Source organism: Parasteatoda tepidariorum, chromosome 2 (assembly GCF_982258835.1).
Source record: "Parasteatoda tepidariorum strain Cologne lab strain chromosome 2, Ptep-v5.0, whole genome shotgun sequence".
In the NCBI taxonomy this organism is placed as follows: domain Eukaryota; kingdom Metazoa; phylum Arthropoda; class Arachnida; order Araneae; family Theridiidae; genus Parasteatoda; species Parasteatoda tepidariorum.
In genome coordinates this window covers 71,406,591-71,694,948 of record NC_141756.1, presented here as the reverse complement: position 1 = coordinate 71,694,948, position 288,358 = coordinate 71,406,591, and the positions used below count along the sequence as shown (strand labels likewise).

The 288,358-nt window shown below is 28.6% G+C and overlaps 3 protein-coding genes across 4 annotated transcripts; all 3 read right to left on the bottom strand.

Moving 5' to 3' along the window:
• Window positions 1–71,544: 71,544 nt before the first annotated feature.
• LOC107454480 (short transient receptor potential channel 4) lies at window positions 71,545–95,925 on the bottom strand. Its single transcript, XM_016071687.4, has 11 exons — window positions 95,595–95,925; window positions 89,213–89,409; window positions 87,744–87,940; window positions 86,406–86,599; window positions 82,783–82,953; window positions 81,778–82,040; window positions 79,426–79,941; window positions 76,305–76,551; window positions 75,454–75,642; window positions 73,946–74,011; window positions 71,545–71,758 (listed from the first exon to the last, which is right to left on the bottom strand). Exons 1-11 carry the CDS (start codon window positions 95,793–95,795, stop codon window positions 71,600–71,602), a joined length of 2,400 nt encoding a protein of 799 aa, XP_015927173.1. The 5' UTR covers window positions 95,796–95,925; the 3' UTR covers window positions 71,545–71,599.
• A 4,935-nt stretch (window positions 95,926–100,860) lies between these two features.
• Window positions 100,861–134,874, bottom strand: LOC107454483 (uncharacterized). The gene is made up of 5 exons (XM_087156619.1): window positions 134,824–134,874; window positions 134,299–134,514; window positions 111,052–112,752; window positions 106,417–106,537; window positions 100,861–104,171 (listed from the first exon to the last, which is right to left on the bottom strand). Exons 1-3 carry the CDS (start codon window positions 134,872–134,874, stop codon window positions 111,439–111,441), a joined length of 1,581 nt encoding a protein of 526 aa, XP_087012745.1. The 3' UTR covers window positions 100,861–104,171; window positions 106,417–106,537; window positions 111,052–111,438.
• LOC107454481 (nephrin) lies at window positions 133,706–270,133 on the bottom strand. Of its 2 annotated transcripts, none has more exons than XM_071177675.2 (24): window positions 269,239–270,133; window positions 242,330–242,467; window positions 203,542–203,694; window positions 196,603–196,770; window positions 194,792–195,082; window positions 193,325–193,536; window positions 188,753–188,840; window positions 187,328–187,491; window positions 184,201–184,354; window positions 179,901–179,959; window positions 177,654–177,894; window positions 176,053–176,343; window positions 164,807–165,091; window positions 160,882–161,190; window positions 157,130–157,423; window positions 155,015–155,185; window positions 153,943–154,106; window positions 152,380–152,470; window positions 146,220–146,344; window positions 142,249–142,281; window positions 141,579–141,852; window positions 138,755–138,904; window positions 136,969–137,025; window positions 133,706–133,766 (listed from the first exon to the last, which is right to left on the bottom strand). In XM_071177675.2, exons 1-22 carry the CDS (start codon window positions 269,294–269,296, stop codon window positions 138,804–138,806), a joined length of 3,864 nt encoding a protein of 1,287 aa, XP_071033776.1. In that variant the 5' UTR covers window positions 269,297–270,133; the 3' UTR covers window positions 133,706–133,766; window positions 136,969–137,025; window positions 138,755–138,803. The 2 variants fall into 2 exon arrangements, with proteins under 2 accessions (XP_071033776.1, XP_071033777.1); XM_071177676.2 differs by having other exon boundaries at window positions 141,579–141,831; window positions 187,328–187,488.
• Window positions 270,134–288,358: the final 18,225 nt, after the last annotated feature.

The window sequence follows — 288,358 nt, the reverse complement described above, 5'->3', positions numbered from 1 at the left end:
TCTTTTTGCTCTTCGTTACTATGAATTACCTTGCCAAATATATTAACAATAAATCTATCGCAAAAATAAATTTCTTTTAAGATAATATAATTTAAAAGAGAATATACCTCACAAATCTGCTGAAAAAGTTATGTATATAAAAAATCAATACGTGTTTACTGGACTATAAAATCGAAATTTTGGTGGCAGTAATGAAAGCAATGAATTTATTCAATAAAATATATTTCTTTAAATTTTTCATAATACCTTAAAGTATTTGTAATATTTTATCTTATAATAATTACAAAGAAAAATATGTTCCATTCATGTATTCAGAAGTTCTCTTTCAACTTCATTAAAAACTTAAAATATACATTTTGAAATTAAAAATCATTTTATAAGGGTTACCAATAATCTTTACATTGATTTATAAAAAATAATGTGAGATTTCAATTCAACATTTCTTCATTTTCAATAGAAAATCTACATTATTTTGCTATTTTGGAACAAATGCTTTTATTAATAACATTTTTCTTTACTTTCGGGGTTGATTTAAGAGTAAAACTGTGTAAAAATATCCTTTCAAAGTTGATTTGAACTTCTTTTTACTTTTTCATAATGGAAATATCTTTATAAATTTCAAATATTTATAGAGTATTTAGTTTAGTTTGACGGCTTTGATATGTTTGAAAACTTTTTTCGTTCATAATCGTTTACCATTGTATGCAATTAGTTTTGAAGTTTGAAAATTTATATGTTTGCATTTCAGAAATTTATCATCAAAGGGTATTTATATTTTTGGGCAATCTAAAATAGCTAAATAAAAAGAATAAAAGAAACCATTTTGTTTGTCAATGCTTTCATGAATCTCATTCCTGCGTAATATGTTCATAATGAAGTGTATATAATCATCTTTTATTCATCTTTTTTAAATATTTGCTTGCTTAATATTGTATGAAACTTCTAAAAACTGTGCGTTCTATAAGACATTTTTTCTCATAAGTGATAAATGCAATGGTCTAGTGCACTTTATTCTCTATAAACATAAAATACTTAAAATAGTTTTTAAATGCCTGAAGGCAGAATAAATTTAAAGTATGATGATTTTGAACACATTTTAACATAGATACTACTGTATTTGATTTCAAGTCACTGATATTCCAAAAGGAATACAGACTTTTGATTTATTTTCAGCAAAATAAAACAATCGAATTTGTCATTTATTTGCTTTTTACAACGGTTAATTTTAAAAAAACTGAACTCAAATATTTTTAAAAAACTTAAAACGTGAGTAAAAAGTCTACAGAATGTGACAGAGGAAGAAGAAGTACGTTCCATTTTTGAAAAATTTGGATAAAAGAGATTATGCAAATTTTGATAAGTTTTCTCTTTGCGTTGCCATAGAGAAGTTTTTTGATGAGATAGATTCTAATAAAAAGCATCTATAGAAATTTTATGAAGACGAAAAACGAAGTACACTTATAAAAATTATCATAATTACAATAGTAACATTATTCTTTTCATTTCTATGAATGATTGGTCAAAATACAAATAAGAAGTACTATATAGTTCACATAGAGGGAAAATGAAAATATTGATTGCTTATGGAGTCGAGACTTTATTCCATTTAGGAAAATTATTTTTTTTTGTTCAGAAACGAACCTGTAACTTTTTGTAAGTTGGCTACAATATTTTGAGGATGCATCATTTTCTTTTTCCATTATAAAAATGCAATACTTTTTGTTAAGTTAAAGCTACTTAACTAAACTCAGTGGAGCTGCAGCCCATAAAGGGTCAAGGCCTACTGTGCCCATCTGAATTTTCTTGACCTTGAACTCTAGGTTGCAGGAGCAGATGTTCCGGTTTAGTAGTCAGTCGAACGAGGAGCACTCGATGCTTAGTCTCCAAGCATGCTTGGTACTCCTTTTATAGACCCACTGAAGGGATGAAAGGATGAGTCAGCCTTACCCGGTTTGAGGATTGAACCCAGGACCTGTGGCAGGAGAGTGCAAAGCGCTACCACTAAGACACCTGGTGTCAGTTAAATCTACTAACAGAGATTTATTATACTTAAATCTCCATTCTTACAAAGCAAAAAATATATTTTTATTTTATTTAAAGTTTTTTTTTCCTAAGGGGAAGTAGTAAATGTCTGGCATGTGTGTCACAAAAACTTTGCATGGTGATCAGTAAGTTCTCATACACATTCAACATTTTATTATATTAATACAAAATAAATCATACAATTTTTTTTAGTTAAATTAAAGTAGCAATCATTGAGTATCTTTACAATAAATGTTTTGGAATAATACCGCATTTTACTTTCCTAACGAGCTTAAGTCTCTTTTTAAATCAATCACACGTGGCACGTACGGCTTCCATATGCGCTTCCTGCCATATCTTTTGAATTATATTTCTAAATTTACTCAGATTGGAAATTTTACAGTTATTAAGTTAGGATAGCAAAATAATTTCAAGTTCAAACTCGGAGATTTAGGAGGCCATTCATATCAGCTAAATATTTGCTGTATCACTCCTTAAACACACATGTGGTAAGAGAAAGAACATCATCTTGTTGGAAGCAGAATTATTCCAATACATATGCAGGACACTAAGCAGTAAAACTTTTTTCCCCAAAACCTCCATTTTATAATATTAAGCACTAATTTTTACTCATTTTTCTATAAAAGATAACTAGAGTTGACCTCTTTTTGAAATAGCCACCAAAATCATCCCAGAAGAAGTATCTTGATAATGTGGAACATAACGCAGGCTCTCAGGTACGCATTCAATAGAAATTGACCAAATTCTATCTTTTTGGTGGCTGAGAATTTTCTGTAAAACACAGTTTCTTGTCTAAAAAGACAAACTCTACCCCTGCAATGATTTCTGTCCTCCTGCTTCCATTTCAAGGCTTACTCTGAATTATAATATAAATTTTGCACAAAAGATTCTTTCTCTGAATGCTTAACATTGATCTTCTCGATATTTTGATCTGTCGGGCTAGCTTTCCAGCAGATCTTTGTCCTTACATATGTCTTTCGTACGAACATATCATGGTTTGCCAGATCTTCGTTTGTCATCAAGTGAGGACATCTCATTATTCCTTCTGATAGTTCCGTAAATTAAATGACTCATCTTCCCTACAGCTTTTAAGTCTTCAAAATTTTTGACCGACTGCTTTCCTTTGATAAATTTATTTATTATAATTCTCTTAATTCCTACATTCTACCTAGATAAAGAAAAATTATGTGTAGAACATCATAAGCTTGTATGTACTAGCTTATAATATATACCTTGCACTAAATTGTCTGATTGGAATTGGGACTACAGTAATATACAATAATAATTGGGACTACACTTATAAATTTCTTTAACATGTTTCAAAAGTTGTATGAGAACTTTTCGGTCATGGTGTAGATCTATTAAAAATACCGGCCAAACTTAGAAATAGCAGATATAATATATTGTGCTGAATTACCAGTGTACCAGTTCTCAAGGAACAGGGAATACTCAGAAGAACACTGCTGACTTCAGCAGCATTACTTTTAGTATAAGCACCATATTTTGGATATCTCTTTTAAAATAGTATATTTAAAAGAAAATCACTTTAACTGTTAATTACTGTTGTGAATTCGTGTTTGAAGTTATTTCACTGTTTACAGATACATACTTCTATACTTAAACAAATGCAATTATTGGTTATTACGATAAATATACAATATATATACTGGGTGCGTTCTGAAAGTAATGCGCATTATTTTATTGTGACGCGACTATCAATTGCTGCGCACTCAGATTGGTCTGAAAATGTGGTGGGGGATTTGTCCTTCCAAATACGCCTGGTCTCAGGTCGCTCCGAGTTGTAGGAGCGGTGGGACCATGGAGCTAGGAGTAAGTGGAGAAGACACTCCCATTAGCCCACTCCTTTCAAGGTGAAGCAACCGCGAGAGTTTTCCGCCATCTTAGTTACTGCGTCGTTGTGCGCTCATACATCTTTCTATTTCTAGTTAATCCATGCTTTTTAACGAAGCTTGGAGGGCGGTTTTGAAGGGTTCTTAATTTGATTTAAAGTGTCGAGTTTAGTCTTTTAAGTTAAATAAGAGATCCATCCATCCAAGCTTTCTCCACTTTTTATTTAGCCGTTAGAATTTTCGTATTTCTAACTTTTAGAAAAAACATTTCAACTTGACAGAATTTTTGAAACAAATGGAATTCTTGGTAAAGTTAATATTAGGTCAAGTTCATTTAACAATCACTATGCACTTTTCAAAACAATTTCAAGAAGATAAAAAAGTTTATTATCTAGAAATTTAAAATTTATATTACTCTGATAGTTTTAATTCATAGGTCCATAAAGTCAGGTAACTAATTATTTTAAGAAAAGACAGGAAAAAAAAATATTAGGTAGTCATGAATGTGTTGCATCCATGGAGCTAACTCCAAGCTGAATATAGAAATAAATTGAATACCACAATATTTTTTTATTTTATTTAAACGACTTAAAACTCCTCATGCACAACAAAGTATAGCATGAGGCTTACAGTTGTAAGTAGAAAACACCACAATACCACAATATTGAAAGATGTTTATTGTTAAAGAATGATTTCAGAAAGTGAAATACATAAATTTATACAAATTTCTCTTGTTAAAAATAAATCCATACATTTGAAGATTTATACTTAGATAGTTTTATGAATACTTAAATAGGACATTTTTAATTGCATACAAAGTAAATCAATTTAAAGAAAAATATGTCAAAATGTTTATTAAAAAAAAGGAAAAATATGTTACAGATTAATAAAATATTATCACAGTATTCTAGTGATTATTTAAAAAAAAAATTTCTTAAACCAGAGCAAAGGCACATTGAAAAATCTAGAAACAGATCCTTAAATATATACATATATTTTGTTTATAAATTGAATATAGCTGTTTTCAAAATTATTAAATTTGAAAGAAAAAAAATTAGCTTAGGGATTAGAAAATTCTATGCATTAAAAAAAACAATAATAATATATATATTACATCATATTATAATATATACATTGAGAGAGAAACATGTTCAATGCTTTCAATGAAGCTATGTACATTTAATGTATACAACAAAAAGCAACTAACAATTTTCTTAGAGGGGTGCATTGAACTTTATAAATCCAGAAAAAGTTTCTTAAATGTAGAGAAAAACACATTTAATGTTTTCAATGAAGGTATACAACAAAAACATTTAGAAAAAAAAATACTTAAACTTGGAGAGTTTTTAAAACAAAAGTAGATCTATTTCATTTTACAATCGCTATGTATTTATCAATACAACTTAAAAAATATAATTAAATTTATTAAGAATTGTAAAATTTCAACCACCCTAAGAGTTTTATAAGTTCAAACTTACTAATTATTATACTAGTAAAGGTAGATAAACTTATTACGTTAAGAAAAATTAGAATTTAAAGAACAAGCTCTGAGCGGTTTTTTTTATCTATTTCATATTTGGAATGCAATGGGATACTTTCTGGTTTTAAAAAATATCAATTTTCAGATGAATAACTTCGACAGAAATAAATAAAACTACAGCTGAAATTTTTATAAAGTAACATAAAACTTTAAGATGCAAGAAGTCGTAATTAAAATAATAAGAAGTCCAAGAAAAAATAATAAGACAAAGTAAGACTACTCGAATAACGAATAAAATAAAAATGATAATAACTGTCCGAACATACGACAATTCAAGCATAAACGAGCTACAACTGCCAATGTTTTGAAGTAAGTAAGATGGCCGACGGTTAATTTCGCGGTTAACATTGCCGAGTTTTCGGCTTCACGAATTTCTGCTAGTGTCTCCTCCATCTACTCCTAGCTCCATGGGTGGGACGTGTCTTTGCGCTAAGTCTTTTTTTCGATCGAGTCACAGCGTGAAGGAGTGTTCGTTGAAAAGCGATAAAGTTTTGTGTGCGGTTTGGGAAGAATACGACGGAAACTCATCACATGCTTCAAGACGCCTCTAAGGTGAAATGCATTTCGAGATCTCAGTGTGGAAGGTGGCAAAAGGCCTTCAAGGAGGGTCGGGAGAAGGTCACCGACGAGCCTCGTTCTGGACGCCAAACAACAACCCGAACAGATGAAAACGTCCAGTGTGTGCGTGAAGTTTTGAAATCAGACCGTCGGTTTAGCATTTAGGCAATCACCAACACCCTGAATTTGTCAAAATGTGTGATATATGGGATTGTGACGGAGGATTTGCAAATGAGAATGGTCTGTGCGAAGCTTGTGCCGAAGGTGTTGACGGAGGAGCAAGAACTACCTGACCCAAAGTAATACCCCCTTGGTCCCTCAGCCTCCCTATTGTCCAGACTTTGCGCCCTGTGACTTTTTGTTTTGTTTCTTCGACTAAAAAGAGAGCTGAAGGGAAGGCACTGGGAGTCGGTGGAGAACATCCAAGCTCATGTTACAAGGTTCCTGAGAAGCAATCCTGGCAAGGAATTCCTGGGTGCCTTCCAGGAGTGGCAGAATCGTCTCCGCAAGTGTATTGATACACAAGGGAACTATTTTGAAGAATTTTAACCATTTGTACCCATAGGATAAATAAATCTATTTCCCAGAAAATGCGCATTACTTTCAGAACGCACTATAATTATATATATATATATATATATATATATATATATATATATATATATATATATATATATATATATATATATATATATATATATATATATATATATATATATATATATATATATATATATATATATATATATATATATATATATATATATATATATATATATATATATATATATATATATATATAATGCATTTTGAACACCACTTCTACATAGATTTATATGGTTTTGAAAAATATAAAATATATATTTCTCTTAAAATCTATAATTTTTCAATGTTTCAATGCAATTGAAGCAAATTAAGAGTAAAATAAAATTTTCGCAAATTATTATTCATTTACTGACTTTGAATTTTACTTAATTATTGAATTAAATAAGCTACTTAAATGCATTAACACAGAACAAAACATGTTTTCTGAAAGGTCTTTAAAGCAATCACAAATTAATGAGATGGCCATACTTCCTATACAAATTCAAAAGCACTTTAATAGTAATTACTCTCTTGATTAGAACTTTAATTACTTTTCCATTGTTTTCTAGTACTTTAGTTCAAGTAATTATCCATTAGTACATTTATAACTATTGGGTTAGTTAAGTGGTTGACTAACAATTACGTCGCATTTGCATTATAATCGAGATAGTTTTCCTCTCCTCAGTTCACTAGGTTTTGGTTTTAGATAAAAACAGTTTTTTTATAACATTATTATTATTTTCCTTTTTCAGCAAAACATTATTTTTTCATGAATTTGAAAGTAAAGAAATTTCAATTAAAAGCAAGCTATTTGTCTCATAATTGTTAATTTAATTTGTTTTTATAAACAACTAGTTTTTAATTAATTAAAATTTTGACGTCTTTTTTATATTTTCAATTTATTGATCTGGGGCAAAATATTTCAGGAAACTAATTAGGGAAATAAGCTACTGCTTCGATATAATTTTTTTTCTTCAAAAAAATACGAAAATTACTAAGATTCCAGTAACTAATAAGGTTTTAATAGTAAGAAGGTTTAGTAATAACTAAAATAGATCGTTACAAAAATATTTTTCTTACATATAAGCTATCTCACTTTGTCAAATTTGGCTCATTATCATAAATTTCAAAATAAATTTTTCAATTCAGCGTGGCTCCAAAAAGTTTTATAAACTTTCATGCTTAGATTATACAGTAATTAATCAATGTATCTATAACAAAAGACTAAGTATGAGTAAACCCGTGGTAAAAAAGATGTAAAAATAAATTCTAAATTCTTAGCGAGTCTTGAGATCCTCTATCAGATTAGATATGTCAGTTCATTATTATCATTAGTTTATTCTTGTCAGACGCTTAAAATTAGAGTTAAATTTTTAAAATTAATTTTAATTTAAATCTAGGTCAAATAAAATCAAATAATTAAATCATTTTGCAATATGTTTTAAAGTCAATTCTCTCATTTTTTATTAGACATTTTCTGGGGGAAAAAATCTAATGTCTAATCTTTTTTTCCTCTTTGTTTCTGAGGCATTAGAATTCCTATAAGGAAACACAATTTTAGCAGTTTAATTTTAATATTTGTCATTATACACCGATAAAAATTTATATTGCAAGTTATAAATCACTAACATATTTGGTGCAAATTTTCCAGAAACCTTACTAAAATGGCAAGTTCAACAATATTACAATCTGTAAGTAGAATAAATCATCTTTCTCACAATTGGTTAGACTATACTATTTTTCAACTACAACAAAACAGGACAGGAAATATTGAAAGGACTTTTTAAGAATGTATAAAGTTAAAAATTCTCTTATGATGGTTAACTTTCTAATTGATTTTACTGAAAATTAAATACATATTTATTACTATAAATATGTATTTAATTTTCAGAATAGAAATGAAGTCTATTGCGTTCACTATCGCAATCTATGTTTGCATTTTTTTAACACTTAACTTTTGATTTTTAACCTTTGATCATTACTAGTTTCAGATATTAAAGAAAAGTTTCAAAAATTATATTAAAATTTTTAGTTACGGAGTTGAATAGTGCCTTATTTCTCTGAATTAGACTTCCTAATTAATTTTTTAGCACTGTGTCCTAAAAATTAACTTTAGTTACATAGTTAAATGTGTTTTCAGTGTTTTATATTTAATCTGAGTTAACACGTTAAGAATAAGGACAATTTAGTAGACTTAATCAAGTATTTAACAGACTTTTCGAACAGATAAAAAAGAATAGAGTTCAAAAAATCGATCATCATATCAACAATTCGATCTTTTTTCTTACCGATTCTGCATGATTATATGTATTTTTTAAATAATACGGGATGTTTAAAAAGCTAAAAAAGTAATGTATAATCGGCACATTTTCCTTAAAATTTACTTTAAATGGAGGGTTACAAAGAGTAATTAGATCATAGTTTAAAAATATAAATATTTATCGCGAAAAAGTCTAAAGTAATTATAGAAGATATTATGGCTAAATAATCAGAAATGTTCTTCTGTAAAATAAAAATTAAAAAAATAAATAAATAAACTAATGAACCATGTAACAGATTTCTGCTTTTAGCACCCAAAACTTAAGTCACCCAAGTATAGTGCATGTTTTTTTTTTAATTTTAAAGCACAAAAATGGCCACCTTGTTCATCATATTTAAATTTAATGTTTCCTTCTGTGGTCTTCTTTGGAGACAAACACTTGCGCTAAACCTCATAAGATTTAAAAACAAAAAGAATGCGCCAGAAATAGGACAAAATACCATCAGGTAAATTTTAAGCACATTTAAATTATGAAAAACTTTGTGAAACGCTTGCAGATCTGTTTTCATGGTCAAAGATGTTTTTATGGAAAATTTGTTATCATGTTAGAAGATGTAATGTTAATTTATTAAATACCAGTCATATAGCTTGCTGCCGATAGTCCATTAGACCTAGGGGTTACCAATATTTCTCTGCTTGACAAAAGAATGCAGAAAGTGCAGAGCTGTTGTCCAAAAGTGGAACAGTGATATCATGGCCAATCATACAAAGAGAACACGTAAGAGAGTCAACAGTATTTTAATGAAAAAGCTGGGCCAGAAGACACACGTAGTCCGTTACAGGCTGCAATGTTTTCTATGTTTGTTTGAAAGTAAGTTTGCATATTTTAATAAGCAATTAAATGCTGTATTATATTTATCGAAGCTACTTCCCAACACCTTGCACAACCCGCAAACTCAAAAAGAGATCACCCTGGATAACTTTTGATTTAATCAGCGGAGTTAAAGTTATTTTTTTTCCCAAATATGATTACCAAGTTATTAGGACCCTATTTCCCTTGTTGCGGATACCCCCTATATTTCGAAGATCAGAATCCATCAAAGAAAATTATGTTTATACAGGGAAAGTACGTTTTTATATCTGATTTAGTAACTTTAAAATATCGTTTGAACTAATTAATTAACCTATTTGAAGTCACCCGCTTGAACCATTAAAATTGAGTTCTAGAACATAAAGATAAATTGAATCAAAAGTTATTCAGAGCTGTAATTTTACTTTATCGTGCATTGCACATGTTAATGTCAAACATTTATTAAAATATTATTTGTTTCACGTGTTGTAAAGGATAATGAAATGTAATTAATCAAGTGCCAATAAACTAATCAAGAATTGAATTAATAATTACTAACAGAAACTAATACTAAATTGACCTTATTTCTACTAACTCAACAAAATTTTAAAATATGACTTTTGTTTAATCACTATAACAGTTTGCGCCAGTGAATGAATCATGTAATAATTCTTGAAGGTTATAAGATCGAAAATCAGCTAATCCAATTATGAATTCCATTTCATGGCAAAATCTGGCATGAAAGTTTTCACAATTAACTGAATTCTTTTCGCGAAAACAATTTACTAAACTTATTTTTAAAAATTGAGCCATAGGAACAATTGCGTTCTGAAACAATCTTAACGCCTTTTGAAGAATTTCCTAACCAAAACTCATCAGCCCTTAATGGATTTCGACGGTGGAATTATAATCAACATGGCGCTCAATTTCCTTTTTGAAGGGCTCTTCTTTCACTTTTCATTTGACAGTTTCTTAGTTTAAGTGCGATTTGTTTAAATTGAAAATTCTTATTCCCTTTCAATAGTTAGAAGTATGTTGCGTTACATGAGTTATAAAACCTGGGTATTTTTATGGTATTTAAATCAAATCAAATTCTGATTTTTGCTTTATGGATGAATTTAAATTTTTAAATATTACTAAAAATATTGCAAGCATTTCACTTTTCAAACAAACAAATGTATTTAAAAGTACAATTGAATTTTAAATTAAAACATGCTTTAAATTCAAGAAAATGTGGTAAGGAGAGCACTAAAAATGGATATTAAAATGTCGTGAAATCGTTTGCTTGTGTTTGATACGAGCAAGCATTTCGTGAAAATGATAGCAAGAAAATGAAATTTGTCAAAATTTTAAAGAAAAATATTTCGTCATTTCATTTTTTTGATAATTTGGGAAAGTGCCTAACATATCTAACTTTTCTAATAATCACTTCAATGGTCAAAAATTGTTGAATCAATGTTGCCCCAACAACACTGGAAGCACCGGTAGAACAGAGATAAATTATACCTATGCCCTAAGCGGGTTTCGTCACAAATTACCTGATTTCGTGAGGAAATGGTAATCAGAATTAACGAAACACAAATCAAGGATTGCTGAATAGTCAAATGCGAGAGTTTCATTTCTGAGAGTGAAAATATTTGATAGGAATGTAGATCAGAAGCGAAACACATGGCAGATCTTGACAAAATATGCGCAAAATCCTGTCAGATATCCCTGTTGTTTACAGACAATTGACTCGGGGCATTAATCCACCCGGATAATTATAAAAGTGGGTAATATTTTTATTTGTTCTGCAATATTTTTTTCATTTTTTGTATTACATGCGTCTAAATTATTTTTTGTACCCTGTATATATCCTTATTGAACGTTTGTTAAAATACAATTTACTTCACATGTTGTAAGTTAATTATGGGGCATAAAGTATAGAAATAACTAATTATACCGTTGCCTTTTTTAATTTTCTATTGGCCTTCAATCAAGATTGTTGCTAACCCATAAACGAATGAGTCAAGATTGTTAATTAGATAATTAACAATCTTGATAAGATGCAATTAACAATCTTGATAAGAACTAAGATTAGCTAAGATAATTTACTTCACATGTTGTAAGATAATGGGGCATAAAGTATAGAAATAACTAGTTATACCGTTGCCTTTTTTAATTTTCTCTAAGCCTTCAATGAAGATTGTGACTAACCCATAAACGAATGAGTCAAGATTGTTACTTAGATAATTAACAATTTTGATACGATACAATTAACAATCTTGATAAGAACTAAGATTAGATAAGATAATTTACTTCACATGTTGTAAAATAATGGGACATAAAGGACAGAAATAACTAGTTATACCGTTGCCTTTTTTAATTTTCTCTAAGCCTTCAATCAAGATTGTGGCTAACCCATAAACGAATGAGTCAAGAGAAAAGTACTTTTGTTCAAAATGTTCTACATATTCTAATTATTTATTGAGAACTTCATTCCTTCATTTAAAGCTGTTTTTATTTTTCAATGTTATGTTTTAATGCCCTCACTTTCATAATAATTGCATGGTTTTCTATTACAGCACTATAAAAAAAGAGGTTTCTCAAAATTGACCAAAAATATACCAAAATAGCTCCGAAACAAAAAATAGTTGAATTTGAAAATCCCATGTATTCTAGATTAAAACATCTGTCTTACATGTAATGAATACTAAATACATTGGATAGATTCAAAATACATTTCATAAATATATTTCAACAACATGCATATTGGAATGTGAGGGATTTTTTATGCGTTGCTTTCAATGCTGCCAAGGAACGTAGATTCATTTCGAAGTTACACCATTATAATAAGTTTCAGAAATTATTCCGACATTTTTGCCTTTTGTCTAATAGGTATACTTAATCCTGGCTTCTTACATTTTAATTATTAAGATCTCTTAAAAAATCACTACAAAGCAATTGTGATGTTTTGCATAACGAAACTAAAATATAAATAATGCAAACAAAGAAATTGAGAGAGAAAAGTAAAATTGGATTTGAAATAAAAAATCCGCGACAGCAATTTTTTAAGTAAAATTTTTTAAGCTTTAAAAATTGCTAGCATTCGTTTAGTTTTAATTAGAGATTGAATCCTTTACTTAGTTTTGCATGTAATTTTTTTTCAGAATCAAATATCCCACAAATACGAAGTTATAAGTGCTCAAAATAGAATATTTGGTAGTAATGGCGCATAAATCCCCCTTCTCCTGCAAATATATTTGGTTTTCGAACTAAATTTAAAATGTTTGAAATTTAGTTTGAAATTTCATAGAAAGGTATTCTAAAGATTGTAATGATTGCTATTATATGCTTTATAAATTTATACATGTTTCTATAAAATCTATATTATCGCACGTAGTGATAACAAAATAACGCTTTTTATGGGCATTTGTATTTGTATTTTACATCCATGCAATTATCTTCCTTTAGTTTGCAATGCACAGAATTATATAGTTTAAAATTAAAAACGACGAAGGAAAAAATAATAATTTTACATCATTATTATCAGTATCAGTTTAATTTTACAGTATGACAAACCTAAAATCCAATCTTGTTTCATGCTTTATTGAAGAAGAAAAATATTAAGCGCAATCTTTTCTTAAAAAAATTCGTAATAAAAATATCATACCATCTTGTATTTCGTGCCTGGAACACCTTTAACTGAACAAGACATTTTCCATGTTAAGTAATTTGCTATGTTAAAACGCTCTTCTAAGATGAGTGCATATTAAATCTTTACTGTTTAATTAAATGTTTACTGTACTGTTACTTTACTTTAATGTTTACTTTACTGTTAAATTTAAATGTTAAGGCTTCTATTTTTACAAAATTAAATTTGTTATAATGACTAATAATCAAAACAGTAACGAATTTTTAATTACTATGGATAATTTTTCAAAAATCTCTATATCAATATACCTGTACGTATGAATAATAGTTTTTAATGTAAAGTAACTTTGCTTTAGTTATACTTATAAACTGCCGATTTATAAGCATAATTATCATGATAATTATTACTTATATATATATATATATATATATATATATATATATATATATATATATATATATATATATATATATATATATATATAAATATATATATATATATATATATATATATATATATATATATATATATATATATATATATATATATATATATATATATATATATATATATATATATATATATATATATATATATATATATATATATATATATATATATATATATATATATATATATATATATATATATATATATATATTGTTTGAAAATATAGAAACATAAAAATTAAAAAGTTCTTTGATAGAAGATGTATAGACCAGAAGACTGCATATGTGGAATGCTCAAAAATCGAGAGAAGTACACATGTTTTTCAAAATTCTATAACTTCGTCAAAAAAAATCGAATCGATTTGAAATTTTGAGGGCTTACATAGAACTGTTCAAATAACTATTTTCTATTAACAGAAAGTACAAAAAATATTTTTTGCAAGTTTGGCAAGTGTTCAAACTTAACAACTTTTTTCACCATAAAAACAATCCGTGATGAAAAGCTGGATTCAGTTCGCAAAAAACAAAGTATTGCAATTTGATCATATGTAACTAACAGTAGAGGGTTCACTTCAGAACATATCAAATTTTCATGCCATTTGAATGATTTTTCGCAGTTCTATGAACATTTGAATTTAGGCCTTTTCTTTGCAGATTTAAAAATTTTCGCAAACTTTTGACCGGTAGTGTATATATATATATATATATATATATATATATCGCCACTCCCTCATCTTGGGGTAGATGGGTGTCGTGTTTAGTGTCAATACGAAGGTTTTTTCAAAATATCAGATGAAGTTTATGTTTTGTTAATTTGACATGTATTTCCATTTTAAAAAAATAAAATAAACATTTGCATTCCCTCAGTGCAAAAAAAAAAAGCAAAAGGATCCAATCCAATGATTCCATTTCATCTGCTAGCAAGATTGAGTTTAAAATCGATGACTAGCTTTTAGTAAAATACTCAGAATATGTTTCTAATCCAATGTCCATTTCTCAAGGTATTTGGTCATTCAGGGAATTTTAAGCCACCTTACTTATAGGTTTTTCTAGGATGAGGTCTTTATATTCTGCCGCAGATGCGACTATACTACTACATTTGAACTACTATATTTGAAACTGTTCACATACGTAAATTACTCATAGATTCAAATACAACTTTTGAATCCCGGATTACTTTCTTCAATTTTATTTATTTCCCTGTATTTCTTTCCTTATGCCTTTTACTTAATAATGTTTAGAATAGAAGAAAAGTTTATAATAGATTAAAACTGTTGTTTACCCATACTCTGAAATTTAAAAGTATATACTTAAGATAATTCTGTGAATTTTAATATTCAAATATAATTTCCAAGTGGTAAAATCTGTTTATAAATCAGATATAAGTCAAATTAAAAGGTAAATGAATTTAATGAAATTTATATAAATCAAAGCTTAAGTGTGAATGAAATATATATGAATCAAAGCTTTCACAGCTTGCATATATTGTACATTTCTGACATTTATTTTGAAAATAGTACCACCGTTCAAACAAATCTAGGCTAAAATATTTCAATACCAAATAAGTGAATCAGACTCGTATAATGAAGTGATGCGAAAAGAACTACAAAACATATCTCTTAATGAAGTTTTTAAAACTTGATTTTAAAAAAAGTTATTTATTTAAAAAATTTACAGATTTGAAATGGCAGTCGACAAGCGCCCAAAATAGACAGCCATTTTCAAGACTTGCCAGATGTGAATGAGAAGAAACAAAAGTTGAAAATCAGTGGTAGAGGAGTAAATAATGGTAACATGCATTTTTCCTTAATTAGCCTCTCTCATCCACCGTGGTTCACTCTCTTGTTCTATTTCTTTTTTCATGTTCATTTTTATTCTTTCCCGGTTATCTGATATAGTTCTAGTTTTGTTTCTCACTTTCCCTTTCCATTTTTTGGTGACAACTTTACATTTTATATTTCAAATCTTCTTTGTTTCTTCTCATTCACCTCTGGCAAGTCTTAAAAATAGGGTGCCTGTTTTTGAGAGCTTGAAACATGTCGACTATTATTTCCGATCTGAATATTTTTGAACTGAATGAAGTTTTAAGTAATATCTTACCTCTTCAGTTTCTTGGGATTATTTATTCAACTACAATAGATGTTTCGAAAGGATTGAGAGAGCATAAGCAGAAGCTGAACCAACTTCTTAAATGAAAAGATTATTTCACAGATTCAAATCAATACGTAAAACTTCTTCCCATTACAAAAATATTTCAGTTGTCCAAACTATCTGTTTGAGATGGTTTTGATCAACAAACTATAAATCCTTTAAAATCGTAATCTTAAACTTGAGGAGGAAATGTTGAAATCGAGAATTCTCTAAAATATTTCTCGAAATCTTAATGTAAAAGGCTCACTATAGGTATTATCCATACCTTGTATAGAATTCTATTCACATCTTGATTCTGCAATGGTATTTAGATTTCTGTTTCAAAAGTTTAACTTCATATGGAATACAATCTATACATACTGTGATAGTTAAGGCATTATCATTCAAACTAGTTACATGCACGCATTATCTAAATAAATCTTAACCATAGCTTTGAGCTTTTAGCATACAGGGAATTTAGCTTAAATATGATGTCTTCAAAGATAAAGAAAATAATATGGTAATTATTCCCAGGAATTAATTTTATCTAGTTTTATGTTACTATGCAACGTCAAATTCAATCACTTTAACTATTATTGCAGAATAATAAATAATCTAAGAAATATAAGTGTTTAGTGTATAATAAGTGTTAAAAGCTTTTTGCTTTTAAATATAGGAAACAAAATGCTCTGGAAATGTCAAGAAGGCATTTAAACTATAATTAAAACTTAAATTGCATGTTTGAATATGTACATACAGTCTCTTAAGTCTCTAGAGAACAGACCCGGAATCTCTAACTCATCAAAACAGTGTCTTTATCCGTTCGATTACTCTGACGTAAACTTCAGATCATGGCTCCATCTTTAAGAGACTTTGGACCTCGCTCTTTTAATGAAATTTGTTTTTAAGATCTCGGGAGTGAGGTTGGAGGGTTAAACCCTGTTACAAATAAAAAAAAATTAAAAAATGATTGTAATATTGTATTAGTGTAAAATAATATATTTAGTTCATTATAAGATAATGGATGGAATGCATTGATGATAGAATTGAATGATGGGTAATCGAAATTGTTTTAGACGATATTTCACACTAATAATATTATTGTATTGAAATGGAAAAAAATGTATTTGGAAATTGAATATTGTTATTGATTGAAAAACAAACAATAATTCATTTCGAAGTACATAACAAACAAAGTAAGGCCGAAAATTGAATAAAAAAGAGTTAATAAATTAAGAGAAACATGATCGTGTACGAAAAGTAGTAGTACAAAACCATCGTGGAGTAGCAGTAACCCAATAGGTTAAATGGTCAAACTACGCCAAGTTAACATTTAACAGATTGATGTCACCAAATTTGGAATAAGGTGGGCACCGGAAAAATAAAATAAAAAAATAACGATTTATGATATTGGGATATGACAATGACTTAATCACTAATGTTTCCATCAGGAACAAAAATGCGTCCCGAAACAAAATATCTACTCACCGCATACAGGTGACATTGAAGAAAAGGAATACACGGAAATAAAAAAACACGTTTCATTCAACAGAATTTTCTTTGGTTTTTGATTTATATTCCTTTATATCACCCGCAAAAAAAATTTACAGCAAAAACTTTTTTTTAGTGTAAACCACTCACAAAATAGAAAATCAAACATGAAGATAAAAAGCGTTTTTACAAATGCCTAAAAACTTTCAAGAAATGGATGATAGAAGGGTAGTTTTTTGAAATTTTATAAAGGTTTTGCAATCATAAGTAATACAAGTAAAAAAAGTTAATTCCCCGAAAATCCGGACCCAAGATCCGTATCTCGAGGAGAAAGGAGCAGGAGGCATACTCCTTGGAGTCAAGTAAGTCAGGGAGTGAATGTTAATTTTCAGATAAATTCGTCGCCTGAGAAAAATCCAAGAAAGCAAAAACCGATTAAAATTCAAGAAGCTGAGAGTTTGAAAAGCAGATAATCAAAATTGGTTATTTAAGCTTCTAAAAAAATTAATGAAGAAAAAAAGTAAGGCCAACATTTTTTAATTTTGCTGAAAACAAAATCATAAAATGCTTTCAAAGACATCCTCTTCCATAAGAAGACGAAACATGATAGGATAATAGAGGGGCAACTCTCCCCAACGAAAGGCAATGAACGTTGACCAGCAATGAAGTGCGGACAGAAAGTTAAAATTCTTTTCTGAAAGAAAAGGGAAATTTTTGCCATACAAAATATATTCAATATATTTAAGTTTAAATTGAGAAATATTCCTTAGTTTAAGAAAATCTTAATCTTTCGAAACGCTTATCCATAGATTCCAAAACTGTTAGGGTTTCTTAGGTCGTAAAACTTTTCATCTGATTATTTTTTTTTTCGCATCTTCTATTGGTTAAGTGGTGTATTTTATTCTGATTGCCTTGAAAGATCGCAATATGTTTCATACTTAAACCTTTAATATATAACTCATCTTGCGTATGTTAGATGGCTTCCTCCCATTGTAACTTCAGAAAATTTTCATCTTAAATATTGTTTGTTTTGTGTAGTTTTCATTTCAATTTTCTATTTTCTATGTAAATATTTATGTAGCAACTTTTCCGGATAGCCTCACTTTTCAAGTTGTCTTAAAAACCACACAAGATCACCTGGTGTTGAAGGAACTTGGGAATGTTTGACGTTATATTAACTTTTTATTATTTTCTTAAATATGGAAGATTCACAAATGAGGAAGTTTGTTGGTCCTTTTCTGCCTTACAAACAAGCAAGGAGGACATATTCCGTTTCAATTGCAATGCCATGGGAACAAGGAATAGAAATGCAATTTGCTGCAATGGAACATTGTATCTAGTTTTTCCATTTCATGTCCATAAAGAAGAAAATTGCGGTAAAACCTGTCTTTTCTTATTTGGCATCTTTTTAAGGGCAAGATATCCTACCAGCCTTTCAGTTCAATGTCCATATCCAGGCCATTGCATACGGACAATATCTTCACTTTCTAGCTTGTCCGATATCTCAGCTCTCTTGTGTGGCGGAGGATTGTCATTCCTAAACAGAAATTCTGGACCTTTCACACAACTGAAAAAATGAACATGATCCAGAATAGACTCTCTGCAATACCACTAGGATGCAGCGCTACCTCACTCGAAATGTGAAGCAGAGTGCTGCTATTGTGCAATATTCCTGCCCACACCAGCATGCCTGGGCCACACAGATCACTTTTATGAACATACTGTGTTGCATAACGTGTTCTCCTTTTTCTTCCGACCAAATGGTGGCCAGAATAACCTATTCCTATCACAATGACGCAGAATTTGTCTTAGAACATCACTGTGAGCCATACTTTTGGTGACCCTAACCAATACGATGATTAACCAGCGTAATTTTTCTCGGCGATTGCGTGGTTAAAACGAGATGCATCGAACAGGTTTCCGTGCATACTAACTAACTTGCTTTAATGGCCTTGAGTTTATTCTGACAAAAACCAGCGTACAGGGAATGGGTGCAAAGTCTCCAGCTATCCTACTAGGTGTGACATTTCTGTTCATTTCAGCCCGTAGGGATACATATTGATTCTTTCTAGATTTTCTGTTCCTACCACAATCACTGGCAGGCTTTCGCACAGAATTTACAGCTTCAGAAGACTTTTTTAATCGTGAGATTTTATTTTTCGACACTCTCATTACTGTGGCCACAAGGCCGACACTTTAACCTGCTTCCAGTTGTCCAACTGCTTTTCTATGATCGTTAGAACTCAATTGATGATTTGTTGATATTTTGTTGAATTATTGCAACACCGCCTTGAATTTCATAGAAGTACGCTCAACAACCTACTGAGCTGTATTGGTTAAACACCTTACAACATGAGTTTTCAAATGAATGAAGAGCTTGTATACTCTACTCTTTATACACATAACAGGCCGAACTCTATTACGCCTTCTAAGCTTGATGTTACTGCTATTGATGAACTTACGTGAACTCTACTTTGCCTAAATCAGTTATTCCTTATCAATTTTCAAGCAGTGTAGATGAAAATTCCACTATACATAAAGTAACAAACACCCACTTCACATTTAAGCTGAAGCAGAAGATTGTCTATCATTTGTTCAAATATGGCAGGTGCGTTGCAGAGACAGAAAGGGATGACCAAATCCTGCCACGAATGCTTATTTTTTTCTCTCTTCATCATATTAATTTTCTATAAATAAAACGAAAATCGTTCGAAGAAAAGTAACTAGCTTCAAGCAGTCTTAAATCTTGTCAACAATTTCTTCGCCACACTGTCTAACCGGCTTTAGTTAAAGCTATAATACATTAAATTTTGTATACTATTATACTATAATAACATCCAAATTATCTATTTCTATATTATGCAGGTTAAAGTATCCGAATCTGTTAAAAGGCTGGTATGCCTTTTTAGAAAAAGTGTAGTTTCCATGTCCGATTTGATAAACTAGTCATTTATATCAAGTAATTCGTGTTTTTGAAGTGTGTTCCTCTGAAACTGTGTTTTGATTGGTAAAAATCAAAAAATTAAATAATTTTTTAGGGACGATGTTTTTCTTTATCTGACTTTTTCTTGAATAAAATACACATACAAATAAATATGTGCAGACATTTATGAAATAAAATAATTTTCTGTAATGTATGCATGGCCTTGGAGAGTGACTAAGTTTTAAGAAACTCACTATTCCATATTTTTTCGATCACAACAAGTTTACACAACATTCACACATTTTCTATTTAAACATAAATATATTACTTTAATTACGGTTGTTTTATTACGGCTGTTAAATGTATGCATATCTTCGTTATCTTCGACAAATTGTAATGACAAAAATATTTCGATACCTTAATTTAATTAAGTGCTTAGTTACTGATTTATTATCAAGTGCTTGTTTAAAGTGCATAGATAAGGAAATAATAAATAAAAAATGCATGAGCAAATCAGTATGCTTTCCGAAGAAATCAGTTACTTTTACTTTTGATTTTCGCGATATTAATATTTTAAGTGACTTGTCGATTAGGGAGAAATATCTTCTTGCATTTGGATTTATTGCTTAGATGTTAGAAATGTAACTGTAAAAGCTTCGCTTGGCATGAATATTAATGCACTTCTTTCTCGTTCAAGGTGTTTCTTTTGGAGTTCTTGAATACTATGTTTATCACAAGATCATATTTTGAATTAATTAAATTTGCTTATGATACGATTAAGATAGTAGAAATTCGTGATTAGAAAATTAGGCTGGAAATAGTGTTCTTTAAGCCACTTATTAAACATTATTTATTTGCAATTTGTTTTCAAAAGACCAAAAAGAATTGCACTTTTTTTCGACTTTCTCCTTCTTAATTTTTTAAAAAAATTGCACATCATTTCTAAAAGAATTTGCTTTTTTTTAAAGATGTGTTTTTATTTGCTTCATTTTACTGTTTATGCCATGTTATTTCTCATCAACTAAAACTATACATTTACGTTTATTAGTTTTTCTTGTGTTTGCGTGAATACTTTTACAATTTTTCATTGCAAGAATTTAATATGTTATGTTAATTATTTAAGTAATTGTCTTTAAGTTGTGTGTTCAGCATACGTAACTTGAAATCAGACTCCAAATCATACAGAAAGTTGACATCCAACAAAGTTAATACATACATATTCAGAAAGGGAAGTAGGCACAGAAAATAAGTAAATATAAGTAACAAATATCAGTTTTGTCTAGAAAGTAAATGGATGTAATAAAGCTTGAATGCAACTACTAATGATTTTTATTTACGCTTCAACTACAGTATCTATATTTTTCTGCAAAAAATATTGTCAACAAAAATAAGCAGTGTAAAACTTTATTAAATTTATATGCATATATAAACATAACTCCTATAGGCAGCTACTGAAGTATAAATAAATATGCTAAACTTAACAAATCTGAATGCGTAGCACAAGTGACCTAAAAATAATTGTTTTAAATTCAACAGTAAAAAAATATTATTTACGAAAATTTTCAATGCAAGAAAGGGCTAACTAAAGTATTTTATACGAAGCATTCGTTAAAAGACTAATTTCTTGATTTTCAGTGCGTGTAAGCAATGCAAATGAAGGCGGTTATTTACACCGAAGAGTCATCACATTATGACCACCCTCCATCTTTAACAATAGGCTCGCCCAGGTTTTCGTGGTTTCTCTCCCAGGAACAATGTTTTCATGGGGCACATTAGGACCCATAATCCTCATAGAACAATCCCTGACGTCTGTAAGCTACTTGAACATAATTGCAGACCAGGTTCACCCATTCATGGCAACAGTTTTTCCTGCATGGGATGGTGCTTACCAAAAGGATAATGCAGCATGTCATAAGGGTCGAATCGTCATGAATTGGTTCGAGGAACATTCCAGTGACTTTCAAGTCATGTCTTGGCCCCCAAATTCACTTGATCTTAATCCAATGGAGCATGTGCGGTCCTACTTGAAAATCCAAATTCGTGCTGCCACGCTACCCCCTCTCAATGTGAGGGAATTACAGAACAAATTGGTGAGCACTTGGTACCAGATACCTCAGACTACTTATCAGCACCTTGTGGAATCAATGCCACTGCGGATGCTAGCAATTTTGAGGGCTAAAGGTGGTCCTACATGTTATTAGCAGGGTGGTCATAATGTAATGGCTCTTCGATGTGTATTTCTATATTAAATATTTATAAGTGCCGCCGTGGTTGCTGTTGTTAAACTTTAAGTTGCATTTTGTATTGCTTCACAAAAACTACAGCATTTATAAACTAAAATTAGCAAATGTATGTAGAAAATTGCTACGAAAAAACTAACAAGATTGAAAAAACTAACTGCAGAGAATCTACCACTACAAAAATATAATTCCAATTCACTAGTATATAAGCCATGCTAATTTGATTCAATCTCGAGGTACCTTTTGATAGATGAGGATTGACATTGTCGATAACAACTCTCCCCATATTGGTGACCTGCGGACGTGATTATATCACGCCTATCTTAACTGTAACGCCCACTTCAATTTGAACACGACTACTTTGATGGATGGTCCACATTAAACAGTTTACTTGCTACTTGTGACAGCGACGTTATCCACCTCCTCGCGCTGTTGATACTCAGTTTCGATCACACATAACGCACAACGCATTCATTCGACTGCTAATGGCAACACAGGAGCGGCCAACAACTCTCACGATCAGCAATTAAAAAGTACGGTGATCTTAATACAGCTCTCCCTGTTTTACACAATACAGCAATGAATCAATTGGTGGTATCGGTTCATCGAATTTTATCATAGATATATTACTGGTGGGGGTGTACTGTAGAGTATCTACCACTACAAAAAATAATTCCAATTCACTAATATTGATCCTATGGTGGGGTATCTTTTCATAGATGAAGGTTGATATTGTCGATAACAACTCTCCCCACACTAACATTCCATAATTTATTTGAAAGTTATCAGCTGCTAAATTTGTAAAAAACTTGGTTCACTCTGCAGCCCATAAAAATGCAACTACAAAATTGCAATTTTGCGTGCTGAAAGAACCCTTTCTGTTGGAGAGTTTAACAACAAGCTTTTTTCTCAAAATTCTAATTTGTACGATGAATAATTTTCTCATTTACTTTTGTACTTCGGGTCCCAGGATTATTATTTTTTTTTTCCTATCAAAAATATACTGTTGAGATAGTTTACAAAATGAAATTTTCGTTCATAAAATAATATTCTTTTAATAAATGAAATTACTTACATACGTTATAAACAAAATATTCTTTTTTTTTGCTACAAAAAAAATAAAATAATACTTTTTAGAGAATGACAATGATAAAGACGAATCAATCGTGGCGAGTAAGCAGAGGGTGGAACTTAATCGTAAAGTGAAATTCCCATTCTATGTATTTTGCTTGTATTAAGATGTTAGTTTCTGCGGAATATTTTTTTTTCACATTATAAGATGAAATTTAGATTTTACATTCAATTTAACGCCTTCTAATATATTTCACGTAGTAGACTGATCGTAAGACACGCTTCCCGATAGATCAATCTATGTCAAGTATTACTAGCAGCGTTCAATGAGCAAGTTGAGGACCACTCTGATCAGCCTACAAAAGTGCCGAGGTGGTGCAGTCCTTGTCACTGCTCTACTACAAAGTGCTCTGCTCCGCTAACAGATAGTCGGACTACCAAAGCGGGAAAGCCATTCGCTCTGCAGAGGATCAAAATACTGATGGTATGTCTTTTGATTATCTTTAGGGATGTTTCCCAGACCATCGCAAATATTTCACTTCTAGCGAGACATAAATAAAGCACTATTACTCTAACTCAAGCGTATATCTTTTTTTAATCATTTATATCTAAAAACTATTTCCCTATCCCGGTAATTTATAAAATACTAAAAAATAAAGTGATTGCGAACACTGTTATTGTTATCAATATTATATTTATGACGCACTAAAGGTGAAGAATCAGGAAATAGCCCATTCTCGATCCATCTCTAGTGCGACATAAATAAAGCACTATTATTCTTGTGTATATCTTTTTTTAATCATTTATATCTAAAAACTATTTCCCTATCCCGATAATTTATAAAATACTAAAAAATAAAGTGATTGCGAACACTGTTATTGTTATCAATATTATATTTATGACGCACTAAAGGTGCAGAAACAGCAAATAGCCCATTCTCGATCCACCTATAGTGCGACATAAATAAAGCGCTATTATTCTTGAGTATATCTTTCTTTAGTCATTTATATCTAAAAACTATTTCCCTATACCTATAATTTATAAAATACTAATAATAAAGTGATTGCGAACACGGTTGTTGTTATCAATATTATATTTATGTCGCACTAAAGGTGGAGAATCAGCAAATAGCCAATTCTCGATCCACTTATAGTGCGACACAAATAAAGCACTATTATTCTTGCGTATATCTTTTTTTAGTCATTTATATCTAAAAACTATTTCCCTATACCTATAATTTATAAAATACTAATAATAAAGTGATTGCGAACACGGTTATTGTTATCAATATTATATTTATGTCGCACTAAAGGTGAAGAATCAGGAAATAGCCCATTCTCGATCCATCTATAGTGCGTCATAAATAAAGCACTATTATTCTTGTGTATATCTTTTTTTAGTCATTTATATCTAAAAACTATTTCCCTATACCTATAATTTATAAAATACTAATAATAAAGTGATTCCGAGCACGGTTATTGTTATCAATATTATATTTATGTCGCACTAAACGTGAAGAATCAGGAAATAGCCCATTCTCGATCCATCTATAGTGCGTCATAAATAAAGCACTATTATTCTTGTGTATATCTTTTTTCAGTCATTTATATCTAAAAACTATTTCCCTATAACTATAATTTATAAAATACTAATAATAAAGTGATTCCGAGCACGGTTATTGTTATCAATATTATATTTATGTCGCACTAAAGGTGGAGAATCAGCAAATAGCCCATTCTCGATCAACCTATAGTGCAACAAAAATAAAGCACTATTATTCATGTGTATATCTTTTTTTAGTCATTTATTTATGAAAACTTTTTCCCTATCCCTGTAATTTATAAAATACTAAAAATAAAGTGATTGCGAACACTGTTATTGTTATTAAAAATATCTAGAGTTTTAAATAAACATGAAATTCCCCCATTTCTAAGATACTTACAAATTTTTCATATTTTACCATACAGAATTTATGCAAACAATGAAAACAAGATAAATAATATGTCTTCATTTTCAAAAGAAGCAGTAGGAATGTTAATACAAGTTTTAAAATTGAAAATGAAACTTTATACAAGTAATAATTTACTTAAGTTTCTAAAATAGAAATAAAAACATACATTCCATAATGCTCAAAAATATTCTTAAAAAAGGAAAAGTTTCAAATGGCATTTTAACTCTAGAAATAAATCCTTGACTTTTTACTGTTAAATCAGAAGAAAAAATGTGTAGAATCTTAAAACTTTTCTGACATAGAAAGATTTTCATCTCCTACTTTTGTACTTATATAAATCCCTTTATTATAGAAAGAGTGCTAAAGATTTAAAATACTTTTAAAAGAAACTTTTTTTTTTACTTTCTCAAATTCTCCGTCTTGCTTTACATGACATGTGGGAGAATTGGAAGCCCCATTTGTGAAAGTTATTGATTCAATGATACAATTTCAGAAGTATCTTGGGAAATTTTAAATTCTACTGAGAAAATTTTTAGATAGGAAAACTATTTTGTTATACAAAGCGAGAATATATTAGAGATTAACAGTAAAATGCAAAACTTAAATAAAAATGATGCGTCTCCATATTTTTAAAAAAATTGAAAAATATCTTTGGAGTAAACTATAAGCAATATAGTTTTTTGTACTTTGTTAAATCAAAATTTATTTTTTAAACTTTTAAATCATTGATATGTGCTTCATATTTATTAACAAACTTCTCTATGTAATCGATTTAAATGTTAAATGTTTAAATAAAGTACTCGAGGCAATAAAGTCAAAAGTCACATTTTTTCAAACAATTCCACTATTTTGTTATACAAAGAAATTTGTTACACTATTAACAGAAAACTATTTTGTTATACAAAGCAAGAATATATTAGAGATTAACAGTAAAATGCAAAACTTAAATAAAAATGATGCGTCTCCATATTTTTAAAAAAATTACAAAAATAACTTTGGAGTAAAAGAAAAGCAATATAGTTTTTTGTGCTTTGTTAAATCAAAATTTATTTTTTTTAACTTTTAAATCATTGATATTTGCTTCATATTTATTAACAAACTTCTCTATGTTATCGGTTTAAATGTTAAATGTTTAAATAAAGTACTCGGGGCAATAAAGTCAAAAGTCACATTTTTTCAAACAATTCCACTTTTTTTTCGTTCCGATCAATGCTTCAAAAATGAGCTGCATGATTTACAGCAAAGAAATCACACAAAGATTAAAAAATAGAATAATTACATAAAGTTTAATCTATTTATCGGAATTTTTCGCTATTATATGCACTGTAAAGAGTGCCAGATTGAATTCCAGTAAGTACTCAGGGTGCCAATGCTTTTTACTGTAAAACTTTACGAAACAAAAAAAATATGATTTACCATAATTTTTATAGCAATATATACTGTAAAACCATTGAATCCGAAAACCATGTAATTAAATAAATATTACTATAAAAATTGCGATATAAAATTTTACAGTATAGATTTATGCGTAAAATGGACTTTACGAGCGCTGTACTCAGGGTACCAGTACTTTTTTACCGTGATTTAATTCGGAAATGTTTACAATGTGTAGTTAAATTACACTAAACCTTAAATCCGTTTCCAGAGGCTTTTACAAATTTATGCCTCTTCTACTAGATAATAACACAAAAAATATGTGTTTTTATGTGCTGCTATCTTGTGCTATTATCTAGCAGTTGGGTTGTTTTTCAACAAAAAACAACATTTTAAGGTGTTTTCTCAACAAAAAAAAATTTTCAGAAAACATCGTTCTCAATGTGACTTCTTATAATATTTCCCCAAACCCTAGAAGTACTATGGAATTAAAAATTAAAACTGTTCATTACAAAAAAAAGCAATTTTATCAATGTTAATTTCATTGACTAAATATTTTTTACAAAAGGTATATTTGTTTCAATAATCAACCTACCTGTTTGAATTGCCGCAAATATACATTCTATGTGCTTTTCGTTCTCAATTTTAAGATTTGGTGCGTGTTAATTCATGTTTGCTCATGTTTGTGCTCTTACATGTTGCTATTAAAGCTTGACAACCATTAATGTGTTTATTATCTAGTTTAATCTAAAACATGTCTAATTTGCTTTGTTAAAATGCGTGATTAAGAATTTTCTGTATTTTACCTAGGCAATCTGCGCACTAACGGCTGTCATAAGGTTAAAGTACAAAAGTTTGTTTTTCTAATTTTATCCACTAATTTTTTGATAGTTTAAACTTGATTCTTCATTCATTGAAAAATAATTTAAACACCATTATGCTGATTTAAGCATACAAAAATGAAGTTTTGATCCAGCAATGATTTTATTTTCACTTTATGGAGTGCCTAGTCGGTAAGGTGTAGATTACCTGGGTAGTTTGAAAAATGGAACTATTTTTTGCTCTTCAATGGGCCACCCTAGTTGATCAGAATATTTTCTAGATAGTATTGGGTATCAAAAGTTTTTGTTGCATTTACACAAGTACTTGATCTTGCCTAATTCGGTTGTCGTGATTTCAAATTTTAAATTAGTTTTGCTTCTAAAGCTACGGATTTTTTAAACAACATATTTAGACAGTTTCTGTCGAAATGTACAAGTTTAGAAACGTTATATGTAACATGAAGTCACGCAACACTGCAACAAACTTTTAGGGAGTCAAGGCCACATTATCAGAATTAAAATTGCATAGAAATCCGTGCCTGAAAATGTCGTCATACGCGACTAGTGGTGCTTTCCTTTTATGAGCTGTTCAGAAGCACACGAAGAAATAATTCATAATTGTGCTATAATTCATACTGTGCAGTTTAAATCATGACGATTTGTCCTAACTCCTATGGAAGTGTATCGCTACATTTGTGCGAACTACTGTTTTATATACCGTTTTAAACGTGTACATTTTGGCAAAAAGTAGTCGAAAAATAGTCATTTAAGGAAAACTGTTACTTGGAGAAAGAAAGCAATTACAAATTTGAAATCATCAATTTGAAAATATCCGGAATCCAAAAACAATCTCATGAAACAAAAGAAAGAGAAAAATTCGTTCGACAGTGCAATTTATTAAATAAATTATTCCTATACATGAGCTGTAAGTCATACATTCTTTATTTAATTCCTTATTTCTTTTACTTTTGAATCAAATATCGCAAGTGCTATATTATTTCTCATTTTTTTAAACCGCTAGTTTAATTATAATTACTTAAACTGAAAACCCAAATCATACCCAAATAACCTTAAAAAAAGATAATTATGACATATACCTTAGCTTTGATATGAAGGAAAATATTGATACTCTATCGCTAAAATTAAGATTGGAGTTTAATTTCTCGTTATTAAAACTAAACGTTTCCGACATACCAAAAAAATAGATTTCTTATTTTTTTCGCTAAAAGCGAAAATGAGGAAAATAAAACAACATTAAATAATTTGAAGCTTTATTTTTTACTCAGCGCTTGAAAATATTACATGCTTTTGTCATTTCGTGCTTTTTTTCACACTTATTTCTTAACAACCTTTATTTTCAAGCAGAAATATAATTCTCCATAAAAATAAGCTTTTCACAAAAGAAATTAAAGGAATTATGATTAAAAAAGTTTTCAAGCGTTCCAGTTTTTTTGCAAAAGAAAGGAAAAAAATCCACCAACTCAAATTGTTCATGGCATTTTCTAAATTTATTCTGTTTCTCTGAAGATAATTAAAATGAATTTAATTTAAAGAGAGTTTTGTAGATGAATTTCGTAGAGTCAGATTCATAAATTGCACGCCAGTTCTTTCATTTTAAAAACCCTTTTGTGTTGAATAATTAGCTTGTAATTTATGTACGAGGTAGACTCATACATAATAAGTGCAGAATTATTACCAACGTTCCTAACTCATTTGTTTTATTTCTATTCATAAGCGTTATTTGTAAAGCTTAAATATTACAAAATTCTTAGTGTTATTGACGCAATATATCAACTTCTTGCGTATGGAGGTTTAATAACAAAAAATTTTAATTCAAAATTTAATTTTATGCTATCATACATTAAAAACTGCTTAGTTGCACATCTTAGTTTTAAAAAAAAATTCTTTCTTCCATCATTTGTACAAAGTAGACGTAGACGGAGAAAACAATTCTGTTTAAATTACTGTATTGTATGGTAACTGTATTGTATGTACTGTACTGTATGGTAATTACTGTATTGTATGTACTGTAATGTAATTCCGGTCAATATGAGCAAAATTTAAATTATTAATTTTATAATTTTGCCCTTTATATGGTAACAGTTTACCAGACTTATAGATCTTGTTACTTCATATTTAAGATAAAAACGAAACTGAAAAGTAAATTTTACCGAAAAATGGTATTTGCCATTCTTCTTTAAGGCAGCGTTTCCGAATTTTTTCAGCTACGGAACTCTAATCGATCAATGTTCTTTTGGCGGAACTCTGACTTAAAGAAAAATCATTAGTACGTGCAAATATGCTAACAAAAAAAAAAACTCATAAGCATTTAAAGTGAATGTTATATTTTCATTCCTCAAAAAATTAAAAATTTGGTTTTAGGCTTTTAAATTAAGTTTTTAGGTTAGGTAGTTGAATTCGCATGTCTGCGGTGGTTACCTTTTTGTTGTACAAGTTGAAATTGAGTAAAATAAGCTGAATTACTGTTCTTGAAAAATAAAATTAGAAACTGATAATACAGATTTAATTTCTCTGATAAACGTTCTTGAATTTATTTTATTTGTTTAATTTACTTTATTAAATTTCAAAATTCTATGAGAAATGCTGATGCAATAATTTGTAAATGCATATCCTTTTTTTTAATTTATTTAATATATTGTCATTGAAAAAATATATATATTTTAAAATTTGCCATTTCTTTTTTTTTGTGTCTAATAATAAATAAATAATGAACTATTGGTTAGATACTAACCTAATATAGGTTTAAAAACTCATTATTGATTTTAAAAAAATCCTAACTCACGAAACCCGGGTAAACTCTTTACTTATCCTTAGGACTCCGGGGAAGGTATTATGACAGAATAAAATTTTAACACACTAACACACATAAAACTATATTTTATAATTAATTTTACGAAAATAGTTACAAAAGCACTTCGGTAAAAATTACTGAGCTCTTAGGTGCTCAAATGGAAGAAGAAACGCGGTAAAATTTATTGTATTCTGGCAATTTTAACTATATTTTCTCTCAGTATAGACGTTAAATTTTTATTAAAAACTTTTTTTATGAAGCTTATAAGGAAGGTAACGAATAAATATATTAAACAATTGGTACAAAATTTAGCACTTATCTAGTAATCATCTAATATAATACTGATAATGTATGGTTTAATTAGAAGAACATTATTGAAACTATTGTGAAATACGGTTCATGAAGCCATAATTAGTAAAGGTAAATACGATTACTCAGAGTCAAAAGAGTTATTTTGACAAGAAAAAAAGGCAATTTAAGTCATTGACAAATCCTTGTACACGCATGGCTATTACTTTCTATATAAGATTGAAACTTTAATGAGAAATTTGTGAAAGAAAGATAAGTACAGAGTCAAAACCATGACCATATATATACATATATATATATATATATATATATATATATATATATATATATATATATATATATATATATATATATATATATATATATATATATATATATATATATATATATATATATATATATATATATATATATATATACATATATATATATATTTATAGGGTGTCTATAAAAGAACTCCGGGGTTTTGAGGCAAACTATTTTAATGAAATAAAAAACATACATACATGTTTTATACATGACTAAAAAGCTTACATTATCAAGTTTTTTTTAACACTTAGTAAAGTTCTATATGAGTCCCGTTAGTGGCACGGCAGACGTCTAAACGGTATTCTACCTCTTTCCATGTCCTGGCGAGCATGTCTGGGGGGACGGTTGCTACACAATTGACTATTCGTTCCCTGAGATCTTGGTAACCCCAACTGCAGGCTGCATCTTGTCAACGATTTCTTAGGGCTTCGAAGGCATGAAGCTCGGATTCTGTCCACTTTCTCTTGAGACACACTCGGCCTACCCGGCGACTTTTGCTTCAAAACACTTCTTGTTTCCTTAAATACACTGAACCATTGACGAATGGTTTTGTCAGAAGGCGGGTTAACACCATAGTTACGTCGAAAGTTTCTTTGTACGGTAACTAAAGACTTCGTTTCTATGAGCCAAATAACACATTGAGCCTTTTGTTGCGGAGTCGCCATCATTTCAAATTTTGCGACGTCATTTCAAGGTCAACGCCCTGTAGCGCCGCCAACAGTTGATACAAACATTCCCAATTGGTATGAGTAAAACTTTTTGAGCTACTCTTTTCAGAGAAATCGACTAAATTTTGCTATCTTTTATAGTTAGTGAGATATGAATTTTTAAAACCCCGGAGTTCTTTTATAGACACCCTGTATATATATATATATATATATATATATATATATATATATATATATATATATATATATATATATATATATATATATATATATATATATATGTATATGAATGATTTTTATGATGAAGTTCAAACTTCCTGGTTGGCCGCGTGGCATGATTTGAATTTGTATGCAAATGCACACGAAACTTGTTGTCAGCCATTTGCATGCGAAAACGTTTAAATTTTGGAAAATGATTTCATCCTCGTTATCATAAGTGCCTCCTGTTTCGACAAATGTGATTTAAGCAAGACGGAGCTCCACCCCATCGAGTAAAGAAAGCGATGTCCTTGAAGAGCATTCTGGCTCTGAACCGGTAAAATGTAATATATTTACCGAATATATTATAATATATATATATTATATATATATATTATATATATATTATATATATACCGAATATTATGATACATACATATATAAATTTATAAAGAGGCCAATAGAATGGTACTCGTTTTGCCAACTTATTCTCCGGACCTGAACACAAGTGACTCATTTTTGTAGGGCTGTGTAAAAGATAATATATACAGAATTACCCCCCCCCCCGAAAACATTGCCGAGCTGAAAATTGCCATTCTGATGGTAGCTTCGATGTCACGTCAACAGGTCATTCAGAACTTCGCTATTCGTTTGCGCCACATGATGGCATGCATATCGTACATATAACCTAAATTCGAATATCTGTAGTGACGTTAACGCGTTGAATAAAGTTTGTGCATTCAGTAGTTTTCGGATAATTTAAATTTTACTTCATATAGTTCAATTGTCGCCATATACATAAGCATATGTGTATATATATATACCTTGTATACATATTTAAATATAAGTGTATATATAGTAATACATATGTATATGTGTAGATATATAAATACAGATACACATCTATATAAATACAGATACGCATTTATGTAAACATAATACCTACCTCGTCTTTTTCTGTTACTATTCATAAATATAATTAAAAAATAGTATATATAATATATACACGATTATATAGAGTACATAATTGTTTTTAAATTTGATTTTCAAGTTGCTAGTCGGGAGGTGTACTCAAAAAAGGAGAAAAAAATGGCCACATTGTATAGCTATAATTTTGTTTTGTATTGATTATATAACTATTGATATGTATTGATATTGAATTAATGTATTAATTGTATAATAATGTAATTTTTAAAACAACTGATTTGTTTCATTGTCTCTGAAACCAATTCCCAAAACTATTATCCTGCTACTTTATGCTGAACTATTAATAATAATTCAACGAAACAAAGAGACATATATCATAATATTATTAATAATGCACTTGAATTAATGTGTCCGAGAAATACATTTTAAGTGACTCATAAATTAGTCGTATAAAACATTTTCTTCATTGTCACAGGAAACAATACAGTGTGACTCTAAGTAAGAAAGTAGTATTCATCATTATTGCATGAAAAATGAGTTCTTTTCTGTCCTTCCTCCCTTATTTATGTAGCATAAAATTGTCTCTCGGGAACACACATTGTTCCAGCAACTTATTTACGGTAAATTACTTCTTTATTATACTGTGTTCAAGAAATGATAAAGTTAGTGTTTTTGCTTTCTTTTTTTTTCTAAGTTTAGTTATGTTCTCGAAACTAGAATATTTCTGGATGAGGTACACCGAAAAAAAATTGCCAGAGCAGTTGACAACGTTAAATGTATTGTTAGTTTTTGCGTGTAATATTTGGCATGCTCAATATACAGGATGTTCTGTAATCACAGCTTTTAACCTGTCAAAAATAATGTTGAAAAGCAAATTATTGACCACTTCACATTTAAGCAAAGATGCGAAAACCAACAAAATTTATCAAATCAAGGCAAGATAAAAGCATTAATCTTTTAAATCATGAAAAAGGGTTCGTAAAAAAGGTCTTGTTTTTAAAACAGTTTTTATTAGTAGTCAGTTGAATTTCAATGGCGTGTTTTCGTACGATTAAATAGTTTTAGTCTTCAATATGCTTTGTTCGATTTTTATTTCTAACAAGTATTCTAAAGTAGGTACTAAATGTGACGATTAGGAAACTATATTTTTCAAGATCGACAAAATAATTTTTATCTATTGGAGTATAAAGTATTCTATAATGTACTCTATTGGAGTATTCTATAAAGATTAGAAGGTATAAAAATAACTAAAATTATTGCTCAAAATGCAACAAATATGGATGAAACATTTTATGTGCCCTACTTTTCTCAAGAAATATTTAATACTACTTATACTAGTTTAAATGTTTATTAAGCATGTTTAAATAATTTTTATAATTGGAGATTCTAAAAAAGATTTTTCGATTTCTTTTAGAAGTCTTTTCCCAAGGATCCAGAATTTGTAAACACAATCTAAATATTTTTGTTAAAATTTTTGGGTTTAGTTCAAATTTATATGTTCATCTAATCTCAATTTGTATGTTAGGAAAGTAATAGTTTTTAAATTTGTACAGTATTTAGCTGTTAGCAAGCATCAAAATTTCCATTATTAAGTCTTAATATTCCCTTATATAAATAAAATACGATGTTTGCATGTGAGTATGTACATACCTTATACAAATCCAAAATTCTGAATCTATCAGCTCCTAACTTGGTGCGTAATTTGGTGTCTAATGAGATTACGAAACTGTCTATTATTAAAATTTCCTCTGACGAACAATTCACGCACTCCTTTTCATTGAAGTGTTTTCCATAGGATTTCATAAGTATTTTAATTTGAAGGATTTGCTAGTTAATAGCTTTATCAAAAGCAATTTCCACTGAACCCATTATTTATAGATAATAAAACTAGTATTATCACTAAGGAACAACACGTACTGAAACACATTTATTCAATTACATAATGTTTTTCCAATGCTACATTCAATGTTATACTATACTATACATTTAATATTAGATAAAATAAACGTTTTTAACATCAAACTGAACATTCACAAAGTGTCTTAAAAGCATGCAGTTTTACAAGTTTAAATTAATTTTAATCAGTTCATAAAACTATGTTTGAAGTAAAATGTTGATATTTAAAAAGCTCCTCTTACATATTAAAACTTTAATATCTGTTGACATTTAATTTTTATTCAATCACTTTTATTTTTATCGCCAGCATTCTTTTCAGTTATAAAATTTATTTCTTATACGTTTTCCATAGTATTTTGTATAAATAGGATTAAAAATAAACTAAATTGACGCAGATTACTTAAAGAAGATTTAAAAGTATAAGGTGATTTTTCTAGTTAAATTTCATTAAGTATCACTAAAAATAAATACTCGTGCATTTTTGGATTATGTCAACGTAAATTTGAATATAAGTCTCCCGATTGCTTATCTATAATTGAACTCGGGACTGGCATATTTCGTCGATTTTGTGGGAATAAGAGTCAACTTAAGTAAATATTTTCTAATCTAACTATACTTCTGGTATTGAGAATTTACGTAAACTTTCTCCACAATAAGGATACTGCTCCACTACAGAAGCGTCTATGAATCAAAGAGTTTCGAAACGACTGAAGGAGTGTGAAACAAAAAGAGAAAGCAGAACGGCAGTCTACCACTTTCACTTCATGCCTCGTATTCCTCCAGTTGCTTTGAAACTTCCGGTCCATCCTTGCTCACTTCTGTAGCAGATCCAGTAGTCGCACTGCGTAGAAAGCTTCCCGTACTACTCAATTTGGCAATATCGTTTAACAATATAAGAAATTTCTAATTTCTTCGGATTATCAACCCTTTGTTTTACTAGTTTTCTTAAATCTTACATCTAATCTTAGGAACCTTTAAAAAGTAATCAGTTAAATAAGCAATCGTTCAGATATCTTCAAGGCGAAGAACGAGAAGTTCAGTGCCTGCCGTTATGAAAAAAGTTATTCAAATATATATACCAAAGTGATAGGTTCACAGTGTTAGAAGACCGATGCTCAAATATACATTGGCAATTTGTATATTTTTCCAGTTAAGTCAATGTTGATCACAGGTTAGAATTTATTGACAAATTAAATAAAGTGTTTGTTGAAAGTTAAGTTCTCTACTTTTAAACACAAATTTTTTAAATGTTTAAACTTAAATTACTTCACAAAATTCTTATTTTACAAACATAATTTTAATTTATTAAACAAAATTTTAGAAAACTTATAAGTAGCAAAAGTTAATGTTCTGTCCAGATTTCACATTTATAAAAAATAATTATGCATATTTACAATTACATTTATAAAGTTTTTAAATTCCAAATGAAATTTCTCACAATTTTTAACTGAGATTTATTTTCTGAAACATCTTATGCATATTTTCATACGAATCAACTATTCTAATTCAAGCATTCCCTATATTCAATCTTAAACATAACTAGTTTTTTTTCAATACATATCTAATGGAAACTACTTAAAATGGTGTAGAATAACTTACAAAATATCAGCCAGGTTTTTTTTTTTTTTTTTTTACACAGTGAGGGCAGAATGAAGGTTTGTTGTCCATGCTGGTTTTCTATAACTGGCCATCAGTTTTTAAATAAATTTCTATCAAGTATATATTTTCACTTAAATTTAGTTTGAAAATAAAAATATCTTGAGTAATACTAGAAGAAAGTACATTAATAAGAGAAAATTTTCAATACACAAATTATAAATGGTAGCTAAATATTTTCAATCTTTCATGCAAAATAGTAATTTTAAGCACAGTTTAAAAGTTTTTAAAAAGCAGTCTAAGATTTCTATAAGGCTTTAAAAACAGATTCAAATTAAGTTTAGGAAAGCCAGTTGCAGTGTAAAGTCTAGGGATATTTTTTGTGCTGTTCAAAAATTAAAATTCTATTTTTGATACAATATTACAATAAAGTTATAATATTTGATCAAATAATTTTATCTTTTATATGATTCCCCTGTTTCAGAACAAATTAAAGTGTGAAAAAGTCATACAACTTAATGTAATAAGAATAATACTTACTGAGAAATTAGATTTTTAAAAAAAGTTAATCTTGGAAATTCCTATTTATCGTAAAATTAAAGCAGATTTAAAAAAATTTAAAAGAGCTAGAAAGCTTTTTTTTAAATATTATATAAAAATGTAAGTTATTTCACAAAAAGCAATTTGTTAGCAAGGGTTTGTTTCTTTGGAGAATTTTTTTTTATTTATATCTGACGGATTTTCTCCTATTTTTTTTAATATATTTTGAATTCCGGAAAAACTTTACAAGAGATCTTATCTGTGCTTTTTTTTCTCCAGTTTATAATCCTAGTAACTTCAAAAAGGCACTTTAGTCATTCATTATTTTGTTCATTGATCGAAGCTCTCTGCTTTTATCAATCATAGCCAAATTCTTGTTTAGAAATACCCAAATAAATATTTTACACTCAGACTTCCGATCTTATATTTTTCTGCAGTAGGTTCTTTATATCAATTTTCAGGGGTAAACAATTAACCCATCAAGTTTAGGGCATTAAATATCTATCGTACTAAGACACCCTATATAATCAACAATAAAAATATTTAGATACTAACAGAAGTTAAGAATTATAGTTGTGTTGATATCCGAAAAGTTATCCCCTACTTATCTTTATAGATCGATTACGTCATTTTAATAGTAGGGCGTTATTTTAATTTGCTACAAACGTATCAGAAACCTATATTTATTACAGTCGCTTGGAAATATTGTTGAGATAGAATTTTAAACAATTTAATGAATCAAGACGTGGTGACTCAAGTAATTGGTAATTCTGCTCTTGATTCGCGTTGCTGATGTAAGGTATCTCCTGTAATGGACGAATCATTGGTTAGAGTCCCTAGATGTCGAACCCACGACTGAGGTTTTGGTAGTTTTCTCCGTGTAACGCAAATCCTGGTTAATTTTTATCAAAAAGTCCTCCGAAGACTAATTTCCCTAATGCTTGATCCGGAAGTTTCTTTGTGATTTTAACTCAGCGCCGAACACAAAGCTACAGAGTTGAACATTGACAGTCGTGAACTCAGAATTGGGTGACGTCAGGAGTCCTGTATAGTGTCAAACGCCCTCGGTTGTAATATGAAAGTCGCTGATTCGTGCCTTAGCAGTTTCCTAAAAATCTGAGCTCTTATAATCATACAGTGGTTTGTCTAGTATATCATTTTTAGTCTAAGTTCTATTAAAATGCACGTTAATTTCAACGAACAAATAGCCTGCTTGTACTAAATGGAAGTAGGACCGAAAAACTCTTATCTTATTTATTTATTCTTATACATAAAAGGACTCGTAATCTCGGTATGAATAAAAGCTCAATACAAATAACGGTCAAGTAAGAGAACAAGCAGCACAAAGATAAACCCAGAGTTATAGTGAGATTCAAAATCGCAACCTTCACTCTTCAGAGTGTTTGGTGGGAGGACGAAATCTCTTGCTCACGGAGACCCTCTAACTATATCATGAGCTAGTGTGGACGTGGGAAAGCTTGATATTAACCAATAGTCATTGAAAAAAGATCAGTACGCTCACTAACATCTCAAACATGCAACGGCGTGAGATTTCTTAGGGAGCCGCCCAAGGGAGTAAACCGTCTTCTTTACATACACTTACACCTCATTTACCAGATCTGGCATCACGCTGATGACGTAACAAATTGAACGAAAACCTGCTTCTTCAATACCTCCAATTCTCCTAGTCCACTTTCCTAGTCAGGCCAAGTTAGGCAGGAATTCGGGTGTGTGATGATTGGCACTTTGCATCATGTAGTTATTTTTCTATAATCCTTGCAAGGTGAGGCTCTTAACATCAGGAATGGTGAGAATTAGACAAGCCTGAAAACAGGCTTGTGATGTCAGACGACTGCTTTCAGAAGCTTTTTTTAAATACCGATGTAAACAAGATGCTATATTATACCTTCCATGATCCAAACGTCATTGAAAGCAAAAAGAACAAAGAATATCATGATAGCTAGAAGCGGGTTCCAGTGAAATGTAACGAAATCAAAGATTATCGCCAAACCAAATCTCCTATTCTGCGTCTTAATTTTTACTAAACTTACTTACTTACTACGTAAATAAGACGGCTGTAAATATTTATTACAACTAATAGCATTATTTGTACATCTGGTAGTTATTCCCACAGAACTTATTACCGATATTACGCATTACTGGCGTCAATGTAGTTAGGAGATTTAGTTGCAAGAAAATAAAAGCTGAATCTATAATTATATATATATATATATATATATATATATATATATATATATATATATATATATATATATATATATATATATATATATATATATATATATATATATATATATATATATATATATCTTGTTGCTGATGTAGTTCATTTGCGTCACACTATGATGCACAAATGAAGATTTTGACTATCTGCAGAGGGGATGGCACCCCCGCTTCAGCAGCCTCACGACCAGCCCGCGAAGCCGAGCACTTTACGCTGGAACAGTTTAACGAGGACCAATACTGAAAACCTTTGGTCCCTGCTTAAACTGATCCAAATGGTCACCCACCTGCCCACTGACCGCAGCCAGTAATGCTTGACTTTGTTGATCTGATGGGAACCGTGTCGGTCCACAGCGGGACATCATTGTGGTTTTAGACTTGTTTTGTGATTTTAGTCCTTATTATTTAAGGGTACTGTAGTAGTGGGCTTTTTATGCCCCTTGACACCAAAGGGGGGCACAAAAAGCTATTATATAGTCTTGTCCTATCTTACAGTGCAGGAGAAATTTGCTTGATTTATAAACTTTGTACAATGAGTTGACCTCTACCAAGCACACAATGCCAGATATATTGAAAACAGTAAATCTTTATTTCTAAGGGATAAAATTCTAGAAATGTGTTTTTCTTAATCAAATTATGTAAGGCCAGGGGAAAGAGGAGCAAATAACAATAAATAAAAATATTGAGAACATTTTATCTTTATTAATTTCATCGCTACAAATCTTCCAGTTTTGTGCATGATTTAGTAGCGCTGACCAATCCAATTTATTGATGTTTTCATTTTTTCAATCCTTAAGAAGAACGGGTATTAAATATAATCCATGTGTATATATATATATATATATATATATATATATATATATATATATATATATATATATATATATATATATATATATATATATATATATATATATATATATAGAAAATTGTAGAGAAAGCATGGGGAAAAAATAAAAATAAAAAATAAATTAAAAATAATTTTATGGATAGAACAGTGTGAGCTGACAAAAAGATTATAACTTTTATTTTCCGGATTTTTTTAAAATTTTTTTCCTTTTTTTCGGATTGTTTTTTTTTCAGTTCCTTGTTTTTTTTTTAATTATTGTTTTTTCCCCCTTCTTTCATTGCTCTGTAATTTTTTCCTTATTTTCTCTACATTTTGAACTTATTTTATGAGTTCTACTTAATTGCAGCTTATGCGCAATAAGTAAAACTTATTGTTTTTCTTAATTTTCTTCGTGTTTTTTTGTATTTATTTATTATGCTTATATATATATATATATAACTACTTAGATTAAAATACTAATAATCCCCACTATTAATCACTCCACGTAATTACTTTGAATTAATCAGATTATTAGAAATTTAATCCGCTTATCAGATAGTTATAATTCTAATTCACAACAATGCTTAATATGATAACTTAATAGCAATTTGGAAATTATAACTGAACCATGTATCGATCAACACATTGTATACATATGTTGATGGTGCTTTACCCGCCATACGAAAATGCAAACGTCAACAGTTACTAATCCGTGCGTTTGAGGCATCCGAGTTAACTCGTAAGCTGAATCTACTATTTAAACACCCGCATTTAAATTAAATTGAGTTAAAAGTTATAGAAAAGCAATGCTAATGATATTATAATTCCCTAACTTTGTAAATAACGTAACAATAACCCATAAAGTTCTGGCACAACAATACTGCTTTCTGTAGCATACAATTAAATATACTGAACTCGATGCATTGTATATATGTGTTGTTATTGTAAATAAGTAGTATTATGTGACACTAAATTTAATTTCTTTTTGTCAAAAACTAAAATATGATCATCTAAGATATGTGTTGCTTAAGAGAAAAAATCAGAACAACTTTTGATCCAGTGATATGACTTTAACATGCAGAGTTTTAAATAAATCAACCAAATAGTTTTGGAATACCAAAATTTCCTTAAAGTTAAGTATTTAATTTCTTATTCTTGAAAAAAATTATATTTATTAAAATAAAATATTTAGATTTTGCTATCTAAAATTACACAATTTAATATAATGTAAAAATAGAGGAGACTTTTTTCAACTCTTGTGTAATTATTGCAAAAAAAAGCAAAATTAGCAATCAAGCAAAAATTAAATTAATAATTATAAAAAGGATTTTTTAAAAAGAATTATATCATTGAATGAACTTGTCTCATTATTGTGCACATTTTTTCATCACTTAAATAGTTCCAGGTATTGTATTGGTATATTACAAACATTGCATTACGAAATATGTAAAAGACTTATATAAAAGTGTTTCCATAATTGTTCAACAGAAGTTTAACCAGAATATTGAAACCATATTCCTTAATTTTTCCCTATTATATTCCTGATATCTGATAATATTCCATATTTTTACAATTAAGTCCCATATTTTATGGGTTAAAAATCTAAATTATTTGGAAAAAAAAGTATGTTTTTTCAGAGATAGTGCGTTTTTCGTCTTAAAAATCGTCTACCTTAAGTAACACATTTTAGACTACATTAAGTAACACAAAGAAATCCCGAATCAAATTATGGTAAAAAGTACCAGCACCCAAAGTGCATCACCCGCGAAATACGTTTTGCTATAAAATCCATTTTTATCGTAAAAATTATTTTTATTATAAAATTCCTTACACATTTTACACATACATTAATTAACACATTTTAGGTCAATATTCTTTGAGTCATGAATTTCCACATAGCAAAGAAATTCCGAATCAAAATACGGTAAAAATTACTAACACTCTAAGTGCAGCACCCGTAAAATAGGTTTTACTGCAAAATCCATTTCTATTGTAAAAAAGATTTTTATTATGAAATTCATTTTTACGGCAAAATTGTATACAAAAATTTTTACAGTAATATTTATTTAATTACCGCCATTCAGTAATTTTACTGTATATAACTATAAAAATTACGGTATATCAGGTTCTTTTTTGTTTCGCAGAATTTAATAAGTAAAATTGAATTTTTCTGTACCCTGAGTGCCGATAGTTCTTACCTTAATTTCTTACTGATTTTTTTAATAATGCATATAAAAATTTGATAAATAGACTCTACTCTACTAAATAAACTCTATATAAGTTTCCCATTTTTTTTCTTTGAGTGGTTTTTTTTGCTTCATGTATCTCACTATGAATCTTAGCTACATTGATTTAAAAAACAAAAAAAATGCTTGAAATGTTTATTAATTAAAAATCAAACCCTTCTGACCGTTAAAATTCTTTTAGCTTTTATAATTTAATTTTTGCTACAATTGAAAAAGGATCCATTTTTTACAAAGTATTTTATAATGTTGGAGTATGCCGAATAATGCATATTTTTAAGAGTCAAACTATAAGTATTTTATTTGATTTACAACCGTAAAATCCATTATCATTACCATATATAATGACTCAAAGCAAAGTAACCTAACATTATCACATCTGGAAGTGTGTGTTTATAACGAGCAGTTAGAGTTAAATTCATTCTTTTTCAAACTACGCATTACATTTAAAGTCCTAAGTTTATGCAATGTTTACAAAATTGAAGCATCATTTAACGCGTTTCGCATTATATTTGCAGTTATTCGAATGCATTTTGTTATTGGAAATATGAGGGTAATCTCTTTAGAAATGGAACGCTAATTTAAGATCTCATTAAATGACGAAATAATTTCTGTTCGAAAACACCATTCAGTTTATGGAGAGAACAAGAGATTTTTACAAAAAGAAAACTCTATCGTTAAAGAAATTTTAAGAATGCAACGATAATGAGGAAAAAGAAAGATAAAATGTTTCCTTCCAAACAATTTGCGTTCTTATTTCACAAGCTGTGCAAAAAAAAAAAATATTATTTTATTTTTACAATTTTCTCCACAGTATGATCCATTATTTATAAGATTATGAAAACAATGCTATTATGAAATATTTCGTTTTATGTTTAAGAGATTTATTTGACTGGCATCGATTCAAAGTCACAAATGCAATTAGACAATGTTTTTGACACAACATCAGAAACTGATGCGTTTTTTTCATAGTCCAGAGCGAAATATTTTGAAAAACTATGCTAATAATTGCCAATTCCTTTTATCGTGAGTTCAACTATTTCAGTCGACCTCATTAGTTATGTAAATAAAGAATAAATAAAAATAAAAAAAGCAGTGAAATAGAATTTCAACTTTTAGCTCAAAGTCTCAGCAAATAAATACTGTTAAAAATGTGTCCAAATAATAGTTTTATTTTATTTTCAGTTTTAAAATTAAATAAAATCTTTAAATTAATCTATAATGTAAATTCAATAAATTAATTGGATTCAATAAATGAATTAATTGGATTCAATTAAAAAAATTGAATTCAATGAACAAATTAAATTTAATAAAGAAAATGAATTCAATGAATAAACTGAAATTTGAATGATTTAAACAAACTTTTACCATTCAAAATTTTACCATTCTTAATGTGCTTTTTTTCATAAATGCTTGTACTGAAATTTAAATTTCTATACTTTTGCCAATTATTTTTTACAATACCAGTTAAAAGCACATTTTTTTTTTTTTTTTCCTCTTAGCAATTTAGATTACCGTTAAAATAATCAATATATTTTTAACCTGTTGTTTTTTTTTTTTTTTTTTTGCTTCTCACAGTTAAAAACCATTTACAATTACATTAATATATCCTTTTTTTTCAGAAATCACTGCATAATAACGAGTAATTTTTTTAGCATAATTATTCATTTATTTCGAAATATATAAGTTGGTTGTACTGGAAGGCATAGTGAACCTTCACGATTATTTCGTCAACATTTCTCAATACTTCCAATTATATATATATATATATATATATATATATATATATCTTACATCTATCATCTATGTATGTTTCTTTCATAACGATAAAAAAAATTTATCCCAAGTTTAGAAAGTTCTCTCAAATAATATAAGAAAATAATGCATATTTCACAAATTCTACAAAGTTACTTTCTTTTTCTCATTTCTTTTCTCTTGAAATTCGTTAAATGTATTTACTCCATGCTTTTTAAATATTATAAAATATTTTCACTTTTATTTAGAATCATTCCTTAGATAAAGTGTTTCGGTTCATCCATTTTTCACGCAAGAATAAAGATTGAAGAATATCTGAAAAAAGTCTACAACTCTTGAAACATTTCGAGATAAAACATTTTTTTTTTCATTCAATATTTTTAGGCCCTTTTCTTTTGATGTAACAGGGGAAAAAATTGATAGAGAAAAAAAAATCCTCATCCATCATTTTATCAGAAAGAAAATTATCACGCTGTCATATCGGAGGATGTCTGTTTGACAAAAATATATAAGCTTCTGTGTTGTAAAAACGTACTATAGGTGGGATTTTTTTTTTATTCTCTTGAAATTTCATGCCTTGTCTAGTATTCTGGTATTAAAAAACAGTAATAAATGCGAAAAATTCCGGAACAAATTACTGTAAACGTTCCGACATTTTGAATACCGGTACTTTTCACCGTAATATCTATTTTCTCTGCAACATTTTACGAAACAAAGATTAATACAGTAATTTTTACAGTAATATTTATAGTAAAATAGCTGAATCCCTGTTAGTAAAAATATTGCTGTAAAAATTAGTCTACAATTTTAGAGTAAAAAAGGATTTTTCAATAAAATAAATTTTATGGATGGAGCATTCAGGGGGGTAATAGTTTTTATATTAAATTTATCCTGATTTTTTTGCAATACAGTAAAATTCATCTTCCATCATTTTATCAGAAAGAAAATTATCAAGCTGTCACATCTGAGTATTTCTGTTTGACAAAAATACATAAGCTTCTGATTCGTAAAAACGTACTATAGGTGGGATTTTTTATTTCAAATTTTTATTCTTTCGAAATTCTTTGCCTTGTCTAGTTTTCTGGTTAAAAATATAAGTTACAAGTATGAAAAATTCCTGATCGAATTACTGTACAAATATTAGCATTTTGGATGCCGGAACTTTTTACTGTAAAATCTATTTTCTCTGAAAAATTTTACGAAACAAAGATTAATATATACAGTCATTTTTACAGAAGTATTTACTATAAAATAACATAATCACTGCTATTAAAAAATATTGCTGTAAAAATTTCAGTATTAAATTTTTCAATAAAATAGATTTTACGAATGCTACATCCAGGGAGGCAATAGTTTTTACCGAAAATTACTCCGGAATATTTGAAAAGCAGAAAAGTTCCGCATCAGTCATCTTATCAGAAGAAAATTGCCACGTTGTTATATCTGAGAATTTCTGTTTGATAAAAATATATAAGCTTCTGTGTTGTAAAAACGTACTATAGGTATGAGTTTATTTTCTTATTCCTTCGAAACTTTATGCCTTTCCTAGTATTTTTGCATTAAAGTAATAGATTACATGAGGGAGAAGAGTAATAGATCGCATGTAAGAGTAATAGATTGCATGAAGGAGATCCAATTAATCTAGTGTACAACGTATAATTCTATATCCTAATTGCATTTTTTAATCTTGAAAAATTTCTTAGCTCTATAAAAAATTCTGTCGAATTTCGGATTATACTCTCACGTTTTTGTAAAGTAAAAGAAAGTTTAAATATTTAAAAATAAAAAACCATTGATTTTTTTTTCAGTAAATTTTAACACTCAACAGTGCAGTTTTGACAGTATTGCATAATCACAGATTTCATATATTTTTGTATATTATCTGTCTTTCTAGAAACGCTATGTCCGATTTAGGCATTTATTTATTTATTTTTAAAAATAAGAACACATATTTGATCAAAACATTAATCCATTAGATGAGGCAGAATCAAGCAATTAATGGAGCAATTTCTAATAGTAATTAATTACAATTTTATTCATATAAAAATTTTCAAAGTTCAGTCTTACTTCGAAACTAATATTATTTTCTGGTAAAAAAAATTTATGCATATACTTCAATAATATGCACATGTAAAAATGAATTAAAAACTTATGCAAAGTTATGCTTTTCATTTTTGCAGAAAATTATGCATACATAAAAATTCAATTGATTAATTGAGGCAGATTCGAAACATTTATGGGACTGTTTCTGATCGTACTACTTAATTACATTTTTACTCTCTTAAAACTTCTTACTTTTATAGTAAAGATTAGCAATATTTCGGAGCTCATAATATATTTATATTAAGTAAGAAGATAAAACAAAGGTAAATTACAGACATATGAAAAAAAGGGGGAAAAAGAAAAATAATAATAATAAAAATAACAAACAACTAAGGGAAGAAAAAAAATAATTTTAAAAAAAATTAAAAAAATCCGGAAAATAAAGATATAATCTTTTCATTAGCCCACACGCTTATATCCGCAGAAAGAGTGCTTTCTAATATTGTATCAATATAGCCAAAGCAAAATATATCAATACAATAGTGTGAGGAGCACTCAAAAAATACTTATTGTTTTTCTTAGTTTGTTTCGTGCTTTTTTGTATTATTTATTTTGCTGTATATATATATATATATATATATATATATATATATATATATATATATATATATATATATATATATATATATATATATATATATATATATATATATATATATATATATATATATATATATATATATATATATATATATATATATATATATATATATATATATATATATATATATATATATATATATAAAGACATTTTATGAAAACGAAAGAGATTTAATTCTTTTATTAATACAAAAGTATTTAATTTTCGTATTACATCCCCCCCAAAAATAATTTTTGGTAAGCCAAAATAAAAAAATTTAGAATACTTTAAATTTAAAATTTTTAGGTTGGTACGACTGTTCCTTTTTCCCCCACTACAAACAACATTTTTTTCAATTAGTATGTGAAGAAGAAAAAAACAATTTTTTACAATGACAGAAATATGAAAAACATGATTACGCAAATTATCTGTTCAGACAACTAAACAGAAAAAAAAATGAAACATGCTTATAAACTATTCTACTAAAATTTTCAAAAACATTTTTCACGCAAAAATATACAGAACTTTTATGCAAACGAACTGGACAACAAGTGTCATTTATTCAGAATTTAATTTCAACATTTGTGGTTTTTGATATTTCCTAAGCTTTGATACATGAACTATTTCAAAATTTTGTTTACTTAAATTTCTGTTTATTTATTTTGTTTTTGTAATCAGTTTCTTGGTCATTCTTTCCTTTTCCTATTTTTCCTTTTATTTTTTGTTTTTGTTATTGTTACCCTTTACATATTTTTTCGTCGATATTAACCTGATAATGAACGCATCCATTACCTAGATCTATTTTCGAATCATTTGAACTTTTTGGACATTCTTTCTTTCTATTTTTTGATGTTTACTTTTACTGAAACATCCTTAACATTCATTTTTTCGATGCTTATTTTTTTGAAACATCATTCTTTTCTATTTTCGATGTTTACTTTTTTTGAAACCTCTTTTTCACCATTTTTAACCTTAACATTTTGAGAATTCTGCTGTTTAATGTGCAAAGATAAGTTGTCACTTTTAGAATTAGCAGAGATGATCAGTCTCTTACCAAATAGAATAACAACTGGCCCGACACAATCAATAAACAAAAATCCCTGCAAGTCTACAACCCTACTAAAGCACATGGTAAATCAGTATCAAGTATAAAACTTTGCTGAGTTAAAAATTTGGCCTATCGTAATAAGGGAGACTCACAAATTTTGTTAAGTGTTAACTGTCCTTTTGTTTGGGTTTCACATTTTTTAAAATAGGAGTTTTTAGTTTTGACCAAGTCCGAAAAAGTAAGAGAATTACAAATTTCGTTAAGTTTGTTTGAAAATTCTTCATCGTTAGGTTCAAAAGAAAGTTCTGAATAATTTAATTTTTTGCGTGGTTAAATCTTGAAAAATCTTTAGAAAACAAAATTTTAAAAACTTAATTTAGTTTGCCGTGATTAGTTTAATTGACGTTTGAACCATATTTTTTTTTCCCAAAAAAAAACATTTTAAGTGCACTAAAGAACAATATTATTTCATAATTTAAAAAAAAAACAATATAAACACTAGAAATGCAATCTAATCATTAATAATATTCTATTCCATTATTCAAAATAAAATATTTAGATTACTACTCATATCTAATATTACTAAAATATTTAATCATAACATTGAGAAAGAAAAAAAATTAGAGAGAAATAAAATATATCTACAGTCAATCCTTTCCATTTGCCACAATTTTCCTTTGACTTTCATCTATTTTTCTTTGACGAGAGGCACAAAATATATCATTTTTCTTTTTTCTTCGCAACGCGCATTCACTTTTGTTTTCAAAACTTGAGTAGTAAGAATTGTAGGATCACTCGGTGTCGAATCATGGATGATGTTTCTTCCAACTTAGAGGCACTAAGGAATTGTAGGGTCATCTGATGGGATACTTTCACTGGTTTCAGGGGACTATCTCTAGCCAACGTCCTTCCTTCCTTCCTTCTACATCAGCATTTCAGGCGCGACGAGGTACAAGTAGTACGGGTGGAAAATCGCCCTTCCTTCCTTCAACGTTTTTTTCACTGCCGATTTTCTTCTTTTCTTTTAAGTCTATGGGGGGAGAAGCTTTCCGGATGGGATGAGGTTTCAAAACGGATGGGATGAGGAAAATTTCAACGTAGCAGTCAGCCAGACTACGTTGTAATAATCCTGGCGTCTTGAAACAACAGTCGGTCTCCGCTAAGGAATTTCCGCGGGTTGTAATAATAGGGCTCCAACCCTGTTATCAGTGTTGTATTTAGCTTGAAATAATTGCAGTCTTAAGCCATCATACGTTCTAAGCAGGTTTATTTAAATGTTGGCTGGTATTGCTAACAGTTCACGTCCACACTCCCTATGGGAGGGGAATGAACAAGACTTCTGACAATTCCTGAACAGCTTATCAGGATCAAATCATGATGAAAAGGACACGCAAAACTATGCGTTCTTACGTTTTATACCAACACAGATCTGAGGTAAAAAGGCACACTGTCGTACATTCCTTGTAACCTTACGCATTAAGGAAAATCATTTCTGCTTCCTTATATGGAAGTCAACGAGGGAACGATTCTAAAAATAACTGTTCCCTTGAAATATAAATCTATTTATATTTCAATGGTATGTTTTCAGCCTTGAATTCCCAAAATAGAATCTCTCTACGCTTATTCTTTAACAAAGACATTTTAGGAAAACGAAAGAGATTTAATTCTTTTATTAATACAAAAGTATTTAATTTTTGTATTACATATATATATATATATATATATATATATATATATATATATATATATATATATATATATATATATATATATATATATATATATATATATATATATATATATATATAAAGATCAGTGATTGATGAGTTTTTGTATCATTAGTTTTTTTTATAATATTATTTTAATTTATTGGTATATTACATTTTTTATTTATTTCTTTATATGTGATATGTTTTTATTGCACTACTGGAAGTCTCAAACATGAGTGATGAATACATCATAAGTTTAAAAACTTCGAACTGTAAGGTTCCAACTTAGGACTTTTTCAACAGAATTCAGAAAAAATCCTGATTATTATTCCTTTTTTTTTAAATAATTGTCAGCTGAATAATGTCAATTCACTTTCTAAGAAAGTTTACAACTTTAAACTATTTTAGATCCGGTGTTCTCTTTTTTTCCTGGATATTATTTTTCAATAAATGAAGAATGTCTGAAAAATTTTCTACTGTCATAAAATGATTCCAAAATAATATTCAGCATTAGCATTCATGGCGCCATCTTCTAGCGATGTTAAGAGTGAACTAAATTGTATTTTTTTTGTAAGTTTTGTTTTTAAAAATACTGTTGTTGTTTTTTGTTTGTTTTTTTTTCAGATAATTTGATAGAATCTTGCTATTGGATTTCCAGTTGTTAAATACGCTAAATTCTCCTTATTACAGTCCTAAATCAGAATCACAAGCCATCACAAATATAAGATTCAAATCGCGACTTCTTTACGGTTATCCAAAACTGAATCGTACCTTTTTATTATAAAAATTAATTGATTTTTATAAAAGTCTTTGTGCATAATAGCTTTATGATACATGACTATAATATTAGTCCTTTTGTAATATTAGTGATTTTTCTCCTTAAAGTTTTTTTTTATGCATTTGTACAATTAATCGAAACTATGCATATGTAGTCTTCAAGAAGTATAAATTTTCTTCAGTAACTTTAGTGTTTTAGATATTTTCAAACAAAAATACTTTTAGAGCCAGAAATTTGTAGCTTAAATAATAAACTTTAACTAAAATAACATATTTCTAACTCTAATGAATATTTGATTAACCGTAGATAATTGATCTGATAAAATCTAAGAAGTAAATATTAATTTTCTTTATTATGGATTTTCAGAAATAGCATTAAAAACAAAATTACATAATTTAAATGTTAATCGCACTCATGAGAATAATTGATAACTATACATTTCTCTCAGATATTAAAACATTTACAATATATTCGAGGTTGGAGACAGGTAATTACTGTATAAGAACGAAACTGCAGGCCTCTTTTAAATAATTTTTATTTTTATTTTGTTTAAGTCGAGTTTCTATATCAACTCATGAGAAAATTCTATTCTTTGTCGATTCAATCAATACTTCATATATTGAGAAGTAGTATTTCGTCAGTGCTTTTCTATGGAACTGTCCAGTAATACTTGATTTTCAGAGAAACTTTGGCATAATTTATAATTTAAGGTATTTGTTTTTTAAGATTTTTGCTTTGTATTTCTTATATGACAAATTATATTTGAGAAAGACCAGTTTAAAAATATTGAGATGAATTTCATTCTCCATAAAAACTGAAAAGTGATTAAGAGGCGATTAAAGGTGATAAGGTTAATAGGTGATTAAAAGTGATAAACAATTTTCTACTCACAATCAACCTTGTTTTAATCCTCTTTTTTTTATAATATCGTATTCTTCAACTTTTAATCATCAAATTTCACAAACGCTTAGCCCTGATTCCTGACTTATAATTTGCGACTTCTGTGTACAATTTTTAAATTCAGATTTTACAAGAATTAAAAAATACATATACTCAAAGGGTAGTGATTACAAAACACCCTGCGTATTTTTATCTTGTAAACATGCATTAATAAAATGTGGGAAAGGGCGAAACATTTGCATCGAATGCCTGCTGTTCATGCGCATAGTTTCAGATGCTCTAAAAAGCTTTGATTTTTGATTCATAGTTAGATATATTATCTAAGTATTACCATGCTGTTTGCACAATTTGAGTAAAACTTTCACTAAAAAAATGTTCAAATTATTCATTTTTACAAAAAACAAAGGAAATCAATTCAAATTTTGCATAACGTGAAAATAATACATCAAGTATTATTTCTCATCTTTCTGATACAATTCTACTATTTTAACAGAGAAGTTTTTCCAAATAATTAATTATTTGCCAACTATTTGTTGCATACTTTGTCTGTTCAGGTTTCCTACAATATGTTGAAATATTAAATATATTAAATATTACCATACATTTTTGCGCATATTTAATTAATTTTTAGGATTGTTACAACTAAATTTTATTGTTTTCTGAGGTTCCCTGCTTTCATATATTCTGTAACTTTAGAGGTGTTTACTGCAGGCAATTTTTCATATTCTGCATTAAGATTTAAAGCTTAAAGTGGTCCGGTAGACTTACTATAAATTACGAAACAAGTATTATAAATTCCGAAACTACTATAAGTTAGAAAACAAGTATTATTGAATGACCTATGCCAGAAATCAAGTAACAAGCTTGTAACTTGTTTCGACTATTTTAGTTGTTATTTTTAATAACTGCATAAAATTTTGTAAACATATAGAAAATATTAATAGAGCTATGAACATTTTTATAAAAAGTTCATTTTTTGCTTAATTTTTTTTTCTTTTTGCTATAAAACTTTATAAATATTCAATGGAATTGAACAAAAGTCTCTGATCAATTTAAGATTAATAACAAAAATACTGCTTTAAAAGTTTAAAAAAAATAATTGTCAAAAATTGCTCAAAGTATAATTATTTAAATTAGTTCCTTTATACTGCGCATGTACAGAAAAATTTTTGAAAAGTTTGCTCAGAATTTTGCAGTGAATCGTATTTGGTAACTAATGAAAAAAAGTAAGATTTGAATATCTTAAAAATTTAAAACGTTTCAAGCAATTTTCAAGAATTTTTTGTACTTTTTAAAAGAAAGCTCACGACAATCAGAGGTTTTCCACAACTTTATTTTCCATCATAAGATAAAATTTCATAGCAACAGATAATACCTTACAATAATCATCCTGAAGACAAAATGTGATGATATAGGAAAGGAAATATTCGAAAGAAAACATATTTTTATGAAGGATGATCCCCTACAATGCCAGTCTCCTTTTTAATAAATTCTGTTTAATAGTACAAAATAAATGCTGTGGAAAACCCCTTATCGTTTTGACTTAAATTTAAAAAGAACAAAAACTACTTTGAATATTGCTAGAAAATTTTTGCATTTTTAAGATATTCAAATAAGACTACTTTCATTAGTTGATATATACGATTCACTACATATTTATGAAGGAAAAAAATTTGAATTTTTTCTGCGAATGCGCATTATAAAAAAACTACCTAAAATACTCATATCTTCCATAGTTTTCAACGATTTTTTTTAAAATTTTAAATAAATAATTTTTTAATTAATTTTAAATTTTTCCAAAAATTTTGTTTAATTTCATTAAATATTTTTAAAGTTACAGAAATAAAACAAAAATTTTTTCCTTTTTTTATAAAAATGTGTATATCTCCATAAATATTTACGCTATGTTTACGAAATTTTATGCTAAAACTAACAACTTAAGTAATCAATACAAGTTACAAGTTTATTGATAACTTTTCTGACATAGGGTGTTCAAAGATACTTGTTTTCTTTCGCAAATTATTGTAGGTCTCCCAAACCTAGAAAATCTTTGAATATTGTTGCTAAGTATGAAAAATTGCAGGAATTAAACACCTATAAAGTTACAAAGTAATCATTAAAGTATTTCTTCAGAAAATTTTTAAAAAAAAATGTCCAAAACTGAAAGTGTCTCTTCCATTATTGTAGTGTAGATTATTGTAGTAAAATGTAAAAATGTAGTACTTATAATACATAATTTTAAGTAACTTTATTTTTCATTTAATGATTTTAATGTGATATTTTAAGATAAATAAAACTCAAGAAAGGGAAAAAATTTCTTCGTTTCGACAAATAAGTGAAACTATTGACTTTCCCAAGAGAAAATAAAGTATAGTGAAAAAAATTCAAAAGTTTCTTGAGCATTGATGGATCAATAACTAATTTAAATAAATGGGAACTCATTTTTCTCATCTCTTTGAAAGAAAATAAATTTCAAATTTATTGAAGTTTCTAATAAAAACCTAATAGAAACTGGAAGTTTTTTAATATCAACGCTATCTACAGTTTATTTATTTTAAAACTCGATATCTCTCTCAAAAGAAGTGTCGTTTCAAAAGTTCAAGAAAGAAATATATATATATATATTAAATAAATAAAAAATAAGGAACTAAAAATGATGCTTGTATCACTTTCATGAAAGCAAATGATTACACTTACTTTCAGATTTATTAAAAAAATATTTAAATAGTACACAATGTATAAGTTTTAAGGATGAACAACGTGCTTAAGAAATTGTTGCAAACAAGATATATATATATATTGAACCAACGAAATTTTCAAAAAAAGTTTAATTATTGATCATTTTTTAAATTTAAGATTATCTATCCATTTGTAAATTAAATTGTTTTCATATTTTAAGTAAATTTACTGAACTAATCAAAATTTGTATAAAATGGAAAATAAGAATTATGATTGTAATTAATTTTTATTTTTTATATTTTTTTAAACTTTTCTTTTATTATCAACGAAATAACAACAAAATTAGCGCTTTTCCAGATTTTAGTTTTTTTTCGCTTTCATCAAAGAATTTTAGGTTAGTAGCTTAAAAATTATATATATTTTGTGATCATTTCCGAGTGTTGTTGTGCTTAAACATTGATTAAGTATTTAAGAGTTTAATTAAAAAGGAATTTATAGTGTGCTATGTCATTTTTTGTAGTTTATTTCGTAAACCAATAAAAATCCCTCTAGGTATATTATTTTGTGAATAATAAATTGAAACATTATGATGATAAAATTGCAACAAAAAAAATATTTGTATAGAATCAAAAAATATTTTTATCGAAGCTAATAAAGAGATATTATATGTGTACCAATCTTATTATTTCGTATTTGGAACTGAAATTTTATAAAATATATTATTTATTATAAAAGCAAATCTGAACAGTTTTTTTTTTCTTTTTCTTCTTTCTTTTTTTTTTTTTTTTTTTTTTTGAAAAATGAATGAAATATTTATATGCATAATATTGTTGCAATTATAGTTCATAAAATAATTGAATAATCGGAAATAAATGCCATTTTAATTTCAAATTGAAATTTGTGTTTTTAACTACAATTTATCAATCTAAATAATTAAATATATTTGTCGCAAAACAATTATATTATATATCAATTAATTTCCTTCGAGTTAAACATCACCAAAACAGTTTAAATTTCTTTATAATTCTTCTTTATAATAATTAGTTGTTTTAAAAAAAAAAGTTTTTTTAAAATATATCAATATATCAACTTCATTATAATCAAATACAAAATTTTAAATGATAAAAGGAAGTGGAAGAAAAATTTTCAAAGCTGACGCCTGATATATACGACTTTCTATCTTTTGATAAACGAATTTTATAATTGTGTGCAGAAATTTTTCTATTCACTTTAAAAATTCTCGAATTATATTCTTAAATATACAGAAGTAAAATTGGCGTTATGGGGTCCAATCTTTGGTTCATACTTTTGACCAAACTATCGTGAGACCTGACCAATCTCCTATTCAAACTATATTTCCCTGATTACGGCTACCTTCTATAATTCGGGGCTAAAAAACATGAATCCGCCAAAAAGAGAAAATTTGTTTATTCGAAGAAAGTACGTTTTTGCGTCTGATTTCGTAACAGTCGTTTATTAGTCTATTTGGGGTCCCACCCTTAAACTTTTAAGATTGAGTCCTAGAAAGGGAAGATTCGACCATTAGATCAAAAGTTATTCAGGGTATTCCGTCTTTTCATTTTGCTCACAGTACAAAAACATCTTTACAAAAATGTGGGTTTTGCTCCACTTACCCAAGCAGCTTCCTATATAATAACTTTACGCTTCCTAAAAAAATTGCAAATTTTATTTAAAAACTTTTATTTTTAATCTAACACCCTGTATTGTTTTAAGGAACTCAATGTAAATGCATTCTTCATAGAATAAAAACGCTTACAGTAGTAGTTTTGCAAAATATGATTTTGTTCTGAAATATCATTGACTATATTTTTGAACTAATCTATATTCATGGCATTTTTGGTTTCTAACCACTTAAAGCAAAGCTTTATAGTACACGACTCAATGGTAATTTTTAATGTGGGAAGAAAAGAATTGGAAAAATAAACATTTCAAGAATTACATCTAAATCATTTTTATTTGTGAAGGCTACGGTTTTAGGCTTTTTTATCCATTTTTCTTACATCACTTATCTGTTATGTTTTCAGCTTTGAGATACTTTTCATCCTTAGATAGTTTATTTTTCGATTTCATTCAACGAAAGCTATCTCATAAGTATTTGCTAAAAGCTTTTTGCAATATTTATTAAAAGAAAGCTAGAGAAAAATTTATAGTAAATACAACTGGTGATTTTTTTTTCTTGTTAGTTTCAGTTGTCCAATTTATTCCACTTTCGTTTTCATCATGGAGTTAAAGTAAGATAAAAGAATTACGGAAACTTCAAGATGAAAACTTTAAACAAAGGCAAATATTCAGTCAAAAAAGATATAATGCATAAAATCCTAGTTTTTTTAAAAAAAATTGTATTTATGAAGCATTTTGTATCCAAATATCCACATCATTTGTATTTATATTCTCTCTTGAAAACATGTTTTTTTAAACAAAGCAAATTTTATAGATCAACATATATTTTGATAAAATAATGACAAATGAAAGTATAGGGGGGGGGGTGAATGAAACTAATGCTTAGTCTTTCATGAGTAACTTTAGTGTTTACAACAAGATCTTTCAAGAAATACCTGAGGACTTACTATGATAACTTTATTTATTCACGATTTCCTAAAATGGATGTCTTTCGACATGAGTTTTGACGGATTTCCAAAAATACATCATTATTGTTTAAAATATATTTGAACTTATATTATAATTCAAGCTAATCTGGATCTTAAGATACACTGTTTTTTTTTTTTTAAACCCCTTATCGGATCTTATTATTTTCCAAAAAGAAAGTCATAAAAGTACCTATTTTATTCAAGAAAATTAAACCAAAAAGGTTTAGGTACAATATATATATTTATTTCTGATTCTCGGAATTTTTCTTGCTTGAAATTTAAAAAAAAATATATTATTTTTAGGTGAAACCAACATTCAGGGCTTTTAAGATTAAATGTTGGTTTTCCCCAGTAAGCAAAGAAAATTAAAAACTTGCACATAATTATTTAAATTATTAGTAATTTCTTTACTTGTCTGATAAATTTCAGAGTGTGGGTTGCTAAGTACCAACTTCACACTTCAGGTACTTTTGAAATTGTCTGATACAGCCATCTAGTGTGTAAAGTAAGAAATAAAAAAATTCTGGGCACAAAAGATGGATATATCTGAACCTTTTTGGTGTATTACTTTTCAGAAGTCTATCCCGGATATATCACTAGCAATTAATACATGTTACATAGATGTTACTAGAAATTAATGCATGTTACATATTTCACATGTACTGCTTTCAAAAATACTGGGTGGACAAAATTTTTCCTACACTTATATAAATAGTGAATTCGCGTATGAGGATTTCAAATCTGAACATAGTTTACTCCTAAAGCTACATATTTATTTAAATATGATGTATTTAGTCTATTTTTCGAGGAAATGTACAGACATAAAAACGTTATATATAACAGGGGTTGCTTAATTGTTACTACAATCTTCTAGCTAGGGAGTTACGGAAGATCAACGGAATTATAATTGCATAAGAACCCATACCCAGAAACGTCATCGTACGCGGCTATGATTATTATGACCTGTTTAGATGCACACAAAGAAACAATTCTTAATTAGAAAGCTCTCCTAGCTGCTTGCAATAACATTTTCAAGGTTTCCTGTGTTAGTTTGAGAATTAGAATGATTTATACTATAATTTTCTAAATAAATCAAAATACGAGTAGCACACAAATAAAATACAGAGAAACCTGCACAAGTCTTAACTTAAGGGAAACTACTGATAGTAAAATTGCACACATTAAAGTCACTTAATGCAGTTCACAGAATTCTAAAAAGTATAATTATCCTTATTGCATAATTAAAAATATGCTTACATAATAAAAACATACTTAAATCTAGCCGACTAATTTTCGATGACAAACTCAAACTTCTGGAGATAAAAAAAAGTGCGCCAACATATCGGTGTATCCGGAAGGGAAACTAATTCTCGTTTTGTGTAAATGATAGAGAATATGTGTAAAGTTAGTTTTATTATAAGTGTTTAGAATTATATTACACCTGCTAAATCGTAGATAAACAGTCGATTTGGTGTTAAACCCACTTATCAAATGCTCCTTCACACAATTTTGTGGATTGTTCATCATCAATCATCATATTCATCAGTTCATCATCATCATATTCACCAGTATCCATACAATTGCACCACAGTTTTTACAGTGCATATATAGAAAATATAGACATTAGGCAGTGTTTGTTTCAACGACAATCATCCTTATTGCATAATTAAAAATATACTTACATAATAAAAACATACTTAAATCTAGCCGACTAATTTTCGATGACAAACTCAAACCTCTGGAGATAAAAAAAAGTGCGCCAACATATCGGTGTTTCCGGAAGCGAAACTAATTTTCGTTTTGTGTGAATGATAGAGAATATGTGTTAAGTTAGTTTTATTATAAGTGTTTAGAATTATATTACACCTGTTAAATCGTAGATAAACAGTCGATTTGGTGTTAAACCCACTTATCAAATGTTCTTTCACACAATTATTTGGATTGTTCATCATCAATCATCATATTCATCAGTTCATCATCATCATATTCACTAGTTTCCATATAATTGCACGACAGCTTTTGCAGTGCATAAATAGAAAATATAGACATTAAGCAGTGTTTGTATCAACGACAATAGAATGTTTAAAAATTTTATAGTCTTGAAAAATCAATACCAAATTTAAACCAATTAAAATTAGTTCAAAGATATAGTTATCTTAATTTTTTTTAAAAATCGCCTATCCATAGAGTCAATTAAAAGTTTTATTATTTTTTTGCGTCAAGCGATTTTTAAAACAGCAAAGCTCTTTGCTGTTTATTTGATCACTGAAAGTATTTTTCTCGTGTTTCTTATTTTATTTTCTTTCTTATCGATTGTTAAAATACTGTAATGAGCATAAAGTTTAAAACACATTAAAACGTTCATTAATGTTAATCATTTTTACCCGATGTAAAATTTAGATTTTCATTTTTATTTCCTGTTTCGTATAAAATAAAACCCATTTTTAAATTATTTTTTAAACATAGGTTGATTTGTGAGAAACTGTTCATTTTAAAAAAATTTTCACCAGTGATTTTTCTCGGTGTACCCCATAAAAAATTCATGATCAAATTACCGAGTAAGATATTGGCACTTTGGGTGTCTCATTTATTAAATCCATTTTACCTTAAAATCAATTATATCGTGAAATTAATTTTTACCGCAAAATACTAAATCGTAGTTTTTACAGTTATATTTTTTTAATTAAAGTTATTCAGTGGTTTTTAGATTTTTACTGCTGTAAAAATTGCAGTAAATCATTTTTTCTTCCGTAACATATTCCGGTAAAAATGGATATTACATTAAAACGATGGGTACTTTTCTGGGTGTGGGTACTTTTTTCTAAAATTAGATTCGGAAATTTACTTTACTTTCTTAATTTACTTTCTTAATTTACTTTCTTAAATGTCATAAGGTAAAAGGAATTTCTTTTTTATAACTGCTTTCTTCTATCAAAAATAACAAGGAATATTTATTTTTTATTTTTACAAAACAGCAATATATTGAAAAATAATTCTTTTAATTAGGTTTAAAAAATAACTAAACAATAATTAAACGATATAACTAAAACTAATTTTACCAAAAATTACACTGTCTGATATGTTGTTATATATATATATATATATATATATATATATATATATATATATATATATATATATATATATATATATATATATATATATATATATATATATATATATATATATATATATATATATATATATATATATATATATATATATATATATATATATATAAATAGATAGATATATAGATGGATGGATAGGTGGATAGATAGATACTATATCTAATCCAGTCTTTCTAAGTTCGTGAGAGATTACGTATCAATAAGTGCCGTAGTTTTATTATTTATATGAGATTCAACTTACTTTTTCTCTTTTTCTAAAACTATTTTCGAACATATCTTTCGTCGGAATATACAAATATAGTAAGCCAGATATTTTGAAAATTTTACAATGGCGCTCCAAATAATAATTTTCTTGTGTAAATATACGTTCTGTCATCTTTTTTTCTTCTTCATAAGAATTTACTCGTACTGTTATAGAATCGAAATAAACTTTTTTCTGCCCGCAGTAATAGTTCATAAAGTTAACAAATAAATAAACTGACATTGCAATTTACTAGAGTGCGATTCAACCCTAAAGGCAACGTCGCTAAATCTCACAAGGAAATGGCACCAAAAGTAACATAAAGTCTTGGTATCAAACGAAACTTTTCTTTTTATGATTTTGTGGCGCTGAATTCGAATGTGTAATTTATTTTGGGGCTACCTAAATGTAGCTAAGTTATTTCCAGAAAAAATTGTTTGTTTTACAAAACGTACAGAAAAATATAACAGTCATCGTGACGATTATGGTGGGGCAATTGGAAATGCGTGTTCTTCGTATTCATAAAGGTATTAGGCTTAACCTCTTGATCGACTTAACCTTTTCGATATTTCAAAGAGGATTATATTTTGATTTTTCATTTTGCCCAGTATCAATGGGTTCTCTGATTTCATTCTGGAAATGCAATCAAAATGCTTTTGCCACTTTAAAAGCGCTATTTAAAATATTATTTCTGGTACTTGTTACATATGTTGTGCCTTAATTTTAAAAAATGTGTTCATTGTTGTGAATCATTCATTAGATCACATACTGCATATCTTTCACTCACATACTGTCTATCACTCTTAAAAATATATATTTGCTTTTAATATAGCATGCATTAATATTTATGAAAAAAAATAAAATTCAGTAAAACCTGGAGAAAAATTCAGACATCAAAAGAAAAATGCCTTACAAAAAAGCATGTTTGTCAAAAGTTTTGGTCTGGGTACCGCATAAACCAATGTTCCCTATGTGAAATTCCATACCCCTTAAGAGATAAGGGTTGTTAGATTTTTATTAAGGGAAAGAGTTAGAAAATGATCTTGGTTTTAGTTAAGGTTTTGGTCCGTGGCGTTTCTTTTAAAAAAACATATTTTACCATTTCTGATCAGGAATTATTCTTGCGTAAAATAATTAAAATTAATGTTTGTTTTTTAACTTAAGTCTGAGAAATATTTCAAAATTTATAAACTTACTTTTAATAAACACGAAAAAGCATAATTTTAGATGTTTAAAATTTTTTGGATACATTTGGAAAATTATTTGTTTTTATATTTAAAACATTAAAGAATTTTTTAAAAAACTGAGTATGTTAACTCAATTTTTAAAAAATTGAGTTAAATAGACATCGAATAAATAAAAACATAGAATTTTTTTCAGTTTAAGAAATATCAACTTAACAAGATGCTTCCCTCTTTTTAATCGATCCCTAAAGATTGAAAAGAGGTCATTGAGCATTTTATTTTAGACATAGTTTAAAATTCGAGCTTAAGAAAATTAACATTGCTTCAATTGCGAATTTTTAAAAAATAAGCATAGCTTTAAATTTTCGTTTACGGTAACTCACTTATTTCAACATGTGTTTTAACGGAAAATTGACCAAGCTTGAAGAAAGTGCTTTAAAAAAATGGACTTAATTCGAAATCCTATTTTGAGAAAAATTTTCATATAATTTGATCCTGTTTCTAAACATGCTCAGAAATGTGGTAAACAAGTTTCTCTTTTTTATTTTCCCCAGCATGGATTGCACGCAGTTTTTCCTAATTAAGTATTTCCCTGTTCTTTCTGTTTAAGTTCATCATAATTACTAATATTCTTATTAATGAATTCTATATTCATTTGTGAATCCTTCTTTTGTCGAGATTATAAACAGTATTAATGTGCACTATTTTACAGTGATGGAACATTACAAATTGTGCTATAAACAATGCTAAATATTTACCTTTGCTTTGAAGCGAGTATGAAAGTACAACCCCTCAATTTTGTTAAACAAAACAATCTGATTCTATCATTATCTTAATGTATCATCTTAAATGATTTACATTATTATTATATCTTCCGCTCACTATAAAAATAAAAGAAGTACTTATTAGTTCTACATCTATGTATTCCTATGTATCCTTTATACATCTAAAAGTTTCTGTTGAAACAGACATCATTAGTATAATGTTAGCTAAATATATGCAGAGAAACTTTACTTTGGAGTAACTTTCTTTCTTGATTTATTCTCTGTAATAGAGTCGGACATTTGACAAATGATCTGCATTTAGAAATCTCATCATAATGTTAGATTTAGCTAGCCAGAAGTTACCTATCATTAATCATTTACTCATTTAAACTTTTAAATTCGCCATATTAGGGATGAGAAGAAGGAGCTCTTGAGTGTGTGAAACTTTGGTAAGTTCTAAAGAGTAACACAATTTTTGGCAAAATTGAAACAACCATAAATTAGTAACATCATTGTTACATTTTGAAAAATTTGCGAGCATGTTTGGTAGCGTTTTCTAAAGCAGTGTGCTTAGTCGTAATTAGATTTTATAATTGGATTCTGATTGAATCTTCGGTGAGACCTGATGAGTACTACAATTTTTTTTACAATTGAAACAATTGTAATTTAGTAACATCATTTTTACATTTGTACAAAATTGATGGCATGTTTGGTATATTTTTAAAGCTGTGTATTTAACTGTAATTAGATTTCCTGGTTTTGAAAAGTTATAGTTACGTTTCGACTAATTGTTCCAACAATTTCTGGTGGTTACATATCAATTCCTTTTAAACGAATTTAGCAAGTTGTATCTTATCAATAATTTGATGTATCAATGTGTTACATGTTGTATCATTAAAACTTTGATCTGACTTCAAATTATACGTGATATATTCACGTCTCATATGGAGATTTTATTTTATGATCGGCGTATTTCTTTTTGACTTAGCAAACATATCAATATACAAAACCTCATATTTACCAAATTTATTAATAAAAAAAATTTAAAAGATCGAGCTTTAAATTATGTACAGAATTTTCATGTCTCATAGAGATATCGTGTTTTTATTCTATTTTTGCCAGCATTGAAAAGTTGATTGTTACCAGATTTGCGACAAGCAACACCGTACTTCTAATTTCAAATCTACTTAAAAGGAAATGGAGCACCTTACCCTTGCAGAGGGTAAGAAACTTTTTGATTGAGATTAAAGCGCATTTTCGTATCTCTCCCATAATGACCTTGAAAATCTTCCATGGATTGTATAATGGCAGGAAAGCTCTAACCACTGATCCATGTACCACCTAAAATATTTTACACTAGCATTGTATGAAAATCACAACATTGCACAGTGGGACAGCATTCAAGGTTTCGTGGTCAAAATCAGTATTACGATAAAATTTGTTTCAAAGTTTGGGGGTTTTTATTTATGTGCAGATAAATTGAATTCATAGTCGAAATTTTGAAATACACTAAAAATACCAGCAAAAAAAAACAAAATGGCGACTGAAATATGGCGAGCAAAAAAAATATCTATCCATATATATATATATATAGTACGTTTAAATAATTAAATATATCAATGAAAATGTAATATTTTTCGTAATTTTATATTAAAAATGAAAAGAAAATTATATTTCCGAAATAATATTACAAAATAATCCGAATTAATTACAAAATGGCGCAAAAACATGAAAAAAAACATAATTTTTGTTTTTCGGTATATTTTGTCAATATGGACAAAATGGGGCAGGTTTTTTCGAAAGAAGAAACATCAAAGAAGATAATAAAAAAAGTTTAGCTAATTACCTCGTGGAACTTCTTGGAGATAAGTTTCGAAAGTGATTAAAACATTGCCAAATGTCAAATGATAAGATATAAACTATAAGTTTGTCAAGAGTATTCAACTAATCCAACAAATTGAAAAATTGTACTATAATTTCAGACTAATTACTCTGATAAAAATGTAACAGAAAGGTGAAATTCCTATGATATTTCTGAAATATAAATTTAAAAGTTGCATTTAAAAAAAAATTAACACTTTTTTAACTACATTGTACTCTCGTCGGTTCAAAAGGTTAATTGTAATGTTTGGAATGATTATGAATACTTAATTTGGGCGATATTAAAACTGCCTACACATATTTTAGTTGAAAGTTTAATTTTGACTTTTGGCCAAAGATCATGGTCTTCGGGCACACTGTACATTGTTAAAAGTTGCATTTTCAGTGTAAGCGATCTTTGATGATCTGTTCTAAGACGAACGAGAGATTCCGCTATGTAGTAGGGAATATTTTGAATTTTAAAAATTTGGAAAACATCAGATTGAGATAAATGTTTGAAATGTGTAAGAAGTATGAAAAATTATATCTTGTTTCAACAAAAATATGCTCGAATTTTCCTTTCAAAAATCGCCTTTCATTATTCGTTTACTTGTAGTTAGAATCAGCTATCAAGTTCAGACTAGTGTAAATCAGCTATCAAGTACAGACAATTTCGTGACCAGTGACATGGCTATGGCGATGTGGTCAACATTGCACGCAAGTCACCTCTACTTAGTTGACAAGTTGCTTCCCATCACTTTAAAGCGAATTGCCACCATTGAGGATGGAACCAACCCTAGCAATCACTTATACAAAAAAAATTTTAAAATTTTGTGAAAAATCAAGGATATATCGTTAAATGGCTTACCACTTTTATAAAACTGAAAAAGATATTAAATTTTATGCAAATTTTAACGTCTGATTAAGAATACACCGTCACATGACAAGTAGACAAATTTAGAATGAAACGTTATATGACAGTTCTTACCTAGAAATCATCCCAAATTCACGCCCAAGACTCTATAGAATCTAAAGAGTAATAATAATATTCCATATTCTTAAGACTTAAACAGACCAAGTAGTTTTTAATTATTTTAAATACGAAATAAATCTTTTAAACTAAATCCTGAATTTCATTGGATCCGAGACTAAATCTACTAGATTAAACTTTCAGTTTTAAGTACTGTCTGCCTAACTTAAGAGCTCCTTTCCAGGTGTCAGAAGCACTGTCAGTGACGACGATTACGATGTTAGAATATTTTTCAAGGGGTGTGGAGTTAATACTTTAGACTAGTTCTGACTCCGGTGGACAAGAAAATTATCAAAAGTTCTCATTGAAATGCGTTTTTTTTCTTGCCTCCATAACAGTAGATAGCTTCTCACTATGCGACGCCAGAAATTGAGCAGATAGTACATTCCTTCTTATAAATACGTTGTTTAAAGTTTCTAGGATTTATTATATATGTTACCGGCAAAGTATGAAAAGCCGGTATTGTATGGAGTGCCTAAGCATTGTATTCAATGCTGGATGCTTTTAGGCAAAGTAGGAAATGTGAGAAGTATTACATTCTTTCCCTAGGCATTGTATAAACTACCTAAGTATTCTATAGATACAAATGCTATTTAGGCGAAAACATACTGATGAGGTTATTATGTAAATAATGTTCATTTCTCAAAAATAAAAATGCTATTCCGAAAAAATAATGAGAGTGCCATTAAAAAAATTAATTCAAAATGCGTAAAGAAAAATGAAAGTTGTACAAAACATAATTTATGTCTTTCTTATTATGGGAAACAAAATGTTCACATAAAAAATTCACATTTAAGTCACAATTATTTTCAGTTTAGAAACAAATATTGCACAAAATATACATTTCATAACCTCTATTAACATGGCCACAGAAGATTTTATACTTTGCCTGTTTCTTATTTGGCATTCTATAGAATGTCTAGGAAATGTGTGAAATATAAATCGTTTCATACATTGCCGGCTAGTTTTAGGCATTATATACAATGCCTAGGCATTCTATAGAATACCAGATTTCAAACTTTGCAGGTAACATATACATTTAATATAACTTTTCATTATTTTTTTTTGTAAATGTAATAGTGTTATGATATTTCATTATTTCCTTATAGCAAGGTAGTTGATAAACTCTATATTAATATCCAGTTATTTCCATCTTTTTTTTATTTTAGTTGCTTAATAAACTATATTTTCTGTTTAATTATAAATATTTAAATGAAAAGTTACTCTTATCATTCATCACGCCTCTAGGAATCTATTGAGCACACAGCACGAGCTAAGAATCTATCCCTGTAACATCTTAAATCATCATCTTAAATCATTAATTCACAATAGGTGCACGAAACGCATTTTTTCTCACACATTATTCAAACTGACATTTTTAGTCAAAAATTTAAAAAATCTGACAAACTTTTAATTACTGAATAAATCATACCATAACCATAAACTATTGGTTCAATTAAAGCTATCTAGAAAAATTAACTTTAATTGAATGGTGAAGATGTATAAATGATATGCAATGTTCTTCTATGATTTTATGTTTGCATTTTTAATGTACTCGTTAAAAATGCTCAAATCTTCTTGATTCGAAAAGTTCATGCATTGGGTACCTTCTTGAAAGGGAGTTATTGAAAAAAAATTTAAACCGGTGAGCAAATTGGGAATTTCTGGCGTATTGGGGGAGTACGAATTAATAGTTAACCTAATAAACTCTTAGGTTGGAGTAATTGAAGGGTCTTGGAGATTCATTTATAAGTTTATGAACCAAGTAGGGGAGAGTTGGACAAAACGGGATACCATTATTGTTTTTATTTAGTACGGAATATCTGTTAAGAAAAACCATACATTATTTTTTTTGTAGCTACAACATTTATTGAAGCACGCAAAAAACATATTTTCAACTTATTTTAATGACTGTGAAATAGAAAAAAAAAATTATTTCCAAACTCTTACATATCCCGTTTTAGCATACCTGGGTTGGATAAAACGGGATAGGGTTTACAATGTTTAATTTTTTGCATAAAACTAAGCGAAAAGCATAATTAACTGACAGAGAACTGCAAAGCAAAATTTCTATAAATTATATTCATGGTATTTTACTGTTCTAACACTTTTATATAGATTGTTGTTTTATAAGTAAGTACACAAAAAATATGATGCTACATTTGTTTTTAAAGACTATGAGTTTTCAAACATGAAGGCTTATTTTCACATATTTCGTTGTCGAGATGCGCCTTGTGCTCTTAATAGAGATTTCTTAGCAGCCTTTTCTTCAATTCTCTTGGTTCTTTTTTTGTAGTTTGATAATCCTTTCCTTTTCTTCCATTTCTAATTCACTTTTATTTCTAATTCACTCCATTGATGTCGTAACATCCCTGAAAGACTCTTTAATAATCAAGCATTTAAATTCTTCAGTTACAAAGAGAAGAATTCATTTTAGAATTGAATGCAGATTGAATTGAGCAATCCAGAAAATTAAGAAGTTTATATATAAAAAAGCTCAAGTCTTCATCTGAGAAATACATTACAATTAGTTCTAAAGAAAGATGTGAAATCCTAGAGTCAAAAATAAAATGCTTAATAATGAACGTTAATAAACAAATTTTGCATTACTATATAAAGAGACTAAATTTTTCAAATATATATATAGCTAATATGAATAAGCTGCTCAAAAAGTCTAGGCCTACATTAATATATGACTATTTTAAAATGTAATAATCCAACAAATAAATAGGTGGATAAAACGGGACATAAAAAACTCTATCCCGTTTTGTCCAACTCATAAGTGTCCCGTTTTGTCCGACTCCGACCCTTTTTGAAACAAACATGGCTGCTGCCTAAATGTGCAAAGAAAATTCGATAGACTGCACATAAAAGTATTGGTAAATAAATGGTTAATCGAATTTAATATTCACCGGAATTTTATTCCCATATATAGAGGCAGTACAATGTAAAAAACAACGTACGTAAATGTAGAAAATGGCAAGAAAATAGAATAAAAAAGTTCTGAGACCTACAACTTTCTATCGAATAGTGATCTCGAGACGGGACGCACCGAGAATAATATAATCACGGTCGAATAACACGTTTCTGTCGTTGTCCACTAGATAGCTGTAATAGTCTGGTCCCTAGGCGACGTATCCCGTTTTGTCCGACTATCCCGTTTTATCCAACTTTCCACTACATTCAGCAAAAAACAAGTATTTCCCTTAATAACTTTTGTTCTACTGATCAGATTTTCACTAAGTACTAATTATTACAACTCATTGTAACATGTACACATTGTAACATGTATAACTTGCTCCTTATAACTCGGCCTTAATTTAATTTTAGATTTCTTACTATAAAAATTAATTACGTTGATTACCATTTAGTTTATCCGGTGTTGACCACTACGTGTAGTAGTATGCTCTCTATACATATATGAGATTAAAGTTTGATAATTTAAAAAAATGGTTTCAAATATGCTATCTCGTTGAGTTTAATTACTAATTAAGTTACGGAATCATATACATACTATTTTCCCTGGATAAACAAAACTTTAGTCAACAGGATTGAATTCCTAACAAACAAGATATGGAAGTAGCCGCAATCTAATAAAATATTGCTCCAACAGTTTAGGCAGGAGAGCGAACGAAATTATGGGAATTTTACTGTCATTTTAGTTTTTTGTGTGTGTCGCCATATATTAAGAAGTTTTAGTGCATTGAAAGGTCTTTATAGAAAATTATAAAATTGGTCTATAAAAGATAATTCAATGTAAAAAACAAACTTTTATCTTAAAATTGAAATAAAATGATTTTTTATTAAAAAAAAGTTTTTTAATAAGCAGAAGCTAATTAGCTAGTTAGATTTATTAAATAATAAGTTTTTAATAAATAAAAATTAATAGGAATACAGAATGTATTATTTACTATAATAAGAGTCGACAAATGTTTAATTAAAAGGTATACAATGTTTAAAACTATTTTAATCCAGGTAAAAATATTAAAATACTAGAATGATCATTTTGAACAGAAAGAATGAAAAAAAATGGGTCACAGCAGAATTAGCCGATTACTTTTTTTTTTTTATTTCTGTTTAAAAAAAGTTTTTCACGGGAATGCTAAAGTAGTAAATTATGTTTTTAAAGAAAACTCACTGATAAGCACAAAAGGTTGTCAATCGGAAGTGAATTGTTTTGACGACAGTGAAATTTTCTTTAACCAAACTGGTTCACAAAAAATTGTTTTTAGAGGTGGTATGTAATTTTACTTAAACAAACTCCATTAATAAAGCACTTTTTAACGCCTCAAGAAATTATAAAGTGCACTTTGTTTCTGAAACTACTTGTCATTTTATTGCATTAACTTTGCTATAAAGTTTTTTTTCCTTTTAAATGACTCCAATAAGCTCTCGGGATTATTTTTTAGGACGTATTTAATGAAGGAGAATTTTATGAAGATATTTTTCCAAATGTAATTTAATTATTTCATGCAACACTGCGTTTAACGAAAATAGCAGAAAAGGATATGAGAACTTTCTCTGAAGAAAAGCAGAAGGGAGGATTTAAAATCCTTAAATGAAAGAACGAAGATTTACGATGTTCTTTAAATTTGCGCTTCAAATATATTTAAGATATGTAGAAATGTTTTATATGATAATTAAATTTATTTTTGATTTCAGTTACAAAAACCTAAAATAACATGATTATACATTTACTTTCTCTTAATGAATCCAGATTACTTTCATTTTCCCAGAAATACAGTTCAAAAATATTTTTTATCGAATTGCTTTCACTCTAGCGAAAGTAAGCTCAAATAATGCAGAAAAAAACTACTTAATACTAGCAGACTAGTTCATAGTCTTGTAAGTAACATTTGATATTTTTTTAACTGATAAGAATAAAAATAATATATAAGATAAGGATAATAACTAATAAATAAGAATACATTTAATTGATAAGAACTATTTAATAAGTTATTAGTCTTGCTGAATACCTTAAACAAAAATAATGTCTTTAACAACCATTTAATGGAAAAATATTACTTTTAACTTGTTTTTTTATATTTCTCAAAAATGACAATTTGGCTATCTTTAAAATTTGCTTATACTGTGTCATAAAAGTAGACACACACTCAAAATATTTCCTATAAATATACAAAATAGACCTGAAAAGAAAAAGAACTGACTATTATTAATATATTGTTTTTATTTATAAATTTCATAGGTTTATTAATCATACATTTAATTAAAAATTAGTATTTAATGCGTTAAACTAAAATAATATAAACTTGCTTTTTTACTAATTTTAATGGAAAAATATTATCTTTAGCATGTTTGCGAAATGGTATTTTCCAACACACATACTTTATAACAGCCAGATTATGATCTACTTTTGAATTTAATAACACCATGTCATAAAAATAGCACATACTCAAAATATTATACGACAATAATTCCTGAATAAAATTTAAACTTATTGCAGGATTTTTTTTATAGCAAAAGATCTAGGTTTGCCTAGGATAGGCAAACAGTTTTTTTCTCCATGCAACAGCAGTGGAAAATTTTATTAAGTATAATCAAACACCGAGTCACAGGCTGTTTCATGAAATTTATTCAATGAAACTTGTAACTGTAGTCCACATCTGCTTAAATATTTGTCCCACTGTGACACCAGTAGCTGTGCGTCATGTTCTCAAAAAAAATTACAGCTGTATAGGTCAGTTGCACATGCGCACTTTTATTTCAACATTCCTTTAAAACAGATTTTTGTGCAGTGCTCTTTTGAGGCCATCGAAGTTGTGGATGTTATGTGAGGGCAGATGTAGAATGTAGAATGGCTGTTCTTAAACTTCCTATTTAAAATAATTCCGCTGTATGTATGCATTGCTTTGACTGAAAAATATCTAGCGCTATCGTACAACATGGCAAATGCACGATAAAGTCATTTCTATTTGATTGTCTGAGCATTGATTGCACCTCAAGTACTGCTTTTAAGTCAAGAAAGTTTCTTGTCATAATTAGTTTCAAGAGTAATTAAATTTTTACAAAACTGCTGAAATGCATAAGAAACAAGCCTTAACTTTCTACAGTTTATTACAGTTGTAATTTTTTATTTGGATATAGCACCATTTAAAAAAAATGTTTAATCATATAATTTTAAAGCGTGCTATTATCGTTAACATAAAATTTAGAATTAGTAGAAAACTCATATCCGTAGAAATAATGATAATGAAGCCATACCAAGTTTCACGAAAGATTTACTAATGAAATATTTCAATGGAAATCAATAAGTGTGTTAATCAGGTCACAAATTACAATAATAATTAATTCTTATTTAAATTATACAAATAAATGTTTGATTTTAGAATTAATAAATTTTAAAAGGATTTTATTATACTCGCTCAACTGAGTTGTTATCATGGACCAAGGAGGCCTATATTCTTATTTTATGAAAAGTAAATAAAAGAATGCAAGAAAGAGCTTAAAATTATAAGATTTAAAAAATTGTGGTGAAAAGTAAAAATATAGTCACATAAAACAGTTTCGTTACTATTATGAAACACTTTCTTCAGTGCCGAAAAAAGGAATAAATTGAATTATAAATAAAGTTGAAACTCAATTGAATCGATTCTGTGTCTTGCTGCATTTCCTTATAAATTATATTAATACTTAATTAAAGAACCCGTTTTGTGCTCTGACACCAAAAAATGGGTTTAATTATAGTACTGAAATGACCCTATCGTTTAATGTGGCATCTGTGCTTTGCGCTAAGTTAAGTCTTCTTTATTTGGAATAAAAATATCTCTGGCGTAAGACAATAGCCTGTAAAATTACAAGAAATTAAACGCCATTAAAAATAAATTATTTTATTTCCAAGAAGATATATGTATCACAAATATTTATATTTAATTTGAATGTTGATTCACTTCTGATGGTGACTTGCTATTTCTCTTCTTGTCGTTTTGAGATTTCCAGCAACATCGATGACTTGAAGCAGATGCAACAGCAGAGTCTTTTAACCCATTTGTATGCAAATAACGTCTAATAAGTTGAATCATGAGTTTCTATTTAATAGAATTAAATAATTTGCTTACTTTCAGTTGTAATTTTTAAATTTCCAATTCAAAAGTACAAATTGAATTTCTAGATTTAAACATTTCAACAATCTTTATTTAGCTATTTCTAACTTGAGTTGTTTTTAAAATCCTTATTTTTAAGACAAAAATAAAAATTACTTTTTTTCCTCATAAAAATGGTTACTAACTTTATTTCTAACTCACACTCATTTCTTTTGGATAAAAAAAAGTTTTTAAGCAATGATAAGAGGAATCCCCTACAAAAATTAAAGTTGCTTATTTTAGGTTCATTTGAGGTTGATTTGAGGTTTAATTGAAGTTAACTTCAAAAACAACCTTAAAAAGTCGAGGTTGTTTTTGAGTTGTACAAGTAGGTTTTCCCTTTTCTTTTTGTTTTTTACTCTTCCAGCAAATAAACATATTTGAGGTGTGAGTAATTTCATCCGATTTCAACTGAATGTATTGAGATGTTTAATAAGATGTGAAAAAATTTTCTTTTTTATAATTAAGCTCATTTTGATGTTGATAGAAATCCAGCCAGAGGTGTTTCATCACATGCTTAAAAATTTGCTTTTAGATATACAAATATATTCATTTACGACCTCTAAAGTGTGGAATGATATGCCTTTGACTGTAAAAAAAGTAACTTAAAGTGTAAGTAAATACACCAGAGATCGATGGTTATAAATGTCTCGCACGTGCAAAAGCATACACCTGAGATTGAAAATTAGGTAATGTTTTACACCAAAAGTAACCTCATCATTATATTTCAATTTCACCCTCATTTACACCTTATAAAATCAACCTCATATTTATACCTCAAAATCGCCTTACTTTTTTTGTAAGGGATGAGATAGGTAGGTAATTGAAAAGCAGCGTTCACAAATTAAGTAAAGACAAGCAAATGAAAAAAAGCAACCATTCAACTCAAAAAACTAATTTAACTGAAAAAAGTAGAAGATGTAAAAGTGAAAGAGCCAAACTACAATTGTTGAAGTATTCAAAAATATATTTGGGCTATAACAGGATACGCTTATTTTGCTTAAAAAGATTTTAACGTTAATTAGATTCCTTTAAGGTTAAATATAATTCCATATATTATTCATATTTTAAATAAAAACATAGAAAATATTAATGTTTAGTTTAATATTTTTATTATTTTAAAATAGTATAATTATAATGAACACAAATGAGCTATTGACAAGAGTGGGAAAAGAAATAGAAACATCAGATCGAAAAGTAATTAAAAGAAGACACGGTTTAGAAATTCTGAAACAAAAATAAATAATTTGCGACCACCGCATAAATACATTTTATGTTTGAGGCCATAAAATTTTGCTTTGAGATAAAAGCAATTAAAAATTTCGGTAATGTGCTCTGAGGAAACTTTACATTTTCTCAAGGCATATCTTTTTTATGACTTCAAATATTAAAAACACTGCTTTTAAAAAGCGTTTCAAACAAGGAAAAATATACGATTTAGGCAAATAAATTAATTAAATTTTCAAATTGACTTAAGCTCTTAAAACTTTTTTCCTAAATTAAGTTCTAAAACGAAAGAGTTCTCATTTTTATTTACTGTGACACTTAAGACTATGTTTATTCATTTAGCATTTTCGTTTTTTTTATTTCCTCTTAATCTGATCTCAGAAATAGTATTACTTTAAGGGATAATATGAATTGATAATATCTATGCATTTTAAAAAATTCCGGATCAAAATACCGGAACTTTGCGTACATCATCCATAAAATTCATTTCCCGTCAAATAGTAAACTATAAATTTTACAGTGTTATTTATTTAATTAAAGATATTCAGTGATTTTGCTGCCATTATTACTGCAAAAATTAGGGTATATTAGATTTTTTAATACGTAACATGTTCCGATAAAAATGGATTATACGGAGAAAAAAAACCGTCACACTGAGTGTCGGTACTTTTTACCGTAATTTGATCTATAATTTTTCTACAGTGTAAACGATAGTTATAAATACATTAAAAGAAATAATAAAAATATTAACTGACAGAAATATTTCATAAAAATATTTCATAAAAATATTTACTTAAACTAACCACGAAACAATTTTTTTTTTCAATAAGAAGTGTTAATATCCCATATTAATATTTTCAACAGAAATAAACTTTTGTATCGCAATAAATAAAAAAATTAATTTACCTCATACTTTTCCTCTTCAAGCTTTTGTTCTAGTTTTTCCTTCTCACTGTTTTTGTGAAAAAGTTTCTAGAAAAAATATTTTTCGTATGATTTTTTGGATGAAGATTCAAATTAACAAAAAATGACGTTGGAAATCACAATTAGAAAAATTTATTAAAACCTCAACGCGTTTCGATATCACATCGGTACACCTTCATGAGTAGGGAAAACGGCAGGGATACCAAAACAGAGATGATATTAACCGAGGCAACTTTCACACTACAGCGTCAAATCATCAACATCTTAAGCATTAACATTACAGTAAAAACAAAAGCAAAATTTTAAAAAAATGATTTCTACGTTTAAAATTTTTTTTTGTCTTTTATAGTCACTTTAATGTTGTAATTCATAAACTAAATGTTTATCTGAGTTAGTGTGACGTCACTTTTGTCAAAAAATATCATCACTGTCTCGCCATCTCCGCCATTTGTCCGAGTGAATTAAATTGCAAAAATGTGACACCGAAACTTGTCTAGGTATTTATAAAATTTTACTATATGTGATTTTACTTTTCTGCATCTTTTCTGTTTTAATTTAATTTTTCACATAGAATTACTGTTGATATTTTATTATAAAGATTCATTTAATTTAATTATACATGCGTTATTAACCACTTTCAAGAACGTGATCACAAATGCGTGGACACGCGATTCTCTTATAATGGCTCACGTTGTCATGCATGAAACGAGCTTTTCCGATTCTCAATTCGGTTCTCCTTTATTACATATCGCGCTGACCGGCCTGTGAAAGGGTCAGGGAATTTGCCTTGCATCAGAAAGGTTCTGGGTTCCAGTCCCGGGCAAGGCACGAATGTTCTTTTATTCTCTGTACTATCTGTCCTTACTGTGGGAACGTTGTCCCACCTAATATGGTGCCCCTGGAAAAATGAAAAACAAATCTGCCCTTCAGATGCCTGTATGACGTAAGTCCTTCCCCAGGCAGAGATTGGAGAAAAAATACTAAATATCGTATTAGTACGTACACATACTCTTCAGGACGTATACTCTCGGGGTGTGCGGGTTCGGGAACGCTTCGTTCTCCATCGTCGGTCCTGAACGGGTTAAAATAGAAGTGCAGCTGTATTATATGAAACTGAGGTACAAAAATGGAAAAATAAATTTAGAAACATCTACAGAAGAGATCGGAGAACAATTTCAAGGAAAAAACGGCTCTCAAAATAAATTTAAGTTTGAAAACAGGCAGGTGTTACAATCATAAAAATATGTACTTTAGAAAAATATTTCCTTTATTTGAACGGATGTATTTTGAATTTATGTTGACAAATAGGATACAACCGTGGCACTTTTACTTCGTATTATATTACATTAAACATTTTTTCCTTATAATTACCATACGAAGTACGAAAATATGCATTAATTTATAAATGTATTTTCATGCAATGTATTTCTACAACGTAAGTTTCTGTGAAAAAGTAAAATAAGTTTAAAAAGAATTTTCTTGCATCTTACCTGTTTGGAGAAATTGAAAATATTAATGTAACTAATCTTTCCTTTGCTCTCTGACACTCTTCTATACTTAATAAAAAACCATCTCAAAGAAGGAAGCAAATTAAAAGGAGGCGGCACTAAACAGTTATAATCAAATACACTAAGCCAAAGGGTAGAACAGCCAAATTTCCACTCTATATCAGCGTTTTCCTATGAAGAATTAATATGTATGTATATTAAAAGGACTTTTTTTAAGCACTTAAATAAAAAAAGGAAAAGAAATCTTTTATTTTCATTCAGGAAAAGGGCTCCCTTCTGTCTTCGCTTACCAATCTCCACAGCTGCAACAATTTTTTTCATTGTTTTTTGACGATAAATAGATTGAAAATAAAAAAGAAAAAGAATACAATTGAATAAATCGATATGTTTATTGTTTTAACATAAATTCCGCTTCGCAGATACACTGTGAGAAATAACTGTAATATTCTGCAGAATGAAAACATATTTTTCACAAAAAAAAACTATTTAAGAAAAATAAAAAAAAATTTTCTGCTTTTATCCATCATCTGCTAGCTCGTAAAAAAAATTTGCATTTTTTTTACGAATTTTCTTTGTATATTTGACGGTTTAAAGCTGTTTTGTAAACAAAACGGCTTTTCGCTATTTTTTTTATCCTGAGCATAAACAGCTTAAGCCCGTCAGTTCAAATTTTAGTTTCTGCCATGCAGTTGTGCTCCGCGTAATCTAATATTTTCAAATCATTTTACGATTCCTTCCTATTCTATTGTTTCTCAGGTCAATAAGAAGGTGTGGTCAATAAGAAGAATTGAATATTTTATCACCATTTAAATAAAGGTTAAAAATTTAGTTACCTGAACTCTTTGATAGCTCTCTGCCATCATTCCAATAAGCATGTTAAGAACAACTAAACAAGCAATGAAATGGTATATGCCCCACATGGCATATCCAACGGCTTCAGTAAAAAAGTGATCATTTTCAGCAATTTTTATTCCCAATTCTGATCCAGTATCATTTTTTGGACAATGATAAATGTCAGCAAAGTGAGGTTCTCCTTTTCCAAATATTGCCCAAAACAACTTGTTGCCTGTTTGAAATAATCTACAAAAATTGGTTTATTAACTTATAAAAATAATTATATATATTTAAAATAAATGTAAAACTACTCTGTCTTTTATATTCATTTTCTGCCATTTATATTGTTATTTAAAATCAAAATGCAATGACCAATTTAAAAGCAAGTCAATTGTGGAAAAGGCATACTTGTTGTAAAGTTATTAAATAAAAGCATTAAATGTGTTCGTTTTTCTAAGAACAACCAAAATTAAGAAAATTTCTAAGCCTTTTTAAGCATTACGAGAATTACTTTAGATTATTTAAAAAATTAAAATTATTTGATTAAATAATTTATTCTTATGTTGAAAATTTTGAAACATCTTATCACGCTGACTAGTACCTTTTGTAAACTTTTATGTTTCACTATACATTTTTATTAATAAAAACTGGTTAACTATATTTCGTTCATGAAACAATTTTTAAGGTTATCTCTGAGACTCCGGTTTAAAAACTTTTCTTAAATGTACAGACACTTTATCTACAGTCTAAAGAAAGCTATGCGCGAATACTTTGCGCAAAAATTAATTTGAATAAAGATGCTTAAAACTATATTTAAATTTTGAAAAATTCATATTTATTTTGAAAATTCTGTTGTTTAGAATCATTTATCTTCATCAATGTAATAAGTTATCATTTACCACTCAACAAACTTTTACAGATGGATGGCAAGCTTTTCACATCCTTTCATCTACAGGGATTAGATTAAGCTGCTTCATGATTTGGCCAAAGTAAAAAAAATACATTTTTTTTTCTATTCCGTGAAAAAAAAATATTTTTTTAACGATTTAGAGGAAGCGGAACTAAAATATTTAAAAAAAGCGGGATAAACGATCCGTAGTTTTCTCACAGGAAAAAGTAGAAGTTAACTAAAAGAGTTTGAACAGTATAATTCTTATTAATAACTACCTCAAAATAATCCAGGGAGTTTACACTTGATAACATAAGTAAAAAATAACTATATCCACAAGATAAATCATAAGTCAACGATTTCTGAAATTATTATTTGTTGTGAGGTGCATGATCAGTGTAGAATTCAAAACAGAGAATAAAATTCAGAATGGAGAAGCCATAGTGGAAGACTTAAAGATATAAACAACTATTTTAATTATCAAATTTATGTGATTTTATATTTCGAATTAACTCTGGGTGATTAAAATTTTTGTTGTAATTAAATTATCACTATTGAAGGTTTGTTTCAGCTTACATTATAAATTATAACAAACTAATAATGCATAAAATCAAAACCTACGCTGAATTTTAAACGTAACAACTTCATGGGACATTTTTGAACCTACGTGGAGAGAAAAAATGTCGGTAAAATTACCGAACTGTAATGGTAATGACATTTCTGGTAAGAAAAAAAATGGTTACGAAAACGGTTACGAAAAATTTTGGTTACGAAAACGTAACATACGGTATTTAAACCATTCATTTGATGATTTTTTTTCCATTTATATGGTAACGGTACTGGAAGTTCTGGTTTTCAAAATTATAATTCTTATTACCACCTAATTAGTAAAAAATACAAAACTGAAAAGTAAATTAAACTGAATAAATGTTTGTTTTTTTACCATACTCTAAGATGTTATGATAATATTATCAAATTTTATCACGGATAATAAGAAAATATGTTATTGTTTATTTTACCAAAATCATTTAATACTTTTTTTCCAGTGTATATTGTTTAATTATAAAAACTGATGCAAATTTTCCTTTAAATTTCATAGAAAATTTCCTTTCTAACATCAACCTTTTATTGCTATCACATCTTTTGACATTTACTTTGCGAACTGTTTAAAGTTGCGATATATTCGATACATATTGAACATTTATTAATTTTTTATAAGTTTGGTTTATTTTTCATTTAAAGACTGATCTTCTAATTAAATATTATGTACTGTCAATAAATTATGAGTCAAAGACTATATGTTAATGAAACTCATAACTACTGTCTACAATCGATTTGGCCTCTTGTGACACTAGTTGCTCAATGCCATGTTCGTAAAAAACTATTGGTAGCTATTTGCCCCAGTATTGAACGCTTGACTTCGCCACCCATTTGAAACCTATGTACCCGCAGTACTCTTTTTTAAGCACAACGAAAATGAGGGAATCTCATAAGGATTCAGAACTCAGAAACTTTAAATGGACTCGAGAATCACTATTTAAAATTCCGCTATTGTTCTAAGTGTGGTCTAACTTTGTCGTGCAGCAACATAACTCGGACAGAAATTTTACCATAGCACTTGATTTAAATGAATATTTGAGTTATATTAGCGTTTTCAAATACCGACTTCAGCTCCAGTGGAAAGGAAGTGTGACCTCTATCATCATATTATAATCTCTGTGTTTTTATGCCGACAAAAGAACAACATCTTTAAAAAATTATTTAAAAAAAATTCCTTTAAAGTATGTAAGTTAAAGTAATTTTTAAATATAAAAATAAAGTTTTAAGATGTAGTGGAGGCAACAGGAGCTACAGTGTTACTTTCAGCTACTAAATGTGACTCAGCTACAGATGGGCTTGGTTGTAATCATTTTATCATTGCTTGCATAACAAGTGTTTCTATCTATGAAAAACATGTAAATTCTCTTCATTACACTATCAACTACATTTCGAAGCTGTCACAATTTTTCTAATATAGCTTTTATAGTTTGTTTTCTAATATCATAGTTTATTTTTGCCTAGTCTTTTATTGTCTGTAATTGATAAACTTTCAGAAATACCCAAATAATTTTTAATTAAGTCAGTTTTTTTTAGCATGAAAATATTAAAATTATTTTCTCCAAAATTAATGTTAAGCCTAATATAATTTTATTCAAGCAATAATAGAGCATACATAGCAAAGTTGTACTTACGTTTGAAACTCGTTTCCGTTGTGCAAATGGTTTCCGTCTTTGAAACACTCCCCAGTATTTTCATAATATTTGTAAAGTGAATTGATTCCAATTGAAAACGCAATGACCACCACTTGAAAAAGTATAAAGAAGCGCACCACATCTCCAATCATGTGTTTTAACGTTACTGTCAAAGGTCCAAGGTGATAGCTAAATTTACACCAAACGATTATTCGACAATATGCCATTATTGATGCAGTGGCATAAATAGCATCTGCTACTAGTACCGGATCGTAACCAGTCATCTCCTTACGATTCATGGAACCACTCAGTACACCAGATAGTTTAAGTACAAAAATAGCTTCGGAAATAACAAATAAAAGTATCATTCCTGCATCATAAAAGTAGCTTTTGTACCAGCAACCTAAACCTTTTCTATATCCAGTCCAGCACTTCGCAAGCATGTCAATGAAAAATCCTACAATCCACAGACCTACAAGAATTTCTGTAGCCATGCCTTGCCTTGAGCCATCAAATCTGTTAATTTATATAAATTTGCAGTTAATTTGTTTGAAAAAAAAGTATATTTTTTTTTACAATTATATCTACAAACATGGATAGATATCCTAAAAATGACAGACGATTCGAAAAATGAGTTGAAAATGCGGAAAGAGATTATGTATACCGTTTGCTTACAGGAAGACAGTACGTCTTTAATTTAGATTGGGATGAAACTTGAGATACTAGTCGTAAAGCTTAACATTTTCCTTCAACAGATAACGCGCTTTCTGCGGGAAATATAATAAAAAAACGTTTTCTACTACTTTTAAAGCCTACACTGTAAAAAAACATGCGTTCATAAAAGTGGTGTAGAGATAAAATTATGTGAGAGGTATATTCGATAGTTGCCTGCATCATTTGAACCAAGAACTTCCAGGTCCGTAATAGGATGCTCTAACCACCATATTTGTACATAACAGACCAGAGTGTGTTAGGAAACTTTATATAGTTTCTTCCGCAATAACAATTATTGGTATTCATTCCACTCGCTTAAAAGGTTTTAAGATATAGCGATAAAAGCAAAAAGTGAAATTAAAATTACCGATTGCCTAAGTTATTGGAACCATATTTTACAAATTGCAACCCTTTATACCATTAAAATTGGAAATTAGTATATCATGATATGTCATTGCGGCGGTCACTAAATAAAGCTTCTTAAATCACTCTGAATTTGGGTGGTCAACTATGGTGGTTAGAATCCGGAGGTCCTTGGTTCGAGTCCTGCAGACAGTTAACGAACATCTATCTCACACTTTTCTCCCTCCACATCACTTTTGAAAAAAAATGAGTACATGTTGCTTTCATTTTGACTTCATGGGGTTCTGAAGTACGACTATAAGTTTCAGAGCTATTTTGATACATTTAACTCATTTTTTACAGTGTGCAAACATATATACTTGCATAGCCGACTGTAATTTTTTCTCGCCCTCTAAATCACTCTGAAAATAATGGTTGTTTTGAAAACATTGTTTACCTACAGGTAACTGATAGAAATCAGTTTTACTTTAGTAACTAATTATAGCTTGTTGAGAATAAATGTCTGTTTCCCATAACAGAAAGCAATAAATCGTGTATTTCTCTTACTCTCTATCTTTTTTTTACTTTTTTCGAAATCGCTGGTCATTGTTTTGACACCTAGTAAAATAAACACTTCAAAAGAAGAAAAAGAACAAACATTTGAATTGACAATTCTATTAAACTTAATCCAAGTAACTTATATTTTTTGAAGTTCAAATTAACCGTTGAAATATTTACCTAATTTAAATAGTAAATTTTAATACCACGAAATACGGTCGTTTAAATACTGAAACTTTTTGAGAACATATCTCAATATTATTTTAACTGATTGAAATTTCATGTATTTTAAATGATTGTTTGCATTTGAACTGAATGCTATTTGATAAAAATTCACATTTTTCAACACCCCTAAACTTATATTGAAAATAATTACTGACTAAGACAAGAACCGTAAAAAATTTTAATTGTTGAAAATGCTCTTTTTTGTCCTTTTTAAAAAAAATTATTTTTAAAAGTAAAAATTTGTATTTTTTGTCGAATATGCTTAACACCGCCGTCACAATATAGCATCATATACGGAATAACTAAGTAGTGTTCTTAAATATGAAGACAAGCTTTATATTTTATATTCAATATGCTACCTAGCTAAGAAAGAATTGAGAAAAAAAAAATTTTTGTTGTGTCGTAAAACCAAATACCGTATTTAAAATGCTTTCAAAATGTTGTTCCATTTGTTCCACAATAATTAATATTAAAAATAAACGATATGAATTGTGATTTTGAAATTCTTCTTACCTGTCAAAAATTAAAGTAAGTAGCAATAGGAATAGAAAAGTGCAGTACGATGAAGTATAATAAATAAATCTGTTTAAAGGTATATCAAGAGCTTTGAGTTTTTTGTATTCCGGTGCAAAACAATAAGCAAGGCAGATTACTGGCATTAATAAAGCATGCTTCATGACATGTAGCACACGATTTTTGTATGTCCAGTTGTACCATGGTAGTCCTTCTACCCAAATAGATCGTAACACTTGTTGGCAGTTAGGATGAGTAACAAACTGAAAGAAAATAGGTAACTTAATCAATATATAATGATGTATATTAAGCATTTCCAGATCTTATCGTTTTTAAAACAGATTTTAAAAAAAGAGAAGATTTTCATTTCGCATGGCCTAAAAAAAAATCCCGTCCGTGTTTGCTCTTTTTTTTTTTCGTTTAATGGTTTGCTATACATCTCCCGTTATAAGCTTGGCAAAAAGAATATTTCGTTTTTTTTTTTTTCTTTTTTTTAGTCTATTGGAAAAAGGAAAAAAGTAGCTTTTAAAGTTATCTTTTGATTACGTTATCTTTTGATTACGTTAAGAAGTATATATTTATTCAAGGAAAGATGTTTTTAAAAGTTCACTATTGAATCCGATGATAAAAATGTCAGTGATAAACAGCTGATAATTAAAAAAGAGGCATTTGTTAAAGATTTTTGGTAGTGACAAGAATTTAACTTATTGAACATTTTTTTCCGTTCAACGTCACGTTTTCCCATGATTATAATAGCCGTTAGTTTTTTATATTTCTAATCTACCAAATTTTAATGTAAATTTTATGCATAATCGCAGTGATTAACTTTAGGTTTGATTCACAGAGAGCGCTAAAGACAAAGTCTCGGTGTAATACATCATCTGCGCAAGAGCACTCATCTGAACTTTTATAAATATACGTTCTATGCTTGCGCAGTTTACGCAATACGCCGAGACATTGACATCGACGCTCATAGAGAATTCTCTCTGTGACTGATATACTTACTAATTTCTGATTATAATGGACTGCTGTAACAAAGCGATTTAACTTATAAGATTTGTCAGGACAGCCACGCTTTCTGTTTATTAATGTTTTCACTTCCTCTGTTGTGCGACATTCATCAAGAAGATCAGCAGCAAAACGGGAACACTGCCGGCTTAATTCCATATATTCTTTCTAGAATTACAGAAAAATAAAGAAAAAAATTATAATATGCTATTCACAGTTTTGCTCTCAGAGATTTCTGCAAAATTCAATTGACTACAGCATTCAATTACACTATTATTCAAATTACATGTAATTACATTTGACGTGATGTGAGAAAAACATGGGTTCTTACAACTCGGAAGACGTGAGGTGATTATGCCTAACCATGTGATTGAAGTTAGATTTAATTGTATACCTGTAAGCAACGTCACGCGTGTATGCCAAACCTGATTGGTTTCAGAATCGACAAATTTAACGATTTATCTGACGTCACTTGCAGATAATCCAAATGAACTGAGTGGATGAATGATCATAGTTGAGTGAGACGTGAAGTGATTATGCCTAACCAAGTGATTGAAGTTAGATTTAATTGTATACTTGTAAGCAACGTCACGCGTGTATGTCAAACCTGATTGGTTTCAGAATCGACAAATTTAACGATTTATCTGACGTCACTTGCAGATAATCCAAATGAACTGAGTGGATGAATGATCATAGTTGAGTGAGACGTGAAGTGATTATGCCTAACCAAGTGATTGAAGTTAGATTTAATTGTATACTTGTAAGCAACGTCACGCGTGTATGTCAAACCTGATTGGTTTCAGAATCGACAAATTTAACGATTTATCTGACGTCACTTGCAGATAATCCAAATGAACTGAGTGGATGAATGATCATAGTTGAGTGAGACGTGAAGTGATTATGCCTAACCAAGTGATTGAAGTTAGATTTAATTGTATACTTGTAAGCAACGTCACGCGTGTATGTCAAACCTGATTGGTTTCAGAATCGACAAATTTAACGATTTATCTGACGTCACTTGCAGATAATCCAAATGAACTGAATGGATGAATGATCATAGTTGAGTGAGACGTGAAGTGATTATGCCTAACCAAGTGATTGAAGTTAGATTTAATTGTATACTTGTAAGCAACGTCACGCGTGTATGTCAAACCTGATTGGTTTCAGAATCGACAAATTTAACGATTTATCTGACGTCACTTGCAGATAATCCAAATGAACTGAGTGGATGAATGATCATAGTTGAGTGAGACGTGAAGTGATTATGCCTAACCAAGTGATTGAAGTTAGATTTAATTGTATACTTGTAAGCAACGTCACGCGTGTATGTCAAACCTGATTGGTTTCAGAATCGACAAATTTAACGATTTATCTGACGTCACTTGCAGATAATCCAAATGAACTGAGTGGATGAATGATCATAGTTGAGTGAGACGTGAAGTGATTAAGCCTAACCAAGTGATTGAAGTTAGATTTAATTGTATACTTCTAAGCAATGTCACGCGTGTATGTCAAACCTGATTGGTTTCAGAATCGACAAATTTAACGATTTATCTGACGTCACTTGCAGATAATCCAAATGAACTGAGTGGATGAATGATCATAGTTGAGTGAGACGTGAAGTGATTATGCCTAACCAAGTGATTGAAGTTAGATTTAATTGTATACTTGTAAGCAACGTCACGCGTGTATGTCAAACCTGATTGGTTTCAGAATCGACAAATTTAACGATTTATCTGACGTCACTTGCAGATAATCCAAATGAACTGAGTGGATGAATGATCATAGTTGAGTGAGACGTGAAGTGATTATGCCTAACCAAGTGATTGAAGTTAGATTTAATTGTATACTTGTAAGCAACGTCACGCGTGTATGTCAAACCTGATTGGTTTCAGAATCGACAAATTTAACGATTTATCTGACGTCACTTGCAGATAATCCAAATGAACTGAGTGGATGAATGATCATAGTTGAGTGAGACGTGAAGTGATTATGCCTAACCAAGTGATTGAAGTTAGATTTAATTGTATACTTGTAAGCAACGTCACGCGTGTATGTCAAACCTGATTGGTTTCAGAATCGACAAATTTAACGATTTATCTGACGTCACTTGCAGATAATCCAAATGAACTGAGTGGATGAATGATCATAGTTGAGTGAGACGTGAAGTGATTATGCCTAACCAAGTGATTGAAGTTAGATTTAATTGTATACTTGTAAGCAACGTCACGCGTGTATGTCAAACCTGATTGGTTTCAGAATCGACAAATTTAACGATTTATCTGACGTCACTTGCAGATAATCCAAATGAACTGAGTGGATGAATGATCATAGTTGAGTGAGACGTGAAGTGATTAAGCCTAACCAAGTGATTGAAGTTAGATTTAATTGTATACTTCTAAGCAATGTCACGCGTGTATGTCAAACCTGATTGGTTTCAGAATCGACAAATTTAACGATTTATCTGACGTCACTTGCAGATAATCCAAATGAACTGAGTGGATGAATGATCATAGTTGAGTGAGACGTGAAGTGATTAAGCCTAACCAAGTGATTGAAGTTAGATTTAATTGTATACTTCTAAGCAATGTCACGCGTGTATGTCAAACCTGATTGGTTTCAGAATCGACAAATTTAACGATTTATCTGACGTCACTTGCAGATAATCCAAATGAACTGAGTGGATGAATGATCATAGTTGAGTGAGACGTGAAGTGATTATGCCTAACCAAGTGATTGAAGTTAGATTTAATTGTATACTTGTAAGCAACGTCACGCGTGTATGTCAAACCTGATTGGTTTCAGAATCGACAAATTTAACGATTTATCTGACGTCACTTGCAGATAATCCAAATGAACTGAGTGGATGAATGATCACAGTTGAGTTTATAGGGTGACAGAAAATATAAGACTATGCCTTGTATTTATATTTTTCATACGCTTCCAATTGGCGAAATCTACCGAACACTCATTCAAGCTGTTCGCTTATACCACGAAGCAATTTTATCAAATTTGAAAATGGCACTTTTAATTCGCTGTCAAGCAACTATTCTAGAGCTACTTGTCGACTGTTTAGTGCGCCAAATGCACTTAAATAGTTTTTCTGCTTCAAAAACTCTCGAATACTATTACATGGATTCTTCATCATATGAGATCTTCCAATTAAAAAACTTAGTAAAACGAATGAATGCTGTATAACTAAAATAGGAACTTCCCCGATAAATCTAACATTATTTTTTTTTTCCAAAAATATCACATCTGTCATTTATGCACTCAGCTCTCCAATTTCTTATAATCATAGACTGCTATTATTTGTAATCATACATAGTTAAATATTAGTTACCACTACTGTAATAGTTTTAATCATGAAATATAATTGTTGATATTTGCGATAAAAATTTAATTATCAAAAATTATAATTGGTTTCAATTAGTTGTAATTATGCCTAATTAATATAGTTGTAGCTAGTTTTAATTTATTGTAATTACGATTACAAATAATTAATTGCTTGGTTTTTCATAACTATGGTAGACGTGCTGTTATTAAATTAGTTATTCCTCGTTGTATGTAATAATTAAAGTAAACAAATGATTGATAATAAAAAAAGAAATATGTCTAACTTGATTTTCGGGTAGCTCACAGCTGATTAGACACAACTCGTGACTTAATTGAAAAGCTGCTAGAATAGGATCACATGATGTTAAAATGAGATACGTAGGACTTGCAAGGGTACGATACGTATTCAGCCTGCTCATAGATTCTGTTAGTGTTTCTACAGTATTAGTTCGAGTAATACAGCACTTTTCACATGTACCTAAGAAGGAAAAAATATTCATGTAAAATTAGACTTGATGAAGTTTTTTTATGCAAGTCAACCTGCAAATAGAGAAAAATAAAAGTATAAAGACTTGTTATTGAAATAAAAAAAGGAATCAAATATTATATCTAAAGCTTAATTTTTCAGCATCCTTAAAAAATTTTAAGCCAATGGTATTTTTTCTAAACTTTGTATGAAATTCTAAACAAAATGCTGCTACAAAATTATCAATAAATATTTTTAAATATGTGCTCATTGAATAAACGCCAAATAGTAACAGTAATTCTAAATGAAGCAATTCTTCTCTTATGGAAAGAGAAATTCGAGACTTTCTCTTAATAGTTTTGCTTTATAGGGACTCAGTATTGAAATTTACGAGAATCTCATACATGTGACAAGAGGTATATATAACATAGCAGTAGTCGTCGTTTTTGACACATATTGTCAAAAATGACGACTTATAAACAAAACTCGTAATAAATATTTTTAATGCAACAACCTAGTCATAAAAACTAAAATGGATACTTATTATATTGAGTGAATATACAGTTTTAAAAATAAAAATTTCAATAACGTTTTTGTTTTAAATATTTCTTTAACATTCTGCCCGCAAGAAGATTACTATTATTTTATTGAGACATGCAGTAAATAGATTATCAATAAATTGCCCGTTCACTAGACTTTTAAAGGTTTTTATTGGAAATTAAAATATTTAAGTATGATAGAAAGATTAAGTTTAATATAACATATCCTTTTTAAAACTTTTCAAAATTTTGAACATATATGAAAATATATTTCGTGGTACATATTCAAGTACGAAATTCGTATATAGATGTATGAAAGCAATGTATATTATCTAGGAATAAACATATCGGTTATAAACTCGAAAACTCAATATTTATTTGAGTACAGCATGCATTTTTTATCATTAGATTGTCTAAATATATTAGATTCAGTTGCCTAAAAATTCGATTATTAATAGATAACCCTATACATAACCGAATGCGGAATAATACAAAATATTGATTCGAAATATTTTTTTTCAAAACTGGTTATTTCGAAAAAGCTATTTGATAATAGCATTATACCTAAGATATATAAATTATAAGCATAAAAATAAGTTAATTCAAATCACACTTACAACGAGGACAATGTGGTTTCTTAACTTTATATCCTCTCTCTAAAAACATTTTAGTAATTTCAATATTTCCATCAAGAGAAGCAACCATTAAAGGGGTTAAATTCGAAGCAGCTACTTGAGGTAAACATCTAATACATTCTTGACCACCCCCAACTAAACACTTGAGGTAACCTTCCAGTATTTTATTGTCAGATACTCTGTAAGTAAATAAAGATTCAAGTAAGTAAAAATGAAATCCTAAAATAGAGACTAAATAACTAATTAAAAATTAACTATTTTTAAGACAAACTTGTCATCTTCTAATTTTTGGTTTACATTTTTTTCTAATTAAACAATATCTTTATTTTCAATTTGAATATTATTATCTCATTATCATATAAGTAAAAATAAATTTTACACCAAATCATATTACAATAAAAAATACTCTCTAGATCTCCTTGACATCGAAATCGTTGTTAAATAATATTTTTTTTCGTCATTTTTATATTTTATTTATTATTAAATTACCTATTTATTGAATTTGTACATTTTTAAAACGAAAGATATATTTACGGTGCGTAAAAAATAGCTGACATTGGAGAGAATTAAAACAAGAATTGTTTAAAGGCAAAAGGTTTAGTTCGACGAAATCGTATTGCTGAGTTTGTAATAAGACTTTATACTAATACATTAAAAAATTCATGCTAGAAAAATAAATATTGTATGACCTTTTTTTTAGATTTTGAGTACTTGGAAGGGAAACTTCAGTTGCATTTTTTTATCTATCGAGTAATATTTTTATAGATATAATAATTGATTGATAATTTAAATGCGCATATATGGTATCGACTAGCTGAAAATAACACGCTTCACAGTGGAACTATGTTATTAAAGATGTTTAACGCCTTTTTTTATTTATTTTTTCCTTAAATGAAGCATTCAAAGAATACTAACGAATGAGACACCGCAGATGCATTTTTGGAACACACTATAATATAACAATCAAGATTCGTCTTGAATTTTTTAAAAAAAGCACAAATTTTTCAAACCAAATTTGCATTGTTAATTGAGAACACGAAATAGTTATGATTCCTGATAGCAATATTAATTCAATGTCTAATAATACACTTAGAAATTAAAAGTATTTTTAATTTTTCACTTTTTTATAACTTAAAAAAAAACTTTGATTTTGAATTAAATCTTTTTTCTTTCTTTTCAATAACCAATCAATGATTATTTGATTTTAAAAATACCTTATATTTCCAAAAAAAATACAAAACTAAACTTAAGATTGCAATAAATACTATAAATATGGAACCCTTTAAGTGCATTGAAATTTTGATACATTAATATAGCAATTTTTCTGAATAATGGGTCCGTAATTATTTATAATAAAATCTGAATTAAAAAGTCTTCAATTTAAAGTTAACATAAAATTTTAGTCAATTACTTATTCTTTTTTCAATTATCAAAAACATTCAAAATACTACCTTGTTAATAAAATGTCCAATATATAAATATCCTTTTCAAGAACAGCGCTTAAAATACCACAATAATACTGTATATTACTGATATCCAGATCATTTAATAAATAATCAATCAGTTCTAGATTTCTGGCTTGAACAGCGATATCTAGAGCTCGTCTACCTCTATAATCACAACTATCCAAGTTGGGAAGTTTTCCGCTCTGCAAAAAAATAAGAAATAATATTTTTCAATGAAAATCAAAGTTAGAAAGCATGCATCGTCGGTGACTATCTTCAGGGCTAAAGAGAATAAGATAATAGAAGGGCTAGTTCACTCCGCTCTTAGAGCTGAAGCTACGATTTCCCTCCTCATGACGTCACTGTGTCCACAGATCTCGGAGATCGCAAGCAAAGATATTATGATAACTTTGCATCTTTCTCTTTGTGAAAATATGTTAGACTTTTACTGGTTATCAGCTTTTAAACTTTACGTAATTAACACATTATTTCCGTTCATAAACATAGTTCAAAAAAACTTTCTTGGCCATTATATTAAAATAAAATACCATTTTAAACTTATAAAAATGTCTTACTAGTTGGCGAAAATGACACTATAAATACTTTATTTTAAAAAGTTCAGTTTTAACTTTGAATGAAAGCAAAATGAAAGCATATATCGACACTTTTTTTACCTACATATTCTTTTATAACAATAAATTGAGTTTAATTTAGAATCCCTGATTTTAAAATCGGCCGTTAATAGCAATTTGTTCATACTTAATCATTAGGAAACATCAACCTTAAACGCTTAATTACTGAAACAAAATAATAATTTAGGTTCATAATGACATTAGAAATTTTGCAATTCCTTATAGATATTTAAATTTATGATTACATTAATTTATAGATATTTAAATTTAAGGGGATATAATTTTTTAAAAAATCATAAATATTTAGAATAACTTCATTAAAAAATATGTTATGAAATTAGGAGAATTTCAATTATATACTATATATTTTATTTATACTTTTTATTTACATTTTAATTTTCTTTGGCTTTATCCATTTTTTAATTTTTTTCACCTGCCATTCTTTTTGAAGTAACGAGGCGGTTTCTATTTAGATAATGAATTTTTATAAAAGTTCTTAACGTCAGAATAAACGTATTGCTGTTTTATATTAACTGTGTCATTTCGGAATCCATTCTTTACATAGTTGTTCATTTACTTTAGGGAACACGCGGAAAATGATATTTTTTCCTTTTTTTTCTATCAGAATTTTTGCAAGTTGCAATCGCGCAAACTGGCATTTCGATAATAGCTTTAAATTCTTGTAAATTCACAACAAAAACTGAGGTAAGTCATTATAGAAAATAACAAATGTCTTAGAATATCTCGTAAAAAGAAATGCTCCAATATTAGTTAGAGCTAGTAAGGCCGAACGCTCCGTTTTTGAAGTAAAAGTGCGAGCATTGCGCCAAAGTGACGTCACTAGAGAAAATCGGAAGATTGGCGCGGCGAGAGTTTCTTCAAAGGAGTGAACCAGCCCTTCTATTCTCTTTAGCCCTGGAATATCTTAACATTCAAATACTAGACGTAGCTCAAACTAAGTGTTTAAGAAAACACCATAACTTGATGTGTTCGATGAGCGCTTCGAAAACTAGACATAGCTCAAAATGAGCTTTAAAGAGTATAGACATAGCTTGGCATGTACGATGAACGCTTCTAAAACTAGACATAGCTTAAAATGAGTGTTTGGGAATTTAAAAAAAAACTCGAAGTGCATGCTTGAAGTAATGAACATATCTTAAAACGCGTGTTTAGGAAAAGGATCATAACACAAAATGCGTCTTTTCAGTGTTTAACAATGAATCCAAATTCTTAACACCAAAGCAATGTAAATTTCTTAAACATTAAAAAGAGAAAAGAAGCAAGGAGCAAAATGTCAGAGTTCCACAAAGAAGATCTTTGATTGGTGCCAAGCAACAAAAAACAATGCTTGTACTCCTACTCCTGTGTTACTAGTAGCAGATTCTATTCTTAGAAAATCTGTAACTAATTTCCAGCGATTGGTTGGAATAAACTCAGTGTCAGTTCTCAAAAATTTACTATCACATGTGATAGTATGAATCCAAAGATGCATTTTAAGCATTATTAACTATGCATTTTTAATCACTTATCCAATTAGATCTGTGCAACATGAATCTTAATTGCTGTTATCATAAAAACCAAACTTAATTCATGATTTAAATACTTCATCTATTATTGTATTGTATTGTGCGTTCATTTTTAATCACTTATCCAATTAGATCTGCGCAATATGAACCATAATTGCTGTTATCATAAAAACCAAACTTTATTCAGGATTTAAATGCTTCATCTATTATTGCATTGTATCGTGCGTTCAAAGAAGGCTTGGATAATTTGGTGGGTAGAGCATTGGGTCCACGTTCGACAGATCCTGAGTTTCCTCTCCGCCGATCAAAGATTGGTGGTGACTGATGCACGTTAAATCTATCGGGTCACAAAGTCCTCCATATTCCCATAACAAATTAATACCTCTGGGAGTAATGGATTGGAGCTTGATTGTTCTTTGTCAAAATTACAGTCTCTGAGTGAATGAATGGAAGTATGAATGGGTCCACCCTATAACCGGGCTGTGACTGTGACATGTGTGTGACTGGAGTCGCATTCTTGCACATAGATGGCGCAACTGAAAAACAAGACACTCACCCTCTTTCTTAAATTCGTTTGGTTTCACAAAGCAGGCTAACTTGTATTGGCAAGTAGCATTAGAGACAACAACAACGTATGAAGCAATAAGCGGTATTCGAATATTCACTCGCAAATTTATTTGTAATTTAGTAACTTCATAACACCTGAATAGAATCATGCATTGAATAGATTCATTTAAATTTTTTAATTCATTTATTGTCTTTCATAAAGCTGGTTATTCTCTAGAATGCTTTCGCTTGCAATTGGCATTGCTAAAGAATGCTCCTAAAAAAATTTTATAATACTTTGTTATGATTATTATGATAGCAAAATTGCAACATTAATTTTGGCTTCGAAAACTTCATTGCTATATTATATATATATATATATATATATATATATATACATATTTTTAGTCTAAATTACTTTTCTCTTGCATTAACTGTAGCCCAAATCTTAGCATTGCTATAATTTTCTCACTATATTTTTAAAAAAAATAAATAAATAAAATGCGCGTTTCTGATAAGCCCTGTCAATTACTGTGAAAGAACGTTTTGGATAATATGATTAGAATATTTCTCATAGTTAAATATATTTTATTAAACTTTTTGCATGACTTTTGAGCAACTTATTTTTCACAGTTAGGAAATCTTGATAAAACGGTATTGACGGCACATTGCTTGCCTCCCAGTAAAAGAATATTTGTATTAAAACTTTTCATACAATATTTGAGACAAATTGCTCGACATAGACATTTCAATGATTAGCGTTGTTTAAAATAACTGCAGTTATTTTAAGCATTCCATGGAAACCCTTAGCTTTTTTAAGGCTTTCCATGGAAGTCCTTAAAATTAATATTTCGAGCAGAAGAGGAGGAAAGTATTCCTGAAACATAATTTATTCTGTAAATTTCAGGGTTTGAAATGAATTTAAATTGATCATTCAAGGTAATTTTTTTTCATTCAAGGAAAATTTATTTATTTTATAATTTTATATTTTATAACCGTTGCTGAACAGCCGACTTAGTTTTTTGGGTTTACTACTCCAACTCCGTAGCCTTGTAATTTTGAACCCAATCCAGAAGACAAGGGAACTCTTGGATCAAGTACAAGGAGAAATTTGCCTTCGTGGAAGATATTTTGATGGAACTAACCCGGACATGGTGAGGAAGACCACGAGAGCCTTTCATGGTTAGCCTGACGGTAAGGGGACGCTATCTCATGATCCGTCTATCACTGAGGATATTTCACGTCAGCACTGCTGTCGGTGCAAGCCGGATGCGGAATTCGTATCAACCAGCTATGACTGGGATTCGATTCCGGTTCACCTCATTGGAAGGCGAACAGTCTGAACCCCTGAGCCACCACGTCTTCTTCGTACCAGTTGGAAAAAATAAAGTAGATAATAAATTAATTGTTTTTAATACTTTGATCACCGAGGTTGTTTTTAAGGAAATTGCCGTCTTATCACTCAGTCTGAAAAATATTGCAAAGATATTTCTGGCAAAGAATCATAATATATCAATAAAACCAAATTATCAGGTATTTAAACTATTCATATGGTAAAGTTTTACCAGAAATCCAGGTTTTCAAAATTATAGTTCTTACCATAAATTTAGTAAAAATAAAAACTGAAAAGTAAATTGAATCTAATAGATGGTTTTAATGCCATGCTGAGATATAATAAAAAACTTCCAAAGTTTACCTCATTTACCAAATTTTAATTCACGTTATAAAATAATGTTCTGTTGTAAACTTTACAAAAGTGCTTCGGTAAAAAATATCGGGTTTTTTAATATTTCTACAGATCCAAAAACACAGTAAATTTCGCAAAATTCTGTTAGTTACGATCATATTTTTTCTCAGTGTACTGAAAGTTAATATTAGTGCCTCGCTTGTTTCAAATCATTTAATTTTTGTGTCCTAAATTAGCTTCCCACAATTATTTCATGTATGATGTTGCTTCAAAGCATGCTTTATACTACTGTTGGAAGAATTAGATGCATTTTTGTCCGCTTCTTGCTTTGACGAGCTATTTATAATAATTGTCTCTGGTGTAAAAAATTTCCAATTAATATTTGCTCGAGATGGTGTGCTCATACTAAAATAGAAACTCAATCCTCTGAAGTGCTTTTCCGGGATTTTCAATGAAGCAGTTATCTCTCAAAAATTCCCAGAAAACAAGTAAACGCAAATTTAAGTCGATTCGGTGCTCAATTTAATTTAATCAAATGCTACTAAGAGATAAGAGAGATTTTCTTGCTGTCTGACAATGTTCAAATTTCTCAAAAGAGCAGTATCGTACACAAGCGTTAACTCTCGGAGTCAAATTCTGTAGATATATATACCTACCCTAATCAAAATAAACGAAGAACAGGAAATTACAGATTGTATACTTGTACATACTCTAGAAGGTAAAGTATATTACACGTGTAAACTTAAACTTTAAAAAATAAGAGTCAGTTTCCTTGAATACCTTACATTTTCAAAGACTTCTAAGACTCGAAAGTTCATTAACAAGAAATCTAAACATATTCAGGATAAGAAGAAATCATTGGAACCTAAAATATCCTTGGATTAGTGCCACGGATTTTATGGATGTTTAAAAGGAATTGTGGATCTACCTTTATGTCTGTTGAACAGAATTATATTGAAATATGTACAAAGTGATTTATGCATTACGAATTTCTTATTTATTCCTTTGAAAAATTTATTCATTGGAAATGCACTAGTCCTAACAATATAAAAAACGGAAACGAATGCTATGTTGTTGTTTTTTTAGGAACACACATTACTAACAATAATCTCTCTCTCCCATTTTATTAATTAAGTTTATAATGCGTTCTAAGAACACGTTATAAATTAAGTCTATTTTCGTAAACATGTATTTTGAGTTTTGTCCATTTTTTTCTTTTAAACACGCATTTCAAACTCGGCTCATTTTTTTTTTATAAACACGCATTCCAAGATTGATCCAATTTTTTAAACATGCATTTTGAGTTAAGTAAATTTTCGTGAACTCCCATTTTGGGCTACATCCAAAATAAAAATTTCACCGACGACACATTCTACTGCACATGCTTCAATAACTTACTAATTACTCTTTTACTAATTACTCTCCTGAGACTACTCAGAATACACTCGATTACAAATTTCAAATCATATTAATCATTTTTTTTTGTTATTATGCATAATTATCGATATGCATATACTATGTACAAACCAATTACGTATATTAATCACAAGTTAATTAAAAAAAATTGCATATGTTCTGAATACGATTATCTTTAAAACTATACTTGAAGATTTTACCATGAAATAAATTTTGATAGTCAAGAAAAAAAATTAAAAAATAATAAATAAATAAAACAATTGTATTTGACTTTATTTTATTAAGAAAAAATATTTTCCCAAAATTATTTCCTTTTTCATTCATTAGATAAGACATATATTTTATTCTATTGAATTTCAACTTCTTCCTGTCTAAAAAATCGCAATCACTCAACAGAAAGAAAAAAAATCAAAGTGCAAGATAATTCATAACTCATAGTCATTAAGTTGTAAATTAACACGCCCTTTCACTCATATTTTCTAGAGAAAAAGATTACTTTTATCCAAAATTTCTAGTAAGAGAAGTAAACCACATTTATAAATCTAAAGAGACATTTATCCCGTAATTAAAAACATACTTACACTGAATAGAGTTCTTAACCCTTCAAGATCACCCCTTTCAACCAGTTTTAAAAATCGCCGATCCATTGGATTTAAAATTTCATCCACAAAACTCATTCTGTGATAAGCATAAGAACTTTCAGTATTTTCTACAGACTCTGTTCTAAAACTTGAAGTTTTCTGCAAAAGCGATGTCGCGGATTGCATTCGATTTTCCGCCATTTTGTTTTGTCGCACGCGGAAATGTTAAAACAATGTCTTAACGTCTCTAATCCCAGAGAATTATTGACAAAACTAAGTGCTCAATGCATTTGTAAATGATAAGCTTCTATAGAGGTAAAAAAAATTGATACCAACAATTCTGCTTTTGATTGGCAAATCTGAAAAATAATGGTACAATAAGTAAAGCTTATCATATCATTGTTTGGGATATCAGAATTTATTTTTACAACCTAAATGCATTTCTAAAAATGCCGTAGACTCTAATATACCTTATCCAAATAATTTATTTATTTTAAAATAAAATAAAAACTCTTGAGTCAAGAGATAAGAACTTGCAATTCATTTGATTCCATCTACTCAATGATGCGAGTAGTGTAACACGAGATTATACAAATTGCGAGTTGAATTGAAAAAAATGTAACATGCTTTTTACATTTAAGGGAGATCCTTTATCACTGAAACGCGTGGCACAGTGCACAATAAATAAACAAATAAAGACATACCGTCAATAATTTTGGTTTTAAATTATCGAAATTTCAGAAATGAAGTGTCAATCTTAATCGTTTATCATCAAAATCGTTTATCATTAAAATGTGTCATACTGTGTCCTAAAAATAAAATAAAAAATTAAACAAAGACATCATCTTGAATAACATTTTCTCAAAATTATCGGACTTTCAGAAACGAAGTGTCAATCTTAACCGTTCAAATGGTAGACATTAACTATAATGATTAGTCCTAACTGTTAAGCTACGGAATCAGATACAAAAATGTGCCTTCTCTGAATAAACATACGTGTTATTTTCTTTTTTTTTTTTACTTTTGACTATTAAAATAGAAGGGCTAGCTGTAATCTAGAAAATATGACCTCAATCAGGACCTAGACATGAGAAGCGTTGAAAATATGACTTTCTTAATGTTAATTTTTAAAATGTTACTGTTAATTGTTAAAAAATGAGTCCTTCAATGCCTTTGCGTTTCCTTATACCTATCTCAGAAACGAGTTAAGCAAATCAGAAATTTTTGCACAAGATTATGAAATTTGTTTACGCAAATATAAAACAAATAATTTTTAATAATTATTATTTTTATAAATAATAGTAGAAAATAATTTTAATTGTAAGGCATACCAATTTTTGGATCATTTTAACTTAGTAATTTTGGGAAACAGAATACAAACTTTGAAAGCAATTGGTCAAATAGTCCTTAAATAAATATTTAAAAATACTATTTTTCAGATGAATTTTATAACTAAAAAACTATTTGCTAGAATTATTTATATATTTATTGTCATTTAAAACTACATAGTCTAAAATGATGGAAAATGTATGTAACTAATGATTTAAAATTTAATTACTTACCACTATTACTAAATAAAATAGTAAAAGTATTTATTAAAAAATTTTATTTACGTGGAATTGCCTTTAGGTAAAAGAATTTTATAATAATGTACAGAAAGTTTTCGTTTCATTTAAAAAGTTTCCAAGATATGGGGCACTACGCAAACAATTAAATTAATATTAATTATTGTGTTAATTTCAGTGAAATTAACATTAAGGTCAAAATTTCGGACAAGCTTTTGACCGCTCATCTGACCAAACTGTCCCCTATATTTTGATAGTCCAGAAATGAAATCCGTCAATCGAAAAAAGCATGGTTAACTAGAAAATGAACCTTTTTTGATTCCGTAACTTAACAGTTAGCTGAAATTAGTTAGCCGATTTGAGGTCCGATCAACTAGTTAACCCATCAAAAGTATTTAGTTCATAAAAATCCGATTATTAGAACAAAAGTTATTAGGGTTATATCTTTCTTTCTGTCTCACTGTATATATGTTACAGTAATAAATCTAGTTATTATCAATAATAACCGGCGATTAATTAATAACAACCACTTTTTGGTAAATGTGATAAATAATGCCTATTAATCACATTAATCTGTTATTATTAATAATTGTCAATGAAATTTGATCCATGTGATTAATTAGGCATAATCTATTGAAATTTCAACTTGAAATCAATTTTTATAAACTTATGTGTTGTGATAATAAATCTGCCATTGTATTAGTTTAAAAAAAAATATAGGAATATGTGAAATACTGATTTTTAGTTATGTTTCAATTAAGAAAAAAAAAACATGTTTGAAAGCTCAATTTGTTTTTTATATCACCTCTATTCATGACTCATAACATTTGTCATATTTTGAGTTCATAAATTTGGATATCGTTACAAAAGATTTATGAAAATATCAATTTATGAAATACGGTTATTCTTAATGAATGTTTATTTTTAATAATTGAATTAATCGAGGGAAGTGAGAGCAATTACTTGGTTTACCCAACACTGATGTTTTCTAATGCAAAGTGCCACTGCTCTAATGCAAAGTGCCATTTTCTAATGCAAAGTGCCATTTTCTAATGCAAGTTATAATTTTATACTAACTAATGTTTTTTTTTTTTTTTTTTTTTTTGAAGTTCAGTGCCACTGACGGGACCCTATTCTTATTAGTTTGATTTTAAAGGTTAAGTACAATTTTAAAAAAATCAATATCTAGCACAAAGCATTTGTACAAAGAATGAACAATGCGCACAAAAAATGGGCGTCTCCAGTCAAGTAATCAAACAACCAACATTTTCTAGCTGTTTGCACTCGAAAATACCGTTACCTATGCACACTAGGAAATCTCCTACAAAATGCATTGAAAATTATTATATTAATCAAACTTCATTAGTAATTATTTGTAATAGACAGGAAATGTGATGAATTCTAAAAGATTAATCATTAAACATATTTGGTTATTATTAATAATAGCTGATTAATTACTTTTACTGTAATATATAAGTATATTCAGAGCCTTTACATAAAACTGAACAAAACATTACAAATCTTCCATACAGATAAAAAATATGGAACCTTAATAAAGATTAGGAGAGAGGAAAATTCTTAATTCATTGTAGGGATTAAAATTATCTTAATATTAAAATTAATCGATCATGCAATGTAAACTATAGTAAATATAAAATGTCTTATGTTCAAGAAATATAGTAGTGATAAAGATACTAAATTTTTTCAATAATATACAATGGTATGTATCACAAGATTAATTATATATTTGCATGCATTAAAAATCTCTTTAATCATATATATGCATATTATGTAATAATATATATATTATGTAATAATATATATATTATGTAATAATATATATATTATGTAATAATATATATATTATGTAATAATATATATATTTTGTAAGGATAAGTGTATGCATTTTATTCAGAATATTTTCATACAACTATCATTTTGCATTCCAAAGCAATTGAAAATATCCCATTCAAGTATTCTAGTGATTAGTTCAATCTGTGTATTCTAGAATTGCATGTTTCGAATCAACTAGACTTTTTAATTCACGGAATTCATTATTTGTTAATGTAATTACTTTCTATAAAAATTAATTTGACAAGATCTTTATATTTGATGGATAACATGTTACACACATTTACATTTTCATACTCTATTGGCTTGCCTGTTTTGTTACTATCCTTCATACACACGACTCCACTGGTGGGAGGATTATTTAACAAACTTAACCCTTTGTGGTCCTAAGTCTACTCTCAGCCACAACAAAAAAAGAACCATACTGATATTATATTATTGAACAATAATGTTCATTTAAGTTAATTGGATTTGAAAATATGCATAATTCTAAATAATATTTTATAAATTACACTGAAATGTAACAGCATTTTTTTTTCTAAAAAAAAAATTCTTTTTTTATATATTATATAATGTTTACTCTGCATATTATGTCCGTCCAACGCAAAGTAAAGTATGTCAATTGTGTATAAATTGTGTCAAATAATGGCTAACATGCCATTAGCTCTCCAATACTTTTGAGGAGAGTGCTCTGTACTGATTCAGGAGATCAGCAATGAAAACTTGTCCCGAGTTAAACATATATTTTTTGCAACATATTATATTTATACATAAAATTAATAAGGCCTCAAAGAGCTAGCTAACAAGAATAAACTTGTCAGCACAAAGTATCTTCCTTATACCTCTTCACTCCGTAAGGAGCATAGGGTATTCGACCTGACTCTCTATTTCACCCTATTGGTCGTCAAGCAATCTCCTTCCATGTTAAGTTTATTGTCTTTAATTCAATCATACTAATTCTGTGTCTTGTCATTTTAAATGTATCCCACCTTTGCTTACCTAGTGATGTCCAGCACAGTGCCTGCCTTGAATTTTTTCTAATTTTCTTACAGTGTGCCGATCCCAACGCCATTTGCATTCTCTGATTTCTAATTCTATCGATTATAACTACTGATTCATTGTTATATATTTTGTGAAACCATTTTATACTAAGAATTTTTCTGACACAATTGTTTATAAAAACCTGTAACTTAATTGTATTTGTTAGTTATACTAGGTTTCTGATCTACATAAAAGTACTGACTTAGCATTTGAGTTGAATATGCATATTTTTGTTTCATTTAATGTAGTCTTGCATGCCCAAAATTTATTTAAAATAGCGAAAGCACTGTGTGCTTTCAGGACAAAATAAAATTTGTTAAATAAAAAATTCAATAATTGAAGCATATTGTAGAAGAGCTGAAATACATACATCTAAACATTTAAAACTGCATTTTCCAAGCTGTTTGGATAATAGAAGTCTTTGCATAATCAATTTAAGTAAGCAATTTCCATGATTAAATGCAGAGTATGATAGTCCTATGCATCTAATCAAAATTATGCGATTAAGACATAAAAATTCAAATATTTGTTAATAAAAAATTCAAATACTATCAATCATATTAAATGTTTCTGAATTATTTTGGAATACGATATTTTTCAATTTGTCCTTCCCATTGAATTACGTTTTAAAAAACATTTTTCATCCAAATACATTATCTATTTTCATTTCTATAAATTTTTGAATACTTCATCTATATTTTATAGTATTGTGTTTTTGGCAAAGAGACTGAAAAGTGTATACAAAAATGCTTGTGTGAGACACTGTGATGCTTAAGATTGTACTGTTTTTAAACATTATAAACATACTATTTTAAATATGAAAATAATATTTTATTTTAAATAGCTTATGCAATTTCAAACAATTTAATAAATATAATGCATTATAAAACTATTAAATTTAAACATATTTACAAACTTTTCTTGATGGCACTCATACAGATAAAATATCACATTTCAGAATTTTCTTATTATTATACAATTTAATCGTAAAATATAAATGGTAAAGAAGTAGGCAGTTTTATCTGCACCCTTTGCTTTGGAAATATCATAGGTATTCACATTGAAAAATATAGTAAATATTTTAACAAGATTATACATTTTCATTCATAAAATCAAATGTTTGTACCTTAATTTGTGCTCTTTTTTGCTGCTTTAATCAAATAACATATTTCAAATTTTAAATATGAAACAATGCATGAAATATATTTATAGTTTAGAGTTTACTTTTTCAAATTACTTAACTTGAGGTGTTTCAGGGTTTATTAATTAACAAAATAAAAATATTCAATTATTTCAAGTTTGTTGTCAGCTTTACCAATCAATATATGGTTCAAGATAATTTCAAGTTCTAAATATTCCAGGTTCATTCTGCCTGATAGAAAAAATGGATTACATAGACATTTGATTGCATTGGTATTTTATTAGTTAAATATTTCATTACTATAGTAAATACTTCTGTCTTAAATTTGGTCTCATTAATGCAACTAAAATTCTGAACAATCATCAAACAAATAAAATTTATTGCAAATATATACTACCAAGTTTCCGCTGCTCTAAGCGTCACAAAGTGATTTTCTGATACACTAAATTAGTATGAGAGTTACATACCTTGATAATAAGCTTAATTTTTACTGCTTTTTCATTTTAAAAAAGTAATTCAAAGTAAAAGAAAAACAGAATATGTCTAAAATGACTACAACATTTGACCAAATATTCACTAAGTTGCATCTGGTTTAAGTGTTTCTATAAAGACATTATATATTTCATTGAAATGTATTGGTCTACTTATCAAACTATATTTTAGTGAAAATGTCATTGTTGAATTGTTCAATTCTTACAATTATTATGGTAATTACAGAAATTATAATTAGGCAACCATTTTAGGACAACAGAGAAAAGCTTATTGGGCAATTATTATAGGGTAACGAAGAAAAAATTTTGAAGAAAATATTGAGGGGCAGAAGAGAAAAGACATATTGAACAATTATTATGAGATTGATGATTTTGAAACACACATTTAATGTTGGTTAACTATTTCAAGACTTAAATCACATCAATTGTATGCTTAACAATGCATCTAGAATACTTCATAAAATCATTTGAAATATTATTACTATATCAAAGATTCATTAAAATTTTAAAGAATTTATAAAAATTATCATACAATTAACAATTTATAAAAAATTGCAACACAACAATATTCAATGCAGATCATTAGAAAATCTGGAGTATATTTATCTGTAGTACACAAAAGAAAAAACTTTATTTTTTTATTCATAAATGCTTTACTAAAACATATTTTCAAGCTAGAATATTCAAAAGTAACAAGTTAAAAAGATTAAAACAATCTTTATTTCAAACCCGAAAAAATTTTATTCTCAATATATACACTAGGTGGCAGTACCTAATTTTTTATTAGTGGTAGACAGCATTAAGAAAAAATAGATAGAGTGCACAAAAGTCATAAGTTTGGGAAACAGTGTGCTAAAGGATAGTTATTTTTGACTAGATGTCAGCACTCATTTAAAAAATAAACTGAAAATTTACCCCCTCCCTCCAAATGAATTATACAAATTATACACACACTTAGTTTTTAATTTAAAAAAAAGGGTACTTTTAGGACAGTTGTTTTAAAAATAGGATAATAGATAAAACTGTTTTTTCAATTTTAAAATGACAAATGCAGTCAGCTTGACCACAAAATAACTTTGACTATTTTTAAAAGATTTCTATCAACTTAATATACTTTCTTAACAATTACAAACTTTATGATTTTATTCTTTTACTTTATTTTTAATTGGTAGTAAAATAATACTGTCAATTCAAATTACAATGAACAAAAAAAAATAAACAAATAAATTTGCTGCAAAACTTTAAAAATCTTATTATTTTGATTAAAATAAAAGAAATAATACCTAATTAAAATAAAAACTTTAAAAAGGCAAATCATTGTAATTTCTTTATTTAATTAATATATACTATCATTTTAAAACAAAAATAACTAACTATATATAAACAAATTTATGTATAAAAACCATATGTAAACAATTCATAAAAATCAAATCCATCAGCAATTTTAATAATAATAAAAATCATAATTATTCTGATAAAAAGATAAATCTTGATGATTTTCAAATATAATTAAAAATAATTTTCCATTCAAGACAAAAATAACTAATTAAATGTAATAATAAGCTCTTGTACTTTTCATGCAACTAACGTAAACAAATAATTTATAAAAACAAAATTCATTAGTAATTTTAATAATAAAATTTAGAATTATTCTTTTAAAAGAGGTATATATATTCTGATAAGGTTCAACAAAATATATCAATAAAAAACTTGTTTCAAAAAAATAATGTAATATTATTAAGTATGCATGTTAAGTAAACCTTTTATAAATATATTAAAAAATTAAAATGGTCTATTAAACCAAAAAATTAAACACAAAATTTGTGATTGAAATTCACAAAACACAATCTCTTGAAATAAATCCTGAACAGAAATGATTAAAAGCTGTTTCAGTTTTTCAAGGAGCATAACAAAAAAAACAAAAAAATTAACATTTTCTTCCTTTTTTTACGATTTCAATAGGTATAGTAATTTGACTCTTAAGCATGCTTATCCAATTTGCATTTCTGCCAAAATCATAATATGGAATAAAAAAGAAAATAGAGCTAAATAAGAAATTTAGAGGAAACCATGAAGCAAAAAGTCCACTAGAAAAAGACCTGACTTTCGCAATGCAACCACCAGTTTCCTCATTTACAAAGGTCAAGTGTATAACATATACTTTACGACATCGAGCATATACTAAAATTTCAATCTCACTTCTTTCAGCTTTTTCTTCCACATACTCTATGGTAAAAACATTTCCCCGAAGGCTCCGCCTATGAAGTTTTGTCACTGCTTGTAAAATATCTTTTGAGCAAACTATTGGATTAGCAGAAACTTTCCACACTTCTTCATATAGATGTGGTGAGCGTATACCAGGAATCCAAATGCCAGGTCGCAATTTTGCTTGTATAGCACCCTGTCCAGCACACAAACATGTAGCTTCAGGAGCTTCAGGGACATCCGTTGACATGGTTCAGAGATAAAGCAAGCAGTTATTAATCACCTGAAATCATAGAATCAAATAAAAATAAGAACAAATGTAGAAGCTGACCATTCAGTTTTAAAATGTGCAATAATATGATAGAGTATTGAATTTATATACTTATCAAACCATAATTTTTTTTAAATGCAGAAGACTTTTTGTAATTATTAGAATTTTTCTAATAATTAAAAATTAAGATCAAAATGTACATTAATTATTCTATTTTGCAATTTTATTTAAATACAAAACACAGGATTATAAGAAAAATTTAATTTCACCAATATGAGAAAAAAATATATATAAATTTATCCAGATTTATAAAAATAAATAAATAATATAAATCTGTAATTACTAAGAGATAAGTTTTGACACGTTAAAATTTACAGTGTGCTCGATTCCCTGCACACTATAGGTTATTAGAGAATTATCATTATTTATGATTCCCACCATACACGAGAATTATGTGAATCTTGAGGTTAAAGCAAACTTTAAGCAGTTTTTCTTTAATAACATACACTATAACTTCATCAATTTAAATCTGATTTGGTTAAGAAATTAATAGTATATGTTAATATAATTTACACAAAGAATTCTTTTTATTCTATTTACAGATTTCAATTTAAAATTTTTTTAAAAAAATAATAAGTTTTAAATAAAGAAACTATGTGTAATGAAAATTAGAAATTACATTTTAAAATAAATTAAATAAAAATTCTGAAAGTCATCAAAACTATGATTAGCAAGACAGGAGTTTTACCTAATATTTTAAATGAATATCTTCACTGTTTTATTCAACATAATAAAACAATTTAAATTTTAAGAAATGATTTTGCACTTAAATTAGTTTTTATTTCATTAATAGTATATAGGTACAGCAGGTAATTAAAGGTTTTCTTTTAACACATCGCAAGCGGTTAATGTAAAAATACGTTTTAGAAATTTCTGTAATCCATAAAAAAAAGTTAAAAAAAAGTGGTAGCAAAACTATTTTGTTTCTGCTCTGTTTTTCAAAGAAATTATCCATTTTTTATTGCCACAAACATAGATGATTCAGTATACATGTAATCAGTACGACAATTATTTGTCATAATTTTTTTTTTTTTAAGTTTTAACTAATTTAACAAGTTTGCTCCAACTTTTATGAAATCTTGCCAACCACTTTTTTAAAATTTTAATCTATAACAGCTGCAGTACATTTTTTCAAATAGTTGCCTGAATGTAATGAGTTACAATTATGGTATTTTAATTATGTGCACACATTTTCTAGTGTGAAAAAGTGTTTGAAAAAATCTTATAATGAAAATTAGAAAGCCTTACAAAAAAGCATTAAGTAAGCATTCAATTCAACAGAAATAAGGAAAACTGAAGTAAAAACAAAAATCTACCTATGTGCAAACTGTGGCTGCATCAAAGCTCAATTAAAATCAGAATTTAATCACTAAACCCATTTAAGGGAAGAAAATAGGATTTTCTTTAATTCAGGTGGAATTATTAATGCTCTATTGTCTAGCAATACGTTTTAAGGAGGCTTTTTCTTTTCATTATGGAAATATTTTTAAAGCTCAATGCAAATTTAGGCAGTTGATTTAGCTGAATACAACCTGAGATACTATATTCTAAATATGTGTAGACAACATCTTCAGACAATCAGCCTATTTTGTATCTTTTCCTAAAGTGCACTTTAAGTATGAAATGTAAATATGCATTTTAAAAGAACCAAATGAGTAATCTGCTGAGAATAAAATGAATACTGATACATATTTACTATTTCAATTTTTAGAATTATGCAATTTATCACTGAATCTGTTTATGTTATGAGTTACTTAGCACAATAAGTATTTTGGCTTCCAAATTATTGAAATTTTTACATTTTTAACAGTTTAAACTATTATGCTTTTGAGCTTAAGCTAGCTAGTTCACCAAAAAAAAAAAAAAAAAAACTAAAAGTTCACCTTTCTTGATCATGATTTTGTCACAATTTTTAATATAAATAATGAGAATTTCAGGATAACATTTGTACACTGAATAAGAGATAAGTTAACATTTGTACACTGAATGAAAGATACATGATAATAATATATAAAATATTTACATATATTAAAACCTAAAAAAAAGAAAAAGAACACTTTGCACTATTGTTAATTAAATATTAAACTATGTTATAATTAGAAGCTTAGCTGTCTACAGTAAATTCTTAGCTGTAACATGAGAGTACCTCCAAAATAAACAAAAGAGTCAACAAAGAACTACAACCAAAACATTTTACCATCAAATAAAAGTTTAATCACTTGACAAGCAAATGTCTAAGCTCTCTGTGTGTTCAAGAACTTAAGGTTATCTGGACTGAACTCGGTAGTCAGGCAAACTTTTGTGGTCAGCTTTTCCAACTGAAAATTAATTTTTGATTAATTTTTTAAGCACAAACTTTCAAAAATAATATAGAGAAAACTAATATTTTTAACACATTTAATTCATGAACCATAGTTGAAAAAGAGGTTCACGCAAAATAAATCTGTAAAATATTGTAATTGTAAATCTTAAAATAAAATGATACTACTCATTGCATTCTCATACATTCACTCACTGCTGATATATGAAATGCTACATTATATACCTATAGTGTCTTAACAGACAAGGACAAATACAACTTATAGTTGTCACAAAGAATGGTATTGAAAAACTTTATCAATAAAGAAAAGCTTTAATACACTCAGAATAAATGCTCTCAGCAATACAGGATGTTTTTAGAGTTTAAGACTACACATTAAAGGCAATTGGGTCTTCTCATATGACATAACAATAACTAAGAATTAGAAAAAAGTGTCACTGATAAGTATTTACTCTGATGGCCATCATGTTATACTTCAATTAATTATTAGTTTACTTCTATTAATTCTAGGAGCAATTTATATTAAATTCCTTAATTTTAAATTTTTTACTGTTTGAAATATTTAAAATTAAGTATGATTTCCATTTTTTTTTTCATTTATTACTTCATTTTTACATATATATTGATGATAAATACATAGTAATCATTTTGGTTGAGTGCAAAATTGACTTAGCATGAAATGGAGACAGATAGGTACTATTTCAAATAACAACACAGTGCTTTCATTACAGAAAAAAAAATGGGAGAGAATTTCTCACCCTTTCTCAAAAACAGGGTGAGATTTCAAAAATTTAAGTGAGATTTCTAAAAATTAAAAAAAAACACGAATAGACTCGGAAAAAAATTATTTCGTTAATTATAATACATTTTTAACATCTTCTAATTGAATATTTTTGCTGCATCTTCATATGGAAAATGTTCTATATCTACTTTTTCATCAGTTATTATATTTATTTGGCTGAAAAATATCGGTATTTGTTTTGTTTTGACCGTTTCTACCGACATTTGCTTCATTTTCATTTGTCCGTTACGGAGTAGAAGATGTCGCCTTAACAAGGTATTTGTTCATCTTACATTTATGCACAAAAAATGCAAATGTCTTACATGAAGAAACCTCACCTATGGTGAACATGTGGTTGCAGAGAAATGTGTTCTGAAAGGGGTTCCGTGGTTCGGGGGGTTGGTGTTCTGCTGTTTGCACCGGTTCTGAACAATACTGGTAAATAGGGAAGCTAGATAACAAGGACCGATGTTCAAAATAATGATCAAGGAAGAAAAGCGAAATGGATTTTATTCAAAATGGCAAAAGACGAAATTCTTTCCAAAATTCGTGCAGTTTGAAATTGATTAATAGAGTGTGCGAACTTCTCACGTTAATAATTTTTTATTGCGTGAAAATAAAAGAACATGATGCGAGATTCTCGCATTCTCACGCAGTAGTGAAAACACGGCAACAATTCTAATATTACTATTCAACAGAAAAATGATGAGAGTTTTATATGAAAAGTCAAAATTAAAATGTCTAATGTAATAGCAAGTTAAAATTGAAAGATCTAAAATAAAATCAGAACAAACACAGCTATTTTCCTTATTTTTATGTTACAAAGTTTATTTTTTTCAATTCAATTTCTTGTTTTTCTTTTCAATAACTGAACAATAACTCATAGTGTTATTTAGGTCATAAACAGCAAATAGTTGCATCAAAAATTTCTACATTATGATAGATAAATAATGGAATATTACTAAAAAATACTAATGAATTGTTTTTACCACTTTAACATGATTTCATTTTGTACATTTTTTGAATTTCAAAACCCTGTTTAAAAAATTATAATTAAGTTGCAAAAAATAATTTTTTTTAAAGAAAGATTAGGGATATAACAAATAGTCGGCCATCATTTAGAATTCAGCCATTTCGCCGAATATTTGGCCAAATATTCGACCGAATGTTCGGCAAAGTATCATTTGGAAAATTATTTCTGGGCAAAGTTTTTTAGGGAGAAAATTGAATAGATTTAATAAAGAATAACCTATAATCATATCTATTATCAGAAATAGTTTTTACACATATTTTTTTAATTCCAAAACTTGTTAATTCATGTCCTTTACCCTTTTAATGTGAGTTGATTTTGCATATTTTTTGAATTTCAAAATCCACTCTGTTAAAAAAAATCATAATTACGTTGTAAAAATTATTCGTTAAACAGAAAAATTAATGAGGTAATGAATATTCAGCTGACTGAATATTTGGTCAAATATTCGGCAAATTATAATTTGGAAAATTATTTCTCAACAAAGTTCTTTAGGGAGAAATTTTAATAGATTTAAAATAAAGAATAACCTATTATATTTTTTACTATACATTAACATGAATAGTTTTTACACATATTTGTTAAGTTTCAAAACTTGTTAATTTATGTTCCTAAAGACACATGGAAGAGCAAAATTTGAAGAATTGAAACTAGATTACTTTATACTGAACCATGATAGACATTAGACCATCTGATAGACATTATCATTTTTAATGTTTTTCATAATTTTTAATATTAATTTTAATAAATTAATAATATTTAATAAATTAATTTTTTTAATAAAATATTTTTAGCATTAAAGTTTTGTTTTATGAATTAAAGGGACATTTTTTTTCTATTTCTTTTTTTTTTTAAACTTTACAACTTGAGTTTGTTTATTTTTTCAATAGTTGTTACAGTTTTTTTTTTTTTTTTTATCTTAAATAGTTCTAATTTTCTTAATATTTCATTATCTTAAACAATTCCATTTAAGGTTGTTTTTTTCTACCTTTTCCCCATATCAATAATAAGTTATGTTTTGATTAATTTTCAATAATGACTAAACTTACTTATAGACAATAAGATATTTATTTATCACTTTTTTAAAATAAAGTTGCTATTTGACAACCGAATATTCAGTATTTTGCAGATTTTTTTGGCTGAATATTCAAAATTCGACCAAATCACTATATGTACATCCCAGAGAAAGATGACGAGGACATATTTTTTTAAGTCACAGGAAAATTTTCAGTTGGATACCAACAACATAGCCTCTATATGTATACCCAAAACTCTATAACATAAATGCCAAATGGAAATTAAGGTTAGCCAAATGTAACTTAGCAGCAGAATAAAAATTATTTCACAGTTGACAACTTAAAAAAAAATTTTAATTTGAAATCATTAAGAATTTATCCATTACCTTTCTGTTAGGGATATAGCTCATTTCAAATATTTCTTCTTGAATTTTTATTGTCTATTATATTTTATTATAGAATTATTTATAAATCTATTTTCTTTTGTTAGGAAGATCTTATTAGGAAGATATATCTTATTTGAAATATTTCTTCTTAAATTTTTATTTTCTATTATTTTTTATTTTCCATTATTTTTTATTATAGAATTATTTATAAAAGTTTATTTTTTAAAGTCTAAAAAAATTAAGCATTTTAAAGTAACTAAAATGTATAGGTTAAAACAAAAAGAATGGCATTATTGTAACCAGTCGGACCACAATATAATTAGAATCCCTACGTAACTATTTCAAAATTACTTTATTAGGTGGCAAATATATTGATGAAAAGATTAATTTTAACAAATGAAAGGGGAGATTTCCGTAGCGTGATCTGTGGCAGGATAACTGCCAAAATCTTGGAAATTTCTGGGTAGTGGCCAGCAAGAAACTAAAAAAAACATCACAGAAAGGGACCAACTCGAAAGGTCTAACTCGTAGCCACCTGCGGGTAAACATCTTCATTAATTTTTTTAAAGAAATTTGCAAGTTTAAAATCTATTTGGCACCTTGGCGATTGTAGTTGGCTCGACAGATCACGACATGGAAATATCCCCAAATGAAATATTGGTCGATCAATATACATTCTAATTCTTACTGAATAGAATTTTCAGGAAATTACAAATTTTAATTGATACTTGGTAAAATAATTCGTTAATCAGTCATTGTAAATTTAATTTTATAAATGAATTTGAATATAAACACACTTTTTTTACATTTAACCAATACTCATTGTAAGGCTCACAGATACCTAACATGTTTGTTTATTATTTAATTATAATGATATATAACTTATAAAAAATTGGAAATTAAAAATATTTCAGCATGATACTCATCTATGAGTCATTTGCAACATTAAAATTTTATAAACGAACCAAGTTTTCTTTTAATAGATAATTTTAAACTTAGATAGCCACATTAAAAAATTCATGAATTTTATATTTTACTTATAAAATAAGAATTAAATACTATTAACAAACTGATACAAAATTCTCTTTCATATTAACGAAGAAAAAATAAACACCAATACATGTCAAGTTCGTGAATAAGCTTATTACAATTGATACAAAATAGTGAATAATACACCCATTTATTACTGATAGGCGTTTAGGAAAACAATCCAAAAGCAACATATCTTTAGGGGGGAAATTATTGCATAATTTCAGTTCCACATTAATTGAATGTAAGATTATCTTTTGTATTAACTACCTAAAACTTAATGTTTCCATATCCCGCCATATATATATCCATACATATTTCACTTGAGAAGAATCGCATGACAAGCAAACGAAACAGAACAAGCAACAGATTGCAACTCGACACTGAATTAATTATTGAATATATATGCTCTTAAAATATTAGCTCTTAGCTTACATGGTCAAACAATTGTTATGCTGAGCTCTGATTTTCAGTTGATACAAACTGAGTCAGATAAAAAACTGCGCAAGCGTAGAAAAAACGCGTAATAAAAAAAAATAGTCATTTTAAAAACCATTCTCACTGCTCAACTAAAAAAAAAAAGAACAGTCATTTTAAAAACCATTATCACTGCTCAACTTCTGTTGTTGTTGCTAATTCCCATCTGGTCTGACGGGGTCAGACCAGATCAATGAATCCGTTGACATTCAGAAAATCCGAAACCAGAATGGGAGAGGAATGAATGTCATTCCAGTCCAGCCCTAAACAGTTCAAGATGTGCTCAGGTGATGCCTGGTTTTGTTGGCATTTAGGGCAAAGAGGAAAGACTTTTTGATTTGCAGAAAATGTGAGACATTTCAGGTGTCCACTGGCCAGTCGGGATAAGCAGGTGTTGGTTCGCCTGTCACCAGGGAGAGATAAAGAGAGTCCTGGTCTTTTTGCTTTATACCAGTAGTGAATAGGTGGAAGCAGCCACTTTTGTTTGTTCTGGGACTTTTGCCTTGCAAACAGTTCAAGGTATGTAAGCTCTGAGGTGGAGGGGACTGGATGGTCTAGTCCCTTCTTTGCAAGAGTGTCAGCCAACTCGTTGCCGTGGATATCGACGTGGGACGGGATCCATTGAAAGTGGACCTCATGCTGTTGGGAAATGAGCTTTACTTTTTGTAAGATCGAAAAACTGGTTTTATCTCCAATGAGGGCCCAATTTTTGAGGTGTTGAATTGAACTACGGCTGTCAGATAGTATCCAAGTATTTCCAAGGTGCCCTTCACTCAAGATTTTCTCTAGTCCCCTGTCGATTGCAATTAGTTCGCTTCGAAAGACGGAGCAGAAATCGGGGTTTCGTTGATGAAGAGTGTAGTTCTCTCGAGGTGTTTCAATAAATACCCCACTGCCAGTCTGTCTATCTATTTTACTGCCATCAGAGAATATTTTGATGTCGTTTGGAGGGATTTTATTGATGATTTCCAGGGACAATTGTCTGAGGAAGTCAGGCACACAGTCTTTCTTGTCAAGCATGGTAGGGAGGCTTTCATGGAAACTAACATTGGAAAGATCCAAGCAAGTACTAAGATTGCTATGAAGATAAAGAGGTTCAATATTTTCAGCGATTAACAGTTGTGATTTAACATGACTAAAAGGACTGTTTTTCTTTAGCCTTTGATTGCAGGTCCAATTATTTAGGTAAATAGCAGTTAAATTGCCTTGGTCTAAACTGGAAAGTTTATTGTAATATTTCACTAAATTAGCTTGCCTTCTGAAGTTAAGAGGTTGCAGATCTGCTTCGTAAAGAACGATCTCTGAAGGGCAGCTACGTTTCAGTCCAGTGATGATGCGAGCGGCGCTCAGTTGAACCTTTTCCAATTTGTTTAAGTTAGATTGAGAAGCACAGCAGTAGACAGGATAGCCATATTCAAGAATTGGTCTAACAAGAGCCTGGTAGGAAGTCCTAAGAGTAGTTGCATCTGCTCCCCAATCCCTACCAGCGATACACTTAATAATAGACACTTAGTAATAGACACTTACACTTAATAATCAACTTCTCAAATGCTCTTTCGAAAATGCAAAAATTGTCCAATCAAGATTTTGTACGCATCTCCGAATTCGCGATCGCAATTTCCGCATGCAGTGACAGTGGCCCTTCTTAATTTGTATATGATGAATGGTTAACTGAATGTAAACAAGGGATGGTTGACTGAATGTAAATATAACAAGCTTCCTAAAACCGGAAAAAAATCTAGAAAACTGTCGGTGTCTCTCTCCGCTTAGAATATGCTTACGAGGCGCTGTGTGAATGTCACGAGGTGATGTGCTAATATTCTAGGATGTTTTTTTTTTTTTTTATCATGAGTTGCGTTGCGTTTAAATTTACCCGTAATTTTACCATTCAGAAGAGTGTTCTGCATTTTATTAATTCTAACAAGTTGTAAGCCTTAAACAAATTTAAGAAAATTAATCTCACAACATAAATGAATGGTAAGGTTGTGTGTTATACTTTTGCTTGGCTATATTAGTGTAAAATATCACCGTTGGTTATTTTTTGGATCGCATCATAGCATGCTTGTAGTGTCTTCCGAATTCATTTGTGGTTTGGTAAACACGTCAAATATAATAATATTGGATGACGTAGAGGCATAGGGCAAGCATAAGCGTAAAAATCAATCGAAAGTAGTAACCCGTACGTTTTATGAGGAATTTTAACCCCATCTGTGCTTAGCTTTACACCGTCAACCATCCATACTAAAGCTGGACGATATCGGAATTTCTAATATCACGATAGATCATTAGAAAATATCAATATTTTATGATATTTTGTGGAGCCTTTAATATAAATTAAATTCATTTTTTTAATTATATTGGGGAATATTTTTGTCAAAATGAAGGAAAAAAACATTTTTTTCCCTATAACTATTTTAGTAATCATAATTTTTAAAATTAACAGAGTAATTGTACGAATTTAACAACGCATAAATTAAGCATTCTTGTCTTTTAAGTTGATATATAAATCACAGTTATTTTTATGAATTAAGAGCTAATCTTAATTACTGATTTATAATCAGAGAAAGAGAAAAAAAAAGTGTAATTTTAAACTTTATTATATTAAATAATGTTATTTTAAGGATTTTGAGATTTTGCGTTCATTCTAGTTAAACTAATTTTTCCATTCTTGCTATTATTGAATATTCTTTCTAAAAAAGTGGCAAAATTTGATAATACATTGAAAATTTTAAAATGTTATGATAAGTGTTTACCAAAAAGTCTTTAACCAAGAAATGATATTAAAAAAAAAAAAATTGAAAGATGGTATGCAAATGCACTTTTAATTGGGTATAATATAAAAAAAAAACACAACTACTTCCACTTAGTAGGAATAACATTTACCATGAAGCAATGCTAAATTCTATGCCACTATCCACATAAATCAATTATTAATCAAAAATCGAATATCAATTACTTTTCTTTATACTGCAATAAAATCTGGTGAGCAGCTATTTAAACGATCAAACACTTCGTTTGTTTATTTGTGGCTTTAAGTTAGGCTCGCAGAAAATGCCGTTTATGGGTTAAATTTAGTAGGAATAACACAACCTGTGACGTAGGCTACAGTATACCCAATCGGAAAGAAATTTGTTGTCAAATAAAAGAAAATGTAATTATTCTGCCTCTATATAACAATTTTTACTGAACTCCATAAAACTGCGGAGCGAAAAAAATTATAGTTCTTCATAAATTATGAGCTTACAGATAAATTAATTATTTTGCCATTTGATTATCATTAAACTTTATAAAAATATCTATTGTTCCAAATTTGAAAATTAAAATAATAAATATTTGAAACTTTCTTTAAAAAAATTTTCTGGTATTTAATTACTTTTATTTCACTTAATTTTCTTTATTTTGTTTAGTTTTCATGTATTTAAAATAATAAATAAAATAAAAAATAAAAGTGAGATGCAGGTGGTGCTCAACGTTTTTTTGCGATTTTTGACTTGCCGAAAAGTTCTGAAAAAGTTGACCAAAAAGTACTAAATATTTCATATCAAATATTAGTTTTTGTCATAGACAAAAATATTAATTTAAAATAATAATTTGATTTTTTTTACCTATTGCTTGTAGCTGTTAAATGACAAAGATTGTTCTGAGATAATTTTGGCTGAAATTTATATGTAATTCACAATTAATTCTACATGGACAATGTTAAATCCATAATATATTAATGATTATTTGCAGATCCCGTTAAAATGTATCTTTCAGACAAAACTCGAAATTTATCGTCTGAAGAATATCATAGGTTGCCTGCTTGAAAATTATTAGTATGATTAACTTAATAGTATGATTAACTTAAGGCTTTTTTATTCTAGAATATTTTTAGACCTCTGCTTTGAAATATTACTTTGAAACACTTTTTTAGTTTAGTTTCAAATGCATTCACATACATGAAGAAAAAAATATTAAAAATGAAGAACTTTAATACATGATAGAGCAGTGAAAAATGAAAATATTCCGTAAAAAATTCTGACAATTTAGTTTAGAAAATATGTAATTTAGAATAAACATATTTTAAGCATTTATGGAAGCAATTTTTTTAAATAACTAAGAAATAATTTATAGAACTTAAGAATTCTAACTGTATCTCTTTATCAATTTTGGCAACAAATAAAAATAGTCTTTTTTCCTCTCATATAGAGAAATCTTAAATGTTTACTTTAAAAAATTGAACATTATCTAAACTGAATTTTTAACGACCGGATAAGATAATGGATTTTTTAAATATAAAATATGTATAATTCAATTAACGTTATTTTCCAACAAATTCTTCTTTTTATTTATTTTTTAAGGGAAAATCGGATTTAAAGAAAAAAGATATAAAAACACGCAAGCAGCAAAAGGTATAATGCCAAGATCAACGGTTTTGTCGCCGTGAACTGTGAAACATAGTATGAAAAAAAAAGCTTTCTTCTTCTTCATGGAGTATCAGAATTTTTCTAGTGGTGATATTTTTCTGTATTTATCAAGTGTCGCTGTTTTTCGCTATTAATCTAGTGTCGGTATTTTAGCGTTTATCAAGTGTCGGCATTTTTCTATATTTATTACGTGCCGATGTTTGTCAATGTCATGGGTGTCGCAAGGGTCCGATTTTGAGGGGGTTGAAATTGAAATTCACAGTCACAATAGTTCTCTAGATTTCACGCATAGCAAAACATATTCCTTACTTCTTTATGTCTTCAAAAAGATGACTTAAATGCGTTTTTTTTTTCATCTCTTTCTCATTTTTTTTAATTTCATGAATTTTAATTAAGGATGATTCGTGATTATTTGGATGATTATTTGTCTGCAATATTGAGAGGGACTTTAAGAGATTTCTTATTATTGAAAAAAGGCATATACCCACCCAACTCCAGTCTGCGACACCTTTGATCGACATCTGTCGCGTGAATATATTTATCTTATTCACGATATATCATGAAAAAATATTTTCAATACCATTATTGTGATATTTAAAAAACAACGACATTTCTCACCAATGAATCGATCTCCCAGTCCTAGTATATGCACAAGTCTGTTTTATTTTTAAGAACTATTTTAACTGCATGCGGTTAACATACTTCCTATCACCAGGGCCGGATTAACCTATAGGCACACTAGGCACGTGCCTAGGGCCTACGAAATTCAGGGGCCTACGAAAAAATTGGGAGAAAAAAATTTGTTGACAAAAGTAATTTAGCTTTAAAAACAACAAGTGTATTTTGCACAAAATTATGAAGATACAAATAAAAATATAGTATTTTTTGGTAATAAATTATTTTGCAGAATCTTATGATCTAATATATTACTTTTTTGGATTCAACGAAATCTTGTATTATGCTGTCGAATTACAAACTACGCAAAATGTCGTATTCAAATTAAAATCCATATTAATAAAAATGCTAAAAAAAAATATGCAAGAAAATTTTGGCATATATTTTGAAAAGAGGGGAGGAGAGGGGGAAGGAGGGGAGGGCCCAAAAACGACTGTGCCTAGGGCCTACGAAAGGTATAATCCGGCTCTGCCTATCACCGTTGAGTAACTTCGAAAACCTGATTGGTTAATTAGCATATTTAAGATTAGGGTCTTAAGACAAGATTGGGTTTAAGCACGCCGAAATCAGATCAAAAAATACTCAGGGTGCTCCGTATATTTCTTTTTTCGGTTTGTGGCCTGAAAAAAAAAAGGTGGTGCCAAATTTTCTAAACATGTAATTAATTTTTAGGACCAGAAATCCACAAAATATGTATTAAGAAAAGTATACAAAGCCTGGTTATATTTTTTTGAAAAGATTTTATGATAATTTTAAAATGAGAAATTATTCTTTTAGCTTACTTACGAATTTTAACCCTTTTTTATATATTAATATTTCGTTTTGAGCCCTATCACTATCACACAATAGGACATTCATATCCTATATAGATTAAATATTCGAATTTAAATTACTAAATCGGCTACAATTTTTTACAATAATTACTCATAAGTAAAAGTACAATTTTAATAACAAATTTTTTCTGAATTTATATCCATAAGAGTATTTTGTGTCAAAAATTTTAATAACGATGTTGTTTAGGTAGATAAATTGAAATTAAAAACTTAAAAGTTCCAACCTAAATTAATTTGATGACACGACTCATTAAGGGAACCGTTTAGTTTAATAAAAATTTTTGAAACATTTTTTTCTAGAACTATTTTATCTGAAAGGATATTAGTCGATGTCGTTAGACGTTATTAATTTGCCGTTATTGTTTAATTAAATGAGTTGCAAATTAAAATCCGAAATACTCAAGCTCATATATACTGCGTCGGAGACCTTGACACTTTAAAGTCATAGTTTGTAAAATTTTAACTGTCCTTTATTGCTATATTTTCTTTCCTTTTCACAGTGAGTGTAGGTCAAATAGTTTAATAAAGTGATTGTAAAGAGCTAATTCAGTTAGATGAGATTAGAGCGAAATATCTGCTCTTTTTTTTAAATCTTAATTTGACAAATAACAATTCTCTGATGATTAGTTAGCAGAGTTCTAAATTTTAAGTGTCCAAATTATTTATCTGATTCTTTTAATTTAACTTTTAAAGTTTCAATGCGTGCAATGTCATGTTCTTTCTTCATTTGCAGTTTTCTTAAAATGAAAGGATATTACCCAATGAAAAATAAGTCTATTTGATGGAACTAATAATTAAAATGTAATGCGGAAATTATTTCTCTTGCACTCTTTTACACTTTATGCTTTTTTAATTTTGCAACTGCTAGTTTTATTGAAATTCAAAATTTATTAGTTTTAACGTAAAAACAATGCATAAGGAAAAATACCTCTTGTCAAGACAGCGATGCCAATGTGTAAATAGGTTTATGTAAAGACAGCACTTTTTAAACAGTAAAACTTTATAATTTCTTTACAGCCAGTCCTGTCGACTTGGGATATGATTTCAATCGATATAGCGTAAACAAATACTCCTAATAGTATAAGAGCAATGTTGGAAGCAATAATTAAATCTCTCTTTCATCCCTTATCCAATCATCTGTTATATATATCCACCATAGTTTTTATTATCATACAATAATTCATAGAGAAGAAGAAGAAAAAAAAGAATCCACTGACAATATTTTTCATAAAAACAAATCATAAGTGATGTATATGCGGAATTTTAAGGTACAGTGCGCAAAAGAAAGAACGGACCACACAGCATAACTTTGATCTAATGATCGGATCTTCACGTTTTAGGACTTAATCTGAATGGTTCGAGGGGGTAAACTCAATATGATCATTAATTGCTGCAGACGACATTTTAAAATATGAAACCAGACACAAGGAAGTACTTTCTATGAGTAAACATACTTTTTTTGTTGTTGACGGAATCGGATTTCTGACTCCCAAGATAAGTCGCAATCTGGGAAATATGGTCCCAATAGCTTTGTTAGGAGAGCGGTCCAAATTTCGAACCCCTTAATGCTAATTTTACTTTTTGCGTATTTCACAATGACTTGAAAACTTTGTAAGCGACTTGAAATTCTTTTTCACACAATTTTGAAACTCGTTCATCCAAAGGTAATTGCATGCAAAATATAACCATTAGTAAATATTTATTATTTTTTGTTATTTTATTTAATGCCAGTCGAAATACATTTGAATTGTAACGTATAGAATTTTTTACATCGTTTTAAAGACTGTAATTTTAAATGGCAAAATACAACATTTGAGAGAATTCGGTTGGATAGTTCCTATGAAAGCAAATTTTCAAAAAATTGTATTTTTTAAATTCGATTTCTCAGGAATTATTCGATCAATTCTGCTCAACTTTTGTATTCTGATATTGAAAATTCCATTTTTTTAAATGATGTACAAAATGCACACTTTGCTATTCAAAAATATTTCGACTGGTACTAAATAAAATAATAGATATATATTAAAACTTGTATTTCGCATGGAGTTATCTTTGGATAAACGAGTTTTATAATTATGGGTAAAAAATGCTCAATTCGCTTAAAATTTTTTTGAAATATGGTGAGATACGCAAAGAGTAAAATTAACATTAAGGGGACCAAACTTTGAATGGCTCTCTTAACTGAACCATTTTATTTTACAACCGTCGTTAAACAACCGACCTAATTTTAGGTTTAGGACTGCTAATGTTCAACTCCGTAGCCTTGTAATTTTGAACCAATCCAGAAGACAAGGAAACTCTGGATCAGTAGGGGAGAGTGGGGTCAATTGTAACATTTTTTACTTAACTATTTTTAACTGACAAAAATTCCAATATATTATTAGTATTAATTGACAGACGAGTAAAGTAGACTATCCTCTACTAGAAAAAAAAATACCTTATTTTAAATGTTATTATATCAGTTATTAACAATTTTTGACAGTCGTGCACTTGTTACAATTGTCCCCACTTACGGGGTCAATTGTAACAGTTCATAAATTCAACTAAAACATAGTTAATTATACGTATTATCATAGTTGTGATATATTTTTTTATTGATCAAAATAGTAATGATATTTTAGGAGTCAAAATAATGATGAGCAGAGACCTAAAGGGTTAAACTTTAAGGGGTTAAAAATTTTAATTTATGCTGTGAAAGGTGACAAATGAAATAATGCACATGCAACATAATATAAATGATATAGGAAACTATTGGTGATTCTTAAAGAGTTAAGTAATGGCTTGTAAACATAAAATTATTTATTTTCAGCTGTTACAATCGTCCCTTTACTTATTGTTACAATTGTCCCCAAGACGCCATTTCAGCTTCATTTGTTAAAAACAATGCTAGTTAATTAACAAAACTAATCTTTTTTTTTCAAACTGTTAATTAAGGTGTCCATTTACATATTCGGTTAATAATTTTTATTTGTTTAAACAAAATTACTTTGTTACAATATAATATTCCAATACCAAAAAGAGTACTTACGTAGCGTGAAAATATCTTTTGTGATGTAATTCTTTCAAAAGTACATAAAAATGGTTGCCAGCAGGGGTGTACATGTAGATTTATTAAATACACCTTGTTCGCCACCTAGGAACCAAATCTAGAACCCGACACTCGAAATATTTGCTCTGTTGCAATCGTACCCTGTTACAATTGACCCCACTTTCCCCTACCCCCAGAGGTATGATTTGTTATGGGAACATGAACTATGTGACTCGACAGATTAAAAGTGCATTATCACCAGTTACTACACTGCGAGTCCCTGGTCTGCGGGGATCGAACCCAGGACCTCTTGGACATGGACCCAGTGCCCTACCAACCAGGCTATCTCAGCCAAGCAATTAGAACTCGATTTCCCTGATTGCGATATTTTAGTGGTCACAAAATCAAATCTGTCAAAAAAACAAAAAAAGGCATGTTTATTCAGAAAGCGCCCGTTTCTTAGTCTGATTTTGTAACTTAAAATATTGTCTGAACTATCTAATTGGCATATTTGTAGTCACTCCCCATGAACCAGTAATATTGAGTCCTAGAACGTGAAGATCAGATCTTTAGATCAAAAGTTATTTAGAGTTTTAAAAAAAATGATTGCAACTATGATAAATAAGGTCTTCTAGTCAAAATTTATTATGATGAATTTTTTTTTTCATTTGCTACTTACATACTATATTACATGGTAATGTAACTGATTTTATTCATATTCCAAATTAAAATAATTTTAGTATGAAAAGAATTATATTTATGTATTAACTAATTCATCTGAAAATTCACGACAAACAAACAGTAAAATATTTTATTAGCATTGGTTGAATTTTTAAGTCCGTTCATTTTTAAAATTTTAATTTTATTTCATTTAGGTAATGAAAACAATTTGGAAAGAAAATACTTATAAATAATTTAGTTTAATGCATTGAAATCCTCGTGTTTTGTTAAGTTCAATAAACAATAATTGCATACCAAAATAGGCATGACACATTTCTTACTATTTAACTGCTAAAATTTTTCATCTAATTAATTTCCTTAATAAATATAACCATTTAATATTTTTTCTCAGAAAAAATTTTTGAGCGGAAATTAAATTCTAAAAATAGATTGCCTTCTTTTTAAGTGCTGCTAATATTTATTTAAATATTCGAAACCTTTAAGAGTTTGCTGTAATATTTTGACTTTAAAAGGTAGACGTTACGTAGTTTCCCAGTGCTACACATTTTAAATTTCTAAAACTTTCAAGAGTTATGACTTTAAAAATAATTATTAGCTATGTAACCAACTGGTTGATTTCTTCCAGTGATTAGATGGTTGTTTCTACATATATATAAACAAATATACCAGTGAATTGATGTTTAATTTTCGCAGTGGTAGTTACGCCACAATGTCACTGGGTGTTTTGAGTGCTGAATGTGAGAAGTGTATTAACTTCACAGTCGTAGTCCCTCCTGTGTTGCCTTTAGCAGTCGATTGTATAGTGTGTTCCAATGAAACTGAGCAGCAACAGCGTGAGGAGGTGGATAATGATGCAGTCACAAGTCAACTGTTCAATGTGGACCATCCAACGAAGTAGGCGTTACCAGTTCGAAGTGGGCGTTACTGCGTGTTCAAATCACGTCCGGAGGTCACTAATGTGGAGGCAGAGGCCACCAACCTTCATCTATCAAAAGGTACCTCGTGATTGATGAAAGTTAGCATGTCTTTATATACCAGTGAATTAATGTTTAATTTTCGTAGTGGTAGTTACGCCACACAATGTTGTCACGGGTACTATAAATTTGTAATAATGGTTTTGAAATAACGTTGCAAAAATTTAGATTTTTATTTCTCACTTCATCGCTTAGAATTCTGAACACGAAGATATCGCTTTAAAAGTTAGACCTGACGAAAGTATGAAACCCACCTGCTCAAAGTACCACTCGATCCTGAAGTCCGGGACTTTGCTCTGTAAAGATTATGCTTCGTATTTAATTAAGAAAGGAAAAGTAAGCAAGCAATTTCCGGTATAGTTATCAAATTTGAGCTTAAAACCAAAAAGACGAGTTTTTTGCTGTGTCCATTTTCGTGAATACGCTATTTGACCAAAATCTAGATTTATGAAATAACTGACAATTGTGCTTCTCAATTGTATATTCATTATACCCTTAGAGACAGTAAGAAGTTTATCAACAACCTATCGACAATAAATAAAATCCATCCACCAGAAATTGTCAACATAAAATGAAGCTATTTCAGTTTATTTACTTCAATTTCAGAATATTTAGTGGAAACATAAATTTAAGGATTTTTTTAATGTTTAAAATATAATTTTTTGATCTTGGGTGTAAGAAAAAAAATTTTAAATTGAGGTTAACATTTTTAAAAATTTATCAATTTCTTTTCTTTCCTCTTTTCTTTTTCAAGTGCGAGTTTTTTGTTTTTGAGCTTTTTTTTTCGAACAAACGAGTTACGCTAAGCAAACTTGAAGTTAACCTGTTTAGCTTTTGTAGCTCTATTGCTCACACTTCAAGCAAGGAATTCCAACTACCTAAAACGTAACTGTTTCCACCTATATTTATACATTTATTAACGATGAAAACACGTTTATTTATTTTCAAATAAACACTTTAATTACTTAAATACTTACAGATTTATTATATATAATAGATAAAATATTTACTTGTGTTGGGGAGCTCCCAAGCTAATACATATGAAACTATTCTGGTAACCAGCATCCAATACATTGGACAATATTTGGCGCAATTAACATTCTATGATTATATTCCGTTTTTGTGATATTACAAAGTTATTATCTAACATAACTCTAGCTAAACGTGACTAAAGCTATTATATAACATAATTAAATTTCCACTTGTAGTTGGGATAAAATTGACAGAAAATTAAGAAATTTGATTGAAGGAACCATTTAAGCAGTTTTATGACATTCATTTGAGTCCAATAAATTTTTTTATATTACGAAAACATGACGAAATGCGATTTTAAGTTATTCTAAAATATGCAAAAATTGCTGAAAACTGAAAAGGGTTATTTTTTTGTAATAATTAAAAAACAACTAATTGAATGAATTTGCAATTTTTTTCCGTATTAATGAGTTTATTTACTATTTTCTACTCTGCTTCATATTTCTAGGTAAAAATTACATTTCCTACCATTATTTAAAACTCGGGTTGCTGAAGAATATATTTTTAAACTGTTGACTATAAAGAAAAGTTCTATATTGAATTTAAATTTGACTAAAACTACAATGTCTTCACACAAGCAATAATATTTTCCATATAAATTTTCTGTATGTCAGAATTTGTCTAGCGCTATGCAACACTGGAAACAATTAAGAAAGCTGTAAATAAAGCAATAATATTTTCGCCACTCATTGTAATTTTTGCACAAAAAAAGCATTATATGTGTGTTGTGATTTAAAAGCAAATTTCTGGAAAAACATGGACAAATTCAAGAATTTCCATTCATTTTAATTTAAATTATGATGAAATTGTAGATTGAAGAAGACTGTTCTAAAATGCATTATCTGCATCAAATTTTATCTGCATCGCTGGAGCAAAAAAATTAACATTTACAGCGAATTTTATGTTTTTAAACATGTGTTTCCGAAGTCAAATTGTGGATTGAACACTGCTATTCTAAAATTATCAAGTCAAGTTAACAAAATTCATAGAGTTACAATTCTGATAATAAAAACTAAATCTTCATTTTTTTCACGCTAATTTATTACAAAAGATTTAAGTAGTATAGATTATTAATAAAGTTTAAATACAATTTTTTATAAAATTGCAAGATATCATGTGAATTTTATTTACTGCAAGTTCGAAATGGTTTCAAAGTGCATAGATTTTTTAGAGTCATGAAATAAATTCAGCACAACGTTATGACTAACGAAGTAAATAGTTTAATGTCTTTGTATTAATTACAGAGAAAAATCAATTCAATATTTTAACATGTTTAAAGTAATCTGGATATATTGAAATGGTTTTTCCTAAAGAGCAAAGAAGTTCAATACGACAGTACCCGTACGTTGCACATAAATTCTTTGCTGAAACCCAAATCATTAGTCTTACAAAATTCTGCGTCTACTATTTTAGACAGAAATATAATAATAGATTAATATTATACACAGAGCACCTGCATTTTGCAAACTACTACTTTATTAACTAACTAAACGTGCAAAAAATTGGACTGAAAATGAGCACATCTTTCTATCACACTTTGTTTGGGCTGAAAATTGATTGTGAGGCTTTCTCTGAAGGCGTTTTTCTTGAATGGTATTTATAATCATAAATTTCGTTTGCAAAAACATACAAATCCAACAAAAATAACTTTTTTTTAAATAAATAAATAAAATAAATTAAATAAGAGTATGAATGTGATTCCACTTTTGACAATCTAATTAAATATCTAAATCGTATTGAGTAATTATTCATTCTTATACTCCCAGTAAATAGAATGGGCTTATCAAAGTTGTGTGATTCCTCAATTCTTCACACTTTTCCCTCTTTGTTATCATGGTTTCGCCATATTCCTAGCAACAAGTTCACCTTGGCCCCAGATGGGCTGAAAATTAGCCCAATATTGGTCCTATATGAGCATGCTCCAAGGGACCATTATTAGTTTGTCTAGAGTTTTTAATATTGGCCCTATATAAGCCAATATTGGCCTTCACGGGGCCAATATAGGGCTTATATTGGTTGAATAATAAATTTAAAATATCGGGTGAGTCTGACAGTTCTACCTAGTGTCGATATTGAATGTAAAATTGCTGTAAAATGCCGGGTGAATCCGACAAATCTATATAGGGCCAATATCGGAAAATAACATTCCTTTGAACCTTTATTGAGCCAAGACTCGTGAATATTGGTCCAATGAGGGACCAATATTTTGCTGCTAAGGATCTTACTTTCCCCTCACGCTAAAATTTTCCAAGTTAGATTTGCGAAAACCATGGTAACAGAGAGAGGAAAAGTGTAGCAAATTAAGGAATCACTTAACCTTGAGACGCCTAGTCATTTTACAAAAAGTAGCTTATTGACGACGCGCAACATTAATTGGTGTCTTTGATTTTCAAACAATTAATGACGGTAGCTTATGATCTAAGTTTAGTATTTTTCATACAATTTTTATAAATACTCTGCCATTCTTTAAATTATGATCTTTTGTGAAACAGGACAATCACTGAATAAGTCTAAGCCAACAGTTAAATCGCTTCAATTCAACTATTGTATGTATTTAAGATTAACCATGTATTCAAGATTAACCCATGTATATTTCAAGATTAACCATTAACCCTCTCAATAATACTCTTTTTTTATGAAAGTGTTTAAAAATGGATCAATAATTCTTAATACGCAGAGTGCTTCATTATAAACGTCCCAAAATCTATTTTTTCAGTAAAGAAAGTACACTTATCAGGAGTCAATCAAGCGAGGAAAAAAGTCCTCTCAAAAAACTGATGAAAAAAAATATTGAATCCTGTTTGAACTTACAAGATTAATTAAAACTTTTTATTGCTGGAGAAAACAGAGGAGTTGAAAAACGATAATTGCGATGATTACAAACCATTCCAAGATATAAGGCAATTCAAACTGGTTTCGATGTTTTTAATCTTGCCTCCTTCAGAAGTAGAATTCAATAATGTTTCAGTCTTTTCCTCACTTAAATATTGCGATATTTTTTTGTACTTATTTTTTGATAAATCCAGATTAAAAGGAATCATTACTAAACACTTTGTATATTGATGGTCAACAGAATATGTGGTCTGCAATATGTTAATTAGTTCTTAATATTTTCTCCATGATAAGAAAAACATTTCCTTTATAATTTCTTGATAAAATTTCTTCAGCATTTTTCTACTTAAAATCAGTATTCTGTATTCATGTTATTTTCATAAAACTTTATTTTTTTAATCAACTGTAAAACATTAATACCCATAAAAAGAAGAACTAAAAATTTTCAATAAAAAAAATATTAACGTTTTATTTAAAATTTAAATTCATATTGTGTTAAGTTATTTTTATGCACTTTATTTTCGATGCTTATAGGGGAAATTTATGTTTGTGTATGAGATAAATATAGTTTCTGTAAAATTTGCTGTGGAAACTGCCAAACATTTAAACTACGCCAAAGAACTTTTTGTTTAAATTTATTAATTATCTTTAAAGAATAATTTAATAACAAATACAAAATAAAGAGAAATAAAAGATTAATTGAATACTTATGATTAAATTAGTAATTAAGTTATGAACGGAATTTATTATGATCAAAGTTAAAAATTCATTTTTATATTCAATAAAAAACAAGATAGAAACATCAAGGAACAAATACATTAATTAAAGTTAAGAACTTACTGCAAAGATGAAAATACAGACCTTATAAATACAGGGTTACCAAAAAATAAGTTTGCCGCTTCAAGGGAATGCGTTCAAATGACATAAAAATTTCAGCTGCAGCTTATTCAAATGATGTAATTGACATTTATTCTATATCAAAAAAAAAGAAGTTTAGCACAAAAATTCGGCACTTAATAGCGCTATAACCCAAAACTATATAATACAATGTTTTATAGTGCTTATTGAGTTCACAAGTAATAAGGTATCATCGGAAATGTTCATTATAGACATTCTGTTTGTTAAAAATTGGTGAATTCTGAACAAGTATTTGTTACTTCACTGTAAAAAATTTAGAAGCTAGGTTACGACTAAGAACCTGCAAGTGTAACACTGACCGTAACAGTAAACTAATGCCCCTAAAGTTATAATGACCATAAAAATAAAGGCTTCCCCGTTCCTCGTATCTATTAAACTGAATATTCGTAATCTTCGCATGTTCGTTAATGTAATCTGCAGTTTCGGCACTCATATTGTTTGAGACTCAGGTAATCTGTTCGTAGAATCAAGGCGAATCGCAGATGAAATAGTGTAGTGCTACAATCTGTCAAAGAATACGAGAGTTGCACGTTCGTTGTTCGCGAAGACCAATGTGGAGGAAGTGAGGAAAAGATGTTCCTTGACTGATTTTTGATAAAATAATAGCCGACTCTACAAATTTTCGTGTATTCGACGTATCTTTCTTGCCTATCTTGTAAAAAAGAACCAAAACTGTTCAAACAGAACTGGAAGAACTCTATTGAAACTTTAAAAGAATTGCGTTGTGGGAAGCGGACACGAAAATATCAAATGCCTCCATAAGCCTTACGCAAGTTGGTGCAGAAATTTGAACCATATTGAACGTGTTTTTTAATAGAGCGTGACTTAATAGCGGACTTGCACGGCATTCTTATTTGATATTTTTTTTTCCAATGCCCACCGAGATAATGACCTAGTTCATAGAGGCAGCTGAAGGGAAGATTTGTTGGCCACTCTTTCAGGGGCACCATATTAGGTGGACCAACGTTGCTCCCACAGTAAGGACAGATATTACAGAGAAGGAAGGAACATCCATGCCTTGCCCGGGATTCGAAACCAGAACCTTTCTGATGCAAGGGCAGTTCCCTAACTCCTACACAGGCCGGTCGGCTATTTGATAAATATCAAGGGCATCATTTGAATTGACTGTTGTTCTAATTTTAACTTATATAGACCTATTGAACGCTTTCTAGCTTCTTCTGGGAGCAGAAACTTATTTCCTGATTGCATAGTAATTCTTGAAATAGAATAATATTATTAAAGAAAATAGACTTTCAGATTATACATAGAACTGAATTACATGAAAACATGACAAATATGAAAATGCAAGTAACTGAATTAATAAGTAAAGAGCAAAGGCAAAATACAAAGTTAACAAGAATAATTGAAACATACATTTGTTTCATTTTAAAATATTTTCTCAATTTACAACATCATAAACTGTAGAAACTATGAGTAGTTAAATCTATATTTTTTTATTCATAAATGCTTAATTCAAAATATTTCCAACATAAACAATCAGAGTCTTTCACCTTATACTAGAACATTCATGTAATATTTGCAAGCGTAATAACTATTTATTAAACATTTATTTAATTTCAATATAACTTAGCATATTTTTTTTACAAAAGTGGATAATATTTACCTTAATTCATAAGAGTAATGTATTAATAAAATTATGTTGTATTAAAAGGAATATTGATAAATACGTTTTTACTAAAGAGAAAGAGAAAGTCTAATTAAAAGACTAAGAAATGAAAATTAATTGATATTTACGCACATTCTTCAAATGTTTTTACCAGGAAAAGTTTTACAAATTATCACAAATTTAGTAAAATTATAGACTAAATTAACTGAATAGAGAAAAAAATGGTTTTTAACTAATTCCGATAGATATATTATTTTTTTTCATGGATTATGTATATTGTACAACGTAGCGTTACGTTTCTTTCAGTAGTTTATTTTTCATACAATTCTTTTATTTGTCTAAAGTTCATAGTATTACGTACAAAGATAGCTAAATATTTAAAAGGCTTTCAATGTTATACTGCTAATAATTCAAATTATTTTTTCATAAGTTATTCTATCTTCATATCGTCGTGTAATTAAGTTTCTTGTCTTTCCAAGACACTTTTTACATTATTTTGTTCTTCAAAATAGCATTTTTTTTCTTCCCCATTTATAACTTAATTCGAAAATTTAGAAACGGTACTAATTTTTGAAGCATGTACGAAACTATTTATAGATTTTTTTCTATAAGAGGTGTTTAAATGCTCAATGTTGATTCAACTTTTTTTTACCTTACTATCTTAATTATTTTTAAAAGAAATGTTATTTATTAATTAAAGGAAGATTATATAAAAATACCGTGACTAACTTTCAAGAAAATGCTCAAATAACAAAAATGGAAGCAGTTTTTTCAATATTATAAAATAATCCAAAACGTAACACTTTTTTGTTACCATAGCAACCTTTTGAACGTACAAGCATTACACTTTTTTTTCTAATAGTATTAAACAAAGAGCGATAAATAATACAGGTGCGTAATATAATATACACATACATTTTAACTTAATTAATGTGAATATATTTATGTTTCTGCCTTTGTACATAAATACAACTCTACAACTAATAATATGAAAATATATGCTTTTGAAACAATCACTTGGATACGCTTTCTCGAATGATCCCTTTTCTTAAAGCGTTCATTTCCAATAACAGCAAAACTTTATTTACAATCTGTTTTTACACCATCAATAATTGTGAGATTTAATGTTACTATATCGTGATCCATTTAAACAAAATCTAGTTTAGAAACTTGAATACAAATCCTACGGGAATGATACTTAAATCTATTATATAGCAGTAACTGTTATAAAATTGGCAGTGAGTGCTCAGTATTAAGGCTATACTATTTATTTTTGAGTTAGTTATATATTAGAGTATTAGTTTTGAGACAAGTTCTAACTACTAAACTAATTAGAAATATACGACATTGTATAAAGACATATTAAGATATTTGATTCTTTTTTAACCAACAAATATTCATTTGTGTCATTTTCATGTGAGTGCACAGTATGGCATTTTAATACAAAGCTCTATATTAATTTTGCCCAATAACAGTTCTTTAGCCTTAAAAAACTTTCAACAATGTGTAGAATTTTAATATCTCATAGACATACGGTTAAGAAAAAGTACTGGGTACAAATATTTATGTATGTATGTATGAAAAAATCTATCGAATCCTGCAAAAAATATACTGGGTCATATTGAAAGTTTTGTTAGCTGGCCTTCGCTTTCGTGTTAAATTTAAGAAATAGTACAGGATGGTATGGTTAGGTGTACAATTCTATAAACATTATAAAATATCTCCCAAATGTTTCATGTTCCTGGAGAATTTTCCAGTATTAAATGCTTTAATATAAATTGGCCATTATATTGAAGTAACTAAAGTAAAATTTTTAGTTTTGATTAAAATGCTGCGAAATTCATATATTTTCCTTCTCCTATTCTGGAAAATGGATGACATAAATTTCAACAGTAAAAAAAGTTATAAAACTCAGTATTTATTTGTGAATTTATTGCTAGAGTAAAATAAATAAAACGGCACAATTACTGAATGGAAGTGGTTGAGATAAAAATAAAACAGCTGCAATTTTATATTTTCGTGATTAGATCGAGCGTTGGTAGTATTAAAAGGTAAAAAAAAAATATCAAACGAAAAGATTTGACATTGAAAAATAAAACGAAATAACTTTAACTTTAATCTATCGTGTTTAGAAACACGTCCTAGAACAGAGAAGGCATTCTCCCGGGTTGTCAGAAACGAGAAATCTGATTTTTTAATAGTTCGGATATAGTGGCATCTTTTGAATTTTCCCTTTCTGCATAGTTCATGTTTGCTAAGTCAAGCTACTAAATTGATCAATGCGGAGGCCTTCTCTCTTCTAGGAGATCTTAGTTTAGATTGCACGTCGGTAATCTCAAAAGAAACACACAAAAAAAATTATAGAATGTAAAGGTTTAACTAGGCTCATTTTAAATTTTAACTATCGTGATAAAATAACCACGATGCTCTCCAAAGAAAAGTATATAAAACTCTCAGAGCAATAGGATACAGTAAAGACAAAAGTAAAGGACTAAGAAAAAAAAGTATGTGCTCACAAGTGACACTAAGAGCTCAGGTTCAAATCATGTCTATAGCTTAGCTGTTGCTGTTTTGCTTGCATATTAACATCAGTTTCCATTGATCGCATATAATATCGTCAATGACTGATATAAAAAATCATCATCCAGTGATAAGCAGATTGAATTTTTTTTTGCCTGGGTTTAAGGTTAAGAATTTCAAATATTATAGCCACATACTTCAAGAGCATCACGGGGATAAAAACATAACAAGTATAATAAGATGTTAACAATGTTTACATTTTATTAATATATTAAATATGCAAAATTCAGTGGTAATGGGAAATAATCTACTATAAAACATAGATTTAGACAAAAATCATTTTACAAAGTATGATTTTACACAAACAAATTTGTTAATGGATGGCTGTAAAGCTGTGGAACATGATTAAAGTTTTAATCAAGAAAGATAGACATTAAAGGTATTTATTTATAAAACAAATTGTGTAATAAAGTTTAAAAGTAAGTAAATTTTTGAAGTAATCGATCTATTTCGAATTTAAAATTTAATTTGCATGTGATTTGCTCTAAAAAAAGTAACATTTTTTCTACTTATGTATAATAGTAATACATAATTGTCTTTATTGTAAATAACAAATTAATACATAAAAATGAAATAGTTTTTGGATGAGTTTGTTCCTCTTAATTAATGCATGTCAGTATTGTTTCTAAGCCCTGCAGAAAACTAACAGTTGCGGCAACTATTTTTTTAATATATAATAAATGAAGTTTATAGCTATTTCTGATAGCAACTAGCTATGACTTCGCTCCAAAACTCCTAGACGTTTCTTATGTATTGTTTTTAGAGAAAAAACTCTTTGTATTGTTTTTAGAAAAATTTTTCACGCAATATAAGTATTTTCATGGTTAAATTTAATTTTAGATTGAAAGTTTTGTTGAAAGTAAAATTCTACTAAATGCATTCTACTTTTGTTGAAGGTGGCAAGGGATTTGAATAAACAAGTTTATTAAAGTAATTAAAAAAACATGCACAAAAAGCACTTCTAAAGCATTTAAGCGTTAAAAACAGGAAAAACTCTCAGCATGACCCAGTGTTTAGTATTAATTTTCTAATTATAATTGAACTATTTCTAATCGAAAAATATAACTTAATTTTTGATTCATGGACTTACAATTTCAGAAGCTTATGATTTCAGTACATTTAAAACCTAGATATCAAATAAATAAATATTTTTATTATAAAACTTGTTATTATTTTCCAATGCATATAGATAATTACATTATACACATCTGCTTCATATTATCAAAATATAATAATCATTTCCTTTGTTCATTTATTAAAAAGTACTGCAAAAAAAGCATTTCAAATAATTTTGAGCATGTAGTATTGTATAAATGGAAATTTGAGAACATAAAATATAAACATTAACGTAGAACGTTAAATAACAGAGAAGGCCTCACAATTATATGTTGTGAATGCATAGATAATTGAACATTTATGTATTGGCACATAGTATCACTTACCCTCATCTGCATAATAACCTGTTATGCATTGTTTTAAATATTACCCTAATATCGACATAGTTCTTAAATATTTATTAAAACATGCAATCAAATACTATCTCAATTCTATAAATATTTTACATCGTTTAAGATGTGTCAAAAAAGCATATACTCAATGTTAAGCATTTAACGTAACGTTAGTATTTAGCTTACGCAATTGTTAAACATTTGTTTAACGTTTACAAACAACAAAACACTTATTCGTTTCTAATGAAACAAACAACAACACTATTATGTGAATTTTAAGAACACATGTTTAGAAGTTTTCATTCTTATGAAGCTATTTAAGTTTAAATCATAAGAATTTTTGTATAAGGATTTATTACAGAATTAAGTGTTTAATATTTAATTTACGAAAGTAAGTCAAACATACTTGTAAATCTGTACATCACTCTTTTTCTGTAATAAATAGTTTAAAAATATAAGGATTTATTGCTGCGTAATTAAATATTAACAAATGCAATGTTAGTTAAACTTTGTTAAAGCTAGCTTAACTTCGTTAGATGAAAGTTAGTTAAATTTTCTGATAGTATCTATCAAACAAATAAAAAATTAAGTCAAAGCAAATAGAAGAGTTTAAACTCTAGTTAGGTTTTCATACAAATGATTCTAAGAAATATTTAGAGTATATGCTTTTTTAAAATGCACCTTAATCACACTAAAGCATATGTTTTTCTTAATATTTACCCGATACAATCATGTAATACATGAAACGCCCATTAGAATTCACCTCAATGTATAGTTTTTTTTTAAAAAATAACTATACATTCCAGAATATAGTTTTTCAAAAAAAATAACTATACGTGCACTTCAACTTATAGTTTTTTTAAAGAAAATAACTATACGTACACTTCCGCGTATAGTTTTTTTTAAAGAAAATAACTACACGTACAATTCAACGTATAGTTTTTTTTATGCAAAAAGACTATACGTACACATCAACGCATAGTTTCTTTAAAAAATAACATTAGAGTCAACTTTCACGTAGGAACATTTTCAAAAAATTATACAATTAAAAGAGTTTGGAACCATATATATCAATATACACAATTTCTTATTACTCCTATTTAAAATTGATACAAATTAAGGTTGTCTCTCTACTAAATTTACATCTTAATGAAGTAAATTGTATCGTGTAAATTGTTCTTCACTATTTCAAATGCATCTTAGCGTCTAATGATGTATTTGACTTATGCATAAATACTTGCAAGTAATTCTTTAATATATGTAGTATGCACCAGTATTTGAGCCGATCATGGTGACTGGTGATTGCAAAGCCTCCACTGTAGTCAAATCCATATCAATTCCACTACGACATTTTTCCCACCAAAGTATAACTGGTGTAATACTCGTATACAGAGGCACTTATTTTGGGATAGATTTTCTTTCGATGTTAGGCCCATTAGAGCAGACACCGAAGGCTAAAAAGAGTGGAGTGGCTCTGAAAAAGAATGATTAATGTTATATTTAAAAAGTTTTGAGTTGATGTAAAGCAATTAAAAAAGTTTTATCTGTTTTACATCAACGGTTCCCAAATGGTCTTAAGTAGAACCCTGGAGTTAAAAGGGTTCCGAGAGTTAAAACTAAAACTTTTTTTATACATTTTTTTTTATCATTTTTGAAATTTTTTATTATACTTAGACCTAATCAATCGTCCATTATTTACTTATTATTTCAATTGTATTTATAAAGATATATTTAAAGTAAAAGGCCAAAGAGAGAGAAGTTGTAACTCAATATATATATACAATACTGGCCAATAAAATTGCTACACCAGGAAAGAATGTAAATAGCAAAATGATATTTACTGGGCACATACATAGTTGGAAGAAAAGGTGATTAAATTTTTAGGATATTTGGACGCGTAGATCCTGAGGAATCAGTACTCAGAGCAGCCTCCCCTGGCAGAAATAACAGCAGTTATTCTCCTGGGCATCGAGTCGAACAGAGATTGGATAGCATGGAAGGGTTACGGCATTCCATGCAGCTTCTACATTATGCCACAATTCATCGACCGTAGTCACTGACGAGTGGTGGCGTGCCAGTCGTTCGGCAACCATTGACCAGACGTTTTCAATTGGTGAGAGATCAGGAGAACGTGCTGCCCAGGGCAACAAGCGAACGCGTTCGGTGTCAAGGAAAGCCAAGTCAGTGCGGACTCCATGACGCCGTGCATTGTCCAGCTGAAACTAAGTGTTATGCAGGACGCGAAGATAAGCAGAGCAACTGGCCCTAACACATCAGAAATGAAATGGCTGCTTTTCAAAGTGCCAGCAGTTGCAGACAAGAGGTGAACGAGACGTGTATCCAATAGCACACCATGTTATTACTCCAGATGATGAGTGAGTATGACGGTGTCGAATGCAATCTGCCAATGGGCCTTCTCCACTATGTCACCAAATACGGATGCGGCCATCATGATGCTGCATACAGAACCTGGATTCGTCTGAAAAACGGCGTTAGGCAATTCATGAGCCCAAGTTCGTCGTTGATCACACCATTTGAGGAGCTTCCGCCTGTGATGCAGCACCAAGGATAGCCGAAGCCATGGTCGCCGTGCTGACAGCCCATGCTGCTGCAAACGTCGTCGAACTGTTCATGCAGACGCTGGTTGTCCTACAAATGACCCCATTTGTTGACTTAGGGCTCGTGAAGTAGCTGTACGATCATTTAAGACCATGTGAATAACATGCCGGTCTTCTCGGCTGTTTGTAATGGGGGGCCACTGACATCCTGCACGGAGCTCCATATGACCGTCATGAAACCATCGATTCCATATTCTGCTAACAGTCATGGGATCTCGACCAACGCGAGCAGTAATACTTCGGTATGATAAACCACAATCCCGGTAAGCCCCAATTTGGCCTCGATCAAATTCAGACACGTGCTGGTAGGCATTTCTCTCTACACGAGGGATAAAAAAATTTTTTTATCCAAGAACAAAGCTCAATTTCAATTTCTGTATGAGAAATTTACTGTCAAATCTCTTCTTTTATACACATTTTAGGTGTCGCTACCGCATCCTGCTTTGCATGAATGCGCTGATAATCTAATCATCTGCAAACCGCAACATGCTTGATCCGTCCAGCAAATTTCACGTTCCTGGTGTAGCAATTTTAATGGCGAGAGAAAGAGAGATATTATGTAATGTTATTATGTAATGATAAAAGAATTATAGATTAAATATAATCCATAAATAGAAATTACTTAAATCTAACTCACAATTAATTAAAACCTTTCCCACAAAGAAAGTAACAGTTAAATATGAAATTGCAGGAAAGAAATTATCGGAAATTTTTTCTTAACGTGTAGCTTCTTTATTTTAGTACTTTTTTTCTCTTGTAAGTAGAAGATATTTAAATCACTGTTAATTTTTATGCACAAAAGAAAGATTTACTGAAGTTAAAGATGGAAAGAATTTTTTGTGATAAGATCGAAACACGGATTTACGACGGTATTGAGTGTGTTGAAAAGTGATTACTGAAATACGATTCCTTGTCGTATCATCAAATTAAAAATTGATTTGATCTAGCTGTAGCAAAATTAAAAAGGGTGCAAATCTATCAAATTGATTAAACAATTCTTCTGTTACAAATCGGAATTTTTGACAAAATTGCTACTCATTAAAATATAAGTTTAGGTAAAAATGGCAAAATGCCATTTTTTAAGCGAACAATCTTTTAAATGTTTGTCATTTCGGAATTACTTTAAGCATTGCCAATTTAATGCTTTCGTGTTTTCCACAGTAGTTCATTGATTCTAGTTTAAGCTATTATGGAATTGTTTTCTCGAAGTTTATTCTAAGTTACGTTTTCCTCCAACAAATTTGCGTAAAAAAAGTCATTATTGCTCGCGAATGAGTACTTAGATTAAAAAAAAAAGGGTGTTGATAAGGAGTAAATAAATGCCACGTTCACGAGATTTTACGTAAGAAACAAACATTAATTTTAGATTAGAAAATTTTGCTGTAATATAAATTACTAATTCGCTGGAGTCCGCGAATTAACGGTCTTGAGATTCGAGGAATTCCGAGAACTAGCGATCAAATGCCTGGATAATATTTTACATAATTGTGGTTTTCAAAATAAACTGAAAAAATTGCCAATAACATTAAAATGAATAATTCTTTTACAAAGTAATGCGTTTCCCTAATAATCATTTTAAAAGTTTTTAACACTTCTTTTTAAAGCAATACAGAAACAAATTTTTAGCTAGACTAGATTCATCTCCAAGACGACAAATTCAACTGTCTAACAATAAACCTAATTAAACATCGCGCTCTAGTTTTTCCCTATCTACAGAGCCATCTGTTGATGGATTTTGAAATTTGGTTGAATGAATCCTTGCTTCCTTAGCAAAATGAGAAAATTATACTTTTTTTTATTCCTTTCCATTTAAAAAAAAATGATTTTTCAAGTCGTCCGATATTTATTGGCAGTCGGAATTAAATAATTCATTCCGATGCATAAAGTATCGGAATTAATAAAGAGTTTGTTTTAGGAAATATAATGTAAGAAATAAACAATATGCAACAAAAAGTATGAAAAGAATTTACTTTTGAAGCAAGTCATTTTCGTAATATAAATGATATAAGCTTTTTTTTAAATTCTAGCACAAATAAAGTATGTTTTCAAAACTCTTACATAGGATAATCACTCAAGTGAAACGCAATGTGAGCTGTCTTTCAGGGACGGGACACGCTGTAAAAAGGAAGAGAATAATAAATCATAAATGTTTTAAATCATTAAATCTATTTATGCTAGATATATTTATGATAATTGATGCATGAATAATTTGAACACAAACACATCTCTATACTACACAAATGACCATAGAAAAATTTAAAAATTTTTTAATTTACTCAATAAAATGTAGGAAGTTTTTTCGCATTTCTGAAAATCTAATTTGAACCTTTGAATTAAATTTCAAAAATACCTTATAAATATTGGAGAAGTATTTGAAAAATTTTGTTGATTAAGCTGTGCTACTTTTCTACTTTTTAAAGATCAAAATCAATCTAATTTATTGAATTACATATGAAAATCGCCATTAAGTATTGTGAAAAAAGAGTAAAGTTTATAAATATGGGAAATTCAAGAAGTATGGTAATTATCAAATATTTACGACAACACCTACTGAATAAAATATTTTCAAAAGATGTATTTGTCGAAACTAAACTAAATTTGTCTTTCAAACTTACATGTTCAAAATATATTTAATAAAATGTTTCAGTTTCACACAAGAAGAAATATTTTCAAAAAAAATATTCCCGCAAAATGTTTAATAAAAAATTAAAATATTTTTTTACATCAGAACATAACAAAAGAAACTTTGAAAATTGCAAAAATTTATGTTTTTAAGAGCTAAAGAAGTTTCTGAACATAAAATGAGACTATTGAAAGCAATATCATTAAATTTAGAAACATAAAATGAACTGAGTTAGTATACCTTTGAAGTGCTTCATTTTATTATAGATTATATAACATGAAACTCCACGTAAAATATAACTCAATTAAAACGCATAATTAAATAAAAACAACACAGGCAGATCATAAAACAACTTCGAACATAGCAATCTATGGTATAAAAAGAAAAATGAATCCAACTTTGAGCTTTAAAGTCAAGTGTTTCATTTTTGAGCCCAAGAATATTTTTAAAAATAGCAACTTCTTAAAAATAACAGTTAAAATAACAAGAAAGAAAGAAAAAGATACTTCTTTTGTTATGCTATAAAGTGTTAAGGAAGCTATGAATAATTATTAAAATTAATATTTAAGAGAGGTCTGAATAAAAGTTAAAATTTAAAGCAAATCTTTTGAAAAGTCTGATGTTCTGATAATTCATATAATATTAGTTTGACATGCATTATTCCATTCTGATCAAAACTACTAAATTGTTGGCCGAAAATACAAAAATTTTGTACATTTATTAAAATTTTAGAAAATTTCAACAAAATCTAATTTCCACAAGAAGGAATTAGAAATTCAATTATTCATACAATTAAAATAAACCTTTCATGTGAATTATGCGCTGCTAGAATTACATATCTTTAACTGAGGCAGCTTTTCCAAGCAAAAATAATATTACAATAATGTTTACTATCTTTAAAGTTCTGTGACCAAGCAATTATAATAGGTTTAATAACATTTCATTGTAGTTTATAATAACAATTCATTATAGTTTATATTTCATTGTATAATTGGCTCTTTTATTGATAAATTTGGTAAACTGGCAAAGCACAAATGAATCATCTTTCAAAATTTTGAAAACGTTACACGTTTCAGGATACTGGTTTTATTTCATCTCTTTCTACCTATTTAATCATAAAGTAGATATATTCAAGAGCTATATTAAAATAACAAATGAAATCTATCAATACATGCTAAAACTAAACTAGATTATTTAATAAGGAATTGAATGTTTACTTACCTGATGATGACATACCTGATAAATCTAAAGCTAAAGTTTGAGCCCGCTGTCATGTTTCCGGCGGCATAGGCAAATGATGGCAACTTGCAGCGCTTTCAATATTAATGAGCACAATGGGATGTGAATGCTTCACTGTTATGTATTCCAGACCTGTAAGCAAACAGCACAACACATCATCAACAGCGCATTCATAGAAACATGTTATATATATATATATATATATATATATATATATATATATATATATATATATATTCACGTTGTCTGAAACGGAATCTTTTTTAATATGCGGAACAACATAGCTGTTATAAGAACTGACGAAAAAAATTGAGCTTAAATAAATTGAAAAATTGTAAGCAAAACCTAACTATCATTAAATCACCTTGAATTTAAAATATTTGTTATGAAAATTGAATAAATGTAATGCAAGAATGAGCTTACAATTGTTTTGCTTTTAAGCAAAATTGAGAGATCAAAAAATGCATGATAAAATTATAAATTTTAATTTTCTTTCTGTTCTTGTAATAAACAATAAAATAAAATAATAATATTAATAGAAGTATCCTCTATGAAATCTTCTATAAATGTCCTCGAACATAAATCCTCTAATAGAACAATTCTCTAGTATCCTAAGAAATATCCTGATATATCATTTCTTAAATATTCTGTTCTGTACTATAGGCAAAAACGAAACATTCTATATCGACTAAAATGTTAGAAGTTATATTTTTTTTGCATGTAGGTAATTTTAAATGGATCTTAAAAAAACTTTTAGCTTGGTTTACAAAGTCAGAAAATGAAAAAGTTGGGAACTGCTACCAAAGACGATCTGCTGATCCACTCAGTAGATTGATGTAGCTAAGCGTTCACTATTACTGTTTTACAATTTTCACCCACAAGACCTCCTAAAACTAAAAATCATAGAGTCAATTTTTATTGAATTTAATCTTTGATATACGAAGAAAATATTTGTGAACGTTCTATTTTATTTTAGACAGAAAAAATCCTACCCCCTTAAAATTCTTCCTATCTTTTGAATTTTGTGTTTAGGTCCAACTAATTTTTTTCTTCTCCATCTAGGCAAAAGTCGCATCACGAAGCAAACTTTTATAGAAACTAATGGTGAAATTTAACTTGATCTATTGAAAGCCGAGTCTTAGTTTAATAAGTCCTGTTTTAATATTTCAGACAAATTAAATTCAATCTCTAAGAATTTATTACATTTTATCATTTAAGGGATGCATGAACTGGGTGTTTTTCAACGACCACCTGTAAGACATATTTTTAAGATCCTTGTGAAAAATAAAGTTTGGAAAAATTGACACTGGATTGCGCAAAATAGTACTGAGACGAGAAAAAAACTAAAACGCTATCGAAATATGTTGAAGTACTAGTCAGCAGGGTGGAACTGCAACTTTAAAACAGCTTGATTGCCCGAGATAAGAGAGAGAGGAATCGAACAGATTATTCTGAAGAACAGAGTTTTTTACCTCGTTGCATGAGATTTTGCATGAGATCTGGAATATAATCAAATCTCTGTTTTTAAATCTGAAACCGGTTTGTCTCTCCAAGAGATAATTTTCTCTAAATGACATTTTTAGTACATTTCTTTTGAAATATACAAGTTTAAAATTATTATCTTTTATAATAAGGAGTCGCGTAAATGTAGCAATAAATTTCTAGAGGAGTTAGGGCACATCACCAGGAGTAAAATTGCTAGAAACCCATGCTGGAAAATGACATCGTATGTGACTAGGGGCGCTTATCTATTCAGACCTGTTCAGATGCACACGAAAAAACATGTCATCATAGAGTGTCCTACGATGACGTTTTCTGGCATGGGTTCCTATGCAATTTAAATTCTGATGATGTGCCTAAGTCTTCCCCTCGAAGTTTGTTGTAACAATAATGCGGCCCCCTGTTATATATAACGTATTTAATCTTGTACATTTCGATAAAATAACAGACTAAAAATTCATAACTATCGAAGCAAAACACATTTTAATTTTGAAATTCAAACACCCGAATAAGGCAAGATCGAGTATTTGCAAATGGAACGAAAAATTCGTTCCCCAGTTTTATCAAAAGCACCACCCAGTTTCAGAATGCAATCATAGAGGTTTTAATTTTTTCTTTAACGCCTACTTCACCTGTGATTTGATCAACTTCAATAGCCTTTTTTGTTTGCTTCTAGCTTAGATATTAATTTTTGGCTTCCAAAATGTGCATATTTGTTTTTTTACTGAGAAGAATTATTTAAATGTGCATGAAAGGTGATAAGACTTTTTTTCGAAGGCCCCGTTGTAATATGCTTTTTTGGAAATAATATGCTCTTTTTATAACTGCTGTGAGTTTGCAAGTGTTAGGTCAAGTTTAACCTATCTAAAATCAGCGTTAACGCTTATTTTGAGAACGGCGCAAAACTACAAAAGGGAGAAAAGCCACAGTTTTGTGAAAATGAAAAGCTTTTGTGGTCTAATTGTTTAATATTTAACACTTACTCCACTGCCCTATTACCTGGGCTCATAAAAATTTGCACAACCTGAGAATAAGACAGTGATTTTGATCATTTTCATCTGGGTGAAAAAATTTCATCAAATTGGCGACTTTTTGAAAAAAGTTTCTCAACTTTTAAAGTATTTAAGTTATCTGCGTGTTCTAAAGCCCAGATTATTCTTCATGGCAAGATTATGTATATAGTTAAAAATCGTCACATTGTTTCAAGTGTAAGGCTCTTAAATTATGGTTTCTTTCAACGCAGCGTCGAAAAACAGTGTTAAACACAAAGCTTTATCTCAACAAAGGGGAAACTATAGAAACAAACCTCGAGATTCTGGCACGATAATGACTTTCCCTTCACCCCTAAGATTTGCGCTCCTGGAAAGTGAAAGAGTACTCCTGAGCGAATGCAAAGAATGCAAAGAGCGCAAAGAATGCAACGAGTGCAGGGAATGGAGCGATGTTTTCTCGTGATACACTGAGCTCCTTGTATCAGAGGACTCCGAAGATGTGGTCGATGAATAGCGTGGGCTTTCAGGGCTTGTTGAGCGAGGAGATGACGACAAATCGGATGGCTCCTGGAATTGAAATTCAACAGCCTATGGAATAAAATTCAACGCATTCCAGAAAACATAACAATTTTTGTCACATCAATGAATAATACTGATTATTAAAATAAAAATTAATTATTAAAATAAAAATTTATTACTAAAATAAAAATTAGTTATTAAAATAAAAATTAATTATTAAAATAAAAATTTATTAATAATAAAGGAAGGAAAAAGAGAGGAAAGCTTAACACAGTTTAATTAAACAACAGAATGCAAAAAAAAAAATCGGTCAACCCTGAATATTTTTTGATTGAATCTTCAGGTTATAGGATTCATTCATAATAATTCAAAGGGTTGACCTTAAATATACTAACTAACTAGTGCATGCTATATTTTAAGTTAAGAAATCAGAAACAAAAATTCACTTTCTCTGAAAAGACGTACCTTTTTTTTTCGACGGATTCGGATGTCTGACCCCTAAAATATAAACGCAAACTATATAATCATATCTATATAATTTATATTATCATATATATATATATCAATATAAGTTCAAATATAGACGCAATATGGGAAATATGATCCCAATAGTTTTGTCAGGAGAGCGATCTAACTCTTGGACCTCTTAATGTCAATTTTAATTTTTGCGTATTTCGCTATATGTTGAGAACTTCGTAATCAAATTTAAAAATGTTTTCATGTAAACTTTTAAATCATATTTCATAAATGAATTTGTGAATCCGAAATTGGTGAAAGATGCAGTTTACAATTTACATCAAACACCATCGTACCAATCCGAAAATGTTAATATTGATCTCGATTGGCTGTTCAATGTCTATTCAGCCATCCAAAGAATTTACACAGAATGTGTCTGAGCTGCATTTAAATATGTCTGCGAAATTGTTTACCGAACAGTTCAGGATTAACAGTTAAATATGTCCAAGATGAAAACACAAAAAAGTTTCTTTTCCAAAAAGAAAAGTGCCTTTTCCGCTATTTGGAAACAACGTTTTTATTTTTTTTTCGTTTTCTTAAAGAGGTCGCAAACATTTTTGAATAGAATTAAAATAGGTGCTTCTTTTTTTTTTCTTTCCATTGCTCGAACTCTACAAGTCTTAACGAAAACTTCATTCAATTGTTTGGTTCAAAAATCTGCGAAATCATTTTTTAGGTATATGGAAATCCAAAAGGTAATATAACGACTAATCCAAATTCATAAAGAAGTATAAAGTTACAATATGCTATAAATCAACAAAAAAATTTAAGACATTATATGTTACCCGCAATAGAATTTTTTAATTTTCTAAGTACATTCAGAGCAAAACACTGTAAAAAATCGCGCATAATTTTACTGTAAAAAGGTACATAGCAGGTTTATTTTAGCGTAATATTGCTGTAAAATCACTGAATTACAGTAATATTACTGCTAAAAATGCAAAATCTCTGAATTACAGTAATATTACTGTTTAAAATGTAAAGATCACTGAAGTACAATAATGTTACTTTAAAATCACTGTACAGTAATAATTTCTGTAAAATCATAGAATTACTGCAACAAAATAAATATAACTAAAAATTACGGTAGAAATAGATTTTACGAATACTGCTCTCATGCTGCCAGTATTTTGTACCGTAATTTTATCTGGTATTTTTTACAGTGTAAGTGTGACCTAGTAGTCATACGACTCACATCGAGCCAGTAATCCATTTCCACCCCAATTCGTGTTAAGGTATCTGGATCAAGTCCATCGATAGTGGCTGTAATGTGCTTTTTTAACGCAGCGAGATCAACAAGAAAGGGGGGCATGGATACTTTGTTCTTTACTTTATAAAAAAAAATCACAAGGTGTTAGGTCAGGACTCATGGGTGACCACTGCATAAGTGGCATGTTGGAATCCACGGATTGTCTAATTCATCAGTGAGGGAGTTATTCATCGAGGTTATCTCTCGCGTAAGTGGTACACCATCCAATTGGAGAATGAAGTTATAATATCGTGCTGCAACTGGGGCATCAACCAAATATTTGCATATTAAAAGTGGCTTCGGACCGGGATAGCCTGGTCGGAAGGGTGCTGGGCCCATGTCCGGAGTTCGTGGGTTCGAACACCACCGGCCGAAGACTCCCCGTGTAGTAAAGTGACTGATGCACGTTAAATCTGTCGAGTCGCAAAAGTCCTCCATGTTCCCATAACAAATCAATACCTCTGAGGGTACTGGATTGGAGATCGATCGTTCTCTGATTCAGGTCAAAATTACGATCTGTGGATGAATGAATGGATGTATGAATGGGTCTGCCCTATAAACGAGTGTGACGTATGGTGTGGCAGATGTCGAATTATTGCCCATAGATGGCGCCACTGGGAAACAAGAACAATGGCAACCACTCTGCCTAAAACAGGCATACGTCAACAAAAGTGGCTTCCCTGACCTTTGCTCCAGATAATTTAACACGTGTTTTGACGAAAATGGATTACTGGTTTAATATGTGTCGTGCAACTAAGGGGTCATACATCGATCCTCTGTGACTGTCACTTGTAAAACTTAAAATTATCCCATACAGTTCTGTTGCAGGTAACATATAATGGCATTGCTCTTGTTTTATAGTGCTTTGAAATTGTATACTTCTTTATGAATCAACCTGTACTTTTGGTGTTTAAGTAACGCCACTTTTATTTAGCGCAAAAATTTTGTTTTTATGTCATTTGGGGGGAAAAAAATCAATTCTCTGAAATGATATCTTCTCTTGTCACTAGAAATTCGAACTATTAAATTTCATACTTCAAAGTCCTTGTGGAAGAAGATATTATTTTAGAATACTATGAAAACTCATTTTTTGCACATGCAGACTACGCCAAATTCAAAAATGTGCAAAATAAGTCCTGATTTCCATCTAAAATGTTCAATGATACAATGAACAATGTAGATGATTTTTTAAACTTTTATTTGATCCCCAAAATAAGAACTACTTTAATTATGTACTTAATATTTCTTTTTTTTTTAAAAAAAAATAGAAAATGTAATTTATCACCAGAGCTGAAGTCTTTATATTTAGATTTTAAGAAAAGGAAATGCTATGTTACATTTTATTATAAGTGCAGTTTTTACCTAAAATGTACTAAGGATATCTAATAGATAGAAAGCGGAAAAAACGCTTAGGAAAATAATTGCTCTATTTAAGTTTCCCGACCCGATTTTCTCGAAAAACTGATAAAATATTACAGTGTTTTATCTTGAACTGGCAAAGTAAGTAATTTGTTTTTTTTCGGCGTGACTTTTTTTACCCCAAAATCTATTTTAATTGAAACGTCTTACAGAACAAAAATATCTGATATAATATAACTGATGTAATCTGATACAATATATATAAAAATTAATAATTTAACAGTTTACGTAATTTTTACAGTTGTATTTAACGTAAAATCATTGAATTACTCTAATTAAATTAATATTACTGTAAAAATCACGGTATAATATTTTACGGTAAAAATAGATTTTACTGTACTTTACACCATAATTTGTTCAGGAATTTTTTACAGTGCATATTTGAGCAATTTTTAAAAATTTTGTTTCTGATCATTTTTTGATCTGATTTTCTGTTTCTGATCTGAGTTTGTTCTCTCTTCATTGAAAAAGAAACTTAAGTCTAAACCTTTTTAAATATAAATTAAATTTATATTAATTCTAATACAAATATTAATTAGCGAGCAGGCGTCAGTCAGCATACCGGCGTTTGAAAAATAAAATTCTAGGCTATTATAAATTTCACATTTTATCCAAATTTATGCGTAGCTTCATTCTTTAATCTCAGACGCTTCTAACTACTATCAGCAAAATTTAATAAATAATTGACTGAATCTAATTGATCAAAAATGAATGAGCAAGCACTGTAAAAAATTCCGGATCAAATTACTATATAAAGTACCGGCAATTTGGGTACATCATCTAAAAAATCCACTTTACCATAAAATCCATTTCTACCATAAACTTTATTATTACAGTAAAATATAATACCATAAATTTCAGTGGTATTTATTTAATTAGAATAATTCAGTGATTGTACGGTAATTATTACAGTAAAAATTACTGTACATCCGATTTGTTTTGTTCCTTTACATATTTTATTTTACTTAAAATGGATTTAAGTAAAATAAAGTGCTCTGAGTTATTTAAAGTAAAGTACCCTGAGTGCTTTTTACCGTAATTTGATCAAATGTTTTTACAGTACATAGAAAAAAGATTTTTATCATTAAATATTGTCGAACATGTGTGATACAACTTATTACTTTTTGAACTCGTTTTGTGTTAGATATGTTTTTTAATACCATTTTGTAAAATCATTAATGTTATAATTTATTATGAAAGTAAAACAAGTTATGAAGAAAATAGAGAGAGAGAGAGAAATCAGAAAACTTACCTTTGTTTTTACCTTCGTCTCACCAAGGCACTTCGGGGTTTCTTCAGGTTTCTTAGCGGGTTCCGCTGTTGCAGTTGCTTGAAGATTATTGACAGAGCCAACAATTTCTTTTACTGCTCCTTCTTCTAAAAAATGAATTTTGTAACCAGATTTAAATTATATTTTATCAGAAAACACTAATTTGTACTTTGTTAAAATTATTAATTTGATATTTATTTTTATAAACAAAAATATCTTAACAATTCGTATGCATTTCTGTACGCAGTAATGAAAAAAAAACTAGTTTTTTTCCATCATTTTTTTTAAAAGAAAAATTAGACATTATTGTTAATCAAATAATCATTTTAGTTTTGAACCGTTTTATTTTATTTGTTATTTATTTAGTTTTTAAAGAAGAGCACTACTTTGATTTTTTCGATAAAAGATATTATCTATGAGGATTAAGAGATAATATTCCTTCTCTTAACTCATTTTCACATAATACTCGTTTGATGAATTTAATAACTTAAATGATGAATATAATTTATTTTATGTGAAAAGAATTGTTTTATTCATGAGGAAGAAGAACAAAATTTGGCATATTAAGCAAAGGATTCTTTAAAGCCGTAAAGTAAATCAAAAGTATAAAGTCAATTACACAATTCTTTACACAATACAAACGACATTTGATTTACAGAATACTCCGTGATAAATACTCTTATTGTATATTTTTAGAATCTTTATCTAAAATGAAGGAAGAAAGAACATAAATTTTAGGACTTTCAGTTCAATGTTTCAACGAGAGAAAAACAAAAGCAACTCTAAAATTTAACACATTACTAAAAAAGTCAAGATTTAAATTATTAAAACATGTTTGATTTCTGGGGAAGAAGATGAAAGTTAAAAGGAGATTGTTAGAAACGACTGCAAGTTTCACTAGGTCGTTAAACTGGTTTTGATGTTTTGATTTCGTTTCACTCACTAGTAATTCGAGAGATTTTGTGACAGCACTTTTGTTTCTTCGTCGCAACTTCTATTTTAGAGTCGCGATGGCTCAAGGTATGGAGCGTTTTCCTCTCAATAAGTAGACACAGATTCGAACCCCAGAGGCGACTGGTTGATGCGAATAGTTCTTTTGGTTCACATCAACTACAGTAATAACGTAAAATGCCCTCAGTGTTAGACTGATAATGGGTTAGAATCCTTCGGACTAACCGTCCTTGCCTTCGGACTAACCGTAAAAGACTTACGAGGTTTTTTTCTCCATGTAACGCCAATTCAAGATTAGTTCCATCAAAAAGTTCACCATGAACATTAGTTTGTCGCGATGCTTTATCTAGGAGTTCTCTTGTCTTTTGGGGTGAGTTCAGAAATACAAGGCAACGGAGCTGAACATTGATTGTCGTAAATTTTGAATTGAGTAGGCTATTTAACGGCGTTTATAAAATATAATATAATTTTTTTAAAAGTATTAGTATCAGAACTTAGTTTTGGAAATATTGCGACAACCATTAATATCGAACTTATTTGAATGCTATATTTTTTCGACAATAGTTATAAGGTAACACAGAATTAAAATAATTTAGTTAAATAAAATTACTTGAGCCGCGATGGCTCAGGGGATAGAGCGTTCACCTTCCAATGAGGTGAGCCGGGTTCAAACCCTACTGATGGCAGGTCGATACGAATCCGTATCTGGCTTGCACCAACCACAGTGCTAACGTGAAATATCCTCAGTGGTAGACGGATTATGGGTTAGAGTCCCTTTGCCGTCAGGCTAACCGTGGTAGGTTCTCGTGGTCTTCCTCTCCATGTAACGCAAATGAGAGTTAGTTCCATCAAAAAGTCCTCCACGAAGACAAATTTCTCCCAATACTTGATCCAGGAGTTCCCTTGTCTTCTGGATTGGGTTCAAAATGACAAGGTTACTCAGTTGAACATTGGTAGTCGTAAACCTAAAAATTGGGTTGGTTGTTCATTGACGGGCATAAAATTAAAGTACTTGATCAGAAGCACGCGTCGAAACAATACATAATAGGGAAGCGCCTCTAGAGGCGTACGATGACATTTCGTGGCACGGGTTCCACTGCAATTTTAATCCTGATGATGTAACACTCCCCTAGAATTTTGTGGAAATATTTACGCAACCCCCTGTAATATATTATGTTTTTAAACTTGCACATATCGTCAACATTAAATAGACTAGAAGAAAAGTGTTTATTGAGAGAAAAACCTATTGCAGATTTAAAAGTGATGGGAAAATATCTAAGATCTATTAAAAGAAACCTCATGTAACAGAAAACAAAAACTAATTGCTCCACTATTATTTGTCATTCTTTATGATTTTATTTCCTAATAGTCGAAAAAATATTAATTGCAAGGTATAAAAATGTTTAACATCATTTCATTTTAAGTAGCAAAAAACAAAATTTGAAAATAAATTGGACGAATAATTCTTAAGAAATCAAATTCCAGATAAGGATTTCTTAAAATTTGATAGTCTTGAAACTATTTGACTGATTTTATTCAAATTTTGTAATTCGCCGAAAAAATTGCATTCTTTAAAATGATATAAAGATTTGTATACCTTACAATTCAAAATTTTCGACAATTATTAAATAAAATAATAAATAAATTATTGCAAGAATATTGTATAATAATATACAATAAATTATTAATGTATATTATTATACAACATACATTAATAAAATATACAATAATAAAATAATAACACAAAATTATTGTTAACAATTATTTTTTGCAAGAATTATCTTTGGATAAACGAGTTTTATAATTGTGGCAAAAATTTGTTGATTCTCTTAATATTGTCTGAAGATATAGCAAAGTGCTCAAAAAATGAAATTAACATTAATAGTTTCAAACTAATTTCAACCGATTTTCTTCCTTAATTTTTGGAACTCTATTCTTTAGATTGCAGCTATCCCTTCCCTGCATTTCAAAAATCAGAATTCCAAATACGCCGATAAAAAGGTATGATTATTCAGAGAAAATACGTTTTTGTGTCTTCGTTACTTAATATACCGTCTGCAATATTGCATCAGTATATTTGAGGTCAGCCCAATAACCATTAAGATTGAGTCTGAGAACGTAAAAATCCGATCATTAGGTCAAAAGTTATTCAAGGTGTTCTAATTGTTTTCTTTTTTTGTGCATTATATACATGCTGTAAAATTAAGTAAACATAGTAAAAGTTATTTTTTAAAAATTATGAGGAGACAAAAACTTAACTCAGATTTTTGAATATCAGCAAGTATAAAATTTATTTGAAACTGTAACAAAAATACAACTAAACTAACAAATAATAAATAAAAATTTCTGAAGGAAACAAAAAAACAACTTAGCATAAATTAAAAATTTAGTTTTTCTTTGTTCTATTATTTGCTTTTGTGAAAGCTAAAAAAATATATTTTGTAATAAAATAAACTAAATTTTGCACTATCAAGTTTTTGGGAATGTTTCAATATATATATATATATATATATATATATATATATATATATATATATATACACAAATTAACATGAAAAACATGAATAAAATAAATAGAGAAACAAGAATGGTAAAAGCAAATAGTCGTTATCAAGACACATCTATTGCTATAAATGCGATATTTCTGAATAAAGAATAATTATCCTAAGATAAAAATTATTCTTTATATGTGTCGATATCGCAAAAAACCTTATGTTGTAAAAAATCATGAAATAAAAGAAAAATGTAAAAAGAAATCAAACTTACCGGAGTGAATTAAAACGCGGTTTAGGTTTAAAAGTACAATAATAAAACAGTTAACAAAAATCGCGAAGATGTAAAATATTGGAAGTTGTGCTTATAGCTTGAATCGAATAAAATAAAATTTAAAAAAAATATATATTTGATCGAAGAAGAAGAAAAAATTTTTTTAGGAAAATATTAGTGCTGCCATCTATGAGAAACAATTAGTGAAAATGTAATAAAATTGAAATAATAATAAAAATGTTTAACGGATTGATTAAATTAGCAGACTAAAAAAAAAAAATTATTTATAGGGAAATTAATATAAAAGTCAGTCTGTCAGGATAGAAAGCCGTTTATAGACTTATCCTTCATTCATAAATCCTTACATAATTTTACAGAATACACATATCCAACTTTCATAGGGTGACTTATTTAAAAATCAGAGCCTGCATACAGGGATAGAAAACCGTTTATAGGTTTTATCCGTCATTCATACAACCTTACATAATTTTAAAGTATACACGTATCACCTGCATTCATTTTTGGTGGTTCTTTACGAACCAGAGCCCATTCCACTTATACAAAATTAATAAATAAATAAATAAATAAATATATAAATAAATAAACTGTTTATTATACTGGACAATTAAAATTAAATTAATTTTAAGAGGCTACAAATATTAAAAAGTAACTAAAAAATATTTAACTAATCCAGTATAAAAGGTCATACATCCAAACTATTCCGTCCAGTGGTTTTAGGAATAGTTTATCATAGTTAGTTCCTACCTTGAAAAAATCAGAGCTTATTCTTAAAACAGAAAAATTAAATAAAAATTAAAAATTAATGTACCAAGTTTTTTTAAGATATTTTTAAAATAGAATTTAAGAAATGAACTAGGAAAATGGCTATTAATTAAATCGTTTTTATATATATCACTATCTAATAAAAACCCGTTATAGTTAGAATTATTCCTGTAAAATCTATGAATTTGATTGGCAATAATATTAGAAAAAACCTTATTGGCTAAGTTAGAGTTAAAATCTATGCATTTTTTAACTGGAAATTTAAAATCATTTCTTTTGTCAAAAAGTTTAAATGTAATATTTTTATCTGCATTAATATTAAGAGTCAAATCTGAAAAATTTGCTGAAGAATTACTATTATTTGTTTTATTAAGAATTAATTCATTTGGATAAATATGTTTTGCTAGAATATCGAAATCATTAAAATTAATAACTAATAGATCATCAATGAATCTGAGAAAGAGAGAATCAATTGGAAGATTATTCTCTCCAATATATATATATATATATATATATATATATATATATATATATATATATATATATATATATATATATATATATATATCTTTAATTAGTTATATAAAAATATCAAATTATACTATTAATTAAAAAGTTTTACAGGTTAACATTAAAATGGCTGCATATTTCTCTTATTGTTTCTTATTATTTTTCTTATTACTTTATTTGATTTGAAAAAAAATTCATAAGATATTCCATAACATTCCATAAGAATTTCAAGATTTTAAGTATCATTAGAAAATCTTTTCAAATTTGATTAACTAAAAATTACTCTAGAGTTTCTTAAAAGTATTGAATGAATATAGTTCAGCATCACACTGAATAAATAAGTAAATATGGTCCGCTTATTTCAACTGGAAATCGAACTAAGTTTTTTTCTTTCCCAAACACTTGTCTGTTTAAAAAAAGTTTATCTAGCGAAAAGAGACAAATGATGTGTATACCAAATGATTATAGCTTGGTTCACACAAAAACGTTTCTTTTTCAAACAATCACAAATCAATCCGACAGATTATACGAGATTCTTTGTACAAAAGGATATCCATTAAGAATGACGGATGAATTTGTATAACAGATGACTACCAATTTAGAAGGAAAAAAGATACTCGTCCACGCCATTTTATTTCTGGTCAATCTAAAGAATATATCATTTTTACAGCAAGAACTATAATCAATTCCAGTGAACAAAAGAATCTGTATCTCGGCATTTTATCGATATTTCGAAACTTCTCGTGTTGGATATTTCATGTATCACTTTCTTTTGTCAGGGTAACTGATATATTTTACGAAACCTATTGTTATGTTTGTTATAGACTTTCTAGGAAATTGGTAACTAAAAATAAGTCTTTTAACAATTAAAAAATAGAGTTATTTGAGAGTATTTCTATCTATGAGAGTATGAGCTATCTTCAGAAAAATACTTTAATAATTAAACAAATTTAGAGTCCTTGAAGAATCTCACAAGTTAAATGGTTGAGTATAACCTGTTTTGATGAACAAAAATATCTGTACCTCGACATTTTATCCGTAATTTAACACATAATGGAGCTTTTAGCTACTACTACTATTGGAAAAATAAATATTTTAGTAATTTCAATAAATGCTTTAAACGTCTATTTACCATAGCACTTTCTATCGAAACTCAATGATCTTGTTCTGTTATACTCATTACGAGCTGTTTCCTCCCAGCTAGGTGCTCTTTGCTCTGCTTGCTAAAAGAAAAATAATTTAATACATTAAGAAATGTAAGGAAGATTTAAGTAATTTATTTTAAAATAATTTTTAAGCATGTGCTTACGAATTATAAGAGTAAGGTAAATATATTGTCTACGATGTATGGTGCAGAAATACACAATGTAACAAAAATGTTGCTACAAACTTTTAAAAAAATTAAGGCTGAGGACTGAGAATTTCATATCAACACCTAACCAAAATTTCATTGTATGCCTCTGCATCCCACAACCACAATGCAACTATACATTTGATGCATAGTAGTAAGTAGTCAAAGATGTCGTGTTTCACGAATATTGTTGATTTTTTATCACCGTAATTGATCCAATTTTTGAGTTTACGACTAGTTCACCCCAGTAGCCTTGTAATTTTGAACCCGATTCAGAAAACAAGGGAACTCCAGGATCAAGGTTTGGGAGAAATTTTGCCATAGTGGAGGACTTTTTGATGTAACTAACGAACCTCCCCCTGCTAGCCTGAAAGTTAGAAGACTCTAAACCATGATCCGTCTACCACAAAGGATATTTTACGTCAGCACGGAAGTCGATGCGAGCCGGGTGAGGAATTCGTATCGACTAACTATCGCTGAGCTTCCAACCAAGTTCACCTCATTGGGAGGCGAGCGTTCTATGACTTTTATGATAAGACCAGTCTGTGTTGCAGTAATAATAATTAAAAACAGTGCAGCCTCCTACTGTGTTAGCAATCAATGCTCAACTTTTGTCCGACATGCATAGTGCCTAATAGTACAATCTTTAAAACATATTTTGTAACATTATAACATTATAAACTGCATTCATCTTGTACGTCGTTTGTATTCATGCTGTACAATCCACATAAAAAGACTTTAAAATACTTAAATAGTCGGTTGAACCTTATAACTTTTGATTAGCATATTCCGTCACTATTATATTGAACTGTTATACATATTAAATAGCTTTGAGATTATACCAAAGCACTATATAGAAAGAAAAACCAACCATACATTTAAAAGTTATTTAAAAAAAGAACAGATCATTTTTATATGTCTGCTGACGGTACAGTGCTTAAAATAAAAAGTGGACCACTCTGAATAACTTTTGATCTAATAATCGGATCTTCACGTTCTAGGATTCCATCTTATAATTCGAATCATCTCATTGGAAGGCGAAAGCTCTATTCCCTGAACCAATATCTGAGATCACCCCCTCGAGCCATTAAGATCCGATCATTAGATCAAGGTGGTCCGTTTTTTTTATTTTGCTCACTGTATAAAAAAGTTTTCGATTAGTTGTGCCTTTCAGATCTTCTACCTCTGTGCTTCCCGTCATAATTTGACATGGAATTCTCAACCCTCAGTTTATCAAAAAGTTGTTGATTAACCTTACATAAATGTTTTTTTTAATAAAAATCTAATGCAATATTTTTAGTGCAGACTTCTGTTCATAATAATTAAAGCCTTAACAACCTTTACCTGAATATCTCTGAGTTGCACTTGCTCTTGGGTAGTTTCATTCTGAATTCCAACCTGTAAAGGAGCTGTTTGTTTTGGCTCTGGTTGTATTAAAAGGCGATTTTGAGCAACTTCTGAGAAGGCTTCTTCCTGAGCTGCCTGTAGTTGAGCAATTGGGATGATCACTGAAATCATACAAATGAAAGGTTAGGTTTAGATAAAAGGAATATTTTTTACGTCTATATAGCAGCTTTGTAATCAAACTTTAAGAAAGTGAAGAGGCAAGGTAAAACTTGTTTAAAAATATTTCATATTCAAACTGTAACTGTCATCATAATGCCTTTTAATAATATCGTTGAAATACACTGCAAAAAATTCTGTATCAAATTACGGTGCAAAGTACCATTTTACCGTAAAATTAATCTCATTGTAATTAAAATATCGTATTATACTGTAATGTATGTATGTAATTTTTACAGTAATATTTATTTAATTAGAATAATTTAGCTATATTACAGTAATTATTACAGTAAAAGTTACAGTATATCAGACTTTTTGTTTCGTCACGTATTCCGGAAAAAATGGATTTTTCTGCAAAAATTAATCCAGAGCTCAGATACTTTTTTACCGTAAATTGAACCGGAATTTTTTTGTAGAAGTAGTAGAGGATGATTTCATAAGGTTATATAGCATACTTTAAATGGTAAATATGTGGTAGGAAACCGCAAGACCATAATTTAACTGTTTGTTTTAGAAGTAGATTCAATATCCTTCATTTTTTTAAGTGAACGACTATAACGATCGTGATATGAAAAGGGATCTTCATTGCTATAAGCAGCTCTAATCAAAACAGTCTTCTTATTTTCTTTCAATCTTTTTCGGTTGGTAGAAAGATGCTTTTGAAACTTAGTGTAAAACTTCTTGAAATCTTCTCCATTGATTTCTAAACCACTTGTATTTCATAAACGTGGGTTTATAAGATATTAAGAACTCATAATTGGTGATTTCAATACAAGAATTTGTAACTTTTTTTTTTACGAAGCGAATGAGTGCTGTGAATTTTTTCGAAGTTTTCAAATTAAATTTTCCTTACCTTCAGATGTGATAAGAGAACACTTCTTCCATACGAAGCAAACGCACATTATACAAGATACTACAAAAGATACTCCTCCTAAAATGGAAGTTATAAGCCACATTTTTGTTCCTCTTTTTCGTTCAATTTCCTTCTCGGCGAAAGTCTTTGGCTTTTTTGTTGTAACTTCCACTGAAAAATAAATAATCAAATTTAACGATTTACCTTACTCAATAATACTATAAGCGATGTTCTAAAAAAGTATAGAATCATATTATAGCGTAAGCAATAAAGTTGCAGATTAAATATAAATGATTAACCGGTTCAAAAGAGACCATTTAAATAGCGCTAGGGGAGAAGCGACTAGAACAAATCAAATCAATTACACAACACTGAGTAGTGCTGCTGATTTGCTACAGTAAACCTGACGCCATCACTCTTGTCCAGTTATCATTCGGACAACTCTTGTATTTCTGTTCTTTACATTGGAATGTAAAAAAAAATCATCGAAATCATTTTATTTCCAGCGTGTCTCAGAAACAAATAACATGAAACTGAAGATGCAGCTCAAGTTTTATTTCTAAATAACTCTGTTCGGTTTCCAGAAAATGGACTTATGCAGACTTGATATTTTTATTATGTAACTTTTATTATGCCCTATACAGCATTTAAAAGCGAAACAGTTCTTAACGCATGATATATAACCTAATTTGTTGAAATAGAAAAAAAAAGCCGTAAGGGAAATTTCTTATTAGCTTTTAACAAATTCCGAAAAAGGCAAAGATTGTACTGGAGACTGGCAGTGTATAGTATTGCACTGAGGAAAAGAGCATGATCAAAACTACCAGAATACGGTAAAATTTAGCGTCCTTCTGACTCAATGAGAACATTAGAAACCGGTTATTTTAACCGCAGAACTTTGGGTAATGATTTTGGTAGAATTTACACTTTTATGATATGTGGTATGCTTTTATAACATGCTTCGATAAATATGGTAAAATTTGTTAATTTTATTACGATATTTCAGAGCATGGCAAAAATACCATTTAATCGGTTAAATATGCTTTTCTGTTTTGTAGTTTTCATTAAATGTGTGGCCATAAGAACTATTCTTTTGAAAATGAGAATTTCCGGTGAACTGCTACCATATGAATGGAAAAATTACCCAATGAATGGTTTAAATACCTTATATTTTGGATTTATTAACCAGAATTATGTTTTATTATCAGAAATATCATTACCATACAGTACGGTAATTTTACCAAAAAATTTTTTTTCATGTGATATAACAGAAAAGTTATTAAAAATTTATTTAATTTTTGTTTATTACGAATCAGATATCTTATTTATTTCTTACAATTTTTTTCTACAATTTCTTCTTCGATTTCTCCAAATTTCTCTAACAATTTTCGAAATATTATTTCTTCCAATCTGTTAGTTGTGGTGGTCTTTGCATTGGGCAACTACACCGAAGAGCCATTACATTATGACCACCCTGCTAATAACATGTAGGGCCACCTTCAACCCACAAAACTGCTAGCACCCGTCATGGCATTCATTCCACAAGGTGCTGATAGGTAGTCTGAGGTATCTGGTACCAAGAGCTCACCAACTGATCCTGCAATTCCCTCACGTTGCGAGGGAGTAGCGTGGCAGCACGAATTTGGTTTTCCAAGTAGGACCACAAATGCTCTATTAGATTAAGGTCAGGTGAATTTGGGGACCAAGACATGACTTGAAAGTCACTCGAATGTTCCTCGAACCAATCCATGACGATTCGACCCTTATGACATGGTGCATTATCCTGTTTGTAAACACCATACCCCACAAGAAAAAATGTTGCCATGAATGGGTGAACTATGTTCAAGTTGCTTACAGACGTCAGGAATTGCTCTATGAGCCCATGAGCTAATGTGCCCATGAGAACATTGTTCCTGGGCGAGAAACCATGAAAAACTGGGCGAGCCCATTGTTATAGATGGAGGGTGGTCATAATGTAATGGCTCTTCGATGTAAATAGAATATGAGAGCTTTCAGACAGGTTCTTACATGAAAATATGCATGTCGATTAACGTTTTGAATTAGTTAAACTTTTATGTAATAAAAGTAAAAATTCCGAAATTGTTTATATCTTACCCTTCACTTCGCGTGTAGAAACTGTCAAAACATTTTCTGCATAGGCACTTTCACCAATGTTGTTGTAAGCAGCAATGAAAAAGTCGTACTGTGCACCTGGTTCGAGACCAGTAATTGTGACGGAAGTAGTATTTGTTGGCGCTTCTTTGTAATTATACGTTGAGGCGTCGGATTTTTTGAACCGAATTCGAAAGTTTTGATCAGATCCACCATCAAAACCAGGAGACCAAACTAAAGTGATTGAATCGGTGGATTCGTTCATAGCTTTCAATTCCTTTGGTGGCTCAGGAGCTCCTGAAAAAACAAAAGTATCTATTCTTCCAGAAACAATTATTTTTTTGCTCAATGAAATTCAAATGCAATAAAAAATGCTTCTCTAAGTTCGTTCGCCGAAGTTTGAACAAGTCAGTGTAAAAACCTCAGACTTGGAGCAATAAAGCTTTAATTTTAAACTATATATAATGTTTTGCTTAAAAGAATGAACTGTGATTTGAAATAGATACATATTTAAAATATTAATCACCAACGCATTTTATTTTCACGATCTTTACATTTTGAGTTACTTTAATAATAAGCATAAAAAGCACTTGGCAATCAGACAGTAGATCTTTGACCGAAGAAAGTAAACAAATCGAAGTTTAAAGGACTTATACTTGAAGCAATATAGCGTTAATTTCGAACTATCTACACTAATATGTTAAAAAAAGGAACTGAGATTTGTAATAGATAAATATTTCAACTGATTCCTAAAAGTTTTAACTTTTTTAAATTTGCCTATTTGCAAGGTTTTTCAGTTTAGATAAAAAAATCGTAAAAACTGAATAATTCTCTCACTTTTTTATGAGATTTGATAATTTTAAAGTATGAAAAAAGAGCTTAAATTGTGAAAACTAGTTTTTTTGTGCAAAAAGAGATTATTTTTTTGAAGAAATGAAAATCATACTGTAGATTGTAGTTATAAAAATGAGCTCTTTAAAAAATTTCTCTAATATATTAAGCAATAATAATAAAAATAGAGAAATGTATTTTAAGAAAGGGAAGAAATGGTTTGCTATACAAGAACATTTACTTCTTGAACTTGAAGCATGATAATTTTAATGTATGTAAAAAGCGTTCAAATTGTGAAAATCATTTTTTATGCGACAAAAATTAAATTTTTCTAAATTGAAAATTTGCATATAAAGTTTTTTTTTTTTAATTCGCGCATTTTAGTTACAACTCATAAACTTCGTGCAAATTGTATGGTGCGGAAAACTGGAATCCATATCCCTTTCAAATGTGTGCACGGTTTATGCGTTTCCATTTCCTGATAAGATGTTTAATAAAATGTCTGTAGATATAAACTCAAAATTTCGTAAGTCAATTATGTTTTCTTTGTATTTTAGTTTTTCCTATTTTTTTTTTCTCCTTTATTCTTCACAAATTTAAGAACCTATTCTAGTTAATCAGTCTGAAAAAAAACCTTTCTTTTTAAATAGTTTAAGAATTGTTTATAATATTGTCTATTTTCTTTTTTATTATACAAAATGACCGAATTTTCCCTACAAGAAATATATCCTAATGAAGGAGTCTATCAGAAAAGATTTTTTTCAGAATCGTCTTGATTTCAGAATTGTTTTGAACTAAATTAAGAAAATTACGATATTTTTAATGCTAATAATTTTGAAATTTTGAGCAACTCTCATGTTTTCTAAATTTCAGGGAACTACTTTGCTTTTTCATAAATATCGAAGTATAAGAAATCGCAATACTTTATTTAAAGAATAGTTTTCAATTTTAAAAAAAAAATCACAATTTTTTGAAAATATTGTTTTCTAAGACTTCAACCGCTCTGAATAATTCTATTTAGGAATAATAGTGTTTAAAGTTTCATTAATAGATTTAATTTTAATAAACGTTAATAATTCTGCTGTTCTTTTAAAATAAAGAATCTTTCTTAAAATATGTTAAACATGAGCCAAATCGAATTTAAATAATTGATTGTCTTTCACAACTATAAAAAAAAGGACTCTTAAAAAATTATGCTACTTTTTTCTTATTTTGCTTAAGATTGTATTAACTACTAATAATCATTATAAAATAAGGTGAATTCTACAAAACTATGAGCAACTTTTTAATGATATTAACTTGCATGTTTATCATTTATCATAAAAAGTTTAGATATTAAAAACAATCATTGAAACAGTGATAGATCTATTGCGAAAGCTAACAGGCAAAAGCTGCATTTTTAAGGGAAATGGCAGAATTTTAATTGATTAATTCTACTTCTCATTGGCACGACAGCCCAGGATGGGCCTTGGCCTTCTCAACAAGCCTATGCCCAGATATTTCTTCCCTTACCCAAGGTTCTCCAGTTTATTATCCTTAAAACTTGTAGGTCCTTTTCAAGACAGTTCAAAAAATCTTAGGTTTGGTCGTCCTCTTTTTCTTGTAGCTGTTGGCCTGGCATTGAAAACTTTTTTTTGGTTTTCCTGCTATTCTCCATTCTTATAATGTGGCCTGCCCATTCAATTCTTTGAATTTTGATACATTTAATCACATCAGGTTCTTTATATGCTTTGTAAAGTTCCGTGTTTGATATTCTAAACCAGGTACCGTTTTAATTTATTCCACCAAAAATGCTTCGCAGTATTTTTCTCTCAAATCTAGCTATCATATTTTCATCTCCACGGGTCATTGTCCAGGTCTCACATGAGTTAATTAATTACGAAATATAAAAATCTAGAAATATGAAATATATTAAAGCAATATGTAGGTATGAGCAATATGTATTGCTTATTATGCAATTTACGCACTGTATATTAATTTTCGAAGGTTAGAATAGAATCCGAAAAATTTGCTTCGATGTGAAAATTCTGTATATGGTATTTTAAAATTATTTTTGATGTATCTAGTTCTGTAGAATTCACCTTCCATAATTTATCAAGAAATGAGATGAATAGAAATACATGCTCAATTATATTAGAAGTATTATTAATGTAGTATTAATCTTTGAAACGTTAAGAATGTAATATCATTTTTATTTGATCAAATTACTTTTTTAAGTTAGTTCCGCTATATTTTTGTTATGCTTGACTTACACCTGCTTTTCATATCTCTAAATAGGTTAAGAAGATCTTGGAAATATAAAAATAGTGAAATCAACAGCCTCTTAATAGACATTTACGAGAGTTTTTGAAGTTAACATTTCACAAAGAAATAAAAAAAAACATTTAGATAAGAAAGACTCTGTTATATGTTTTATTATTTTGAATATAGTCATGACGTATCAATCATTGAGGAAGTTATAGTCTATAATATTACTGTAAAATAAAATAAAATATAATGCTTGTAAATATTTGTTATAATTTTTAGAATTAGGTTTGCAATGCAAGCATTGATCGCGCAGCGCAATCTACTTGGATTTTATGCTTTCAAACCCCACATTAAATTCAATTAATTTTAATTAGAGTTCTAGGCATAAAATCCTCAGCATGTTTCAGATATTTATTTCTATTCATCATTTCCGTAGAGTGAATAAGAACACAGCATTTTTTTTATTTTTTTAGATCTATAAAATAAAGCATTGAAACGAATACAATGATATAGCGCAAAGTGAAGCATGAATGGATGGTTTGGGCATTTTTAAACTTTACTACAATTGCGGCGTTCGAAAAGTGTTTCTATTCACCCTATAAAACACTTTGAAGAGTATAAGAAAAGACAATAGAATGAAAGTGTTACGAAACCTGGGATGAACCTTCTTCTTTTACCTTTTTTGCTAAGAGAAAATTTCACGAAATCATAACCTAGATGATTTTTCGCGACGCAGGTGTATTCTCCATAGTCGTCTGGCCTTACACGCTTAATTGTAAGAACGCTACACCACTGCAGATCTCCAGCCTCGGCCGCACGTATGTTATAGCGTCCGATATCGAGACCCTGTATGATGACTGTGCTATTGAAAGACCAGACGAAAGTGACATTGCCGTCTCCAAGGGCAATGCACCGAAGCTCAACAGTTGATGAGAGTTCGGTGGCTACTTTAGGGTTAACGAGATTTCGAACAATTGTGGGTTTGTCTGCAAAAAGAAACACAAATAATTAGTTGAAGAAAGAAATATTCGAATTAAAAAAATATTAGCTTAGTCAAAAGTTTTCAATTCAGCAATCTTTTAAGCTAGTCACTAATTTGATTGTTAAAGTCACACTATGTCTACATGTATATGTCTGTTACATACTATTTCTATGTCTATGTCTAATTTGCTAATAATGGCTCTGCAAAAATTGATCAATAGAAATTAATGAAAAAAATGTATTGATCTGTACGGGGAAATGGAACACTGATATCAGTAGAGTAGATCAGTACAATGTACTGGTCATGATATATTGATATCAGTGTATTGATAGACTACCTATTGATAGAATATTGATTAATATATTGAATATTAATATATTGAATAAATATTGATAGATGTATTGATAGAATACCTAACTGATCAATATCTATTGATACAAGTATCTCACTGATGTCAGTAGACATCAGTTGAAGTGTGAAATACAGACAAGTATAAAACAATAGAGTACCTACTGATCAATATCTATTGATACCAATACACTGCTGATATCAGTTGAAGTATCAGTAGAAACAAGTACAGACCAATAAAATTCTATTGATACCAGTACACTACTGATATCAGTTGAAATATCAATAGGAACAAGTACAGACCAATAGAATACCCTACTGTTCAATATCTTTGATACCAATACACTACTAATATCAGTTGAAATGTCAATAGAAACAAGTATACACCAATAGAATTCCAATGATACCAATACATGCTTTTATTGATTTCTATTGATCATTTTTTGTAGGGGATTTATTCCTCTCGCCACGAAGTCTAAAGACGTTTGTTTTTATAGAAACAAGAAATAGCGCGTTTCAAAGAGAGCAGCTCCTCTCCCCCCTGATTCCCTTTCTCTGCTGAACCCAAGCAAAATCTGGTCTTAAATATTTGAACCTTGAAAAAGTTAAACTTCATAACCAGAGTCACCGCCACTGCTCCTGATGAATAACGAGGGAAGTTCTTTACGTAGACAAAATATGGATGATCTTGATTTCTTTGAGAGAACATCAACGTACAACTTTTTTCTCCTTTCGATTACTTATCTAAAATTCAACTTTTGATTTTATTGTTTTAATAGGAGTTTAACATAAGCGAAGACAATACTAAAATGTTTAAATGTTCTTCTTTGTGAGATAATGTACCAAATTTTTATAATTTCATTTTCTTAAGACCTGAAATTTAAAGGGAAAGCACGATACTATGACGTCTTGTACGCACGATTAAAATTATTAAAAACCATGTTAATGACTTGAAACAACAATTAAAAAGCAGTCAAATATGATCTTTTTAACATCAAACTAGATCAAGAAAATTAAAAAAAATAGTAAATATTTTTTTTAAACAAAAAGTTTGTATTTTTGTTTAAAAAATTATTTTGGTCTTAAAGAAAACAGTATTTAAGTGCTAATACGAATTTATGTAATTTGCTATACTCAAACCAATTACCAAGTTTTAACTAAATGTGTTTATTAGGGGATGAATAATCATACAATTTCAATTTACAAAACGGGTGCGTTATTTTCTCTATTCAGTGCAGTTGACTTTCAGTATTTATGCGAGTTTAGTACTTATTTATGCTGTAACTTTAGAAGTTTTTTTTTAGAACTATCTTAATCTTGGTGTTAAATTGTACAGAATTAAATAGCTCAAAACTCTTTTTTTTTCTTCAAGAAATTGACACATTTCGTCAGGAAATCAACTATTTACAATTGTCTTGAATACATTTAGCAATGAACTATACACAACATTCGCACGAGAGTTTACTATATTGCTACCCATTTGATTGGAGAAGCATATAAAGGTAATAGGTTTCGTCTCGTCATCGACTCTGAAAGGTCAATGGATTTATCCGAATGTTCAACCACACTGAATACATTACATTAGCTTGATGGAAGCAACGTAAAGAAATGAGCGGTACAAGTGCAATCCAATTAGAAATGCCGTCTTGACAACGAGGTATTGTACCTTATTGTACCTTAACCTATACAAGTCGATTGGCTTTTGCACAGTACTGATTTGACAGCACTACCGATTTCGGCAAAACTTTTCAATTTTAGAGATTGCAATCTACATTGTGAGAAATTTCTAGGAAAAAATGGTTAAATAACAATTTCTTTGATTGTCATTTTACCATATTCAGAGAAAACAGTCACACAACCATAAATAAGATGGTATACAAACTGTTAATTGTGAGAAAAAACGTTTAATAACTTAACCTTAATACGGTTAAACAACCAGCATTTAACACAGCAACTAGGCTTACCTAATGAAGCCATATAGTTTCTTGCAGCTGGGTACATATTTATAGCCAAGAGGGCTAATCTGTCTTTCTCATGACCGACAAAACGAAGGTTTGAGTCCCAGCGTTGACACCATAATATTTCCTCCGTTTCCTTCAAGATATGAAGAGTTTCCAGTGACCTGCACTCCCTTAATAATGACCTTGGAAAATTAGAACAGGATGCTCGTATAGATAGCAGCACAAACGCTAACGAAACCAATGAAAAGTCTAGCTCCAATGTCCAGTTACATTTCATTTCTTTTTTGTGTTTTTGAAACCAAGCTAATTGTAACGTGTAGTTTAGTATTCATGATTTTTTTTCCTTTTCTAGTTGTAAGTGGTTTCCGAACCGTAAGGGTAAGAAATGTTCTTTGCAGTAAACTTTATTGCCAATTGGATGAACAGACTTTTCCCAGTTATTTCACCATAATTTTAGAATGAAAATTCTATCAGTGAACAATCTAAATAACTAATTGATTTAAGTAAGTCTTTTTTTATTTAATTTTAATTTGGAAGCTTGTTTGTTTAAAATACTAAGTAAATAAATTTTTAAGTTATTATTATTTTATCCTTTTTTTAAATTTTTTTTCTCGAGATGAAGCTACAATTTTTTGTTAAACTTACTTCCCAAGTAAAATTGCATTTGATAATTTAAATAAATATGTTCTTCAGAACGATAGAAATGTTGTAAAAACGGGATTTAATGCATAAATATGATTAAGAATTCAACATACTTCGCATGTCTTAATTCATCTCTTTATTACAATTTCCCTTAAGATCTTTTATTTATTTATTTCTTTTTTTTTGCCTTTTTTTTTGCAAACCTTATAATTTCACAACAGATATTTATTTCATAACAGATAGTTTTGAATAAATACGCAGAAATTATTTTTTTGACATAATTCATTTTAACTTATTCATGACTCATGATTGTTAGTTAGATGATCGAGTGTTTCATACCGCAAATGGAAAAATGCTCTTTCTTTATTTTTATTTTTTCTTACTCTCTTTTTACTCCTTTTATTTTGATTTATGTTTCAGTTTTCTATTTTTTTTTCAAATAAATATGTGGCCATGATTTCTGTTTATCCTTAAGGAATTTCTTATTGATTTATCGTCAGCCAAATATTAATTAACTTCATTTTTCATTCATATTGAAATATAAGCCTTTTTTCTTACATCAATGCAAAAATTAACTTTTAGTTCTTCAATTGCATTAAAATTCAATATGGGGGAACATTCTTTACTGTAAGTAAGCATTAAATCAAAGATAAAAAATCAGAAACTTACATTGCACAATCAAATGAGCTATTTTTATATCGGGTTCTCCAATTCCATTAAAAGCTTCGCATTCCAGAGTACCCGAATCTTGTTTGGAGACATTGAAAAGTGTCAGTAAAGACCGACCATTTTCAGTAAATTGCTGATTTTCTCTTAAAATGATCGCCCCGCCTTTCGTGCTCCAGCGTATCATATCCGGGATTATTGGATTGGCTGATATGCTGCACTCAAAGTATGCATTCTCGCCTTCAGCAACAAGCACCCTTGTAGTAATGTTCGTCACAACAGCAGGATCTAAAAATACAGAGATAAAATAAAGAATTAATTGGTGAGAATAACATAGAGGTTAAATGGGGATTGTTTCGTGCCTCCAATAAATCTACAAGATTTATCAAAGCTAAAAAAATATCTTGAAATTCTAAAATAAGTAACTGCGTTCTATCACGACAACCATTTTATTATAAAACTTTAGAACAACTATCTTTTTTCGTTGCCACTCAAAATTATCAATAAACACTGGATAATAATACGCTAATGACGCTTTTAACTAATGACGTCATAAATAATCGTTTGCATTAAATTTAGTTTATAATAATCATATGTAATCGTTTGGTCTTTTTATAGCTTTGCATAACAGGGGTATACAATGGTGTAGATAATATTTTTAAAAAAAAAGATGTAGTAAAATGTAAAATGAAAGATAGTATTAGTTTTAATTATGTTTGGCAAAATGCAGAAACAAATGTATTTCAAAATGTTTATACAGTCGAAGTTATATTGGTATTTCTGCGGACTCAGTAATAAGTCAACTATAAATGGTGGTTCACTATTTTAAAATTTTTGAAACATTATTTATTAGTACATGACAATAGTATTAATGGATATAGGGATTACGATAGTACTTATTCTTTTATAAATAAAACTTAATTAAATTAGATATTAAAAGGAAAACTAATTAATTAGTTTTTACATTTTATGTGTAGCAAAGGTACAAAACAACCAATGCCAAAGTTTATACATTCGAACCCTGTTATATTGGTATGTTTACGGACCCAGTAATAACTCAACTATAAATGGTGGTACACTACTTTCAAGTTTTTGAAAAATTATTTTTTAGCATATGGCAACAGTATTAGTGGAAATAGTGATTAAGATAGCACATATTTATTCTTACACGCTTTTATATTAAAAAGAATAGTAACTAATTAGGAGGTTTCGCCCCCTGCTCGCTGGCGTTCGCCAACCTCCGGAACTGCTCTCGCAGTTCATTTCGCATTGCTTCGCAATCCGATGCTAGCTTTGCTCGCGCATTGTATACGTTCTTAACGTCTAGCTTTTGTATACTTTTTTGAACACTGAAGTTCCGAAAACTTTGACTGCAGAAAATTCCAAACCTGTGCATTTCAATATTAATTTGAAATTGAAAACAGTTCGCATATTTTTCTTAATCACGCTATTCTAAATTTCAGTTGTTGAGAAAAGTAACTGTTGTAAGTTTTGTTTTAAAGTCTTTCCCACCAGAGGGCTAAAACCATGTGTTGTAAAACAATATGAAATAGTACTGAACGCCGGATGTAAAGCATCAGCTTCGATGAAGATAATTTTGTGAGAATTATTTTGATAATTCGGTGAGAATTCACCCGATTAGACATATGATACTCACTACGTGCTCTTGCGCGCCGAAGCCTATCAATTAAAACGTATTAGCGTTTTATATAATGTGGATTAGCCATATGATGCTCACTACGTGCTCTTGCGCGCCGAATCCTATCAATTAAAAATGAAAACTGTTGCCAACGCGAGAAAAGAAATATCATCGGTTTTATTGATACATACGTATTAGCGTTTTATATAATATAGATTAGTTTTTACATTCTGAGAAAGAAATGAATTATTTATTGATTGACTGAAATTCGATTTGAAACAGAGAGATTTCTGTATTAAAGAGACTTTTGTTTTACTTAAAGCAAATGCCTAAACCATCAGGCACATCACTTTAGTAATAACCTTTAGCCGAAATCTAAAATTATCTTTCACATCTTTCTAAAATGATGGTCCCTATGCTTTTCGTTTTAAGTACTTTTGTTTTATTGTTTTTTGATCATTTCGTGATATACAATCATTGAATAAAATAATTTTCAAATGTAAATATTTTAATTGCATCTTACTTTAGCTTTTGTGCAAAAACTCTTTTTTTGTATTCGTCGAATAGTAGCTTTTTTATTTATTTTTACTACTAAAAACTTTATTAATTCATTTACAACTCTATGAACGTTATTTAGCTATATAGAAGCTCGCTTGTGCATCGGAAAAATATTTCATCAGCTAAAAACTTTTTTATATTGTGTATTTAAAAAAGTATATATATATATATATATATATATATATATATATATATATATATATATATATATATATATATATATATATATATATATATATATATATATATATATATATAAAATAAATAAATACATGAAAACACTAAGAAAGTTAAGAAAAACAATCAAAACTCAGAATAACAAATCACTTCAGCAGTGCAGTAAGAGCGACACTTTAAAACCCTCTTGTTACACTCAATTTGCGCTTTTGTTTTCATATTTTGTAATCTGGCAATCTTACTGCGAAAACATTTTTAAATCATTCTTGAAAAATATCCGTCCATGTAAGTTGATCTGATTTTGCTACTCGCTTTATAGTCCCCCCTTTTTAATGTTTTTTCTTTTTCTTTTATTTTATTATCTGTTTTTACATGTTATTTTTACTTATTTTTACTTCTTGTGATCTATTTTATTTGTTGTTATTTTTATAAAAAAAAATTTTTTTTGAGTGCTCCTCACACCATTGTAAATATATATTTTGCTTTGGCTTTATTGATACAATATCAGAAAGCACTCTGTTTTGCGGATATAAACGTGTGGACTGAAGAAAAGATTATATCTTTTTTTTCCGGTTTTTTAATTAACATTTCATTTAATTTTTTTTTTTTTAAATAAACTGTTGTTTGTTATTTTTTTTACTTATTATTTCCCACCCCCCTTTTTTTTCACATGTCTATAATTTTTCTTTGTTTTATTCCTCATTTTGAACTTAATATATATATATATATTCTCCCTCTCTCTCTCTCTCTATATATATATATATATATATATATATATATATATATATATATATTAAATAACCAAAAATATGTCTTTATTTCATAACTGAATTAATAAAAACAATATAAAAGAATTGAATAAAAAATAGAAAAATGAATTGTAAAATCTTCAATAAATCTTTCAGCATAATCCAACATAATCTTGACAGCTAAAATAAAACCAAAATAACTTCCCAGTCATTTCTAAAAATATTTCATGCGTTTTTTAGTTTTTCTTTAGCTTTTTTCGAAGCAACTTCATTTTTGTTTCGATTTTGCAGAACATTAAAATGTTAATTAATGCACAACTTTAATCCAAAAATGGATTAAAAGACAGGATGTGAATCCTGTCTTTTCATTCACATCCTGTCTTTTAATCTATTTTTGGCTTGAAGTTATGCATTAATTAACATTTCAATGTTTTTCTCTACATTAAATTGTGAGAAAAACTTTATTCCACGACCTATTTAATTGACCAATTATAATTAAGATTTCCTTTATTCCCTAAAATGAAACATTTTGCCGATTTATTTCGCAAGATTATCCCTAACTTTCTTTGAGGAACAATTCGATTTTGTGTTACTTGGATATTCATTCTCTGATTAAGATGGTAAAATAAAATTAATTTGCTCATTTTAAAAACTTGTGCCTCTTTGTCTTGCTTGCATAACTTCCACCCTTAGAAGTCATCAGGATAAAACTGTAGGTAAGAGGGTACACCGGTTGAAGAGGGTACATTGAAGATATAGAATAATTGATTTAAATTGAATTGTTTATTTGAATAATGTTTATTGAATAATATTTATTTTCTTCAATCGCCAAACTTCGTCATTAAAATTTTTTTAAAGCGCTATTTTTCTGGAACAACCAATTCTTCTTTAGCAAATTGGAACTTCTTTAATCAACAAAATTTCATGATGAATGGGGGCTTACGTATTATTTATGTATGCAGCATGTTATGCCCATAAGTTCTAAAGATTACTGAAGAGCTTAGATATTTTTCATCAAGGAGGGGGTCCTTGAACAGGAAAGATAAATTGTGTCGAACTGCAAATAGCTGTGGAAGAATTTTGAGTTTACAAGTGACTTTCGCAAAGCGTGGATATGCCTCACCCTATGTTCTCGGGATTGTTTCGTCAGTGATTTGTTCTCACCCCGCCTCATTTAAGGAGAAACATCATTCATTTAAACTTGGTTTTAATTCTTCGTGCACTTTAGAATTAGCATAAGAACATAAATTAGGAGTAATTGCGAGGAGTAATTGTGTAGTAAGTTTTATTCCCCTTACCCTACTAGTTGCTTGGGGAAAGTTGTATCCTTTAAGGTATTTAATACAAATTTTTATTAATTTTAGTTTTATAACTTCGTGTTTTAAATGATTACTACATAATATTTTTTTCAATTAAAATAAATAATAAATCTATCATCCAAACAAACACTTTTTTCTGGCAAAAATTACATTTTAATTTTATTTACTAATTACACTGTTTTGTTTTAATTCCCCCCTCCTAATTTCATTACATTCTTGATATTAAATTTAGAATTGATATAATTTTGTTCAGATGGAATTTTCAGCGAAAAACAGGTGTTCAATTAAAATATTAATTGGATTTCCATGCTTTTATTTTAAATGTTTCACAAGAGTTTTATTCGATGAAATTGTTATTAAATTGTATTTATTGTTTTTAAATTTTTGAAGCAATTTTTACCAGAGTTTATATCTATCTATGAAATAGTATTGATTTTTTTAATGATATTTGAATTGATGATTAATGATTTTATTTATTCATTTATTCTAATAATAATTTCGAAATATTTCACGATTATAAAGCTAATTGGTGTTTAAATAACAAAAGTAATCATAGATTTTGATTAAAATTTTTGAAATTTTTTTCTCATCCTTGTAGTTTTAATTGATAATATTTATTTTTCATACATAGTTCTTATTTTCATAGTTTAACACATATGTTTTATATTTACAATTCGGAAACTTATTCATGGGAAATTTTTCTTTCAAAAAATGCATGATTTTGATTTGCATAAAAATGTTTAGGGAAATTATTGTCTATTTTATTGTTTTATTTGCTAGAGCATATATGATCTATTGATTGTATGAGTAAAATTTAAATTTTTGTTTTAAATGTTGTGTTAAATATCGTCAGTTAAATTTTGAGTTTTAAAAACTAATTTACAAATATACCATATTAAACTTGATAGCTTGCATTGGATTACAGTCAGTGATTGATTGTGTTAAACAGGTTATAATGCAAAATCGAAGAAAACTGATAACTTTTTTCTGATAATAAAAGCAACTTCGATACGAAACACTTCGATTTTGTGTCACTTGAATATTCATTCTGGGATTAGCAAAGCCAATAGTTAAAGGCTAAAATAAACTAAAAATATCTTCCTAGAATTTTCTGAAAATATTTCACGCGTTCTTTAATTTTTTCTTCAACTTTTTTCATAGCAACCTTATTTCTGTTTCGATTTTGTAGAACACAAAATAAAGTAAAGGAATAAATCCGATATGATATCAGAAAAATATTTGCTACATTACTAAGCTAATAATTGACTAAAGAGTACACTAATTCGATACTATTCTGTTGTTGATGCTTCTAATGCCACTTGCCAAAACTAACAAGCCTGCTTAGGGAAACCAAGCGAATTAAAGGTAGAGGGTGCATTATTTGTTTTTCAGTGGCGTAATATTGAGTCAAGTATACGAATTCAGCCACAAGCAGTTCCAGCCCGTTCATAGGGTTAACTCATTTATACATCCATTTATTCATCCACGAACCGTAATTTTTACATGAACCAGAGAATGATCAATCTGCAGTTCAATATCCCCAGAGGTATTGATTTGTTATGGAAGCATGGAGAACTTTGTGATTTAACGTACTGTAATAAATATAAATTCATTGTATTTTTTTTTGTTGTTGTTGAGTATTTTTAAAGATGGGTTACTTCTTCAGCGGAAATAGTTGACTTATTTCATCAATAGATGGCTGCACTGGTTAGCTCTGCTTATTTTCGAATTCTTGTAAGTGTTTATGGTGTTTCAACATGATTTGCCTCCAGGTGGCACCACCATTATAAATTTGAAATTCAATCACAATAGTATTGTGTATTGGAGATTCTAATTATCCTTTTAAGTTGGATTTTTGGGTTGAATTATGTGTATTTAAGTTTATTTATATTTAATTAGTATTGTCTTATCACTTTTATGAGGTATTATTTAATTTGGGACTGTTTTTTAATGGAACTTTTTTTTGTTGTTCTGACGTCGACTGGTTGCCTGGCGGCTCGTGGGGGGGGGACAGGTCAGTCTAAGATTCTTTCGCCTTGCTGAGAAGAGAATAAAACAGTCGTGAAGAGTGACTGAAGGAGAATGGATTAAGACCGCTGAGAGGATGGACTAAGACGGTGCCGCTGAGCGGATGATGAATTAAAGCCGGAGTCGCTGAGAAGGATGAACCAAGACGGTACCACTGAGAGAATGATTAATTAAAGCCAGAGTTGCTGAGTAAGATGGTCTAAGATGAACCGCTGAAAAGATAATGTATTAAAACCAGAGTCGCTGAATTAATGGACTAGATCGGAGTCCCTGAGTGGATGAGCGGGAGTCTTGAGAAAAGTTAAGTCGAAGCCTCTAAGTTGATGACTGAAAGTGATGAGCTGAGTGCTGCTATGTTCGAGCCGAGTCTGTTGGCCTATCCAGAGCGTACCAATGCTGAAAGTCTGTTGTCCCACTTGTGCAAACTGCCTTACTAGAAGGAAGCCTAAAGAAGTTTGAAGGGTTGAAGTGCTGTCTATTAGAAACTGAAAGGTTGACCTGATCCACGAGTCTGACGGCAATACCGGTGGGCGCTCCAGGAATTTGGTCCGTGATTTGATTTGCATTTATAAACTCAAGTTCGATTTTAGTACAGATTTAAAAGAATAATTTACCCTAACTTTTAATTGATTCTACTATATTTTAAGATATATATTTTTGAGATAAGCCTTTTATTTTTAATCGGGTTTACAGGATTAGAGAATATTGTGATTTTTATTTTTAATTGCTTTAGTAGATTTTAAGATAAGTGTGCCTTTTATTCTTAATTGTTTTTACTGGAGAGTATTAGAATAATGAGCCTTGTATTTTTAATTGCATTTTATTGAAAATATAGTTTCGTATTGATAAAATTTAAACTTTAAGTTATGTATAGTTTGGAAATATGTGATATTTACGTGATAGCATTTGGAAATGGTTTGAGTTGCTTTTGTTTGAAAATTTGAGTTTTAACAAAAGTTTTTGTAGATGTTAAATGTTTCAAGTAATTCCTTTGCTGATTTTCTTTGTTGAACCTAGGTAACTGTTACCAAAGTTAATTTATTGATCACAGCATAAGCAAAGTTTTAAGGGCAACAGTACAGTACACAAGTCGCTATTTACTACACAAGGAATCTTCGACCGGCGGAGATCGAACTCACGACTTCTTGGACATGCATCCTATGAACCAGGTTATCCCGGCCAATACAACTCTATTATTGATGAACGTTGCTTAGCAATATAAAGTCTAACCTGCGCATGGAAAAATATTTCATCAGAAATATCTAACTTCTTAAATTTGCGTCCTTAAAATACAATCCATAGATATTTTTTAAAAAGCTAAAAAATTGTTTACATTTCGTAACTAAATAAAACTACACAATATAAAAGAAATTTATTTTTGAAAGAATAAAGAGATGAATTATAAAAACTTCAATAAATCTTTTAGCAAAATCCCCCGTTGAAAGCTAAAATAAAATAAAAAATAAAAATAACTTCCCAACCTTTTCTAAAAATATTTCATGCTTTCTTTTTTTTCCAGCTTTTTTTCGCAGCAACTTAATTTTTGTTTCGATTTCGCGGAACACAAAATAAAGTAAAGGTATAAATCCGATATGAAATCAGGAAAATATTTTCGGAAATGTATCAAGGTATATATTTTTATAGCTTCTTTTTTACTCTTCCAGAGACTCATCCGTTTTGTTGGTAATGTTTCGTTAATGGGAATATGGAAGTTTTCAAAAAGTTTTCCAAACAGTTTAATCATATTGAATGTACTTTGAAGAATTTTTTCAGGAAATTGCGTAATCTCAGGAGGCTACAGAAAAAAAAAAATTCTTAATCTTCCCTCGTTTTCTTCTGTAAAGATTTTGACGTTAACATTTAATCTACTTAATTGAGTAGGAATGATATATTATTTTTTAAAAGATGGAAGCTAATACATTTCACAATAAAAAAAATAATATAAGCTTGTTCAAAATAATTCAAATCTTACTTAATGTTTTATTATTATTTTCTTGACGAAATTTTTATAAGAATACTACTTAAAATGAACTAAAAGTATTACGTACTTTATTTACTTAACAATATCTTGCTTACAAATATCTAATGCCAAATTTAGTTATAATTTTATGTTTCTAAATTTTACAGAATTTTAAGATTTGTATTAAGACTTTAGTATTTTTAAGATCATAATGTTTTCTCTATTAATAAAACCTAAAAAATTGGGAAACTTAAAACTTTCCTTAAGCTTAGTTCAAGATTTATTTAAATAAAAAAGAAAATTATATCTTAATAGTTATCAGTGCCAGATTACAAGCTATGATTTGATAGAGTTTGTTATATTTTGTATTTTTAGGTCATTTGTTGTGCTGTTAGGCATTTAAGACCTTTGTAATAGCACTTATTAGCATTGGTCTTCAAGACATGTATTATTCTCATTCATTAATAGCCCTTGAGTATAAATATTGTAAATAGTAATCAAACTAACCAAAAATAGCGAAAGATAGGTCATTAGTAGAATAATAATAGTGAAATAAAACGAGTGATGATGATGATGAATGAGTCAAATGAAATTAAAAACGAGTAACTTTTATCTAATAACATAAATTAATGACGTAATTACATAAAGTAATGACAACTTTATTTTTAAACTTATTGGAGTTGAAAGCCTTAAGTGTTAAAAGCGATATATCAGGTTAACTTTTTGAGAAAAGTTTGTAATGCTGGTTTCAAGTGTAGAAGCAATTTTTTTTTAATTAGCATGATACTTTTGTAGATTTAAAGCGAAATTGAATTGATCATGCGAAAATTGAATTTAATTTACTTAGAATTTTAATTCTGATTGTAATTTGTGACACTGCTTTAAGCAGGGATGGGCAAACTACGGCCCGCGGGTCAACTGTGGCCCGCCGGAAGGTTTTATCCGGCCCGCGGATAGAATTTTAACTCCTTTTTCTTGTCTACTTTGCTTAAAGTTTTTTTTTGCTGTTTCTTCTTTTTTAATAAAGTTTTGATGACCTTTTCACTTTCTCTATTTTTGTTCTACAGAGCATAAATTGATGGAAATAGTTAGCACAGACAGCTTCAATTGGTAAAATGTTGAAAGTAGTCTTTATTGAATACCCGTAGATTGGCTCCAACGAGGGTCCGTCTTTCTCGAGGAGCAGACATATGGAATCTACTATAGGTGAATTGCACTTCACATGTGGCCGACTGCCCATTTTAAGCAAAAACGAGTGGATTTTTCTGCCGGCATGAGTTCTGACATTTATTGGGTATGGATACCCAATAAATGTTACCCAATAATGTTACCCAATAAATGTTTAGTGATTGCACATATATGTCATTGTAAATAATGGTGAAATTATTGAATTTATAAAGTGGTTAGTGCTTTTTTGCCTTATTTGTAAACTTTTTTAACCCCCCAAAAGCTACTAAAAACGCAAAGTTGATTTAGAGTGCCATGTGTTCAATGATGAATGGACTTAGACAGATCTTCTTTGTCATATGAACAACTTGAATCGTTCTTCGTTTGAACAACTTGAATCGTTAGTCTCGTTCCTTGAAATAAGCACATCTCACTTCGAACTTCTATATAAGGAAATGAAATTGCTGTTTCATTCATCTCTTTAAAAATCTAAATTAAAATTTGTATGTCGTATTTTTTTTCGAAGTTTTTACTTGACCCACGAAACTTTTTTTTTTCTCGATTTTTGGCCCTCGATCAAAACAGTTTGCCCCTCCCTGGTTTAAAGCATGAGCAGCATGCATAAAAGGTTAAGCACGAAAACAATTTTGAGAATAAACGCGTATCGCGCTTTAATTACAGGTCCCCAAGCATTATTTCTGCACAATTTTTTAGTAAAAACTGACGTGATTTTATATGTTCAATTTTGCTTTCGTGTGACATTGAAAGCTTTTAAAAAATCCTTTTTCCTTGATAACGCAATCATTGGTCACTACTTGGTATTAAAATATATTTAATTTCTGGAGAAAACATAACTGAGTAGAACGATTAATTGAAAAAAAAAGAAAGAAAGAAAAAAAAAACTCCACATGTCATTTGGAAATTTAAGTAAATTTTTTATTTCAGATTTCTTTATAGTAAATCATTAAATTTATCTATCGTGCCTCGGTGGATTAGGGGATAGCGATTTTGCCTCCCAATGCGGTGACCCGATTTCGAATGGTACGAATTCTGCTCCCGTTTTTACACCAACCACAATGCCAAAGTAAAACTACCTCAGTGGTAGATGGATCATGGTTTTGAATCTCTTTTCGATCGGGATTACAATGAGGGCCTTACGTGGTTTTCCTGTCACTTAACACTCTCGCTTAGTTCCGTTTAAGAGCCAAGAAGGCTAGTTTGTCCTAATGATTTATCCAGGAGGCCTCTTTACTTCTGGGTTGAGCTCGAAATTACTAGTTTATGGAGCTGAGCATTGATAATCATGAACTCAGAAACTGCGTTGGCTGTTCAACGCTGGTTATAAAAAAATGTGTATTGCTTATACATTTTTCCTAGCATAACTTGCAACCACTTATGTGAATACACTTCAAATTTCTCTTTTGACTAACATTCTCGAAATATGTATTAAGGACAGTTATTATGAAATACCGTGTACGTTTAAAAAAAGCATTTCCTTTTTTTAAAAAAAGTTTTAAAATATTATGCTTTAATTTTTTTTGACCGTTCCAAGGCCTGACCGTTCCAAGGCCTGTACTTAAAAACCTCTTATCAAAACTTTCTACATGAAAAAGAGTTTTAAAAAAGAAAAAAAAAATTCAGTGGGGACTTACATTGCACGTTCAAAATTATAGTTGCATTTGAAGTTCCTTCTTCGTTTTCAGCCATACAAATGTAGGTGCCAGCGTCTTTTCTCGCCACGTTCAATATGTAGAGTACAGGCCCGGAAGACATAACTCGGTGTAGATGATCATCCATTTCTGACATCGGAGGGATCAACGAAGAATCCCTTGTCCATGAAAACCATGCCACGTCAGGATAAGCATTGACACTGATATTCACTGTTGCGTTTGTACCTTCGGCTACGTCCACCCTTTGATAAGGTTCTGGAAACTCTGGTTTGTCTGATGGAAGTCAAAAACAGAGAGGAAAGTCAAAAACACATATGAAATGAAAGGCATAATATAGAGAGAAAGATGTCAAAAACAGGCATAAAATGAAAGACTATTTTCGAGTACACAAATTTTATCTTATCCAGTAGAATGATTTGTTTTTTTTTTTTCATGTATTATATTAAATTAGAAATAATATCGAGGTTGCTTAAAATCTAAATTTATAATGTTAAAATGTACTGATAAAAAATTGCAGTGGGGAAAAAATTTTCAGCTGGATGAATACAGATCTTGGGTAATTCGGCTGTGAAGATTTCAAATCTGAAATTAGATTTGCTCCTAAAGATACAGATTTGTTTGGTATACATTTTGCCGAAATGTACTAATTTAAGAACGTTATATATAATAGGGGTCGCGTTAATGTTACGACACACTTCTAGAGGAGTATATTATGGAGATTAAAATTGCATAGGAACCCATGCCCGGAAATGTCCCCGTACGGGGCTAGTGACGTTTATCTATTGGGACCCGTTCAAAAGAACACAAGGAAACAGTTCATAATAATAGGAAGTGCCCCTAGTGGTGCATGACGATATTTCTGGACATGAGTTCCTACCCAATTTTAATCCTGATGTTTCCTTCGTAACGTTTATGTTATTTATAACTCTTTTAAAGATTTTAATTCAGTGACGTAAAAATATCCATGATCCGTTACAACAAAACAAATATGTGCAGTTTGACATAACTGGCATACTAACTCATAAAACTGGCAGGATATTTTAAATTTAACACTTCTACATTTTAATTTTTATCGCACATTTTCATCGTTTTTTTTTTATTTCCTATGAGCTGCACAATCAGTCTTTCTGATGAGCAGACCTAGTGCGTTCTCCAGAAGTGGTATCCACTCTTTCAGGACCACCACAATGGGTGAGATACCGTTGGCCGTCTAGTTTCTGTCACACTAGATGGCAGCACCGAGACTCTATTTGGATGTTAAAGTGCACTAGGAATTTTAATTTTGCCGGAAATGCCAAGACCCAATAAGGCACTCCAAGGATCTTTTACATGCCGCATAATCATACGACATGGCCGCTGAGGATTTTCTGCATCCCGAAAATCCGGTGTCTGGACCGAGGATCGAACCCGCAGACTTGGGCTCAGAAGGCCGACGAAAAACCAGCTGCGCCACTCAGCCACTACATTTTCATCCTTGAAGATAACATTTTAACGTTTTTTTTTCACATCATTTAAATATTTTACTAAACACGTTCAAATGCAGTAAATTATCTACAAAAAAGAATTATGGATACTTTACTTACGCCTCACTCTTATGGTAACGTTGGTAATGACAGCTGGAAGATCATCGCTCTTTGCTTTACATTCAAATATAGTTTTGTCATCTGCAGACGTGACGGGGAATGTTAAAACACTCCTCGTTGAAATAGCACCAAAATCAGCGCTTAGAGTTTCTTCTGTATGGTCTCGTACATGACGTCCATCTCTCTTCCATGTGATTCGTGCTAATGGATTACTGCCACTTGATAAGCATGTTAACGTTACCTTAAAAAAAAATAAAGTAAAACTTTGAAGTTAAAAACATAGTAAAATGACGCAGTTTTTGCGGAAGTACCTCTAAACTAAACAAATCTCTAAAGATTAAATATAATAAGGGAAATGTGATTTTATCTACGGTACACTTTTCCTATAATATGTGTTGATGCTTTTCCTAAAAGGTACACTGAAAATTTTAAGGCAGGGTAGGACTTTCTACTAGGTCAGTACACTGTTAAAAAACCCGGATCAAATTACGGTATAAAGTAGTTGTACTTTAGCATCATCCATAAAAGTCACTTTACCGTAAAATTCGTTTTTACCGTAAAATATTATATCGTAATCTTTACATTAATATTTATTTTATAATATTTATTTCAGATTCAGTAATTTTATGGTAATTATTACTCTTAAAGTAACGGTATATCAGATTTTTTATTCCGTAACACTCTCCGCTAAAAAAATACTGGTACTTTTTACCGTAATTTGATTCCGAATTATTTACAGAAAATACTTTTAATAGTGAGTATACTTTAAAATATATATTTTTTGTATCGAGAACTCATGTAATTAATTCTGTAGTTAAAAAAAATATATCGTGTAATACATAATTTAATATCCAGAAAAAAATTTAATGAGGTATGTATAAAATATTGAATTACAATCTATTGGATATAATATTATTTAACAAATCTTGAAGAGAAAAAAATACTCTCACTTTCTTGTTACTTTACAGATTATTTAAAAATTACCAGCTTAAAATTTCGTTGTCTGTATTCTTATAAAATGCGGAGAAGAGTCTTGTTTATTAGAATATCTCAAGAAAAATCTTTTAAGACTAGAAAATAGAAAAAAATTTGGCATATGATGTATTTTATAGCTTACAATATTTTAAATCTGGATCGTTTTATAAATATTTTCATTTGATCTAGATATTTGTTTTTGGGGATTTGCATGGTTTTTACATACAAAATAGCTTTTGGATACAGCAGCATGAAGAAAAGTATCAAAATGTACAATGTGCGAAGGTATCAATAAGCTCATTGTTTCACTCAAATTCAAATGCATGCACGAATTATTAATTTACAATTTAAATTTCATAATACTCACTTTTAACCCTTTCAAGGGGAGGGGAAATAAAAACTGACCCACTTATTTTCGACAATATTACAAACCTTTAAATTTGTAATAGTTTTTTTTCTCCTAAACTACGCGAATAAGGAAACATTAAAAAGAGAACAAAAAATCGCCTTTTTATGGAATATAGTTTAAAAATGTTTGCCTTGCAAAGATAATCTGGAGGTGTTACAGAGAAACTTAGGCTTTTTAAACTAAAAATATTTTTTCTCACAATTTTGCCAACTAAAGTATGAGAAAATTACGAAAATTATCAACAAAAAAAACTGTTCTGAGTAAAACTCTTACAAAATGTTTAAATGTATCCTTAAAGTGTCACTTACCAACAGAAAAATATAGATAAGATGTAAATATGAATACATCTAAGGTCAAATAGATTTACAAGTTCATAATTAAATTTAAGGAGAATTTTTTTTGATCGTGATATGAGATGCATTTTATTATTTTGTTGAATTTCTCGTGCTCTGTTATACTTCTCCAAATTAGTCTACAACTTTAAAACTCGATATAAGGAATATGTGGATTGCGAAACTAAAAGAGTCCGAGTATGAACATAATAGGTTAAGATTTGGGGAAGAATACCGGCTGAAACAAAAGATATAAATCTGTTACTGAATTAGCTCTAAATGAGTTTAAATTTGAACTTAAATAAAATTTAAAAAATAAAAATTGTAACAAAGATTTATTTTGATAGTATACCTCCTTTGCTGACAATAATTTCAAAAGTAATACAATCAGAAGAATATAAAATTCCATTTAAATTATAATACAAGAATTTTTCAAACAAATATTTAACAATTATTTTATTTAAATGAAAATATGATAATTTGTAGTTTAACGTTGAAAGTAAAGCTTAGTGAAAAAAATAATAATTTTACCTCATCTCCAGCTTTAGGATCACAAGGTTTCAAAGTGATAGTTACATTTGAAGGTGGAACTGCAAATAAATAAATATCATGTAATACAAAATATAAATAAATAGTTGAAAATTCTAACAATGTTAAAACTTTGAAATATAATAATTAAAAAAAAGTTCTAAAATATAACATCAATTCTAAAACATATTCTAAAATATATGATGTAAGTTATCTGAATGATTTCAAAAGATGGAACGATTTTAAAATTTCTCATAAATTGATAAAAATTTACAGCTGTTTACAAAATTGAAATACATAGTAAATTTTTTTATTGAAGCTGCATACATAAATATATTTCATACCATTTGAGATAGAATTACTTAAAAATTACATAATCTTAAACGCCAAAGTATTTAAATAAGATATTATGAGATATAAATTACAATTTTATTGTATGCATTACATTAGTGAAGGCAATTACTAAAACACTTTAAAACTTGTCAAAATTTACAAGACACCTTTTTAGTGAGGAGTTAAGTTATTGGTTGCTAAGTTTTTTATACTCGTTTATTCTTTTAGAAATATTTTGACATCTCACGATGAAAAGCTAAATTTCTTGAATGTGTGACAAACGTTTACGCATAATCTTTTTTTATACGTTGTCAAAGTTTAAAAATTACAAGTTGACACAACGCAAGTTATACTTGGTGTGATTTTTTTCCCTTTGTAACAACTATTTAAAAAAATTATTTTAAAGTATTCAAATTTATTCATCTTTTTTCTTCAAAATATTAGGCTTAAGGAATAATATTGTATATACATTGGTGATAATTATTTCAAAGATTAATAGAGAGGGAGTTTTGAGTAATATTTAATATGAGAGATACAAAATTTTTAAAGAAATAATTCATAGACAAAAGTGAATTGAGAAATATGATAAATGTGAAACATTTACAACTAGCTTCAGTTTTTGCTCACTTTTTAAAAATTATTTTAAAATATTATGCGTTTACAAAATTGTTATAATTCTTATAAAAGTGTTACACTGAAATAAGTACATGATATTTTGCAGAAATATTGTGATAATTATTTCAAAGAACAATATAGAGATAGTTTTGTGAAATATTTGATATGGCAGATTCAAAATTTCAAAAGATATAATTCATATTTAAAAAGGAAATGGACTTCACAATAAATTTGATATGAAATTTACGACTAGCGTCAGTTCTCACGTATTTTTTTTAAAATTCTAGTAAAATATTATGCGTTTTAAAAGTTGTTATAATTCTCTTAAGGGTATTACACTCAAAACATGGAAATTGCATATTGAAGGTATATTGTGATAATTATTTCAAAGAACAATCGAGAGAGAGAGTTTTGCGCAGTATATAATATAACAAAGTACAAGATTTTTAAAATATATAATTCATAGACAAAAGCGAAATGACATTCCTGATAAGTTTGATATGAAATTTAAAACTAACTTCAGTTTTCACTTATTTTTTAAAAATTATTTTAAAATGTTATGCGGCTTCAAAGTTCTTATAATTCTTTTAAAAGTGTGTGATAATAAAAAATTCTTTATAAAGTGTGTAACAAATAAAACATATCATATATTTCAGAAATAAATAGAGTCATAATTGATACAAAGGATAAGTTGGGAGAGTTTCACTAGTTATTTAATATGGCACATACAAAAGCCAATATTACCAAAGCATATAATTCATAAAAATGTAAACTAACGTAAGCTTTGATAAGAAATTCCCGAAACAATTGTTAGAGCGCGCGCAAGGTATAGCTTCTGAAACACGCAATCCGTAGTGGAAAAAAAATGATAGATTAATATATGACTTGAAATGGTTATTTGAAACTGTAAATATTGACAGGCTATCTTGTTAAAAGAAAATGCAAAGTATAATTAAAAATATCATTTGCATAACTCTGTTATAAATATTTTTTTAAGTATTGTTATATTTACAGAAATCTGGTGTAGTGGGAAATATTTAGGAAAAAATGCGCATTCTCCCATCTTTCAATCTACAATAAGCGAGCTATAAGCGCAACCAAGCAAAGAGACAACCGAGCAGTAATCCTCATCATCATCATTCATATGGAATATATATGAAGCCGATTCTTGATACATTAACAAGCCTATGAAATGCATCAAGAGTGTAAATTTATGGATTTATAACTTACATTTCGTATACGACGGTTCTTTTGTCGTATAAAAAAATACTGGTTTGTTGATTTAATTTGTGCTGAAAGAATCATGATCAACGGCAATTACCAGGAAATATAGAATACGTCAGAATTAACCAAGCGCCTTTATCCGAAGATGAAAAGTTTCAACAAAATTTGCCACTCTGAAATGATTTTCAAAAAATAAATGAATAAATAATAAACAAAATATATGCCAAAGATGAAGTGGCTGTCTTAAAGTAACTCAGAAACTCTCCTAAACTGAATCCCACAGAAAATCTATAAGTTATTTACAAGCAAAAAGTCGATATAATCAATTGAAGAACACCAAATAGCTTTATTTTTTTCATTGATTTAAATATGGCATAAGGAAGAAGAAATTACTAAAACCTGAGGAAGCCTGGTAGAATGTGTGCTAAAACTAAAACGATTAAAATTGGTTACAGGCATAATAATTAAATAATTAATTAAGAATAAAATGTGCTTGTATTTCCAATAAACTGTTTTCCAAGCTATATGTTATATTAAATTAGTACACTCACTATCGTGTATGTTCATCATTTCCTACAATAGATTCCAAAAATTAATCAGAAAAATTTCCCAAGATAGAATTATCACACTTCGGTTTGAAAATTTCTTATATTGTTGAATAAATCAGAAATTATTGAATTTTATCTTAAATATAAAAAAAAAATTATTTTTATAAAAATGTGCTTGAGAAAATTCGATAAAAGCCAATTAAAAACTAAAACATTATGACAACGTAGCAAGATTCGTTGAAGCAAATTTATACATTACTTCAAATAAATATTCATTAATTAATTTAAAAAAAATAACTGTTGAAAATGATAAATAAACAGTTCTAAATTGTGCTATTGATAAGTTTTGTATTTTGTGTTAGAAATCCCGTTATAAAACAGCTAAATACCAATTATTTCCATTTTTTTATTTACTACTTTTACCCGGTATTTTGTTCCTTATTAGATCAAGCAAAATACGTTTCAGCAAGTTCATCCCATCAAAAAAGAAATTTACTATACTCAAAAAAATTATTTACTCAAATTTTAACTAATTTGGTACCTAAAAATACGTTATTAATGCTGAAAGGACGTTTTTTATTTTAATTAAAATTCTTAATGCTAAAGATCTAACATTATTTAATTCTACAGAAACACGAATAGGTTTATCAAAACAGTAATAACCAAAATAAACACGCTATTTCTTAAGCATATTTTTCCTAACACCTACACGGGGACGTCGATCCCACTTGCTAACAATGTTGATTTGTTTTTTGTTGTGTTCACCTGATTTAAAATAGAACAAAAATAATTGGAAAAAAATCGACACCAGTTTAAGTTTTAATAAAGCTTAGTGCTTAGGGGAAAATCCGTTTTTCCCACATCCTTCCTCCACGCACTCTAAAAATAAGTATGGTAAAAATAACCAGATTTTGTTGAATTTACCATACTTCTAGCTCTATGGGACCACCAAAAAGCTCGGTAGTTTTTACCGAAGCTTTTTGAAAGTGATTTTGGTAAAATTAACCATAAAATATGGCTTTATGAAGAGTGGTAAAATGTTGTAATTTTATCACGATGCTTTAAAAAATGGCATAAAAACATTGATTCAATTATATTTACTTTTCAATTTTATATTTTTTCATTAAATGTGTAATAATAAGAACTAATCCTTTGAAAAGCAGAATTCCCGGGAAACCGTTACCATATGAACAGGAATATTACCAAATGAAGGGTTTAAATAGATTATAACAATTTTGTCCACTCATTAATCATTCTGTTTCATTAAACAAATTTATGATTTGCTTATCAGAAATATCCCTACCATACAGTATGGTAATTTTACTAGAATTTTTTTCTCCGTGTGTAGTACTTGTTGATATTCAGATGCACAATCTCTATTTATCATTATAAATGGTTCAATAATATAGAGATACTTACATGAAACATTACATTTTGATCACATTTTGATTTGAAACTTGAGTACTCATGTAATGACTTTCAGATATTCGTAAAAAAAAGTTTCATTTTTTATAACTTTATGGAATAAATTATTTTTGAAAAAAAGTACTTAAAAATAAATTGAGAAAAATTTTCTCACTTACAAAATACGACTGTTTTAATGAAGGCAACCAGTGGTAGCTGAGTGGCAGTGTTATTAGCCTCACATTTGTAGAGCATGCCATTATCACTGGGATCCACCCTGATGACGAGTTCACTGGAAACGCCGCTTCCAGTTTTTACAGTCGGTGTGCTTATCTAAAATGGTTTAAGTTAAAGAAAGAGAAATCAACTTGGTTGGTTACTTAAAATTCACATTTCAATTCTTTATTTTTTTTTTTTTTTACAATTATGCGCAGGTGTAGAGTGTTAAAGAGTGCTTATATGAGGTGTAAAGTTTCCCAACAGACGCACTATTAATTATTTCCTTTATCTGAGGTTTTAAATTACGTTCTTATATTGTTTCCTTAATACTCCTTGATAGGAGAATATTTTGGCTAATTTAGAAAATTTTATTTGCCAAACAGAATAAGTAAAATGCTAAGGGGTACCTATGTTTGACTCCCATACACACCAACATTTAACTTCGGGCCTATTTTCCTTAAGGAGCTTTTATATTTTAATATTTAAGGCTGAAAAACGAGGCAAATATTTTTTTTAAAAATAAACTTCGTTAGTTAGAGTATTATGATTGGGATGTTTTCATGTATAATTGGCCAATTTTATAGTTGTTGTGACTCACCATTGCATAATTTTGTCTTTTTTATTATAATTACCTCAGGATCTCCTCTTGATCTCTTAGAAAATTAATCAGGTTACTTCAGAATCGCCACTTAATCTCTTAGAAAATTAAGTTACTTCAGGATCTCCACTTAATTTCTTGGAAAAATAATTAGGTTACTTCAGGATCTCCCCTTCATCTCTTAGAAAATTAATTAGGTTACTTCAGGATTTCCACTTAATTTCTTAGAAAATTAATTAGGTTACTTCAGGATCTCCACCTAATCTTTTCGAAAATTAATTAGGTTACTTCAGGATCTCCACCTAATCTCTTCGAAAATTAATTAGATCGTTAGCGTTCTGTCTTTAATTGTGTTTCTTGTAAATTTATCTCTTCCAGGCTATGAGTAATTATTGCTTCAGTTGTTTAAAGTGATAAGATGCGGTAAGCGGGTGTCCATATGTGAGTTATAAACCTTGCAAAATTTTATTGAAAAATTTCTATTTAGGCATTAATCAGTGAGTATAAATAACTAATTTTTAAGTAAATTTATGAATAAATAGTTCGACATTTTGAAATACTTTAGAAATATAATTTTTAAGCATATTTTTAACTATCTTTGTATAGAAATTTTAAACTTTACATTGACAAATTAGAAAGTCTCTAATATTTTAGCTAATTCGAACTTTTCAATTTTCTTTTCTCATAATTTTCTTTTACCAATTGAACAATCCTTAGATTTAAAGGCAAGCATCAAAGAAAACGAATATTACAACTTAAAATTTCATAGTGATAATTTTTCCTTTTAAAGGCTGTTTAAGAAGTGGTTATTATTATTTTCAGATATGTAAATGCATAATATTATTGTTTAGAGCATTAGCTATAGCTTTATTTTTATTCTTTGTTAAATCAAAGTTAAAATCGAGTTTAGGAAAAAAGCATAGTATCACAGTTAAAACTGTACTTTCTAGTACTTAGAAGTATTTGGGATTTGGAATTTATGTTAAAGTTTACGAAAAAACGCCAATTTTATTATAGTATAGTCGAATGTTTTGGTAAAAATTTAACAAATTATTAGTTTTTTTCCAATACATGTAAATAATCAAAATGTCATATATAGTTTCATACAATTAAATTATGTAATAAATGAAAATATGCAGGCGAGTAAAATAGTAACTCAAAAAGGGGTGTTAATGGAAAATCAATCTTTACAATCATGCGAGGATGTGCATGTATATATGATAAATGACATGCATAAAAACTCAATTCATAATGTAAGTTTTCTACAAAAATAACGCAAACAAAACAGTCATTAATAAGATAAGTTCAAAAGCTCTTCTACGTAACTGAATGAGCACAAACATATGCTGCTGACGATCGACTTTCATAGTTGAAAGAATTATGTATAGAATTCGATTCCTTAAAAAGTCCGTTACATGCGGCAGGTTTTCATTTAGTATAACTTTTAGGAATTTTCGTTATAAATTCGCCGGACATTACAAATTTAGCTAATATGAGATAACATCCCATGTACCTTAAAAAAGGTTGATGATTTGAAAACCCATTTCAAGAGAAATGGAAGGCTTGGGAAAGCCTGGTTAGCTGGGTGCTGGACAAATATTCGTTAAAACGGGAGTTCGAATCCAACCGACTGAAGTAAATAGTGATTAGTGCAACTTAAATCTGTCGGTTCACAAACTCCTCCATGCTCCCATAACAGATTATGCCGCTGAGGGTACTGAATTGGAGATTGGTCGTTCTCTGGTTCAAGTCAAAATTACGATATATGGATGATTGAATGGAAGTATGAATGGGATCGCCCTATAAACGGGTGTGACGCATGGGTGTAGCATAAGTCAAATTCTCGGGCATGGATGGCGCCACTGTAATACCGGAACAATAACACCGCTTACCTATGACAACAACAACGGGAAAAGGAAGAAAGTATCTTAAGATTTATAGTATTCTGCTTAAGGAAACCGAATTGTTTCTCGATGTAAATTACAAAATTAGTTACGAAGTTCATTAACTGACAATTATTCTGACAAGAAAACTATAAAAACAAGTATTTGGCTTCCCTTTCAGACCATTCCACATAAATAGAAGCACAAGCTTCTGCTTTCCAAGCACTTACCAAAATTGCCTCACATAGTTATCGCAAATAGTGATTATTTTGAAAACATTCTTCTACAGTTTTACTGAAGTAGTAACGCCATATGTTAATGAGGCTTGATAATAAAGGAACTTGGTGGACATAATTAGATTTCAAAAGAGAAATTAGGATGCAGTGCATTTCTATCTCCTTTCGTTTTTTCTTAATTCGTTTTTCGAATCATAGGTAATTTTTAATGCAATCGAAGGGATGGAGTAACAAAAATTCCTCAACTAACAACGTGATAATTTTCGGATCGTTTCACTGTATTTTTTTTTTATAGAAAACTAACTTGTAAGCTTCCGATTTTATCTTCTTAATGAGCACATGTATGAAAATAATGAACTACAATAATTACATGCCGCCATGGATGCAAGCGTACCTCCCTGTCACCTCTGAACCATTTGAGTGATGCTGGTGGATTACCCCCCAGGGAGACGCAGTTGAAGGTCTGCAGCTCTCCAACTTTCAGTGGTTGTCCTTCTTCATAACCCAGAATCGTTGGTGGTTGAGGCGGATCTGCTGGAAATACATTCCTTACTTTATGGGAATTATGTAACACAAAGTGTTCTCTAAAGGCGTATAAAAAACATAAATTCTGTTAACAATATAGAGATGTCCAACCCAAAGGCTAAACTACATCATTTGACTAGTATAATTCAATCGAGAGTCGTAATTTTGTGGTTGTGAATGGCAACCAGCTGTTTGCATTATCCCTAGTGGACAATTCTTATTTCCATTCCAATCCAATCGTATTCCTATTGGTTGTCCTTAGTAACTGATTTATTTCTGATGATTTTTCATTAGGCACGTAAGTTGACTAACGTCAGCTTAGACATCTCTATGCAATAAGGTGAAATTAAGATTCTGAATACTAGAGGAAAAGGTAAGAAACATTTTTAAAAAAAAAACAAATACATTCTATTTTACATTCATTACTTTTAATACTAAAAAAATATAACTCGCATAGTTAAAGTTTTTTTTAAAGAAAATCAACTATTTTTGTTCTATATTTTCCAAAAGCTTTCATTTTCTACTATTTTCAGTTAGTTGACATTGGAGCCAAATACATTTTTTCAAATCGGTGTTTGGATTTATATACAGGTTTCAATGACATTGGGAATCGGAAGAAATATGGATAAATTTCTCAATAGAGTTGTTAGTTTCTACCTGAAAAATTTCATTTGAATATTTGAAAAAAAATCAAACAGACTCAGTGCATATATTTAACAAATGTCAAATCTAAATTTAAGAATTTTTTTTTAAGTCTATATAAAAATTTGGGTTAAATTCTTTGAAAAATTTGCTTTTAATGAAAAAGGTTCAGTTAGAGATTTGTTTTGATTGTTGACTCACCAGTATTAGAAATAATGAGAATTTCATACTACACAAGCATTCAAACATAAAATATAAATAGCAGATCTTTCACATAAATATTAATATACATACTATCATTATACTATAAAAAATTATTATTATTAATATACTATAATATACTATTATTATTATCTTTCATGCTATAATTAAATATTATTTATTTTATTACATACATATTTATTGTTATAGATTTTGAAATTCATGATTTTAATTTTATTTGCTTGTTGATTGCTTTTCTGCAGAGCAAAATTTTTTTTTTCTTCTTTGGTATTTAAAGGTCAAACACTAATTGGCGGAAAATATTTTGTAAAAATTATTCCTGGTAATTACTCAGTTCTAACTGCAGAATATTTTTATTAAATTAAACTCAATAGTAAACTAGAATATTAAAATCCTTACTACTCACAGGTTACTGTTAACTTGTGCGTTCGAAAAGTCTTTTTCCGCACCGGTGGATTCTCAGCATAACACGAAAACGATTTCACATCTGGATCCTAGGATTGAAAATAAATAAAACACTTTTGTCAGTAGATACCTTTATCATTCACTTAAATTCAAGAAAATATTATAAAATACACTAGCATCAATAGTTAAGTTTTTCTAGCTTTTTGTAATTAATTTTGAAACATAACAGAACATTTCTTTCCCAAATTTGATAAATACACGCAATTAATATAGTAGCCGATTAATTACAACAAAAAAGGACTTTCCTTAAGAAAAATTAATACCCAAGATATTTTTTGAAAAAAAAATTGCTACGCTGCTATGAAAGATAATCGAAAGCTCCCTCCCTTTTCTTTTCTTTTTGGAAGGAAATGAGGGTGATTTGAGGGATAAAAATAATTTTGTTCTAAGCAGGCAAGTAAGGGATTGCTTCAATTAAATTTTTTTTCTACACTGAATTGAATTAAACCAATCTCAAGATTGATCTTATAGTTTAGAAGTTATAAGAGCTGTACTGTTTATAAAAGTATAAGTAGATATACATTTTGTACATATTATACACGTACAAAAAGTACAAATTTCTTCTAATACCTACTTACGCATTTGATATTGCTATCTAATCAAGTAAGACAATGAGGTGATAAGTGAAGGTGCGTATTTTTTTACGATAACCCGAATGGGACAGTACACGAATTACGAGAGCGAATAATTCAAAAGTTGAAATCGTTTTCATAAATAGAAAGTACAATTTTTACATGACTTAGTATACATTTTACTTTGCTGTCTAGGGACTATAAAAATTTGAGGTACATTTTTCGATGAAATTTTTTATGCTGAACTGAAGGAAAAATAGTTCGAGTTGATAGGATAAACGGTGTTTTGAAGTTATTAAGGTTTTCTTAAAAATAAGTGAAATTTGAAAATAGTTAATTTAAGAATAACACACATTTCACGGCTTGAAATGTTAACCTTTTAAATTTTGTTCGATATCAATCAATTAAACGAGAAAAAATAAGCAAGAGACAGTCCCTCACTTATCTGTATAGCAATGCGAGATGTGTAAATGAATGCAAGTACAAAATTGCACCCTTTGTACATTAAACGCTTGTAACTTCTAGACTATTAGTCTCATCATCTCAGAATTAATCTCATATTTAATTCAGCTTGAAAATAATCGGAAAATATATCTCACATGGGCAGATAGTCAATGGCAAAGTAATGTATTAACATAAGTACGTGTCAAAAGAAATACACTTCATAAATAGAAACTCTTCCAACTTTTGAACTACTATTTGTTTTATTGATTTCTGTCAATTTTTATTCGATTCATTGTGAAAAATGGTGAAAAATACGTAGAAAACTATGGTTCAGTTGCTTAGATGGCAATATCAGATGCGCGAATAGATACAAGTACAATTCTGTGCTTTTAGTACATTAAATTCTTATAACTTTTAAACTCAACTAAATCGATAGCTTTGAGATTGGCTTAATTCAATTCCAGGTGAAAAAATACAACAAAAAATATGTCTTCTTTCTCTAGCTACAAAAAATTTAAATTTCCTCCCAAATCACCCTTATTTTCTTCAAAAAACGGAGAAACGTACCGAAAAGAGTTAGAGAAGATTTAAGTATTACGTATAACTACATAACAATGTTCTCTATGAAAAAAATCTTGAATATTAATTTTTTCGAAGAGAAAGTTTGATTTTATTCAACTACTAGTTAAATATATTGGTTGATGTTTAATTTTTTTAGCAAATGGTTTCGGTGAAAATTTTTAATGGTTATTCAAACGGCCGAAACTGTAATTTGTTGAAGCCAAAAGAACGCAAACACATCAAGAATAGCTAGAACTCAATTTAGAAAAGTACACTTTTGTCTACAAACGTTCACATGGAAAATGGTTAAATAGTTAAAAATTATTAATTTTCCAATCTTTAATGCGAAATAGATAAATTTCGTAACTTTTTTTGGTTTATTTTCGCAACCTAAAAAAAAGAAACAATTTTTCAAATCTGATTGATTGTTAAAATCAGAGAGCAGATTGTGGTAGTAACCAAACAGTCTCCAACTATCATTACAGAGCATAATTCAACCAAAACTCAATCACCCAACCATCGTGAGCAAGTAATAATAATTGCACTTGTAATTACTAAATATATACAGTAAAAAAATTAAAACAGTTAAAAAGTATTTTCTAAGTGACCTTCTACAGGCACAAACTATTTACACTCTATTGAGAGAATATCTTGTTTGTGGTTTTATTCACAATTTTACTATCTCATTTCATAACTTTAATGACAGCTAACAATCATGATGCAGGATTTATTCAAAGACAACCAATCAGAGTAAGAGGATTTTATCCCTATCCAATTAAATAACAGAAAAAGCTTGAAAAAGTATATCTGCCACGTTGGCCTGAAGAGAAAAGAAATGCTATCACTCTAACAGATGGGTTAAACGTGATGAAAGATGCCTTGAGGCGGACATCAGAGAGATGCTCGTAGAGCATTCAAGATATATGAGTACATTCGCGTCTTTTCTGACTCACTTACTGTAATACGATATGCTAGGTAACCATGGCAACTGAGATCCTCTATCTTGGTGCACAAAGTAGTCCCAAGAAAGAAGGGTGCGCTTAAGCATTAAAACGTGACGGTGCATTGCTATGCATTGACCTTCTTAGAGGTGTGATAAATTGTCAGAAATAAAACATTACAGATGATCACTCTTGACTTCTATTGAATGAGTTTTTTTTTCCACGAGAGTTTTAGGTTTAAAAAATGATATTTTTTTCATCAATTTCGAAACTTTTTAATAGACTGGTATAAATTGAAATTAATAAAACTTTTTTAAAGTCATATTTGTATCGTTTAATAAATAAATTTAATCAGATAGAATATCAGAGAATCATTTAATTTTGCAATTTTCTTTTCCTTAACGTGGTCGGTCTTATACTTCACTGGTGGATTACTCGTGGTTGTTGTGAAATCACATGATTTGCATGTTTAAAATCTTGGATGCTTCAATCTTTATCTGAAATATTGACTCGTGTTACATTATATATCACGGTAACGATTTTTTTCTATAATAATTTTAAAATTTATCTTTTTTTATGTAACTGAAGCATCATGTTCTAGCAAAAATAAAACTGGAAAATAAAATGAATAATTTCAAATTAAGTACCTAAGAATTTTTTTATTATGATCAAACTGTTTAACTATAAAGCTTACATAACAAATTATTTTACCATTACTAAGTTACGATTTTGAGGAGCAAAAATATCTTCAAATTAAAAATGAGACCTGTGATGTATGTGTATTAAAATGGGGGGGGGGGTCGCATATCATCAAAATATTGCATAAAATAAAATTGGTCTAAAAATAACTGAAGTAACTAAAAAGTTAAATTTCAAATGCAAATAGCTCAAATAATTAAATTAAAAAACCTATTGAAGATATTAATTATAAATTATTAAAAAATATTAGAATTATTAAATAAGTTTTTCATCTTATTTTATACACTCTCTATCATTTTTTTCTGTATATGTTTTATTATAATTTTAATGTTGAGATTTTTTGATTCGTAGTTTTAACTTTCTCTTAGGCAGTATAGTATTTACAAACTAGACAGCTTTTAAACTTTATATTTGCCTTTTGTTAATTTGTGCTTCATGCGTTTTATTATTATTTTTTTATATCATGACATATAAACTCGATTCAATAGTCAATGACTTGAACCTATATCTAAAAGTGACTCGTTCACTTTATTTCTTCCGAGTTTGTTAGTTTATTGACTTTATTTATTGTATTGTTTCCAAATAAGTAAAAAAAATTATATTTCCATTGTTGATGATTTTAATCATTTGTCGATGATTTTAAATTCATCAACAAATTAATGAAAGTAATGCATTTAATTTATTTGTTGGATTAAAACGTCAAATGAAAAGCTTACCGACGTAATGAGAATGATGGTTGGATTGGAAGCAAAAACCCATCAATTACTGTTTTTATATATTTTATTTTATAATATTGTTTTTTTAATAAATAAAAAACTTTGTTTTCGATTTCATATTCGTAAACAGATTATAAAAATAATACTTGTAATTTATTTGCTTAAAACGTCACATGAAGAGTTTGCCTGCCCAGTGAAAATGATGGTTAGATTGGTAACAGTAACCCATCATTACTGTATTTATTTATTGTATTTTATAACATTGTTCTCTTTTAATCAATAAATATCTGTTTTGTATTTCATATTCGTAAATAAATTATAAAAATAATACATGCAATTTATTTGCTTAAAACGTCACATAAAAAGTTTGCTGCCTAGTGAGAATGATGGTTAGATTGGAAGCAGTAACCCACCTATTACCATAACCCATCTATTACTGCATTTATTTACTGTATTGTATTTAACTTGTTTTTTAAACAAATAAAAAACTATACTTTGTATTAGAAATTCATCAACAAATAGATAAAAAATAATGCATATAATTAAATTGTTTAATTAAAGCGTCAAATGAAGAGTTTACCTGCCTAGTGAGAGTGATGGTTAGATTGGAAGCAGTAACCCATCCATCAGCCACTCTGTTTGTGACTGACTCTCCACCCACCACCCTTGAACCATCAACAACCCACGTGATCTGGGACGGAGGATTGCTAGCCTCAGTTGAGCACGTCATCGTAACTGTATCTGATTTCTTTGCTACTAAAGGTCCTATCAGCTTTACATTGGAAGGAGGAACTGAAACGAAAAATAATGATGATTAATAATAATAGAAAAAAATAATAATGAGTAATAATAATAATATACTTCTGCATTATCAGCTCTAGAATAAGCGTTATTCATTATGCAAATTGAAGTTTGGTTTCAAAAAAATCTCAATTATGAAACGTTTATTTTTCCTTTGAAAATTATACGGTTTTATTTCTCTCTTTCTGATCAACCGTAGAATTCCAAAAGAAAAATATTATACTTTCATTTTTCAAAAACTAAAAATAATATTTCACAACCAATTTATTTGCGTAAATGAATTTGATGATTATGTGCAAGAAATTTTCGATTCGCTTAAGAAGTTCCCGAGATGTGGGGAAATACGCGAAGAGTGAAATTAACACTAATGAGGCTAGACTTTTGACTGCCTTTCCTCACTGAACAATTTTAGCCATATTTTCCACATTATGGCTGCCCCAATATTTTGATAGTTAAAATTCAAAATCACTTTTGTAATTGATTCTAAGATCTAATTAATAGTTAGCTCTAATTAATTGACATACTTGAAGACACCCCACTGAAATTGGCTCGTATTTGGTAAAAAGTCAAGCATTAGAGCAAAAAATTTTTTGAGTGATACCTTTTTATTTTGCATACAAGTTTTTCAACGCATGCATTTCTTCAGGAATGACATTCATTTTACATAAATACTTTCTTTGCATACATAGAGTAGACCGTACAGTTATTGTTCTTAACGTTTTATGAATTGCAATATGTATATAAATTTTAGAGTCTACATCATTTTATGCACCTTCTTTCAATTTTGGATACGTGTATATCCCAAACTTGAATTTAATAAGCATTAGAGTTTTTAGAAGAAATAAATATATTTCAGTTTTAAATTGTACTTCATTTTAAGTGTAAATTTATTTTTATTTTGCCAAGGAATAAATTTTCACTATTTGCTCATATAGAGTAATAATGCTGTATAATTACTACTATGTTGCTGTATTTTAAAATTATTTTAACTAGTGTGCATATTACTACAGCAATAATTAATAACTAAGTGCATATAAATTTGCAATTCAAGTGCTGCGGTAATGCCAAATAGATTTTGCCCATGCATATTGCTTAGAAGATTCGAATGCTATATTTAATAATTGAGTAAGTGAATCGAGCAAAGATTTTAAAGCTATCCGAAAGGAACTCCGAAAGCAATTTGTGGGGTTGGCGAATGAAAGCGAGCAGGGAGTGTTAGAAAATTATTGTAACTATCCATACTTACAGTGAACACTCAGCTTTACTGAGGCAGCGATTGGCTCTTTTGTCATGATACTGGAAGCCTCACAACGATAGACACCATTGTTGTCGGACGCATCAACTCTAAATGTGTGTATGTTAGTAGTCACGTGACCACTGACTGTATATGTTGCGTCCACTTGCACATTCCCTCGTTTCCATATGAGATGTGGTGGTGGATTACCTCCTCGTGTTATGCATGCTAGAGTTAATGTGTCACCTGATGTTACGACGTCACCCTCAATGTATCCCTCTATTTGAGGAATACCCGGAGCATCTGCAAGAAAGAAACATTGCGTTTCAGTTCTAAAAAATTAATTACATCAGATCAGAATAATATTTAACTCAAGATAACTTAAATCAGTGTTATATTTGATTGGTTAGTATGTAACTAATCAAAAACTGCTGGTCTGAAACATGACTTCTTTTATACGTTCTTTATTTATGTCAAACATATTAGCGTAACTTGATGAAAATCCTTTAAAATTGTTTTTTTTTAAACAGAGAGTGTTTCAAAATTTCTTCAACAAATGGAAAGGGGTAATAAAAGGCATCATAGAGTTCAAAACTTACCATGGAACATGAAATTGCAAACCACAGTGATGGGGGGGGGAAATCACGAAGAAATCCATGCAGGTTTCCAACTGGAGACCAACGACTATAAAATATGGTACAAACTTGCTATCTATAAATATTTTAATTTTATTAATTATTGCTAGAAGCGTTCAAAGTGACAATCACTACCATCATTGCACAGTGTACAACGGCAAAAAACCGATTCCTGGCTGTGGTCGAAGATACAAGATGCGCATTTGTTGTCTATTGATGCAACGGTAATCCATGCTATGAGTTTGCATGTTTATGGGCTATGGATATGCATGCGTTTTCATGATTCCTATCTTCTTAACGTGGTTTGCCATGTTCTATCGTAAATCTTCATTTTATTGATGTATTTTATCACCATGACTAAGTTTGAAACACACTGCAAAGATAAATGATCAAAATCAATTGAAAAGACCTTGATAAAAGTAAGTTACAATCTTGGAAGATGTGCTTCAGCATAAATTTGAAAATTTTGATTTTCGCTCATTTGAAAAGTATGTCAAGGTCATTTTTTATTATCATATATACGACTAACTTTAACTAACATGCATATATATAGGACTAACTTTCGCAAAGAATTCGTAAACAATTTACTGAGTGTGCTTTTAAAGCAACGTAAGTGGTCTTAAATATTTTTGTTTTGTTGAAAACGGTTTCCACTTCAGTTGCTACTGCATGAACATTAAGGTTCATATTGTTCCCTTCCTACTTAATTTATGAAACAGCAGTTGATATAAATACTTACTTAATATAAAATTGAATTACATCTTCCATAAGTAACCAGAAAATTTTGAACTTTTGATTTTTTTAAAATTTTAATCGGATTTAACGTACAACGGATTTAAGTTATCTTAGGCTTTTCATTAGGCAATGGACAGTGGAGTTAGGCTATGTTTTGCTTAGTGAAACAACGAATGTTGCTTGATATGTTATTTGTTTAGTTTTTTTCTGGTAGATACTGTCATTAAATTAATTCTTCTTTAACCACTTTTTTTTAGAAATTTATAACAATGCATAAAAATTAATCACATCAACAACTGAACAATACTCGTTCGAATTAAAATATTACTCAAATCAAATAACACATAGGAAATTCCTTACGCTTAAATTATGAATTGATAATGCAAATTACGTTTAGACAGGATCTTTTGTTAAGGTTGTTTGGAAGTTGGCCTGTCTTTGAAAAGTACTTACGCAGTACATTTATGGCGACGGAGCACCTGAGGTACCTCTCGAGAGCCGGGTGACGAGCTTCACATGAATAGATAGCACCATTGTCGTCCACACCCGGGTAGAGAGTAATTGAGCTGGTTGTCGTGTACCGGCGGTGTTTGTCTTCGTCAAAAGACATTTGGGCATCCTCTGCAAATAAATTAAATAATGATTGCTTTTCTTTCTACAAAAACTCATGAGAAAATCAGAGATAAATATTTTATTGATCTTAAGCAAATTGTAAATAATTTTCGATGACATACTCTTAGAATATAAGAATTAGAAATATTATTAAGAAAAGAATTCAAAATATTAATTCAAACAATTAATAAAAATAAAATTAATAAAAATAAAACTAATAAAAATAAAAATAACATCCAAATGGAAAAAATGCGCTAAGCAGCAGAGAAACCAAGAGGAATAGAACACATGAGACGGAGAAAAATTAGTAAAAATTGAAAAAATGAAGAAAAAAAATGGAAAAAAAATTTAAAAAATGAGAAAAAAAATGAAAAAAAGAAGAAAAAAAAGAAATATAACTTAGAAATATAACGTTCCAGCAATCCTTGACCTGTATTTCGTTAATTTTGAAAATCATTTCGTCACAATATCACGTAATTGGCGACTAAACGCGAATTCTCAAATACATGACGAAAATGTTTCCTCAACTCGGAACTTCATCGCAATGCATTGTGTTAGATTGTTAACTAGAATGACGAAACTTGAAGACTAGATGATCAAATCTATTATGACAAAATATCTCTTAACTTTTGACGAAATACGTTTCTTCAAAGAAGTGACGATAGTTATTTTGTCACTTTGACGAAATGTTTATTCGAAGTATATATGAGGAAACAGTTTCGCTACAAACAAAATGTTTCATGAATTTTGAGTATCCATTTCTTACAGTGTAGAAATCAAGTTAAATGCCAAGTCAATGATCAGTAGAAAATTCAAATATTTTCAGTAAATGTATTAAATCATATTTGCCTTTTTTTCTACTTAAAATCACGACAAAATATTAGAAAAAAGTATACAGCTAATATTAAACAAATTCTCAATAGTTTAGGAAACAGAAATAAAATGAATTGTCAAATGACCAGTAGAAAATTCGAACATTTTCGGTAATTGACATGAATAATGATTTCTATAAAGGATATGGCATACTTTATGCAAGTATTAAATTATTGTAATTTATAGTACTAGTATTAAAGTGCAAAAATGGACATACTATAGTTTCTGTCCGATAAGCAAAAACTTTCCTCGGTGTCTAAACACTAAATGATTTGGTGTTTAGACACTGAGGGATGTTCTTATTTATAGAACAGAAACTATAGTATGTCCCTTTTTGTACTTTTATTTGTGCTTTATTCACGTTATTTTTTGCTTCAGCCAAATTAATGACTGTTTTTGTTTTATTAAAAGTCATGAGATAATTTTAGACAAGTATTTTATTAATCTCAAATATAGTCAATAATTAAAATAGTCAAAATAAATAGTCAATAATAATAATAATAATAAGGATTTAAGTAACTGCCAAGTGATCACTGAAAAGTTCGAACGATTCTTCGGTAAATTATTTAAATAACGATACTCTTTTTTGTTTTCAACTTCATGAGAAAATCAGAGACATATTTTTTATTTATCTTAAGCAAATAGTGAATAATTTCAGGTAAGAGAAATAAAGTTAAATGCCAAGTAATCCGTAAAAAGTTTAATAGTCCAAAAGAAAACAAGTTAAAGGTAAATGTGAAAATATATTCTTATTAGATTTAATAAATTAGATTTATTATACAATTTATAAATGAACAATACACAATTCTTAAAAAACAATCAGTATGACGCAAGACTCGATTGCGCTAAAACAAATGCAGTACAATGAATGCAATACCTACTACAAAGCTTGTGAGTGGAAATTCTTTTCTATGTAAGTTTAATTTTATAAAATTTTTTGAAATAAATGCGTTTTGATAATGTTGTATTATGAAATTCGGTAGTTTCAAACACAGCATTAAATAATACATCTGAAATGTAAGCAGAGGTATTATTTTAATGTCAAATTTATTCTTTTCATTATGCAAATTTTTACAGAATTATTCATTGATCACTATTCAGCATTCTTTTTACGATAATGAATAGTGTTGATATATGAGTGAAAATACGCCACTACTTGAGAGCTGGATTCAACCCTATTATCACTCATAAATTATTACTTCTGACACTGAGTAAGTTTGTTCCAAACTATCAGAATATGGTAAACTTTACAATGTTTCAGGCACTATTGGCACATCAAAGAGCTTGGTAGTTTTCACCAAACTGCTTTGGTAATGATTTTGGCAAAATTAACAATGAAACATAGCTTCATAATGTGTGATAAAATTTGCTATATGCGGTAAAATTTGGTAATTTTATCATGATACCTTTGAACCTGGCACAAAAACCATTTATTCAACTTAATTTACTTTTCCGTTTTGCATTTATAACCGTGGTAATAACAACTATAATTGTGAAAACCAAACTCCTTAGGCAAGCCGTTACCAGATGAACGGAAAAATTAGCAAAACAATGACTTAAATAACATCGTTTTTTTGGTTTTATTAGTCAGAATTACTTGCTTTTTTTACCTGAAATGTCATTAACATACCATAATTTTACCATACCATAATTGTTCACTGTACCAATATTATGAGTCACTAAAGCTGAGATTATTTTTCTGAGAGTAAGTCTAGAATTCTAAGAAATTTTATTGTACATAGATTTCAATGCCTGATGGAGAATCATGTCTTAATCCTTAATCATTTTAAAACTTCGCATATTATTTATCTAATGCTAAATAATGGACCCAAATAAGGAGTCTGTTCTACAACATCGTGACTTCTACTCCTAAATCCTTGACACTGCTAAACGCAACACGTTATAATATTAAGTGTCTTTCCAGTATCAGCTAGCGAATTGGCTTGATAAGGATCCTTAAGTATTTGTAATTAGTAGCAGGAAGACATTACTGCCAGGAGAAAATTGACTTCAAATAGATTTTTTTCCCTCAAAAACCATATTATTTTTATTCCTTTCACGTGTTCTAAGAGATTGTTTTAATTCTACGAAAATACCTTGATCTTCTAGCAGAATATGGCGTGCCTTGATCTTGCGTCACGTCCACCGGAACATGATGAATAATGAAATAGGAGCTTTGAATAAGGAATGGAAAAGGGGAAGGAGTTGCTAGTTACATCCTGGCAAAAATAACAGTAGCAGTGTTAGGAACAATGCTGCTCATAAAATAACTCGCTTAATAACATTTAAATTAGTTTTCGTTCCAAGGAAAGACACGTTCAGTTCAAATGCAAATTTCAAAGAACGTGCTTCCTCATTTAGTTCAGTAATATTCTTTTTTCCTTCCAAAAAGGTCTAGATTTAAAGTAATATGCATAACAGAAAAATGCTTTGGTTAAGACATGTAAATTCTGCACGAATTCTGTGTCAATATAATTGGGAATTTTGGAACTTAATAATTTATATTTTTGCAAATCGAAATGAACTATAAAACAGACCTTAATCCTGACAGGGGCCCAAAATTAAGAAAAATTTTGTTCCTTCCCTCTAAAAGTATTAGAAAAATCTTAGTTAATTGACGGAAACTTAATAAGGTCTAGTTTTAAAATAGAATTAACAACAGAAAAATGCTTTTTTTAGCCCCTTCTCTGTCGGATATTGTTCGAATTTCTGACCCAAAAAAAGCATTTTTATATTGCTGAAAATTTATATATGTTCTATCTGAAATTCGAAATTGCAAAATATTTTTGTCAGCAAGTAGTTTTCTGCTTGACCTATTGGTAATGAAATATGTGATGTCCTGTCCACTGATCGCCAGTTTTCCCTGCAATGTAAGTTTTGTCTTTAAACAATAAAAATAATATAAAATTGAAACAACGAGGAGCAGGACACAATGTTTTCTCTTCAACCCACATCCTTAATGACCTCAAGTTATCGTCTTATGATTCACTAGTCTTTGAATAAATAATATCACTTGATAAATCAGAACTTTCGCTTTCCGACTGAGAGATAATAAATTCACTGTCCTCGGATGCACTTTCTGAATACATCGTAACTATTTTGACATGCAACGGTAACACTAATAAAATCGAAATTACAGAAAGTACAAAATAATTTCGATTTCAAATCAAGGCAGGAAATCTCGAAAATTGTGAAGAAATTAGGACTATTTGAGACATCTCTTAGCAATATTCAGAAATAGAAGGATAATCAAGGTATTTAAAGATGCGTATAAGTAGCAAGGATTTCAATTTCAATGATGCAATATTTTTTGTTCGTCGCATGGCATGCGACACCGACTGAGAGGGGGTTGAGACATGTAAATTTTGAATGAGTCAATATAATTAAAAATTTTCGAACATAATAGTATTGAAAGTAGTAAAAATTGAGAAAATTTCCATTCTATCCATTAAAAGTATGCACAAAATCTAAACTAATTGACTTTTAAGGTACTTTCCTGTCTAGTTTTAAAGTAATATGTCCATCAGAAAAATTCTTTGTTAAGACAAGTAAATTTTACGGTATTTTGTGTCAATATAATTGCAAATTTTGAAGCTAACTAGTCTTGATTTTTACAAATTGAAGTGAATTGCAAAACAAACCTCAAACCTTATTGGCAACAAACCTTGTAGACAAAAACATTTCATAGAACACTTCATAGTAAAGAACATTTTTTTTTAAATTTTTATATACAGGTTGAGAAAATTTTAGAAAAAGCTGCTATAAAAAATATTGTGGTTCTGGATAATTATCCATTAAAAAATAAATAAAGTAAGAAGAGGAGCCAGACATTTAAGCAATTCCGCGATAGCAATTTTTTCTATTTTCGTAGACAACATTCGATTTCTATTTCAGATCACTCTTGTTTTCCACAACTACGATTGGCAGGTCTTGAGATTTGGCATCTATTTTTGAGCCCTCGAAACATGACGCCTCTTTTTACTATCTTCATATCGTTTTTTGAAGCAAATGAAGTCTTGTATTACCGAGTATATCTTCTTGTTTTAGTTTCTTGAGATTATTCATCTAAGAATTAACATTATTGTATGCTTTAATATGGTTTGAGTACACTCAGAATTTCTTTTATTAACAAAACATTTATTTAAAATAGAAAAGTTTTCCTTTCTTTAAATGAAGCTTCTAATAAATTTATTTTAATCTGATCTTCACAACGATTAGTATATTTCAATCAAAAATGATACTACGCTATCTGGTCAAAGTAACCGAACATCCAGTGGACTCCTGAGGCATAATGAATCCGAACATTCAGTTGACTCCTGGACTCCAGTGGACTCCTGAGAACATCCAGTGGACTCCAGAGAAGTTTCCTAGGGCATAAAGTAAAATTCGCCCCCAGTTCGGATTTCTGACATTGATGCATACGCCTGGGAACTCTTTCCACTAGTTTTTGATAAACGAACATAGGAGATGACTTCTAGGCTTTCCTCATAGTTGAAATTAATGTAGGCAGTGAGGATGGCCTATTTAACGACGGCGTAATCTGCATTCTAATTCTTCCCAAAGGTGTTTTATGAAATTAAAATCAGGCCTCTGGAAAGATCAGCCTAGTGTTTGAACACCCACTTCCTCAAATAGTAGCCTCACAAATCTCGATGTTTAAGGGAAGCAGTTATCCTGCTTAAAGAGAAATGGGCCTTCTCCAAAATATTGTCATTCTCTCGGGAGAGCAGTGTTGCTCAGAATGACCGAATGTCTATATACTTTTCAAAGTTGTTTCCAATAACAGGGCAGTGAAGATGGCTGATTTAGATGACTACTTCAACTGCTTTCTAATTATTCTCAAATATGATTTATGGAATTAAAATCGAGGCTTTTAAAATACTAACTTAGTTGTTGAACACCTATTAGATCAATTCATGGCTGCGCAAATCTTGATGTTCAAAGGGTGCAGTTGTTCTGCTCGAGGAGAAACGGGCCTTCTTTAGAACATTGTCACTCACTCGGAGGAGCAGTGTTGTCCAGAATGTCCAAGTATCCACAGACTCCTCAGAGTTATGTTTCCAACGGCGGGACAGTGAGGGTGGCCGATTTAGATGACTATGTAAGCTGCATTTCTAATTATTTTTAAAGGTGTTTTATGCAATTAAAATCGGGGCTCTAAAAATACCAGCCTAGTTTTTGAACACCCACTTCATTAAATCATGGCTGATCTCAATGGTTAAAGGGAACAGTTATTCTGCTTGAAGAGAAATGAGATTTCTCCGGAATATAACTAAGGGGGCCAAACCAAATCATAAAAAACACCCCCATACCAAAATATACTTTCCCTTGTGGAAGTGGTTGTTCCGATAGTTTTGGCCTTAGAGGGTATAATTGAGCCTTTATTCTTAAGTGTTAATAATTCAACGTATAAGTTCATTTTGAGGTGAATAGTTCTTTTTTTTTTAAGAAAATCAATGATTAAATTTTTTTTTATTAGTATATTTCATAAAAATATTATATTTTATGAAAAATAGTTTATTATATAAGAACTGCATACATTTTTAATACAAAAAAGTAAATAAAATATACAGAAAAAATACCAATTTAACACTGCTTCCTATCTATGTTTTTCGCTTTAATTTTTTTGTTTAAGAGAAAAATATCGAAATAGTGTAAATTAAAATTAAATTTTTTTTTTTGAAAAAAGAGGGTGAAATTAAAATTTGAAACAATATGCTATTCTTGATCCGTCAGGAACAAAAAATACGGTTGAACAAATTAACGTGCAGTAAGATTAAAATAAATTATTTGTAAAATGTAAACTAAGCTACTTAGTTTTCTAATATTAAAAACTAATTACTAAAATAGATGCTACTTTTTTTAGCTATTTTAACATAATGTAAACTAAATACAAAAAAGACTTACCATCAAAGAGTTCGTTATCATTTTTGTACCAAACTAGTTGTGTAGGAGGTTTACTACCAACTGCTTTGCAATAAAGAACTACTTTGTCCCCTTGCCGAACTTCTATGTTGTTTCCTGGAGGCAAGTCATTAATCGATAATGTTTGAGGAGGGACTGAAAATCAAAATAAATTTTCCATTAAATCGATAAACAATACTTTTATGTACACTACAGTATATAGAAAAATTGACATTAGAAAAAATTTATTTACGTTTAAAAACTTTTAAAATTAATCTAATTTTTATGAAAATATTATTATGGTAAGGTAAAATATCGAAAATGGTTTCAAGATATGAATGATAAACGCATAGAAAAAAACACATTTAAGTAAACATTAACTATTAATTTTCTCCTAATGTGCTTTATTGTACTTCTCATAAGTACAAAATCACATAAATATCTGTACAATATCTCATATTACTGAACTAATTGATTATAAAAGTAACAATCGTAAAATCGTTAAATAATTTTTTTAATGACACAATACAAAAACAACTGCAGACAGAACATAAAATCAGCACTAATAATATAATAAAAACAACAACAAAAATGGCATAAATATATAATTTAACCTTTTTAGAAGCGGCTAAAGGAGAAAGAAGTGTTTCCCCAGCCCCTTGAGTTCCAAGTTTATACGTGCTAAAGAGTGCGTATATGTTATTGGCCATAGATGGCGCCACTGGAAAACAAGAAGATGCACACACCTCTTGCCTTAATGGCATACGACAACAATAACAGTGTTATCGTATCGTGTTACAATAACAGTTCTCTCGTATTAATACGAGAGAATCGAGTGGAGATCACGTCTGCGTTATCTTGGGCCACTAGAATCAAAAAGGTTCGTTTTATATATGATACCGTTGGCCCTGAAGGAAGAATTGAGCAATCACGTATATGTGATCATGGTCTTGAAGTAGTTAATTTTTAAATCCATTCTGTGTCTCGAATCCCAATATCTCTTCTGATATGAAACAGCATTGATTGCAAAGCAACTATTAGAATTTTGCGCATTTATTTCTTCGAAAGTGTTGTAAAATTTGTAAATTCGGGCCCGGGCGATTTATTGAACGCAAACGTTTTAATAGACACGGCAGTCATAACAGTAGCAAAACAAGAGACAGAAATTGATTTCTTTGCAGGCCATTATTTCCAAAACCTTATCAATCAACATTTTTTGAAGATTTATTTCATTAAAATTCTTCCAGAATTTTCTGTAATAATTGTGTTAATATTTTCGCAGTGCAAAAAGGAATAGAGGTATCTCTTATTTCGAAAGACACTGTTTTTGCAGCAAAAAAAAAGTCAGCGATTTCATTTCCATAACGGCAGCAGTGCGATTGTATGCATTGCACTGATATTTCTTTACCATTTTCAGTTAACTTGTTTAGTAACTTGTTTAGTTCCGGTTCAAAAACAAAAGCAACAGACATTGGTGGTGGCTTGTTAAAAGAAGTCGCTTGGGGAGCTGCTATGGAGATGCAGAAGATAACAGCCTTTGAAAAATATTCAGTGTTGCTACAGAAATACCATAAGGCTATGGGTACAGCTGCATTCACTTAAAAGTAATTAACATAAATTGGCCAATCTATTAGTCCGATTTCAAGTTATAAATGCATGCGTAAAGGTTTTTTTTAAAGAAAATTAAGTTAGTCTTTTAAATTATCGTTTCTGGATATTGCAGAGTGGTTCCTTTTAAGGCAATTTTTAAAGATAACATAATTCTTAACTGTAAATTTTAAATATTTAAAATACATACTTTAAAAACGGAAAACGTGGTTACTTTAAAATCAGTGTTTGAACAAAATTCGATCTATTCATATCTTTACACATTATAAATACAAAGATAATAATATTTTTAAATTTCTGGTTTTCGGCAAGAACTTAAAATAGTACAACAGTCGTTATTTCTTGCATATAATAATAATCTGGGCATAAATTTGTTTACAATAAAGTTTTAGCAAACACTTAAAATAGAAAAAGTAAAGTTATTTGCAATAGAAGAAAAATATGGGAAGTAGTTAGCTTACAATAAGGCTAACTACTCTGTATAACTCTGAGTATAACTTTACGAAGTTGTATTTTTTTTTTATAGGAACAAACCTGTTCTTTTTGTGACAAACCAACTAGCTTAATGTTTGGAAAAATTTTAGTTTTATTTGCAGGCATAAGAAATGGTCTTATGCTAAACAAAAACATTGCAAACTTATTGTGTATGATTCTGCGAATGATGCTGTGGGCTGTGTAGGAAATAGATTGTAACATTTGTTTGCAAAATTTCTATTTTCTTTCAAATTCGACAACAAAATAACATATTCATTCGAAGCTGGAAAGAATCAGTTTTAGATACAAAAAAAAACTATTTTAATATTAAACAAAGCCGTTTAGCTTTTATAAAAATATTGATGATTTAAATTTACGAAAAAAATAATAATTTTAACCGTGTTCTAGAATATTTTATGGAATTTAATCAAATAAAACTGCTTGAAAAACTATTTTTTTTCAAAACTTCTAGAAAATTTTTCATTACTAAAATGAATATTGAAATGCCATATTTCTTTTTTTTTATATTCACTTCATGAAGAATCCATTTACAGACAGAAACTCCATTAAAATCTTCAGCATTAAAACTTTTTTTTTATTTTATTGCCATCCTAGCTTAATTGCTTTAGTGGAAAAGAACTCCATTACGCTGTCGAGAAAATATCCTTATATGGCGACACTCTAAAAGAAACTTCCCCAGAAAAATTCTGTAATGTCGCCAACACTAACAACCAATTTGGCAAAAGCATGAGATAGCCAATTACTGCGGTTAAAGAAGAACGTATATATTTCGTTAAACCGTTTTCTACCTAAAGGCGAAATTTTGTTGCTCCTATATTTTCAAAAATTATATGGAGCTTTTAACTGGACGATTGAGAGATGTTCTTCATTTTATTTCTTTATTTTTCTTTTTAAATGAACGCGAAAGAATATTATTATTATATATATATATATATATATATATATATATATATATATATATATATATATATATATATATATATATATATATATATATATATATATATATATATATATGTGTGTGTGTGTGTGTGTGTGTGTGTCCTTCCACTTACCGGTATCTTGCAAAAATGATTTAAAATATTATTGTTACAAGTTTGCCATATAACAAAATATGAAAATAAAAGATGAATTTTTTTTTGAAAAATTAAAAAACATGAAAGTTTTCGAAAATTCATCTGTATTTTTGATTGGTAAATACAAATTAACATGATTTTTTATAATACTTCGAAGAAAAAAAACTTCGATAGTTTTTAAAAAAATGCGTAAATAGATAAGAAACATATTCTAATTTTGAAGAAGATGGAAAGATATGACAGTCATCTAAATTATTTTAGAATTAAATGATTATATTAATAATCATTATATTATCATATATCATTATATTGATAATTTACAATCGCAATTATTCTCAGATTATTTTAATACAATACTATACTATTAACTATACTATTAACTATAATTATTCTCTGATTTGGTGATTTTATTAAAATTTATATACGGTAGCAACAATTTACGAAAGCTATCATAAGATTAAAGTGAAATGGTTTCATATGAATTTATATATATAAAAAAAATTTCAGTAAAAATTATCACAATTTTTGATTGAGTAAATATTTGTTTCCAAAAATTTTTTCAGATAAAACATTTTACGAAAATTATCACAGTTAGTTTTTGATTGAAGTATTTTATCAAAAGATAGTTTTTATGAAAATTATCCCAATTATGCTCTGGTTGAGTGATTTTTATTAGAAATAAGTTTGGAGAAAAGATTTAATGAAAATTATTTTAATTTATTGCTGATTGAATAAATTGACGAATATTTTTATTCGGATAAAACATTTTAAGAAAATAGCATTAGTTCTTGATGTAATTGTTTTTAAATGAAGATAAAAGATTTTGCCAATGGAGATAATGCATGTGTGCCGTAGTAGGAAAAGAAAGAAGAAAGTTTCCCTTTTCTGTCTGTAACCATTATACGCAATTTTTTGTTTCTAAATTTTTATGAAAAACAACAAAAATTCAAACCTTTCTCAATGATTTTATTCTTTTTTCAAACAAGGATTTTATTAATATTTTTGAAACAGTGTAAAAGTATTTGAACCTTTTCAACAATTTTTTTTCTCATTCTTCAAACAAGGAATATTCTAATAATTTTAAAAACTAAATAAACTTAACTTCGTGTTTATTCCTATATTTCTCAATGATTTTATTCTTTTTTTTAAACAAGGATTTTATGAATATTTTTGAAACACTGTAAAAGTATTTGAACCTTTTCAATAATTTTTTTCTCATTCTTCAAATAAGGAATATTCTAATAATTTCAAAAACTAAATAAACTTAACTTCGTGTTTCGTAACTATATTTCGTGGTATGTTCAATTCATCTGCCATTAGTATCAATCAAACTATCCGTTTCCCTTCAATCCCTTTGTCAATCATTTAATATTAGTAACTGTACTATTATTATATCTATTCGTATGTATAACCCTATTAGTATGTATATATCTATTAGTAATATAATTATATCCATTAGATAGTATAAATTTATCTTTTTCTGCATGCAACTTTTTTACACTTTTTTCCAAATTTTTCAGTAAAAAGGCAACAGAAACAGAACCTTTTCGAAAAGTTTTTTTTAGATTCTTTAAACTACTCAATTTTTCAAACTAATATTTTACTAATATTTTCAAAACTATTACGAAAACTTAGCTCCATGTCTCTTTACTATATTTCTTTGTGTGTTCAATCCATCTACCATTAGTATCTATAAAGTTATTGCAAATCAATCCATTTACCATCCATTTGTTATTAGTATTTGTGCTAATATTATATCTATTACTATATCATCATTAGTTTGTCTATTTACACTGAGCATCTATATAAGTTTCTTTTTTTTCTTTGCGACTAATCCTTATCCATATTTTTTTCTGAGTTTTTCAGTAAAACGACGAAACTTTGAAAGCTTTTAATGATTTTTTATTTAATTATTTATCTATATATACTTTTTTTATTTTCCAGAAAAAGATTATATCATTATTTTTAAAAACTATAAGGAAAACTTAACTCTGTGTCTATTTCTCTTATTTCTTTGTGTGTTCAATCCATTTACCATTAATATCTATTAAGATATTGCAACTTTTAACCTTTCGGAAATTTCAACCACTAAAGTAACGAGTTTTACAGCTTAAATCTAATTTACACTAAGCGAGGACGAAGAGAATGCAAAGTAATTATGTAAATTTCCCTTATCCCAAATATCCAGAATATTTTTTCATCAGTTAATCTGACTTTTTTTTGTTTGGGAAATGAATTATTATTTCTTTAGCGATAAATACTTTTTTTTTTGCATTAAAAGAATAGAAAAAAACATCATTTGCAAAAAAAGGAATTGTCTCAGCCCTTAATTGAGTATTCTTTTTTCTTAATAATGCAGCTGAATATTTTAAATGCCTTTATCTTAATTTATGCAGAAAGTTTCATGAAAGAAGTTTTTTGCATGGACTATAATTTATCGATGGGTTACATTAAGAATACATGCTAATCCCTTTTTTAACACGAGAAAAAAAGTCATTTTCTTACACTAATTCAAATAGTTGGAAAATTAATCTTTGTTCGTTATTACGATTGAGTAAAAAAGATTATCTTACATTGTTATATCTTTGTATAAATATACTATATTTATTATTAGTTATTCAATAGTAATAAAGTTTGCTGTAAAACTTATTACACATTAAACGAATTAATAGTATAAAAACTACACTGTTAAAAATTTCACGGATAAATGGTTAAATAACAATTTATTTTACTGTTATTTTACCATATTCAAATGAAACAGTCTCTTACCCGTAAATAAGATAGTAATCAAATTGTTAACTGTGTGAAAAACCGTAATTATCTGCTTTCACCTGATACGGTTAAACTACCAGAATTTTTTCACCAACTGAGCCCACCTATTGATGGAACTTAGTTCATTGCAACTACGTACAGTTTGTAGCCGAGGGGGCTATTCTGCACGTCTCATGATCGACTGAACTGGGGTTCGAGTCCCATTATTGACAGCACAATATTTCCTCCATTCCCTACAAACGTGAAGAGGTTCCAGTGTCCTGCACTCCCCGAATTGTGATCCGGGTTGTTAGGATACGATACTCTCATTCACGCACAGATGGTAGCATCATAAATCTGTTAAACTATCTCTAATGATTAGTTAAATTTATTTTTTACCATTTTGAAACCATGCTAGTTGTAAATGGTTTGAAAAAACTGTGTAGTTTTATGATCATTGTTTTTTAACTATACTTGTAAGAAACGGTTACAAAACCGTAAAGGTAAAAACTGTTCTTTAATGTGATTTTTACGCTTGATTGAATGGACATACTGCTGCCGATTATTTTAACATAATTTGAAAATGAAATTTGTAACAGTCTGACACATATTCAAATAGCTAGCAAATTGATCTTTGTTAGTTATTACGATGGAGTAAAAAATATTATCCTAAATTGTTACATATGTGTAAAAATATACTTAATTTATTATTGGTTATTTAATAGTAATAAAGTTAGATGTGAGACACATTGTATAAAAAATTAGTATTTAATTTTTAGATTTAAGAAACATTGTTTGCATTGTATTGTGATTTTTTTAAATGAATGCAATAAAAAAACAATTAAGAAAACTTATTCCTGTTTTTGAAAAGCATATTTACATTAATTAAAGCATATGACTGATTTAGTACATTTCACACTAAACTGATTTATTACATGATACATTAAACTGATTTAGTTATGTTATGCACTTATATTAATAATACAGGCAAAACATTACCGAATACTGCAATCCAAGCGTCACAAGGGACACGCATATTTTTTATGCAATAAAAAAACATGTTGCTTTTAAATAAAAGAATTTTTGGTCCAAAAAAGTTGTTAGCTACTTTTAAAAATGTAAGCAAAATTTTTGATAATTAAAAAAAGCAATCATTTTTATTATTTTTAAATGAGAGATAGTGCGATGAAACTTTGTTGCGTAGTTTCATTAAATAATGAAACTACGCAACAAAGTTTAAGAAACTTCGCTAGCAACTACTACGCAAAAACGTTCGAAAAAACTATGCTAGAAAGCTCTATCCCCTGTTCACTTTGTTCACCAAACCCCGTGGTTGCATTGACGGTCAAAGGGAAGAGCAGTTTATGTCTATGTCTATTTTGTTACAAAAATTGCAATTGGTTTGCCATTTGTTTCATTTTGCGGATGACTAAATTTTGTCAAATCAATAGTGTAGAAAATCTGTTCCCTCACCTCCCAGAGAGTTATTACTTAGTGAAGATGGGCCATGCTGAGAAAAAACAGTTTACAAAATCAGCTGAAATAGAAAAAAGCGTTTTTCTTCCTGATCTTCTTAAAAGTTGATGAAAAAAAATCATTTTGTTTAGAAAATATATAATTATTATAATTTTATGTTAGTACATTTTATTAATATGTTAGACGTCATGAAATGAAAGGATACTTAGATGCATTTCAATTCCATTTGATAAGTAATCAAATATGATTGGTAAAAAAATAAGCTTAAAAATACGGAATATGCGACACAATGAGCAGTAATAAATATGAAGTAATTTTACTTGTTACAATATATAACGATTACCTTATGTCGCATTTCACATTGGAAAAAATTTTAACTTCAATTTAGTCTTTGTATTTTAAAGTATCTCGATGTAATTGTTAAGATTTATGTCTGGTAACATGGTCTTTTGTTTTTATAATTATTCATTTTTTATTTTATTTTTCATTTTTTTTCTTTTTGATATCAAATAATGCGCGAGCTCATAAAAATAAAATTGCGAAAGAGATAATTTTTCTACAACAGTGGATAAATAATTATTATTTAAAGAAAAAAAATTCAAAAAATACTTAAAATTGCTATAAATTTCGAAGAAATAAGAATTTCGAAAATTACTCTCTTTAAAGTTATAATTCAAGATAGTTCTATCAGTGCATTAAATTTTAACTCTGTAGTTAAAATTAAGTGAACAGTAAATCGGCCACATGTTTTCTACTACAACTTTAATAGTTAGTAATTCTTGAACTAATAAACAAATCGTTTTATTTCACTAAATACTTGTATATTTTTCTGCACAGCTTCGTAATTTTCAAGTTCATAAGTTTCGAAATTTTCAAGTCTGTAGTTGTAGGCTCGTAGAGAGGCCCTTATGGTATTTTCTAACAAATTTATCAGTTATAATTTCTCGAACTAATTATCGAATTCTTTTTATTCCATTTTAATACTTGTATACATTTTCATACACATTAGTAATTACAAGTTTTAAGTCTTATAGTTTTTGTGCTGTAAAACAAAGCGCAACGTTAAGGTAAACACCCAAAACAGCGGCGTTTACGATTTTTTCATAAAGAGAGATAGTTTCATTCTTACAGCTATTATTGACAACTGAAAGCTGATATGAAGGAGCTTTCCACTGCAAATTTGATTAGGTAAATATTTGTTTATTTTCTACATTAGGTATAAACAAACTAACACTTTACATAAAATTTGCATATTTATTTCTGTTAATAAAAATATATTGTCTGAAATATATGCGTTAATTACATGAAACTAACAGTGAGATTATGACATAGATTTAAGGCAATATTTCAAAGATTATTAATATTTTTCATTTCTTTAAAAAACAAATATTGATTACTTTTGTTTTCGAATAATATTTTAAAAATTTTCATTTTATACGTATTGTATTGTTATCTTTATTCCAAAGGAGTATAATTACATTTATATTGAACTATTAGTGACAGAAGGAAAATGCCTAAGGAGTTAATACTATGAATAAGTATTTTCATTGATTGTGAATTGATTGTGTGTCAGTAGAGATTTATTCAATATCCCAGCATTTCGTATGTTACGGCATTCCCCCATAAAATATTTTTATAAGCCTCTTCATAATTTTTACGCGCTATTAAACATCATCTTTTTTTTAATTTACAAGCCACATTTTAAAAATTTCTGGCTTACTCTTAATGTTGTAAAAGGGTATATTCTTTAAAAAAAAGTCGTTTGTTAACATTTTAATTATTTTTAATGTTGTATTCATAGCTTGTAACAAAGTTATAAACTCAACATTTTAAGAATTCTACAAATTCATAAATTGTTGAATTTGAATTTGTAGAATTATCCGTGAAACAACCAGATGTTCATTGATTAATCAGTTTTAACGTACATGTCATTTATATCCATGGTTAATACAATCTCATCAGTAACCATAGATTCTAAATATGTAAACTTTGACATTTATTAAATAGATATTAAACAGAAAAAAAGGGCTTATACATTTATCTGAATACATATAATAGAAAAAAAAATTCCTTTCTCAATTCTTTTCTGCTTCAGCATTAATTGTGTAAAATAAAATGCATAACGCTCAAATAAAAAATTTTAAAAGACATAGAACTTCTGTAATACATATTTTTTTTAAAAAAAATAACCATCGTTGCACAGCCGACCTAATTTTGAATCTACGACTACCAATGTTCAACTCCGTAGCTTTGTAATTTTTAACCCAATTCTGAAGAACTCCTAAATCAAGTATTAGGAGAAACTTGCCTAATAAATAGACTAATAAATAAAAACTAAATAGAATACTATATAGAATTAGAAAATAAGTGTTTCCATACTTTAATCCAACCCCTCTATATACTTGCTCATAGAGATAATATTGAAGATGAAAACAATTATTATATTGACAATTATTTTATAAATAATTAGGATAGATTCGACTCAGATTTTTTTAAATTATGGGATGATTATTTTTCACAATAAATGAGTCAAACTATAATAATTTATATTTAATTCTGGAAAAAAACTAATTAAACTTGACCTTATATTATTTATAGATACATATACTTACCTGCTTGTATGATGGGTTACATAAGAACAGCCTTCTGTGCTAAATTACATAAGAATAATCTTTTGTCAAAATGAAAGACAGATAGTATAATTAAAAGGACATAAATCTTGCGTTACGAAGGGATTTGAACCCTCTACTTCATCTATATCCATACTCAGCGCATTCAAGTCAATGAACACAGAGTCTAGTAATGTTAAATTTGAAATATGCATTTTCGGGTTTAAACAAAGAAGGGCATATATCTCCACGATATTTATAATGAACCCATTTCTTAAAAACTAATAAAAGTTATTTTTTTAAGAGAAGTAGAATTGCTTTTTTATTGGTTTATTAACATTGTAAGAAGCAACGTGCAAAGTACAAAAAAGTTAAGAAGTCTTAAAGCCGTTTTGATAATAAGGATCTATTTTAAATTTAATAAGGTTTAATAACATTTAATAAGACGTTAGGGATTACATTAGACACTAATTAATAATTTGTTTCGTGTACGCAATACCTTACAATACAAGCAATTTATATTTGAATTGTTACACATTTAATAAAACATAAATAAATTGCATAAATTCCTCTGTAGAATTTAAAAAAAATAATTGCAGAGTTATCTCATCTAAAATTATCTTTGTTTAAGAAATAATCAAAATTCTTCTCAAACTTGAATTTTAAATTTTTTGTCCCAGTAGAATATTGTTTTTAATTTAATCAATAGAATAAAAAGGCTACTATAAGAGTTCAAATGACTATTCAGAGAATTTTTATTCAAAATAGAAGCCGGAATTCTTTTTTACAATCCTAAAAGTTTTCTGTTCTACAAGATAATATATTATCCATCGCTTCATCTTCTTTCAAATTTAAAAAAGATAAAATGTTAAAAATATTACTTTTAAGACATACATTTTCTTATAATATTTCAATTATTTCACGCATAGATTGTTTGTTTTCATATTTAATAAAAATATAATTTTCAAAATATAAAACATTAATTTAAGTTTCAACTACAAATGCGATGTTTAATAATCATTACAATAATTAATTAAAAATAGAAAGAAATTTAATCAAAAGTTTTGTAGTTTTCTCTTATAATTAACATATATTTTTGCAATGCCTTCTCAGATCTCTCCATACTTTTTAAAATGAATTAATTTTTTTTAAAATTTTTTTTATAAAAAATCTTCATTATGGAGATTTTTTATATGATATTTATTTTTTAATTTTTATTTTTAAAACTTCGATATAAAAACTTTGAAAAATAAGTCAAATGAAATATTTTAAAATAAAAATTTAAAAAAAAAAATTTTATTATGACCATTACAATCATTATGTTTACAATTATTTAATAAATATATTGAAGCAACTCTTTCAATAAATTCAGATTTCGACAATTATTATTAATAATATTTTAAGGACTATAAATAATTCTGGTACCATAAAACAAAACCAAAATCAATGATTTGTTCAATGACAACTTATTATCTATACCTATGACAGTATTATCATGTATGGCATTGTCTGATAATGTATCTTCTTCTCTCAAAGAACTTATAGACTTCCGGTTTTTTAAATTTATAAATACGAAAAAAGTTTTATCGTACTGACATTTTGAAAATCAGGTGCATAAGAATTATACTTCAGAAAAAAATTATCCTATCTTACAGATTGTAGATCTTTTTTCCATAAACGCCTGGAAAAGTATTTCACACGAAAAAGTTATTTCCTGCAACTAAATTTTGTAAAACTATGAGTATAAAAGTTATTTTTCAGAAAAAATGAATTGTATCTTACAGATTGTATCATAATTTATTGAATTTTGAAAACAATTATTACAAATTCTTAAAAAAAGTCGGAGAAACAAGCAGTGTGAATGGACTTATAGTAGGGGAGAGTGGGGTCAATTGTAACATTTTTTACTTAACTATTTTTAACTAACAAAAAATTCAATATATTATTAGTATTAATTAACAGCCGAGTGAAGTAGACTATCCTCTACTAGAAAAAAAAAACCTTATTTTAAATTTTATTATATTAGTTATTAACAATTTTTGACAGTCGCGCACTTGTTACAATTGTCCCCACTTACGGGGTCAATTGTAACAGTTCATATATTCAACTAAAACATAGTTAATTATACATATTAAAATAGTTGTGATATATTTTTTTATTGATCAAAATAGTAGTGATATTTTAGGAGTAAAAATAATAATGAGCAGAAACCTAAAGGGTTAAACTTTTAACTTTAAGGGGTTAAAAATTTTAATTTATGCTGTGAAAGGTGACAAATAAAATAATGCACATGCAACATAATATAAATGATATAAGAAACTATAGGTGGTTCTTAAAGATAGTAATGGTTTGTAAACATAAGATTATTCATTTTCAGATGCTACAATCGTCCCTTTACTTATTGTTACAATCGTCCCCAAGAAACCATTTCAGCTTCATTTGTTCAAAACAATGCTAGTTAATGAATAAAACTAATCTTCTTTTTAAATGTTAATTAAGGTGTCCACTTACATATTCGGTTAATAATTTTTATTTGTTTAAACAAAATTACTTTGTTACAGTATAATATTCTAATACCAAAAAAAGTACTTACGTAGCGTGAAAACATCTTTTCTGATGTAACTCTTTTAAAAGTACATAAAAATGGTTGCCAGCTGGGGTGTACATGTAGATTTATTAAATACACCTTATGCGCCACCTAGGAGCCAAATCTAGAACCCGATACTCGAAATTTTTGCTCTGTTACAATCGTACCCTGTTACAATTGACCGCACTCTCCCCTATATATCTACATCCAATATATTAAATTCAACGTGTATCGACTTCCAAAATTTTTATCTTGAATGCTGCGTATTTGAATATAACCAGAGAAAAGAATTTTTTTTTTCCATCCCCGTCTTCAAAAGTATCTAAGAACCGCTAAACGAAAAAATGGTTCCTGTGCCTACATTTATAAAACTATGCGCATAATACTTATCCTTCAGCAAAATTGTATCATATGTTATATATCGTATCATAATTTATTAAATTTTGACTCAAATTACAAGAAATAAAAAAGTCGGAAAAACGACCAGTGTCAATGGACTTGTTATATACATCTAAATCCAATACATTAACATCATCGAGCATTGACTTCCAAAATGCTAAATTTGAAACTTACGTATTTGAACTAAAACAGAAAGCAGAATATATCTTTTTTTTTCCATAAACGTCTCGAAAAGTATCTAAATACGCTCATATATATCTATTTCTCTTTAAGCTTACGTATGATATTTCAAATGCATCCATACGAAAAAATGGTTCCCGTACCTACATTTTATAAAAGTGTGTGCATAAGAGTTATCTATTAGAAGAAGTATATCCTATCAAACAGAAATATAAAGCTAAAAGACATTTCTGTATCTTCTCATGCATTGAAAAACGGAAATGCATTCTAGTCATTGAAAGAGGAAGAAAAAACTGCACATAGGGTTTTCTTTTTAGCCTTTTTCTGTGTTTCTCCAGAAAGGACTTAAGCGCAGTATTTTTCAGATCTTTTTTCTATCTTTCAATCTTTTCCGTATTTTACGTCCCATGGGCTAATACATGTTTTCAGAGCACTCACGCCGTATGAAATGGATACTTGTGTGAAGACATGCAAAAAATATGAAGAAAGCTTCCGTTTTCTTTGAGGAAAAAAAATGAAAGAAATATTTAGTCGAGTAGAAAATATTGGACCGTTTTTATTCCTCTGGCAATTTTAAAAAAGGGATAGAAAAGATAGCTTTAAAAAAACCTACAACTGAGCAAGTTGGCATTTTTTTTCAGTTTATATTTTTCTTTCAGATATATTTTTGAAAAAAAAGTTATGAAAAGGTTTTTTATAGAAACAATTAAATCAAGCTATTAATAACAAAAATGCTTTAAGTATCGAAAGTAAATACGCTAAAACATTTAGTTTCAATAAATTACTTTTTGTAACAAAGCTTTCTCTATCATAAAAAGCTTTGTTCAAGAAACAAGTCTTTATAACCTTTCCCTGTAGAACTTTGGAACCCTTTAGAACAAAAATGCTTTAAGCATCGAAAGTAAATACGCTAAAATATTTAGTTTCAATAAATTATTTTTTGTAACAAAGCTTTCTCTATCATAAAAAGTTTTGTTCAAAAAACAAGTCTTCATAACCTTTTCTTTTAGAACTTAAAATTGTTTGATACAATAAGGGCCACAAATCACTATTAAATAACATTCAAAATCTTTTAACATAATGCATTTAAATTATAATATTATTATTAGAATTATATCATATACATCATGATTATAGGTAGATTTAAATTAATTAAATCTCGTCTTTAAACTGTAAACATTTTAGTGACAGACACATAGATATACTTTTGTTAATTAAAATAAAATAAAAATTGAAATAATATCATTTTCATTGTCTTTTGGTTGAGATTAACATATAAAGTGGCATAATGTAACACAGTTTTTTTAATATTGATAGCTATTGATATTTCGTCAAATCACGGCAATATTTTATTCTTTCACTGAGTTTTAAAATCATTCTTGAATCCCTTTTAGTTGAAAAAATGTTTCAGGTGCACACATATAAGCTCAGATAGAATGATTAAACGCGATTTTAAAAACTGCATTTGAATCTTGTAAGAAAACAGCTGCATGTAAAAATAATTGATGCTATTAAAAGTTTCCCAATTTCCTTTATCATCCTTAATGTTACTTTTAGCCAAAGTTTAATGAAAAATCAGCAACTAGAGAAACTAATAACAAAATAAAATTATAAACTAAGTCCTAATTCAATTGGGAAATTTAGGGGTAAGTTTTTGAAGTATTATGATTATTTGTTCGTCAAAAAATATAATATAACAATATTAGTCTCATTCTTAGTTACAGGAATGATAATTAAGTTTGGGATAAATTATAGTTTTCACAATACAGATTGTGAAGGTCAGATGACATTATGATTTGTAAAGTGATTTTTTAATTTCTCGAAATGCAGTATTGCAAAGGTAAAATTAAAGTGAAATATTGATTTTAAAAAATCTTAAGTTATGCACTGAATACCAATTTAAATTATTTTTAATACGGCTAAAAAGTGATGATAAATGATAATTAAATCAAATTCAAATGAGGATATGGTATACTTTGAACTATGTATAAATAAAGCTAAACAACGTGAACAGAGCACTATAGCTCGAAAATGACTATAGATAGGTTCTATTAAACAAGAACCTTTTACATTGGCAAACACAAAACATATTTCGTTTAAGGAACCAAACTATAGAATGTCCATTTTTGTGCTATTATAAAGCAAAACAGAAGCATAAATAATAGCACAAAAATAGATATTCTATAGTTTGATTATATAAACAAGAAATGTTTTTTGTTTCACCACTGTAAGAGGTTCTTGTTTAATAAAACCGATCTACAGTCATTTTCGAGCTATTGTGCTCTGTTCAAGTTGTTTTGTTTTTGTCATAAAAAGTACTGATTTTAAAGAATTATATGCTTTTCATGCAAATCACTTAATAAATAATTTTTCTAACGTGAACAAAGTAGAGACCAAAAGACTAATTTTTATTTAGTTTATAGTGATAACAAAACTTAAGATAAAACACAAAATTTTGAATTAAGACATGGTCGCGAAAAAGCAATTTTAAATGTATTTTTAAAGAAGTGTAATTCGTGACTGTAATCATTAATCATCTTTTGGCAATAATATTTCTCAGAAACAAATATAAAAGTACATACATAAATTCTGCACAAAATTCAAATCTTTATAATGTGTCTTAATAAAGATATTGAAACGCGAACTCTTTTAAAGTATATGTATGAGTCCCCACAAACAACTTGAGTTGCAGCACATTTTAGAAAAATATTTAAACAAAATTCTTCAAAAATATATAAAAATGGAGCAGTAAAAAATTAAAATTTTGAAATAAGACGTGGTCTTTAAAAATCAATTTTAAATGTTTTTTAAAAGAAGTATAATTTGTGACTTCGTCATTAGTCATCTTTTAGGGATAATATTTTTCAGAAACAAATATAAAAATACGCAAAATTCTGTTTAAAAATCAAATCATTATAATTTGCCTACTAACTTTAATAAAGAGATTTAAAGGCAAATTCATTTCAAGTATATGTACACGTCTCCATAAATCGAAGTAACAGCACTTTTTAAATAATATTTAATCAATATTCTTAGAAAATAGATAAAAGTGGTCCACTCTTTTTTGCAAGATAGCAATATTTCATTTTATTTCCGAACTGAATCTCATACTTTGTTAGGAGAAAAAAAAACAAAATGACCATATCGCATATTTCCGTCAAAACATTGCATCAGTATGCCAAGCTCAATACATGCAAATGCATTTTTACATTCACCCCCTACCCGAAATCAAATCATTTTATATTCAAAATCTCATTTTCTGTAGCAGCAACTCGTTAAATAAAAGTTTCCTTTGGAAAACGCATTACTCCAGAAAACTTATAGAAGGGATTTTGTCGACTAAGTCGGAAGCTATAATGGAAAGTAACGCCACTGGAAAAATAACAGGGAAGTTGTTATTCCGTAGTAGAGCAATCATAAACTAAGTATTCTTACCGCGTAGCCGACTCTACTAAAAATTAACTTCCCCATGCCGAAATCCTCAGCGCCGAGTGCTATAACCATATTCCGCGCTTGGTAGCTGTACTCATAAAGAAATAACAAGGGATTCTACCATCAGTTCCCATACATTCGCCGAGAATGTATGGGAAATATGGGTATGGGGAAGGTGGAGAGGGAGAAATTCCTTTACCTTTTCAATAAGTCGAGCAGGGGATATGATTGTGTTCCGGTAGCTCCGGTTATTACATTTCAATGATCGAACACATAAGGAATATTGATAGAGAAAAGAATAAAGAAGAATGACTTGAGTTTAGAATGGAATATATTGATCGGAATTTTTTATTGTAATTTCATGTGAGGCATATTTGAATGAACTTTTCGCTTAAGCTATGGAAATTTATTTCTGTCATATTCTTATAAATGAATTAATTTTTTTTTTCAGTTAGCAAGAGATTTCATTGGTAAATGTAAGAAAAAATAATTGATTATTTATAACCTCGGTAGCAGTAAGCTCTCAAGCACGACGGCGGTCGCAGCAGATTATAACAAGGTCTTGGCAGATTATTTATGATCTAAATGTTCTTTTTATTTTTGAAAACTATCCAAACAAATGAAGAGTTATTGCTAAGACCTTTTTTTTTTAAAACATCCCTATACTTGTTTCTAATGAAAACTAAAAGGATAAATTGAGAAAGCAAGGCAGAGAATAGAAAGTAAAGACTTTTTGTCAATTTATTACAGACTTATTTTAATATCATTATAAAGAAATTTAATTTTAATTTTAAGAAAATAAAGCTTTTATATTCGATTTCACAGAACCTTATACTTGTAAATTTTGCTGCATTTGTGTATGCTACCTGAAATTTTACAATAATAAACTACTGTCTGGATGCACTGACAAATTTGTGTTTTTGAAGTTAATGTAGCAAATTCACTGCAAAAATTTTGTTACAGTGTTTATAACTAGCATAACTATAGTGAGATATTTATTAATTTTAATTAAACGTGTTCATTTCAAAAACCAAATAACTTTATGTAAAATATCATTTCATTAAATTGATTTGCCAAAAAACTGAAATTAAGCCAAAAATTCATCAATTTTAAATATTAAAATTTATACTAAGATGATTCCACAGTATGCATGTTTGCACGCATTCCAAATAAATATGTTAAGACTCTTTTACATAAATAACATTCTTGTTTATTGTGCTGACACTCGCATGAATGAAATAAGTTTCTACTAACTTTAAATCAAGTTTTTACAAACTAGCAACACTTACTTATACTAGGATACGTGCCAGCTTGTCCATTTTTATATTTTTCACATTAAAATTTAAAATCATCCATTTATTAATCCAGTTTCAGATTCTCTTGATTGAATTGAAAAATGTTAGATCCTGATCATTAAAAATTCCTGAGATTATCATTTAAATCTTCAAAACAATGAAAACGAATACAAAGAAAAAACTTCTAAATGCAAGGGTAACTACATTAGTCCTATAATACATGCTGTTAACGAATTAAGAAAATTGAATGAACATAGAAGGAGGCATCGTGTATACAAGCATAATAAATGTTTTTGAAAAGCAATATTTATAGTTTTCGTTATCCTATTTCCTCCATGGCCGCTTCAGAATATCTTTGTTATGTATGAGTTTAAACTTACACCCTAAAGAAAATGTTTTCAAATTTGCGTGTTTTAGGCTCCTGCAAAAATGAATAAATTAAACGATTAGTTTTGTTTCTATTATTTTACTTAAAAAGAATTCTTCACTCACAGAAATTGGTTCCGAGGTAATTCCTTGAACCATAATACGGTACAAATTTTCTAAAACCTTTACAAGTTGTTGAACTGAACCGTATTTTCGTTCAAATTGATCAACAATATCTGGCGATTAATATCGGAACACCAAACCTGGGAAGTGGATATGGCATCATGAAGGGTTTTTTTCATGGTTTGGCCTGAATCCATCATTAGTTCCTGCAGTTTCTCCATATTTGTACTCAGATGTACGTAGATATTCTGAACTGTGCTGTTCTTCCAACTTTCTGGTAATATCTCAAAAAAGGCCCGTTTCTCTTCTATATGGATAATTGCTCCATCTCCATCCGCACATCAAGACTAAGCAGTCACGGTTTGAAAAAATGGTAGCTCAAAAACTGGGCTAATCTAAATCTCGTAGAAAACCAAGGAATTAGAAAGCAGGTTATGACGCTAGCCAAATTGACCATCCTTGCTGAAAGCATGAGCTGCGATGGTCGCCTAGAAGTCAATACCTATGGGGCACTTAACAAGAACTGATGGTAAGTCTCCTCAGATGTGTACAAGGTATCATCGATGCAAAAAGGGGACCGACATCATATTAAACATTTGCTTCAGGACTTTCCGAGTTTTTTATCACTGTGTGTCCTGATTTTTTGGCCTGTTAGTGTAGAGTACCTACCATGTAATCAAGTACAAGTTAAGAAATACGATATTGTGAATAAACCTAACCCCAAGTTAGGGTTACACCTAGTTTAAACAATGTTATGGTTTAACCCAATTCGAAATTTCGAACAGTCTGCACCTCATAGACTAGAGTAAATATTTTGGTGCCATATTCTAAAGACTTGAAGGAACATAATATGTATGTTACAAGCTGTAAAGCAGATCATGGAAAAGGAAAAAATGCATAAAAAAGTAGTTGCATGTTGGGAAATTTTGTAATTGCATATTCAGTTGATTATTATTTTCCAATTGAAGCAATTGATATTCTATATGATCATGACTTTCTTGCAATGTGGTTCACGTTAAAAATTATACTGCTTTATATAATTTCTTGGATTTCAATGTGAACCTCACGTTGTTGTAATTTTGCGTTGCATCTTTTAGATTTCAAATAAAAGATAACTCTGTATGCTTTTTTGATCAACTTGGAAATAAGATTTCTAATTTAATGATTGTATTAGTTGATTGTTCAATACTTTCTTTGATACTGCAAGAGAAACATTTCGCGTTGATTTCTTTTTTAATCTAATTTATATATCCTCTAACTTATAAAAAATTTAATTACTTTTTCTCCTTAATGTATATTAGTGTTATTGCTAAATTAGACAGGCATTAGTAACTTTTTTGAAGTAGTTAATTTTTTAATTGGATATATTATTAATCTTTTGTCATGTTACGAATTTATGATACATTTTAAGTGATGAAAAAATGTGAAATTATAAATTTACCTTAACTGAAGATATTAAATTTGAATTTATTTTTACCCTGAATTAAGAATATATTTTTGGAAACAAATTTTAATGTATTATTTTTTTATCAATCACATATTTTTAAAAGGAATAAAGAAGTTAGGGTAAAAGTTTACGTGGCTTACATTATTTTTATTCAGACTAGAATCCGACAACATGTGTTTATATTTCTAACAGGTTTCAAATTTAAAAAAGTATGAGAGAATAGAGAATATTCAAAATATTAGTTTTAAAAAACAGACAAGTTTTTCTCTAAGAATACTTAAATTCCTTTCCAAATACGTGGTTTGCTTTAATACCTAATAATTTAATTCCATTTTATTTTAAATTTAAAAATAAATATATTAAAAAATCAAGACAATAAAAAAAATATCATTTAAAAATAACTTTATTTTGAATTACTGATAAAAATTCCAATTACATTTATAATACTCAATTAAAAAATTTAATGAAAAAAATGTGTAGTTTTCTTCTACAAATGATCATATTTTTGTAATTCCTTATCAGAATTTTCGAAATGGACTATTCTCTCAACTTTCATTCGGTATTCCATTTTTATAATTAAAGCTCTTAAACGTTACATAATCTTTCTTGTAATTTAATTTAATTATTAAGTAATTGTGTTAGATTTTTATTATTATGATTATTTGAAAATTAAGCTTATATCTACCATTGTTAAAGATTATATCAAAGTTTCATCATAGCCAAAGAACATATAACAGCTTAAAAAATATAATATAGCATAAAAAAATACAATATAGCATAAACGCTAAATTAGCTCATTGAATTAAAATAAAAGCATAAAAGAAGTAATCTGAAAAAAAAGTCTTCTTGAACGAAAAAAAAAAACTTCTTTAAACTGACGGTTGTTTGATATTGTTCATATTTGATTGCAAAAGAAGTACGAAAAATAGATTAAGTTGATGCGTGAGAGAGGTAAATATGAATGTAGTCTTTTTAAACTTATCTAATGTTCAATATATATGTGTAAAATGCCCGATACTTTTAAAGATCAGTTAATTGTCAAAAGAAAAAGTGAGCAAAATAGGAAAAAAAAAATAATTCTCAGTTTAGAGTAATGGACAATAGCGATAGTAACGTAGTTTTCATATCCATCAAGTTATAAACTCTGTCAAAGAATAATTCTATTATTTACTTTTACTTAGTCGCCTTCTTAATATTTTGTGCAATTACCTTTACTTTTTCATGTTTTAAATCTTCTAAAATTCCTCTTTGACAGGAGCACTTATACAGTGATTGTGATTTAGAGAAACAGATCGAGCCTTACTTAGTAACAAATTTGTAAAAAATAATTAAACAAAAATTTAGAGTAAAAGTATGCAATAGACCTACTCGTTTTTAGTATATAAAACTCATAATAGATAATGATGTCGCAAAATACTTTCAGAGGATGTAAATCGCAGAAAAACGCATGCGAGCTCTGAATCAAGAAAAAGAAAGGTGGAGCTCAGTGGAGAGTTGTTAACCTAACTTTAATTCTTGCATGATATTCATCTCCCTACACACTGAGAAAAAAATATGGTCAAAACTACCAGTATATGGAAAAAAATTACCATGTTTCTGGCTCCATAGTACCACCAAAAAGCTCGGTAATTTTTATCGTAGCAATTTGGTAATGATTTTGGTAATTTTAACAATAACATAGGTTTTAAAATGTGTGATAAAAATTGCCAAATGTGGTAAAATTTGATTGATATTCATCTCCCTACACACTGAGAAAAAAATATGGTCAAAACTACCAGTATATGGAAAAATTACCATGTTTCTGGCTTCATAGTACCAACAAAAATCTCGGTAATTTTTATCGTAGCAATTTGGTAATGATTTTGGTAACTTTAACAATAACATAGGTTTTAAAATGTGTGATAAAAATTGCCAAATGTGGTAAAATTTGATAATTATATCATGTTACCTAATTGAGTTGAGGATGGCATAAAAAATATTTATTCTGTTAAATTTAGTTTTCAGTCAGTTTTGTTTCAGTTAGTTTGCAGTTAACTCTTGTAATAATCATTCAAAAAAATTTTAGTTGGCAAGTTTTCAGTATTTCTTTTAACTGTTTTCAATTAGTCTCAATGCGGTATGCGACAACTATGGAAAGATTTTATCTTCTTGATGCATTTTATCCTACCTCTGAAATTCCCTAACAAATTTGTATTAGTTAATTGACAGAAAACACAGGGGGGAAAGCTTTTCAAAAAAAATTCTATATTTAAATTTTATCACATATAATATCTCCTTCATTTCACCTGCAAATTACTAATAATACAAAAACAGCATGGTATTCTAATTGATATCATTTTGTACTGAAACTCATCAGGTAGATAAATGTTTAAATACGAAAAGTATAAGATTAAACAAACATTATATTTTTAACTCAACTTAATGAAAAGTAAAATTAAAAGATTATTGATTCAGTGCTTTTTTGTATCACATATATTTTTCTTGAAAAGATATGATATTTCTTTCATGAAAAAAAAAACAGAGTATTAAAAATGTGGGGTCACAAAACAACCAAACAACAGTATCACCAAAAAATATAAATAAACAAATTTAAATAATTAATTTCATATTAACCTTTAAGAATACCTAGCATTTAATATATTCTGTGTTAGGTTTTTTTCTGGATCAGGAGATTATATTAAATGTTTCCGTATTTTTGTTTCTTTTTAGTAATTGTGCCTTTGGTCTTGAAATTTTGGAGCCTTACCCTCCATGGTAAACCCTGGTCCGGATGTTACGGGAAGGTTTTAATTGAGAAAAGCTAGAGGCACTATTTCAGGAAAGCTTCTTAAGAAACATTGTATAGCCACATTGTGCTGTTTAAGAATTTATTTTCCGTGATAATCAAACCAAAAAGTTATAAAAAAGTTGAAGTTTAAATCCAGTTTTTCAAAATAGCCAGTAAGCAGGGTTCAACCATAAATCAACCACATTACATTATTATAGAATTTTATTTGAAAATTATCAAAGTTTTTAAGCGATAAAACAAAATAGAAAAAAAATACAGCTAAATTGTATGAAAAATACATAGAAAGCTTTGTGTAAAAAGCGTAAAGCAAAATATAAAAATGAAATAAAGGCGACAGATAAAGCTGCATAAATAATAGTAGCTAGCTATAGTAACAGCCTACATAGTGCAATGAGTGTAAGAATTATTGGTGCAGATATGTGAAAGATCATGCACGATGAGAAGTGCTTTAAGAAAACATCCTAAAAGCTAAATTTAGGATACCCTAATATTGCTATGCCTGAGCAAAACATTTAGAAACAACATCTAAGGATATAACGAAGAAACTTACCACAGCTGCTTAGGCTATCTGTAAGGAATTGAAAGTCAAAATATTGACCAAAACATCGTACTACAATATTACATTACATTGACTTTCGAGAAGTCTATTATTGAAGATTACTTTTAGTTTTGGTTAATTGAAAACAATTGGCTACAATATTAGCCAATTGGAAAATGCTTCCCAATAAATTTTAAAAGAGAAAAAAACCCTGATGATAGAAAAATATTTTAATTTCTTTTAGAGGAAGCGTTGAATTTTGGGTTACTTATGCGTGAAGTGTTCTTGAATCATGCAAATGTGAATAAATTTAAAACACGATATCTTGAATTTAATCAACTCCCAAAAAATAGTGCTGGTGTTAATGCAATGCTGCTATGTCAAGCTATGAAGCAACGTTTATTTAAATTTGGAGCTATCAAATAACATATATGCATATATTCAAAATGTATTATCCTCTGATAAAAAAAATATACACACCTGAATGTAAATGTCTGGCTCATTCATTTACATATAAATGTAATGATACAAAAAAGTTTCGAAAAACAGCAAAATATTAGACCAACAGGAAGACGCATCGAAATTGGCTTCTTATAGGATATATCATTTAAGTTTCAGGAAGTTTTCCTCGTATCTTCCTCTTCAAACTTGGTCTTGCACAATGGGTTTAAATGAACTTAGCACAATGTTTGGTTTTTCTTTAAGCAAATTATGTTATAAAGTTCGTTAAAATAGGTGAAATCTGAGGGCTTTTTTGAAGATGAAATGTGAGAAATGAAATTCGGGGAGCTCCTCCGTTATTTTTGTTCTCAGTTACCGGATGAGTACTGTTATTTTTTTTTCCAATGCCCACCTGAAGAATGACAATTCGTCAGACAAGTATCTTATGGGCAGATTTGTTCACCACTCTTTCAGAGGCACCACATTAGGTGGGCCAACGTTGCTCGCACAGTAAGAACAGATAGTATAGAAACTGAAAGAACATCCATGCCTTTGCCCGGGATTCGAACCCAGAACCTTTTTGATGCAAGGCCAGTTCACTGATCCTTACACAGGCCAGTTGGCTGAGTACTGTTATAATATTTATAACATCAATTATTTACTTTAAAACTTTCACAGACACTAAAAAAATGTCAAAGAGTCTTAAATATCAATACGTGATAGAATTTTACCCCATATTGATTGAAAATCAGGGTTCAATTTCAAGTCACTCAAACAGATTTGTTGAGCGTTTGATAAAATGCAGAACGTTTGTTATATGATCAACAATTTACATATTCATGTAAACGATTTTCTACTCATTTTTACCAAAGGCGCGAGGAGGCTATTGGTACCATGAAGAGATTTGCAAACGGTTATTTTTTATGTTGAATAAGCTTATTTTAATAGAATTGAATTTTTTAAGCGATTGTCAGGCTTGATTTTAACCTTTTATTTTACCATCATTTGTTCTGATCTGATAAGGATAATGAAAAATTTAAAATCGACGTAATTCTTAATGGCCAATCGCTTTCTGAAAGTGTTGGACCTTTCTTTCTCGTATAATCGTTTTTTTTCCTTTAACTTGGTGACTTTTTTCTCACTTTTCTCTTTAAATCCGACAGGATGATAAATACATATCTCATTCAGATTTTTTTTGCGGTTATGATGCAATTTTTTTTACATTTGTTTGATTTGTCCAAATTTTTCAGCACAAAAGAATATAAATAATTTAGTGTGCCATAAATTATTTAGCTGAGGTTAAAAATATTGCCAATAGGGCTGAATTTAGTTTAAATGCCATATTTTTGTCAGCCCTGTATATTGCAAAAAATACCGAGTAAAACAAAGATTTTTGCTTAGCTTAGTTGGTTAATTTCCTGAATTTTACCTTCTCATTCTGAATATTTTTTATTATTTCAATGGTACTGTCAATGGTTCGATGGTACAACTGGTACTCTTGCTTTATGAAATCAGTTAACCGTAGAAAAAAGTGTTACAGTTAGCTTTTATCCCGTTGTGAGGCGAAAAATGTCTTCTCCTTCAAGAGTTTTTGTTTCGCCACATTAACTTAATAATAAAATAAAAATATATTTTTGCGAAGCTGTTGAACCTTAATTATATTCGTCATTGCTTCAATGAAAAATAATAAGAATATGAGCTAAATGAAAATAGAAAATTTCTTTTCAGAAATTAAATTAATGGTAAAAGTGAATGAATAAATGGATATATTCCACATATTTTACACCATTTCTCCTTTTTGCTTCCATCGAATGACTGCATAAGCTTAGTTCAAAAGAAATATTTTATTAAAATACTTTATATCTTTATTCAATTCATAAAACCTCTAAAAAAAGGTAAAATGCATTTTACTGTTATCTATTTGAAAATATTTTAAAGCCGAGACTTAAAATTACTTAAATGTTGGGTTTAACAGAATGCAAGCGAAATGAATTTTTTACATACGAATAAGCTTCAAAAATATTTTTTCTGTTTTTCAATGAAATAAAGCTTTTCCTCTTTAAAATAATTTTTGATTTAATATAGCTACCATATAGTGACTCAGCCAACATTTTACACACTATGCCACATTAGTTTGCGAAGCAAAAAAACATGCACATAGAAAAATCAAATACTTACAGATAAAAATGGAAAATAAGAACTAAACACATTATCGGATACTTTATTATATTCTTAAAAAAGTAAAATATTTGAAGAAATTCTTCTGTTTTCTTTGGTAAATAGTTACTATTTTAAAAAATTAGTTTTTGATATAGGAAATGGTGGATTAGTCTGTATTATGAAGAGATTAGTATGTAACAATAGGGCTCAATTTCAAATCACTCAAATTGAAACTTTGTCAAATGACAGAAAAACAGATCTATCAAGCATTTGATAAATGCAGAGTGCTAGCAGGTAAACAAGCACACTTTTTTGAGTACGCTTGTTATTTAATGAAAAATTTATATATTACTCATATCCCACATTGGTCTGATTGTAAGGTACTGTTCTTAATCGCTCTTTGTAATCGTGGAACTCTGGAGCGGTCACTAAGCGGGTGGCTGACTAAAGCGATCAGCCTGCGAAGAGACCAAGAGTATGAAGTATCTGTCCTAGTTAATCTGTTTTAGCTGCTTCCGAAGCGGGAGAGCCATCTTCTCTGAAGAGGATCCAAATTGTGATGGGATATCTTCGGATCTTCTTTAGGATGTCTATAAGACAGTCGCCAATAGCCCACTATGCTCCTCTAGTGCGATGTAAATAAAGTAATACTACTAAATATTATTCCTAGAAACGATTTCATTTTTTCCCCTTGGGATTAAGAATGGTACGAGCATCCTAAATAGATTTGTAAACATTCTAGTTGGCTTAATCATTTCAATGAGCATAGAAAAGTTATTATTAATTCTTGTTTTAATGGAACTGAATTTTTACGAGCTTGTTATCTTTGAAATTAACATTTTTTCCCATCATTGATCTGATAATGATTATTGTTTTACAAGGAGAAAATTAGAAAACATTATCTTTCCTCTGACAGAAGTTTAAAAACACCACTACGATTATACGCAATATGACACAATAGCTTGCGCAACAAAACATGCACAAAGAAGGATAAAGTATTGACAAATGAAACCAAACCAACAATCAAAGACAGAACACATTATAGGCTACTTAATAAGATAACATATTTAAGAAATACGATATTTGATGAGATTTTTTAGCTAATAATTGGGAATTTAAAAATTCAATCTTAGTAAGGGAAAAATAGCAAACGCGCTACAATTATAAAGAGATAAGTGTTATACTGTAATAGCATCTCACTATATTTAAAATTCCAATTAAAAATATTCAAAATGTGAAAGATTTTGTATTTCTTTGTTGCATTATTTTAAACATTATTGAAATTAAAGTAATTTAATAAAATAGCTTTCATCGATCCAAATCCTATAAATGCAAAGTGTTCCGTAATAACCGCACTTAACATGTATTTTTTAGTATCATTATAAAAAATGAAAAAGCATGAGAGATCGTAAATTAATATTTTATCAAATTCTGACAAATCGTAGAACAGGAATACGCATTCAATAAAGAACAAGACAGACATGATCGTTTTACGAAACACTGAGGGGGGGGGGGGGAGTTGAAAGAAGAAACTCTCAGATTATTCTAGAAAAACCTTGAAATTTCAATCTTTAATTAAACATTTTTGGTGTTAATTAAAATTACCTTCCTTTAATGTAATTTGTTAGATTACAATAGCATTTTATTTTTTCTTTGCTTAAATATTGATTCTTAACCCCAAATGTGTGTTTCTATTTTTGATAAGGATTATAATAATATATATTAAGAGCGGCATTTATGGAGCAATCGGAATGACTACTTTTTAAAATATTAATTTAATACCCAAAAAAAAAATATGCTTACCGAATATCAGGGATTCATAGTTTCAGGAACAACGCGGGTTGAAATTTCAAATATTTTATAGCCATTCAAATTCGTGAAAAAAATAATAATTTGTTATTTTTCACTTCAATGACTTAATAGATTCTGTAAACTTAACAATAAATCAGAAATATACACAAAAAGAGTTTTTTAGTTATACGAAAATGTTGACACATTTATAAACTAAAACAGTGTTAATATACAATATAGACTATATTTTTAATATATTTTTTTCTAAGCTTTATTTTTTACCATGTTGACAGAAAAACATTTTATTTTTGAAGTGATAGTATGAAAGAATTTTCAATAATAGTCGAAACATATGAAAAAAAGCATTAAATTTCATAAAAATTGAGCTATGGATGACTGTAAAAATTGTAAACAGATTAAATCAGAGAGTTGAATTACCTAATTTCATATTTTAAGTTTGAAAATATGTCTAGTTAAGTAATTTTATGGAGAGCTAGTCTATATCCTTTTAACATTTAATCTGTAAACATTCTATATAAAAATTATAGATCAATATTTTTTCGTACAACATTTGAGTGTATATCTTGCTAACAATGCATGAAAGTCTAGTATTTTATGAAATGCCTGGTGGTATTATGCTAAGTATAAAGCGTGTAAATAATTATTTAATTTGCGTACTCATTCTATGGAACGTTTAGACGTAAGCAAAAGCTTTTTTAGATATTTTTGAAATATGATAATGTATTTCGCACATATATTTTGCCATGTCATTGCAAATAATACTCACAAGCGTTTCTATAATATCCTTAAGTTATGTGCAAAATATTATTTATTCCATACTCAATATTTTTTATTGATATTATTTATCGTATTATTTGATCTATATCCTATATAATTCGTAATAAAATAAGATGTGATTAAAAAAATACTTATAATTTTTCTCGACGGAAGTATGTTGCAAAATTGGCATCAAATATTGTTCTTATTAAAAGATCTTCAGGGAGTTTAAAAGTCCTAATGCTAATGATAATAAACATCATTTGAGTCATGGTTGCTCAGAGAAAAGAGCACAAGCCTCCTGATAGGTTTATCGGGTAGGTGTATCGGATCATCTGCCTGGACGAAACAATTTCCATACACAGTTCGCACTGACCACAGTGCTGACTTAAAATATCCTTAGTGGTAGACGGATCTTGCAGTCAGGCTAACCGTGGGAGGTTTTGTGTTTTTTTTCTCCATGTAAAGCAAATGTGGGATAATTCCATCAAAAAAGTCCGCCATGAGGGTAAATTTCTCCCAATACTGTCTCCAGGAGTTCCGTTTTCTTCTGGGATGGTATCAAATTTACAAGGCTAAGGAGTTGAATATTAGTAGTCGTAAACTAAAAAATTGGGACTGCTGTTCAACGACAGATACAGAATAAGAAAAATAAAATTAAATAAACATCAGCTAGCCGTGCAAATACACAAAACATTTACGATGAAATAGACACCTGTCTGAGTGTGCAATATTAATGGCATAATATATGTTGCGAATTTGAATCTCAATGAAAGCGCTTGATCGTGATAAGATTTTTTCATAAAATTTTAAGCTAGTTACAATACTTTAAATTTTCGAAAACTATTTTTATGAACGACAAACCATTATATGATGCGAAAATTTTGATTAGTTTCAGAAAACTGAATCACCTTTCTGAGTAAATGCAAGTCTTAATCAACTATTTCACCAAAACACTTTCAATTATTGAACTAATTAATTTCATATGGTAAGTTCTCATAACTTCAACATTTTACTGGCGAATTTTAAAAATAAATTGACAATTTGAGTAGAAGAAAAATTTGAAATATTTTAAGACGACTATAAATTAATAACTACTTATAATTTTTTAGCAATAAAACTAAACGTTTTTAGACGGATCCTTTCTACATGCAAATTTGATGTAGAATTCACTATAATTTCTTATGAAGAAAAATATCAATAACATTTAAAATTCTAAATGTATTTTTGGAAATGAAGTAATGGTTTCATTCCTGTTTAAAAATAAACTGAACTAAAATGAACTTAAAAGAAATTAGTTTTATAATAAAATTCCAAAATTTCAACAGGATTTTATGAGATCCTGTAAAAATCCTGTAAAAAAGAGTTTATGCGATAATATAGAAACTGATATTTTAAGTAGTTAAGTTTCCCGATTCAAGTTCGGGAAAGCATGCTTGGTAGGGTGCTGGGCCCATGTGCAGGAGGTCATGAACTCGATCCCCCCTGACCGAAGTCTCCTCATGTACAAAATGGTGACTGATGCACCTGAATCTATCGGGGTCACCAAGTCCTCAAATTCTCAGAACAAATCAAGACCCCTGGGATTACTGGATCGAAGATTGATCGTGCTCTGGTTCAGGTCAAAATTAACGATTTGTGGATGGGTAGATCGCGTATGAATATGTCCTCTCTTTAGAACGGAATGTGACGTATGTATGTTGCAGTAGTCGAATTCGTGGTCATAGATGATGTCACTTTCAAAAAAAAGGAGCGCACCCCTCTGCCTTAAATTGATAAATATTAATAAGACAACAACAGCAACCGATTCAAAACCTAGACCTAAAACATTACCTAATCAAAGAAAACCAAAAATAATCTTATTCTTATGTTTTGGATTCATTTGGGTGATTGATAAATATAAATGACACCAGTTCTTACTATTTTTTCTTTCTTGTCAAGTGACACTTTTAAGAAGACCAAATCCATCAACGAGCAGTCATTAATAGAGAAACTGATTATTTTTCAGAAATTTCAAAGTTGTTTACCTTGAAAATACACCTTTCAAAAACGACCACTTTAGAAATACTGACAAATTTTCGAATCTGAGTTTGAGTAGGCATTAGCAACCTGTTACAATCATGTCAAAAATAAATAAAAAAAATCGACTCTCCCAGGATCGACAGACAAATTCTTGTTTCAGGCAAACATAAATTCAAACGGCAACTTACGCATTTATAAAACACGTACATACGTATTATAAAGAATCTTGACTGTCTAAGGAATGACAGAAAAATTCTTGTTTCAGGCAAATATAACTTCAAACTGCAACATACATATTTTTAAATAACTTATATACGTATTATGAAGAATCTTGACTCTCTGAGGACCGACAGAAAAAATTTTTGTTTCAGGCAACCATAACTTCAAATAGCAACATACAGTTTATAAAAAAACGTATACACGTATTATAAAGAGTCTTGACTGACTCAGGACCGACATAAAAATTCTTGTTTCAGGCAAGCATAACTTCAAACTCCAACATACATATTCATAAAAAACGTATATACGTATTATGAATATTCTTGACTCTATCAGGACCGACAGAAAAACTATTGTTTCAGGCAAACATAACTTCAAACGGCAACATACATATTTGTAGAAGAATTTCAACTGTTTAGTTTTTAAGAGATTTTCAAGAGTTTTTTATTTTTTTATTTTATCTTGATTATAAGTTAAATTTAACTAAAAATCAATCAAAAGAGCACTTTACTGATAAACAAAATGAATTTAAATGTTATTCTGAACCAAGATATGTAATTCTGAAACAATATGAATTTGAAAGTAAAATGAATTTGAATGAAATTCTGATAACTAATCCTAAAAAGTTACAATAAGGTATGTACTCTAACTCGCCAACTACTTCCGAAATGAAAATTTGGCGTATTATTTCAAAACTGCAATGTATTGAGCTAGCAGAAGTAGTAAGTATGCAATGTGCAAATAGTGCAATGCGCTTAGCTAGTAGTATTGTAGCTGCAATGTAATTAGTCATAATTATCCTAATGACCATTCAGAGGAACAGTTACTTATTTCCGTGCAATCGAAAAATCAACGTAAGAAAAGGAAAAAAATCAAGATTGACAATTTTTATATATTTGGTATTTTTACATGATGAACTACACATTCCAATTTTTTTTCAAGATCATTTTCTTTTATCAATTATCTGATTTTTTTTTCTTAGCGCTGATTGTGTCCCGTAGTGGACTGATCATTAAGACACGGTTCCCAGCAGATCACCGAAGTCAAGCATCACTGACTGCTGTCAGTGTGCGGGAGGGTGACCACTTGGATCAGTCTGCGTAGGGACCGAGGGTGTGCGGTATTGGTCCTCGTTAAACTGTTCTACCGTAAAGTGCTCGACTTCGCGTACAAGTCGTCGGGCTTCCGAAGCGGGAGTGCCATCCCCTCTGCAGAAGATCAAAATTGTGATGGCATGTCATGGTTAGGATCATCCTCAGGGATGTTTCCCAGTCTGTCACTAATAGCCCTTTGTGCAGCTCTAGTGCGACGTAAATGAACTACGACAACAACAACAACTTTAGCGTTGATTTTATTAACAAGAGAAAGAAAATAGTAGCCTTCTCGAGAACTTTCGGGAAATTTTAAGTTGTTTTTTCAATTGCATGGCATTGTAGGAAATGCTTAAAATATTTCCAAAACCGTGAAAAAGGCGTAGTTTTTCTTATATTTCTAAACTATCGGGGGAAGGGATCACGAGATAAAAGCTTTTCATCTTAAATAAAGAATTTACTGATTAAGCCTTCATCTTTAGGCCTTAATGGAGGAGACAGTGAAAACTTTGAAGGTCTTGGGATTAGAATACTAAATTTGTAAAACTATAACGTATTTTCTTTAAAATTTTATAATAAGAGACCAAGTATGAAAATTATTTTCATCCGCGGATTAAACAGTAATTCAGAGTGTAGCACAAATGTTCTTATTTTTTTAACAATATTGCTGTTATAATCAATAAAAATTTCTAATCAAAAAATAGATTATTTTTCCCCAAGATTTTTATATCGATATGATCAAGTCTTTTCTATATAATCATATAAAGAATGCAAAACAAATCCAAAACAGTTCATTGTGATCCAGGGGGGGTGTCATGAAGGTTATGGCTCTATAGTTTGTCTAAAGTAAAAACTCCCCTAGCCATTCGTCTGAACCCGTGGCGGTGACTATGGTAACAAGGTTTAACTATTTCAAGATGGGGTGTAGTGAAACTGTTTAGGAGAATTTTGGGCTCGGGTAGACGAGAGAAAGGGAATCTTTTTCTTCGATTTACTGTGTCAGTCTAAGTGAAGAGAAGCTACCTTCCCTGAAATGCGCTTTTATTGTTTTCATAGCAGCACACGGCCTCACACTTTGTGGAGGGGGAAGTTCTTATCGTAGACAAACCATACAATTTCATGACCAACTTCATAATTATAACAATCCGAACAGCAGTAAACAAAAAGCCATCTTTATTTCCCAATGAAACTGATTCTCACAGAGCTAAAGTATGATGATCATTAAGCCACCGCTAAGAATCGACCAAAACAAAATCGCCAAATATTTTCAGCATAAAATACTGAGCTGCTAATACCTAATAATTTCAAAATTTAAATTTTTTATTTCTTAGAAAAATATTACTTTTTTTTTAGCTAATCTATGCATTATACCATAGTATGTGAATAAAGTCGTGGTTTACGGATATATGTGATATACGGGTATACAGGCGTCGTGGAATGCATACAGAATCATGGCAATTATTAAAAAATTAAAGCAAAACTCTGCATTTATCATGCGTAGCACAAAAGTATGTATATAAACCACTGAATTAAGAAAGCCCTGTTGACTTAATGTTTCCTATCTGAGCGAAAAATCTGAAGAAGAAAAATAGATTATATCTATATATAGTATAGGCACTCATAAAACTTTCAAAAATATGGGTGGCTATTACACCGGCATAATATTATTAAATGCGTCGAATAAAAATAGTCTTAAAAGAAGTAAATTTTAAAAAAAAAGCAAATTGACAATTGTCATTTTCCCCATTAAAACCTTGTTTTTGAATTTGCAACAAAATATTTGCCATTCAACCGCATATGAAACTGATGCGGTTTTCCAATTCAAAGAAATTTTGAGTAATAAATACAGAGAAAATGCAGAGAAATTTAGAGAACAGAAGTATTAATACTGTATATAGTTACCCTGTGCCTACATTCCTCTCTTTATATATCTTTAGAAACCTAGACAGAACATGAAATGAAAAAAAATATGCAAATTTACGTGCACATATTAATATTTAAAAGAGAAAAAAACGAAAAAGTTTTTCAAAATCAGAGGAGTCATTATTGAGTAGGGCTAGATCAAAAACATCAAAAAATTTCACTTTCTCGCAGTTTACTACGGCAATAAAAAAGGTTAATTATTTTCTAGTATTTAATTAATGATTCATCAGATTTTCATAGAATTTTTTAAAGTATAATTTTTTTTAATTTGAAACAAGTATTGTGTACATTTTCGTACCATATTTTCACTATTCAAAAGTTACTTTTCAAAATATATTTATTCTAAATGGTGTACACGGAACACCTTGTATTTAATGTGTATTTTAACTAACATACTCAACAACCTATAAAGTAGAAAATAATGCTTGTTCTAAACTGTTTGCACTTCATATGTTGCTTCTTACATTATAAATCTACTTCACAAAGATATAAGAAATAGCTTTTTTTAAACAATATGTGTTGATATTAATAACATTTTCATCATCGAAAACATTTCTAACTGAAGAGTAGTGAAGAGTGGATATCTCATATGTGTCAAGAGAATGGTAAAAATATTTTAATGCCAACGTTGAAAATCGAGCACGATTTCAGCCGGCCATGACAATGTCGTTAGTCCTCTAACCTGAATATATAACCAGCTGCAAGAAGTTAAGCTGCCTTGTAATGCTTTCACATCAATACTCCAGATTCAGTGGGCAAAGGGAATGTTTTGTCGGCCCTAACCATGTTTTTTATCCTACCAGTGCAGTTCAGTGATTTGACATCGGATGTACAGATGATTAAAAATTAAATATGTTCGGCACGAATTAGTTCCATGTATATTTAGTTACAAATGTTAATATGCAATTCTTTATATACTTTTAACTTTTTATCAATCGAGAAATTAATTAGGTTCGGTATTTCGTGGGAATACGCAAGTATGCCCCACAAAAAAAGATAACATGACACTAGACTTTATCTTCAATTTATCAAAAATTACCTTAAATTTATCTCAAAATTTTGATAAATATCAATTTTTACCGGGAAATATACGCATTCCCGGGAAATTCATTTGTAAGAAAACGACAAGTTGTTCCAAGATAAGGTTTTATGCAGTGATGTACTATTCTTTTTGACACATTCTTCTGTTTAGCTAAAAGATTCCTCTTTCGATTAGATTTTCGATAAATTCTCTCCCTGACTGCTTTGGTGAGAATCTACAACAGTCTGCAAAGCTGTTAGTCTCACAGATGAGCTTGCCACCGCTTCAGTGCTTTTAACTCAATGAGCCCCTGGCTCTTTAATTCATTCGTAAGAAAACGACCAGTTGTTCTTCAATAACTTCTTAGCCAAAGGTCTTCTTTTATTGTGTGACGTATTATTTTTTTTACATGCCCTTCTATTTAACTAAAAGAGTCTTCTTTCGACTAGACTTTCGGTGAATTCTCTCCCTGTCTGCGAATTCTCGCCCTGGTGAGAATCTAGTACAGTCTGAAGTGCTGTTAGTCTCATAATATCTTAATTTTCGATAGATTAATTACCTTTTGATGTCATAATCATGTCAAGATTAAATCTTAAAAATCACCAACAGCCTTTTTTTCATACAAGGAAATAACAGTTATCCGTTACTGTTTGACTTTATTCTTCTTCTTTTAAGTTCAAATTAATTTAAAATTTAATAATTAATAATTAATTTAAAATTTAATAATTTGAAATCATCTTCTGCGTTTGACTCACAGTAGACAACTACAATTTTTTGTATAAAACTTACTAAAATGTAGGTAAAATAAAATGCAAATAAAAAAAATTTGTAATTTCTCCTTTTGGATACCCTGTACAAATTCAAGTTTGTAGAATTAAAGTTAAAATAGCATTTAATGCATGATAGAAAATAGATTTGAATTAATCTTCTTGAATAGCAAAATTAAAATTCAAGATTTAAGATTCATTCCGCTAAAATCATTTTATCCTCTTATAGTTTAACAAATTATTTTATTATTGATTAATTACTTTATATTCTTCTATTTAAATAGAGCTTCAAATTAAAAGAAGCCTGTTTCATAAAAACTGTTTTTTTTTAAACAGGCTTCGAAATGAAATATAATTTTTCCTCACAGTACTTATTCATTGAAATTCACACATCGTACCCTATAAGCTGATGTGACTTGGCTATATGCGAAAGTTGCGCTAGAGGGCGCTACTATCATGGCTTAAAACTTTATTTGGGAAATCAACATTAAAATATTATTTTTTAATACGCAATTTCATTGAAGATAAACAATCATGATAATAACATTCTTTTTTATCCTCTACGGCTATTATTTATGGGCCTTTAGTGGATATAAATAAATGAAACAAAGTTTTTTGAAGTAAAAAACCTTTTTTTTTTAAATCAAATAAACATTTTTTAAACCTAAACCCCTATTTTTCAGTTACGATTAGATGATTTTTTTCTAAATCATAGCAAAATTCCATTTCTTATTTTGTTATTATGATTATTGTTAGATATGAACTTTACAATGAAAACTGTTTTGTATGGTAAAAAAAAACTGAAACTTTGCTGAAGAAATCTCTGAATATGAAAACCATAGTTCAAAAAATATTTTTAAATTCAATTACTTTGCATACTGTGTTGTCTTAACTTATAAAATTTTCGTTTTTTATTCTAAAACATAAATTGGATTTAACAATTTAAAACGTCTATTTACTTCAGTTTCTAAGTCAATATCAAGCACGTCTGGTAATATTGTAATACAGCTGCAGCATGTAGCTGTTTTTTTAAGTTAGAGTTCCGATTTAGAATATTCCACTCTCATGCAAAAAAGGAAACTGATGTATTATAATATAATTTTTCCTAATCGATTGTCATTAATTCATATAGAAAAATCAGACACACTGGACCTATGTAAGCTCAGCCCTTCCAGTAACGAATTTTTTTTTTGTTATTTACAAACTTCATAGTTTTAAATTATGGACAGTAATATAAGAATAAATATTTCTAACCCAAGCATTACTCAGTTATGCAGAATTAATAAGCTTTTATAAACAAGTTTCTTTTTGGAGAGAAATAGGCAAGAGATAAAATGATAATTACTTATGTCAAAAAATTCTTTTGAAGTCGACAAATCATATTGTATTTTATTATCATAGAATTATTATCTAAAATTTTAACACTTAACCAAATAGGTAAAATAAAAAAAAATATTCTTTAAAAGTTTCTTAATCATTATCTACCATATGGGATTATAAGCAACTTATCAAATAAGAAAAGCTTAATTTGTCAAATTTCGCCGGCTGTTTAAAATTTCTCTTTCATGATTTCCGTTATATTTGTAGCCATAATCATCAAATAAATCACTGTTAATCAAATTCATTGTTAATGAAATTAATTAAATAAAAAATATTATTATAAGACATAAAATTTGTTACATTAAATATTCAACATAAATCTTTTTTTCGTGGTAGTTGATATATATGGGTTGCAGTTAACTGTCTAAATAATAACAAATATAGTTATTTCCTAACACTAGGAAGGATATTAAAATATTTTTGTTTACCAGAGATGTAATAATAAAAAAATTTTAACAGATTTTTCTTCACAGACACATTTTTTGAAACTTTCATACTATTTAAGAAAAAACTATTTAAGAAATATTCATTATTCCTATTTTAAGAATATTCATTATTTAAGAATATCACTATTTTGTTAGAATATCACAATTAAATAATCTAATCATCTATGAGACAAGGTGCTCTTTTTTATTTTCATAATAAAAGTTTAAAATAAGTTTGACACAGCTGTCCATGTAAATAAATTAGATTAAACGATATCTTTAAATTCATTGCCAATTCCAAGTAAGTAATGCTTTATTTTCAACATTATTCGGTTATTATTTAGAAACATTTAATATTTCATATATGCTTTATTCCTTGTGCAATTAAGTGAAAGAATATTAAAAAAGCAGAAAAAGAAAGTAATGTAGCATAGAACTATCTTAATTATTAGTTTCTTAATAAGAAATACCAAGTCTTCGCTTCTTTTAAAATTTTTAAAGGTCACGTTAGATTAAGATCAAGATTAAGAAATTTGATGAACACAGTTGCGTGAAGTGACATAGAGAGATAGTTTTAATTCGATTGATTGATTGATGTTCTTTAATTTATATTACGGTGTCTTGATAAATATTTTTTAATTTAAGATTAGGTTTTTAGTTTCCTAACATTTTATTTTAAATTACTAATTCATGACATTTATATGATCAAATGTCGATGTTTTCAGAGTAAACCGAAATCCGTGATTTATTTAAGGAAGTTTTGATCAGTTTCATTCATTTTATCTGATTCTGATCAATTTAAATATTTGGTTTGATGAAATGTTGACGTCATTTGAAAAGCTTAGGTAAAGAATGTTCAAAGTGGTATTTTAATGAATTTAGAAACATCATCTTCAGAAGTTTATCTGCAGCAGGAAGCTATTAACGAAGCACATCTTCTCATTAGCCTTACATAGTAAACTTCCCGCAAAAGAAATTATTAAGTTCTGTACAAACGTCTGACCATATGAAAAAAAATAGATTCAACAATATCTTTAAATTTATTGGTAGTTCTAGTTATGGCACAGTGAATCAGCATTATTAGTTAAGAATATCAATTTTCTTAATTAATTAATTAGTTTTCTTAATTAATTTCGTATTTGATTTCAATCTGTTTAAATATTTGTCCTGATGAAATGTTGATGTCACTTGTAAAACTATGGGAAGAAGTTTTAAAGCGGTACTTTAATGAATTCAGAAGTAACATTTTTAGAAGTCTTCAATACAGCAGGCTATTCGCTACAAGCTATTTATGAAACTCAGTTTTCCTTATATATATATATATATATATATATATATATATATATATATATATATATATATATATATATATATATATATATATATATGTTTATCCAAAATGAATAAATTGAGGATGAAATGTTTATTTTCGAATATTATCTCCACCATGAATACTTAATTTATAAATTTTTATCATCAATCGGAGTATTTTTACTCTTTAATTACAAATGATCGTTAGCAAGAATATGTAAAAAGTTCTTAACTTTCATGAAAAGTTGAGTATATAATAATTAATATTTATTATTAAAACGGAGATTCCATACTTAAAACTATCCCTTCTTTGTTCCACTGTACAGGTCCATCTTTGTTGGCAACGTGGCACTGAAACTCGACATTTTGGCTTGTTGCTATCTCTGTGTCGTTTGGACGAGCACGAATATATTGTTGTTGGCAGTGGAAGCCTGAAAGAGAAATGTTTTCATGAATAAATTTGAACATTATTTCATAACATGCAAAGTTAATTTATTTTGTGTCATGCAATTACATAAATACATTAATTGGGTGCTTGCACTCCAAGAAGAAGAAGACAACCAATATCAACTCATGTGACTTATGACGTCAGCACCAACTAATCTTTATCATCAATATGGAGTATTAAATTTGAGCTAAGTTTCTCTACATAACTTAAAATTTTAATTAAATATTAAGTTAGTTAAATACAGAGCCATACAACATAACGACTTTGTTGAAAGATAATTCTTTCTAGTCTACTTCTTTTACTTACTTTATTTATTACTTGTTTTTGTATTTAATTGTAACACTGATATATTTTTGTTTTGTGTACCTGGCAACTTCGATGTATAATAAGTTTGTTTATGTTCTACATGGCTTCATGCCTGACTTTGTGTTAAGTATTTGTGTAAATGTATAGTGGTATAATTGAAATCTTTATGAAAAAAAGTAGGCTGTGTTACTTAAAAGAATTCGTACTTGACAAGTTTGGCTTACTTGAAATAGAATGGAAAGAACAGTTGCTAACGTAAACAAATGCTACGTTTCAACAACCAATCAGGATCAAGATACCCACACTACCTCACTTGCAAGTATCCCGTTACCATGCAAAAAATATTTACATGCTACTCAAAACTCATATTTTACTAAAATGATTAGATTTCACTTTTTTTTTAACTTTCAGATTGTACTAAAAATATTTAATGAATATATAATTTTTAAATAACGTACAAAAACACACAACTTTAGAACATGGTATCCTGCCACCTCCTACACCCTCATCATTCATCAGGACTACTATTTATTGTCCCGCTTTTTCAAGATTAGGAATAGAGTTTACCTCTCCTACATCCTGCTGCAGGATCTATACCTCCTCATTGCGAAATTGAAATTTCGATGCTTAATCGATTTTTTTTATTTTATTTATATTTTTATTTTATTTATATTTTTATTTTATTTATATTTTTATTTTATTTATATTTTCATTTTATTTATTGTTTTATTTTGTTTATATTTTTATTTTATTTACATTCTTATTTTATTTATTTTTATTTTATTTATTCATTTATTTTCATTAATTTATTTATTTTATTTGTTTATTTGCTTTATTTATTTATTATTTATTCATTTATTACGAAATTTTAAAACTATCTTAATTGGAGGCCTAGAAAAAAAATTTATTCAAGTACTGTAAAATTTCTTGGAAATCATGCAAGAAAGAAAGTAAAAGTTATGTAAAACGTGAAAGTTACTTATAAGTTACAAAATCAAAGATTTAATAATTTAAAAATTGTAGGTTAATAAAACTCATAAAACTCAATTGCATGCAAATAAAACTCGAATTTCAAGTAATTTGTTACGACGTTGAAAGAAAAAAATTACATAATTTCATAGAATTAAAATTTCGAAGTTGGCATTAATTTAGTCAAACATACGAATTCTAAGTACTGACTACCACAAAACCATCGATAATATTTACAACTCGCAGCAAGATGACACCTTATTCTGAGAACTCCTAATTTGCATCTACTGAATCCCCCACCTCCTATTCCCACATCATTCATCAGGACTACTATTTACCGTCCCGCATTTTCAAGACTAGGAGTAGAGTTTGCCTCTCCTACATCCTGCTGCATCATCTATACCACCTCATTGCAAAATTGAAATTTTGATGCTTAATCAATTTTTTTTATTTTATTTATATTTTTATTTTATTTATATTTTCATTTTATTTACTGTTTTATTTTTTTATATTTTTATTTTATTTATAATCTTATTTTATTTATATTCATTTTATTTATATTTTCATTTTATTTATATTTTTATTTTATTTATATTCTTATTTTATTTATTTTTATTTTATTTATATTTTCATTTTATTTATAGTTTTATTTTACTTATATTTTCCTTTTATTTATATTCTTATTTTATTTATTTATATATTTTTATTTTATTTTATTTCTTTATTTGCTTTATTTATCTATTATTTCTTTATTCATTACAAAATTTTAAAACTGTCTTACTTGGAGGCCTAGACAAAAAATAAGTTCAAGTTCTGTATTTCAATTTCTTAGAAATCGTGTAAGAAAAAAAGAAAAAGTTTCGTAAAATGTAGAAGTTACTTATAAGTTACAAAATCAAAGATTTAATAATTTAAAAATTGTTGGTTAATGAAACTCATAAAACTTAATTGCATGCAAATAAAACTCGAATTTCAAGTAATTTGTTACGATGCTGAAAGAAAAAAATTACATAATTTTATAAAATTAAAACTTGGCATTAATTTAGTCAAACATACGAATTCTAAGTACTGACTACCACAAAACCATCGATAATATTTACAACTCGCAGCAAGATGACACCTTATTCTGAGAACTCCTAATTTGCATCTACTGAATCCCCCACCTCCTATTCCCACATCATTCATCAGGACTACTATTTACCGTCCCGCCTTTTCAAGACTAGGAGTAGAGTTTGCCTCTCCTACATTCTGCTGCATCATCTATACCACGTCATTGCAAAATTGAAATTTTGATGCTTAATCGATTTTTTTTATTTTATTTATATTTTTATTTTATTTATATTTTCATTTTATTTACTGTTTTATTTTTTTATATTTTTAATTTATTTATAATCTTATTTTATTTATATTCATTTTATTTATATTTTCATTTTATTTATATTTTTATTTTATTTATATTCTTATTTATTTATTTTTATTTTATTTATATTTTCATTTTATTTATAGTTTTGTTTTGTTTATATTTTTATTTTATTTATATTCTTATTTTATTTATTTATATTCTTATTTTATTTATTTATATTCTTATTTTATTTATTTATATTCTTATTTTATTTATTTATATTCTTATTTTATTTATTTATATTCTTATTTTATTTATTTATATATTTTTATTTTATTTTATTTCTTTATTTGCTTTATTTATCTATTATTTCTTTATTCATTACAAAATTTTAAAACTATCTTACTTGGAGGCCTAGACAAAAAATAAGTTCATGTTCTGTATTTCAATTTCTTAGAAATCGTGTAAGAAAGAAAGAAAAAGTTTCGTAAAATGTAGATAAGTTACAAAATCAAAGATTTAATAATTTAAAAATTGTAGGTTAATGAAACTCATAAAACTCAATTGCATGCAAATAAAACTCGAATTTCAAGTAATTTGTTACGACGTTGAAAGAAAAAAATTACATAATTTCATAAAATTAAAATTTCGAAGTTGGCATTAATTTAGTCAAACATACGAATTCTAAGTACTGACTACCACAAAACCATCGATAATATTTACAACTCGCAGCAAGATGACACCTTATTCTGAGAACTCCTAATTTGCATCTACTGAATACCCCACCTCCTATTCCCACATCATTCATCAGGACTACTATTTACCGTCCCTCCTTTTCAAGACTAGGAGTAGAGTTTGCCTCTCCTGCATCCTGTTGCAGCATCTATTCCACCTCATTACGAAATTGGATTTGTGATGCGCACTCCTGCGTCCCCAGCATCCTTTCAAACGGGCGAAGTGAGAAGACGCATTGCGAAAGCTGCATTATTTCCAGTTGCGTGAATACATTCCATGAAAAGTTCTGAAAAGGATTTTGTCTACGAATTGAAGATGAACAGGCTTCAGCATTGTGTGGCTTGGAAATGCTTTGTCTTCAACAGAAGTTGTGAAAGTGTGATTTGAAATAGAACGCTTCGTTAAGTTTCTGTTTGATTTGCGAACGGGGGCATTTTCGTACTTTGTAAAACTGACGTTTGTATATAAAGCAAAATGAAGTGAAATGCACCGAAATATAGCTTAAGGTACTAATTCAGATGATTCAATTCTGATATTTCAAGAATATTAATCTGAAGTCATGAAAAACTCTTATATAGTTTTATAATGTTTTATATTTGTTGTTTAGATCATTTTGTTGATTTAGGGTTCGCACTAAAAGGAAAAGGAGTTAGAGCTATAACAATCAGATAGGGAGTTTGCATTGAAATGAAAAGAATATATCAATTAGTTAGAGGGTTCGTATTGAAATGAAATGACAAGAATTTGAAAAATTCGAGGTGGTAATTTGTAACATTTTGAGAAAATGGACCCATTTGAAATCTGGAAACAAATCATGTTAAGAGCTCTCTCCTTGTATCCGGAAGACCAAAAGGGCATCGATTAAAGATATGGTAGTAACAATAATCAATAAATAAAAAACAATAGTCTATAATAATAGTAAATAAATAAACAATAGTCTATAATAATAGTAAATAAATAAACAATAGTCTATAATAATAGTAAATAAATAAACAATAGTCTATAATAATAGTAAATAAATAAACAATAGTCTATAATAATAGTAAATAAATAAACAATAGTCTAATGTATATTTCTCTCACACTGTACTCAAACCGAGTTACATTTCAAATTTTTCGTTGGCATTAACTTATAACTACTCTAACACCAATCACAAAGCATACAAACTATTTTTAATGGCAGACTTTTGTCGTGGATCGTTTTCGAGAAATCCATACTAATAACCTGGCTCGCACCAACCTCAGTGCTGACGTAAAATATACCCAGTAGTAGACGGATCATGGGTTAGAGTCCCCTTGCAGTCAGGCTAACAGTGAGAGATTTTCGTGGTTTTTTCTCTCCATATAATGCAAATGCGGGGTACTCTCCCAAAAGTCTAGGGATTTTTTGGTCTACCAGTTTGGGTTCAAAATTACAAGGCTACGGAGTAGAACATTGGTAGTCGTTAACTCAGAATTGGTTCGCTGTTCAACGACGGTTATAAAATAAAATCTATACTACTAAATTAAATAACACTAACATCCACAGAAAAAAAAGGAATTGAAAAGTAGCAGTTTGCTTCAACGACGGTTTAAAACTATGAAATAGTTTCACTCACATTGCTTATTCAGTACATATTTTACTGTAAGAAAATATTGCTTAAATAATTAAATTTAAAATTAACAGAGACATACTTAGCAATGAGTTCTGAACTTCACGATAATAAAAATAAAGTGACATATTCTAATTCATTAAAAAAAATATAGAAATAAAAAAAAACTCGATTTTAATACATGAAATCTAATTTTAGTTGCAACTAATATCATGATAATTCCAACATTTTATTTCCAATTAAGACTTATGGATGTTAAACATAAGCGTTGAAAAGTTTCACTAAGTGACGATATGCATCTAATAATGATTTAATTGTTTATTAATAGGTATCTATAAATTATTGAAAGATGTCTAGATGATCTTATAACTCTCTATATAATTTTAAACGAATTCGAGTATTGATAATATTTTAAAACATTCTGTAGCTTTAAGCTATTACATTAAAATATAAACATGAAAAACCACATCGGCAACTTTTATAAGTGAGTTGAATTAAGGGAGTGAATTGAAATGAATTGAATTGAACATAGAGTTTAAACCAGCAAAAGCCAGAATTGACAACATTAAGAAAAATTTAATATCATTACTCTTTCATAGTAGAACCTCTTCTGATTTCTGTTTTTCTTTTTTTTTTTTTTGAAGGAGTCTTCACTGCTTAATGAAAACTTTATCAAAATTATCATTTAAAAATTGTCACAATGAGCTTGCTAATATTTATAAACTTGCCTAAATTACGTCATAAATCTATGAAATAGATAATTCTGGAATAAGCAATGTAATTTGGGATCACAAAATGGTTCAGGTATAACCCTATAGCGCTTTTGTGCAGTCAAGTTGCAGCGAGCCGGTGCATATCCCTACGGTTTAGTTAGAATCTATCATCACAAAACTACTTCAACAAATAAAACAATTAGTCCCGAAATTGATCTTTATAAAAAAACACTCAAAAAATAATTCTTTTAAATTCTCAATCTGTGCACCGATTAACCTGCAGTAAATTAGCCCTTATTTATTAACCACAATGTTTATAAAAAAAATTAAATATGAGCACTACTCATATTTTAAAAACTTTTTAAAGGTCTCAAAAACAGCTTCAAAAATTTGTTTCAAAATTTATTCAAAATTTGTTCAAAAAAAAATTTAATGTTTTGAAAACTTGTGTTTAATCTATAGACTAATAAAAAATCCATTTAAAGAAATAAATTCGTTACTTTATCCAAAATCCAAAATGCCAAATATTAAATATTTAAATTAGAGAAAAATAATATTTTTAATTCCGATTTTTGGATGAAGAAAAATAGTTTTGATGTTTCAGAAACTCCGTGAATATTTAAAGGTAGTTTTGCTAGAAAAACATTTTAGTTTTATAAAAATTATAATGCATTTTCGTTTAAGTTACTTAGTTCTTACACTCGGACATAAAGTGTTTGTTAATCCAACTAAGAACAATGAACTACTATTTTAACCTATTTTACTCATAAAATGCAAAACGTAATGACAAAGAAACTAAATAAAATTTGTATTTATATGCAAATTAATTTTTAATAAAATGTAAATAATAAAAATCACTTAATTTTAATAAAACTTAAAATGCAGCAAAAACTTTAAAATGGAAAAAAAATGGAATCTATTTTCAATAACAAGACCTAAAAGACCTATTTTCAACAGGAATCGCTAAAGCAGTTCAAATATTCTGAAAATTACTTTTAAAAAATTTAAAAAGTTTGCGTTTTAAATATCAAAAAAATTTAATTGAATTTAAAACCAAATAACTCCTATTTACAGAGCATGAGTAGTATTTTTGCAATTGTGCTTTTCTGACTTACTAATTTAATAACTTGGCTAGCTCGTGTTTATTATTTGTATTGATTTTTTTTATAATTTTACCAAAAATTATTTAAAACATTTGAAATTATCTGTTTCATTCCTAAATTGGGTTCCCTGTGCAATTAAGAGAAAATGAAAGATTATTAAAAATAAAAAGAAAACCAATCGGCAAAAATCGTCCTAATAATTAGTTTCTAAATTAGAAATTTCGAATGCTAACTTCTTCGAATTAAAGGTAGAATATTTTTCAGCAGGAAAATTATCTCTTCTTCTCAAATCATTAAAAGTCACGTTTTCTATTGAAGATTTCGAAATTTGATAGACAAGGTTACAAAAAGTGATATCGAGAGGCGCATTTAATTTGATTGGTTGATTGTCGCTCTCTAATCTCTATTGCAGTCTCTTGCTAAATATTTTTTTAAACTATTTAAAGTCTTAAATTTAGATTTTTATGAATCACGTAGGAGTTTTATTTTGTTGAAATGTTAATGTTTTCAGAAACAACCGAAATCAGTGTTTATTTCAGAGTTTTGATCTATTTTTTTTAAAAAAATTGATCTATTTAATAGCTTTAATTTAAGTAGTAATTAATAGTAGTATTTAGTAGATTTGATCTATTTAAAGTAACTTTGATCTATACATTCATTGTGTTCCATTTAAATATTGTTCTAACGAAATATTGAAGTCATTTAAAGAGCTAAATAGAAGAAGGTTCATGGCGAAATTTAAGTGAATTTACGAACATAATTTTTAAAAATTTTAGCAGCAGCACATTTTTTTCAACAGAAATGGTTTACTCAGCATACGTCAGTAATGTTAAAACTGACCTTTTTCGATGTACCTTTTCTAATAAACTACTGCTGATATCGCTTTGAAAATTTTTGGGGGATATTTGAGATTATATCATTTTCATGTTGCGATGATGTTTTAGCGTAAACAGGAATACTTCTTGAGTTATGAAAGACTTTTGATCAAACGTATTAAAAAAACCATAAATTCTCAGTTAAAAATTGTTTTTTAAAATTTTCTGCCACAGAGATATGTATTAACAGTTATCACAGTGTAAACATGTACATGTAAATATTCTGTGGAAATAAAACTGTTTAGAATACTGCGGGTGAAAACTGTTTAGAATACTACGATAAGGTTCATCGTAAAAGGTTAGTTTTATCATTATTGGTATATGCCCTACCGACTCCCTTTAACAAAAATATAAATTTTATTCCGGCGATACAGCTGACCATTTAAAATCTAAATTTTCAAGCTTTACTAAACTGCCAGAATCTTTTACTAGGACCCTCTTCCACTAAGTTTTTCTCACTATTTTTATAAGTCAATGTCAGTATACACTTAAGGCGTTCACTACGTTTTGTATTTTGCAAATTCAAAAATTTTAAGCGAACTTGTATCCCATCGAGGAACCTAGGTTCGCAGTACAAGCTAATTTTTACATGAATTTGCAAACTATTTACCCAATCAAAATTCTCTTCTTTGCTCATGGATGTTTTTGTTCACATTAAAGTCTATAATACTTTACTTTACCCTCCTGAAACTTCAAAATTAGAACGATTATTTGCAAGGAACTTGGCAATATTTTGAGTTATCTAGAAAGTTCGTGCCGATTTTTGATTGGTGGTGTACTAACAAGGCTGAATATATGAGTGTAATTGAAAACAAATAACATGCATACATATTCCAAAGGGCAAAATTCAGAAAACGACTAGAAAAACCGAAACTGGCATGTTTAATCAGTACAATGCACGGTCTCATGTGCATGGTTTCTTGTTTAAAATACGTTAGACTGTCTTATCCCATTTGCATGTACCACAGTTCCCTTGTAGTATGATACGTACATTAAACGTAAATTTATGGGAAATTGGTAAAATCAATACTCTTTGTACGTAAATTTTGCGTAATATTGGCGAAAGGATATTACCATTGATGAGATGTTTGGTAAAAAAAGATTTGGTATATATTTTACGTAATAATAACGAAATGGATTTTACCAACTTAATTTCGGTACTATTGCGTTCGTAAATTTTACGAAATGTTTACGAAAGAATATTTACTATTTAGATTTAGTAAAAAATGATTCTGTGTATTTTACGTATAATTGAGGGAGCAAATTTTCTATTAAAATTTTGGTAAATTTTGGTTCGAACTTATTTACTAATTTTTTTTTCTTTTTTTTTTTTGAAAAACCACTTTTTGTATAATTTGACGTTTCAACTTATGTGAATTTTGACGTACTTTTGAAGTAAGTATTATGTAAAAATAACGAACTCATTCTTAACTAGCAAAAAGTGGTTGATAAAATCGATGTAAAAAAAATTAATTTGCTTACGTAAAAGTTTACGTAAACAAATTAGGAGGAGTACGTAAAAATAACGTATGTTCTTACCCAGTAAAAAGTGTTTGGTAAAATATTGTAGAAGAAGTGAATTTATTTACGCATAATTTTACGTGAATTTGGCGTTTTTTGGATAATCATTTTTTGCCATAATTCAGCCTTTCAGTTTTACGTAATTTCATGAATGCTTAGTAAAGTTAAATGGTGAAATATACGTATTTTCAAAGTAAATTTGATGGTGCTGTGCTAACTGACAGGAGTTTTGTGATCATTAAAAAATCCTTATAACGAGAAAGGTTGGAAAAGGTTTTCGCAGGAAGACATTAAGAAGTTCTAGACGCATGAAATTTAAAAGTTATTTGAACAATGAAGAAAGGTAACGAAACAGAATGACCCTTATGTAATTCAGTTAAGCACACCAAAATTTAAATATGCTGCTTTCATATTTTCTAGCACGAACTTTCCAGACATTCTGAAAACCTGCTGCATACTGAACTGGAAATATTTCTTTGCCGTTATTCTAAAGTATTTAACATTCGACGTGACTTTAACACATTTCATTTTTCGTTTGCCGCCCAAGACGACCTTAAATCAAGAATCAGGGGAAGGGGGTACCCAAACAGTGTTTTATTCATAATCGATGAACGTAACTGATGAAGTGCTGACGTCATTTGTCAGCGCTTGGCTTTTCGCGCAACTTCCAGCCGCAACTAATTGAAAGTAGTGGCCTCAAGCTATGTAGATTTATTATCCTCCATTAAGCAGCTGTATAATCAGCCGGCGAAGCGCGAAGGCAACCCGATTTAAATATGCATGACTACAAAGGCAAGATACAAGTTGTTTCTTGGTTGGCGCAGCTAATTATGAATATGGATTCGACGAAAAATGCCGTGGTACTTAGCTCCCAGTGAGAAAGTTGATCTTAATTGCATTTTTCTAGAAAGTTACAACAAGATTATTTTATAGTTCTCCAACTCGGATTGTTTATTGGAGTGTAACGCTTGATGATGATGATGCTTTCAGAAGTTCTTGATGTAGTGGAGGAATATTTTTATTTATATGCATTTTCCGTGCCTTAATAATCCACTCAAAAGGAAATATTAATAACATCCTTAACACTACTTGATTTCCTAGCCTTTAAATGTCCTTAGTTAAATTCCTTCTTAATAAACTTATTATTCATAAACTGGAAACATCGCTAAATTCTGAGCATTATGTTATTTTTGGATGAGTTAAAGAATGTGCTCAGAAAATAAAAAAAAATAATTCTTCTTGTACCTTGAGACATTTCTAAAAAATACGAAAAGGTATACTTTTATTAGACTAATAATTAAAGTGCTTACTTTTTCGTACTGCTCACAACAGCGTAAAAATCATAATGCTGAGAATTACATGAAGGGAAAATAACTGATTTCTTTCAATCAATTCTAATGCTTTGTAACGAAAAATAAATTATTTCAGATTGTAAATTTCATTAAGAGAAATTTCATTTATCATAAATATTTATTAAATAAATCATAAGCATGAAGAGCTCAGATCAATATAAGGATAAGCCTAAGTTTTTCCAAAGCTGATATTACTTTAACAACCATATGTTCAAGTGTGTTGATCCAGATGAATACTTGACACGTTTCACGAATTTAACAGCACAATGCTCGGAGTAGTCTAATTACATGCATTGCTAGTAATGTCTCGGGAATAATGGTTAAATAACAATTTATTTAATTGTTATTTTACCATATTTAAACAAAACAGTCAAATAACCATAAATAAGATGGTATTCAAACTGTTAATTTTAAAATAAACCGTTTGTTAACTGCTGTCACCTAATATTATTAAACAACCAGGATTTTATCGCACCAATTAGGCCCACCTAATGAAGCAACTTAGTTCCTTGCAGCTAGGTAAATGCTATTGCCGAGAGGGCTAAACTGTCAATCTCATGACCGACAGAGTGGGGGTTTGAGTCCCAGTGTTGACACTACAATACTACTTCCTACATTCCATTCAACTCATTAAAGTGTCCTGTAATCCCTATTTTGTGATTCTGGACTATTAGAAGACGATACTCTCATTCACGTATAGATGGCAGCACCATATAGCTGCTTAACACAAGAAATATAGTATTTATATTTTATTATTATTTATATTATATTAGTATTAGATTATAGTTAGATTAAATATAATATAGTCTTTGCATTTATGTATCCTTGTATGGATCCTTGTTTAAAATTGCTTAACAATTTTTATGAATTCTAGAAATTTGGTGTAATTTGTAATTTTAGGCTGCTTGTCATAAATTTTAACAAAAATCCAATTTTTATAATACGACTACAATACTTACAAGCTTCGTAAAGGGATAATATAATCCCCTGTCAGGTAGATGCAAAATTTTATTTTAAAATTTTAAAAACAAAATATTAGTTTAGAACTAAATATTCCATTTTTAATACATTAGCATTTTAAGGGCTTCATTTATAGATTTCAAGTGAATAAGTAATGTTGTGTGGATGTGATTCAATTCATATTATGACGCTTATTCAAGTTAAATAATGATGTTAATCTGAGAAAGGGGGATGAATATGTTTAGATTCAACATTTTTTAACGTGAATTTACAGGTGGCTGATAACAGAGTGATAGTAACAGAACAATCCAAAAGTAATGTGCACTCTTCACCGTTCAGGGTTTTTCTCTTTTGTTGAAATCCTAACTATAGAAAAGAAATTCTAGCTATTGAAAAGAAATTCTTCCTAAAAAGAGGATGGCTTTAAGACTTTTGTTATCTGTTGCCTTGAACACTTTGACAATGATAGAATTGAAATTTAGCTACGTTTTTTAATGCTGAGTTTCCAAAAATGAAATTTAATTTATTCTTGCCATCGATACTTTTTTGTCCTTTCTTATTTTTTTTCCTTCCGTGAGATACATAACGATACAACAAACAATGATCTTGTTAGAAAATAACTTAGATCCTGTTATCCCAACTGTGTCCGTAGAGCATTGTTTTCAAAATTAATATTGGAGAACTTATGTATTGTACCGAAATTATGCACAGCTAAAGCGATCGTGGCCAACATCTCTAAAAAATACTTTGACCTTACGCCAAAGTTCCAAAGATGGAACATCGTGAACACACTTATTTTTATAATTTTTTTTATTGTCTTTACATGATCTTTAGAAATTATTTTAACAAATTTCAAGTTATTTGGTTTTCCCTCCGTTAATTTGGCATTTAAATAGTTAACTATCGTGTCTATATATATATATATATATATATATATATATATATATATATATATATATATATATATATATATATATATATATATATATATATATATATATATATATATATATATATATATATATATATATATATATATATATATATATATATATATATATATATATATATATATATATATATATATATACACACACACATATATATATATATATATATATATATATATATATATATATATATATATATATATATATATATATATATACACACACATATATATATATATATATATATATATATATATATATATATATATAAGTATGAAATGAAAGATTGATATTCTCTAATCAAATAGTTTAGGAATCTGTCGTTTTTTCATTATTATCTGTTGGTTTCAGATTATTAATCAATTCAAACTATTGTGAAAAAAACTATCGTGTAAAAATGATCTTTAATTTACAAGAATTCAACGTGAAAGTGCAGAAGTTTTTTTTAAAAAATCTTTATTAGTGTATCATATAATAAGTAATTAAAAGTTAAATTTATTTAAAAAAACCTTTAATGAGTTTACTTTTAGAAACAGTATTTACTTTTATATAAGCGTTATTTAAAGTACATATGCATATAGATAGAAAATTAAAATCTTGATTTTTTCTTTTGCGATTAATAATCCTTTAAATCTTAATTATCATCTTGAAATCCATAATATCTAGGAAATGTTTCCAATTATCTTTCCTAACACACAAAATCATTGAATGAGATGAAAATACTGGGATCATAATTTATAATCTCTTCACACACTCTAAAAGTATGAAATATATAAGTGTAAGGAATGGAATGAAATATACTTGTAAAATAATTTACAAATTAATCATGCTCTTATAATTATTAGTAGGTTTATTAGCCCTTCGACTCAGAATTTTTATTAATTCTTTTTCAATTACTTTGTATTAGTTTAGGTTAAAATAGGGGGAAAATATTGTACTTTGCATTTTAATAATTTATGGTTATGAAATAAGCAAGAAAAATCCGAATCTTTTCTGCGTGAAAGATAAAAGCTCACTTCAATATTTTTTTTTAAATTGTCACCTATTTGCTGTTATTTAGATGTAAGAAAAGCAGTTATTCATTATTGAAATTTCCTTAATTTGCAACATTAATTATTGATAATTTTTTAAATATGAAGACCAAGAAAGTTATTATTTTATTTATTATTTCATTATATTATTACAATAATTATTATTATTTTACATTTTTGTACAAACATAATTTCGATAATCTAACATATTTTTACAAGCTAATAGACTGTTTTTTAATGAATAAAAAATATCAAAATATATCTTTGCTTGTAATTAAGGACACTGGTATTCCATCTAGATCGAAGGGTTTAAGATTAAACTTGTAGAAAAAAGAAACTGTTATTATTTAAAAATTATATTTTATTTTTTAAGAACTCCACATTTTCTAATGAAAATGTGAAAATTATAAAAAAATATTTCAAAAATTATGTTATAAATAATTTAGGGTTTAAATTTAGTTAAATACACTTGTCTAAAGCTCGATTTTGACAGATCAATTCCGTTATCTGTCATGTAAGATGTAACATAGTTATGTATTTTTTTTTTAAAAAATTAAAGAATTTAGTAGCATAGTCTGTTTTCCTTGATGTAAGCATTATTTAAAACACATTCATCAATAAATATTATATAAAATATTTCGCCTCTTTCACCTTTGCTATAAACAATTCTCCACTTCCTAACCATCGTCTCGAAATTCATAATCTCGGTGAAATGTTTTCAATTAACTCCCCAAACACGCCAGATCTTTTAACGAAATGAAGACGCCGGGGCACGTATTATATAAATTCCAAGTACACGCTCTCACCTCCTCCCAAGCATCTTCTCCCGGAGGCAAAGAGATGAGGAGGAGCAAGATCTATTTTAGGAATCATCTTATCCCTTCTTTACTCACCAGCTTTACAAGGTTGAGGTACCGTGAGTATTAGTTCACCGTAGAAGTAAGAGGTAACCAATGCCTGGATCAGATTTAATATCTTGAGATATATCTTTAAATCCTCTTCCAGATCTTGTTTGTCACTGACTGAATTAATGTGGCTAATTGTATGCCTATTCCTGAATTATTTTCAATTCAATAAATTGAAATTTAATTTTAAAAAATAGTAGGAGCAAGGCAATTTTGTTAGGGTAATGATAGGTTTTCCAATCGCACAAAGTTTTCTTCGCATTTTTGCAAGCAATACTGAAAAGTATTTTTTGCTGATTTTCATTATAAGTGCAATATTTCATTAACAATTACTCACTGAAACATTAACTATTCAATTAATTTAAATTAGTTTAAGCAGTGAGTGGTCATGTTGTAATGCAAATTTCAGATGTTGTACAGTTATAAAAATGTAAATTTCAATTTCTTAATTCTTAAATTTCAATTTCTCCAAAACTTTTCTATCAATTTTGATGTAAATGGCATTTTTAATATGTTTTTAGTACGTTGCGAAGTTTTACGCATGTCTGAAATTTATTTAATTCATTAAGCAAAATATCAAACATTATAATTATTAAAATTTATTTTCTTGTTTGAATGTAGCTATTTTTGGATAAGCAAGTATTATATTGGATTTAAATGTGTTCATATATATTTTTATGGGCTCATAGGTATTCAACCTCTATGGCGAAAAATTAAAAAAATCTATATTAAAAAGTCCAATTTTTTAAAATATAGATGTTAAAAATGTAGAGAAAATATGGAAAGCTCTATTTTTTGGGGATATAATTGTGTGAACTGATGACAAGATTATATCTTTTTATTATTTTGCTTTCTGATTTTTTATTTTTTAAATAAAATTCTCAAATATTTTTAAAACATTTTATTTCTTATAATTTTTTTCTTCTCTTTCAATAAATATTTATGTTTTCCATGTTTTCTCTATATTTTCAACTGGTTTTATGAGTTCTATGTGCTTGCAACTTATGCACCGTAAATAAAACTTTTTCCTAACCTTTTTTCTTTTTTATTCTCTGCTTTCTTTTCTTTTCCTTTTTGTCTTTATTATGTTACATATGTAGCACAATAATGATAAAAAGAATGAACTAGAAAAGAGAGAAAAGCGAATAAAAAAACATAAGTTTTACTTTTTATTTACTGCGCATAAGCTACAAGCATATAAAACTCATAAGACAAGTTAAAAATATAGAGAAAGCATAGAAAATAATATAATACAAATGAATGAATAGAGATGAATGAGAAGATAAGGATGAGATACAGATGAATGAAAAGAGAAGGAAGAATGAAAGATAAGGATGAAAAGATACAGATGAATGAAAAGAGAAGAAGAAAACTTACTGAAATAAAATATAATAAAAAATATTTAAAAAGAAATCTAATTTAAAATATATATATATATATATATATATATATATATATATATATATATATATATATATATATATATATATATATATATATATATATATATATATATATATATATATATATATATATATATATATATATATATATATATATATATATATATATATATATATATATATATATATATATATATATATATATTATTTGTTTCGGGGAGAAGCAAATTTATTAAGCAAGCCTAAAATGTGTTCGAGAACTAGAAAAATCATTTTTAATTCCTAAACTTACTCAATTTACTACATGTTCAGGTCCATAACAAAATTTCGCCTATCTACAGATGCGTCAGCAAAGGAAAAGTAATGACTACCAAAAATTCTAAACAATGTTCAACAGACAAAATTTTTTAAAAAAATAAAGAAATTTTAATGACAAAAAAAATTTATGAATTCTTAATTTTAGGAAACTCCAGTTGCTTATTGATAAATACAATAGTTATGGACTATATAGGGATTTGTCCCATTTTTTAATTTCCATTATTCCATTTATTTAAAGTGTACTAAAAATTTTATTAGAATATCAAATTACGAATAACATTTTTTGTGTGCTGTTGTAAGAGCGCAAAAAAACGTGACACTCTGAATAGCTTTTGATCTATTGATCGGATCTCAATGAAAGGACTCAATCTTGATGTTACAACAAATGCCGCATTGATAAATTCGACTCATAGATTTGCTGAAGTGCATTTATTATTAATGCGTTGAAATGCTATTAAAATTATATTGGCGTAATAATGCGATCAGCAATTTACTAGTGAACCTCCGAAACTGATTGCTGAGGATAAAATAAATTGGTAATTACTTTAATTATGCTTCTCAATAAATTTGAATACTTATGGTTATAAAATTTAATGAATAAGGATTGGACTATAACGGTAGTTTTAAAGGCTTCAACATATTTGGCAACCTAGAAACCATGTCCAATCATTAAGATATTCGTCGGAGACATTTTAGTATTTTGCTTTACAATGTGAATGAAGTTTGGCACATCGTCGACGAAATTTTAATTCTAGATACAGCTCAAACTGCGTGGTAAAGAAAATAGACGCTGCGTGAAAAGTGTGTAAAAAATGGACACAGCTCAAAAAGTGTTTAAAAAATGTTAAACTCAGATTCGGATAGGCTGTTTAACACCGGTTAGATACGTATACAGATTCTTGTTCTCATTGCAAAGAATTGCTTGTCTCTGGCCAAATTGAAGAACAGATAGCTCAAATATGAGAAAAACATAGCGATATTGAACCCGCTAGCTCTGTGCTTCAGAGCATTTAGTTGAAAGACAATACTCCTCAATATCGAAATCTTTTATAATATATTGCTTGTTTATTTTCAATAAATGTTACTAACCATCGTGCTATTTCGCTGTTTTACTAACCACTCTCAATTAAGCGTGGATGCAGTAGGATTGAAACTGACTATAACATTGGGTGCATATTATGACTACCTTTCCAAAACTTGTGCTGTTTTTTTTAAACTAAATGATTTTTTAAGCTATCCTTTGTATTTACAAAGAAATACAATGACAAAGATATGTATATGAATAAATAAATAAATAAATACCATTTACCCCATGAAAGACGTTAATAAATAGTTAGAAAAATTAATAGACATAAATAGTTCGTTCTGCTTAGTTCTTTATAAATGTTTCTGGACGCAAGGTAAATATTAAATACATCGTTTATCTCAGAGAAAATCATTTAAAAGCAAAGTTTTAAATATAATAAAAAGTTAGTTTCTTGAATCATTTATCTAAATAATTTAATTTTCATAGTTCGTTATAAATGTTTCTGAAGACAAGGTAAACATTAAATAAATCGTTTATCCCAAAGAAAATCATTTAAAAGCAAAGTTTTAAATCTTATAAAAGGTTCGTTTCTTGAATCATTTATCTAAATAGTTTAATTTTCATAGTTCTTTATAAATGCTTCTGGAGACAAGGTAAACATTAAATACATCGTCTATCCCAAAGTAAATCAATTAAAAGGAAAATTTAAATGTTAAAAGAAGTTCGTTTCTTAAATCATTTATCTAAATAGTTCATTTTTCGCAGTTCTTTATAAATGTTTCTGGAGACAAGGTAAACATTAAATAAATCGTTTATTCCAAAGTAAATCAATTAAAAGGAAAATTTTAAATTTTATAAAAAGTTCGTTTCTTGAATCATTTGTCTAAACACTTCATTTTTCGCAGTTCTTTATAAATGTTTCTGGAGACAAGGTAAACATTAAATAAATCGTTTATCCCAAAGTAAATCAATTAAAAGCAAAATTTAAATGTTATAAAAAATTCACTTAGTTTCTTGAAGCATTTATATAAATAGTTCATTTTTAAAAGTTCTTTATAAATGTTTCTGGAGACAAGGTAAACATTAAATAAATCGTTTATCCCAAAGTAAATCCATTAAAAGCAATTTTTTTTTTAAAAAAAGGTCACTTAGTTCCTTAAAGCACCTTTATAAATAACTTGTTTGGCAGACTTTAAATATATGTTCAAACATTATATGTTATATGCTTAAATATTTGTCACTTAATAGTAACATTTAAAAAAACGTAATAAATGGACCCAAAAAATATTATACTACGGGATTATCTTTAAATAGGAAGCAAATGTCTGCAAAAATTGACTTTAAAATATGTCACTAACATTATAAAAAGTTGAAATAAAACTAGGTTACATTTTTACAAAGCACGTAATAACCGTGGCATAAAAAGTTTCTTTCGACGAAAATAATTCAGCCATGTCAGTAAGTTAAAAGTAATACGAAACACTAAAACCTGCAAGTAAAGTCAGCATTTTTTTGTAATGATCAAAAAATGTTCGCAACTTGTTTCGTCTGTATCAGGTAACGATCCCTGAAAGCATTGTTAAGGTTTAAAAAATAAAGTTAGATTTACAAGTATCGGGTAACAAATAAAAAGCTCTAAAACCGAAAAGTTACCACGTGGAAAAAAAATGGTAAATTTTTGTTAAGTTTTAAGAATAAGGAAAGGGAAAAAAGAATTTTTAAGACTTCGAATAAAGGGAGAAGTATTTATTTTCTCTCGCAACTTTCAATTTTAAATTTTTTCTTTCATTTCAGAACATCATTTTTTTTCCTTTAAAGGTTTAAAAATACATTTTGAGTTTAACAATGGTAAATCTTTTGCATGGTATTTGACAAAAACGAATTTCCCATTGTCAATGGTTTCTTTCAGAACTATTTTTACACAACTTTAATTTATTTATTACTTATGCAGATTTTATTTTATTGAAACTTTTTTAAGAAAATACAAAAAAATCATTGTAGATGTACTTGGGATGCTTTAATATGAAATTTAATTAAGTATGGAACAGAATTATTTTAATTTTTAAAGAATCGTTGTTTTAAATTATTGTCAAATGCGATATTTCTATATGATATAAAATGAAAAATCGAAGTATAGAAAATAATTGCACAGTATTTAATTCTAAGTCAATTAAATTAAAATGCGATTGTCAATAGTTTATTTCAGAACTATTTACAGAACTTTCATAACTATTTCATAATTCAGAATTATTTACGCCTTTTTTGTTGGGTATACGAAGCCGGAATCAATTTTTTTGAAAAATTTTCAAACATAGAAAATACTTGCACAGTACAGTATTGTAAGGAAATAATACACAGTACTTTATTCTAAATTGAATGCTACTACAAAAGTATTTTAGGCAAGAGAAGCTGAACATCATTTTTAAAAAATTGCTCATGGCCAGCGAAGTTGGATAGTTTCAATTCATTTGATACGCTGTTAACTATTATTTAACTATTTGCAAAATATGAGAACCAGAAATTTCTCATTAAAAATATATTATTCATATAAATATTTTAAAAAGCTATTTGAAAAAGAAGTTTGTTAATCTGAACTATAGCTACATAAGATACAATTAGCAAACATTTCGGAATTCTTGTTAATAATGAAATAAAAATTATGTACATTAAGGCATCCAAATAAATATTTACGGGAGTAAAAATTTAAAAATGGCATCAGGATCTGTCAAATCAACAACAAGGAACACTAAATGAAAAACATTAAAGCCACTTTGATTGCCTGAGAAAATATGGAGATGTTTTAAATAATTGACATTAAAATTTCTGTTTTTTGTAATAATCATACAGGTTTTTATTTCGGACTTATGGCAACGTTTTTGCTTCACTCTAGCTTAACTATTAACTTAAGACCCTTATGTGCTCATTTTTACTTCATTTTTACGAGGATTCCAAACATATATTTAAGAGGGGGCTAGTGTTTACATGATGATAATACAGAGATGAGATTCAGGTGGGTAAATAGAATTTTCTTGATATTTTTCACTCAAAATTTCTCTATAAGATTAGACATATTTGCTAAGCAGTGTTACAGTTTCGTTTACAGTTGCCTAACAACAATATATTGTTAAGTAGAAGACATAAAACGCAAATCTTTAATGGGGGAAAAGTAAGTTCTTAATTTGCTTTTTAGCAGCATTTTTGTATTATTTTTGTTTATAGTTTTTAATAATAAGAGGTCAAGTTCATGATATGCTTATTCAACATTTTAAGAAGTCAGTTTTGTTTTGCTTTTTTCCTAACTTAACTGATAAACTTAAAAAAAGAAGTAAGTTCTAGATTAAAGAAGAGTTTGAGTGTATAAATAGTTGTGATCATTTCAATATTAAGCATTCTGTGATAATGTTGGTTAATTGTTATAACACACCTCGTATCAACATCTCGTACTTATATCTACGGAATTAAAATAATTTTGCTAAGTATTTAAGTTATTAACAGGTTAAATTATTAATTAAATATTATTTTAGGCCTTTTTTTATTAAATTCGATTAATTCATTTACTAATAGTAAATTTAAGAAAATTTATTTTTTAATACATTTTGGCAATTTTTTTCAAGGTGTTGCTTGCTTAAAATTTTTTTTTATTTTTACAGCAGTTGTAATATGTGTACTTCCTACCTCCACATCTCACGCGAAGAAAAAAATTCCGATTAAATTACCTTATTGTATGTTAATGACATTTCTGGTTAAAAACAAAACATAATTCTGGCAACAAAAACAAAATGTACGGTATTTGCAAAATTCATTTGGCATTTTTTCCGTTTATTTGGTAATGGTTTATCGAAAGTTCTTGCTCCCAAAATTAGAGTTATTATTACCACCCATTTAATTAAAAATATGAAACTGAAAAGTAATTTTTACGGAAATAATGGTTTTTATTCTATGCTCCAAGGAAAAAATTTCCAAATTTTACCTCATTCACCAAGTTTTATCGCATATTATAAAATCATATTTTATTTTTTATTTTACCAAAATCATCAACAAAACCATTAGCTTTATTAACAATTTCTGAGTTTTTTTATTCTCCCATAGAGCCGGAAACACAGTAATTTTTATCATCTTCTGGCAGTTATGACCAAACTTATTTTGTTAATGCTGAAAATATTTAATAATGTTTCATCCAACTACCTACTCTATAAAATAAAAAGTAAAGTTAAATTAGTCAATAAAACAAAATTCACTTAAATAAGTATTAAATTTGGAATTATAATGTGATATTTCGTCTTTGAAGCAGTTTTTTACATAGTAGAGTCTAATTCATTTGTTAATAATACATTAACATTTGTTGAGCTTCAGCATTAAAAGAAATAAACATTGTTAATATTTTGCTAAACCAACTTCAAACTGTAATGAAGAACCTCCATTTTTATTTTAATAACTTTTTTATAAACATAGCTACTCAAGATTGTATTTTTCAAGTAAAATTGCTCGATTTTGATTTTATTTGCTTTTTTAAGGAATAACAGATCAAATAATTAATTTTATGAATTATCCAAGCGCACTTTATCTGTAGAGACAATTAGGATCAAAACAACAAATTGATTAAAAAAGTTTGCATTTAAATGAATTCGAATAAAGCCGGCCTTAAATGATATCACTTTAGAAGGGTAGAGTGAGGAGTAGTTTTTAAAATTGGGGCAGTTAATGACAGGGATGTGGAAGGGAGTAACAAGAAGTGTGATATCCCAAAATTAACACATTTAAAATCGGTAGATAATGTAATTCGATATATATATATATATATATATATATATATATATATATATATATATATATATATATATATATATATATATATATATATATATATATATATATATATATATATATATATATATATATATATATATATATATATATATATATATATATATATATATATATATATATGAAATTTAAGTAAATGCAAAAACTGCATAACTTTTTTTCAAAGGTGGTTTATTAAATCAAAATATTTTTCGTTTGCTTCAAAATGCTTTTCCCATCGAGATTTTAATGCATAAAGACAGTTTGATTTTTAAAAGCAATAATCTCAGTCAGCGAATGTTTAGACTTCCTTCATTTTTATATTGTTTTGCCCGTTAAAGAAATATTTTCCCTTTTTTTAAACATTTAGAGTAATATTATGGCATATTATTAAAAAAGAGCTCAACAGCTGGAAAATGAAATTAAAATATTTAAAAAATTCAGACTTTCCTTAAGACATGTATCTATTAATTAAAATCTCGTTTAGAAAAGTGTATTGAAGCAAATGGAGCATATTTTGCTTAAATAAAGGTCATTTGGAAGAAAGGTACACAGTAGTTTAAATTATATTAAAAATCTGACATTTCAGATGCACCAAGCTTATAAGTACATACCAAACCATTATTTCTCTTATCCCCTTAAATATCATTAAAACACTTAGCTAAATCTTAAATATAAAATTTGTAATATGACATGTAATTTTTTGTTCAGCATATGTTTATGTTATACAGCATGACAAGAGGTAGCAGTAAAATCTGAAATGTGACACTTAGTGACAAAAAAGAGAAGGGACAAAATATTGAAAAAAAATGCGACATCATTAATGGACAGTCCTTTAAGCGTCACTCAAAATGAAGACAAATGTTCACATTTTTAGTTTTAAAACAGAAAAAAAATATTCTCAAGTGAACGATATATGAAGTCGTCATAAAAAAATTACAAAAAAGACCCACATTACCCTTACCCTCATTGTTAAAATTAATTACGACCAACCACTCCGTATGTCACAAACAATACATCCCTTTTGTTACATACATCAGATTATACATACATTAGATTATTTTTATTGTTCAATAAATCAATATCAAGTATCGAAATAAAAAATCAAGTATTGAAACGTATTGAAATAAATAGTTTTCAGAGAAAAGATTATATACATAGGTAATATATTTTTTATTAAAAAATCTAAAGTACCTAAAATGTTAAGAAAAATGATTGCCCACAGATTTATGATTTGATAAAATGTAACAATGACTATTTAATAAAATTATATTTCAAAAAACAAATGCAATATTTTTCCTAATCTAACAAAACTTTAAATCAATGGTTATTACATTGTAATTCCTTTTTTTATATTACAAGAAATATATTCATATTTTTAAATGTTAGGTAATAATTTAAAATAAAAGTGTCAAAATATGCCAAAAGTGTCAATGTATAGCCACAAACTGCTCTAGAGCCCTTCTTTTCTGAATAACTAACTATCTGAAGTAAAAGTAACAATGCTTTCGAGAACGTCTTATTTTATAAACTTTGCTAAACTTTTTATTCTTAATTTCAAATCTTTTTTAAATGCATGAAATTCATAATTTAGTTTATTATTATTTGCTGAATATGCATTAAAAAAATCTTTATAAATTTGTAGAAATGCAAATTTTAAATTCACTCTATTTTCTTACTTTATTTTCAAGTTACAAAAATTACACATTTGAAATTTATTCACATTTTCAATTTGAAAAAAAATTATGCACAGTTAAAATTTACTTACATTTTCAATTTGAAACAATACGCATTTCGAATTTACTTACATTTTCAATTTGAAAAGAAATACACATTTAAAGTTTACTTCTTTTTTCAAATTTAATGTCTCTAGACAAATTGTGTATTTCTAATTAACTGCCACATTCTTTTTTTATCAAACTTTTTGCAACTTTATGTATTAAAATTTATTATTATTATTATTATTATTATTATTATTATTATTATTATTATTATTATTATTATTATTATTATTATTATTATTATTATTATTATTATTATTATTATTATTATTATTATCTAATTTTATGAACCAGGACCTTTGTTTTTATCATATCTGATTAAGTGTGACTCACTGGTTATAGGATAAAAAAATAAATTAAACAACTGAACATTCAAACAATACACTGATGCATTCTTATAAGTATTTCTAATAAAATGTATTACGTATGTATTTATAATAAGAAGACAAGATAGGCTTACTGCAGAGAAATAAATTTCTCTTTTGAAAAATCCACTACTTGTGCTCACAAGTTCAGCTTATACAAATTAAGCTTTGAATTTTCTCATCAAATCAAGTTCTAACTCATAACTGTTTTAAAAATATTTAAACATATTATCAGTTTTATTCTTTGAATGTTTGACAGACATGCTCAATTTGTAATTATTTTTGTAACGTAGACATTTATAGGTTCATAATCAACAGTCAAATAATCATAACTGTTTTAAAAATATTAAAACAGATTAACGATTTCCTTCTTTAAGTCCTTGATGAACTTGTGCTATTCGTAATTACTTTCATGACTAAAACATTTTATAGTTCTAAAATCAAGAGCCAAATGCTCATAACTGTTTTTGAATTAAAATAGATTAACAGTTTCCTCCTCTGAGTGTGTGACAGACATGTACAATTCTTAATTATTTTGTTAGCATAAACATTTGTGGGCTCATAATCAAGGGACAAATGCTCATAACTGTTTAAAAAATATTAAACTAGATTAACAATTTCCTCCGTTGAGTGCATGATAGGCCTATGCAATTCTTAATTACTTTTGTAACGTAAACATTCATTGGTTTATAATCAAGAGCTAAATAATAATGTAAGAAATAATCCATTTTTGCTTTGAAAAAAAAGTTATGATTGAAAAGTATTGAATTAATTCGAAAATATAGACTTTTCCATCAAAACATATAAAATTAAATAAATAATCCCCTAATTAAAATAACAATATTTTTACATAGAACATTGTAGGGGATTTAGAATTCATTATATAAATTATATGAATTATATTAGTATACATCAAAATTTTTTAACTTCTTTTACCCATGAGCTGATTTAACAGTTAAATTTTTTTAAAACTTGAAGATCTATTTATATGAAATTAAAGGAAAATTGTTAAATGAATGTTTATTATTGCAACAATTAAGGAAAAAATTGTAGAATTCGCATGAGGGGTCTACTAATAATTGTGTATGAAGGCACAAGTATGTTATATTAATGAAATTAATAAAATTAATTAAGATTGTTGATCTAATTTTGCATTTCCCCACTTTACTGAGCATCCAACAGAAAAGTTATGCAAGATTTAAAAAAGAAGAAGAAGCTTTGGCAACTGATTCTGCCAAACCCCCTCTGGTTGGTAACGTTGGTTTGCAGACTTTTTAAGGCTTTTGAAAAAAATTCTTTTAGTGGTAGCTAAGTTTATGTTTTAATGTATGATTTGTTTTGCAAGTTTTTTAATGTTCACCAGCCTATAAAATATTCTGCAAAAAGCGTTGTATTTGGCTGCTCTGGGTATGAAGCATTATGCATTTATTGTTATTATTATTAGCTTATATTTAACTCAAAACACATTGAATTTAGATGTTATTATTTATGTAAAATATGGCTAAACAACAAGTGTTCGTCGAAACTTTGAGTCATTTCTCTTATGCACTAACATCTTAGAAACAAAATCAACAAAATACTTTCTAAACCTTCAAAATTGCTTTAATAATTTAAATTAAAATAATTTTGTTCTTCAGGATTCTACAACATATAAAAAATTAAAAAAAAAGAATTTCTACAGCCCTACGTAAATAATGGTCTAAAGTCAATTTTTTTTTACAATAGAAGTTGGCTTTATATTGAAGGTAGTTCAAGTTATTTCTATTTTATTTTAAAATTACTGCATCTCCTGCTTGCTCCGCTGCCAAAATAAATCAAACTAAAGTAATATATTCATTAGATTATAAGACCATGTATCTGAAAATAAACCATGACAAAATTGTCTAACTACATTGAGAGTTTTAAATATATTTTCCAAAAAATAAAACACCCTTACTGTGGAGTAAAACTTCACAGAATTTTGATGATAGTTTAAAAATACGTCTTTAAGGAAAAACATATTTAAATTTCTGGACCCATATAATTATAAATAAACCCCCCAAAATTAATCAAATATATCTTCAATAGACAAATAAAAGACACAAATATTTATATCTTTAAGTACAGTACACAATACAATGCAAACTATAAACATTTACCGTGCATATGCATTTCAATGCATGCAGTTATAAAATTTAGTGTAAGCAAAATATAATTACAAAAAATTTGTTTGCAATACAAAATTATGCATATGAACGATTTTAATTTATTTAAATAACAAAAATCTTTCTTAAATTTAAAATCACATGTAAAAATGTCGATAAACTAGTTTTCATAGTTCTAATTCAAAAATAAAGTTGAAAACAAAATTCGATTTTCAATTTTAAAATCAGAAAAAAAAATGTTTTAACAGTAAAACAAATTGCCCAATTAAAATTAGAAAATTTTATTATAATTTTAAAGCGTTTGTTACTTTTAATTTTAAAGCCTATTAATTAATATGTATTTCTAAAGCAAATTCAAAATCTCACAGGCTACTAATAAAAAAGAACTATTGTACAATGCAGATTCAGCATATCATAGCGATGATGAGCTAGATCTGCATTGTTAAAATGTAAAGTGCACAATTTTAAAAAAAATTCTAATTATAATTTCATAGTGCTATACCATTTAAATTTAAAGCTTATTAATTAATGCTTATTTCTAAAACAATTGAAAATCTTACCTTTTAACAGGCTACTAATAAAAAAGAACACTTGTACAATGTAGATCCAGCACATCATAGCGATGAATCGTGAGCTTTTTATTGGTATGTTTAAATTTCTTCAGCTTGCAATAGCGAGTGTAAAAGGGCAGTGTATGAGCAAAAATTCACTTCAACTAACAGATAGGATAAAAAAGAGAAAAGAACAACAGTCCACAACGACGACCGTAACAGCTTCGAGTCAAGAACACTTCAACGGATTTAGGAGTCATTCTTGCCCACTTTGCTCGCTTCCTTCTGATGCTTCTTCTGCAATGCCACTTCCAGCGCCAAACTGCAAGCACCATTCAAATACGAAAAATTTATTTTAACCAAATTTCTTCCCCTACTTCTTTTTTTACTCCAGCCGGAAAAAAAATTGTATCAAATCAGAAAAATGTAATCTTGAAAGTCTGCTGGAGAGGACTTGCCGTTATCATCATTGAGTACTGGTCTCTCACCGGTTTCTATAAATAGCAACTGTTCGCGCATAAATAGTGAGAAAGGTGCTTTCAAACTGGGCGAAAGTGCTTTTCCGACAATTGGTTTCAATGGCTGCTGCGGCAGAAATGCTGCAGCATGCTCTATTCGAGCACAGTTGAACCAGTAGCAATAGTGAGGAATGTAGAGGAGAACTTATTGCCAGAAAAGTTGTGCCTTGGACGGAGGCTGCAGAAGTCTCTAAAAGATGATGTCCTCTGTCCTCCAAACCAGAAATTGGGATAGATTGATCTAGGAATATGTTGATGATGTGATATCAGTAAAGGGGTCAGTCCAGTGGTTAGTCTTTACCACTTATCCGTGACCGACAAAGTACGGAAAGATAATCGGGATGTTCTTTCTACTGGCCTGCGTCGATCGGGCGACCTGCTGGATCGATGGTTTGGCATTTGCGCAGATGCGCTTCTCGGGGACATTGGGAGTGAGGAGGTAACCTTACAGCGGCGCTGCTGAAATCCACGTAATACGTTAACGTTATTTTTTGTTCTTGTTTTTCGCCTCCTATGCTGTGTTCCCTTTTTCTTCATTTCCGAATATGGGAGACAATTTATCACGTGGAACTCCCTTATTTTCTCTTGCTTCTTTTTATTGGGACCGTAACCCTTTATGGTGTTATTTTTTCCTAGTGTATTAACATGAATTGTATGTGATTTTACGGTCGTCCAGCAACGGTGCGAAATGTGACTGCATTCTCAGAAGTAAACTTCTACGGAGCGGCAGAATTGAAAAGGTCATGAACTTTCGCCTCAGGAGAGCTTAAGCTCATTTTGGAGGTTTATTCGGTTAGATTAATGCGAAATAAAATCCTAATTTAAATTAACTTACCAACAGGCAGTATTAGTAAATGAAAATAATGCCATATTTGTCTAATACAATGCAAATAGAAAACTTTGCATTAAGCATGTTTGAGAATAACTGATTTGATCATAATTAGCTAAAAGAAATATTCATAATAGTTTATCTGTAATGCATTCCACAATCAGTACTAGAATTTTGATGCATGTTGCATCGATCTACTTCTTTGCATATTCATAATGTTTGGCTCATTTTAATATCAAGCTAGTTTGTTATAGTTTATTTTGCATTTTCTCTTAAATTTCATTTTTTTAATGTTTTAAAGTAAAACATTTATTAAACATCATGAAGTCTTTCTAAACTTGCGGCGTTTAGCAAGATTTTCAAAGCATTTTTCACAGTATACCATAACTAAACACCATATGTTTAACAACATTTTGTTGCATGGACGTAATCAACACATATTTTCTGCGATGGTATTACATGTATCTGGATTAAGATTATAATATCTGGATCCATGTACTTATAATATAATTTTTGTTATTTAAATAAAATGCATGACTTAAAACAAATTAATGATTAATAGTTGTCTCGCAATTTTTTTAAAAAGAATATTTTTATTTTAATGATTTAAACCGATTGCTCTTTAAAAAAGACGTTTAGGAACCAAGTAAATAGTATCCTTTACATATACCAATGTCATTACGCTTCTTATTTTGCTTTAAATATTTACTGTCGCTACGAAAATACTTTTCATAATTAAAACTTTAAAGTTTGGCTACTATAATAAACTAAATTCAACGTCTTACGAAACAAACTTTTCTCTGTTTGAAAATCTTTTTATATGCAGTTTTTTCGCATATTTCTGAGACTGGCAATAAACAGAATGGTGCGATCATCATTGAAAATCGATTGATAACCTAAATATATTGCTGCTATAGTAAAATTTTCATATTTCGACATTTAAATTAAATCTTTAAAAATACATAAGTTGTTATTACCGAAATTAGTTAAATATTTAGTTATGTCTAAATATGGCATTGCACAGGAGCCATAAGAAATATGTTAGGGAGATCAAAATTTACAGTACAAACTTGCAGAGGAGGTAGGGCAGATGATAAAGATTAAAAATTGAATGCGAATCCATAACCAGAAATGTAATCTACGTCGCTGGCCATTTTCCTATTAAGAACTGTTTCTAAGTGTGTCTTTGAACAGGTACTTTTTTTGTCTAAATTATCTTTATTTCTCCTTAATTTTACGTTTTTAATATTTATTATAGAAAATTGCTTTAAAATAGGTAAAGAAATAGCTGCTTCATAGTAATTTAATGATTTGTCCAGCCTGTCAAGTTAATCATTAAATTAATTTCAAAAATCTAAAACTGAACCTATTTAAACGCAGTTTTCAACTGAACCTATTTAAATACAATAGGCAAAAAACATAAAATTTAAATGAAATTAAGATAATTGAGATAAACAGAAGTACCTGTTCATAGGCACAAATAGAAACTGTGACACGATGACATTTCCGGTAACGGGTTCTTGCGCAATTCCTAATTCTTATAATGCTTACTTTACTAAGTTTGCTCCATGAGTCCAAGAAGCACTTTGCTTATATCAAGATATCATTCACTTTTCCCTCGTATAGTATAATTACTACATCGACCAGCACAACTTTTTTTTTATATATTTTTCTGCTACACTACGCTAAGCAGAATAAAGAATTTAACTATAAAGAAACAGCAGCATTTACAAGAAGATGAATCCTAAGTATGAATCTCCAATCTCAAAAGTTTTGTATTTTAATATTTTCTTGGTTAAAATATCATTAAATAAAATTTAAAGCAAGAATTAATCGAAAAAGAGCAATGAAATGTTCTAATAAAATCTGCATTTTTTGTTAAAAAATGCATAATTTTTAATCTCTCTCTCTCTATATATATATATATAGTATATATCAATAACTCTACATATTATAATTACTCTTAAAATTTGAAAAGCTTTCTCTTATTCAAACTTCATACTACATTGGATTGACATATTCAGAAAGTAGTTTTTCTTTCAAACATGAAATTATTATAAAAGAAAATTTAAAAAACGAAAATGCAGTATTATGAACTACTATCATTATTTGAATTGTTTTTTCAAATATCTCTACTTGAAACACTGGCTATAGTCCAAAATTTTACTGGGATGTAAAGAAATGATAGATACTTAAATAAAGGCATTTCAAGGCTAAAGAAAAAATATAATTTAATTTGTTAGAATTTTGAAACCCTTCAAGCAGTTTGAATAGATTAGATTATCATATGACAGAAAACAAATTTAGCTCAAAACTGTATTGACGGCAAATTGCACCCAGTAAAAAGTAAAAATTCATTTTAAGTTTAATTAGTTTAGTTAAACAAACAGACATGCTCACTTTAAACAGCAGAAATTTTACGTATCGCATGAAAACGCAAAATATCAATTGAAAAAATTTATAACAAGTAAATGTATATCAAAAAAATATATAAGTATAAAAAATGTGTATCAAAAGTATCTTGTGCAAAGAAAGACTACATCAATAATTTAAAACACTCATACAATATTATAACATACAAATAATAAACAATTTTATAATAATCAATAAGATACATAACAATATGAATATTCTAAAATTACTACTGAAACATTTACTTAAAAAAAGGCTTGTTTAAAGTAAATGATTATCGTAAACGTTTAATTTAAAAAATAACCTTTTTTTCATGTGTATCACAGGACACACAAAATGTCAATCAAAAAACATGTATCATTTTATCTTGCACGAGAAAAGACTTCATTAATAACTTGATTAGATAACAAAATAATTTTCAAAACATTTGTATAACCTTCTGGCATAAAAATAACAAACAATTTTACAATAATCATAAAGATGCATTGCATAATAATTATCCTAAAAAAACATAGCATCAAAAGTATCATGATAACAGCAGAAAAATCTTAATAACGTCACTCCATAATAAATATTCTAAATATTATTAATTTATTAACAACATAATAATTCTAATTACGCACTGGAAACATCCTAAACGTAAAATATCGAAATTTGAGTGATTCAGAAATAGCGATGCTCAAAAGTTATAGTTAAACAAAAAAGACGTATTCTAATTTAGAAATAAAACTTTGGGGACATATAAAATATAACGAATTACTTTTAAAGATAGCACTTAAAGATAGCACATAGAACGAAGAACATAGAACATAGAACATTGAACAAAGAACATAATATAGAGAACATAATATCGAGTCATAGAGTAATATAGAGTATAGAACATATATATATAGGCATCCCTAGAATGTATTTAAGGTTATAGCGGGATCCAAACACGCTACCTACTATACTAGCTCCACGCTACATTGGAAGTATCTTTGTAATGTTCTTCTCTAACTAGCGCTTTCTGTTTTTCAACTTGATTAGGGTTTATAAATCATACTTTGGAGAGTGCAAAAAAATTTGCATAGAAGGGTAGACAAAAAAATGGATATTTTAGAATGACAACTTCTAATACCAAAACAAAAGTCGTACTTCAGCTTCTTTACTTAGCTAAAAATGATAAAGAAAATAAATATTTATTTGTTTTGGTCACGTATGATATTCAGAGTTAGAGAAAAAGGCAGAAAAAAGCTTCATTTTTAAATTTTTTATTAAAGTAAAAATATTATAAATTTTTGTGCAAATATCATTTACATGCTTTCTTTTAACGAGTTTTTCAAATATTTTTGAAAATATTTATATTTTTTGCACTTTTTAAATTCCGCGTAAGTTGCAATATGTTGTGATATTAAGAAAAATGTAATTTTCCGAACTCCTGTTTACTTAATAAAATGTTTTTAACGTTTTCTTTTTTTTTCCAGGTTTTTAATCTTTTGGACTTAATGCACTACGCACAGTTCTCACTAGCTATGCAATTATGATTTTTTTCTCCTAACAACCCAGAACTCAAAGTTAACATGGACCCAAATGTCAGATTTTACTAACAACCCAGTGTACTGAACTTACCAAAAATTCTCGTTTTAAAAATTATAGTTCTTATTACCACACATTTAGTAAAAATATAAAACTAAAAAGTAAATTTAACTGAATAAATAGTTTTTATACCATGCTCTAAAGTATCAGTAAAAAATTACCGAAATTTTTTTTCCAGATCTTTAATTCATTTTACCATACATTTGATAATTTTAACTTTTTGATGTCTATGCCGTTTAGCAAATAGAATAGTAACCAATTGTTTACATTTCGGTGGTTTAATTAAAATGGAGGTTTATTTAAATGGCTTATAGGACTTAGGTGATGGTGAATTGCTTATTTTTCTAATATATTTATCAATTAGAGGGAAAATGGGCTTAAATGATGATACGAATTAGAAAGAAAAAACTGTACTCGAATAGATCAAGCTATTGTGTCAGTTGTATGCAGTTTTCATGGGTGAAGTGGGATCTATTTACGTATTCACTTACATACATAGGTTTCTTTGTCAATATTTGGAATAACTTTTCTTAATTTAAAAAACAGCAAAGTTGTACAAAGATAATAAGAATATACAACCAGTGTTATAGGATTTACACTACACTGCATTTAACATACATATGTAGGTCCGTGTGCTATTGCGAAGTACAATTTTTTATTATAAGTTCTTATCAAGTTAAAGAACAGATAGCAGAATTTAGAGAATGACATTACAAAGATTCGTTAATTGTAGCGTGGATGTAATATATATATATATATATATATATATATATATATATATATATATATATATATATATATATATATCAACCACATCATGATTCAACTTTCTTCAATTTAAGATGTATTTACCTTACATTATAATATATAGTTCCTTTTACAGTAATATAATATAAATCATTGGATGTTAAATTTCAATCAAAACGTTGAAATGTTAAATTATTCTAATCTAAATTACTATTTTTAAACTGACTCACAACTTAAATCTCCGAATAGTTAGATGTCTGTTTCGAAATTTCCCCTTAGGCCTTTAAAGCCTTGCAATTTAAAAGCATCTCATCCCATTAGTAATACAACTACCCATACGAGTTTTTAATGAGAGTGTCTTTGCATTTTAGATAATGAATATGTACAGAAATGTCAACTAATATAGGTTTGAACACAATATGAAAAATATTTAATACTAGTTTACTAAGTCAAATATTCGAAAACTCTAACTATTTAGTTTCCTGGCAATCCAAATACTTGTTCTTAGATTCTTAAGCTGTGGTTTGTGAAAATTTAAATGTTGCTGGTACATATTTGCGTATGCTAAACGTCACTGTCACAAATATAGTCTCGTGGCAGTCTAAATATTTGCTCTTAGACAAAATTCCCCTTGAGCTATATTTGTGGAAAACTAATTGAAACTGGTGCAAATTTTCGTAGACTCTTAATAATTTGTATATAAATTCGTAATTTGAACGAAACAATACGAGAATTTGTTTTCACGAGATTAAATCCTATTCCCAAGACTGAGTCAGACTTGAAATTTTGGTCACACAAAATTGTACCAAGTGATATTTAGTTTCAGAGAAAAAGTGCCTATACCCTCAATTAAGTTAAGTCAATATTTTATTCATTCGTTTGAACAATGCAACATTTAGTCTTAGTGAAATTAGGTCCAGTTCCAATGTATCGAGATTCAATGTTCAATCGAGATTTTTTCGAGAAACATTTTACTTTGCTATTTTGTTCCAGCGAGATTCGTTCACATCCCTAAGATTGTGCCCAATTTATGTTTTTTTCCTACAAATTTCTTCCCCCAATATTTTGTCACTGAAAAGTTTGATCCGATTCCATAGAGTATCTCCACTTGCGATTTTGTTTCTGCGAGATCAATCTCCTCCCTAAGATTATGTCCACTTTAAATTTTGTTCAAGAAAAATTGTGTTTTTTTTTGTTACAAATATTTATAACTTTAATGAACTACAAGGAATTTATTTTAATTGTGTATTTAGTTTGTAAAATTCAAATTTTTTATCGCTAAACCGGAACAAATTATTGTGCATTAAACAAAATGTTTCATATTGTTTGCGTTTTCATTTTTATCAGTGATAAAATGAAAAGAAATGACCTATTCGCTATGAATTAGGAAACAATTACTAAAGCAAAAGTTAAAATATAGTAAATAAAATGCATACGAATTACAATAAATAATTCAAAAACCATGAAATTATGATTACATTTTAATTTATAAAATCTGTAATATTTTATGCAAGCTAGTTTAAAATGTGAAACATTTTTATCCTCAACTTAATCAGAAAAATTAAGTATTTTTTTTAAAAAAATACGATACACCAAATCCTCATAATTTATTAAACGCTGTTGAACTGTTATGATTAATGAGGAAGAAATCCTCTTGATTTTAAAAAAAATTTCCGTTATACATACGAATAGAAACTAATAAAAATACAATTAATTTCCCAATATATGAACTAACGAACGTATCTAACATTTTTAAATTGTCCTCCGTTAAGATAATCGTTGAAAAGACTTTTGAAAGAACAAGCAAAGCTTCTAAGCTCAATTCTAAATGGCAAAATGGTTTGTGGGACTCGTGCTCTGCAAAATGATGAAGAATGTCATTATTTGCTTAAGACAGCTGCAAATTTTCACGCCAGAGTAAAGCTGCGAGCTATTGATTCTTTTAGTTTAGAAAGAAAAGAAATATTTAGCCTTAACGTTAGAAAGAAAATGATTCTTTCAAGCTTTCTTACATTTCATCTAATCGCTGTTTTAAAGGAAACAAAATCCTTTTTTTTATTGCTTTTGTTGCAGAACAACTTCAAAGACAATGTATGTTTGATGATTTTCTAAAATTCGCAAAAGTACCAAAAATATATAGTACCTTTATTTTATTTACTGAAAACTGATGATTATGTACAACCCTTTTCTACATGTATTTAGTTTGCTATGATATTTTAATTCACTTTTCTTAGGTATTAAAGTTGTTTTGCTATTTAGACCCTTTTTTTCATTTATATTAAATGTTATTGGTTATTTAAATACAATTTTAATCTATGTTAAATGTGTTATGCTATTAAAATCCTCTTTAAGTCAAGTATAAATAAACTAAATTTTTCAAATCTGTTTACATATATACTAAATGCTTGATGTTAAAGTTCATTTTCCCCTGTAATAAATATGTCAATATTAAATTTCATTATCCATCTATGCTAAATGTGTTATGCTACTTTAATCTGCTTTCCATCGATTTTGAATTCTTGATGCTACTTAATCTATGTTATTTTATATGTTATTCGTTATTACGTTAATATATATATATATATATATATATATATATATATATATATATATATATATATGTAATAACAGGGCTCCAACCCTGTTATTAGTGTTGTATTTAGCTTGAAATAATTGCAGTCTTAAGCCATCATACGTTCTAAACAGGTTTATTTAAATATAGCTGGTATCGATAACAGTCACGTCCCCACTCCTGCAAAGGAGGGGGAGTGGACAAGACTCCGGACAATTCCGGCACAGCTTATCAGGATCACATTATTATGAAAAGGACACGCAAAACTATGCGCTCTTACGTTTTATACCAACATAGATTTGAAGTAAAAAGGCACATTCGTACATTCCTTGTATCCTTACGCATTAAAGAAAATCATTTCTGCTTCCTTATATGGTAGTGAAAAAGGGAACGATTCTAAAAATAACTCTTCCCTTGAAATATAAATCTATTTATATTTCAATGGTATGTTTTCAGCCTTGAATTCCCAAAATAGAATCTCTCTACGCTTATTCTTTAACAAAGACATTTTATAAAAACGAAAGAGATTTAATTCTTTTATTAATACAAAAGTATTTACTTATTGTATTACATCCCCCCCCAAAAAAAATTTTTGGTGAGCCAAAAAAAAATTTAGAATACTTTAAATTTAAAATTTTTAGGTTGGTACGATTGTTCCTTTTTCCCTACTACAAACAACATTTTTTCAATTATGTAAAGAAAAATATTATTTACAATGACAAAAATAACAACATGATAATGCACTTCATCTGTCTAGACAACTAAACAGAAAGAAAAATGAAACATGTTTATAAACTATTCTACTAAAATTTTCAAAAAAAATTTTTTCACACAAAAATATATAAAATTTTTATGCAAAACGAACTGGACAACAAGTGTCATTGAATCAGAATTTAAGATTCTGTGTGGTTAAAAATACTTCCTAAGCTTTGATACATGTACTATTTCAAATTTTTGTTTACTTAAATTTCTTTTTATTTATTTTGTAATCAGTTTCTTGGTCATTCTTTCTTTTTCTTATTTTTCCTTTTATTTTTTGTTTTGTTACCCTTTACATATTTTTTCGTCGATATTAACCTGATAATGAACGCATCCATTACCTAGATCTATCTTCGAATCATTTGAACTTTTTGGACATTCTTTCTTTCTATTTTTTGATGTTTACTTTTACTGAAACATCCTTAACATTCATTTTTTCGATGCTTACTTTTTTGAAGCATCATTCTTTTCTTTTTTCGATGTTTACTTTTTTGAAACATCTTTTTCACCATTTTTAACCTTAACATTTTGAGAACTCTGCTGCTTAATGTGCAAAGATAAGTTGTCACTTTTAGAATTAGCAGAGATGATCAGTCTCTTACCAAATAGAATAACAACTGGCCCGACACAATTAATAAACAAACAAAAATCCCTGCAAGTCTACAACCCTACTAAAGCATATGGTAAATCAGTATCAAATATAAAAAACTTAGCTGATTTAAAAATTTAGCCTATCGTAATAAGGGAGTCTCACAAATTTTGTTAAGTGCTAACTGTCCGTTTGTTTGGGTTTCACATTTTTTAAAATAGGAATTTTTAGTTTTGACCAAGTCCGAAAAAGTAAAAGAAGTATTACACTTTTTTTAAGTTTATTTGAAAACTCTTCATTTTTAAGTTCAAAAGAAAGTTCTGAACAATTTAATTTTTCATGTGGTTAAATCTTGAAAAATCATTAGAAAACAAAAGTTTAAATAATGACTTAATTTTGTTTGCCGTCATTTGTTTAATTGACGTTTGAACCATACTTTTTTTTTCCCAAAAAAAAACATTTTAAATGCACTAAAGAACAATATTATATTAATCTCTCTATTCTAAAAAAAAGTTTTTGCAGTTAATTTTGTCATTGTAAATAATATTTTTCTTTACATAATTGAAAAAAATGTTGTTTGTAGTAGGGAAAAAGGAACAATCGTACCAACCTAAAAATTTTAAATTTAAAGTATTCTAATTTTTTTTTTTTTTTTTTTTTTTTGACGTTCTAAACAGGTTTATTAAAGGTAGGCTGGCATTGCTAACAGTGGACGTCCAAGTTCCCTACGGGAGGGGAATGGACAAGACTCCGGACAATTCCGGCACAGCTTATAAGGATCACATTATTATGAAAAGGACACGCAAAACTATGCGCGCTTAGGTTTTATACCAACATAGATTTGAAGTAAAAAGGCACATTCGTACATTCCTTGTAACCTTACGCATTAAGGAAAATCATTTCTGCTTCCTTATATGGTAGTGAAAAAGGGAACGATTCTAAAAATAACTCTTCCCTTGAAATATAAATCTATTTATATTTCAATGGTATGTTTTCAGCCTTGAATTCCCAAAATAGAATCTCTCTACGCTTATTCTTTAACAAAGACATTTTATAAAAACGAAAGAGATTTAATTCTTTTATTAATACAAAAGTATTTACTTATTGTATTACATCCCCCCCAAAAAAAATTTTTGGTGAGCCAAAAAAAAATTTAGAATACTTTAAATTTAAAATTTTTAGGTTGGTACGATTGTTCCTTTTTCCCTACTACAAACAACATTTTTTCAATTATGTAAAGAAAAATATTATTTACAATGACAAAAATAACAACATGATAATGCACTTCATCTGTCTAGACAACTAAACAGAAAGAAAAATGAAACATGTTTATAAACTATTCTACTAAAATTTTCAAAAAAAAATTTTTCACACAAAAATATATAAAATTTTTATGCAAAACGAACTGGACAACAAGTGTCATTGAATCAGAATTTAAGATTCTGTGTGGTTAAAAATACTTCCTAAGCTTTGATACATGTACTATTTCAAATTTTTGTTTACTTAAATTTCTTTTTATTTATTTTGTAATCAGTTTCTTGGTCATTCTTTCTTTTTCTTATTTTTCCTTTTATTTTTTGTTTTGTTACCCTTTACATATTTTTTCGTCGATATTAACCTGATAATGAACGCATCCATTACCTAGATCTATCTTCGAATCATTTGAACTTTTTGGACATTCTTTCTTTCTATTTTTTGATGTTTACTTTTACTGAAACATCCTTAACATTCATTTTTTCGATGCTTACTTTTTTGAAGCATCATTCTTTTCTTTTTTCGATGTTTACTTTTTTGAAACATCTTTTTCACCATTTTTAACCTTAACATTTTGAGAACTCTGCTGCTTAATGTGCAAAGATAAGTTGTCACTTTTAGAATTAGCAGAGATGATCAGTCTCTTACCAAATAGAATAACAACTGGCCCGACACAATTAATAAACAAACAAAAATCCCTGCAAGTCTACAACCCTACTAAAGCATATGGTAAATCAGTATCAAATATAAAAAACTTAGCTGATTTAAAAATTTAGCCTATCGTAATAAGGGAGTCTCACAAATTTTGCTAAGTGCTAACTGTCCGTTTGTTTGGGTTTCACATTTTTTAAAATAGGAATTTTTAGTTTTGACCAAGTCCGAAAAAGTAAAAGAAGTATTACACTTTTTTTAAGTTTATTTGAAAACTCTTCATTTTTAAGTTCAAAAGAAAGTTCTGAACAATTTAATTTTTCATGTGGTTAAATCTTGAAAAATCATTAGAAAACAAAAGTTTAAATAATGACTTAATTTTGTTTGCCGTCACTAGTTTAATTGACGTTTGAACCATACTTTTTTTTTCCCAAAAAAAAACATTTTAAATGCACTAAAGAACAATATTATATTAATCTCTCTATTCTAAAAAAAAGTTTTTGCAGTTAATTTTGTCATTGTAAATAATATTTTTCTTTACATAATTGAAAAAAATGTTGTTTGTAGTAGGGAAAAAGGAACAATCGTACCAACCTAAAAATTTTAAATTTAAAGTATTCTAATTTTTTTTTTTTTTTTTTTTTTTTGACGTTCTAAACAGGTTTATTAAAGGTAGGCTGGCATTGCTAACAGTGGACGTCCAAGTTCCCTACGGGAGGGGAATGGACAAGACTCCGGACAATTCCGGCACAGCTTATCAGGATCACATTATTATGAAAAGGACACGCAAAACTATGCGCGCTTAGGTTTTATACCAACATAGATTTGAAGTAAAAAGGCACATTCGTACATTCCTTGTAACCTTACGCATTAAGGAAAATCATTTCTGCTTCCTTATATGGTAGTGAAAAAGGGAACGATTCTAAAAATAACTCTTCCCTTGAAATATAAATCTATTTATATTTCAATGGTATGTTTTCAGCCTTGAATTCCCAAAATAGAATCTCTCTACGCTTATTCTTTAACAAAGACATGTTATAAAAACGAAAGAGATTTAATTCTTTTATTAATACAAAAGTATTTACTTATTGTATTACATATATATATATATATATATATATATATATATATATATATATATATATATATATATATATATATATATATATATATTAACATGCTGACCAGAAAAAAACTGTCAGCTGGTGCCAGTATAAAAATATTTATTTAACAAAAAAATATTGTTTTTTAAAAGCGGAGGCTTTTTTTAAGCAATAAGTACTGTATTGTGGGTAAGTAAGTACTTTAACATTAGAACTCTGTCATTTTAACAAAAAAACTATACTTTAACAACCAAAAAATCTCGGCAATATAAATGTCGTCATTGCGGTCAGTGCGACTCAAGAGCAAAATCCTCATGACCAGTCAGATCCGGAATGCAAACCCTGGTCCCTTCATTAACAGGCGAGCGCTCTATCCTCTTATTCACGGTAGCTCTATTATTTGGTTACGAAGAAAGCACTTAAACTGTCTCTTAGTCTTTACTTATTGAAATCAAGTTTAAGTGTAAAAACTTTTAAAACTATATTTTCCCACCCTTTTGAAAATTCCTGTAAACTAAACTTACAGGAAAAATCATAAAGATAGATAGTTATCAATGAAGTCGAATCACAATTTTGTTTAAGCGATGTTCAGAACTTAAAGTATTTTCTGAAAAGTTAGAGCAAGTATAAAAAATTATCGTTAAATGATTTGAAAAAAGTTAAAATTTTCCTATTGTAAGCAAAACTACATGGCAAAAACTAGAATTAGAATTGAAAGTTTTAAATACCTTCATAATTAGGGTAAAAAGTATATTTTGTGAAAAACAGCCTTAAACCGTCAAATATGTAGGTAGGAAGATACTTTATATAAGTCTCGCTGGATCTGCACAATGGGCTATTGGCAACGGTCTGGGAAACATCCCGAAGGATGATCCAAAAACATGCCATCTCAATTAGTGAGAGGCCACTTCCTCAATTTAGACATAGATCTAAAGGGGAAGGAAATTTTCTCCCGATCCTTGTATTCATAGTACTGCTCAGCGACCGACCATAGTACTTTCGATTTCACAGTTTTTACAAGCACGTACATCGCAAGTACTCGGTCAATCTTATCGGAGTCTAGAATCGAACCTCGACTTCTCTGAACCAGAGTCTGATTCTTTAACCACTGAGCTTCCACGACCCTAAACAATCAAATATAAGGAAAAAATCTGTAAAAAAATGGGAATTTTTTGTAACGCGAGGGTAACGATTAAAAACAAAAAAAAATCTGCTTTTATCCTTAAGCAGTGAATTTTGTGAAAAATATGCTTTTTTTAATTTTTTTATAGAATGTAGAGTTATTTTTTTGCAGTGTATTATTTTAGATAATTTTTAAGTTAGTGTATTAACACATTTCATAATCGATACTTCCACTTTGGGATTATTTCAACTCTTTTATTAACTAATGGATTCCGTCATAGCCGTGTGTCTTAAAATAGCAGTGGAGTAAATAGAGCTATAGCTCCACAGTTAGGATTATTAATCTCGTTAGTAATAACATTACCTTTATTAACATCTGTTATCTGTTTTCAATTTATTTTTAAACAATTTTTCTTAGCAGCTGTTGAAATAAAAGTTCATGCAGTGAAGTCTCAAAAGGAACATGTAGATTATTATTATTATCTCTTTTTATTTTATTATGTAATAATTTTAGTCATTCAGTTTTAAAATTAGGTGCTTACACAATTACAAAAAATTAATTTCCAGAATAACTATTTGCTTGTCTCAAAAAGCTTCATTGATATATCCGAAGTATTTAAATGTTTTAAAAACTTAAAATAGTTTTGAGTGCTTTCAAAACAGTATGGCATTATGTTATAACTACAATATTTTGAAAAAATATAAAATATTTCAGAGATATTTCCTTCTGAATATTTTATTGTTTTAAGTACCTAAAATAATTTTACATGCTTCCAAAACAGTATCCATGGGGTATTATCTTATTAGTACTGCATTTTGGAAAGATATAAAATACTTTAAGGATGTTTTCTTGGAAATATTGAATTGTTTTAAATACCTAAAATAGTTTTGTATGCTTTCAAAACAGTATCCATGGGGCATTACCTTATAACTACAATATTTTGAAAAAATATAAAATATTTCAGAGATATTTTCTTCTAAATATTTTATTGTTTTAAATATCTAAAATAGTTTAGCATGCTTCCAAAACAGTATCCATGGGGTATTATCTTGTTAGTACAGCATTTTGGAAAAATATCAAATATTTCAAAGATGTTTTCTTGGAAATATTTTATTGTTTTAAATACCTAAAATAATTTTACATGCTTCCAAAACAGTATCCATGGGGTATTATCTTATTAGTACTGCATTTTGGAAAATTATAAAATACTTTAAGGATATTTTCGTGGAAATTTTTTATTGTTTTAAATACCTAAAATAGTTCTGCATGCTTCCAAAACAGTATCCATGGGGTATTATCTAATAACTACAGCATTTTGAAAAAATATAAAATATTTTAAGGGTGTTTTATTTTATCTTATATGAAATTAATTTTTACAAACATTCAAATATTTACAGACAGAAAAAAAATCGAGAGACAAAAATCATTCTGAAAACCCATTTCTATCTCAAACAGAGATGGCTTCCAAGTCATATAAATCAAAATTCGATTCCAAGTGAAATAGTGATATAGCAAAAACAGTACTTAGTTAAAAACAAAACCGTGCTTAGCCAAGAAGAACAAAAACTGTGGTTTCTTAATCTGAGCTCCTTAACATATTTAGGGCAACAAATTATGTACTACGTTATGGAATTTGAAAAAATTTGAAATGTTTAGGAGACATTTCATGAACGTAAATGATGAGCGCTAATAAATTTTGTTGATACAGCACCTATTTCTAAGTTTTAAAGGGTAAAAAATAGGTCTAAATGCACCTCTTAATTTCAAAACATTTTATTATAAATTATTTTTTGCAGTTTTTCATCGGAAATATTTTCAATTGCTGCTTTATGATATTGTTTAAAATATTATTTATTTTATATGTTTTACTATAATCCATGCTGTACGGGTTTATTAATTAAGGACTGCGCCTTAATTTGTTATTTTGGAAATAACTATTAATTATTTTAATTAATTTTAATATCTGAAGAGACAGCTATTTATACATTAATGTAATTGCATCATGCTACGTGTTTTCTCTAATAAAAGTGCTTTTTTTATAGAAGAAAATAAAATTAAATGGAAGCTCTGAGAATCCTTTTCATTAAACAAAAAAATCACTGATCAATATTTGAGAAAAATTTAGAAGATTTTTTTTAGTTCAAAGTATTATAACTTGTTGGAAGTTTACTTCATAAATAAAGGAAAATTTAAGCAAAATTTTATTTTATTTTTCGTACATGTTTATCTTAAGATGCAGATTAAAAAACTATTTTCCCCTAAATCTATAAAATCGCAAAAATGTTACAATGTTGCAAAAATGGTTAAAAGCATTATAACCATATTTTAGGGATTTTTTAGAAAAACTAACAAAATACAAACACAAAATAAATAAAGAGTTAATGAATATCCCAACAGCTAATATAAAATAACTTCCTTTCAAACAGCGAGAGAAACTCAATTCATAAAAGCTTATGTAGAACAAAACACATTGAACATATTGTAATTATTTGCTTAGCAGGGGTAGAAAGCAAAATAAAAAGCACTTAACAAATCATCACTAACATTCTGATGATTAGAGAAATAGGAATCGGACAAGCGGAAAATTCCAGGCAGCTGTGCATGTCACGCTTTCATTAGAATTTTTGGAATAAAGGCAATATCGGAAAATAAAGGTTAATAGAAATAATTACAAAGAAGTGAAGGGGGGGGAGAAATGTTTGCAAAAATTTATTTTGTTTCGCGTAATTGATATTATATGAAAGAAACAAATTACTAGGCAGTACATTTATCTCATACTGGTGAAATCTATGTCAAAATTTTTGCCTGATTTCATAAAATTTGTGCCATTTTATCGTAGTGTTGAGCTAAATAAAACAAAAAAGGACTAATTAATAATACCCTATGCAATACCATTGATAATTCAACATAAATTATTAACTTGAAACTTTGAAGATAATAAATGTTAATAATTACATAACTGCTACGACGTATGTCCAGGCCTGAAAACGGGACGGAAAAGAGAAAATACTGGTAGAAGAACTATTTCAATATTAGATAATATTCGGGAGGAGTTAATCTATTCTCAACAATAACAATTCACTGTAAGGAAATTTTTCACGGCGAAGAAGCAATGCAATTATAAACCAAAATTGCATCCGTTAAAAACAATTGGTAGTTATCGATTTTTATTATTCCCGGAAAAAAACTAAACAATGAAATTTGTTTCCAGTTTTTACTCTTTTCCGTTTCGATATATATGGGCTTTTAGCCCTGCATATGTCCAATATGCATAAATAAGTGGAAGTTTGAAAGTGCTGTATTTTTTTTTTTTTAATTTTGAATAAAATAACGTTTTTGGATGTTGAATAAAAGAAGTTAATATTATTTATAGTTATATTATACATTTGTATTATTAGTATTGCCAATTAGCCCAACTCAGGCATTCGAAATAACAAGCCGGCACCCTTTGAGGTTTATTTAAGGGGTTTTTGGGTGACTGCTCATGGAAATTGTACGTAATCCTGTAACAGATTTTGCCAGGATGGAGGGATAAAGGAGAAATCCAAATACTGATATTTAACCGAATTATTTTAATGCTTAATCGAATGACACCGAATTTTAAACGATAGAATGATGTTATTAGAGCTTTATGTAAAGGGCACAAAATAAAAAATGGGCCACCTTTATCAATTTTTGATTTGATGATCACGTTCTATAACTCAATCTCAATGACTTGAGGACTCGACCTCAATTTCGCTAATTAATTAGTACAGTCAATATTTTAAGTTATGAAATCAGGCACGAAAGCGTGTGCACGTTTTTACTGGAAAATATACCACAAAAATGTTTTCACTGAATAAATATACCATTTTTTCAAAAGATTTAGATTTCTGATTCCCGTAATAGAGGGGTAGTCGCAATCTAGGAAAAATGGTCCCAATAGTTTGGTCAAGAGAGCGGTCCAAAGTTCGGACCCCTTAATGTTAATTTTACTTTTTGCGTATTTTGCAATACTTCGAAAAGTTTTTAAGCCAATTGAAACATTTTTAAAAATAATTATGAAATTCATTTATCCAATGATAATTCCATGTAAAAAATAACTTTTAATAAATATTTATTATTTAATATTATTTTATTTAATAATAGGCGAAAAAAATTTTAATTGTAAGTTGTGCAATTTTTTACATCATTTTAAGGAACATAATTTTACATTTCAAAATACGAAATTTGAGTGAGATCAGTCGTACAGTTGAGAAATCTGAGGAATCAAATTTTAAAAAACCGTATTTTAAAAATTCGAATTCTCTGGAACTATTTAATCTATTTCTCTCACTTTTTTTCGCCATGTAAACTTATACTTTTTAAAATGACGTAAAAAATTTATACCTTTCAATTTAAAATTTTTTCGACTAATATTAAATTAGAGAATAATATATGATAAATATTTATAAAAAGCTATTTTTTACATGTAACTTTCTAATATATAATTGTGTGTAAAATTTTTTCAATTTGCGTAAAAATTTCTCGAGATAAGGTAAAATACCCAAAAAATAAAATTAACATTAAGAAGTCCAAACTTTGAACCACTCTCCTAACCAAAATATTGGAACCATATTTCCTAGATAGCTGCTATCCCCTATATTTTGGGAATGGGAAATCCTAATCTGTCGAAATAAAGACATGTTTATTTTTTAAAAAAAACAATTTTTTGTGTCTGATTTCGAAACTTAAAACATCGTCTGCATTAATTAATTAGCATATTTGTGGTCACCCCCTCGAATCATTAAGAATGATTCCTAGAACGTAAAACTCCGCTCATTAGATAAAAACTTATTAACTATGGTCCGTTTTTTATTTTGCTCAATAAATAAAATATTCTTGTTTGACTCGTACAGATTTACATACTTTATGTTGCTACCTATACAAGTGAAATTATTAATTTTTTTTCACACTGAATTGAATGAGACTGTCAATAAAATAAATAATTCAATTTTTTTCGTTGGTCTGAAAAGTAC

Excerpts from the sequence above, each read along its gene's own strand:
- LOC107454480 (XM_016071687.4), bottom strand. The coding sequence starts at position 95,795 with ATGGCGGAAAATCGAATGCAATCCGCGACATCGCTTTTGCAGAAAACT. Across the intron at positions 82,041-82,782 it reads TCCATTATAATCAGAAATTA|TTTGTTACTCATCCTAACTG; the intron begins GTAAGTATATCA and ends ATTTTCTTTCAG. Across the intron at positions 75,643-76,304 it reads AGAGCTATCAAAGAGTTCAG|GAAAACGCTGATATAGAGTG; the intron begins GTAACTAAATTT and ends AATTCTTCATAG.
- LOC107454483 (XM_087156619.1), bottom strand. The coding sequence starts at position 134,874 with ATGGCTTCGGCTATCCTTGGTGCTGCATCACAGGCGGAAGCTCCTCAA. Across the intron at positions 134,515-134,823 it reads AGGCGGAAGCTCCTCAAATG|TTTCAGCTGGACAATGCACG; the intron begins GTGTGATCAACG and ends CATAACACTTAG. Across the intron at positions 112,753-134,298 it reads TAGAAGCTGCATGGAATGCC|TGTATCGCTGGTAGGGATTG; the intron begins GTAACCCTTCCA and ends TCTATTATTAAG.
- LOC107454481 (XM_071177675.2), bottom strand. The coding sequence starts at position 269,296 with ATGATGTGCTGGATCTACATTGTACAAGTGTTCTTTTTTATTAGTAGC. Across the intron at positions 154,107-155,014 it reads TTCTCTTATCACATCTGAAG|TGATCATCCCAATTGCTCAA; the intron begins GTAAGGAAAATT and ends GTATGATTTCAG. Across the intron at positions 152,471-153,942 it reads TGCAACTCAGAGATATTCAG|CAAGCAGAGCAAAGAGCACC; the intron begins GTAAAGGTTGTT and ends TTTTTCTTTTAG.